The sequence below is a fragment of the Metarhizium acridum genome (genome assembly GCF_019434415.1).
Source record: "Metarhizium acridum strain ARSEF 324 chromosome Unknown scaffold_1, whole genome shotgun sequence".
Taxonomy (NCBI): domain Eukaryota; kingdom Fungi; phylum Ascomycota; class Sordariomycetes; order Hypocreales; family Clavicipitaceae; genus Metarhizium; species Metarhizium acridum.
Genome location: NW_027094015.1, coordinates 6,751,058 through 7,015,286, shown reverse-complemented (window position 1 = coordinate 7,015,286; position 264,229 = coordinate 6,751,058). Strand labels below are relative to the sequence as shown.

General features: G+C 46.4%; 82 protein-coding genes and 1 non-coding gene across 91 annotated transcripts; 50 read left to right on the top strand and 33 right to left on the bottom strand.

Annotated features, from left to right (window-relative positions):
- Positions 1-13,870: 13,870 nt before the first annotated feature.
- On the top strand, positions 13,871-15,591 carry J3458_002182 (uncharacterized protein). The gene is made up of 2 exons (XM_007814517.2): positions 13,871-14,237; positions 14,307-15,591. The coding sequence occupies exons 1-2, from the start codon at positions 14,072-14,074 to the stop codon at positions 14,669-14,671; spliced, it is 531 nt and encodes a 176-aa protein (XP_007812708.1). The 5' UTR covers positions 13,871-14,071; the 3' UTR covers positions 14,672-15,591.
- On the bottom strand, positions 13,871-16,828 carry ALG1_1 (mannosyltransferase). The gene is made up of 3 exons (XM_007814518.2): positions 16,200-16,828; positions 15,943-16,136; positions 13,871-15,894 (listed from the first exon to the last, which is right to left on the bottom strand). Exons 1-3 carry the CDS (start codon positions 16,456-16,458, stop codon positions 15,046-15,048), a joined length of 1,302 nt encoding a protein of 433 aa, XP_007812709.2. The 5' UTR covers positions 16,459-16,828; the 3' UTR covers positions 13,871-15,045.
- Positions 16,829-17,145: 317 nt separating this feature from the next.
- Positions 17,146-17,995, bottom strand: SNU23_1 (U4/U6.U5 snRNP associated protein). Its single transcript, XM_007814519.2, has one exon. It carries the CDS (start codon positions 17,927-17,929, stop codon positions 17,216-17,218), a length of 714 nt encoding a protein of 237 aa, XP_007812710.2. The 5' UTR covers positions 17,930-17,995; the 3' UTR covers positions 17,146-17,215.
- A 143-nt stretch (positions 17,996-18,138) lies between these two features.
- DPH5_1 (diphthine synthase) lies at positions 18,139-19,758 on the top strand. Its single transcript, XM_007814520.2, has 3 exons — positions 18,139-18,375; positions 18,434-18,558; positions 18,613-19,758. The coding sequence occupies exons 1-3, from the start codon at positions 18,241-18,243 to the stop codon at positions 19,214-19,216; spliced, it is 864 nt and encodes a 287-aa protein (XP_007812711.1). The 5' UTR covers positions 18,139-18,240; the 3' UTR covers positions 19,217-19,758.
- A 217-nt stretch (positions 19,759-19,975) lies between these two features.
- Positions 19,976-22,777, top strand: J3458_002178 (uncharacterized protein). The gene is made up of 3 exons (XM_066117165.1): positions 19,976-20,457; positions 20,615-20,767; positions 20,829-22,777. The coding sequence occupies exons 2-3, from the start codon at positions 20,750-20,752 to the stop codon at positions 22,251-22,253; spliced, it is 1,443 nt and encodes a 480-aa protein (XP_065979056.1). The 5' UTR covers positions 19,976-20,457; positions 20,615-20,749; the 3' UTR covers positions 22,254-22,777.
- A 386-nt stretch (positions 22,778-23,163) lies between these two features.
- On the top strand, positions 23,164-24,368 carry GPI8_1 (glycosylphosphatidylinositol anchor biosynthesis; the record flags this gene model as incomplete). The annotated part of the gene is made up of 2 exons (XM_007814522.2): positions 23,164-23,663; positions 23,735-24,368. The coding sequence occupies 2 exons, from the start codon at positions 23,164-23,166 to the stop codon at positions 24,366-24,368; spliced, it is 1,134 nt and encodes a 377-aa protein (XP_007812713.2).
- A 530-nt stretch (positions 24,369-24,898) lies between these two features.
- On the top strand, positions 24,899-27,436 carry J3458_002176 (uncharacterized protein; the record flags this gene model as incomplete). The annotated part of the gene is made up of 6 exons (XM_066117164.1): positions 24,899-24,913; positions 25,115-25,903; positions 25,970-26,227; positions 26,279-26,456; positions 26,506-27,189; positions 27,249-27,436. The coding sequence occupies 6 exons, from the start codon at positions 24,899-24,901 to the stop codon at positions 27,434-27,436; spliced, it is 2,112 nt and encodes a 703-aa protein (XP_065979055.1).
- A 331-nt stretch (positions 27,437-27,767) lies between these two features.
- J3458_002175 (uncharacterized protein) lies at positions 27,768-31,954 on the bottom strand. Its single transcript, XM_007814524.2, has 2 exons — positions 31,080-31,954; positions 27,768-30,969 (listed from the first exon to the last, which is right to left on the bottom strand). Exons 1-2 carry the CDS (start codon positions 31,207-31,209, stop codon positions 29,249-29,251), a joined length of 1,851 nt encoding a protein of 616 aa, XP_007812715.2. The 5' UTR covers positions 31,210-31,954; the 3' UTR covers positions 27,768-29,248.
- An 18,150-nt stretch (positions 31,955-50,104) lies between these two features.
- Positions 50,105-53,532, bottom strand: AFG1_1 (ATPase). The gene is made up of 3 exons (XM_066117163.1): positions 53,006-53,532; positions 52,470-52,923; positions 50,105-52,388 (listed from the first exon to the last, which is right to left on the bottom strand). Exons 1-3 carry the CDS (start codon positions 53,319-53,321, stop codon positions 51,515-51,517), a joined length of 1,644 nt encoding a protein of 547 aa, XP_065979054.1. The 5' UTR covers positions 53,322-53,532; the 3' UTR covers positions 50,105-51,514.
- Positions 53,533-54,200: 668 nt separating this feature from the next.
- J3458_002173 (uncharacterized protein) lies at positions 54,201-55,761 on the bottom strand. The gene is made up of 3 exons (XM_007814526.2): positions 55,468-55,761; positions 54,903-55,342; positions 54,201-54,840 (listed from the first exon to the last, which is right to left on the bottom strand). The coding sequence occupies exons 2-3, from the start codon at positions 55,158-55,160 to the stop codon at positions 54,508-54,510; spliced, it is 591 nt and encodes a 196-aa protein (XP_007812717.2). The 5' UTR covers positions 55,161-55,342; positions 55,468-55,761; the 3' UTR covers positions 54,201-54,507.
- Positions 55,762-55,830: 69 nt separating this feature from the next.
- On the top strand, positions 55,831-58,526 carry J3458_002172 (uncharacterized protein). Its single transcript, XM_066117162.1, has 3 exons — positions 55,831-56,428; positions 56,614-57,259; positions 57,420-58,526. The coding sequence occupies exon 3, from the start codon at positions 57,733-57,735 to the stop codon at positions 58,144-58,146; it is 414 nt and encodes a 137-aa protein (XP_065979053.1). The 5' UTR covers positions 55,831-56,428; positions 56,614-57,259; positions 57,420-57,732; the 3' UTR covers positions 58,147-58,526.
- A 261-nt stretch (positions 58,527-58,787) lies between these two features.
- J3458_002171 (uncharacterized protein) lies at positions 58,788-60,430 on the top strand (the record flags this gene model as incomplete). Its single annotated transcript, XM_066117161.1, has 5 exons — positions 58,788-59,737; positions 59,793-59,845; positions 59,896-59,929; positions 60,060-60,088; positions 60,158-60,430. The coding sequence occupies exons 2-5, from the start codon at positions 59,810-59,812 to the stop codon at positions 60,428-60,430; spliced, it is 372 nt and encodes a 123-aa protein (XP_065979052.1). The 5' UTR covers positions 58,788-59,737; positions 59,793-59,809.
- Positions 60,431-61,948: 1,518 nt separating this feature from the next.
- On the top strand, positions 61,949-62,833 carry J3458_022437 (uncharacterized protein). The gene has a single exon (XM_066123020.1). The coding sequence runs from the start codon at positions 62,148-62,150 to the stop codon at positions 62,790-62,792; it is 645 nt and encodes a 214-aa protein (XP_065979051.1). The 5' UTR covers positions 61,949-62,147; the 3' UTR covers positions 62,793-62,833.
- A 495-nt stretch (positions 62,834-63,328) lies between these two features.
- Positions 63,329-64,170, top strand: J3458_002170 (uncharacterized protein; the record flags this gene model as incomplete). Its single annotated transcript, XM_007814527.2, has 2 exons — positions 63,329-63,343; positions 63,445-64,170. 2 exons carry the CDS (start codon positions 63,329-63,331, stop codon positions 64,168-64,170), a joined length of 741 nt encoding a protein of 246 aa, XP_007812718.2.
- A 3,298-nt stretch (positions 64,171-67,468) lies between these two features.
- Positions 67,469-69,834, bottom strand: PPH3_1 (phosphoprotein phosphatase PP4 catalytic subunit). Of its 2 annotated transcripts, XM_066117159.1 has the most exons (4): positions 69,590-69,834; positions 69,405-69,528; positions 69,256-69,346; positions 67,469-69,190 (listed from the first exon to the last, which is right to left on the bottom strand). In XM_066117159.1, the coding sequence occupies exons 1-4, from the start codon at positions 69,604-69,606 to the stop codon at positions 68,172-68,174; spliced, it is 1,251 nt and encodes a 416-aa protein (XP_065979049.1). In that variant the 5' UTR covers positions 69,607-69,834; the 3' UTR covers positions 67,469-68,171. The 2 variants fall into 2 exon arrangements, with proteins under 2 accessions (XP_065979049.1, XP_065979050.1); XM_066117160.1 differs by having other exon boundaries at positions 69,405-69,827.
- Positions 69,835-70,049: 215 nt separating this feature from the next.
- On the top strand, positions 70,050-70,689 carry J3458_002168 (uncharacterized protein). The gene has a single exon (XM_066117158.1). It carries the CDS (start codon positions 70,260-70,262, stop codon positions 70,623-70,625), a length of 366 nt encoding a protein of 121 aa, XP_065979048.1. The 5' UTR covers positions 70,050-70,259; the 3' UTR covers positions 70,626-70,689.
- Positions 70,690-71,504: 815 nt separating this feature from the next.
- Positions 71,505-73,714, top strand: J3458_002167 (uncharacterized protein). Its single transcript, XM_066117157.1, has 2 exons — positions 71,505-73,290; positions 73,348-73,714. Exons 1-2 carry the CDS (start codon positions 72,402-72,404, stop codon positions 73,371-73,373), a joined length of 915 nt encoding a protein of 304 aa, XP_065979047.1. The 5' UTR covers positions 71,505-72,401; the 3' UTR covers positions 73,374-73,714.
- Positions 73,715-74,056: 342 nt separating this feature from the next.
- J3458_002166 (uncharacterized protein) lies at positions 74,057-74,567 on the top strand (the record flags this gene model as incomplete). The annotated part of the gene is made up of 2 exons (XM_066117156.1): positions 74,057-74,129; positions 74,188-74,567. 2 exons carry the CDS (start codon positions 74,057-74,059, stop codon positions 74,565-74,567), a joined length of 453 nt encoding a protein of 150 aa, XP_065979046.1.
- Positions 74,568-74,891: 324 nt separating this feature from the next.
- Positions 74,892-75,311, top strand: J3458_002165 (uncharacterized protein; the record flags this gene model as incomplete). The annotated part of the gene is made up of 1 exon (XM_066117155.1): positions 74,892-75,311. One exon carries the CDS (start codon positions 74,892-74,894, stop codon positions 75,309-75,311), a length of 420 nt encoding a protein of 139 aa, XP_065979045.1.
- Positions 75,312-76,057: 746 nt separating this feature from the next.
- J3458_002164 (uncharacterized protein) lies at positions 76,058-76,645 on the top strand (the record flags this gene model as incomplete). The annotated part of the gene is made up of 2 exons (XM_007814529.2): positions 76,058-76,559; positions 76,623-76,645. 2 exons carry the CDS (start codon positions 76,058-76,060, stop codon positions 76,643-76,645), a joined length of 525 nt encoding a protein of 174 aa, XP_007812720.2.
- Positions 76,646-78,956: 2,311 nt separating this feature from the next.
- Positions 78,957-79,532, bottom strand: J3458_002163 (uncharacterized protein; the record flags this gene model as incomplete). The annotated part of the gene is made up of 1 exon (XM_066117154.1): positions 78,957-79,532. The coding sequence occupies one exon, from the start codon at positions 79,530-79,532 to the stop codon at positions 78,957-78,959; it is 576 nt and encodes a 191-aa protein (XP_065979044.1).
- A 558-nt stretch (positions 79,533-80,090) lies between these two features.
- On the top strand, positions 80,091-81,106 carry J3458_002162 (uncharacterized protein; the record flags this gene model as incomplete). The annotated part of the gene is made up of 2 exons (XM_007814530.2): positions 80,091-80,253; positions 80,352-81,106. 2 exons carry the CDS (start codon positions 80,091-80,093, stop codon positions 81,104-81,106), a joined length of 918 nt encoding a protein of 305 aa, XP_007812721.1.
- Positions 81,107-81,746: 640 nt separating this feature from the next.
- PDX3_1 (pyridoxamine-phosphate oxidase) lies at positions 81,747-82,634 on the bottom strand (the record flags this gene model as incomplete). Its single annotated transcript, XM_007814531.2, has 2 exons — positions 81,747-82,456; positions 82,595-82,634. 2 exons carry the CDS (start codon positions 82,632-82,634, stop codon positions 81,747-81,749), a joined length of 750 nt encoding a protein of 249 aa, XP_007812722.2.
- A 568-nt stretch (positions 82,635-83,202) lies between these two features.
- Positions 83,203-83,478, bottom strand: URA2_2 (Carbamoyl-phosphate synthase; the record flags this gene model as incomplete). The annotated part of the gene is made up of 1 exon (XM_066117153.1): positions 83,203-83,478. One exon carries the CDS (start codon positions 83,476-83,478, stop codon positions 83,203-83,205), a length of 276 nt encoding a protein of 91 aa, XP_065979043.1.
- Positions 83,479-83,506: 28 nt separating this feature from the next.
- URA2_1 (Carbamoyl-phosphate synthase) lies at positions 83,507-90,691 on the bottom strand (the record flags this gene model as incomplete). Its single annotated transcript, XM_066117152.1, has 3 exons — positions 83,507-83,947; positions 85,002-90,001; positions 90,082-90,691. 3 exons carry the CDS (start codon positions 90,689-90,691, stop codon positions 83,507-83,509), a joined length of 6,051 nt encoding a protein of 2,016 aa, XP_065979042.1.
- Positions 90,692-91,216: 525 nt separating this feature from the next.
- Positions 91,217-94,318, bottom strand: J3458_002158 (uncharacterized protein). The gene is made up of 3 exons (XM_066117151.1): positions 93,590-94,318; positions 92,548-93,430; positions 91,217-92,487 (listed from the first exon to the last, which is right to left on the bottom strand). The coding sequence occupies exons 1-3, from the start codon at positions 93,846-93,848 to the stop codon at positions 92,091-92,093; spliced, it is 1,539 nt and encodes a 512-aa protein (XP_065979041.1). The 5' UTR covers positions 93,849-94,318; the 3' UTR covers positions 91,217-92,090.
- Positions 94,319-95,435: 1,117 nt separating this feature from the next.
- Positions 95,436-96,926, top strand: HIS5_1 (histidinol-phosphate transaminase). Its single transcript, XM_007814534.2, has 2 exons — positions 95,436-95,568; positions 95,655-96,926. The coding sequence occupies exons 1-2, from the start codon at positions 95,495-95,497 to the stop codon at positions 96,793-96,795; spliced, it is 1,215 nt and encodes a 404-aa protein (XP_007812725.2). The 5' UTR covers positions 95,436-95,494; the 3' UTR covers positions 96,796-96,926.
- Positions 96,927-97,150: 224 nt separating this feature from the next.
- Positions 97,151-98,725, bottom strand: J3458_002156 (uncharacterized protein; the record flags this gene model as incomplete). Its single annotated transcript, XM_007814535.2, has 3 exons — positions 97,151-98,437; positions 98,505-98,587; positions 98,644-98,725. The coding sequence occupies 3 exons, from the start codon at positions 98,723-98,725 to the stop codon at positions 97,151-97,153; spliced, it is 1,452 nt and encodes a 483-aa protein (XP_007812726.2).
- A 3,914-nt stretch (positions 98,726-102,639) lies between these two features.
- Positions 102,640-103,275, top strand: J3458_002155 (uncharacterized protein; the record flags this gene model as incomplete). Its single annotated transcript, XM_066117150.1, has 2 exons — positions 102,640-102,916; positions 103,013-103,275. 2 exons carry the CDS (start codon positions 102,640-102,642, stop codon positions 103,273-103,275), a joined length of 540 nt encoding a protein of 179 aa, XP_065979040.1.
- Positions 103,276-105,582: 2,307 nt separating this feature from the next.
- Positions 105,583-106,711, top strand: J3458_002154 (uncharacterized protein; the record flags this gene model as incomplete). Its single annotated transcript, XM_007814538.1, has 3 exons — positions 105,583-105,714; positions 105,769-106,135; positions 106,221-106,711. 3 exons carry the CDS (start codon positions 105,583-105,585, stop codon positions 106,709-106,711), a joined length of 990 nt encoding a protein of 329 aa, XP_007812729.1.
- A 931-nt stretch (positions 106,712-107,642) lies between these two features.
- On the top strand, positions 107,643-107,715 carry J3458_002153. The gene has a single exon. It is a non-coding gene; the product is annotated as a tRNA-Ala (tRNA).
- A 349-nt stretch (positions 107,716-108,064) lies between these two features.
- On the top strand, positions 108,065-108,955 carry J3458_002152 (uncharacterized protein; the record flags this gene model as incomplete). The annotated part of the gene is made up of 3 exons (XM_007814539.2): positions 108,065-108,417; positions 108,479-108,824; positions 108,893-108,955. 3 exons carry the CDS (start codon positions 108,065-108,067, stop codon positions 108,953-108,955), a joined length of 762 nt encoding a protein of 253 aa, XP_007812730.2.
- A 361-nt stretch (positions 108,956-109,316) lies between these two features.
- J3458_002151 (uncharacterized protein) lies at positions 109,317-110,106 on the bottom strand (the record flags this gene model as incomplete). Its single annotated transcript, XM_007814540.1, has 2 exons — positions 109,317-109,704; positions 109,832-110,106. 2 exons carry the CDS (start codon positions 110,104-110,106, stop codon positions 109,317-109,319), a joined length of 663 nt encoding a protein of 220 aa, XP_007812731.1.
- Positions 110,107-111,403: 1,297 nt separating this feature from the next.
- Positions 111,404-114,949, top strand: J3458_002150 (uncharacterized protein). Its single transcript, XM_066117149.1, has 15 exons — positions 111,404-111,692; positions 111,761-111,775; positions 111,839-112,154; positions 112,208-112,616; positions 112,681-112,769; positions 112,837-112,868; positions 112,925-112,954; positions 113,014-113,066; positions 113,121-113,204; positions 113,255-113,603; positions 113,670-113,845; positions 113,900-114,104; positions 114,183-114,408; positions 114,471-114,504; positions 114,579-114,949. The coding sequence occupies exons 1-15, from the start codon at positions 111,406-111,408 to the stop codon at positions 114,584-114,586; spliced, it is 2,313 nt and encodes a 770-aa protein (XP_065979039.1). The 5' UTR covers positions 111,404-111,405; the 3' UTR covers positions 114,587-114,949.
- A 763-nt stretch (positions 114,950-115,712) lies between these two features.
- Positions 115,713-116,536, top strand: J3458_002149 (uncharacterized protein; the record flags this gene model as incomplete). Its single annotated transcript, XM_066117148.1, has 3 exons — positions 115,713-115,895; positions 115,951-116,093; positions 116,176-116,536. The coding sequence occupies 3 exons, from the start codon at positions 115,713-115,715 to the stop codon at positions 116,534-116,536; spliced, it is 687 nt and encodes a 228-aa protein (XP_065979038.1).
- A 3,324-nt stretch (positions 116,537-119,860) lies between these two features.
- On the top strand, positions 119,861-120,812 carry J3458_002148 (uncharacterized protein; the record flags this gene model as incomplete). The annotated part of the gene is made up of 2 exons (XM_007814543.2): positions 119,861-120,053; positions 120,166-120,812. 2 exons carry the CDS (start codon positions 119,861-119,863, stop codon positions 120,810-120,812), a joined length of 840 nt encoding a protein of 279 aa, XP_007812734.2.
- Positions 120,813-120,882: 70 nt separating this feature from the next.
- On the bottom strand, positions 120,883-127,831 carry mug81 (activating signal cointegrator 1 complex subunit 3). Of its 2 annotated transcripts, XM_007814544.2 has the most exons (3): positions 126,646-127,831; positions 123,644-126,578; positions 120,883-123,586 (listed from the first exon to the last, which is right to left on the bottom strand). In XM_007814544.2, the coding sequence occupies exons 1-3, from the start codon at positions 127,552-127,554 to the stop codon at positions 121,521-121,523; spliced, it is 5,910 nt and encodes a 1,969-aa protein (XP_007812735.2). In that variant the 5' UTR covers positions 127,555-127,831; the 3' UTR covers positions 120,883-121,520. The 2 variants fall into 2 exon arrangements, with proteins under 2 accessions (XP_007812735.2, XP_065979037.1); XM_066117147.1 differs by having other exon boundaries at positions 123,644-127,812.
- Positions 127,832-127,865: 34 nt separating this feature from the next.
- Positions 127,866-129,547, top strand: YKT6 (palmitoyltransferase). Its single transcript, XM_066117146.1, has 5 exons — positions 127,866-128,305; positions 128,370-128,479; positions 128,557-128,645; positions 128,716-129,114; positions 129,174-129,547. Exons 1-5 carry the CDS (start codon positions 128,285-128,287, stop codon positions 129,212-129,214), a joined length of 660 nt encoding a protein of 219 aa, XP_065979036.1. The 5' UTR covers positions 127,866-128,284; the 3' UTR covers positions 129,215-129,547.
- J3458_002145 (uncharacterized protein) lies at positions 129,526-132,701 on the bottom strand. Its single transcript, XM_007814546.2, has one exon. The coding sequence runs from the start codon at positions 131,706-131,708 to the stop codon at positions 129,978-129,980; it is 1,731 nt and encodes a 576-aa protein (XP_007812737.2). The 5' UTR covers positions 131,709-132,701; the 3' UTR covers positions 129,526-129,977.
- Positions 132,702-135,761: 3,060 nt separating this feature from the next.
- PFY1 (profilin, required for normal timing of actin polymerization in response to thermal stress) lies at positions 135,762-136,827 on the top strand. The gene is made up of 5 exons (XM_007814547.2): positions 135,762-135,939; positions 136,020-136,035; positions 136,122-136,206; positions 136,339-136,485; positions 136,585-136,827. Exons 1-5 carry the CDS (start codon positions 135,927-135,929, stop codon positions 136,717-136,719), a joined length of 396 nt encoding a protein of 131 aa, XP_007812738.1. The 5' UTR covers positions 135,762-135,926; the 3' UTR covers positions 136,720-136,827.
- GOT1 (Golgi Transport) lies at positions 136,782-138,749 on the bottom strand. Of its 2 annotated transcripts, XM_007814548.2 has the most exons (5): positions 138,107-138,749; positions 137,959-137,985; positions 137,843-137,891; positions 137,777-137,792; positions 136,782-137,681 (listed from the first exon to the last, which is right to left on the bottom strand). In XM_007814548.2, exons 1-5 carry the CDS (start codon positions 138,132-138,134, stop codon positions 137,385-137,387), a joined length of 417 nt encoding a protein of 138 aa, XP_007812739.1. In that variant the 5' UTR covers positions 138,135-138,749; the 3' UTR covers positions 136,782-137,384. The 2 variants fall into 2 exon arrangements, with proteins under 2 accessions (XP_007812739.1, XP_065979035.1); XM_066117145.1 differs by having other exon boundaries at positions 136,782-137,792; positions 137,843-138,338; positions 138,396-138,749.
- A 406-nt stretch (positions 138,750-139,155) lies between these two features.
- Positions 139,156-139,734, bottom strand: J3458_002142 (uncharacterized protein; the record flags this gene model as incomplete). Its single annotated transcript, XM_007814549.1, has 1 exon — positions 139,156-139,734. One exon carries the CDS (start codon positions 139,732-139,734, stop codon positions 139,156-139,158), a length of 579 nt encoding a protein of 192 aa, XP_007812740.1.
- A 1,245-nt stretch (positions 139,735-140,979) lies between these two features.
- On the top strand, positions 140,980-143,439 carry ARP5 (Nuclear actin-protein involved in chromatin remodeling; the record flags this gene model as incomplete). Its single annotated transcript, XM_007814550.2, has 4 exons — positions 140,980-141,160; positions 141,233-141,556; positions 141,615-143,335; positions 143,410-143,439. The coding sequence occupies 4 exons, from the start codon at positions 140,980-140,982 to the stop codon at positions 143,437-143,439; spliced, it is 2,256 nt and encodes a 751-aa protein (XP_007812741.1).
- A 587-nt stretch (positions 143,440-144,026) lies between these two features.
- On the bottom strand, positions 144,027-145,471 carry J3458_002140 (uncharacterized protein; the record flags this gene model as incomplete). The annotated part of the gene is made up of 3 exons (XM_007814551.2): positions 144,027-144,485; positions 144,568-144,986; positions 145,441-145,471. The coding sequence occupies 3 exons, from the start codon at positions 145,469-145,471 to the stop codon at positions 144,027-144,029; spliced, it is 909 nt and encodes a 302-aa protein (XP_007812742.2).
- A 365-nt stretch (positions 145,472-145,836) lies between these two features.
- J3458_002139 (uncharacterized protein) lies at positions 145,837-148,810 on the bottom strand. The gene has a single exon (XM_007814552.2). The coding sequence runs from the start codon at positions 148,729-148,731 to the stop codon at positions 147,478-147,480; it is 1,254 nt and encodes a 417-aa protein (XP_007812743.2). The 5' UTR covers positions 148,732-148,810; the 3' UTR covers positions 145,837-147,477.
- Positions 148,811-148,864: 54 nt separating this feature from the next.
- J3458_002138 (uncharacterized protein) lies at positions 148,865-150,017 on the top strand. Its single transcript, XM_007814553.2, has 3 exons — positions 148,865-149,432; positions 149,499-149,561; positions 149,622-150,017. The coding sequence occupies exons 1-3, from the start codon at positions 149,202-149,204 to the stop codon at positions 149,826-149,828; spliced, it is 501 nt and encodes a 166-aa protein (XP_007812744.1). The 5' UTR covers positions 148,865-149,201; the 3' UTR covers positions 149,829-150,017.
- J3458_002137 (uncharacterized protein) lies at positions 149,982-151,623 on the bottom strand. Its single transcript, XM_007814554.2, has 3 exons — positions 151,460-151,623; positions 151,267-151,372; positions 149,982-151,168 (listed from the first exon to the last, which is right to left on the bottom strand). The coding sequence occupies exons 1-3, from the start codon at positions 151,468-151,470 to the stop codon at positions 150,368-150,370; spliced, it is 918 nt and encodes a 305-aa protein (XP_007812745.2). The 5' UTR covers positions 151,471-151,623; the 3' UTR covers positions 149,982-150,367.
- A 956-nt stretch (positions 151,624-152,579) lies between these two features.
- On the top strand, positions 152,580-154,943 carry NCA2 (Nuclear control of ATPase protein 2). The gene is made up of 2 exons (XM_007814555.2): positions 152,580-152,750; positions 152,822-154,943. Exons 1-2 carry the CDS (start codon positions 152,734-152,736, stop codon positions 154,818-154,820), a joined length of 2,016 nt encoding a protein of 671 aa, XP_007812746.2. The 5' UTR covers positions 152,580-152,733; the 3' UTR covers positions 154,821-154,943.
- SSU1_1 (Plasma membrane sulfite pump involved in sulfite metabolism) lies at positions 154,944-157,138 on the bottom strand. The gene is made up of 3 exons (XM_007814556.2): positions 156,422-157,138; positions 155,575-156,299; positions 154,944-155,491 (listed from the first exon to the last, which is right to left on the bottom strand). The coding sequence occupies exons 1-3, from the start codon at positions 156,699-156,701 to the stop codon at positions 155,342-155,344; spliced, it is 1,155 nt and encodes a 384-aa protein (XP_007812747.2). The 5' UTR covers positions 156,702-157,138; the 3' UTR covers positions 154,944-155,341.
- A 1,536-nt stretch (positions 157,139-158,674) lies between these two features.
- Positions 158,675-159,463, top strand: J3458_002134 (uncharacterized protein; the record flags this gene model as incomplete). The annotated part of the gene is made up of 3 exons (XM_066117144.1): positions 158,675-158,953; positions 159,021-159,273; positions 159,342-159,463. The coding sequence occupies 3 exons, from the start codon at positions 158,675-158,677 to the stop codon at positions 159,461-159,463; spliced, it is 654 nt and encodes a 217-aa protein (XP_065979034.1).
- Positions 159,464-159,809: 346 nt separating this feature from the next.
- Positions 159,810-163,573, top strand: J3458_002133 (uncharacterized protein). Of its 3 annotated transcripts, XM_066117143.1 has the most exons (10): positions 159,999-160,536; positions 160,589-160,674; positions 160,740-160,832; positions 160,886-161,308; positions 161,363-161,482; positions 161,549-161,931; positions 161,987-162,259; positions 162,317-162,418; positions 162,472-163,103; positions 163,154-163,573. In XM_066117143.1, exons 1-10 carry the CDS (start codon positions 160,233-160,235, stop codon positions 163,381-163,383), a joined length of 2,646 nt encoding a protein of 881 aa, XP_065979033.1. In that variant the 5' UTR covers positions 159,999-160,232; the 3' UTR covers positions 163,384-163,573. The 3 variants fall into 3 exon arrangements, with proteins under 3 accessions (XP_065979032.1, XP_065979033.1, XP_065979031.1); XM_066117142.1 differs by having other exon boundaries at positions 159,810-160,674; positions 161,363-161,931; XM_066117141.1 differs by having other exon boundaries at positions 160,740-161,308; positions 161,363-161,931.
- A 231-nt stretch (positions 163,574-163,804) lies between these two features.
- YPO7 (Fe-S oxidoreductase) lies at positions 163,805-167,125 on the top strand. Its single transcript, XM_066117140.1, has 2 exons — positions 163,805-163,908; positions 163,963-167,125. Exons 1-2 carry the CDS (start codon positions 163,836-163,838, stop codon positions 166,266-166,268), a joined length of 2,379 nt encoding a protein of 792 aa, XP_065979030.1. The 5' UTR covers positions 163,805-163,835; the 3' UTR covers positions 166,269-167,125.
- Positions 166,750-167,544, bottom strand: TOM20 (mitochondrial import receptor subunit tom20; the record flags this gene model as incomplete). Its single annotated transcript, XM_066117139.1, has 4 exons — positions 166,750-166,863; positions 166,933-167,033; positions 167,127-167,372; positions 167,484-167,544. The coding sequence occupies 4 exons, from the start codon at positions 167,542-167,544 to the stop codon at positions 166,750-166,752; spliced, it is 522 nt and encodes a 173-aa protein (XP_065979029.1).
- Positions 167,545-167,991: 447 nt separating this feature from the next.
- EXO84 (exocyst complex component exo84) lies at positions 167,992-170,504 on the top strand. 2 transcript variants are annotated; one of them, XM_007814560.2, is made up of 3 exons: positions 168,041-168,381; positions 168,454-169,925; positions 169,990-170,504. In XM_007814560.2, the coding sequence occupies exons 1-3, from the start codon at positions 168,190-168,192 to the stop codon at positions 170,354-170,356; spliced, it is 2,031 nt and encodes a 676-aa protein (XP_007812751.1). In that variant the 5' UTR covers positions 168,041-168,189; the 3' UTR covers positions 170,357-170,504. The 2 variants fall into 2 exon arrangements, with proteins under 2 accessions (XP_065979028.1, XP_007812751.1); XM_066117138.1 differs by having other exon boundaries at positions 167,992-168,381; positions 168,454-170,504.
- Positions 170,505-170,716: 212 nt separating this feature from the next.
- On the top strand, positions 170,717-173,040 carry PPH1 (Serine/threonine-protein phosphatase PP2A catalytic subunit). Its single transcript, XM_066117137.1, has 4 exons — positions 170,717-171,336; positions 171,541-171,582; positions 171,654-171,759; positions 171,833-173,040. The coding sequence occupies exons 1-4, from the start codon at positions 171,181-171,183 to the stop codon at positions 172,387-172,389; spliced, it is 861 nt and encodes a 286-aa protein (XP_065979027.1). The 5' UTR covers positions 170,717-171,180; the 3' UTR covers positions 172,390-173,040.
- Positions 173,041-174,757, bottom strand: J3458_002128 (uncharacterized protein). The gene has a single exon (XM_007814562.2). It carries the CDS (start codon positions 174,426-174,428, stop codon positions 173,370-173,372), a length of 1,059 nt encoding a protein of 352 aa, XP_007812753.1. The 5' UTR covers positions 174,429-174,757; the 3' UTR covers positions 173,041-173,369.
- Positions 174,758-174,777: 20 nt separating this feature from the next.
- Positions 174,778-175,370, bottom strand: J3458_002127 (uncharacterized protein). Its single transcript, XM_066117136.1, has one exon. The coding sequence runs from the start codon at positions 175,244-175,246 to the stop codon at positions 174,935-174,937; it is 312 nt and encodes a 103-aa protein (XP_065979026.1). The 5' UTR covers positions 175,247-175,370; the 3' UTR covers positions 174,778-174,934.
- Positions 175,371-180,977: 5,607 nt separating this feature from the next.
- J3458_002126 (uncharacterized protein) lies at positions 180,978-182,403 on the top strand (the record flags this gene model as incomplete). The annotated part of the gene is made up of 2 exons (XM_066117135.1): positions 180,978-181,837; positions 181,893-182,403. The coding sequence occupies 2 exons, from the start codon at positions 180,978-180,980 to the stop codon at positions 182,401-182,403; spliced, it is 1,371 nt and encodes a 456-aa protein (XP_065979025.1).
- A 1,367-nt stretch (positions 182,404-183,770) lies between these two features.
- J3458_002125 (uncharacterized protein) lies at positions 183,771-186,289 on the top strand. Its single transcript, XM_007814564.2, has 2 exons — positions 183,771-183,946; positions 184,011-186,289. Exons 1-2 carry the CDS (start codon positions 183,877-183,879, stop codon positions 184,928-184,930), a joined length of 990 nt encoding a protein of 329 aa, XP_007812755.1. The 5' UTR covers positions 183,771-183,876; the 3' UTR covers positions 184,931-186,289.
- J3458_002124 (uncharacterized protein) lies at positions 185,074-185,797 on the bottom strand (the record flags this gene model as incomplete). Its single annotated transcript, XM_007814565.2, has 3 exons — positions 185,074-185,416; positions 185,480-185,559; positions 185,630-185,797. 3 exons carry the CDS (start codon positions 185,795-185,797, stop codon positions 185,074-185,076), a joined length of 591 nt encoding a protein of 196 aa, XP_007812756.2.
- A 1,724-nt stretch (positions 186,290-188,013) lies between the features above and the next one.
- J3458_002123 (uncharacterized protein) lies at positions 188,014-188,985 on the top strand (the record flags this gene model as incomplete). The annotated part of the gene is made up of 3 exons (XM_007814566.2): positions 188,014-188,213; positions 188,388-188,405; positions 188,472-188,985. 3 exons carry the CDS (start codon positions 188,014-188,016, stop codon positions 188,983-188,985), a joined length of 732 nt encoding a protein of 243 aa, XP_007812757.2.
- Positions 188,986-189,032: 47 nt separating this feature from the next.
- J3458_002122 (uncharacterized protein) lies at positions 189,033-189,869 on the top strand (the record flags this gene model as incomplete). The annotated part of the gene is made up of 1 exon (XM_066117134.1): positions 189,033-189,869. One exon carries the CDS (start codon positions 189,033-189,035, stop codon positions 189,867-189,869), a length of 837 nt encoding a protein of 278 aa, XP_065979024.1.
- A 709-nt stretch (positions 189,870-190,578) lies between these two features.
- J3458_002121 (uncharacterized protein) lies at positions 190,579-191,731 on the top strand (the record flags this gene model as incomplete). Its single annotated transcript, XM_066117133.1, has 2 exons — positions 190,579-191,315; positions 191,374-191,731. 2 exons carry the CDS (start codon positions 190,579-190,581, stop codon positions 191,729-191,731), a joined length of 1,095 nt encoding a protein of 364 aa, XP_065979023.1.
- A 183-nt stretch (positions 191,732-191,914) lies between these two features.
- Positions 191,915-192,788, top strand: J3458_002120 (uncharacterized protein; the record flags this gene model as incomplete). The annotated part of the gene is made up of 2 exons (XM_066117132.1): positions 191,915-192,009; positions 192,131-192,788. 2 exons carry the CDS (start codon positions 191,915-191,917, stop codon positions 192,786-192,788), a joined length of 753 nt encoding a protein of 250 aa, XP_065979022.1.
- Positions 192,789-193,008: 220 nt separating this feature from the next.
- On the bottom strand, positions 193,009-195,851 carry CEF1 (Pre-mRNA-splicing factor cef1). The gene is made up of 2 exons (XM_066117131.1): positions 193,490-195,851; positions 193,009-193,411 (listed from the first exon to the last, which is right to left on the bottom strand). Exons 1-2 carry the CDS (start codon positions 195,497-195,499, stop codon positions 193,079-193,081), a joined length of 2,343 nt encoding a protein of 780 aa, XP_065979021.1. The 5' UTR covers positions 195,500-195,851; the 3' UTR covers positions 193,009-193,078.
- A 954-nt stretch (positions 195,852-196,805) lies between these two features.
- J3458_002118 (uncharacterized protein) lies at positions 196,806-200,243 on the top strand. 2 transcript variants are annotated; one of them, XM_007814569.2, is made up of 4 exons: positions 196,806-197,491; positions 197,548-197,621; positions 197,714-199,092; positions 199,150-200,243. In XM_007814569.2, exons 1-4 carry the CDS (start codon positions 197,279-197,281, stop codon positions 199,269-199,271), a joined length of 1,788 nt encoding a protein of 595 aa, XP_007812760.1. In that variant the 5' UTR covers positions 196,806-197,278; the 3' UTR covers positions 199,272-200,243. The 2 variants fall into 2 exon arrangements, with proteins under 2 accessions (XP_007812760.1, XP_065979020.1); XM_066117130.1 differs by having other exon boundaries at positions 197,548-199,092.
- A 126-nt stretch (positions 200,244-200,369) lies between these two features.
- HNT2 (Dinucleoside triphosphate hydrolase) lies at positions 200,370-201,682 on the top strand. Its single transcript, XM_007814570.2, has one exon. It carries the CDS (start codon positions 200,562-200,564, stop codon positions 201,267-201,269), a length of 708 nt encoding a protein of 235 aa, XP_007812761.2. The 5' UTR covers positions 200,370-200,561; the 3' UTR covers positions 201,270-201,682.
- A 2,684-nt stretch (positions 201,683-204,366) lies between these two features.
- J3458_002116 (uncharacterized protein) lies at positions 204,367-206,812 on the top strand. Its single transcript, XM_007814571.2, has 3 exons — positions 204,367-204,707; positions 204,785-205,150; positions 205,211-206,812. Exons 1-3 carry the CDS (start codon positions 204,638-204,640, stop codon positions 206,371-206,373), a joined length of 1,599 nt encoding a protein of 532 aa, XP_007812762.1. The 5' UTR covers positions 204,367-204,637; the 3' UTR covers positions 206,374-206,812.
- A 33-nt stretch (positions 206,813-206,845) lies between these two features.
- On the bottom strand, positions 206,846-207,163 carry J3458_002115 (uncharacterized protein; the record flags this gene model as incomplete). Its single annotated transcript, XM_066117129.1, has 1 exon — positions 206,846-207,163. One exon carries the CDS (start codon positions 207,161-207,163, stop codon positions 206,846-206,848), a length of 318 nt encoding a protein of 105 aa, XP_065979019.1.
- Positions 207,164-207,323: 160 nt separating this feature from the next.
- Positions 207,324-208,565, top strand: CNS1 (HSP70/90 co-chaperone; the record flags this gene model as incomplete). Its single annotated transcript, XM_007814572.2, has 1 exon — positions 207,324-208,565. The coding sequence occupies one exon, from the start codon at positions 207,324-207,326 to the stop codon at positions 208,563-208,565; it is 1,242 nt and encodes a 413-aa protein (XP_007812763.1).
- Positions 208,566-209,113: 548 nt separating this feature from the next.
- Positions 209,114-210,419, bottom strand: J3458_002113 (uncharacterized protein; the record flags this gene model as incomplete). Its single annotated transcript, XM_066117128.1, has 5 exons — positions 209,114-209,125; positions 209,200-209,693; positions 209,755-209,839; positions 209,891-210,006; positions 210,059-210,419. The coding sequence occupies 5 exons, from the start codon at positions 210,417-210,419 to the stop codon at positions 209,114-209,116; spliced, it is 1,068 nt and encodes a 355-aa protein (XP_065979018.1).
- A 2,482-nt stretch (positions 210,420-212,901) lies between these two features.
- TOP2_1 (DNA topoisomerase 2) lies at positions 212,902-218,198 on the top strand (the record flags this gene model as incomplete). The annotated part of the gene is made up of 3 exons (XM_066117127.1): positions 212,902-212,976; positions 213,235-216,849; positions 216,924-218,198. The coding sequence occupies 3 exons, from the start codon at positions 212,902-212,904 to the stop codon at positions 218,196-218,198; spliced, it is 4,965 nt and encodes a 1,654-aa protein (XP_065979017.1).
- A 551-nt stretch (positions 218,199-218,749) lies between these two features.
- On the top strand, positions 218,750-219,808 carry TAP42_1 (Type 2A phosphatase-associated protein 42; the record flags this gene model as incomplete). Its single annotated transcript, XM_007814575.1, has 1 exon — positions 218,750-219,808. The coding sequence occupies one exon, from the start codon at positions 218,750-218,752 to the stop codon at positions 219,806-219,808; it is 1,059 nt and encodes a 352-aa protein (XP_007812766.1).
- Positions 219,809-220,044: 236 nt separating this feature from the next.
- On the bottom strand, positions 220,045-220,811 carry J3458_002110 (uncharacterized protein; the record flags this gene model as incomplete). The annotated part of the gene is made up of 2 exons (XM_066117126.1): positions 220,609-220,811; positions 220,045-220,542 (listed from the first exon to the last, which is right to left on the bottom strand). Exons 1-2 carry the CDS (start codon positions 220,744-220,746, stop codon positions 220,045-220,047), a joined length of 636 nt encoding a protein of 211 aa, XP_065979016.1. The 5' UTR covers positions 220,747-220,811.
- A 365-nt stretch (positions 220,812-221,176) lies between these two features.
- J3458_002109 (uncharacterized protein) lies at positions 221,177-221,750 on the bottom strand (the record flags this gene model as incomplete). Its single annotated transcript, XM_066117125.1, has 1 exon — positions 221,177-221,750. Exon 1 carries the CDS (start codon positions 221,543-221,545, stop codon positions 221,177-221,179), a length of 369 nt encoding a protein of 122 aa, XP_065979015.1. The 5' UTR covers positions 221,546-221,750.
- A 2,577-nt stretch (positions 221,751-224,327) lies between these two features.
- On the top strand, positions 224,328-225,732 carry J3458_002108 (uncharacterized protein). Its single transcript, XM_066117124.1, has one exon. It carries the CDS (start codon positions 224,818-224,820, stop codon positions 225,640-225,642), a length of 825 nt encoding a protein of 274 aa, XP_065979014.1. The 5' UTR covers positions 224,328-224,817; the 3' UTR covers positions 225,643-225,732.
- Positions 225,733-225,962: 230 nt separating this feature from the next.
- Positions 225,963-227,051, top strand: J3458_002107 (uncharacterized protein; the record flags this gene model as incomplete). Its single annotated transcript, XM_066117123.1, has 2 exons — positions 225,963-226,313; positions 226,370-227,051. The coding sequence occupies 2 exons, from the start codon at positions 225,963-225,965 to the stop codon at positions 226,697-226,699; spliced, it is 681 nt and encodes a 226-aa protein (XP_065979013.1). The 3' UTR covers positions 226,700-227,051.
- Positions 227,031-227,627, bottom strand: J3458_002106 (uncharacterized protein; the record flags this gene model as incomplete). Its single annotated transcript, XM_066117122.1, has 1 exon — positions 227,031-227,627. The coding sequence occupies one exon, from the start codon at positions 227,625-227,627 to the stop codon at positions 227,031-227,033; it is 597 nt and encodes a 198-aa protein (XP_065979012.1).
- Positions 227,628-227,648: 21 nt separating this feature from the next.
- J3458_002105 (uncharacterized protein) lies at positions 227,649-230,873 on the bottom strand (the record flags this gene model as incomplete). Its single annotated transcript, XM_066117121.1, has 5 exons — positions 227,649-228,795; positions 228,850-228,918; positions 228,982-229,053; positions 229,109-230,402; positions 230,552-230,873. The coding sequence occupies 5 exons, from the start codon at positions 230,871-230,873 to the stop codon at positions 227,649-227,651; spliced, it is 2,904 nt and encodes a 967-aa protein (XP_065979011.1).
- A 3,246-nt stretch (positions 230,874-234,119) lies between these two features.
- On the top strand, positions 234,120-238,261 carry J3458_002104 (uncharacterized protein). Of its 2 annotated transcripts, XM_066117119.1 has the most exons (3): positions 234,120-235,205; positions 235,262-235,869; positions 235,931-238,261. In XM_066117119.1, exons 1-3 carry the CDS (start codon positions 234,555-234,557, stop codon positions 237,861-237,863), a joined length of 3,192 nt encoding a protein of 1,063 aa, XP_065979009.1. In that variant the 5' UTR covers positions 234,120-234,554; the 3' UTR covers positions 237,864-238,261. The 2 variants fall into 2 exon arrangements, with proteins under 2 accessions (XP_065979009.1, XP_065979010.1); XM_066117120.1 differs by having other exon boundaries at positions 234,120-235,869.
- Positions 238,262-238,936: 675 nt separating this feature from the next.
- Positions 238,937-241,979, top strand: J3458_002103 (uncharacterized protein). The gene is made up of 6 exons (XM_066117118.1): positions 238,937-239,619; positions 239,844-240,010; positions 240,159-240,191; positions 240,281-240,442; positions 240,528-240,829; positions 240,893-241,979. The coding sequence occupies exons 2-6, from the start codon at positions 239,959-239,961 to the stop codon at positions 241,346-241,348; spliced, it is 1,005 nt and encodes a 334-aa protein (XP_065979007.1). The 5' UTR covers positions 238,937-239,619; positions 239,844-239,958; the 3' UTR covers positions 241,349-241,979.
- On the bottom strand, positions 238,941-239,312 carry J3458_022436 (uncharacterized protein). The gene has a single exon (XM_066123019.1). It carries the CDS (start codon positions 239,267-239,269, stop codon positions 238,958-238,960), a length of 312 nt encoding a protein of 103 aa, XP_065979008.1. The 5' UTR covers positions 239,270-239,312; the 3' UTR covers positions 238,941-238,957.
- Positions 241,980-248,007: 6,028 nt separating the features above from the next.
- J3458_002102 (uncharacterized protein) lies at positions 248,008-248,706 on the top strand (the record flags this gene model as incomplete). The annotated part of the gene is made up of 2 exons (XM_066117117.1): positions 248,008-248,045; positions 248,424-248,706. 2 exons carry the CDS (start codon positions 248,008-248,010, stop codon positions 248,704-248,706), a joined length of 321 nt encoding a protein of 106 aa, XP_065979006.1.
- Between the last annotated feature and the right edge of the window lie 15,523 nt (positions 248,707-264,229).

The following is a 264,229-nucleotide window of genomic DNA, read 5'->3' as shown; positions in this document are numbered from 1 at the left end:
CTTTAAATATATAAATTTTATAAAATTAAATACTTTAAAGCTATTAACGCATTAATTAATTATATTACTTAATTATTATTATTTTCAAGTCCTTTTTTCTTAATTTATATAGTATTAAACTTAAATTTTTAAGCTTTATTATTTAATATCTTCATAATTATTAAAAATATAATAGTAAATAATATATTATTATAAACCTTAAAATTATATTAATATAATACTATTTTTTATATAATTAATTCTCAATAATATATCTAAAAATATACTATAAAAAGACTTAAGAGTAAATGTTAAATTTAAAAAAATATAAATGCAAGTAACTTTTTAAATATATAACTTATAATATTAATATAAATATCTTTATAAAGCTAAAGTTCTTCTTATTATTATAAAATTTAAAAAAAATATTAAAAGCTTTATTTTATACTAATATAAAGCTATTATACATTATAAATATTACTATCTTTCTCTTCTTCCCTATTTTTAGTACTATTTATAAATTTAACTTTAAAAATAGCTTTATTACTACCAGAAAAAGCTGAATTTTCATCTAATTTAGATTTTTCTGAATTTAAGCTAGAATAAGAGAATAAATTATAATATTTCTTTGTTTTAACTCGTTTTTCCTTATTTTTAGCCTAGTTTTTTAATAATAAAATTTTTCGAATATTAGAATGCATTAAAGAGGTTCTTCGCTTACTAATCACATTACCTCCTTAGTTAAAATTCCCTTCTATAGCTCCTAAAGTAGCTGGAATAGCTAAATATTTTCGTGCTATTATTAAAAGAATCGAAAAAGCTTTAATAGAATTAGCCCACTAAATAAATATATCTTCCTATTAAAAGTTAGTATTTTTTTTAATATAATTAAGCTTATAAAGTTAAGGTTATTATAATAAAAGTTAAAAATACCTTATTATCTTCTAAATTAAGCTTATAATAACTAGAAATCTTGTTTTTTCTAGTTTCTTTAATAGCTTTATTTTTTTGCTTAGAAAATAAGTTATTAAATAAACTAGGCTTTAATTTGGGCCTAGGATCTTTATAAGATGTTAATTTCTTAGCTGGTTATTCTAAATCGATTATTACTCGATTATTTAAATTAGAACTAGAAGAAGAATCTTCTTCTATTTCTATATTTGAAATAAGCTTATTTTTAGGGTCTTTTATATATAATTCATATGTTCTAAGATATAATTAGTTATAAAATATTAAAAAAAAGGTTATTTTTAATAATTATTTATACTTACTCTTAATATTCTATTTTTAAATCATTTAATAATAAATATAAGGTAGTTGAATTTATATTAAATCGAGTTTTAACCGTTTTAATATTAAATCTAGAGTCTAATATAGTAGTAAATAAATAAGGCTTCTAAAAACTATAATTACTATTAATATCTTTTAGAAAATAGTAATTTAGTTTCTTTAAACCTATATTTAAAGCTAAAATAAAAGCTCTAGCTAACGGATTATAAGCGTTTTTCTATAAATAAGTTAGAATAATTATTATAATTTATTTTAATATAAAAAGCTTAATATAAAAAGTTTAAAAATATAAAAAACTTACGTTTTTAAGCTAACTTTCTTAATCTTTTAATATATTTTCAAGAAGAAAGTATATTTTAAAGATATAAAAAGATACTAAGCTTATAGTATTATAAGCCTAGCTTTATAATTTCTTTGTAGGCTTATTAAAAACCTCTAAAATGCTTAATAAAGTCTCTAAATCAAGCCATTCTTACGTTGTTAAATTAGCATCTTTAAAAGCTACTATATTTGTAACGTTTTGTAATAATATAATAGCTTTTTTAAGCATAATAGTCGTATTTATTATTCTAAAAGTTGAATTCTATCTTATTACGTTTACTAAGTTAAGTAAAAATAGTTAGTAATAATTATTAATAGTTTTAAATAGATTTTTAAGGTCTTAATAATAGAAATAAAAGCTATTAAATATATTATATAACTTACCTAATAGTATTTTTGTAATATTATTATTTTTAGCTATAAAGCCCTTAGATTTAGCTTCTTTTAAAGCTTTAATCTATTAAGAATAAAGTTATTAGTTATTTTTAAGAAGAATCGCTATTTTTTTAACTTTTCTAATAATTCCTATATAATAATTAGCTTAAAAGATATATAAATATAATGAAAAAAAACTTAAAATACCTGGAAGTAAATTAGAAAACTGTTTTTGTTTTCTAGAAGATAATTAGTTAAATTCTTCTATTAAAAAGTATAAAAGCTCGCTATTTTTGTATTTTTTAATATTTTCGGATATTATTAATTCGGTAATAAACGTAGATATAATATCTTTAGCAATAATATTTAAAATATAAGCTGTATAACGAATATCGAAAGGTTTTAGGTTTTTTTCCGTATAAAAGTTTAAAAAAGAGGTAAGAAAAGTGTTATTATTAGAGCTATTATCTCTAGTAAAACTATAATTTAAAATAAGTTAATAAAATATCATAAAATAACCTTATAATTAACTTACCTTAATATTTTTTCTGGTTTTATATTATATTCTAATAATAATTAATTAAAACAAAGATTAATAGAACTTCTAGTGTAAGTATTAGGTAAATATTTAAATTCTAAATATAATTAGTTTAAAAAGTTAAATAATAATATAATATTATATGATAAAAATAAGAAAAATAAGAAAAATAATAAACTTACTAATTAAATAGTATTTTAAATTAAATTAGAGTTTAGCCAATTAGCTATAACTTCTAAATAAGATTTAGAATTAATAGAAGTCTAAATATTAAGTTAAATAGATATATAACCTAATTTATTAACTTGATTTTAAATTATATTAATTATATTCTTCTTTATTTTTAGATATAAAATATTTATATAAGAAAGTATATTTTAATAGTGAAAAAAGCTCGTATCTTAACCAAAATAAGTTAATATTATTAAATATATAATATAATATTATAAACTTACTTATTATAATAGCTTATTAGCTTTTTAAAGCTTTTACTAGTAATAGTAGTAAAAGATAGGTTATTTTAAAGTATAAACTCAATAGCTAGCATAAGAGTAGTATCCTTAGAAAATTCACTAATAATAGTATTATTTCTAGGTCTTTTATTGCCTCTTTTACTACTAGATATACTAGATTAAGCTGATATTTCGGATAATAAAGGTGATTCCATAATAATAGGCACTATATATTAATAAATTAGTAATAAATATCTTTAAAATACTATAATATTATATTAATATATTAAAAGAATAGTTTAAAGATAATAACTTACACGTTAATTTAGAATTTTCTTCGTTTTTTAAGGTTATAATAAAAGGATGTTTTTTTTTATAGTGTGTACAGAGCATTGGAAGTAGTGTAGTTTTGTAGTTTTTAGTGAATTTTAGTGTAGTGTAGTGTAGTGTAGTTTTACTATACTACATTACATTTTAAAAATTAGTGTAATGTGTAGTGTTAATTAATTTATAAGCTATTATTAGCTAATATAATTAGTAAGCTAAAATAGAGCTACATTTGCTTACTAATATTAATATTAGTAAGCAGGGATTAGCTAGCTTAAATAAGCTAAAAACAGGGATTAAAAAACTAATAAAAATAAAATAAAAATAAAATAAAAGGGAATTATAAGGGAATTATATTAAGTAAGCAAGTATTATTTTATATTATTATTATAAGTAAAATATATTTAATATAATAAATTTAAAAATTTCTATTATTTATATATAAATATCTTATAAAATAATAATATTTATAATATTACCCTATAACTTAAATATAAAATATTAAATATTAAAGTTATAAGAGATATATTAAAGTTATAAATAATATATTTAAATACCTTAAAATTTTTCATATAAAATAATATTTTATACTTTCTTTTTATATATTCTATTTCTTATATTATAATAGATTTTATATTTCTTACTTAACTTTTTTATTTTTAAATTTTATTATAAAAAAGTTTTACTAAAAAAAAGCTTATATAAGCATATTATATATGAAAATAAAGCTAAAAATCACGTGATTTTAAATCTTTAAAAATTAACCTTAAATTATGGATATTAAGCGAGATATTAAGCTTTTAGTCTCTTATTTTAAAAAAGTGGATCTTAATTTTTAGCTAAGATTTAACCTATTATAACTCGCTTAATTTATAAGCTATACGTATAAAAATTAATGCATTATAAAGAGCTAAATTAGCTCTATTAAGGTATAATAATTATAACCTTATAAGTCTTATAATTAACGTTATATTTATAATTAAAAATTTCTCTCTATAATTACATATTACACTACAAATGTAGTTGTAGTGTAGTTAAACTACACTAAAACTACAAAAACTACACTACACTAAAAACTACACTAAAAAACTACATGTAGTGTAGTTTTTTTGTCAATGCTCTGAGTGTGTAATACTATTAGAAGACTGAAAACGCTTTGCTTTACTATAAAAAGTAAATAAACAGTCTAGTTGAGTGCAAAAACAATGAATTAGTCTTTCTTTATTGAAATTAATCTCTAATAATCGAAAATTAAAGAGATTATATTAAAAGATATATGATTTTAAACTAAATTGATAGCTCTTATTATTTTTAGGGTTATTTTAATATCGATTTAGCGTTAAAAGACTCGTAGTAGAGTTATTATTCGTAGATAAATTGGGTTTAGAATTAAAGGGATTTTCAGCTATTTTTAATGATAAATAAGATAGGGTTTTAAGGTAAAAAAAATAGTTACTATATACCCTAAAAATAGGGTTATTTAGTGAAAAAAAAAGTTTTATTAAAAGTAAGATATTAGTTAAGTTATAGGTGTTAAAGTGTTAGTATAAAAAAAGAGAATTCTAAACTTTAAAGAGGGATAACACAGTTAATATATAGAGTTTAAATATAATGAAAGATGTTATGAAAACCTTAAATTTCAGGCATTTTTTTGGTGCCTAACTTACCCCTAAAACGTGTATATTCGTATAGAAACCGGTGAAAAATTTGCAAGATAAAATACAACTATTGTGAAATAGTAGAATATACCGGTGTAATTATAATGTATAAAGGGCTTTCTATTATGTTACGTTAAGGCGTTTCTTCACCTAAAACATACATATATATACTATAAGAAGTATTTACATTTTTAAACTTTAAGTTAATATAACTTTCGTAATATTAGACTTATAAAGATATATCTAGTATATACAGATAGAGCTTTTTAAGAGCTATTAATTAGTTCTATTTTTATCCATTTTAGTCTATTATTAGTAGAGATATTCTAGTTTATATAATGTGGCGTTTTTACTAAAGCGGGGTTACGCGGGGTAACTTAAATACTCCACTTTCTTTACACCACTAAATACCGCATATAATATCTCTATGATTATTAATTAAAAATAAATAAAAATATTATTTTTAAATAGCTGAGATTATAAGCTTTTAAATGATACTAATTTCATAATAAAATTCGTTTTTTTTCATAGAGTTATAATAGATTAAATATATAGTATAATAAAAGTCGTAGAATTTATTTTTAATGTATATATATATATATATTATAATATATATAAGTATATATAAATATTTTATAATTATAAAATATATGAAGAAATATAAAAAAAGCTAAAGAATTTTATAATATATAATTTATATATAATTTATATTATATTAATAAAAATATTTAAAATATAAAGTATAATAAATAATATAAATTAGTAATAAATAAAAGAAAAATAAGAAAAATATAAATTATAAAGAATATATTATTATATAATTATCTTATATTATATATATATTTTTATTTATTATTTAATATTATTTTTAAAATAATTAATATATATTATATATTTTTTTAGTTTTTTATATATAATATAAGTAAAAAAAATTATTTAAAAAATATTTACTTAATTTACATAATATAAAGTCTTTATAAAGCTTAAAAAAACCTTATTTTTTTATTTATTTTATATAAAAAGTTATATAATATTTTATATTTATTTTATTTTTAAAGTAAAATATTTCATTAATACGTAGACTTTTAAGTATAATTCTTATATTATTATAATGAAAAAAAAATCTATTATTATTATATATTTTTTAAAATTTATTATTAAATATTCTAATAATACATTTATAGGTATTTTATTTATGTATTATATTATATTATGTTACAATACAATACAATATAATACAGTATAGTAAAAAATACAAAAAATACAATACATTTAGAGGTCTAATTACTAGTATACCTAAGAAAGACTTTCTTACTCTAAGGGGTAAAGAGCTAATAAAAGGGTATAATTCTATAAATAATATTCTAATAAAGCTTTATAGCTTTAAGAATATCTTTATAAATAGTTATTTTAAGACCCTATTATTATATAAGAATACTAACTATAATATTAACCTTTTACCTAGTATTACGCTACCTTATAAACCTATTTACCTGTTATTTTAAGCTAAGCTAAAGAAACTCTATTAGTATATTAACGAAAATCTAGTAAATAAACGAATAAGACCTTTAAAAAGCCTAGCTAAAGCATTAATTTTATTTATACCTAAGAAGAATAAAACCCTAAGATTATATATAGATTATAAGGGATTAAATAGGGTAATTTAAAAGAATTATTACGTATTACCTTTAATTTTAAAGTTACTTAATAGATATTAAGAGGCTAAGTTTTTCTTAAAGATTAATATTAAGAATACCTATTATAGAATATAAATAAAAAAGAGGGATAAGTAAAAGATAGCCTTTTAAATCTATTATAAATATTATAAATACTTAGTTATACCCTTTAGCCTTATAAATACGCTTACTACTTTCTAAAACTATATCTACTAAGCCTTATAAGGGCTAATTAATACTATTTATATAGTATATTTAAATAATATTCTAATCTTCTTAAAAATAAGAGAGAAATATACCTTTTATATCACCTAAATATTAGAATAAATACGAGTAGCTAAGCTATTTATAAAGCTATTTAAGTGTACCTTTTATTAAACCTTTATAAAATTTCTAGGGTTTATTCTATTAATTAACGGCCTTTTAATAGATTTAAAACAAGTATAAATTATCTAAGAATAGAAAGAATTAACCACGTATTATAAGGTATAAGTATTTCTAGGATTCTATAACTTTTACTAATAATTTATATAGGGTTACTCTAAGATAATAGTACTCTTAAACGCCTTATTAAAGGGAAGTTAAAATAGTAAGAAGCTTAATTACTTCTTATAAGTAAAGAATAACTAGTATTTAACCGTTTAAAGAATACCTTTATAAGGGCCTCTCTCCTTTAATATTATAACTTAAGTAAAGTAATTTAAATTAAAATAAACGCGTTTAACTTTATAATAACTAGAATTCTCTTATAATTAAATAATAAGAGATAATATTACCTTATTACATTTTAGTCTTAAAAGTTTACTAATATAAAAAGAAATTATAAAATATTAAACTAAGAACTATTTATTATAATAGAATTATTTAAATATTAATAATATTATATAAAAGAGGTAATAAACCTAGTTAAGGTTCTATTAAACTATTATAACCTTTAAATATTTATAAGGTAGCTTAAGTTAAATAAGCGTTAAGCTTACTAGTATATATTCTTATTACCCTTTAACTTTATTATTAAGTATTAATTTAATAAGAGTAACCTAATAAATAAGCTATTAAGGCAATTTAATTATAAAGGTAAAGCTATATTTAATAGGGAGCTATTATTAGACTTATAAAAGAAGTTAGTAATTATCTAAGAAGAAGTAAAAGATACTCTAAGAAACTATAAAAACTATAATAAAAAGCTAACGTTTAATTAAATGTATAAAGCCTTAAGGCTCTTAAGAGAGAGGTATTTAACTTATATAAGCTAAGTAACTACTATAAGTTTAACGATTATTACCTATTTTATTAATAAATTTAAGGAGAAAGTAAGTGTAATAAGTATAATTACGCGAAGCTAAGTAAGGTATACTATAAGGTAATAGTTAATTTATAAGAATAAACTAGCTATATTACTTAAAGAACTCTTACTTTAAGCTTAAAGCAATAATTTAAATATATAAAAGTAATTTACTAGTAAGCTAATAGTAAAATAAGAAGAAAAGAAAAACTAAATAAAAGATAAAAGCGGTCTTTTATTATATAAGAATAAAGTAATTATACCTTAAGATTTAAAGATACGTTAAAAGTTACTTAAGCTATATTATAATAATCTACTAGTAGGTTACTTTAAAATAAAAAGAATCTTAGAACTATTATAACGTAACTTTTACTAGCTATATATATAAGGTAAAGTAAAAGATTATATTATAAGCTATATAATTTATTAAGAGGTAATAACCTAATAGTATTACTCGTATAACGCGTTAGAATTACTATTAGTTCTATAATAACCTTAGGTTAAAATATTAATAGACTTTATAATAGAGCTACCTAAGATAAAGTATCTTAAGCGAAACGTTAATATAATACTAATAATAATAAATTAATTTATTAAGTATTTTCTTTTTTTAATAATTAATACTACTATTAATACTATAAAACTAGTAGAACTCTTTTACTATAAGGTTAAACTTTAATTTAGTATATTAAAAGGTATTATCTTTAATAAAGAGCTAGTATTTACTAGCTAATTTTAATTAAACCTTTATTACCTATTTAAGATAAAAAGAAGGCTTTTAATAGCTTTTCACTTATAAATAAATAAGTAAATAAAAAGAATAAACTAAACTATAAAGTATTACCTATATTATTTTATTATAGGTAATTAATTAATATAAGCGTAATTATTATTATAAGCTTAATTCGCTTATAATAATATAAAGAGTAATATAATAAGCTACTTACTTAATTATAGTTTAATAGGGTATAACCTAAAGTTTTACTTTTACCTTAAAGTTAAAGCTTATTAAAAGAGAGTACTTACTATAAAAACCTATATAATTAAGCTTAAGAAAGTATAAGAATAACTTTAAATTAACTAGTAAAAAGCTATAGAATTTTAAGTAAAGTACTATAATTAATAGTATATACCCTTTACCTTATATAAGGGGGACTTAATAGACCTAGCTATAAAGAATATTAAATTTAAAGTAAGAAAATAAAAGCTTATTCCCTATTATATTAAACCCTTTTAAATTCTAAAAACTATTAGGAAATAAATATATTACTTAACGCTATTAAAATAATATAATTACCTTTATAATATCTTTTATATTAGCCTATTAAAGCCGTGAAAAAGGTAAGAAAATACTAGTAAAAACTTACTTTTAATACTAGACTTTAAAGAGAATAATAAAGAGTATAAAGTTAAAGAAGTTAAGAATTAAAGAGAGTTTTAAGAAAATACTTATTACCTAGTAAAGTAAAAAGAATAGCCCTTTAAGTATAATTGATAAATAGCTATTAAAGATATAATTAACGCACTTAAAGTAATTACTACGTTCTAATAAAATAAGAATAAATAAAAAGCTAATAGAACGTTATAAGAAAACTATAAGTAAGGGATTATTACGCGAAAATTAAACGGTTATACTTATAGTATTATTAACTTTATTTACTTTAATTTTTAGGCTAATAAACTATTAAATAAAAAATAAATAAAATAGCACTTAAAGCGTAAAGAGAACTAATAAGAAAGCACTTAAAGCGTCTTCTTTAAGTAAATTATTACTAAATTTATTAATAATAATTACCTTCTTTATACTATTATAAAGGTAATAAATTACTATTACCTAAGTAATATAATCTAGGTTAAACGAGCGTAAACGTAAGACTTAAGTTACTTTTTATTTATTAAAGACTTAATTATAATTCGCCTAATAATAATTAATAAGTAAAATAATAAAGAGTTACTAGTAAAGAAGTTTACTTATACTATTAAACTATAAAGAAGAAATTTAAGTAATTAAAAGCTACTCTTAAGCTATTATATACTAGTAGTAGGCACTTTAAGTAAATTAAAAGAAGAGAATTAGCTAGTAAATATATTATAATAAATTAAGGAAAAACGCACCTATAAGCTCTTTATTATATTAGTTAGCTTATAAGTAATATAGTAAGTAATTTTAATATAATTAAAGCTACAAATAATTTCTAGTAAAAGCTAGGTAAAGCGCATGTAAGTTACGCGCGAAAAAATATAACTAGCGTTATTATTATTACTATTATCCTTATCCTTTAAAATTAAGGTAATTATAAGCTACTAAAGGTAGCTTAAAAGGTATAAGAGATTAACTATATCTTTAGCTATAATAAAAATAAGCTATATAAACGTTAATAAAATATAATAAAACTATAAGGAAACCCTTTAAGTTATAAACTTATTAAATTATACGTATTAACGCGCGTAATATACTATTAATAGCGCTTAAAGAGGCTAGTATTTAAGCTTAAGTTACTATTAAAAGTATAGGGAATTTAAAGGAGTTTAAGCTTCTTTAAAAAGCTGTAATAATAGGTATTTATTATTATACGTAGGTAATACATGTAAAAATAACGCTTAATATTAATATTTATTATTTTAATAGTAAATAATAGGTAATTAACTTAATAAAATAAGGTTTTTTAAGTGAAAAAAGGGGATTAAATAAGTAAGGTAAAAAAGAATAAAGTAAGTAGTAATATTTAAGAGAGAAATAACTAGCGAAAGTGTAAAGAGACTATATTAATTTATACATATAATTAGTTACGTGGTAATACGGTTAACCCTAACTAAACGTTTAAATTATTTATATATTAATTAATAATATACTATTATATAACTAGTAAGTAACTATTAAGGCTATTTAACGCTTAGTTAAAGTAAAGGGGAAATAATTATAAGGTAATTAGGGAACCCTACCTACTTATAACGCGATTAATAACGTTACGTAAAATAAGGGCTTTAAGACTATATCCCTTATATCTCGTATAACTAGAAAAAAGAATAAGCTTTAGTTATTATAATACAGTTACCCCTACTTAAGCTACCTAACTTCTAGTCCCTCTTATAATCTTACATAATAACGCTTATAGTATATGTTTTTCGTATTATAATTACGCTAATAATTAGGTTTAACTTAAAGTTAAGGTAATTTAATGTAAAGAACGCTTTTCTTTACGTAAAATATAATAAGCATATAATACTAGTAACCTATAAGCTTTCTTTAGGATTTAAAAAAGAGAGATTTTACGTAAAACTATTATAAGCTTTATATAAATTATATAACTTATTAAGCCTTTAGTTTAAAGAATTAAGTATAATATTAAAGAAGTATAAGCTTACTTTTAATATAAAAGAGTCTTATATCTTTTACTTAAAAGCTTAAAACGTATTCTTAATTTTCTTTATAAATAATATTATTTTTACTTATTATAAGAATAATAAGAAAGTAATAACTTATATAATTAATAACTTAAAAGAAGTATATAATTTAAAGAATAAAGGTAAGGCGCACTTTTTTCTTAAAATATAAATTATTAAAGACTATAAAAACAGGAAAATTTACTTAAATTATAAGGCTTATATTAATAAAATTAGCGAAAAATTTAACTAAGTATAAAAAGGCACGTTTTTAGCTATATTAATTCTAGCTATAAAGCTAATTATACGCGTTAAAGAGATAATTAAGTAAAAGATTAAAAGGTATTAGGAAAAGGTTAAATTAATATTATATATAATAATTATAATAAGGCTAAATATAGCGTTTACTATATTAAAGCTCTTTTAATTCCTTATAAACCTAGGCCTTAAGTATTAAAAGGCTATAAACTAAGCTATTTAATATTTAGCTATTATAAGTAAAGTTACTTTTTATTATAGTAAGACTAGGGATATTAAGGTATTAGAAATTACGAGTAATACTTTCTATATAAACGATTTAATTACTCGTAAATTATTATAAGGTTATCTCGTAATATTATTTAAAGAATCTATTATATAAAAGATAACGCGTTAATAAACGGTAATTACGTTTATAATTAAAGTAAAGCTACTTACTTTATAATAAATAATAAAGAAAATAATAGCTTTAAAGCGCCTTTTTTATAATATTAAATTTAACTTATAATAAGACTATAATATTTATTATAATAATTAATAGATTATACGCTTAATACTTAATATAAGCAAATAAATTAATACTCGCTTATATTATATAAATATTTATTTAATATAATTAAAGTAAAAATATAAAAAGAGAAGCTTTAAAGTATTATACCTTTTTATAGTAGATATACTAGTAGATAGTTTTATAAAGGTATTTAATAAATAGTAATTTAAACACTTTAAAAGCCTATTAAATTTAATAAATTTATAAATGTAACCTAACATTTATAAGTTACACGTGTAAAAGAACTATTAAAGAAAGGTATAAGATATATTTACCCTATAAATATAAGATTACTCTCCCCTTTTAAGGTAAGATATAATAAAAGGTAAATACGATTTTTTAAGGCCTTAACGCTATATAAAAGTAAGTATAGCTTATATTATAATAATACTTAATTAAAAAAAGAACTTATTTACTATAATATTAATTATAGCTTTTACACGAGTTTTTTTACGATTTAACGCTACTAAAAAGCCTCTAATAGTAACGTTAACTCTAATATTACGAGACTTAATATCTTTATAAATAAAGTCTAGCTTTATTAGGAGATTAAGTTATAATTATAACGCCTTTTAATATTAATTATACATTTATATACTTAAATAAGCGTTTAAATTATAATATTAAAGTAAGAAAAACTAATCTTTTTATTAACGTTTAGCGCTAATAATATTCGCTTAGCTATAAAGACTAAAACGGGATTATTAATATAAGGTTAGCGTTTATTTAAGGTGTATTAAGTATAAGAACTAAAGAAAATAACGGAAAATAAGCTTATTAAAGCATATAAGTGTAATTATTAGTCTTATATAAATAATAGCGCTTTAATTAGCTTTTAATTATCTTATAATATTAACCTTTCTTTTTACTAGTAATAGCTACTTAAATATAACCCTTATAAGAGATATTATAAAGTATATTAGGCTTAAAGGTAATAGCTTAAAAGCGTATTAATAAATTTAATTAATATATTAATAGCTTATAAAATATAATATTAATAATTTTTTAGCTTTCTTAGTAATTAATTAACGTTTAATATATTAAGCTTTATTAACCTCTTATTATTAATTATTAAAGTAATTAAGTAACTTAAGGGTAACTTTAGCTATTTTATTAAGAGAAGAAGGCTTTATATTAAAAGCCTTTAAAAGTAAGTAATAAGAGCCTAATAATTATTATTAAGGGGTATTTAATACGTTTTATATACTTTAATAACTCTAAGATAACACCTGCCTTTAAACTAATATAATATTAATTAAAACATAATTATAATTAAAGAAGTAATATATAATAAAGAAAAAAAACGCTAATAATATTAATAAGCTACACGTATAAAAGTAAAATAGGTATAAGCTAATAAGAACGTATAACTTATATTTAACTTACCTTAATAAATAAAAGGTTAATAAGCTAACCCTTAATTAATAAAAGATTATATTAATTAAAACGTTAAGAAAAGGTAAGATATACGTAAGTAAGCTTATAATTATAGCTTTAACGCTTAATTAAGCATTTAAATAAGAAAAAGAGAGCTTATAATAACCTTAATAATAGACTTAATTAAGGGATATATTAAAATAAATTACTTATTATAAGTATTAATTATATACGTATAATTAAATAAGGGTAAACCCTTAACTTATAAGTAAATAACCCTAATAATAAGCGCACTTATAAAAAGAGCGTATATAATTCTCTCTTTTATAGCTAGACATAAACTTATATATATATATTATCGTTACAATTAGTGCCCTCTAAAGTGTGACATCAACCTTCCCCGCTAAGAGGAAACAGCCGCCGCCATCCGCCCCCACCTCCCTCTGGCACTTGCCCTCCTCTTCAACTACAAATACCATTGACAACCAGATCTACAACACCGCATGCCAGGCTCCGGCCCATCCCTCCGGCCCCCGCGAATCAGCACAAAAGACATCCTCCGCACCGACCGTCGAAACCCCGTCGAAACCCCGTCGCAGCCATGGCATCAACCACCTCCCCGGCCGCCGCCCTCCTAAAGCGCCAGCTCAAGGAGATCCAAACGGGCAAAGACCTGCCCGGCATCTCCTGCGGCCTCGTCAACGACAGCAACATATTCGAATGGGAGGTGATGCTCATGATAAACGACGACTGCAAATACTACGGCGGTGCGCCTTTCCTTCAACCCGTCGCACTGCCCGTGGCCCCGGCATTACCCTCAAGCTAACGCTCTGCAGGAGGCAATTTTCGAGCCCGCATGGTCTTCCCTCCCACGTACCCGCACATGCCACCGTCTCTGACCTTCCAAACGCCCATCCCCTTCCATCCGAACATCTACCAGAACGGCAACCTCTGCATATCCATCCTACATCCTCCCGAGGAAGACGAATATGGTTACGAAACCGCCGCGGAGCGGTGGAGCCCCGTTCAATCCCCGGAAACCATTCTCCTCAGCACGATAAGCCTATTCCATAGCCCCAACGATGAGAGCCCTGCGAATGTCGAGGCTGCGAGGCTGCTGCGGGAGGAGAGGGAGGGGAAGCACAAGGAGTTCAGGAAGAGGTGCCGAAAATGTGTCCGTGAGAGCTTGGGAGAAGATTGAAAATGGTGAAAATGATGCGCTTGGGAAGAGCTGGAGTTTCATAGCAGTGGCGTTTTACTGGACTTCAAGAGTTGGTATTTGGTGTGGCGCAGCCTAGGATGCCTTTTTTTATTTACGAGGTACACGGAGTTTCAAGGGCCTGCAAACGGCATGTAAAATGAGAGCACTTGTAACCTGGTCATGTCGGTGTATTTCTTCATGGAGACATGTTTTCAATTCCTTTTCGTTCCATTGATTCATCTAATGCACAACTCCCGTCTTGGCATCAATACCAATTATGGGCGCCATGACACGATCCCATTCCTCATTCCCATCGCAGAGACCCCTCCTCGATGGCTCCTTTCCTCAGCCGAGTCAACTCGTCCTGACCCTTCTCACTGAACAGTCTCTTCAGGAATTTCCGTCAGTTGCGCGGCGGTCTCGAAGCCGCACCCGTTTTGTCCCTCTTTGACAAGCTCGCTGAAGCTTTCAAATGCACTGTAAGCTGCTACAGGCAAACCGGCACCAAACATGTCAACCACTTTCATGGGCAGGTCAACTCCAGAGCTGGACTTGTGCAACGAAACCCCGAGATCAGCGCAGCCAAGGAGCGAGGCATAATCGCGGTTAGAAAGCCAGGCTGTCAGGATTTTGATGCCAGGGAGCCGTCCGTTGTCCTGGATCTGTTTGATCATTTCCAGGTACTTTTCTTTCTCTGGGCCCTTGCCAGTGATGATGGCCAGAACGGGTGAAGGCGGCTCGCTGGAGGCATCGTCTTCGCTGGGGTTCGCATAGAGCACAAGGGCTTCAAGGAGAATGTTAAAGTCCTCATCTGGAGTCCACGACGTACTACTGACAATGAGCCGCATCGTTCCGTCGAGAATGTTTCCAACGTGGGGTTTCGTCTCGGGCAGCCGCGAGAGAAATTCCCTTCTCGCTTTCGTGGAAGTGATTGGTTGGAACAGATCAAGAGGGCGGTCGTGAAGGGTGTAGACCGGGTTCTTCAAGTTGAATTTCGGCCCTCGAAGCTCACGAGCCATGGCATCCGTGACGGCTAGATTGGCGTTCCCGAGATACTTGCCGAGGATGATCTCGTACCACTTGTAAAAGGGAACAAAAATAGAGTACAAGGATTTCTGGGCTAAAATTGTGTGCCCATAGTTGTGCCAGTCGACAACTACTTTGCTTCCGCGGATGAGAGATACGATTAGAGCAACATGGAAAGTGGGAATCGATGGAGGGTTCTATCAGAGTTAGCGCGAAAGTCTTCTACAAACTCGTAGTGGTTCTACCTGAATTATGATCCATTTTGCGGCGGGAGTCGCCCACGTCATGGTGTAAAACAGCGTCCAGAACTGTTGAATGACTTTGCACGGTATGTTCAGGAAGAAGGGTAACGTTCCCCAAGCAATCCACTCTGGTTGCGGCGCGAGAGCATACATGGACACTCTGTCGTTGCCAATGAGGTCAGGATGTCTGGCAGTTTCTGCGAGGCATCAATATCAGCAGCATCCCAATAGAAGAAGGGAAAGCATGCCGCAAAACTCACCCTTGTATGCCACAATGTCAATCTTCCTGCCATGCTTGGCAACACTGATGGCGTGATACTGCATGCGTGGACTCCTCCCAATATCGCCCAGGACTAGAATCTGGATATGATCATCCTCAGATCTTTGTGCAGCTTTATAACGGGTCGGAATAGAGTAGTAAAGAGCTGAGGCTAGCCATCTGAGTGCCTGGAGGCCATATTTCATCAGAAAGACAGAGACAATTCCCGCTGAAAGGGACAAGAAAAATGCTGCATCCATGATGGCGGGCAGGCGGGCCGGCGGGCCGGAAAGCTGGAAGCTCACCCAGTTGAAGCTTGGAATGACCACTAGCTTTGCGCAAGTCGTGCTGGTTGTGCGTATTCAAGCCAGTTGAACAAGTCACCACAGTCTGCAGTGTCCTTTACATTGGCTCGCGGCGTTGGTTGAGGAATTCAAAAGCGCCAAGGCCCAGCTCAGCGTGATGGCTTCTGGTTGATGCTTCGCCCAAATGCACACGTGAGAATGCTGAAGCCTTCGTGACCGAGACTGCGCACTTCCTCCTCAATGGCGTTGCCTAGCCTTTTATCGCCTTCCAGGATGGGACAGCAGCGTGTTATCCGGGGTAGCTGACGGTGATGCCAAGGAACGATACGTGGTTGATTTGGAGATGCAACACCCCTGGCCATCTGTCCAGCTTCTGCATATGGAGTTACTTTGGTGTAAAGTGCGTGGGGCAGGCCGATGCAGCTTGGTGACCCAAGGTGACTGTCAACTCTTTGCTCGGCCGAACCTCACCGAACTCTGTCACCAACGAGTCAAGCAGCATGCGGCAACATTTGGCGCAAAGACTCAATTGATTCTAAACAAAGTCGATGTATATAGAGTGTGCAATTTGTGCGCTTCTTTGGTAAGGACTCAACTGCCTTTCACTCGCGAGCGGTCTTCCCCCCACAGGAGTAAATCTAGGTCCAGCGGTTGCCACGGGGTATCAAATGTATAATTAATCACTAGGTGTGTTTTTCATGTTTAGAAAACACTACTTTTTGGATGATCCAAATCCGGTAAAGCCCATCTGAGCCATCATATCGTCTTCGTCATGCTCTCCTTCGATACGCACATCCTCACCATACTCTGTCTTGACCTTGGCAGCATCCTCTTTTTCCTTCCGCTTCTTCTCCGCCTCATCTCTTCTTCGTTGCCGCCTTTCCTCAAGCTCCTTTTCCCTCTCCTCCTCTCGTATCTGCAGCCTTTCGTGTAGGCTCGTGGCCTTTTCTTTCTCCAGCTCTTCCTTCTTCCGAATATAGTACGAAATGCGCTCGTGAACCTCCTCCACTGTAGCACGTTTCACTTCCGTCGTTTGGCCGGTATTCAACAGATGCTGCGTAGTATTTAAATGTTCGATGAATTGCTTGTTGTCTTTGAATGTGAGGTCGCACGACTCGCAGTAGAAACCGGCGCTTCGTCCGCGTTTTCCGACGCCGGCGCCGGCGGGCACGAGCTGCGTCTTGCCGACTTGTGCAGTGAGGTCGATGACATTCCGCCTGGCCGTGGTGTACGTCTCATCGCCAGTTAATGGCTTGTGGTATTTCTTGCCAGCGAGCTTTGCTTCGTAGCGCGCCTTTGCCTCCTCCTTCTCCTTGGCCTCGCGTTCCTTGGCTTTGGCCGCATACTCGTCTAGATCCCACGTCTTTCGAAAATCAGTGTCGCCAGCCGGGGCACCGTATGCGCTGCCATTTTTGGAGTCGGTCATGATGGTGGCGACGCGGCGGCCTGTTGATGTTTTCACTGCGTCCTGTGTCGGGATATTGCAAGACTGAGCTCTTGCGTTGGTGGATCATTTTCAATGGACGGGGATTCTGCTGGTGTTAGATGGCCATAGATGGGTCTGGGACGCGCCGAGCTGCCAATGCAGGTCTAACACTGGTATGTGCTGGTGTGTCGAAAACTACCCCGCGGAGGGGCATTTTTTGTTTCTCGACTCCAAACGTCAACCAGTCTTTTTGTGTTCCCTTTTTTTTTTTCTCAGCATTGCAATAAGCGGAAACAGTTCGACCGGGCAGAATGTTGTATCTTGTGGGACTCGGTCTATCCGACGAGACCGATATCACGGTGAAGGGTCTGGAAGTCGTCAAGAAGGCGTCCAGAGTGTATCTGGAAGCCTACACCAGCATCTTGCTTGTGGACCAATCTGTGCTTGTAAGCCTTCGTCATCCTGATCCGGGGAATTTGGCTGAACTCTTTTTTTTTTCCGCAGGAGGAGTATTATGGTCGCTCAATAACAATCGCCGACCGTGAAATGGTCGAATCAAACAGCGACGAGATTTTACGCAACGCCCAAAACGAAGACGTTGCTTTCCTTGTCGTCGGCGATCCCTTCGGGTAAGCAGATGAATGCTGGCCACCGCCCACAATCGAGGCTGATAGAGAACGCAGTGCGACAACACACACCGATCTAGTTATTCGAGCACGCGAACTGTCTATCCCTGTGCGAACTGTACCAAACGCATCCATCATGTCCGGCATCGGCGCTTGCGGCCTCCAATTATATAACTTTGGACAAACAGTGTCCATGGTGTTCTTTACAGATTCATGGAAGCCTGCTTCTTTCTACGACCGTATCAAGGAGAATCGTAATATTGGTTTGCATACGTTGGTTTTGGTGGATATCAAAGTCAAAGAACAAAGTCTGGAGAATATGGCTAGAGGAAGACTTGTTTATGAACCCCCACGATACATGACCGCAGGGCAGTGCGCTCAGCAGATGATTGAGATTGAAGATGAAAAGAGGGAAGGTGCATATACCCGTGATAGTTTGGCGATTGGAGCGGCTCGAGTGGGCGGGAAAACAGAGAAGTTCATTGCCGGGACTCTGGAAGAGCTTTGTTCGACTGATGATCTGCTCGGGCCCCCGCTACATAGTTTGGTTCTTCTGGGAAGGCGAACGCATGAGCTGGAACTTGACTACGTTCGGGAATTTGCTGTAGATAAGGAGAAATGGGACAAGATTTGGAAGGAGGACTATGGGAAGCAGCTTTGAAAGCCTGCCACTACACAAAGTAGAACCTAAACTGCGAGCATATTGGAATTTGTCTTAAGCAGCAGTTTTTTTGCAATATGACTAGAATGATATCCGTACTCTGAATAAAGAAATCGAGCCCCTTATGGACAGGTAACTGAGGGGGTCAAGCTTCGCAGCGTGGCAAATATTAAAGACCTTTGATGTTCCAAGGCACTTCGTGGATATTAATTACTGGACCTAGATTCGGTCATACTTTATACAAATCGAGCACGAATACTCTGCAGGGTGGTCTCAACTGCTTAGGTCTTGCATTATATCGGCATTGGACGGTCGATCATGGCCTGATGTCATTTCCCGAAACACATCGCTGAGACATGCCTCGGATGTCAAGTCATTAAATCGAAACATGAGATTCCACTATTTTGTGCTGTCCGCTCGCAATTCTTCGGCAATACTGAAAACACAAAAAGCGGCTTCCTCGAATTGGTCATTACAAGCAATCCACCATGTCATGTTCGAGTAATAATTGCCGACAATGCTGACCAAATACTAACTCGTTCGAGGTGGAGGTACATACTTGGGACTGTCACATGACGCAATGGGAACAAATCATTCTGGCCAGTACTTGCCCTCTCCGGTTCTGCTGACGCCAGGAAGAAGGTGCGTCCGAGCCATGCCCACTCCACTCATGCCGTTCATTGACCCAAATTGCCAAAACAGACCAATTGCGAGGTCTTATGGTTGACTGTCAGGCAAGTGCGCCGAAGCGAATCAGCTGCAACGACCAGGAGGACCCTTGAGACAATTTATGTTCAACCCCGAACGCAGGTCCTGGTCTCAGTTCTAGATGTCACAGCTTGCAACTTAATCCCTCTCTCCCAAAGTTTGCATTCTCATCTACATCACCGTCCCGCTCCCCCATACAAAGTTAGAGGCACTCGAGCGAGTCATCTCTGCGGCCTTATCAGACGGACAGTGTTGTTTGGATTGGCTACGGGCTATTGACCCCCCACCCGGTCAGTCGGTGGCGCCTGCTCACTTATCATCATCAATCCGACATTCGAACCGATCCAGGTAGACACTCGGGGTTGCTCAACATCGTGTCGTGGATCTTGTGTCACGCTACCTGATATTTGGGACTTGGATTTCAGGAGCCATGTACGACTTTATTGACCTGTAAACTTCGACTTCTTTTTTTTTTTTCGGCAGGGTGCAGCTGGCAACGGCCAGTTCACTCACTGAAGGAGGGTTCTTTGCGCGTAGGTGAACCATCTACGACACACGGGCTGCGTTTCAATCATTTTGCTTTCAATTTCTGTTTTCGGGAAGACTTCTTGTTCCATCTTCTCACGCCATCCCAGCCACGGCCGCCCAGCCTGCTCTGTTTCCAAGTCAACTGACTTTAAATGTACTCAGTTTCGTTTCTCGTGGGTTCCCAATACAACAGCAAGTGTCTAGCCGGTGACACATACAAAACACGAAGCCCTGACTTCCATTACCCTAATACGACTGTATACCATAACTTTTACTTCGAAGAGAGAAGTTCCCATTATGGCCGGGTCCGCAACGGTATGACGCTAACTGTCATTCTTCTGGGAGATGCTCCGGTTGTGTGCTAACTTCGACGCAGATGGCCTTTCCTTGGGAATGTCGTGATAAGGAAGACCAAGCACAGGCATCCTTTAATCATCCCATGAGACGTACAAACCAAATTCTTGTAGAGGAGAACATGCGATTGAAGAGGATTCTACGGGAAAACGGTATATCCTGGTCACCTGTGGCTCAAGCACACTTGATACAACAGAACCCTGCTCTTCGACGTCGGACTCGGGCTTCTATGTCCGCACACGAGCTTGGTTGCCCTAGTTTGCCAACCGAGGTTATTCTAAGGATCTTAAAATTCGCTATGAAAAGCCCTTATCCTATCATTGATCCCTTGTCTAGGCTGTCTCATGAGCATCTTTCCGAAAAGGAAAAGACGCGTGGCAATCAAGTTGCGATACATTTTCTGGCCACTTGCAGGGTTCTTCGTACAGAAGGCACTCGATACTTTTGGGAGACGAACAACTTCACTTTCACTACTCCTGAAGCACTTCGCAACTTCTCCGAACTGAGCTCTCAGTACCGGAACCAAATCACACATCTAAATCTGCGGATCATCGCCCGCTATTACGACGACCAACGCCGGAAGCATCGACTTGAGCGTGGCTATCATACTGACCTCAAAAAGGATCAACTACTGAAAGTTCGGCTACGACCAAAGGAACCACCGCTCATTAGAGGGGGCTTTCGATGTTATACTTGGTCTCAGGTGACAGACTTCTTGATGGCCCTCCGTGCACCGTACGATCCGAACTACAAAGACAAGAATAATCCTAGGCCTCGACTACTCCCAGGGCTTTTGTCGTTGCGACTAGATCTCGTCAATTTTTCGGAGACGCTTCTCCCCTTTTCTGGCTCTGAGCTGCATGAGGTTGCCTCCCATGAGCTGGGATGTACACTTAACGAGCTTCAAGTAACAGGCATGCCATTCGACGACGCCGGAATGAAGGCTTCAGCGGAATTAAGCGGTATGCTAAAGGACGAGGGTCTATATTTGGATGGATCGCCATCATTCGTTGCCCATGCCAAGCATCTGCAGCCACTGTCCGGTAAGCGTTGGTGTGCCAGGGTTGTCAGGGCATTCAAGGGCAGAGAAGATGATGACGATTCTGACGAGTATGACGAGGATGATGAAATGGATGGTCCCAGTCATCACGGACATTTCCACGCCAGAATCGGTACCATGCCGCCCGCTCCCGTCGAAGAAGGCCACCCGACATCGTCACGAGACCCAGACAAGGTGATATGGAAACGAGTCCCGCTCAGTCGTGACGACGACGCGCGATATTGGGTACAATTCTCCCGGCGAGGCGGACATGAGATTGCCGACCCTGATTGGGAGACAGATGACGAAGGAATCTGCCCGTGCTGTGGTGAGGGTCACCCTGGTTCATCCTTTCTGAGCTTTATGATGGAACAAGATGACGACGACGACTTTATGGATTTTGAGTGAAGAAATAATTTGGCGGTTGGTAAGTTATTGATGCTGGCTTTTATGGTGATAATATTTGGGCGTTTTCGGGAGCCAGAAACGAAAATTGTGATGAAGTCAATGTACCTGAATGGTCGGAACCAGGGCCCTAGCTTAGTTTTGATATTGTCACTCGATAGATACCCTTGGCTGAGGTTGACGGCAGTGATCCGGTTGATGAGACACAGCTGGACCGCGAGAAAGGGTTCCTGACTTGGTGTGCCGATTAGCTTTGCAAGATAGTTTTAGCAGCCAAGTCGCAGGCACGGATAGTAATAGAAAAACGAAGTAATGAAGGTCTCCGCGGGTTGCATAAAGAGGCATTGAGTCGCGAGCGAGCTGTATCCCTTTGAGTGCGGTAAGGTGCAGCTTTTGTATCTGCCCCAGAGCACCCTTTCTAAGTACCTAGGTATTTTTACCTGTATCTTGGCCAAAGACGCTACTAATTAATGTACCAAGCATTATTAGTGATAAATAAATGGGCACTGTACCTGTTTATTTCTTAATCCTCATTGGATATTATCCCCGTAGAAGACTATACCTGCACCTTACCGCACTCAAAGGGATATATCATATGTATTGAACGTTCGCATTCTGGGGGAGGTGGTTGAAAGGGCAGGTGTGCCCCGCCAGCTAGCGCTGGCTAATTAATCTGGCCGATGTCCCGTGCCCATTTGTAAGCCCACCCCTAGCCATCTGTCACTTCGCGTCAGCCAGTGTCCGACCATCACCACATCTCCGGGCGCTCTGCAGCCTCCGGAATTCTTCCTACCAAGTCGTGATCATTGTCAATTCTTGGGCACGAATTTTTACCGGTCCTCCGTGCGCCCATGTTACTGTGTCACTGTGCTCTACGATGAAGTTTACAAGTTCCCAGCTGCAGCTTGCAGCCATGGCTGTGGCCATGCTCGCCACCACAGGCCTTTCGGAGCATACAAGCAACTGGGCTGTTCTCGTATGCACGTCTCGATTCTGGTTCAACTACCGCCATTTAGCAAATGTGTTATCCGTATACAGAACAGTCAAGCGATTAGGCATACCAGATTCACAAATCATCCTCATGCTTCCTGACGATATGGCCTGCAACCCACGCAATGCGTTCCCCGGCACCGTCTACAGCAATTCCGACCGAGCTGTTGATCTGTACGGCGACAATATCGAGGTCGACTATCGTGGCTACGAGGTCACGGTTGAAAACTTTATACGACTGCTGACAGACCGCGTTGGCGATGAGATGCCTCGCAGCAAACGCTTATTGACCGACGACCGAAGCAATATTCTTGTGTATATGACGGGGCACGGGGGGAATGAGTTCTTGAAGTTCCAGGACGCCGAGGAAATCGGTTCTTTTGATCTTGCAGATGCTTTCCAACAAATGTGGGAGAAGAAGAGGTTCGTAACTCGCCAAGAACTGTTCAGTCTGCTGTGTTGTACAAGTCAACGCTAATTTGAGACTTGAGAAGATATCACGAGATTCTCTTCATGATTGACACTTGCCAAGCAAACACCATGTACAGCAGACTGTACTCGCCGAACATTATCGCCACTGGGTCATCCGAGCTCGACCAATCATCATATTCACATCACGCCGATAATGACATTGGCGTCGCTGTTATCGATCGATACACCTATTATAACCTGGAGTTCCTCGAAAACCAGGTCAAGGATTTGAACAGCCCCAGGACTGTAGGCGAACTCTTCGACAGCTACGACTACGAAAAGATCCACTCTCATGCTGGAGTTCGGTACGACCTATTCCCTGGTGGTGCTGAGGGTGCACGCAGCCGCCTCATTACTGATTTTTTCGGCAACATTCAAAACTTGGAGGTTGATCGCGACTCGAGCTCGTCCCTCGATGAGCAGCTACTTGCCCTCAGTAAAACCATTGCTGTTCTGCGGAAGAAGGAAGCTGAGGAGGATGCAGCCCCCAGGAACACGTCCTCTGTGCCGGTCAGCGTTTCCACTGAGCCGGTAACCAAGATTCAAGGCGCCACAGTCCTGACAGACGATAAGTGGTGGACCAAGAAGGTTGTCGGTGCAACTGCTCTGGCTGGCTGTGGTCTGCTGTGGGCAATTGGTTCCTTCTCAGAAATATAGCTACGACTGAATGCTAATTTAATAAAGATGAAAGGGAAAAATAGAGAACGCATGGCCCTGTCGAACCGAGGGGTATGCTTGTCAAATTACTGTTCATATCCACAAGAGTGAACTTGGGATGGCGTTGGTTCAAGGTTGAAATGGAGAAGGGCAGGTTTGCTTTATAGGCACGCATTCTCTCCGTCTGTTTTGTATACCCCTGTAAACTAGAGGCATAAAATGAGACTTGGTACAAATATGTTGAGCGAGGGGTATGTTGGTATAACGAACGTATGTTGTCCCATCACGATTGTCCCACCAGAGCTACCCCCCCCCCCCCAAAAAAAAAAAAAGCCTTAGTCAGCAAAGTTGGTTTTGACGCTTCATCACTGGGTGGCGCCAATCCATCTTTTGTCTGAGAGCAAGACTCAGACAAATCAGTTTAGCTTTTATCATCGCTCCGATATGTAAAATACATTTTTATTCAATGCGATGGATAATACGTGATCTTATCAAAATTAAAGGTCCGCGCTGGTTTGCGCCGCAGAAACATGGATAGGTCAAAGGTGAGTAGAGCTGCAACGAAATTAGCTTCAGAACGTTGGCCTACCGTTCGGCACGACCCTGCGTCAATTGACAACAATGATCCGTAATTACAATCATTTTTGCGAATCGTTCCGCGTCCCCATATTCAAGTCTACTTCACAACTCTCAAAAGTGACAACAGTCTTCAATGATAAATCACATCAAGGCTGATCAATGGGTAGGCCAGGCCTCTCGAGCCTTTGGAGTTGAAAGCCCGCCCTTTGGCTTTCCACGCCATAGCTTGGTCATGCGATGCCGAACTAGCCGTCGCAACGGGTGACACGATTCACATTTTTCTGCCTGAATACCCTCGGGCGGGCAACAATCCCGACGACCCTGCTGACGACGACTTCCTCCAACCCCAGTTCTCCCTCACGCTCACAGCTTGCGGCATCGTCCGCCCGGACCCAGCTATCAACGGCCCATTATGCGCCTTTGCCGGCGTGATCCTGCCTACTTCCAGCTCCGTGGAGCCCCTCGTATTCAAAGGCGTCGGAAACGCGGAAGCGACAAAAGCTGGTTCAGCCTTGGGGCAGACTATGCGTGTCGAATGGTCTCCCAATGGCCTGGGGCAAAACCTGCGGCCCATCTTGACCGTAATGACCACCTCGGGGAGTATCGTTGCGTTGGGCGAGTACATTGATCAGAAAAGAGCAATGTCCTCGAGGTCTCGAACGAGGACATTCAGAAATTGGAAACTCCTTTGGGGCCTGGGTGCAAATTTGCCCATTCCTGATGGTGAGAGCAAGAGTGGATTTAGGAATATGAATGAACGGATTGTGTCATTTTCCTGGGCTGAGGAAATTGCCCCGGGAATGGGCTTGTTGGCATACTTGAATGACGCCCAGGAAGTTGTTATTATGGGGATACAATTCTTGTACAAGTCTCCCGAGTCGGATGAGTCTTCTTCTGAGGTGGCAGGATGGGAGATATTTGAGATTGATCGATTCGACGGAAGAGGACCTCATGATGTGAGTTTCCTAGAGCTTGTAGATCCCGCGAGGGGGGGGGTTGCCTGCGTTTGCTGACAATTGTAGGCTACCGAAGCAGCAGATCCGGAATTCGTCCCTACAGGAGGTCCCTTTTCCTTGAAGTGGAGTCCATGGCATATCACAATCGACTACCGTACAGCAACTATAGCCTACTTGGGGAAAAACCACATTGGATTTCGGCGAGTCACTATTCAGGGACGCTGGCATCGAGGCCAAGACCCGAGTATCCGTGTTGAGGAAGCCGACACCACGTCGATATGCATCTTTCTATCTGCGGATGCGTTTGTGAAGTGGGAAGACACGGTATTCCTTTGTTCCAGGGGCTTGGCAGGAATAGAAGCTGACATTTGGCAGATCTGGCAAGATGACAATGGCCAAATGGCCCGCGGTATAATAGCCACGCCGTTCGTCGTCAAACCCTTCCAAGTTGATCTCTGCGCAAATCCAGGTCCCCGTCTTGCACGTCACTCACCTCGAGATTGCTCAACTTCATACCCCCAGCCTGACGAAATTTCTACAAATCCCATAACAGGTGCGTCTGTTCAAGTCCACCATTTTCCTTGCGGCAACTGATTCGCCAGGCCTCATCATCCACCACCCCGATCCATCCATGAAACCCCCCGAGCCGCTGTACACCCTCATCCGCCTCTCTGCCACGCCCACCAACCAAGACTGGTACCAGACTAACCTCCCTCCCACAACCCCTTTCCCCCAATGGGCCGAATACATTCAACGGTCCGTCACCCGCCAAGTATCCCGCGTCGAAGCCCTCGGCGGCATCGATTCCGAATCGGACACCGACTCTGAATTCGACGAACCCGAAGTCCACGAAATGACCCCCGTCTCGGAAGAAGCCCAAGCCGTCTCATCAAAAGTCCATCCTCATCGCTTCCGGCTTTGGGGCCTAGCCGCCTCCCCCGGAGATGGATCCATTGCGGCCCTGGTATCGAAGCACGTCACTCAACACGCCGAGAGACGGCCACGGTCAACAGTCTTGTTTTCATGGGATGCTGGTGAGCGTACAGACTCAACGGTGCCCCATGTACCGAAGTTGACCACGGAAGGGACCATATGGGAAGCCATGTATGGCAGGATACTAGATATGCCGAGTTTCCTGTCAGGGACAACAGATAGGTCGTTGGTTCACGAAACGTCGCTAAGGAAGATGTTTAAGGGTGTGATTCCAAAGCAAAAGTGCGTCTTTTGCGAGACGGGCTTGGTCATGTTTGGAATAGAGTCGATTTGCGAAAAGGGCCATTCTTTCGGTGAGCCGGACTCTTCTCGCTTTTGGGTAGACTGTCTGCTAACTCGTATGGCTTCACAGCCACGTGCACTGCTACAGGACTTGCAATCATGGCTCCAGGCGTGTCCAGGGTGTGCTCAGTATGCGATTTGCGATGTCTCAACTTATCCGAGCTGTCCCGGATTGCGAAGGAGCATTTGGGACCAGATGCAGTAGTCGAATCGGCGGGAGAGGTTTGCGGCGGATGTGGAGGAAAGTTCTTATTTTGAGCGAGCTGTACTCACGCGGTGCTAGTTGGTATTTCCCATTGGAGTAGGACTAATACAGCTATTTTCGACGAGAATATTGTTGTCACTTCGCTGTCGAGCTATGTGTAGTTCGTCCCCTCTAGCCATCACCAACAATCATCCCAGTTCCCCACAAGCTTCACAAAACATCATGCTTCCTCATACTACCTTCTCCGGGAAAAATAGGGGGGAATACCAATCCCCCTGTGACTGCCGCAAACAGAGAGCCCCCATCCTCCACCCTGAGAGCCTATTCGCCAGATGCTGCACGACGAATCAGCACCATCACCAAACATATATCAGCGACGCCATCACAACATATTACATACCTTGTTGCCCTATTCATAAGAGAGCAAGTATACCAGGGCATATCCTTCACTTTCACAAAAGTGCACTTCAAATCCGGCGGCCGTTGGACCCATCAACCGTCCCGTCAAGGATGCAAGGCCGACAGATCTTATCAACGAGTCCCATAATCAGTCACCGAGTACCACTTGCCCTCCTGCAATACCCGTGAAACATACCCATCCTGGTAGACCAATTTCCCCTCCTCGCTACCAATATACTCGTTCAAGTTCAGAGCCGCGTTCCACCATCGGACCATTCCATCAGCACAAAGGGTCCCCTTGTCGCGCTTGCCCCTTTCGACACTTTCCTCCAAAAGACCTGTCGAGGTTTAGAGCCCTGGTGTCGTCGTGCGAAGGACACGAGGATAAAGGGGACTGCGGAAGTATCCTCCGTGTAAGGCGATGGTCTGGTCGTGCCAAGACTTACGGCGAAAATGAGTAAATACACAGCTGCTTTGACCATGATGACGAAATACTCGTTTAGTTCGGTGTCTTGTTTCGTTGGCCAAAGTGAAGGCGTGTCAGTATGAGAGTATACCCGTTCCCGCTCAGCTAACTTTGAGGATTTGCTAAAGCCGGCTTGCTCTCTTTCGGATGCTGATACGCAGTTTATCAGCGGGCCTCTAACAACTTGTTCGCGGATGAACGGTAATTGAATATCTCAGTTACATTTATAATCCTATCGCGTGACATCCTGACGGTCCTGCGACTCTCTAGCATCTACTTCATCATCCTCACCCAGTAGCTAACCCATCCAGCCAGTCCCATACTCAGACCAGGGTTCAGCCCTGATCAAGGACTTATACATGTTAAGCACCTTGCGTAAAAGCAAACGCTCGTGTCAAAGTCGAGCCCCAGATCTGTACTCGTCATCATTAAGCAGAGATCATTTGTGCCAGTGCATTGCTTCCATCACCAATTCCTTGGTATTACCATACTCCAAGGCTCCCTCCAAAAATCATAAAAGCGCCGCAAATGAAACCAGAAACAGCTACAATACGCAGCAGTTGACAGTGGTGGTAAACCATCCGCCATACGTGAACAAATATATGAACATCAGAAAGAAAAAGAACAAAGTCAAAAAAAGTCAGGGCCAAATATTGGGCTGGGAATAAAACACGGAACATGAAAGAGAGAAGGGAAAACAACAAAATACAGAAAAATCTGCAAAAGTCAAAAAAGTCAAAAAAGTCAAAAAACACGTTGAAGAATATTGAGGCTTCTTGTTTGGCTCGTTGATTCCCAGTAATCTGGTCGCCATCATCCCCAGCAAAAAAAAAAGAAAATAAATAGTTACCAGGGTAGTATGATATCCATCCAACTGCCCATCATCTCAAAACGCCATCCATTTTTTATCCATGCTCCTCTTTTGACTCCCAAACCAAACTTGCAGTATTCGCTTTTGAGTTGCCGGATCATATTGTTTCAGGCTATGTGGCCACGTGCCTCAATAAGCCTGACCGGGCACCGGTTTTCTGCCAATTGGTCCAGTTGGGGGCCCAGTAGGCGGACCCGGAGGTGGTGACTGAGCAGGGTTTATACGTCCAGGTCCAACGGGTCCTGTCGGTCGGTTCATCCCAACTGGACTTGCAGGTTGGCTTCCAGGATGCACTGGCAACGGTGGTAGTCCATTATAACGAGGTGCAGGACTTGGGGGAGGCCCTGCAGGGCTCATGGGTCGAGGACTCGGGATACCAGGACCTCCCGGCCCCATTCGAGGACGAGCCTGAGGCGCCGTGCCCTGGGGAGTCATTGGTCTGCCTTGAGGAGTCACGGGTCGGCCCTGGGGTGTCATTGGCCGTTGCCCGGGAGCTTGGGGCTGATTAGGACCTCTGGGATACTGTCCATTTGGGTTGACTGGAGGTCCAAGTCGTTGTCCACCTTGAGGAGCTCGGGGCTTCACAGGGCGAGTTGACAGACACGTTCGGGGGACGACACCTTGCTGGGACCGATCCAGGCGGATAACAAGAGCCCACCCATCATCGTACTCGTGTAGGAGGCGAACGAGATCACCAGCCTTCAATTCCATCTCGTCGTCCAATGAAGGTTTGAAGTCAAGCTGAACCCTGTGCACATTGGAGTTAGGCGGTCCCCCAGCTGCCGCAATTGCTGCCGCACCGTTAGACGGAGGCATTGGGGCACCAGAAGAAGCAGAAGTCATGCTGAACTCTGTTCCAGCAGGGCTCGGTGGTATTGATCCAAGTGTGGGAGGAAGAGTGAGGTCAATATTCCGCTCTGTATTGTTGCGCATTGAAGCCTTCCTTGTCAGACCAACCACTCCTGCACCAGCCGCAGCTGCGGCAGCAATTGCAGGGCCATTGGCAGTAAAAGGGTCACTGCGAGGAAAAGCACCTTTTTCATAACTATTTGATTCCCGAACACGCTCTGCCTGGTTGCCAAAGGGATTGGCAGGGTGAGTGCTCTGGCTAGTAGACGGGCGCTCCCATATAGCATTGTTCTGATTATTCGCTCCAACAGCCGCAGCGGAATTTAATGCCATGCCAGCACTCTTGCTTGTGCGTTTGTCCAGGCCCCAATTAGGCAGGAACTGGGTGACCGGTCGCAAACTAATACGGGGAGCATGATGATCGCTTCGAGCAGTCACGGCGTCGAATGTATTGGCATTGGCATTGGCGTAGGACTTTTCGTTGTGGGCACCGCGGTGCTCAGCAGCTTGTCGACGGCGACGGCTGAACAACAGGAAAGCGACTAGGCCAACAAGAAACACGCCACCCAGAACACCAAAGGCAATGCCCGCTTTTGCTCCCGCGCTAGTACCTTCATCGCCACTTTTAGCAGCCGTTGAGTCCGACGTAGGTGTGCTGGAGACGAAGTTCAATGTTGGTGTTGACGTGGGCTGAGCGCCATAGTCAATCGATGGTGACAGAGTAGGGCTCCCAGTAGCCTTGATGAGAAATGTCTCGGGAACCGAACTACTCGAGGCAGGCCTGGAAATGACGGTAGGCATCGAGAGTGTTTCCTCGGGCTTCGGCTTCGTCGTGGATGTCGTCGACGGAGTGGGCTTGGGGTCTGGTTTGCTGGTAGGCCTCGAGTCCTGAGTTGGCTTTGGATTGGGATCTTCATTGATCGTCGAGTAGCCGGCAATGGGTTCTTCGAAAGTTGGCGCCATAGTCTTATAAACAGTACGGATAAGTGTCGGGCCGTTGCCTATGGTTTCGTGTCAGCTCTGGATGCACAAGTTTGACGACAATATCTGCAATGCAACCGCAGGAATCACATCGAGGCATGAAAAGCATTGAGTCCAGAATAGTGTTTACCTTCGCCTGTATCCCGTTGAGCATTCTCATTCACGCTGCTGTCATCTCCAAACGGATTACGGAAGAGGTCGTCCATATTGGGCAAACTATCACGTCTCTCGTGATGATGCCGATGATGCGAGTGAGGCATCGTGTCAAGTCCAAGTGCTGAGACTGAAAAGGTGCCCAGAGCCCAGAGATAATAATAGCGCGTGTGCTCCCAGCCTGGTGCATGTATTTGCTCAGAGCTAGTGTGGCGGCTGGTGTATTGAGTGACTGACTGGAATGTCAGGGTGATCGAATACGAGGGAGACAAAGAATGTACCAGCAAATTATTGGTCCACGAGCGTGTTGGGTCTGAGGGAGTGGTGCAATGTCTCAGCTTGGCCTTGGTAAAGGTTGTGAAAACAATAAAAAGGAGGGAAAGCCAGTTGGACCAGATGCCAAATGATGGAAAGGATTTTGTCGATGCAAAATGGAAAACGATGTTCAAAAAACAAGTTGTTGTCTGCTGCGCGTGGATTCCGTCGTCGTCCTGAGAGAGGGTATAGGTTCGCCAGTAATTGCAAAAAGAGAGTGGAAGGGCTTGCCCAAGGCAGTAAAGAATGGAACGAGCGGGCCGAAGCTCAACAACAGCAACGCTCAAGAAGTTATCGCATGCAAAGTGCAAACGAAGTCACAGTTACGCGCGTAAACGATGGAAAGGAAAGACGGGAGGAGGAGCAGATGGGGAGATGCACGGTGCACCATGGTCCATGGTTCAACGAGTCAACAGCTCAATGGGCGCAGAATCGGAGGAACGGGCGCACAGCGGGCCACAGCGGAAAACTCGTCTAAGACCTGCAGTCGAGATGTCAGACGACAGACATCCGGGGTGGCTTGTGGGCGCCAAGGCGATGTTTGTTTGCTCAAGGGCTGGCACTCGGTCTGATTGATGCCTGCATTCGAACTTGGGGTCCGTTCGTCGTGGTTGAGCCTCCGCTTTGGGTATCGGCTGCGCTGCCGCCCTAAATAAGTCAGTCGTCTCTGGCTTTTGTGCAAGTTATCTCCTCTGTCTGGAGCCCCGTTCATGCGGGCCATGACGCCGATTTTGCTGCGTCGCACAGCAGATTCGCAGGTTGCCATGGCACATAGCGCAAATATCGGTTCAATCACCGTCTTCTTTACATTATGCAACTCTTGTTGTCCGACATTCTCTCAGGTACACGCTCAGTTCTGGCTCAAATACGGGGGCCACGGAGTGACAAGCTACTACTGCGGCTGCAGGTGTCGGATATCACAGCGCGGAAATGTTCTGTGCACTCGCGCATTTGCGCAATTTCATAACGTCTTGCCAACTGGATGCACAAACCTGTCGTCAGTCACCGCCCCGTCATGAAATCGGCGCTCAGGTGCAAGTCTTGTTAAAGCGGCAGCGTTGGGAAACGAACAAGGGTCAAGGATAAAGGGGTCTGGTCACTTGCAGGGGTATTGCAGGCCCTAATCCCAAGCCGGCCAGGGGCAAGGGGCGCCCATTGGCCGACTCCCAGTGGCTTCTGGTGATTGTCCCTAAAAAGAGATTGCTAGTCAGGAACGAGAATCGCTCTTTCCCGCGTTGCAGAGTGGGGAAAGTTCAGAGCGTCTCCAAAACCCGCAGGCAGTGCCCTGGCCCAGGCGTTCCACAATCCGTCCTGTTCAATATCCAGCTGCCAACTTCTGCCCTCTTGTGCCCTCATGATCCCCAGTTACCATGTCCTCGGGTGGTTCTAAGCGGGACGTCTGGAGCGGCATGATCCCGTCATACCTGCCAAGCTCATAATCACGGTACGTATTAGAACTCGTGCTTCCTCGGCTGCTGTTCGCCCTTCCATCCAGCACTCATGGACGAGCCACCGTCACGCCTGAGGCTGCGACAGTAGAGGCAAACCTTCTTGAAAGCTCTGGTTATTTGTTCGTCCTCGCCAATCTGCTGCTTCTGGTCTCCCTTGCCAAGGTCATTCTGATGCATTGGGAGCCACCAACCTGCGTGGCTGAGTGGCTCTGCAGACCAAGTTACCACGGATTGCCAACCGAACCTGGTCCTCGTACCAGACGAGGGCTGTTGGTTCTGCGACCACAGGATTTGTCTGCATGGCTTGCCAGTATCCAAGAATCACTTACCGGAGCCAAAATATCCCTCAACAGCAGCCAACGCCGCCAGCGCACACTGAGCCCGATGTCTATCTGCTTCTCCTCAGACAGGTCTGACAGGAAGACGAACATTGATCATGCTCACACATGATGTCTTGCCCTAATGTCTCTCATCACCTACATGAGACTATCTCATTATATCAAATCGGGTATCAGCCTCCCTTGTAACATGACCTCATATACTCATTCGTCGTTTGACACACAGTAGCGAACAAGAGGAGCCTTTGGGGATGAATTGGGCCGTTTATTAATCCCGACAAGCGTCATTTCATGATCGACCAGTCCCGTTGCACTTCTTTTTTCTAATCGTGGGGCAAGCCGCTCAACATTGCTGCTTGGGACATATGTACATGTCATAGCATGGGCTTCAACCGTGGACACTCAGACCAAGCCGAAGCTAGACAGGGCTATGAAACGCCAGCCATCCCACTGACGATCATTCCCCCTCCCAGTTAGGGTTGCATCTCGGAAGCAGATGGTCATCTATGCTTACGTGCCCTTTGCGCCCGTTGCTCGAAATTCTTTTCGCCGTTGCCGTTATTTCGGTCGCTGGGGTCAATTGTGCTCTGGGAACAGGCGAAGACATGGCGAATGATTTGGTAGCTCTGAATTGATATGCCTCAATCGCCACAGGGAAACAATTCTCGACCTCTTTGTCTAGTAAAACAGTTTTCTCTGACGGAAGTAATGGATGAGCACACTACTTGCGGAACTAGCCGAGTTTTTTTGTTCTTGTTACGTGTTTCATGTTTGTCTAATTCATTTTCTCTTCTATTTCAACGAACCTTGTTCCTGGTTTAGGTCTGAGAGTTGAGGAAACGTTCGGCCTCGTGGATGGGATGGCCGAGAAATTGAGCCTTGCGCCCGTGCATTATAATCGTGCCCGCCCCACCTTAAATGGTTCGGCTGGCAAAGCTCTCACCACCTAAGGTGATGCTTATCAGCAACGCGGCCACATTAGTAACGCGGCCACGTATATGTAAAAATATTAATAAAAAACAGCGAAGAAAGGAAAGAGAAAGAAGATGAACAGAGAGAAAGGAGATAAGAACGGAGAGGCGAGAAGGAAATGAGAGAGGAGTAGAAAGAGGAGAAGGAGAAATGGGAGAGAGGGATGGAAGGCAAGAGACAACTGGCGGAACAGCGGGAAGAAAGGTAAGAGTAAAAAAGAAAGAGGAAATGGGAATATGAAGAAAGAGAGTGGGAGATAGGAGGTAAAGCTGAGACGAAGTAGATAGAGTGCAGATGGCGGAGAAGATAAAAATATGGTATATATTATTATCTTATATATTTTTAATTAAATTTTAAATAATATTAATTTATATATAAATAACTCTTAAAAACTTAAAATTATTTTATAATAAATTAAAGAAAATATATAGTAATATATATAATAGCTTTTATATAATATAATATATAATTGTTATTATTATTTAATAATAGATTTATTTTAAATATTTTTTTTTTAATTTTTAAATTAAAAAAATAACTTAATAATAATTATAAATTAATTAATTATAAAGGTTTTTTATATTATATGTATATAATTTTAAAATATATTATATTATATTTATATTTTTATTATTAGAATATAAAATAATATTTTATTAATTATATTTATTTATTTATTTATTTATTTATTTAAGTACCCTAGAGCTATTATAAGCTATTCTAGTACTTTTACATGTAATTCGAGTGGGAAAACCCTTTATATAGGAAGAAAAACCCCCTCGCTTCTATTTTAGTGTAACGGTGGCTTAGGTTCTAAGGCATAATAGGTCTATTTCTTAGGAAGTAAGTTAGGTTAAATGCTATAAAGTAACTTTTAAGTAGTATTATAATAAGGCTATTAAGAGTATAACTCTTAATAGTAAGACTATTACTTAAATTAATTAATAGAGATTTAAACTATTTAGCTATAGGAATACCTTCTTTTTAAGTACTTATTTATCTTTTTATTATAGTTTTAAATTAATTAGCTTAACTATTAATCCCTTTAAACCTTAATTAATTAACTTAAGGTTTAGTTAATTTAATTCTCTTTAATTAATATATTTAAATATTAACCTCTTTAATTACCTCTTAGGTTACGTAGCTAGTTACGTGCTCTTACCTTCTTCTTATACCTACGGGTTATACTTATTCTAGCTAGTATCAGAGCATTAACAAAAAAACTACACTACATGTAGTTTTTTAGTGTAGTTTGTAGTGTAGTGTAGTTTTTGTAGTTTTAGTGTAGTTTAACTACACTACAACTACATTTATAGTGTAATGTGTAGTTATAGAGGGAAACTTTAATTATACATATAACGTTAATTATAAGACTTATAAGGTTATATTTAATATCTTTAAATAGAGCTAATTTAGCTCTTGATAATGCACTAGTTTTTATATATATAGCTTATAAATTAAGTGAGTTATAATAGGTTAAATCTTAGCTAAAAATTAAGATCCACTTTTTTAAAATAAGAGATTTAAAGCTTAATAACTTACTTATTAATAACGCTATAAAGCTAATTTTATAAGATTTAAAATCACGTGATTTTTAGCTTTATTTTAATATATAATATGCTTATATAAGCTTTTTTTAGTAAAACTTTTTTTATAATAAAATTTAAAAATAAAAAAGTTAAGTAAGAAATATAAAATCTATTATAATATAAGAAATAATATATATGAAAAGAAAGTATAAAATATTATTTTATATGAAAATTTTTAAGGTATTTAAATATATTATTTATAACTTTAATATATTTCTTATAACTTAAATATTTAATATTTTATACTTAAGTTATAGGGTAATACTATAAATATTATTATTTTATAAGATATTTATATATAAATAATAGAATTTTTTAATCTTATTATATTTAATATATTTTACCTGAAATAATAATATAAAAATAATACTAATTTACTTAATATAATTCCCTTATAATTCCCTTTTATTTTATTTTTATTAGTTTTTTAATCCCTGTTTTTAGCTTATCTAAGCTAGCTAATCCCTGCTTATAAATACTAATATTAGTAAGCAAATGTAGCTCTATTTTAGCTTACTAATTATATTAGCTAATAATAGCTTATAAATTAATTGATACTACATATTACACTAATTTTTAAAATGTAATGTAGTGTAGTAAAACTACACTACATTACACTACACTAAAATTCACTAAAAACTACAAAACTACACTACTTCCAATGCTCTAGCTAGTATAGTCCCGTTTTATATTTTATATAATATTATTCGTAATATTATACCCCTCCTTTATTAGTCTTATTCTTAAGGCTATTAAAATAGGCCAGCTTAAGTGTTATACGTTTTCTTTCTTTTATTATTATATACTATTATATTAACTAATTATATTTTAAAATAGCGGTTTAAAGCTTTATTTACTTTTTCCCTTTACTAGAATAACCTTCTTTTTATAATAATTAATAATTTATCTTTATTCTTTATAAAGGCTTATACTTACTATACTTATATAAAACTTTCTTAATATAAAGCCTTTATTTTTAACTTAAGTTATTATATAAAGTATATAGTAGATAAGTAAGGGAATTATAATATTATAAGGGTAATCCCTTAATAGCTTTATAGTATTACGAATTAATATTATAAGCTTAAAAGGTAGCTTAAAGAAGCTAAAAAGCGTACCTTAACTAAGAATTAAAAGGTCTTATATTTATGAAAATAAAAGAAATTATAATTTAAGAAAATAATACGTGTAATTACACGTAATATTAATAACGTTAAAGAGTTAAAACGTGTAAAACGTAAGAAAGTAAAATAATTTTAAAAGACTATAAAGGTTCTTCTTACTTCTTTTAAGAATTTAAATTCTATTTTAATTCATTTCTTAAATATTAAATTTAATATTAAGTTATTAAATAATACTTAAAAGATTAATTAAGATATATTTCTTAAAAATAAAACTATTTAAGTAACGTTAAGTAATTTATAAGATTTTTAGCTAGTTTTTAGGTGTTTTTAAAGTTTAAATATTCTTTTTATTTAATAAGATAATAATAATTTTTTATATCTTCTTATACTTTAAGTATTTATTTAACTTTATATTCGTTAATATCTTTTATTATAATATTTATAGTAATTATAAATTTATTTAATGCTTTCTCTAATAATAATATATAAAATATAAGGTGAATTCTTATTTTATTTAATAATAATAGTTTATAATTAATATTTAAGATTTTCCTTTTAATAAGAAATAATTTAATCTTCTTTTAATTAAGTTTATTATTAGGTCGCTTAATTTTAATGTTTTTATAAATAAGGTATACTTTATATTTCTCCTTTAAAATTAGCGCTAGTAATCTCTTTTTATTCGCGTAATATTTTATTTAATTCTATAAAAATATCTATTTCTATTATAAGTATTTTTATATTTCTATTATAATTACTATATACGTTATAGCTATTAATACGTTTACATTTTATATTATATGTATCTTAATAATAGGGTTAAATCTATAATTTACCTTAAATAATAATATCTTTATATCATTAATTTTAGAGCTATTATAAGCCTATTATACTAATAGTAGCTATTCTACCTAATTATTCTATTAGTAGTTAATATAGCTTCGTAAATATTATTTAAGTATTTAGTTTAAGATTTTTATTTATTTATTTAATTATAGGTAAAATACCGTTAATAAGCTTTATTTAATCTTTATAATTTCTATAAGGTATTTTTAAAAGTTTAAGGTAAATAATTTATTATAATTTAATATAAGCTTTATTAGTAATTTATATTATATAATAATTATTTTAAAGAATATATACGTTAAGTTCTTAGTATTACTTAATTTCTTATATAAAATATAGTAGGTGTATTTTATAAGTTTATTTATAATAATTAAAATGCTATTATAAGCTACTCTTATTATAGGTTCTTTTAACTTTAATAGTTTAATAATAAAGTCTATTATAATAGTTTATTATACTCTTTTAAGTAATAATATTAGTTATAGTTTACTATATAATACGTATTATATTATCTTTACCTTATTACACGTATTATATTTCTTAATAACTTCTTATATTATTTTTCTGCTTTCTAAGAAGTTATATAATTTTTATAATCTACTAATTATCTTCTTTATACCCTAATATTCGTGTAATAGGTATTCGTATATTTCTTTAATAAGCTATTCTTAAAGTATACTAGGAATATACTACCGTTTATTATATAAGAAGGTTTTACCTTTCTTAAATAAATGCGTTTTTATTTCTTAATTATTTAAGTAATTATTATTCTTAATATATAATATAATCTATTATATTTATATTTTATTTAGCTTAACTTATTAGATTATATTAACTTCTTAAATACCTAGTATAAGATTCTTATTCTTAATAGCGTATAATAAGGGTATATTACTTACTTACTTATTTAATTTTAAATTCTCTCTTTAATTAAGCGTATTAGCTCTTTTATTTTTAAATTCTTTATAATATATAATCTTAAAGTTATAATTCGTAAGGGTTTTATATTATTTAATCTATTATTTATTTAAATTCTTTATAGTTAAAAATAATATAAGATTCTTATAGTTAATATAAACCTTAATTTAATACTTTACTTTTATAAAATAATATCTTTATTCTTTAAAGCACTTAATAATAGCTATAAGTTCTTTATCGTAAATTCTATAATTAAGTTTAAATTTATAAAGTTTCTTTAAAAAGAATATAATTAAATATAATCTTTCTTAATTATCTTATTATTTAAGCTATTTATTTAATATAAAGTTTAAGGTATTTATTTTAAGCTTATAAGGTTTATTTTAATTAAGTGCTTTTAATATAGGTTTTAACGTAATTAAATCTTTTATTTTTAGAATACTATAACTTTTAGTTTATTCTATTAAAAGCTAACTTTTTTCTTTATTAGGTTTATAAGAGATTATAAAATATCTTTATATTTACTTAAGAATTTATAATAAAAGTTTATAAATACTATAAATCCTTTAACCTTCTTTAAATTCTTTAATATAAGTTATTTCTTAATAGTTTTAATCTTACTTAAGCTTATTTATATTTCTTTATATATAAGTATATACCTTAAAAAGTATATAGTATTCTAGTAGAACTAGTATTTTAAGGCTTTAATTAAAAGTTTATTATTCTATAAAGTTTATAATACCTTATATATATATTATTTATATTTCTTAAGAGTATTTAAATAAATAAGAATATTATTAAGGTATATAACTATAAATACTTTTAGTTATTTTCGTAAGATTATATTAATTATTCTTTAAAAGGTTACTAGTATATTAATAAGCTTAAAAGGTATTACTAAATATTTATAGTATTCTTTACTAGTTTAAAATACTATTATTTACTTATAGCCTTCTTTTATTTATATAAGGTTATAAGCTTCTTTTAAGTTAAGTATAGTAAACTATTTAGCTTTTTAACTTTATCTTTAATTTCCGTTATAAGTAATAATAGGTATTAATTCTTAATTATAATTTTATTTAAGTATTAATAATTAATATATAATTATAGTTTTTTATTCTTCTTTAATACCTATAAGATTAAGTATTCTATTAAAGACTCTAATAGTTATATATATCCCTTTTATAGTATATTCTTTAAATACTTTTTAAGTGCCTTATTTTACTTAAGGTTTTAAGAATAAATTTTATTAAACGTTAATTTAATATTAAATTAAAGTTTAATCTCGTAGTCTTAGTATAAATACTCTAATAGTTCTATTTTTAGCTCTTTACTAAATAGCTTATTAGAATTTAAGTATTTCTTAAAAATCTCCGTTATTTTAACTTTTAGCTCTCTAGTAATTATATATATTTTTAAAGGTTTATTATAGTTTAAATAAGGTGCTCTTTATAAGTTACTTTTAGCTTTATAATTATATTCTAGTAAATCCTATTAAAGTTAATTAATTCTTTAATTAACTTATAAATTACTTACTTGTAACTAAGATATCCCTAATATAAGATTATATTTTAAGATTATTATAATATTTAATATAACTGTTACAAACCAAGGGTACCTAAAGCAGTTAGCTGGCGTTATAGGCCGCTAGTATACAGACAAGAATAGGGCCTAACGGGATCGCAGGTTACGTGAGGGGATTAGATGGGATTAGTCTAATTTAACTTAATAGATTAAAGGGGATTAACCTAATTTAACACGAGGGATTAAATAGAATCTATTTAATCTAAAATTATAATAGAGAGATAAACGAGTACTTAAGGAGAAGGTATTCTTATAGTTAAATAGTCTAAATCTTTATTAATTAATTTAAGTAATAGTCTTACTATTAAGAGTTATACTCTTAATAGCCTTATTATAATACTACTTAAAAGCTACTTTATAGCATTTAACTTAACTTACTTTCTAAGAAATAAACCTATTATACCTTAAAACCTAAGCTACTATTATATTTTAATTAATTCTATTTAATAAGTTACCTTAAAACTTTAAGTAGTAATAACTTCTAAGATATTTACTTTAAGTGGAAAGACTATTAACCCTAAGAAGATAATAAAGTACCTTTATAATAAGATTACTAAGCTTAAGAAGTAGAATTAATAGCTTTTTAATTAATAAAATAATCTCTACGAAAAACTTAAGGTATAAGAAGAGAAACTTACAGTAGTTTAAAATCTTATACTTATATTCTCTATTAATAATAATAATATGTTAAAATTCCTTAAGCTTAAATTATACGATAATCATAAGGGTAATATAAGAAACTTTCTTATATAAGCTTAAGCTTACCTATAAGTTAATAAAAAAATCTATATAATACCTAAGTTATAAATTCTTTATATTAGTAATCTCTTAACTAAAAAAGTAATAGAATAGTAGAAGCTAACCCTTTACGTATATCTTAAGTATAGCGCTAAAGCTAAAGTAAAAGTTATTTATATCTTCTTTAATTATAAAACCTCTAAAGAATAACTTCTTATTACATTTAAAAACCCTAATAAGTATAAAGAAGCTATATAATAGCTTACTTAACTTAAGTAAACTAAATTTATAGCTTATTACGCTAGGGAGTTTAAACGTATTATAGTAAAACTTAACTAAAATACTAAACCTAAAATAAAAGTCTTTTATTAAGGACTTAAAGAAGAAGTAAAGGATAATATTTATTAAGAAGATTATTTTAAGTTATTTAGTAACTTTATTAAGATAGTTATTAAAACAGATAATTATTTATATAAGTAACGTTATAAAAAAGGTTATAGAAAATTCGAATTATATACTAGGTTTAATAAACCTAATAGTAGTAAGCTACGCTAAATATTAATAGTATATAAGTATTACGTTAAACCTATAGAACTTAACGTTATAAATAAAAAAAGGGGAAAGACTTATTATAATTATAGTAAGACTAAACACTTTATAAATAAATGTAAAGCCCTAAAAAAGCTATAAAAGCTAATTCTTAAAGGTAAAAAGCTTTATACTATAAACTAAAAAGACTTACTCACGTGAAATCTTAGTATAATAAGTAATAAAGAAAGCTTTACGTTAATAAATAATATTAATTTAAATAAAGATTAGGAACTTAAAACCTAATTAATACCTAATAACTTTTAGGAATACTAGATACCCTTACTAAAAAGTAAACCTTTACTAGAATAAATTTAAGAAGAAAAGAATTATTTAACTAAGAAAAATAAACCTAAAATTAAATATAAACTTCTTAATTAAACCTTTTATTATAATAATAATTACTATACGTACCTTAATAGTAAGTAAGGTAATAGATAATTTCTACGAGAATAAAAGGGAAGGAGAATAACCCTTATAATATAACTAAAATTATAATAAACTAATTTAAAGATATTAAATAAAAAGTTATATTATACTAAGAATAACGTATATACTATCTAAGCTATAACCCTATAATATAAGAAGGAAGGGAACTATATAACTATAAGTAACTCGCTTAGCTTAAGTTTAATTAATATAAATAATAGGTTAAGTAATTACTAAGAAAGCTTTAATAATACGTTAAAAGATAACCGCTAATAATAGCGCTTAAAATAACGCGCTAAAGAATAATATAAGAATAGAATTAATAAATTAGGAAATAATAGCTGTTATTACAATTAAAACCAATTCCTTAACGAAGATCTAATAAGTCTTTATATACTATAAATATTAATAGTATAGTATACCTTATAATTAATATAATTATAATAGAACGAAAGATTTAAGTAATAATTAATAGTAGAGTATAAGGAAATTTTATCTCGCTAAATCTTATTAATAGATTATAATTACCTTAAATACCTAAAGATAAGCTTTATTAACTTATAATTATAAAAGGAACTATAGTAAAGTATAGCTAAGAAGTAATTAATATAGAAGTAACGTAGCTTTTTATTAATATATAAGGTACGAAATACTAAGTTATATTAAATATTATAGTAATCTTAAAACATAATATTATATTAAAAATACCCTAGTTATAAGCGAGTAATTTATAAGTTAATTAAAGAACTAGTTAACTTTAATAGAATTTATTAAAATACAGTTATAAAGCTAAGAGTAGCCTATAAAGGGTATTTTACTTAAACTATAATAGGCCTCTAGGAATATATATAATTACTAAAGAGCTAAAAGCTAAGATAATAAAGATTTTTAAGGAATACTTAAAGTATAATAAGTTATTTAATAAAGAGCTAAAAATAGAACTATTAGAGTATTTACGCTAGAATTATAAGATTAAACTCTAGCCTAGTATTAAATTAACGTTTAATAAAATTTATTCTTAGAACCTTAAGTAAGATAAGGCGCTTAAGAAGTATTTAAAGAATATATTATAAAAGAGATATATATAACTATTAGAGTCCTTAGTAGAATACTTAATTTTATAAGTATTAAAGAAGAATAAAAAACTATAATTATATATTAATTACTAATACTTAAATAAAATTATAATTAAGAATTAATACCCGTTACCGCTTATAATAGAAATTAAAGATAAAGTTAAAAAAGCTAAATAGTTTATTATACTTAACTTAAAAGAAGCCTATAACCTTATATAAATCAAAGAAGGCTATAAGTAAATAATAGTATTTTAAACTAGTAGAGAATACTATAAATATTTAATAATACCTTTTAGGCTTATTAACGTACTAGTAACCTTTTAAAGAATAATTAATATAATCTTATAAAAACAATTAAGAGTATTTATAATTATATACCTTAATAATATTCTTATTTATTTAAATACCCTTAAGAAATATAAATAATATATATATAAGATACTATAAACTTTATAGAATAATAAACTTTTAGTTAAAGCCTTAAAATACTAGTTCTACTAGAATACTATACACTTTTTAGGGTACGTGCTTATATACGAAGAAATATAAATAAGCTTAAATAAGATTAAAAGTATTAAGAAATAGCTTATATTAAAGAATTTAAAAAAAGAAGTTAAAGAATTTATAATATTTATAAACTTTTACTATAAGTTCTTAAGCGAATATAAAGATATTTTATAACCTCTTATAAACCTAATAAAGAAAGAAGTTAGCTTTTAATAGAATAAACTAAAAGCTATAATATTTTAAAAGATAAAAGATTTAATTACGTTAAAACCTATATTAAAAGCACTTAATTAAAATAAACCTTATAAGCTTAAAATAAACGCCTTAAACTTTATACTAGGTAAATAGCTTAAATAATAAGATAATTAAGGAAGATTATACCTAGTTATATTCTTCTTAAAGAAACTCTATAAACCTAAACTTAATTATAGAATTTATAATAAAGAACTTATAGCTATTATTAAGTGCTTTAAAGAATAAAAATATTATCTTATAAAAGTAAAGTATTAAATTAAGGTTTATATTAACTATAAGAATCTTATATTATTTTTAACTATAAAGAATTTAAATAAACGATAGATTAAATAGTATAAAACCCTTATAAATTATAACTTTAAAATTATATATTATAAAGGATCTAAAAATAAAAGAGTAAACGCGCTTAGTTAAAGAGAGAACTTAAAATTAAATAAGTAAGTGAGTAATATACCCTTACTACGCGTTATTAAGAATAGAAACCTTATACTAGGCACCTAAGAAATTAATATAATATAGTAAGTTAAGCTAGATAAAATATAAATGTATTAAATTATATTATATATTAATAATAATAGCTATTTAAATAATTAAAAAATAAAAACGCATTTATTTAAGAAAGGTAAGACCTTCTTATATAATAAATGGTAGTATATTCCTAGTATACTTTAAGAATAGCTTATTAAGGAAATATATAAGCACCTATTACACGAATATTAGGGTATAAGGAAAATAATTAATAGGCTAAGAAGATTATATAACTTTTTAGAAAGTAGAAAAATAGTATAAGAAGTTATTAAGAAATGTAATACGTGTAATAAAGTAAAATTAACGTAACACGTATTATATAGAGAATTATAATTAATATTACCACTTAAAAGAGTATAGTAAACTATTATAATAGACTTTATCGTTAAACTACTAAAGTAAAAAGAACCTATAATAGAAGTAACTTATAATAGTATTCTAGTTATTATAAATAAACTTATAAAATACGCCTATTACATTTTATATAAGAAATTAAGTAATACTAAGAACTTAGCATATATATTCTTTAAAATAGTTATTATATAGCATAAATTATTAATAAAGCTTATATTAAATTACAATAAATTATTTACCTTAAACTTTTAGAAATACCTTATAAAAACTATAAAGATTAAATAAAGCTTATTAATAGTATTTTACCTATAATTAAATAAATAAACAAAAATCTTAAATTAAATACTTAAATAATATTTACGAAGCTATATTAACTACTAATAGAATAATTAAATAGAATAGCTATTACTAGTATAATAGGCTTATAATAGCTTTAAGATTAATAATATAAAGATATTATTATTTAGGGTAAATTATAAATTTAACTCTATTATTAAGATATATACGATATAGAATATAAACGCGCTAGTAGCTATAACGTATATAGTAACTATAATAGAAATATAAAAACACTTATAATAGAAATAAATATATTTATAGAATTAAATAAAATACTACGCGAATAAAAAGAGATTACTAGCGCTAATCCTAGAGAAGGGATATAAAGTATATCTTATTCGTAAAAATATTAAAACTAAGCGACCTAGTAATAAACTTAACTAGAAGAAGATTAAATTATTCCTTATTAAATAAAAAATCTTAAATATTAACTATAAACTATTATTATTAAATAGAATAAGAATTTATTCTATATTTTATATATTACTATTAGAGAAAGCATTAAATGAATTTATAATCGCTACTAATATTATAATAAAAGATACTAATAAATACGAAGTTAAATAAATACTTAAAGTATAAGGAGATATAAAGAATTATTATTATCTCGTTAAATAAAAGGGATATTTAAACTCTAAAAACACTTGAAAACTAGCTAAGAATCTTATAAATTACTTAACGTTACTTAAATAGTTCTATTAAAGAATAAAAACTTATTAAGAATAAAGAAACTTAAGTTTACTAGAAACTTAGGTGTTTAATTAAGTATATTAGACTTTAACTTTAAACGCTTTTAGGCCTTTAACTTGTTTAGACTCTCTATACTATAAGTAATTATCTTCGTAGCCTTTTATCGTAAAAATTTCTCCTAATAATAAATCCTTTATAAATAAGCTATTACTCGCTTTAAATTATTCTTAGCTAAAGTACGTTCTCTATTAAGATAATCCTTTTTATAAAGAATATAATTATAAGTATTTAAAGACGTTTCGCCTAGATTATAGCTAGTGTAACCACGTAAAGTATATTTACTATACCTGTCTTTCCCTTTAGTAATAATATACTCTTAATTGTTTTTTTAATACGAATTACAGGAAGGTATAACGAAGCTAAAGGCAGATATAAACTTAGAAAGACGTTTACGATTAATCTTTTAGTTAAAGTGAGATTACTATTTTAAAATATAATTAAAAGATATTATAAAAAGAATAATAAAGAAAGAAAAAAGGGAAAAGAGAGAAAGAAAGAGAATACTTATTAGACGAAACGAAATAGCCTTAAGGATAAGACTAATAGGGGAGAAGTATTATATTACGAACTAAGGGTACTTAAAGTAATTAGCTAGCGTTATAAGCCGCTAGTATATAAATAAGAATAGGGCCTAACGGGATCGCAGGTTACGTAAGGGGATTAAATAGAATTAGTTTAATTTAACTTGATAGATTAAAGGGAATTAACCTAATCTAGCATAGGGGATTAAATAGGATTTATTTAATTTAAAACTATAATAAAGAGATAAACGAGTACTTAAGGAGAAGGTATTCCTATAGTTAAATAATCTAGATCTCTATTAATTAATCTAAGTAATAGTTTTACTATTAAGAGTTATACTCTTAATAGCCTTATTATAATACTACTTAAAAGCTACTTTATAGCATTTAACCTAACTTACTTCCTAAGAAACAGACCTACTATGCCTTAGAACCTAAGCTACTATTACAATAACCTAGTATTTTATACCTTATATATTAACGAGAAGTTACATTACTTTTATATTAATTACTCTTTAACTATACTTTACTATAGTTTCTTTTATAGTTATAAGTTAATAGAGCTTATTTTTAGGTATTTAAGGTAATTATAATCTATTAATAAGATTTAGTAAGATAAAATTTTCTTATACTCTACTATTAATTATTACCTAGATTTTTCGTTTTATTATAGTTATATTAATTATAAGATATACTATACTATTAATATTTATAGTATATAAAGACCTATTAGATCTTCGTTAAGAAATCGGTTTTAATTGTAATAATAGCTATTATTTCTTAATTTATTAATTCTATTCTTATATTATTCTTTAGCGTGTTATTTTAAGTGCTATTATTAGCGGTTATCTTTTAACGTATTATTAAAGCTTTTTTAGTAATTACTTAATCTACTATTTATATTAATTAAACTTAAGCTAAGTAAGTTACTTATAATTATATAGTTTCCTTTCTCTTTATATTATAAGGTTATAGTTTAGGTAGTATATACGTTATTCTTAGTATAATATAACTTTTTATTTAATATCTTTAAATTAGTTTATTATAATTTTAGTTATATTATAAGAGTTCTCTTCTCTTATTACTCTCGTAGAAACTATTCGCTTTCTTACTTACTATTAAGGTACGTATAGTAATTATTATCGTAATAAAAGGTTTAATTAAAAAGTTTATATTTAATTTTAGGTTTATTTTCCTTAATTAAATAATTCTCTTTCTTTTAAATTAACTCTAGTAAAGGTTTACTTTTTAATAAGAGTGTCTAGTATTCCTAAAAGTTATTAGGTATTAGTTAGGTTTTAAATTTCTAATCTTTATTTAAACTAGTATTATTTATTAATATAAAGTTTTCTTTTTTACTTATTATATTAAGATTTCGCGTAGGTAAGTCTTTTTAGTTTATAATATAAAGTTTCTTACCTTTAAGAATTAGCTTTTATAGCTTTTTTAAAGCTTTATATTTATTTATAAAGTATTTAATCTTATTATAATTATAATAAGTCTTTCTCTTTTCCTTATTTATAGCATTAAGTTCTATAGGTCTAGTATAATACTCGTATACTATTAATATTTAGCGTAGCTTACTACTATTAGATTTATTAAACCTAGTATATAATTTAAATTTCTTATAACTTTTTTCGTAATATTACTTGTATAAACGATTATTTACCTTAATAATTATTTTAATAAAGTTATTAAATAACTTAAAATAATCTTCTTAATAAATATTATTCTTTACTTTTTCTTTAAGTTCTTAATAAAAGACTTTTATTTTAGGTTTAGTATTTTAATTAAGTTTTATTATAATACGTTTAAATTTCCTAGTATAATAAGCTATAAATTTAGTTTACTTAAGTTAAGTAAGCTATTATATAGCTTTTTTATACTTATTAGGGTTTTTAAATATAATAAGAAGTTATTCTTTAAAGGTTTTATAATTAAAGAAAATATAAATAACTTTTACTTTAACTTTAACATTATATTTAAGATATATATAAAGAGTTAGCTTTTATTATTCTATTACTTTCTTAGTTAAGAGATTACTAATATAAAGAATTTATAATTTAAGTATCTTATAGATTTTCTTATTAACTTAAAGGTAAGCTTAAGCTTATATAAGAAAGTTTCTTATATTACCCTTTTAACTATTATATAATTTAAGCTTAAGGAATTTTAATATATTATTATTATTAATAGAGAATATAAGTGTAAGATTTTAAATTACTATAAGTTTCTCTTTTTATACCTTAAGTTTTTTATAGAGATTATTCTATTAATTAAAAAGCTATTAATTTTACTTTTTAAGCTTAGTAATCTTATTATAAAGGTACTTTATTATCTTCTTAAGGTTAATAGTCTTTTTACTTAAAGTAAATATCTTAAAAGTTATTATTACTTAAAGTTTTAAGGTAACTTATTAAATAAAATTAATTAAAATATAATAATAGCTTAGGTTTTAAGGTATAATAGGTTTATTTCTTAGAAAGTAAGTTAAGTTAAATACTATAAAGTAGCTTTTAAGTAGTATTATAATAAGGCTATTAAAAGTATAACTCTTAATAGTAAAACTATTACTTAAATTAATTAATAAAGATTTAAACTATTTAATTATAAGAATATCTTCTTCTTAAGTACTTATTTATCTCTCTATTATAATTCTAGATTAATTAGCTTAACTATTAATCCCTTTAAACCTTAATTAATTAGCTTAAGGTTTAATTAGTTTAATTCTTCTTAATTAATATATTTAAATATTAACCTCTTTAATTACCTCTTAGATTACGTGGCTAGTTACGTGCCCTTACCTTCTTCTTATACCTATAGGTCGTGCCTATCCTAGCCGGTGCGGTCCCGTCCCGTGTCTTATGCAGTGTCGTTCGTAACATTCAGGTTATCCCCGCCCCGCTATAACCCATAGTCATATAAAGCGTGTTCCAGATCGTATAGGTTAAAGGTGCCTACTAGGCTAGCTGTTCTAGTAGCGGTTCGTTGGAGCGTGTGTGGTAGAGGTCCGAGCTGAGTCCGGGTTGGCCCCGGTGCGCTGGTCAGGTGGCTGTCCTAGTATCCAGGTATTTAAGGCTATCACGTAGTTGTCTTTAGGCGTCGTGTTATGCCGCACCGTCCTAGGCCCGGTGTAACGCCGTGTCCCGGATATTCCTAGTGTAGTTGGTGTGTTGTGGTGAACTTCACTTTATCCTTACTTCCAGGGCTGCCCAGCCGGGCTCGGCCAGCTGCCGCCGGCTGTTTAAGGCCTGCCGTAGCCTTTGTAAGAGCTTCGAACTAAGCTGCCGATTTTCCTTTCTTTCTTTCTTCTTTAAACCCTTAATTTTCGTACGTACAGCCTCTTTTCACAGCCTTCAATATCGGGCCAGCCTCGCAACGTCTCCCAGCTCTCTTTACGAGCTCGTCAGAGCCGTGCCATTATATTTATTTATATATTAAAAAAAGCTTTTTATTTTTATATTTATATTTATATTTTTATATTTAATATATTTTTTAATTATATATTAAAGTATTTAAAAAAAGAATAATATTATAATTATAATTATAATTTTTATAATTTTATAAATATATATTATAAATATTATTTAATTTATTATATTTTTTATTAATATTTTTACATATACGTGGCCGCGTTACTGATGTGGCCGCGTTGCTGATAAGCACCAACTTTAGTTGGTGAGGCCTTGCGAACCAGTACTAAATGTGGGGCGAGGCACGATTAGTAGTCAATCGCCATGTTGCACAACTCAACTTTTGATGGCTCAAGCTCTAAGTCCACTAGTCTTCATTTCTAACCCCATATGCAAGGTCGCGGGGTCTCATATCGAAGTCTATTTATTCTAAAACTACGACTTTCTGGCTCGCATCTCTATCAAGTCAAATCGAGCCGTGGAACCCGATATGCCCTATGGATTGGTTGTCCTGCCTACTCCCGTCCTTTCTGTGGCCTGAACACGTTTGGCCTGATTCCTTCTTCAGCTGCTTGCATAGGCATACTAGATCGGGTATGAGTAATAGCGATGACAGTTATCTGTGCGCTTGATCTCTTGGAGCTTTTGCAGTAATCCTAGTACTCTGTGACCTGGGACTTGTCAGTAGCATCGGGAGTCAAAAAGCAAAATACGTGGATGACGGACAGCCAACGTCCCAAACGTTCCGTTAGCCCGCATTCGTCTTCGTCATGTCTATGATTGAAGAGCATGATAACAAAGCAACTGCAACATCATTCATCATGTCTCAACAGGAATGTACGTTTCCCGTCCCGCTGTCATGGCTGCACGATAAAACATGGGCAACATTTTACAATAACCAAAAACCTGTCGTGGGAATATAATTTCTTCAGTGAGCAGTCACATAGCAGTATCAATTACAGGCGCTGCCCGGTCCGGGACAATCTATGACCTGCGATATCACTGTTAAAATTAAACCGGGAGCCGGTACTACGATCACGCATACAGAAACCAGCTCGCCGGAGTTACTTGTCGTTATCGACATCCGCGGCTCATGACTTGTAGGGGGGATGCGGAGGACGCAACTACTACTAGATGCAGATATTAGGAAGCTGGCCATCCGTAAGGGTCATAAAAGCCGCAACGCCAGCATATTAGTGGACGTGCAATAACATCATCTATAAAGCCCACGAGGCTTACCGCCAGGCTCCAACTTCAATGATAGAGGTTTAGTTTGCGCAGATCACTCGTACGTTGTCTGCCCAGTTCGGACACCGGAAACACCCTGTTCAGACAGGGAAGTGGACATAGGCGCACTCGTGAACAGCAAAAACGCGGCGTGGAAAAATTCGTCTTGTGGTAGGCTCAAATTGGACCTTCCCTCGTCCACTTGGGACCCCATGCAACATCCATTCTAGTCAGAAGGACAAGGGGCAGCGAGATACCTGTCGCCGAAACAATGGAGAACACAGAAATCATTCAGCCACTCTATGTGGTTCTGCACGAGGCCTGTCACTAAGAACCATTGTAGCAGGGACATCATGTCTATACATTTATACAAACGCATGTCTATGAAAACGCCACACTGTAATTGCCATGCCAGTAGAACAATGACTCGAATCGACCAGATTCAAGGCAGTCCGCCTCCGTGTTCAGGGTATATCGAATCAATCATCCGCCTCCCGCGCGGTACAATCATAAAACACAGAACCACCCAGCCGCAAGTAGATCCCATCCACTACATTGAATCTTCCATTTGCCGACTTCTCGTCTTGGACCAGTTATCTTTGTCCTCCTTGCCTCCTTGGCTTTCCAACCCCATGCCTCGCTCGACCCATTCTTTGCTCTCCATGTGCTTGAGCCGACTCAGTGCTCGCATAAATGCAAACGCTTCTTCTTCGCCTGCGAAAAGGTTTGAATTCTTGAGCTCTTCGGCCTGTCGGTCCACGTCCTCCATTAGCTCCTTAACAGTAGACACCACTTTTTCCTTCTTTTCAATGCTCTGTGGATTGTTTTTTAGCAAAGTCTCTGCAATTTCGTCCTTCGATATGAAGAGCTCTGTCAGTGGCTTTTCCGTGGTAAGGACTAGTTTCGCGTTGCCCTCGTAGACGGCGTCGATGAAGGTGATGAATCGACGGGCTAGGTCGCGGTCACGGATTGTCATTCCTGGCACATCGGTAACGATGAAGGAGTCATATGCACGCACGAGTTCGAGGTAGTCGGCGGCGGATTTCGGTTGTCGTATTAGCTCGTCAAAGGTGAACCAGGCGCACCTGCCGCTAACCCGGGGCACGTATATTTCTCGTCCCCAAACCTTTTGAGTCTCTGAATGTGGCGGGTTGTCTGAGGAATCCCCAAGGAAGCGAAACCACTTCTCAGCATGAGAGTTGGCGTGGCCGTCGAGTGGTGTGTGATATACTCCTGACGGCGGCCGAGGTATTTTTCGATAGTCTATGGGCGAGTCAAGATTGATAACATGTAGTCTACTCTTTAGGAGCTTGATGGCGGGGATGAAGGACTCTCGTTGAATGCCATTCTTGTACAGGTCATCCGGGTGACGGTTGGATGTCGTGACTAGGACGACACCGTGGGACATTAGACACTCTAGCAGTCTACCCAACCTTTAAATTAACCAAGATCCCCGACACGGAAGTTGAACAGATGGTTTTCGGCTTTGGGCCATCAAGACTTACCTTCGCAGGATCATGGCATCTGCCACATCGGTGCACTGAAACTCGTCGAAACACAATACATTTCCGTGCTCGGCAATATCCGCTGCCACAAAGGGCACGGCGTCCACATCCGTCCCGTGCTGCATTTTCAATTTATGCAATCGCTTGTGTACATCTTGCATGAAGTTGTGGAAATGGATTCTGGTCTTTGTCTTGACGGAGCTTGGGAGCGTGTCGTAGAACAAATCCATCAGCATCGTCTTGCCGCTGCCCACATCGCCGTACAAATACAAGCCACGAGGTAGATTGTCTGGGATGTCGCCAATGGCAGATTGTGCTTTTCCACTTGAGCCAAATATCGACGAGAAGACTGATTTCCTGGCTGGCTTCAAAAGGTCAAGGCTGGGGTGTTTAACTTTAGGGGCGTGATAGTTGCGCAGCTCATCGTACAAATTTTGCAGACTTTCAATAATGCCTGGATGAAGAGGAGCGTTAACCTCGGCCAGGAAACACTGCGGGGTTTTATTCCCTTATATAGGACAATTTTTTAGCCTCACCTCGTTGATGGTCATCATTCCGTAAAAGGCCGTTCTCTACCCGTCTATCATACTCTGCTAAAGGGCCCTCTCCATGCAGCTGGCTTTCCACAATGGTTGCTGCTGTTCGAAGGCCTATCGTGTATGGCGGAAGCGCAGTTGGCGCCGGCATGGATGTCTGGCATGTCGGGAAATGTTTGATTGCAGTCGGCCGATAGCCTATTCGCCCGATGCAAGAGAAATAGTGCCCCGTAAATCGTCGGTCGCGAGAGTGGTGTAACCCAGCTCGAAGCTGACGTGCCGCAACTTTTGACGACGCAACGCCGCCTCGCATCATGGATGACTCTGCGTAATGCAGATCAATCGAGATTACAGAGTTGCAGGGCAGCAAGAGTGTCAGGAGTGTGCCATGAGACTAGCGACCAGTCCGAGTCAAGGAAGTTGTGGTACAGCGGCGGCTCAGTGATTTGGCGATAGGTTGTCCATTGTCGGCCGTTTGGTGGTGGTTCTAAGGCGGAAAGAAATGGAGCTGATAAGTCTTCAGCCGGGGAATCCGACGTCACGAGCAGGACCAGCCGTTGGAGTCGCCGCGCCACAGGGGTAATTTGAACCTTCGGAGCCAAAACAAGGGTCGAGGTGACATCCCCTCTGGTGTGCGAATGCTCCAGTGATGTATCTACGGGGATAATACGTACACCAAATAAAAGCCGTAAGATAAAAGTTACTTTAGTCCACACTTAAATTCTACTATCCCCTAAAAACAGCGAAGACTACAACTAGGTCACAGTATCCACAGGGCCCCGGGTAGCAGCTGGTGACGTCAAGTGACATTAATAATAGTGAAGATTATGGCATTTATGATGTAGCGTTTTGTAACCTAGATTTTTATGGATACTTATATTATCATATAAAATGTTAAGGGATTAAGGTACCATGTAAAATTAAGTTTTTAATTGGTTGCTTATCCCCGCAGCTACACAATTGTAGTCTTCGCTGCTTTTAGGGGATAATAAAGGCCATAATAAGCATTTAAGTTATAAAAAGCCACATCATACATCGCTAAATCTAAGCTACCATTAATGTCGCTTGAGGTCACTATCTGTAGCCGGGTTATTGTGGGTCCTTGACCTGGTTGGAGCCTTCGCACACACTGAGGGGATCTCCGCGGTTTAAGCGAACGAAGCCGTTGAATTACCCTAAAGCTCTAACTACAAACAACCAAGATTAACTTGTCCTCAAATTCCAATCGATTACTTCATTCTCTTCGCTATACCTCCTTCGCTGGCCTTTCCGTTGAACGAGGATGAACTTATTTTCAATCAGTCGGTTCATAGGACCACTTGCAGAATTCGTAGCATCCTATGACCCATTTATTCAAGCACTTGATCCAGACGCCACGCTACAACCACCAAGACAGCACGACAAGTAATTGCTAAAACCTCCACGGGCATTCCAGTACACCCCGAATAGGCAGAACCACTTCCATTGCCAGTCTATCTTACATGATATCGTCCGAAAATATTTTATGCGCTCAAAATGATAGCTCCCCAGGCAGTGGCCAGCGCTAAAAGAGACACACGCAGAGCCCCAGCAGCGCTCTTATCATCCTTGTCCTTGTCATCGTTCTTGCTGCCACTTGGGCTCGGAGACTTGTTTCCAGTCACATCTCCGCCATACGGAGAATTGCCAGGAGTGACACCTCTAGCCAACCCGCCAGCCCTTTTCTTGTAGTCATCTAGGGTTTCTGTGCCGTTCGGATTGACCATGCCGACCATGCCTTTCGGACATTCATCACCCTGGGAGGAGTAAAAGGCCAAGGGATCTGTGTTGTTCACTGTCACGCGGAAAACCTTGTCCTGAAAATATCTTAGCTTCATACTCAGCATGCATTTACGGCAACAATACAAAAAGGACGTACTGCTTCGCCGCTTTCTACATGCATAAACCCAGAGAAGAACCCGCTACCTATTGGGAGAGGTGAACAAGGGTACTTGAAGTCGCCTGCTACAACACTGTGGTTCTTAGGCTGGAAGTGAAACTCGAGGACATCGCCCTTTTTTGCGGTGACTGAGTTTGGGTTGAATGTGTTGTCGTTTTGTGCCGTGATCTTGATAGTGTCCGCCTGGGTCATGGCCACCAATGCGCAGACCGCGAGCGACTTGAAAAGGGAAAGCATCGCTGCTAGGTCTTGAATGATGATTGAAATGTATGTCGTGACTTGTAGGATGTTCGTCGTTGGGGAGAAGAGGGAGTGATGCGTTTGAGACGGGATGGCACCGAGTCTGGCCTTTATACCGCTGCCTGTGTCACCGCACGGAATATACTCGGGAATTATATGACGAGGAAAAATGGCTGTTTCTAAGTAGACATCGTATTTTTAGCTTCGATACCTACCCAAGTGCGTAAATAAGGGGTAGCTAGGTACCCTGGAAACACAGAGGAAAAAAAAAACATGGCCAAGGAAATGACAGGGTACCGCGTACGGAGAAGACCAGGCAGAACATGACCACCAAGATGCTGCCACGAACAAACTGTTTTGAAAGCGGCCAAGTGTCATTGGGCTGTGGCCCAGGGCGTGCTCGGCTTTCTAAAGTTAGAAAGTTGGGCTCAAATGCATCCTTGGGTAGCGTCTGGACTCCATCTTGATGTTGATACGGAGTAGCTGGACAAAGCCGGCGCAGCAGTCGGTGAGCCTCTGAGTGACACGAGCCAGAAGGAAGGAGCTACCCCGGTGCCAGCTACCTCACAAAGCTGCACACAGCGACACAGTGTGGTGCGCGCTCCGCCAAGCCCATTCACCCCTGATTCAGTGTGGTCTGGTGCAAATGTCAATAAATGGCATCTGACTCTTGGGGGCTTTCTTCCAACTTACCATCGCTTGACTGGCCACTTTGCACTGCTCTGAACTTGCTGACACAATTACGAACAATATCGTTTCCAGGCTGAGCGATTTTTATTCCCCATCTTTGGAGTACTGACACCCTTCATTTCGATGCACAACCCCAGTGACCCACGACAAAATTGGAAATGTACCTGGCAAACAGAAGTCTAAACAACCAAGAGAGTATGGTCCGCGTTTCACTTCAAGTCCCAGAAGACTCATAGGTAATTCATCGGCTACCTGCTACTTGTGCCAGGAAATACAGCCTGTGCCACGAGACATCAGAACTGATCAATGTTTTACAACGCATTGCCCCACGGCGATGCTCTCCAACTGACCCGGGACGCACGAACACGAGGCCCTTGCGAGGCACGTTGCTTCCCTGGGCCGCACGGTCTATTTGATGGATCAGGTTACCAGGCCAGAGGCGTTGAGTGACGCCTATTTTGCCATTCAATCATGAAAGTAGTTGAGGCACCACCGTATGGCCCAGCGTCTTATTACGTGGCTAAGCACGGTTTTTGAGTTTGATCATCGTGAATACAGCCGTCTTAAGACACCAAGTGAGTCGCTTTTTCGTTTCGTTATTCTTTGTTCAAATCGGAATTTGGCACCATCGCTAAGTACGGTGTGAACCTTTGTTGCGGATCAAACACTTTTTAAAGTAGGGTCTGACTGTGAAACATTCTTGTAATTATAGAGTCTTGTCAACCTCCACCAACATTGTCCCGCCGCTGACTGAATGAAGAGCCCTAGGCCCAAAGCATCCATCCGACACTAAATGTGTCGAACATCCAGACAGCATAAATCGATCACCAGACTGGATAGGCAACAGCAATCGGATACAATCTGATTTGCCAGATAGGTCTTGTGAGGTGGGAATTTGCCGAATGGAGACTGAATGAGTCGCACGAAAAACCAATTCGAGTTCAAAATTGATACCATTGTCTTTTATGCCACCCCTTATCAACACTCGGTTGAGGGCATGCAGCGAACGAGAGTTCTTGATAAGCGCAATCACGTCTTTTTACTGAGCAGTCCCTGCGGAATCGGAAAGTTTTAAACTGCATAGAGAGTACGGGTTCTCTTCCTCTCGGCCATTTCGCCTCACTAAATCAAGGACCCAAGATTGAACCGTTCATCTAGGATAACTCAAGTCTCCTAGAGCGGCACAAAGCTAGATACAACTCTGATATTAAGATGAAAAAAGGTGTTAGATGCACTGTTACATGAATCTACTTTCGATGGAGTCAGATTTTGCGTTGGTAATTATTCGCCGCAGATATACGCAACTCCGATAATTCGTACAACCAGATCCCTTTGTCTTGGCTCGGCAGAATGGTTGATCTTTTGGAGATTTCCCATGCAGCGTTACCATCTCAGACTCAATTTCAGTAAGTGTATTTAAAAAGTTACCAAAAATACCTCTCGATCAGTACTGGCATTTGCCGCTTGGTAGATTGGGTAGCATCCTGAGTTTTACGACTTTGATGCTTGTTACGCTGGCTCGCGTGATTCAGGAAACCTTGGATGTGGTTATTAATGATATAACAGACACAATCAAGTGACAAAGAGAGTCAACAGTAACGTAGGTTTCGTCTGTTCTACTACGAGGTACATCTGGCCTCATTTAAGGCAAGGGTCGCAAAGATGTTTAGAAAGAAATCCATTACTGTTCTAGCTAAGCATATCATATATTGCTCCCAAACCCTTGTCCCTCAACTGACCCTTCAAAATATGCAGGAAAAATCGATGTATATGGGCAGTAATAAACTACCGACAAGAAATTTCTGACATCACAACAAACATCTGGCTGCAAGTGCAGACCACATACTCTTGAGGATTAAGCCGACGGAGATTAGTGTATATGTCGACTACATATTGGATTCTGCCTCGAGGTTTCTGCAAATATGCCATACTAAATCTCACGTCACTGCAGCACGGTGGCGAGAGTCTCGGCGAAGGGCTGCTCGAAGTTGGAATCCATTCATGTCCTAATAAATTGCTGGAATATGGTCGCCCCAATTCAGTCCCCCCTAGTTGGGAATTCTGCGGCAAAGCAGGAGCGCCACACCAACAGGGACATCAATGCCAGACAGTCTATTTGCAGATTCCCCATAATCGGAATAAACCACCAAAGCAGCCAACGGAGTTTCTAAGGACAGTGAAGTCCCGTGTGCTCTACTACTACGATAGCAGCTTGGCCAAATCTCTTTACATTGCGAGTCCATTTCGATCCAGCAAAGAAGGTACTCATGGGCTTCTTTTACTTTTCAAGTGATTGCTTATATTTGTGCTTGATCTTATAAACTACTTAGTACCTAGGCAGTCGGCCACGAAACTCAGGCGACCCGCGACCTGGCCCGGTTAGTTAGCAGCGCCGCTCTTGCTCAGGCTCTAATCACCCTTGCTCTGAAATACACTATCCAAATCTGGTGAGGGGAGGAAGAAGTTCAAAGCTTTGCTGATCGCGGAGTTCCTAAGAATTGCCAACATATCATCTCGAAACTGACCTGACCTGCGATCAGCCACAATCGACCGAATCTCGCTTTCCAAGATGGCGAACGCAATACCCGCATCAACCGGCGCTTTGCCGTTCGACTCTTACCAGGCGTCTCTCACCCCCCGCTACGGCAGCCTCGCCATGTCCCAGCTCTTCAGCCAGCGATCTCAATTTGGCGTAAACTATGGCTTAGCCTCGCTGAGAGTGGGAAAGAGTCTGGGATTGATACGAAAAACGACGAAGCTTTGAAGCAGATCTCACCTTATGGTCACCGATGAGGACTTTGACGTCGCCCGTATCGAGGAGAAGAACCATTGACGTGTGAAGTGTGAGCCACGGTATTACCTCTTCATCCCCTTTATCAAGGCAGAGATTTTTGCTTATCGAACAACTACTAGGATATCATGGCGGTAAGAACGTCTCGTCTCGCGACTAATGACACTGGCGAATGCTGAACGCTATGATAGCATGTCCACGCCTTTGGAGCCGTTGCCTCTGCTACCGCGGTTATTCTACATCTGGGTGTGGCCAGCTGTTTCAACCAATTACACCGCTTATTTTAGCCCGGGACGTCATGGACTTGATTTGTGAAATGATTGCCAAGGTTATCGCCAACCTCTCTGCCTTCGCCCTCCTGTAGAAGAGCGAGCCGACGCTTGCTTATACGCACTTGCAATTGGCCCAGCTTATTACAGTTGGAAAAAGAGCGGCGCAGTGGGTTTTAGACCTCATGCTCGAGCTCCGTGCCATCGAGCAGATTCGCCAAGAGCTTAAGCGCCGCGGCGCTCATGGGGCAAAAATGCCGGCCAGCTTCGTCTCCATCCTCGAGGACGATACTTGAAAATGTAAACGGTTGAATGAACTTCTGTGCCAGAAGTTTGGGTCCCCAGGGTGCTTTGATATTTCCATCAAGATTTATCCCCACCAGGTCGACCTAATCATCGCCCACGCGTGGAAGGACCTAGACCTACAGCTCAGAGGATCACTGGAGATATCCAACATCTCGTTCATTGGAAGGAGGCCGTTTGAGTCTCCTCAAGCTGGCAGCAGTGCCATTATAAGAAAATCCTGGTAATTAACACTTCCTCATTGCGATAAAGAAAGATAGAGACCTGCACTACTGGAGGTTCCTCCACTTTTAGTGCAGCTGATATAAGCCACGACACGCATGTTGGTGATCACTCTCGCTGATTCGGCCAAGATGTGCTCGGAGTGAGTATATAGTTTAGCTCACGAGTTGATAGCAAGGCAAACAAGCTTATCACTATCGATCCTCGAACTTAAGGGAAACTGACTTGGGAAGCCGACATCTTTCGCAGCGACTCACAGCGATCAGCAGGGCGAACCCGCGATGACTCAGATATCTGCCGTAAGCACATCTTGAAGTACATCTCCATTCGAGCCCAAGGCTGATGCCATCATAGGAATTGATGTTCCGGAAATGTTCCTTCTTGTAGATGCAATCTGTATTAGTTACGTAAGCTCATCCTCATCCCCTAGAAGCAGACACGTCTAACGCATATACAGGACAATATCACCGATGGTCCCGTGATTTATTCCGGTATGTAACCCCCTTCGACGCCAAAAATTTGTCCCCGAACTGGTCTGCGGGAGAGACATCTTTACTACGTCCATGATCAGACTACTTGAAGTCCAGGAAAGGATATGCTGACATTGCGGGTACTTTCTAGTCGCCATTGCCAGTCGGATAGCCGCCGAGGTGAGTCGTAACGCTATTCTTGGCTGATTCAGGTTTTCAAGCCTACAATACTAAACCCCCATTTGTAAGCTACTATTCATGATTACAGAAGAGATCATCATGAGGTTGTGTGCCAAGGGCGTCTCGAGACAAGACGACGACGAGGAAATCAGCCTTGAGCCATCAGGCCAGCGCCATCGTCAAGCAGGAAGGAAAGCCGAACGGCCTGGTGGAGAGAATCGAGGCCAACGAGTTTTTCGAGCCGATTTGGGGCGAGCTGGGTGGGATGCTAAAGGCGGAGCTGTATACCGGACGCCGCAGCCAGATCGTGGAGAAGTGCTGCGGTTCTGGCGGACCTGTTGAGAAGGCTGTTGCCCCGTACGTCGACTACATCAGGGGCATCACCATGGCCAAAATCAATGTCTAGGCATCTAGAGGAGGCCGTGATATATGAGTACTTTGTCGCGAAATACGTACAAGATCTTTTCTGAGTACCCATCAAACCACCACTCTGGCCGATATACTTGAAGACGTTGATGTGCAGGTCGCTGGAGTGTGTCTAGGATCGGAAATCTGGGCGGCTCAGGTTAAAGCAGCGACAGGTCAAGCTCTGCACTAGAAACGGATCTGGCCGTCAAGAATTGTCGGGAATGACTACTGAGGTATACACGTCATGCCCCTGGTTTGTAATGGGATGGGGCTAAGAATGTCATTGAGGCCACCATGGGGCACATACTCCGTACAACGGCCGCTATTTGACAACTAGTAGCTGGGCTAAGTGTTCTGGCGCGGAAAGAATCAAGCTAGCCAGTAGTCTATGCCCCAAACGCTTTCTCCCAAGGATATGACATGGCTCTGTCACCGTCGTCACAAAAGGATGTTGTGCCTATGTCGACATTATCGAAACGGCGATTAGTACGTGCCTAAGCTAGCAGTGGCCACATGAATACTAACAAACCGGATGTATCTTCCAGGGACGGATTGAGAGTCATGATGACCAGAATTTAAATCTCGCATACCTAGCGGGTGCTAATACGAAGTTGTTCCACTCTGTGCGCTTGCCATACTGGAGCTTGAGAGGGAGAAGCGATCATTTCGCTTTACACCATGGAGATTCATTAGCTCTCCTGATTCTTGCCAGAAAGATACTAATATCTTGTCTGCGCGGAAAACAAGGTGCCGACGGCCCTCGTAACTTGGGCGAGAGTGGAAGAATAGGGTATTAAATACTATGTTCCAGTTGTACCCGCAACAGACCTACTCTCAGAAGCTGCGAGCCACAGCGTATTGTATTCAATCTTGGATATGCACAATTACACAAGAGGAAGAGACTACTTGCGCAATGGTTGGAGCCCCTAGACGGCAAATTGCAAAACAGGGCACTCGTTACTGGTGTTGAACTAAGAGGGCTATGGTTATGGAGGCAGGGATTCACAGTGAGCTGTGAGAAGTAAATGAATCAATTGGACCGATCACTTCAGCAAGTCTTATGACAGGGCTGGGTACGGTTTTAGTTTGGGGAGATGGGGGTTGAAATGACGGACTTGGATCCGGATATTTCATTGCCAACGTGTGGCTGGTACCCGTCAACGTTCGATTGGACAGTGCATCTGGTACTTCAGCTCTTGCGACGCGAGCGCCCAGCAGTCGAGGACTCGAGGGTGTGCCACAGTGGCACCAATGAAGCAGGCCTGGGACAAAAAAAAATTCCGATGTGGCCCCCAGGGCGGTACGCGGGTGGCTGCTGGATCACGATGACACTACGGAGTAGCAAAGGCCAAGTCCATTCCGTAAGGCTGTGTCCATGGGGGAGGCTAAAATACCGAGGTACACCAGACAGGCCTGCTATGGAGTTTGTTCCATTCCCACCCGGCTCAATGTGTCGTTGCGCCGTCGCGCGGGGCCAAAGTTGGGCCGCCTGGAGGAGCTACGGTAGCAAGTCCGAGACGTTGGAACGGGCCAACGACTTTTTGTTCTGGTTTGATCATGGTTCTCTGTTGGTGGCGAGCCACAGGGTGAAAGGCCGTGTCCAAAAGCTAATGTTCTCACACCCTCCCATCCGCACACCAATGCACTGCACATGCGGGCAACTGCAAGCTGTACATGTCTTCCTTGGTGGCTTGAAAACGGTCAAGTGTGGATTGCCCCTTGGCTAGCCAGCAGCCAGCCCAAGGGTTCATGTGCCAAAACCACGAACAAAGAACATCGTGGTCGACTGCCAACACACGGACGGCTACAGGATCACCATAGCGACACCAAGTCAAAATCAAGAAAGCCGATCAGGGTTGACGACGCCTTGTTTTGGCGAATTCAAGAATATGCATCGTACGCCATGAGTCGTTACGGTGCCCTTGCAGAAGCTCTAAATCTCGTCTGGACATTCATTACTCGTGGCCAAGACCAAAAGTGCACATTTTACTTTTGGCCCATCAGCGTACAGCGTCTATTTTTGTCAAAGCCAAGGAAATGCCAACTAATTAATCGTCTTGCATCGTTTTTTCAATATCCGGCTACATACTTGAGCCCTAACTCTGAATTTCCACGTCCAACACACCTACACAGCTACCCACCCGTGGCGTTTTCACATATTCACACCCCCCCAGACACAGTCACAACACAGGCAGGTCATCCTTCTGCCAGCTTCGAATCCAGAAACTGGGGCCGATGTCTGTTCATACTCCCCTGGTTACTAGCGTCTTCAGTTCTGAATATCCCCGCCTGTTAGCCACCAGACGACAACATTGGGTACCCATGGGCATTCTCGACCGCCAGCCAGGCTCACTTGGCTGTAGTCTCCTGCCGAGGGTCGGTGGTCTCTCGGTGCCTTGAATCAAGTAATTTCTTCTTTTAGATCTTGTTGGAGATCCGAGGATCTGGACCGATATCTTGTGTGGGCTGCCAATTTTGATACAATTACGCCCGTCGTCTCCGTCTATGCCGGATCCTCTTGACCATCTCCCTACATATGTGTGTCTTTGGGCCCTTTGATGTGGACATTATAGTCCCTTTTCAGCTTCTTATTACCATTATTGCCATATATACCTCATCACGGTTCTGTACCTCGACTTGGCTGCTGCAAACTCTGTTTTCCTTCTCTTATCACCCTAACAAATATTCCATACCCAGAAATCTGTCTATTGCTTTCACAGCTGCCCGGCTAAACTAACCCTCTCCTCTCCATCTCGTTCCGCCCATTCCCAACTTTGTGCGACAGCATCGCGTGCCTCTTTGCCTACGAAGACGCCGTCTGCTGCCGACTAGATGACTACTCCGGCAGTAAGTTCCAAGTCTACAGTGCCACTTCGAAATGATTAGGAGGCTACCTTGCCTTTCTTCTTGGATCATGTCTAACACTCTGTGTCTCCTGTCGTCACCAGCATAAGGCCAACCTGGCTCGGATTCGTGATAATCAACGGAGGTCTCGCGCGCGGAGGAGGGAGTACTTGCAGGAACTCGAGCAACGACTGCGAGTCTGCGAACTCCAAGGTATCGAAGCCTCTGCCGAAGTGCAAATGGCTGCCAGGAGAGTCGCGGATGAAAATAAACAGCTCCGGGAACTCCTAAGCAGATACGGGGTTACTAATGAGTACATTGCTCATTACTTGCACGCATCCACAGCAAACAGTTGCGAGTCTGGTCGGGCACAACCAATCCGTCTCGGAGAGGCAGGAGTTGCCATACAATCCTTGAACCAAGCAATGCTGCCTCGAAGAGCGGCGCATCTTGAACAGACTATCCATTTTGCTATACCGAGCCAATCTAGTAGAGAGAACTCAATAGCGAGCGCCTCTACGACAAACTCTTCTGCTTGGGAGCCATCACAGCCAACCATGTCTTATAACCATCACCCGCAGCAGCTTGGCGGTGTTTCACCAACAGACCATCATCATTATTCTCCATCAGCTTTTTCGGCACAGACAGCTGTGCCGCAATCAGATCAGTTCCAAAGTACATCTGGGCGGATGGTGAACGACTCGCGGCACGACGTGGCCACAGGTCAGCCAATCCCTATCGATAATCGCTCAACGATGAACTATCAGTTTTCAATGAATCCCTACAACGACCCAACGAACCGATATGGACCTCACGGAGGACCTTTCTGACAACGACGACGAAGCATGCCCATATTGTTGCTTTGTCACTGATGGGGGGTTTTGTTAACAACAACGGAGCAGAGAAGCGCGGGGCCTGTGCTGAAATTATTGGCACTTTGGGCTCTCGAGCGTCACATTTGACCACCAGCTTAATCAGTCCGCAATATTGCTGAGTGGAGGGGGCCAGGAGCTGGAATTGACTTTGATCCTCTGGGCCTGCTTACCGGACCAGCATCCCTTGACTATTATCAGACGGAATAAATACCCCGTAAGCAGTCCGACCCAACCTCGAACGTTATTCAGGATGCACCAGTGCAAACCATCAACGGAATACGAAAGGCTCAACCATATGGCTCGAGCTGAACCATGACGGCCCGCCGGTAGTCGGAAGCCGGTAGGCAGTATAATTATGTTGTAGTGACGGGACACCAGTGGAAGTATGGCTTGACGAAATTCCAAGGCAGGCGGTGGAAATTGTTCAAGATTCGGTTAGAGCCGCCAGACAGCAGCATCACGGCATAAATCAACATTCTCCACAAAATGTGCGAGAAGTACGGCGAAATTCGAATCAAGGCAAAGAACGGCAATGGATTTGGAGCAAGGGAATGCAAGGAGAGCTCGACCAACAGGCGAAGAAGGGGGTTTCTACACGATTGGCGAGTGCCGCAAGACTGGGCTTGTGTAATCTAACGAATTACGGAATGAAGTCGAAGAATTGGACTGAACGGGGTTGACGAAGCGTGACACCCGCAGTCCGAGCGAGTTGTGCATTCATCTCAGCCACGCCAAAAAGGGTGTGGTAAACCTGGGTTGTTGATTGGTGAGGTGATGTTGCCAACGGAGTCGGTCAAATTCACGGTGAGCTCCTAATCCCATAAGATTAAAACCTGACGAGGAGGAGAAGAAAGTTGTTAAGAAAAAAAAAAGAAGAAAAAAATGCAGAGAGAGAGACTTGTCATCTGCGCTTCCTCCTTAGCTTCCTTTTTTTTTCCTTTTCCTCCTCTTTTTCTTCGGCGCATGACTTTATTCTTTTCAAGCGCAGACGGTTCAGGACGGGTGTTACCGGGCAAAATAAACAGAGTCACAGCAAGGCGCCATAGAAGAGTGCCGGGAAACCCCTGGATGGTGTGTAGCACAATAACATACTAAAATATACGCCAGAGATAGTGAAGCCGCCAATATCCCTGCGCATCGGGAGTACAAAACGAGAGAAGCAGTTGAGAGCCGAGTCAGATGGTTGCCGGCGGCGACATCAGCACTGCGGGAGCAGCCAAGCACAGGCCTGTCAAGCTGGAAAGGGGTGAAGAACAGCAAACAGGAGAAAACAATTGGTTATAAACTTCAACAAGTACGACTACAAGCGTGACGCAGAGGCATGCGGAAGGAGCTGTGGCACAGGATGAAGCAGAGGCTCATGCAGTATCGAGTCAGGAAGCTGCAGGGACGGGATACGCCACAAATTGGGGTAGTAAGGATCGTGGACTCGTGGGGACTCGATTGGATCGTGGGTGGCTGATGTCTCAAAGCTAGCACGTCTGAATATGTGACTTGTAGGATAACTGTGAAGTGGCACGGATACAGGGGCGGATGGGAATCAGGGACACGACGGGCTCGTTCTCAAATACTCGAACTCGAAAAATCTCCATCTCTGGACCCGACAGAGAATTGCCTTGGAGTCGATGAAGCCGTTGATACGGGTACAGGTGGATGAGGCTGTAGCAGATATACGCCATACGCCACAAGAGTGGCACCGAGGCCAGCATGACATACCAGGCGATTGCAAGTATTAATGTAAATGCGAACAGGGGCAATACAGCCATCGGATATATGACGGCAATGTGACGAAGGACCGGCGGCGGAGATACAAATAAGACATGCGTCAAACTCAAAGCTTCAAACATTACTAGGAAACAGCGTGGCGGACTCTGGACATGCAGATGGATGCAGCGCCAGCTGAGGTCAAGCTGCAGGCGCTGCCATGGCACATGGACAAACAAGACAAAACAAAACACGCTCCACGGGTAGATGCATCTCAGAGAAGACGACGCCGCACAGCCGAGGTTGCACTGGGTTCGCCGGTGGGCTTCCAACGGCTTCCATGTCTGATTTGGATTGTCTGGCGCTCTCAGTGTGCGGCTAGCGCGCCTGCGTCTGCTGCGGCCTTTGACCATTGAGACGTCAAGTGGTCCGTGGTCTGTTGCCTTGCCTCGCTCAGGCGTCAAGACACCGACGTGGAGCTTCACCAAGGCTCGCCAGCAGTCAACGTTGCTTCCAGCACGCCAGGCTGAGCCCCCAGCATCCTGATTGCAACGTCGCCACCAGCCGCGGCGCCCCCTCCTGGCCCGTCCGAATCTAGATCCACCACCGAGTCTCCCTTGTCGTGGATCCACGACGCCATTCCGTTCCGGACTCCGAACCCGTCGTTGCCGACGAAGCGTGTCCATCGTCATCATCGGACCATGTCTGTCTTGGTATTCCGCCAACAAGAGTCTATTGTGTTGCGGATGCCGAGGCAGCGACGGCGGCTGTCCTGGCAAAGAAAAAATCCACCTTGACCACCCCCACGGCTCGCGAGGTCGACAGGCACGATTCAGCAGCCGTCAAAACAGCCCTACACTCACGCCCCTTGCCGGAATAATCCCAGCAAACCAGACAGCTGGAACTGGAACCCAGCCGGGATCCACGCCGCCAAGGCACAGCTTTGGCGTGGGTTTTTAAATAGACTCTTGTGGCTCCTGCAGCAGCAGCGCCCACTCCCACCGCCGCTGGTCCCGGGACCAATCGCACGCGTGCTCGAACCATCATTTCTGTGTCTGGCCACTGGTACAACACGAATACAATCCATCGTTGCATCCATACGAGGGCGCATCACAGGGGACGAGACTGCAGAGTCATGGCCATCCACACCCCACGGCTGTAGATGCCGAAGACATGGCAGTTGGCACTGCGGACGGGTGGAAAATGCCTTGGCCAGCCTCGAGTCAGCGGTTTGTCTGGTGGACTTGTGCCGGCGCATGCTGCACTTTGTACAAGGTGCCTTGTTGGGACATCATCGTCGATAGCTAAGCCTAGATGAAGCGCTTTACCATCATGCCCGCCTTGATTCGCGGCAGCCCGCAAAATGCGGCAATTGTGTGTTGATGCGTCAAATCTGTTATCAATAGAGCTCCCAGATACTTGACGTTCGTGCACTGCCGCTTTCGCACCCCAGGTCGAATAACAATTCACCGTACCAAACTCCGGCATTCTGAATGGTGACACGTCGAATATAGTAGTCGGCAGAAGGGCGCTCGGCACCAGACTACTCCGTACAACACCGTCCGGGATGACCCGCCGCCGCCTGTCTGTCCATGATGACATCTAGATGAGACAGAATTGTCGTCCTAGTCATCAGGTTGTCATTGTGAGATCTGATCTGACGCCGTCAATGGCTTGCCGGGGCTGTGAGATGATCAGGCCCATGTCTTGATTATCGGACCCGTGATTGACGCCAGGCAACACGAGGATTCGACATGTCTCGAGACACGCATTACAGATCGACGCGCCGTGTCCGTGCTGTGGCCGGCGCCCTGTGAATAGTATGATGTTTTGGCATGCCGCGAGTAGGTTGGGCGGTATCGTTGGCGGATTGCGGCTCTCGCTTCATGTCTCAAAGGCTGTCTGGGATCAAGCTGCGACATTGGACACAGACGCATAATGTCGCTTCTGCTGGGGTCGTGCACGGGTTTAGCCACATGTTTGCTCGGAATAAGCTGGCCGTTGCCCGGCACTCAGCCAAGTGGCAGGCCTCGGCGCGCATTTCTCGACACGCATGGGCTACTTGCAGATATTCCAGAGAGCAACAACGAAACTAGCTTAATAATGGATACAGTTTGAATACGTTTTATAACGCCGCAACTATTCCGAGACATGGCCCATATTCATCATCTACGTCTAGTCGATGCAGAGCAGCTGAAAACAAAAAAAAAAAAAAGGGGGGGGGGGGGGAATCACCCGCCTATGCAGTCCCTCTACAAGAAGTAATCTGCGACGGGCTTCTTAGCGGGCATACCCCGTGAGTCTTGGGGTGCTGCCTGGAACACACGATACCGTCTTGCAGGACCGCTCTTCACCATCCCATTCGACTCCATCATTACCCCTCGCCCGCCATCACTCCTGTTCACGTCACCGTTGCTGCGGGAGAAGACGCCCGTGCCAGACTCGTCTTCGGTTAGCTCCAGGACGGCAGCAACGTTGCCACAGCGGTAGCAGTAATTCGGAGCCGACCAGACCGTCACAATCGAGGCGTCGAACATTTCCTTGAAGCCCTCCATGACGAGTTGATGTGCGCGAGCAATGAGGCTCAGGTCGTTTCGGTGGTTGAATACCTTGACAATATCAGCGCCAAAGAGGAATCCTGCACCGCGCGGTGATAGTCCCCAGCCATCGATGTCGTCGGGGTCGGACCACAGCAGGTCACACATGGCGCCCTCGTGGGGGACCTCTTGCTTCCGATCGATCAGGCGGATCTTATCGACTGTATCAATCAGGGGGCTTAGGCCGCCGTGGACGCAGAGCACTGCTCCGGCTGGGTTGCCCACGCTGCCATTGCTGGAGCCCGAGGCGCCTGAGCCGGGAGGTCCGGTCTGCCCCGCGGGACCGCTGCCGTTTGCGCCTTGTTCCTGGGAACTGCTGGGCCGAGAAGACTGCTGGCGCTGGCGAGGGAACCGACTCATGATGGAGCCGTTCTGGTCGCACACTTCAATCTCGGTCTCTTCGTCAACTGGTCCTGATGCGGGGGACAGTGTGTTGGATGCGCCCAGGACAATGGCTCCGAGGGCCAGATAGTCGAACACATCGCAGCAATATCGCCATACGTTTGCGCTTCCATATTTCCGCAGGCATTCATCGTAGAAGCCATATACTGTGGTGATTTGACGGGACTCATGGTTGCCGCGGATAAGCGTCATGCGGTCGGGGTATCGTACTTTTAAGCATAGAAGAAGAAGAAATGATTCAAGAGAATAGAAGCCTCGGTCCACAAAGTCGCCTAAACGTGGCGTTAGTAACGTGTACGAAACAGTAGAGCATGGGGCAGGGTTGTGTGGCATTTACCCATGAATAAATAATTCGTATCAGGAACATCTCCGCCAACTCGGAATAGTTCCATCAAATCGTGAAACTGACCGTGAATGTCGCCACAGATCTAGCCCCAATGTTAGCTTTGGCTACCGACCGCCAGGAAGGAGGCTTGATCTTCATACTGTGACTGGCGCCGATACCGTCACCACGTTGCCCTCCTCAATCAGAAGCTCTCGTGCGCGGTGGCACAGCTCTCGCACTTGGGCCTCTGGAATGGGTCGACAAGCACGCAGCTGCGCGATAGCCCTAGTCCATCAATGTCAGTGTCCGTCAAGGCGGCATGATTCGGTGACGGGGCGCAATTCACTTGTCGAGATCGCTCATGATGGTGACCTCGGGTCGCGCGTGAGGCGCCGCGGTCGATTGCAAGCTCGGCTCAGGATACAAAAATCATGTTCAGTCGTGAGTATATGCTAGAAATATTGCTGCTGTGTTTGATCGCTAGCGGCCGCGATGTCGTGGTAGTTGAAGGCGTATGTACGAAAGAGGCGCGAGTTGATGTTCAAGGTGACGCCGGGCCAGATGTAGCACTTCAACCAATCTCGGGTGGCAGTGGGTTCAGCCGTTTTGTGGTGCGTACCGAACAAGATTCTCCACGATAGAGTGGCAGGGATGGTGGATATGTTGAGCGGATTTACATTTCGCCGACTCCGGCTATTGTACAAGGAGTCCCAGCCAATAGGCAGCCTCGGAATCATCAAGTCGTACAGGACCCGGATCAACACATGAGTACTCCGGAGGCGCCTTTTTTTGTTGGCGGCGCAACGCAGAGACCTTGCGAAGTCACCCAACGACGCCAATTGTCAACTTTGGCCGTCGCTCTTCGCCGTCTACGCAACTGCTGCCGCGGCTAGAATATGTTCCAATTATTATGTGAGTAGCCGGGCTACAATCGGGCACCAATCTCTGCGCTAACCTTCCAATCGAACCCATCGATGGTCCTTTGATGAGGAGGTCAGACACAACACCGAGGGATCATGCCACCCCATCTTCACCCCAGGTCGCGAATGACCTCATCACTCTTCGCAACAACGCTCGTTGCCAGTTTCTTCGTCGTTGCACTGCCGCACTTACTACCGTGCCCAGTGCCCCGAACCAAGTACGCCGATGGTGAAGTAGTTGTAGACGAGAACGGCAGACGGAGGAGGTGGAGACGACGAGAGGCCGCCGAGTCGCGGGATGGAATTGTACAATTTAATCAGATGACGGAAGACTATACCGACTCTACATCAGAACGAACCAGGAGGGAATGCCCTGTGCCGAAACCGGGAGGTTTGTTGGGCGAGTGGCTAGGGTTCCATAAAGGCGACGATGTACAGGGCGGGAAGCGGATGGGACGATGACGTGTACGACAGATATTGTAAAAATAATAATACATGGGACAAAATGAGACACCATATACTTGCGACTGTTTGTTGTGAGGCCTGGTTGGGTTGGTGACTTGTCTCCATACCTTGCAAGTCTGGCGCCGGGACTGCTTCTATCAAATAGGCATGTGGCTGCCTGGGTAGCTTCCTCTGCCTACGCGGCTATGCTCTGCTAGAATCTGCTTTTATCAGAGGACCATATATGCTTGACAGATGCTGTGGCCTGTGCAGGACGATCTAACATGATCCGAAATGGTTGTATTTAGAGCATGGAATTGGGACGCGGCGATTCCCCTACCCGGCAGGCCATGAGATCGATACTGAACTCCAAAATGATGAGCATTTGGCCTACAGACTCTAGTCTGATCGCGGGGACTTTTTTAGGACGAGCAATAAAATCAATTGTAGGACAAGGCGCTGATGAGTCCGTATCTGCATGAGTGTCTTTGGACGAAGAATCCATGAGCTGTTTCGAGGAGTAAGGTGGGTGGGTGGCTGGGTACAAGACGCCGCTGCCTCCTTTCAAAGCGTCTTTTGGAAACGGAATATCCGGGCCAACTTATTTTTGAGTCTCTGCCGTTGCGTAAGGAAAACAGAGACATGGCCAACCAGCACGTCGGGCCAAGAGCCGAGACTGTCGGCAATACTGGATACCGGACGATCTGACGTCTGAGACGCTGTGGACAAACCAGGGGCCATCCAGGACCGGTCCTTCCTTCCCCGCGAGTTTCTCGCCCCGCCTACAGATAGGGAGTAGTCTGGTTCCTTTTATTCTAAATTAGTGCCACACCCAGCACCTTGCGAGTACTAGTTACTAGTACCTAGATTCAGACTCCACGCCTCGGCTTCTCAACTCAAAACTTCAGCCTGGTTCCGTCCCAAACCCTCATGACACCGCCTACTCTCTCGCAAACGCCCCTGCCCGTCTGCACTGCCAGATAGTATGGCCTCATCCACGAATGGCGTTACACCATGTGACCCCCCTTGCAACAGCTTTCAGACTCTTGTCTAGCATCCTAGTGATGCTTGGCATTGAGCATATTATCCATTCCTCCAATCCCATCGATGGTGTCTTGACCTGGGACCACGTTACCAATGAGAAGTCTCAAATTGCCTGACTTCTTTCTCGACTTTTTGGAATTGTCTCTGTTGACCCTGGTTTCTCTGACGTCTGAAATCAGAAGGCGTCGCCCTATGTCGTCTGATGCCGCCCTAGCCCTTACCGATCCAAGCAGCCACCACCTGTCGGGACCGGTATGCTCCGTTGTGCATTGCACCAGCTGCCAGTGGCGTAGAGTCTTTTGATGCTGTACCTGCTTGAGCATGAATGATGCCGGAGATCTCAAAGGAAGTGCATAAGCCGGTGTCAGAGGTGAATCATCAAGATCATGGTGGAACGATACCAAGGCCGCTAAATGTCCCTGGAGAGCTTCTGACGTTTCTGCTCCGCTATATCGACAGTAATTCGTACCGGTCCATGTTCTAGGCTTGATTCCCAGCAAACTCAAACGGAGCTCAGGGCAATGGCCGTCGACTATATATCATGAGGTGCCTCTCCCGCATCAGTTGGGAGGATTTAATTCTGGTCATCATCTGCAAAGATTTACACACTCGAGGCCTTCGTTTTCCTTCCTCTCCTTTTATCACTTTCCTTCAAGAGCTGCGCTCTACTTCTGTTTCATTTGACACATAATTATTTCCAACCCTCTTTTACCCTTAAAAAAACATTCCCTTCACTTTAGTACCGACATAATGAAGTCTGTTTCTGTCCTTCTCTTCACGGCCGGCCTGGTGTCCGCTGTGGCTGTTCCTGTTCAGCTGGCTGAGCGAGCGGCTCTCCAACCCCTTCCCGGTGTTGATAGCATCGTCGAGGAGGATCTGGAGAAGCGAGGCTTGAGCCTTGTAGAGTTGATGGCGAGAGAGGAGGCGGCTGAAGGCGAACGCCCATCTCCTACCGCCGCTCCCGCCGCCGCATCTACAACTGCTGCCGCTGAAGCTCCTGCCCAAACACAAAATAACCAGGACCAGAACAAGGACCAGAACAAGGACCAGAACAAGGACCAGAACAAGGACCAGAACAAGGACCAGAACAAGGACCAGAACAAGGATCAGAACAAGGACAACAATAACAAGGGCCAGAACAACAACAATAATAACAACAAGGGCCAGAACAACAACAACAAGGACCAGAATAATAACGAGAACCAAAACAATAACAACAACAACAAGGACCAAAATAACAACAAAAACAACAACAACAATAACAACAATAACAAGGACCAGAACAACAACAAGGGCAACAACGGCAACAACAACAACAATAACAAGGACCAGAACAACGGCAACAACAACAACAATGGAAACAGGAACAACGATATCAACCAAATTATTCAGAACGGCCTTCTTCAGGGCAGTCTTTTCCAAAACGTCTTGACCCCTTCCATCACAGCCATCATCAACCAAATGGGGATTGGTCAAAATATCAACCTTCAGGCTATCTCGGGCCTGAACTTTGCCAACCAGATTGTTGTGCTCAACCAGCTTCAGGTGGTGCAGGGCCTTGCTCTGTCTGGTGTTGTTCCCAGACAACAGGTTATTACTGTCCTCAGCAATGGATTCTCAAACAGCGGTCTCAACGTCGGTAAGTTTCATCTACCGTAATAGACGCAAATCATCGCAGCTAGCTAACAATTAGCAGCTATTCTCAAGCGCGATGTTGAATAACTTCGCTGCCCCAGTTGAAGAGCGATGAACTTTACGTGCTTTAGGGATCAAGGTGGGGATTTGGGGTAAGAAATTGGGATACAAGGCATGGTATATTTGAGACTAGGACAAGACTAAAAAGCAGAGAAATTAGTCTGAGAATGGAAAGGTCTGACTCACAATGGGTGACGGAGAAGGGATGAATTTTATTTCGCGATGCCCGCTACAGAAACCAGAGCTATTCAAATGCCAAATTCATGAAGGAAAATGAAAGACCCGTTGCTACGAATTGTATAATCACTCAAAGTTTTTCTAGGTTTGTCACGGCCGTTTGCTGCGCCGGTTCTCAAACCGGTAGCCCCATTATCAAGTAGATGAGGGTTTGAAAGGGTCTGGTTTGCTCTCGCTTTGCACTGCCCCGAGTCTTGTTGAACTTTTCCACATGCTGGGCTCCCCTTAGACGGAGGGGGAACCGTGACGGTGCTGTATGAACATGCTCAACTTGCGATTGGACAATGGCAGAAGGATATGGAATTTGGTAAATTACGGTCACGCATGACGGACTGCCGTGAATCTTAGCTCATGGTAAAAGTGCCGCCGCCGCCCCTTGTAGCCCGGTTTTCCTTTCGGCCGTATCCAAGTTGGGCCATGTAAGAGGCAGGATGGCAATAGCAACACCCTCCACAGGGTATTTATTAACAGCAATGGAATCAGCATTTCCTTTCTTCTTTTTGTCTCGACTAACTTCACTCGTTTTCAACCTCAGTCCGCCGTCTGGTGAGTGTTTCTTCTTGCAAGAAACCTTGGCCAGGCTGAATAACCGCTTCTTTGACAGGTCTCACGAGATCTCGTGCGAGCTCCGACCAGAATCGCGGAGAGTGCGACAGCAAGGCTGGGGTGGCTGTCGGGTCCTCATCGTACATGTCGCAGGGCAAAGACGCCATCACGCCGTACAAGGACATGATGGTTCCTCTTGTCGTGACTGCCGGTGCCGACAAGTTGTCGCCGGCCCCCGGGGCGACGCAGACTGGAAATGTGCCCGCGGCGACGGGGAGTGCTGGCGCATCTCGCGCCTCGTTGGCTACAAGATCTGGTTCCACGTCTGCTTCGACGACCAGTGCTACTGCGGCCAACGCGGCTGGTGCCATGGTTCCTCGCAATCTTGGCCCGGCCGGTGTTGCTGCAGTCACTGGCGGAGCCATGTTGCTTCTGTGAGGAGCGCACGGGGTGCAAATCAGAAACATCCGTCCTTCTATTCGACAGTGCTGCTGGGCTTCCCAGCAAGATGCTCCTTTACTAATACCCTGTCATACACGCAATGAAGCTACAAGGCAGTCGGGACGGGTATCAAGCGGTGGAGCCTTTGTGTACATGGCAAGAAACATTGATGTCTTGTTCATCAGCCATAGAGTTGGGCTATCTGCGGGGCATGTGCCATGTATTCTCATCTCTTGGTTTTTTCAACTCTTCCAACGTGCCGCCGTGAGGGCTCAGTACGTGCGGTGTGCCGACTAGCTCGGAGCTTAAGTTGTTGGCAAGATGGACTGCCAACTCCCGAAATCTGCAGCTAGACATGTAAACGAGCCAAAATCCTATTCTACACATGTCCTGCTCACGCGCAACGCCAGCGCCCCTTTCGTTGGCCATGCAGCTACCGAAATCTCAGGTGGCAGCTATAATCGTCGTCATTTCAAATCGACCCCAGCCTCGTCACGATGCGTTTCCCCAATGCGTGGCGTCAATGCAAACGCGCACACTTCAGACACACAACGTCTCCAGTACTCGTCTCACAAGGCGGCCTCATCTCCAACCCCCCGCAGCCCACATCAGACGCAATATCGTCCCTTTTTACCTGTTCTTCAGCCCAACCCCAAAACAAACTACCCCCTGGCATCCAATCTAGGTTCCCCCCCCTCAAACGTGCCTGTCGGAGGAAAGTGTGTTGGCAGCACTTTGTGACGGAATGATCCGAACTAGAACAGCACGCGGTCCTTTTTTGTTCTTTATTGTGTGGACCGCATATACCAGCCAAGGCGCCTTCGTCTGATCGACTGCCACAAAACGCTACCGGCGCAGAGTGTTAAAACTCCGTCATCTGAAGCCGGGCCCGTCTTCTGCAACGATACAGCCTAATAGTCTTGGCATCTTGACCTTTTTTCTTTCAGTCTGTTGTGGTGTACTCTGCCGGAGGCGCAGCCATCCGAAGACGTTGGGATGATGCCCTTTCTGTGTTTGGACAAAGAACACCAGTCCGGATGGACGTGGGTGCCGAGGAGGTGAGGTCGGGATGGACATTTGCCGGGTTAGCGTGCTTGGCTGCCTGCCTTGGGGCGTTCTGAGATGCGGTGCAATAGTGATGATGGGGATGATGGGGGAGAGTTGCGTCTTGATGGCCTCTTGGTATATAATGCCTTGGATGGTTCGTCTTGGATCAGGCCTCTGCTCTACTCACCAACCCATTCATTTCAAAACATTCTTCAACTACTTTCCTATACATTCATTTCCAGAGGTACAGTCTCCGAAACCCGAGTTATGTATATGAGAATAGTGCTTTTCCAACTAACAACCATGCTGCAGCTGTGCTCGCTGTTCGTTTCCATCCTTTATTACTATACAACCCGAACACTTGAGCTGTGCTCCGTTTCGGTCTTGCAAACAAGCATTTACACTTAGTACACTTAATTCTTCTTCAACCTCCATTCACCATGAAGCTGTCTACCGTTCTCGCCGGCACTTTCGCCGCCCTTGTCGCCGCCGCCCCGGCCCCGGCCCCCGTCGCCGAAGCCGAAGTCCAAGCAGACACTTCGGTTGCTCTCCCCGTCTTTGAGCGCGGTGCATTTGACGCCAAGCGCGTCAACAACCTCAACTTCAAGCAGCAGGATCTGAGCTATCTCTTCTCGCTGAACCGGCAGTCCCTCAACTTTGATCTTCTTCAGCGCCTGGCTCTTCAGAACAACTTCAACGTCTTTGCCTTCCAGGACCTCTTCAACGTCGGCACCTTCAACATCAATGCCCTGCTCCAGTTCCAGCAGCTGCAGACTGTTCTGGCCATCGCACAGACTGGCGTCTTCAACCAGTTTGACCTTGCAGGACTCAACCTGGGCGCCCTCAACCTGGGCCTGATCAACGGCATCGGTGCCTTTGACATTGGCAGCATCATTGATGTTGCTCTGGTCCCTCAGATCCAATCTGTCGTTGCGAGCACTGGTGAGTCCCGTTTCCCTTGTCTACTGGCCCATCAGAACATTCCAAGCTAACGGGCATCTCAAGTCACTCCTACCGTCATTATCTGAGGAATGACGTGACTATGGATTGTACATCTTTGTGGCTACCGGTGCGGTTGAAGAAGGGACCTAGCTTATTCTTGAAGACCTCGGAGTAGACAGGGGGTTGGAGATGTGGTTGAGAAATTTTGCTTTGGGTGGAATGTATTTCTTGACAAGGCATCCTGCACAAAGATGGACCGGCTAAGCTGGGAAGTTTCGTGTTGTACCGCAGCGCGAGCTCTCCTGGTGCTACACTCGGGCTCGATGGGGTGAGGCTGCTGGTTAGTAGAGGAGTTGAGAGCATGAATCAACAATATTGTCGTGGTGAAACCTGTATCTGCCCTCTCCGCGTTGTGATCGATATTCTCATGCAACTTCTGCGGTCAATATAGTCAATATGGCATTATTTACCATGCTGTACTATTCGGCTAGTATGGCATGTTCTGCAAATCAGCCCGTCGGGCACAAGAGGCTTCAGCTGCTGGCATACCCAATTGCCTTGGCAGTCGCTCCATCTTTTGCCCTGCGTCATCTGGCTACCGGGTAGCTTTGGAGGATGCAGACGGTGCAGACGACCCCTGATAGCGATAGCAGTCGGCTTCTTCCGCGACGCCGTTGTGCGTCGGCGCAAATGCCCCCGTTTGGAGGGCTCCAGCGCGTCAAAAGCTAAATTTTTGGTTTCTCGTCACGCTGGCTCAACATAGCCACCAATCGGACCATTGGTGGCGGCAATGCGAAGGGGTCCATGCAGCTTCCCGTTGGCCAATGCAGGATCGCCGAACTTTGCTGCTTATTGGGAAGGGACGGCATCATTTATTGGCTGCTGAGGCTGCGCAGTTCACGCCACGTAAAGTCAGACTTTGGGGCCTGAAAGGAGGGACTCGACCCCTGACCCATCGGATCCTGCTGGAGAGTGCTCTGTCGGTGACGCAAAAAATTCGGCCGAAGATGGGAGACTAGATGGAGAGCTGAGGAAAGATTTCAGATTCAGGATCAGACCTGTGTTGGCTGCTACAGATCAGGTGGTGGAACATGGGATCGATAAGACCGTAATTGACGACGGCTGACGTCACCGGTTCAGAACGTCTTGACTCGCTCTTTCCCTGCAATCGAGGTGCACACACCTGCCTTGGTCGCGTTGCGGGTTCGCGATGAAGGACCAGTCGACATTTCAGAATATTGCATCAACCCTCTGCCATGCGGCGACGACGACGACGACGACGACGACGACGACGTATAAATGCATGTTAAAAGACCGCATGAATAGATCAACAAATTCCCCGGAATCGCCGCTGCATCTCACAGAGCACAACATCGTCGATGAGACAAGCCAGATTTAGCTGGATGAGAGTTCGTGGGTCCGCATGCGGCGAACATCATGCCGTCACCAGTCGGCCTCAATATTATCAGGCCACTTATTGCCAGGATCCGATATGGATGGATGGCGTTCATTATTGAGCCCAAAGCTTCGCATTGCCAAAAGTCCACGAAAACAGTCGGGGTTCAACGTACAAAGCCCCTGAAAGGCGCCGGCTCCAGGCACAAGTGGGAACGAGATTACCGGAACCCAGTCGAGGCTCAGATACCATTTACGCCTCAATCAACGTCCTGATACTCTTTCCTGTTTGTCACCGTCGGCGACGTAATCACGGTACCCACAGTTTTAGGGGGAGGCCCAAGGGCTTGCAGAATGCCAAGCCTGATACGACATTTGGCGGATCGGGCGGGATTTTACCATGTCGAAATGACATGCCTCCATGGTCTTTTCTGCTGAAGTCGGAAACTACTTCTGCACTATTTCGGCAGCTGAAACCAATAAGTACCGGGTTGTGCGGCGATGCCAATTACTAAGACCAACCCTCATGGATAGGGACGAATTTGGCCATCAGCCTTGGCTGAAGTTCAAGCCGCGAGGCGTTGGTACATAAGTCTCAACCACTCACTTTTCAAGATGACGGCTGTCCCCTAGCCGTACTAGTAGTCGGCTGCCGCGATGGACCCGTGGCACAATCATTTCAATTTTTTGTTGTCAATCCATTTGGGCCTGAGGGCCAACAACACTTGGGATGAAATCCGCAGGCTTAGCTCGCGGATTGGCGGCAGCCCACGAACTCATGCAGCATGATCTGAGATGAGGCGCTTACACCTGCTTTTAGTGACTTGTGTATGTTACCATAGAGAGCAAACATTAAAGGTGAACGGCGACGACTTGGTCATTGTAAGCCGGCACTGTATCAATGCAACACTTGGACGAGAGCTTTTTACGTCTGTTGGGTCAACTTGCCGTCGCCCGTTTGGGTGGCTGCAGCCAGTCAGGCTGGTGATGGGCTTCAATGATTTAGCAGGGCTCATTCGTTGCCTTGTCCTCATGATGCAGCATGAATCCATTCCTGAAGCAGTTCTCACTCGTCGCATCTCTCCCTTTGCACTGAGCTGACCGGCTTGTCTCATCAAGCACACCATCATGATATTCGAGCAGGGTGACAACCCTTTGTCCTGTCACAATGGAAACCAACCTGAGGATACCCAACAAAGACGATGGTAATGAAGCAGGAGGTGGACTTGTCGACTGACGAATCACTTTTTTGCCCAAGCCCTTTTTGCCTTTTGGGCGCTGGTATTTTGAACCCTTCGCAATCCAAAATACATCAACAACCAACATGAGCATGCAGCATGCATTCAAAGATGGTCCGGGGCACGCTGGTGGAGAAGCACTGTATTTAGCACCTCGGAAAGGAGGGCAAAGGCAAGGAGGCATCGGTCTCAATGAGTCCTGGGCTTGGCTCCGCCTCCACCGCCCGTGATCCTGGCTGTCGCCATGGCTCACCCACGACTGACCCAATGGGGCCATGATTTTCACTCGTCCGGAACGACCCAGCACAACGAACCGCGAACGGTCGAGCGGGCTATCCATGCATGCTTTTCCAGTTTGCCCAGTCAATCCAGCTCTTGGCGCGCTTGGAGGCTAAGACGGACCCCTGAGCAAGAAAGATTCCACCGGGACAAGGCCGTACCCTAGCTCGTGTAGACGAAGCTCTGGGTCCTTTTCCTTGGGATGCCTACCTAGTCTCAGGAACATGTTTATTCACAGCCTGGCCCTGCCGTCGACATGCAGCTGACAGGCTGTCTCGTTCTGAGCAAACGGCATTTATCAAAGCCAGCCTTCCCACCTCCCTTCTCTTCTTCACCTTCTATCGCAGGATATAAGGACCGTCTCTTCTTTTTCCCCTCTCATTGCCGACTTGAAGTGGGTTGTGGCGCTCGCGTGATCGCATCCCTGTGCTGAGCATTCAGCAGCCGCCGTCACCGCTTCGAAGCCGGCCGCCACAGAGCATTACAACAAGGGAAGAGGGGAAGCTAGGGGGAAAGCTGGTGGGAACGTTCTGCTGTCAAAACATGGGAGAAACCCTTCTGCACTTTGAATTGAGGACCAAACCTGGTGATGGAGCTGGGAAGCTACACATTGCCCAGAATGCGTCGAGGTAACATGGCAGACGACGACAGCACCTACTTCACCTATCGACCACTTTCGAATCTTCCCACACCTCCCCCAACATGCAAGGAATCCAAATCGCCGTGCACAATTGCTTCCAGCAGCTTAGAAGATGGAGAGCCTCTCGAGGCGAAATATCGAGGTGTGTACATTGCCGGTCACATTGACACTGCTGCTCTTTCCCCTCGCGTCACACATGGCTTGATATACTAGGTTGTTGACCACGAATACTCCCAACAGGACCAGCCATCCACTTGGTAAACCTCATTCCCTCGTCAGCTTCGTTGGCCATGGCTTCTGTGCCCACTGTACAGGCAATTCTAAGCCGTGCCGACTTGCCTATCGAGACAGTTGCCCTCGCGGTATGTATTCTCGACAGCTTGGACAAGAAGTTTGCCCGGGCGTGGCGGCTCTCCTGTCCTTTGCTGCCCGGAGCATTGGCCGCCTCGTCGACAAGCAAACGACATACACTCCCTCCGACTCCGCTATTGTACCAACACCAGCAGCACCAGATGCTGCACATCGACTCCGTGCCACCGGAGCTCATCATTCTTGCAGCGCTTGTCATTGCTGTCAAGTTTATTGAGGACCCTCAACAGCCAACCCAGTATTATTGCGATGCCTGGGGACATGGTACATGGTCACACGACCAGCTCAATGCTACCGAGCGATGCATTATGGAGAGCCTCAACTATCGAATCATGCCACTGTGCGACGAAGACTGTCTGTCCGATGCCATGGTAGACATGCAGTTGGCCGGAAAGCAACTGGATTGGGACACCCCCCCGCTCTCACCACCCGATAGCCTTGCCAGTAGCAGCAGCAACGGCGACCGCAATTTCGTCCTCGGCCACTGTCGATCCAAGACCATGATGCCTCCAACGACGGCCCTGGGACTTGGCCTGTCTTTGACCCCTTCAGAGACTCCGTGCACCACGTCTCCCGAAGCCGTGACGACGCCACGAAGTGAAGCCCTTGGAACTCCCTACTTTTAGATGATGAGTTTAGGTTGTCACTCCCCGCACATAAGCGGTATGATATCATCAGTTTCTCATTGCAAAACATCAGATTGGCGTTTACCAGGAACATGATAGCAAGCGGCCTGATGTCAATATGACGCATTTCCTACTGGGCCTTGGGAGACAACGCTCCAAGGCTAGGGTTCGCGCGGCGTTTTCCTCATTTTACTACTGAGGATGGGTGTTTTTTACCTTGTTGGATTTTTTTCGTTTAGCAAATCTCTGGCTCAGACTTGTCTTTCTTTTTGTCGGCTTTCTCTTTTGCACACATACCCTGGTTGTTGACTAAGGAAACACGGAGTTCTTGCTTTCTAAAATGGTTTAATGAGGAAAGAATCCCCGCGGGGACATGGCGCAGCATTTCACATGGGATATACTGGGATATATTGGAAATAAACGCATGAGCGCAATAATTGGCGCTTCACCGCGATAGGCAGCTGAATATCATGCCATTCGTACGGGATTTTCAAAATGCTGGGCAGTAAAATAACCATCCGTTCATAACCTAATATACTACGATTCTGTCGCGATAGAGTAACTCTAGTCTACGTTCTGTGCTGGCTCTTGGGCGTTTCGGAATGCCGATAATCTATGCCTTTTCCCCCGCTCTTGTACCCTAGGGGCTCAACCTCTGCAACGTCCACTTGTCGTCCTCGCCGTCCCTCCCCTCCTCCCTGACGTAGACAAAGCGGTCATGCAAGCGGCACGGCCGGCCCTGCCAGAACTCGACGCGCGTGGGCACAATCCTCAGCCCGCCCCAGAAATCGGGCACGGGGATGTCCTCCCTGCCCTCGAACCTCTTCTCGGCGTCGGCCACCCACCCCTCGAGCTGCGCCCGGCCGTCGTCGCCGTCCACGTCCCCGTTCGGCTCCAGCACCTGGCTCTGGCGGCTCGCCCAGGCGCCGATCCTGCTGCCCCTGACCCTCGTGTCAAAGTACTCCTGGCTCTCCTCGGGCGAGTACCGGCTCGCGACGCCCTCGACGCGCACCTGCCTCTGCAGCGGGCCCCAGAAGAAGACGAGCGCGGCGTGCGGGTTGGTGGCCAGGTCGGCGGCCTTGCGCGACGTCCCAAAGTTGGAGTAGACGACGTAGCCGCCCGCCGCGTCGAGCTCCTTGAGGTAGACGATGCGCGAGGAGACGCGGCCCGACGGCAGCTCGGCCGTGGACAGGGTGCAGGCCTCGGGCTGCGAGATGGCCGAGGCCTGCGCCTGCGAGAACCAGCTGTTGAACTGGGGCGTCGGCGTCGTCGGGTCGAGGTCCCTTCTGGAGAGCGTCGACTTGGTGAACTGCTCGGCTTGGCCGTGGGGGGATGAGCCGGCCGGTGCGACTGGGAGGGAGGGAGCGTTGGCATTTTTATTTTCAACTTTGTTTGATTCCTTCTTCTTCCCGAGCCAACCCCCGTGGGAGGGCTTCTGCAGGTGTGGTGTATTTTTCTTCTTTTTCTTTCAAGGTGAGGCAGGCTTACAGATGAGCTTGGCCTGGGACGGCCGGCGGTAGAGTGCCATGGTGGAGCGTGCGAACAGTGCCCTGGGGCGTGTGCAGCGCATCAACGAGTGAGTTTTGGGAGAGCCGTGGCGGCTGTTTACGGTTCTTTTCCTCCGTGCCTTCTCTTATGCTGGCTGTTGGGCGAGGGTGAGCGAGGACATGATTGATGCTGGTGGAATGGGGTGAGGATGAGTAGTCGTGGGCTGGTGGTATGACGATGACTATTTTCTCGGGAAGGCGTCGGAGTCGGGTGGCTCCACGGGTGGCGGGTGGCCGCGGGAGAAGCACAGTGCATTTTGCTTCATGTTCATTTATGCACGGTACGAGAGTGGGGAGAGATGTCGACGTCTCTCTTGGTTAGAGGTGCTCCGTACTGAATGCTCTAATGTGATATGGCAGGGATTGGCTGTGCCATTATGAAGCCTTGCCTTGCCTTGTAAAACCAGTCCATGTCCCATTTTGATGCGGGCAAACGGCTGTTCGAAAGTAGATGTTGATGAGAGTCGTCGCTGTAGGACCCTACCTAGTCACTTGTCTTCAGATGTCGACGACTCAACGGTCCCATTCGCGTCCCAACCACCGCCTCCATCAACGCAACTTGGATATATCGCGGGCGATGGTCCTCTCGCCGTGCAGGCTCGTCCGGAACCAGCCCAGCGCGTACGTCGTCACGTCGGCGCCCTTGCTCGGCTCCGCCATGGAAACCGCCATGGAAATGAAGCGCGGCCGGACAATGTCGTCGTGCGTGGCCTCGGATAGAAACGCGCCCTTCTTCAGCAGCGCCTTTACCCACCTCGCGTAGTCGGCCACGCTGGAAATGACGGCCCCCGCGCCCGAGATCTCGGCCGTGGCGATGAAGGGCATGGCGACGTGCTCCCTCTTCTTGTCGTCGTCAGTACCCCGTGGAGAGATCCAGCCCGGACGCCCCGGCGCTGTCCACGTCCAGAAACGTCGACTTCATCCCCAGCGGGGCCCGGATGACGCTGTCAAGAGTCTCTCGCAACGACGTCCCCGTGACGGTCTCGACGGCGTGCCTGACGGGCGTGCTGGAGTCGGAGCCGGGGTACGTCGCCAGCGAGATGTCGTGGCTCGGCACGCCGGTGCGGTGGCCGACGGCGTCGCCCAGCGTCAGGTGCGCCGTGGCATGCCCGTCCCGGAGGACAAAGTCGTCGCGGATGACGGACGAGATGCGCGTCGACCAGCCGTCCTTGAGGGTAGGGTAGTTGTTGGTGTTGTTGGCAACACGGCCGCGGCGACTATCAACTTGGATACGGCCCTCCGTGTCATGGCCGGAGACTGAGGTGTGACCATGCTCCCCGACATAATCCAGAATCTGTCGTAGAAGAAAGTCATAATATTCAAGTGAAGCCTTGGTTCAATCCGGTCCTGCTTATGCCATCCAAATCCACCAGGTAGGTAGGGTCGCCTCGGGTGCGGTAGCCTCTCGTCTCTAATCCTCTTCGCGGAGCGTAGCCAAGTCCGGAAAAGGTGGATGCCCGAGTCGAGAACCAACCGCATCTTCGGCTCGGCCTCCCGGCATGCCGCTTGCTCCGCGCCGCAATCAATGGTTGAATTATCGGATACTTCGGCTAATTGACCAAATCTTGATATGCTGCTCTCTGTTCAATGTACTTTGAGAATTCTTGTATAAACACCCCCCTCAAACACCCCCCAAATGCAATCTATGCTACGCTCTGCGGACCCGTCGTCCCACTCTTCCAGGTCCAAAGACATGCGCACCTCAACGACACCAGACTCAGACCATACTCAGATTACAAACATCACAACTCAATATATTAAACTAAGCTAAACTAATCTAATCTAAATATACTATATACAAATAAACAAATAAACATACACGAAACGTAACAAACCGTATGTATACATATACACTACACATTACTCGTCTACACATACATACGTGTACGTACGCAACTCACGCACGCACGCATACATACGTCTCATACATACAGATATACACTCATACACGCAATCGATTCCGGCGATTGCCATCATGATATATGGGGATACGTTTCATAAAACCCCAGGCATGGGACTCAAATCCAGCCACACGCTCTGACTACCGAATACGAATACCTTGAAGCACGTAAATTCTATCGAAAAAGAACACAATGACTGAAATCCTCGTCTACGCCGTTGATCCATTTTGAACTTTTCTTCCACGTCCAATCATTTGCGAACAGAGTATTTGGCCCCTGTACCGGAATATGTCTAATAAAACATCAACATGGCCTACGAAGACATGACAAGTGCCAAGAGTGCCATTCTGCAGTACAGTCCATAACGCATCTAGAAAACTCAGTTAGCACTTTGCGCTGCTTAACCCATGAAGCACGACCTTCCATGGTTGAGAATGAAATACTCACCTGTCTAAAGTATGCCGCTCGCTGGTCAAAGTCCACTTCCTCAGCCACCTCTTCGTTCCTCGGTAGAGGATGCATCACCACCATGTGGCTCTTGGCATGCTTGAGAGTGGCATTATCCACGCGATACGAGTTCTTCACTCTCTCGTATTGCTCGGCAGTCTCGAACCGCTCTTGCTGGACACGAGTGCAATACAAGACATCACTGTGGGCAATAATCTCAGCAGTCAGAGTGTCCGACTCCCCAAGTAGCTGGCCGGATACAATCAACTGGTCCTTGACATCTTTGGGCAGCTCCAGTCCCTTGGGAGCGACCAGTTGTACATGGACCTGGTAGTGGCGGAGCAGCTGGACCAAGGAGTGCACAGTACGCCCGTATCGGAGGTCACCCAGGAAGGTAATAGTCAGCCCTTGGACAGTACCGAGCTCTTCACGGATGGTGAAAAGGTCCAGGAAAGCCTGGGTGGGGTGTTCCTTGCTACCGTTGCCTGCATTGATGACGGGAACGTCGCTGTATTTTTCAGCAATGTCCACGGACTTCTCATCAGGGTGGCGGAGGACAATGGCGTCACTGTAGCAAGCCAGAGTACGCAGAGTGTCCTGAAGAGTTTCACCCTTTTGGACAGACGAGTTTGTGGCGGGGACGGAGACTGTGCGTCCACCCAGGCGCTGCATGGCAGCATCAAATGATGCAGAGGTTCTGGTAGAAGGCTCGTAGAAAACGCTGCAAAGGACGCGACCACGGAGGACATCCAAAACTCCTGCGCGCTGAACGCCGAGGCGCATTTCCTGAGCGACAGTGAACAACAAATGCAGATCAGCACGGGTGTACTGCTTCACAGACAAGACATTGGCGTTCTTGAAGACCGAAGGCTGCGAGAGGAGCTTGAGGACAGAGGCGCTGATGGCAGAAGTCTGAATGGCCGCGGGCAGGGCAAGCTCGTCAATATGGCCAGCACCACGGATGGGTGAAGCGAGCATAGCATCGGCGCCTCGTCGTCGAGGGCTTTCGGTAACCTGTCCGATAGATGGAAGGGAGGCCTTCATCTCGGGAGTTTTCGCGGAGACGACAGGCGGGGGAGGGGGCAGCTCACTCAGCTGGAAATCACGCTTAGAAACATCCAGATAGACGTGACGAGCAATGGCCTCGACCAGAATCTTGGCATTCTTGACATTGGTCACAAGAGGAATCTGATAGTCAACGGCCATACGACGAGTCTTGTACCCCTTGCTCATGTAGTTGGCTGGACGGCGGTACTTGTTGTTCGAAGGCAAATTGATGTACAGATCAATCATGTTGTTGGCCAGATGCTGAGTAAGGGAGAACTCCGAGTTGATGTCCTCATCGCGCCCGAGAACCTCGAGGTACTGAACCTGAACACCGTGCTCCTGGAGGAAATCCGCAGTACCAGCGGTAGCGAACAACTTGTAGCCAATGCGCTGGAGCTTCTGGATGGATGGTAGCAACTCCTTCTTGTCCTTGTACGAGCCGATGGACAGAAGGATGTTGGCCTTGGGGATCTTGAAACCAGTAGACAGCAGAGCCTTCAAGTAGGCTTCGTACTTGTCTACACCAAAGCAAGCAACCTCACCAGTGGAAGCCATTTCCACACCCAAAACTGGATCAGCACCAGACAGACGCGAGAAACTGAACTGGGGTACCTTAACACCAACGCAATTAGGCTGAAGGCTGGTAGGAGGGTACTCCTGGAAGGGCTGGTGCATGATGGCCTTGGTGGCCATCTCAATCAAGTCGACACCCATGACCTTGGAAACAAAGGGGAACGATCGAGAAGCCCGGACATTGCACTCAATAACCTTGATGTCGTTATCCTTTGCAATGAACTGGATATTGAAAGGGCCAGTAACGTTCAAAGCAGCACCGATCTTTCGAGTGGCCTCCTCAATTCTCTCGATTGTGGTTTGTTCCAGGTCCTGGGGAGGGAGGATGAGAGTGGCGTCGCCAGAGTGAACACCAGCGTTTTCCACATGCTCAGAGACGAAGTGGCCGACAACCACACCATCCTTTGCGACAGCGTCCATCTCGATCTCCTTGGCGTTCTCAATATACTTCGAGATGACAACAGGGTGTTCCCGAGAAACCTCGGCAGCCTGAGCTAGGTAGCTTTCCAAATCCTTCTCGGAGTAGACAGTGTTCATCGCAGCACCAGATAAGACGTAGGATGGGCGAACAAGCACTGGATAATTGACGGCATTGCAGAATTCTCTAGCCTCAGAAAAGCTGGTGAGCTCCCTCCAGGTGGGCTGGTCAACTTCGATACGGTCCAACATGCGAGAGAACTTGTATCGGTTCTCGGCCATGTCAATCATCTCAGGGGAGGTACCGAGAATCTTGACACCTGCTCGGTGCAGCGGCAGAGCAATGTTATTAGGCGTCTGGCCACCCATAGCTCCAAGAACACCGCTTGAAGCCTCCAACTGGTAGATATCCAAGATGGTTTCGAGGTTAATATTCTCAAAGTACAGCTTATCAGCCTCGTCGTAATCAGTGCTTACGGTCTCAGGATTGTAATTGACCATGACAGTTTTGAAGCCGGTTTGACGCAGCGTTCGAATGGCACGAACGGAGCACCAATCAAACTCGACTGAAGAACCAATACGGTAAACGCCAGAACCAAGAACCATAACACCGTGATCGTCAAATGAGACATCATGCTCACTGGCATTGTAAGTGAGATAGAGATAGTTGGTGAAAGCCGGGAATTCAGCTGCAACAGTATCGATCTGCTTGACAAAAGGTCGGATGCCTGCCTCGAGTCTCATTCTGCGAACAGCAATTTCGTTGGAGTCCCAGAACTTGGCAAGCTGACGATCACAGAAACCGAGACGCTTGGCCTGAAGCAGCAGATTAGGAGATCGGGTAATGTCCTTTGTGGTATATCGGCTCATATCCTTGGCGAAGTCGCTCAAGCCCTTAAGCTTGCGCAAGAACCACTTGTCAATCTTGGTCATCTCCCAGATCTTGTCAACGGAGTAGCCCTCGTGCATAGCATTGGCAATAGCAAACAAGCGTTGATCAGAAGGTGTCTGAAGCTCATCGTCAATGCTCATGAGTGCTTTGGTCTCATTAAAGCCGAGATTGTGGAAGTCAATGGATCGAATGGCCTTTTGAATGGCCTCTTCGAATGACCGACCAATGCTCATGACCTCGCCTACACTCTTCATAGAAGAACCCAGCTGAGTAGAGACACGGGTGAACTTCTTAAGATCCCATCGAGGCATCTTGACGACGACGTAGTCAAGAGAAGGCTCAAAGCAGGCGCATGTGACCTTGGTGACGGAGTTCTTGATCTCTTTGAGGGGAATGCCCAGGCCTAGCTTGGCCGCAATGAAAGCCAGGGGGTATCCAGTAGCCTTGGAAGCAAGAGCTGAGGATCGGGACAATCTGGCATTGACCTCGATAATGCAGTACTCCTTGGAGAACGGGTTCAGGGCATACTGAATGTTACACTCACCAACAACGCCAAGGTGACGAATGACGTTGACGGCAGTGGTTCGCAGCATGTTATAGTCCTCATCAGACAGGGTCTGCGAGGGGGCGACGACGATAGAGTCACCGGTGTGAATACCCAGAGGATCGAAATTTTCCATGTTACAGACTGTGATGCAGTTGTCCTGCGCATCTCGGACAACTTCGTACTCAATTTCCTTCCAGCCCTTCATGCTGCGCTCAATAAGCACCTGGGGACTGGCGGCAAAAGCCTTGTTACAAAGGTCGAGGAGTTCAGCTTCGTTATTCGCAAATCCACTGCCAAGACCACCCAGAGCGTAAGCGGCACGAACAATGACGGGAAAGCCAATATCCTTGACAACCCGCATGGCTTCGTCCACGCTGCTAGCAGAGGCAGACTTGGCGCACTTCTCGCCGATGGAGTCCATGCTGCGAGCAAAGAGCTCACGGTCCTCGGTAGTGATGATGGTGTCAATAGGAGTTCCCAGAACCTTGACACCGAGGCCCTCGAACTCGTCCTTGAGCTGAATACCGACCTGCAAAGCAGTCTGACCACCAAAAGTAACGTAGATGGCGTCAGGCCGTTCGTAGTGAATGACCTTTCGGACGAACTCGGCATTGACAGGCAAGAAGTAAACCTTGTCGGCAAGACCCTTGGAGGTTTGAATGGTGGCAATGTTGGGGTTGATCAAGACAGTGTATATGCCCTCTTCCTTGAGGGCCTTGATGGCCTGGCTGCCAGAGTAGTCAAACTCGCCAGCCTGGCCAATGCTGAGACCACCGCTACCAAGAACAAGGACTTTCTTGACTGGGACGCGAGGGTGAAGCCGCTCATTCTCCTCAATGGTCCCTCCTGGGAAGCTGACGGGCTGCTGAAGGAGCTTGGGGTCCTCGGTACAGTTGACAATGGTGTTGATGAACACGTCGAACAGGAATTCGGTGTCGCGAGGACCAGGCGTGCTCTCAGGGTGGAACTGAACACTGAAGTATGGCTTGTCAACGTGCATAATACCCTCGTTGCTGCCGTCGTTGGCATTGACAAAGAGCTCTTTCCAGCCAGGAGTCAAAGTACTAGCATCAACGGCAAACCCGTGGTTCTGTGAGGTGATGTGACACTTTCCGGTTACCATGCTGGTGCAGGGGATGTTGTGACCACGATTACCAAACTTCATCTTGCTGGTCGAGGCTCCAGAGGCACGGGCAAGCAACTGGTGGCCCAAGCAGATACCGAAAACAGGCGTCCTATTCTTTTCCATGACGGCCTGGATGTTCTTGACGGTAACATCGAGGACCTCCGGGTCGCCAGGGCCGTTAGAAAGGAAGAGACCGTCATACTGGTCGCCTGCCTCCTTGGCCAGGTCGTGGTCCCATGGGCAGACCATGACCTCGACACCACGCTTGAGGAAGCACCTCAGCTGGTTGTATTTCATACCAACGTCGACACAAAGAACACGGATAGCTCGGCCTGAAGGGTGCTTGCGGGTGGCCACGGAAGTAGGTGGCTTATAGAGCTTAGGAGCCGTGACAGACACTGCAAAGCGAAGCACGTATGAGCATATGCACTCTTGTCCAGAATTGGAAGCTGTGGAATCGCAGGAACAAAGAACTCACCCTCAGCGACGAGGTTCTTCTGGTTGGGGTTCACCCATTCAATTTCGGCGAAATTCTCGAGCGGGGTGTCATTGACGATGCCATTGGTGACACCATTGGTCTGGATGAGCGTCTGAAGTCGCATCCTGCCCAACATGCTGCCCTTTTCCCGAATCTTCTTGGTCAGGGCTCTGGTATCGACGCCATACATGGCCGGTACGCCCTGCTCCTTCAGCCAGGTGCCCAGGGAGGATGTTGCCAGGAAGTGGGAGAAGTCCTCTCCACAGTATGAATCGGTGACAAGGCCGGCAACGTGAATCCGGGAGGACTCGAAGTGAGCTGGCAGGTCGCCGAGAAGCTCGTCCACTGTCTCGCGAGAAGGCACGCCATAATTTCCTACAAGAGGGAAAGTAATGACGAGAATCTGTCCGCGGTATGAAGGGTCGGTCAAAGACTCGGGATACCCCACCATGCCCGTCTGGAATACCAGCTCTCCGGCGATGCTCTTCTGGGCTCCGAAGCTGTAGCCAGTGTAGGCAGAGCCGTCCTCAAGCTCGAGGCAGACGAGGCCATCATCATTGGCGCTTGAGAAGTGTGCCGAAGAGGGCGGCAGCGCTTTGATGGCGGCCATTTTGCACACGCTCTATGCAACTGGGGGAGGGCGTTGGTTGAAGCGATGAGAGACGGGAAAAAAAAACGTTGGCGGGGCAGAGGCACGATAAGACGAGAAGTGCTCTGTGTGCGAGGGGATCTGCTAGCGACGACTGGGCAAGAAAACTCGTTCTCAGAGTTTCCTTGGACAGGTCAAAAGCTTTACCTCGCAATCATCTGCCGCAGCAACAAGATGATTTTCTTTTTCTTTGGTAAGAAATAGGGAAGATTTGCGGAGAGGTGATAAAGAAAAGGTGAAGAGAGGAGAGGATACCAACCGCAAAGCGGGACTCAAAACTTTTTTTCCTGGTCTCTGCCTAGGTCAACTTCGTCCCTGGCCGCAGGGTGCAGGCTGCCAATGACGCGCTCCCATTGGCCAATTGCACTTCAGCACTCGCTTGCCCCAGTTTAATGGTGGTAGACATCTCCCCGTCTGATGTCTCGGCACTAGTGAGTGACATGTCAACTGGTGTGCTTAATAAAGGCATACTACTAACTAGTCCCCTCCAGATCCTGCAGCCCAGGCCGTCTCGGTCAACCGCATACCTCGCCGAACACTTCACATGAGCAAGCTCTTTTCAGATAGTACACGATAATTTTACAAGTTGTTCGCTCTCCAAAACAACCACAATTCACCCCGTCTGTCGCGCATCAACCTCCTCCCCCAAGTGGAGGCGACGACACGGACTCCAAGTGCCGTAACATACGGTGAGAGGATACGCACGGCGCGCATCAGAAGCGAAACAAGGAGCTAGTCGCGACTAGCGTGCGCATCAACATGCACTCATATGATAGGAAATCCATCGAGTCAGGCTCTCTGTTCTTGTTTCTAGCTAGCTGTATGCAGTAAATACGACACCAATGATGCGCCTCAACCGTCTTCAAACAAATCTCATGCTCCCAAATAAAACACTAATCTCTATCCTACACCGCCCCAACCAATTCGCCTCGTCATATCCAAAAAAAAAAGGTAGAAAAAGAAAAGAAAAAGAGAGGAAAAAAGGAGCCTTCTTGTTTTAACCCATCATCCTGCCTGTCATCACAGCTCCGTGTCTGTGACATGTACAGGCTATCGCAATCCACCGCTATGTACCACCCCGTCGCACACACTGAACTCCAAATATCCAAAACAAAAGTAAAGGGAAGGGAAAAAAGTTCCTTTGTCGGGCATTCGTATCCGCTCACCAGAAAGGGTATATAGCATGCTTAACGTGGACATCTTTGGGCGTAATATCCCGCCCCCCAACGCCTGGTTTGTGGCAAAGTTTTGTTGGAAACCCAACACAGAGTTCCTCAAGCGCACGTCGAAAGATATGAACATTCTCCGGGATAGCTCCCCGCGTTCCAAAGACAAATCGGCTCCTGAAACATGTCGTCCCTTAGCCCATCATCCCAGGGTGGCCAGGCGGTGCGGTTATGTTTGGCATCTGAGGGTTTTGCGGAACGGTTGGACTGGCTTGGTTTGGCCCTTGACCACCAATCTTTTGTCCAGCACCAGAGCGGAAAACGGGCTCCTTCTTCGGGTCAAATCCTGGGAAGACTGCTTGCAGTCGACGATACAGATCCTTGATTGATTTGTCTCGCTCGGCCCTGTCCGCAACGGGGTCAATGTTCACATCTTGTCCTTCTGCTCCAATTGGCGCAGCTCTCAACTTAAGCGAAAGATTTAGGGGAGGCGCGCTGAGATACGCCGGGCAGGGCGGTGCCTTGACCTCCGGTTTTCGGTCTGCCATGGCGGCCATGTAGGATAGATTTGCCTGTAGTCGTCTCATACACCTGGAAGCCTATGTTAGCTTGCTCAATACCGCAACATTGCCAATACGGGCTCTGGCCTACTGAAGGTAATCTTGCTGGAACAGGTTTTCCTCTTCGGTAGGTTTCCTTTCTGCCGGGTTGCCGTTTGGCGAGGGGTTCTCCTTTTTAAGCTCCGATTGTGTGGTTTGAATCTGTATTGATTCGTAAAGCAGCTCATGGTTGATGTCCAAGAGCAGTGCAAACCTCTCCTTTTCCCTGGATTCGGCACCTGGACTCATTGGCGTGCCTGATGTAGGAAGACTCATACCACCGCCGTGGTTGGCTGAGAACGTCGGCGTTTGAGGTGTTCCACTCGCGGATTGCTGCTGTGCGTTTTGCGGAGTTTGATTTTGAGACTGAGGCTGTGGTGTCGAGAATTGTTGTTGCTGTTGCTGTTGCTGTTGCTGTTGCTGTTGCTGCTGCTGCTGCATCGGGTTCGTTGGGGTGCCTTGGGCTGCGCTCGGCGGTCTTTGAGGTGTAGAGACCTGTGACATGGCAGCATTCATCGGTGGTTGGTGAAGTTGCTGGGGCTGGGGCTGTTGAGGCTGTGGAGGTTGTTGCGGCTGCGGTTGTATTTGTTGCTGCGGTTGCTGAGGCTGCTGCGCCTGTTGAGGATGCTGTTGCTGCTGCTGCGGCATCTGTTGCTGTTGTTGGGGATGTTGTTGTTGATGATGCTGCTGCTGCTGGTGTTGTTGTTGCTGGTGCTGGGCTGCCTGTTGAGCGGCTTGTTGTGCCTGCATCCTCTGCATTAATTGCATCTGCTGGGGGGTCATGCCCGGTTGGTTCATCGGAAATCCCTGCATACCGCCGGGCATCATGTAATTATTCGGCGCAAAGTTTTGAGGCATGCCGCCGCCGCCGCCGCCGCCGCCGGGCATCATCTGACCGTAACCGGCTCCGGGGAACTGTTGGCCGTATCCGGGCACTGCATTCATATCCTTGTTAGCATGTTCCAGAAAACTGGTCATTGGGTTCAATCCGGCTGGGTACGAATTTCATCAACATTTTGCTAGACGCTCTGTGTAGGAGGGGCAAGCAAATCAATCGTAGACGGCAACGTCACACAAAAATCCAGGCAACTCACTCTGTCCATTGGGGGGCATATTGGCCATCCCAGGGTTTTGCAACATGCCAGCTGGCATGCCCTGCATCATCTGGGGATTGGCGCCGGGGTTGAAGCCTCCCTGGGGTCCCATACCCGCGAACTGCTGCTGCTGATTGTACATCATCTGAGGATTGGGCTGCCCCGGCTGCTGTTGTGGTGGTTGCTGCTGCTGTTGCTGCTGCGGCGTTCCGGGTTGGTTGAAGGCCGGGTTGCCAAAGCCATAGCCGGCATTGTACATGGTGGGCTGGGTGTTTGCTCAGCTGAGACTGGGTTTTCGCGTGGAGATATGGACGAGGAATGATCTGGCTTGGCGGTCGTTCGCGACCCAAGACCGCGCGTGTCTGGACAGGCAGCAATGGGTTCGAAGTATTCTGTGTCGAGCCGTCCTGATCGATGATGCTGGCGCGCAGTTACGTGGGAGCTCAGGGGTCACCACGCGCGGATACAATAATCGCGGCTGCTTTGAGTTTTCGTGGTGTCGCTCTGGTGTCTTGTGTGACGAAAGTTGCGCCGAGTCGCGCCTTGACAGTCTCTCTTCTAGTTGCGGGCGGTGTGAGGGTCGGCCGAGGCTCAATCCGGGTAATTGTAACGCTGGGGTAGATCTGGACGTTGCTATCGGCCTGAGATACTGAGAGAGAGTTGCGGCGCTATGTCGTAGGTGACAGCATGCACTTCGTCCGGCCGGGTGGATGGTGGTGGTTTGTTACAAGTCTGGTGGAAGAGTTGAAGCTGTTGGAGGGAAGGGCTTTGTACTTTGGGCTACCCTAGACAGGAACCCTTCCGACTTGTGGACCAGACCCTACTGGTTTGCAAGTTGGGCTGCCTCACGGGACCAAAACGCCATGATTTTGAGCAACAAAACGTTGACTTGCTCCACGAGGATTTCTTACAGTCGTGTTAAATTTGACTCACAAAGATATCCATGAACAAGGTGTGTTATTGCCGTCGACTCACTCAAGCGTAGGCTTCGCATTACGGGTCCCCTTTACGCTTTAGACGTATCCGATATTACAGCACTCTGAACCAACTCCGCTTCCAAATCTCGTAGCCGTAACTATACAGAGGACGGATACGTGAAGACTGAGACAAAGAGCGTCGCCACTGAAACATCAAGGCAAATATACATATCAACACAAGGCGTCGATAAGCGCTTCCCGTGCTAGTATCTGCTGTGAAGATGAAAAGGTAAACAACGACAACGGAGACTGATAAAAGTCGTCTTGTTGCTCAGGGGTAAGGTTATCCTGTGGGCTGGATTGGACTTTTGTTATCAGCATAATTAGGCTGACTACAATTCCGACACTCCCTCCAAAAACGCGCATCTGGGCGACGATGCACAAATAGAGGCTGTCCGGAGCAGCTCGAACATCATACACCTGTGGACGGATAAGATTACTAGACTAACCGTGTCTCGTTTCCGGCTGTGGGATCCACGCAACATCCAAGGACACTTCAACTTCTGAGCACGCGTGTTTCCAAGCGGTCTAGACTTCTCAAGCAATGTGTCACATTGTGGAGAAATACAGACTGCAGCCCGAGCACCAGCGCACGTGAAGTTGCAAGCCGCTTGCCCAACATGCCTCCTCTACTCCGTGCTCAATCTCAACTCTACCCCAGCCTCGACTCACGATTTTGGAAAGGGGGGGGAGGGATCGAAGAAAAAGTCAACCGGTGCAAGTGGGCCAATTGCCAAGGGCCAGGCCGCATCCGTCTCGGCCACGATTAGCGAGGGGACCCGCTTTCCTGCTCCGTGCTCGGCGCTCCTCCGCTCCATTCGACTCAACCCACCACGGAAATTCATCTACGCCGGAAAGCTCAAAAAGCAAACGACGGGAGCCAATTCCAACTGCCGCAGAACCCGTCCATGGGCAACACACACACACAATGCCGCCGTTCAATTTAGAAACCTGCGCGCGACCCAACATCCTGGCGCTGCAGCCGTACCGCTGTGCACGAGAGTAAGCAGGAAAAAAAAAAAAAATACGCGCCCTCCTCCCGGCGCACAAAGCACAAGGCTCTGACAGGGAGATGCGACAAAACGCAGTGACTACAAGGACGACGGCACCAACGTGCTCCTCGACGCAAACGAGAACGCCTACGGACCGTCCCTCGACCCAGCGGCCGTCGAGCACGCCAGCTCGTCCCTCGGCGGCCTCGATCCGCTCGGCCTGCACCGGTACCCCGACCCTCACCAGCCCGAGCTGAAGCGGCTGCTCTGCAGGCTGCGCAACACGCACGCCCACACCCCCAAGGCCATCGGGCCCGAGAACCTGTTCGTCGGCGTCGGCAGCGACGAGGCCATCGACGCCCTGCTGCGGTGCTTCTGCGTCCCCGGCAGGGACCGCATCCTGACGTGCCCCCCGACGTACGGCATGTACGCCGTGTCCGCCCAGGTCAACGACGTCGGCCTCGTCAGGGTCCCCCTCACGGCCGGCCCCGAGTTCGCCCTCGACGTCCCCGCCGTGACCGCCGCCCTGTCCAGCGAGCCCGACGTCAAGCTGGCCTACTTTTGCTCCCCCGGCAACCCTACCGGCTCCCTCCTCGCCAAGGAGCACGTCGTGCAGGTCCTCAACCACCCGACGTGGAACGGCGTCGTGGTCCTCGACGAGGCGTACATCGACTTTGCGCCCCGGGACTCATCCCTCGCCGAGCTCGTCGCCGAGTATCCCAACCTTGTCGTGATGCAGACCCTGTCCAAGGCCTTTGGCATGGCCGGCATCCGCCTCGGTGCCGCCTTTGCTTCGCCGCCCATTGCCCGCATGCTGAACAGCATGAAGGCCCCGTACAACATCGCCAGCCCCACGAGCGCTCTTGCGCAATCCGCGTTGGGGGACAAGGGCCTGGCCGTCATGAGGGCAAACCGAGCCAAGATTGTAGCTCAGCGGGAGCGGCTGATTCAGGAACTGCCCAGGATTGAGGGCGTGGGCAGGCAAAGAGGTGGAACCGCGAGCAACTTTTTGCTTTATGAGATTTTGAATCCTCAAGGGAAACCGGACAACTCCACTGCCGTTGCAGTGTACGAGAAATTAGCCGAGCACAAGGGTGTGGTCGTTAGATTTAGAGGCAAAGAGCACGGTTGTTTGGGATGCCTGCGCATCACTGTTGGTACCGAGGACGAGGTGACCAAATTTCTAGACTCATTACGCAACGCCTTGGTCGAGGTGAGAAGCGTATCTGGTAAATAGACGAGAGAGGGGCCGAGACCCCATTGATAAACTAAAGCGACACCTTGCTTGGACATAGAGGCTAAAATGATGTACTCAATGAACCTGAAATCACTTGCTTTCGCCAAAGAGTAATCTCTGTTTATACAAGGTATTCGCTGCTCTATTCGAATGACTATCCAACGCCGTCTTCCCTACCCATGGTATGCCGTGTCTTGTTGTTATCTACCTCGCAACGTATACATGTTTGTACATACAGAAACCGAATAATGACAAAGGAAGGGAGATGGAGCTTGTTGTCAAGATGTATGGCTTTTCTCCCATCTTTCTTCTTTCCATGTCAAGGGCAAGGTCCCTTGACACCAGACTTTCAAGTCTATGCCAAACCCCAAACTACGACGATGCTGCCAAATGCCACTGCCACCAAGGCCCACTTGTTACTAGCGACGGCAGCTGATTCGGACTTCTTGGGTGCCTTTCCCTTGTCAAGAGTTGGAGTAGCCACAGGGTCAGGAGGGGAAGATGCAGTGGACGAGGTTTCCCGCTTGCTTGATACGGCCATGTTGTTGGAATATGTGTCGATGGGCTTGAAGTGATCGTCTTTGTTCTGCTGGATGTCGTTGCCTTTGAGAGGTGCGGGAGAATCCTGGATGAGAAGGCCCTGGACGACTTCCAAGGCACACATGTGGGGGCCGAGAGTGACTGTGCCATCAAAGCCCCCGTCGTACCATCTCATTCCGCATTGATGACCGCTCTTGCCGCCCGTGCAAGTAGCGACAGCTGCTTTGACAGTCGGGACGAGCAGGTCTTCAATCTTCTTGCTAAGTGAGGGAGTGATTCGTGAGGTCTGCCACATGAAGCGAGAGAGGTAGCCCTTGAAAGTGACCATGTCGTAGTTGCACTTGTTACTTGGCTCACACTCGGCCTCCCACATAATGTTCTTGTCCTTTCCAGTGAAGAAGTATTCGCCGGCCTCGTCGAGCAGCTTCTCGGTTCGCTGCTTCCACTTGTCGTCTCCAGTCTGTTCAGCCATGATCGCGGCGCCATAGAGGAAGATGCCGGTCGTGTAGGAGAAGGACTTCTTGTTCGTCGACTTGCACCCGTCGCTGATGTCAGCACCATCATAGATTCGGTAGGTTTCTTTGTCGATGAAGCCAACTTCAGCATTCCAGTCCCAAATCTTCTCAGCCCATTCGAGGTAGGTATTGTTACCGGTTGCGCGACCCAAGCGTGCGGCAAGCTGGAAGAACCCGCCGTTGCTAACAGAGTTCTTGTACTTCAAACCGTTGGGGTTACTGGCTAGGATCTGCCAGAAGAGACCACCGCCGCAATTCTTGGTGTCCCAACGTCCGACGAGTTGGTTGAAGACGTTGCTGGAAATGTCGAGCCAGGAGGGGAGGTCTGCGTTTGGTTGAGGAAAGTTGCGCTCAGCGGCAGACATGACGGCAGAGCCCCAGAAGAACAAGTCATCGTTCCCTTCTTCGTCGGAATGCTGAGAAGGCATGTAATCCTTGTTGGGACCAAGGTTGGTAGGGGCCAGTAGGGCCTGGATGACAACAGAGTTATAGCTGGGATCAGATGTGTAGTGGTAGTAATCCAACAAGGCTCCCCAGAGAGCACCAGCTACCCACCAGTAGTATGGCTTTTTCAGATTGCCAAAGTCCTATAAGAAGGAAACTCAGTATAGTACTCTTTGTGCCAGTGATGTACGATTAGTTGGAACTACATACCCTCGACGTGGGATCTGTTGTATTGCCCGAGTAGTACGTCATGGTCTCGTAAGCAAGTGTTGCAGCGACATTGCGAACAGAAGCTGAAACAGTGATTAGCGTTTGAACTACAGATATTCACAATGATGCGAGGACTTACTTTGGCTCTCAACGTCAAGGTCCTTTGGCGCGATGATGCCGCTGAGGGCAGCCACCGTATGCACACTTTTGACAAACTTCATCCTCAAAGATGTTCAAGAACAGGGGCCGCACAGGTGGTATATGCAGTTTGAGGTTTTTAAAAAGAGAAGAGAACAAGGAAAGGAACCTAGAGTGTCTAACCGGAGTGGTGATCGTAAAAGCGGGATCGGGAATTGTCTTGGTGGTCTAATATATGCTGATAGGTGACAATACTGAAATCTTCTACCAGGAAGATGCAGCGGAATAGAATAAAGGTCTCATCAAATTGAATTGAAGGACAAAGAAAGAAAGGAAACAAGAAATGGTCACGGTTTGCGAGTCATATGTGAAAACTGAGGGGTGTCAGCAGTGGCGGCGCTGAATGCTGTCTGTTGTTGTTCCTGTGCAACACCTTTGTTCCTTGGTGCCCCTGAAGGGGAAGGAGAATTGGAGAGCAGAGGTTAAATTTAACCCCGGCCGTAAGGAAAGAAGCGAAAAGAGTGAGAAGCTGGGGAAATAAAAAAAAAATATAAAGAATAAGACGACGACGTGCACACAAAAAACGGCCCAGAGGTGGAACCTGGTAGAGAGCCTCGAGTAATGCAGCCGGAAAAAGAGAGTGAATGGGAAACGAAACAAAGCGGCTGGCCCGCAACTAAGGCTCTCAGATGGGAAGGAATACGAACCGACCACACATGGAAGAAAACAGTTGCCCTGTGGAAGAAGGGGAGGAGTACGGAGGGAGGGAGTGAGCTTGCCACCTCTTTATGGTTGCAGCTGGCTTTAGCTTTTGAGTGTGTCATACAAGAAATTCACACCCAGGTGTTATGTGCGCCCAAGAAAGGAGAGGCCTTTTCCAGCAACAAAAGCCAAGAACCAGGGGGTGTGCTCCGTAGGGCGACGCTTCTGGTGGACATTGCCTCTTGGATGGATCAAGGGCGCTTGAGTCTGGTCGCGGCTTGCTTGCCGATCAGCTACGAACAGTCCAACAACGTGGTCCACAGGATTCCCCCCCAAGCCTCGTCTGAACATCAGATCCGCATGCACCTATTCTGCGAGGTCGAGGCTGTTGGAATCGGGATGAGCAGCCAATATGCTGAATGCTGTGGTCGCACAGCCGCTCGTTGGGGGCGAAGAGAGAACAAGAACAGGTTTTGGACGCTCTCGCGGCAGAGGCCAAAATCAAGGGAGAGTTTTGGGCATGGCACTACACCCCAAACCGTTCACACCGGTATCGATGCTGCCGTGTTTCGTTGTCCGAGTGGGAATGAGCCCCCATCTTTCGCGCGCGCCAAAAGAAGCAAGTCCAGCTAGCCAGTCGTCCTTTGTATGGCCAGGTCCGGCTCCGTGGCCATGTTTCCGAAGGGCGCTGGCCGATGGACGAATGCATCTGGTACGCTGCATGGCAAGCTGGCTGACGCCGGCTGGGGCCATGGAGGCGCCGTTGTTTGGATCGGCGAACTAGTATTGTGGATGGATGCGAGATCTGAAATCGCCCCGAGTGGCTTGACCATGGACTGCATGTCTCGTGGCCTACCGAACCTGACCCCTGACCATTGTCAATAGCAAAGACCAGTTGACGTTATTCGAAGGATTGGGCTCGCATCCGCCCAGGGCCGTCCGATGTGAAACAGGGATCAACCCCTCAAGTGTCAGATGTCGGACCGGGGGCGATGGAGCCACCAGACACGACAAAGCAAGGCGGCACTGGGGAAAGCAAGACGGGGTGGACGGGGGCCGCACTGGCAGACTCTGGGGACTGATTCTTGCTCCTAAGGCTGGCTGGCTAATTGACCCTTCCCACGAATAGAACTCTTGGAAGAATCTGGTGGTGAGGAAACCAGAAAACAAAGTGATGTCAATTGGACGTCCAGGATGGTTCCTGCCCGTTTTCAATCAGTCGGCTGGCAGGCTGACCAGTAACAACATTGAACTTGAAGTGCCAAAACAAAGCGGGGAGCGGGGCATCCTGCACTGGCTGATTCCGAACTTGATTAGGCAAAACGGATAAAAGAGATGGCCCAGCGAGTGAATACGGGGCGTGGGTAAGCTTTCGCTTTACCTTAATAATTAATGAATAATATAAGTAATTAATTTAATTTAAAAGTACTTTTTAATACTTAATCAATGAAAAAAAGCAAGGATTATAGCGTTTATAGTATCGCGAAGCTTGATTGAACAAGCAGCTTCAAACGGCTCCAATTCAGCGGCTTCCACAGGCTCGAATTCGATGGTAAAAGTCTGGTCCGCTGCAAGCGGAAGCCCAGGGTCCCCAAAGGGCCTGGCCCCGAAAAGACCCCTAAAAGGGCACCTGGGATAAATTGCAGGCTCATGTCTAGCTCTCTCCGCTTTGCCCAAGTACATATGTATCCCTAGGGCAGCTTGCTCGTTGACATCAGGGTCTTGTAAATTGTTGTCTATGGGAAAGTTTAAAAATAAAGAAAATAGGACGGTACGCTTACTGAAGACGCGGACAACAAATCAGACGGGCGAGCAATGGAAATCCGGGTTGAGCCTTCTGGCCTGCTTTATAGCTGAAAGTCTCGCCCCTTTCCACGTCAACAAGAATGCACATGTCAACGTGGCTTAGTTTGTGACACTCGGAGATGATGATGATTGAACGAGCTGGCTGCACCGGTCGAGTACATAGCTTCTGAGCGGCAGCAATGAGGCTGTCTTCATTTAACGAGTGCAATGTCTCATTGGCTCGTCCAACACAGAATAAGGCTTTGCGATCATTAAACTTGATGTCGCTGCAAATGTATATCCCAGCTGGCGCAATTTCTATCGCACAGGGACCTTCTCCTGTCCAAAAGCTGCAATATTCCCGCCTCACAGCCTAATATGATATAAAATGGGCGGCCATCTCTTCTCTGTAGTTCCAACTTTCCAAAGACTGCATTTTGTAAAGCATTCAAGTGTATTACCTTCACATCCCAAAAATGACCAATAATGAGGAGAAACAGGCCTCAGTTGAAGCAGGGCGGCTTCAAGCGCTGGGGAGTTCAATGATGCATTCAACCAAGGGCCGTTCAACGAAAGAATGACTACCGACCAGCCGGTCATGTTGAAAGCCCGGAAAAGGCTCATTATATGCTGCGATGGCACTTGAAAGAGCGAAAAAGGCAAAGGCGCTCTTACCAATGTGTCGCAGTTGGCACGATGCATCGCACCATTTAGTGATACCGGTGTGCCTTGGATCGTTTTCTACATGCCGGGAATCGGCACTGGGACCGTCGCAGTAGGCCAGTACTGGGAAGGCTTGACAGGAAAAGGTGATGCTCTGCTGTCATCAGTCGCGTACCTTACCTACTGTACTCATGCATCGGTCAAGGGCTCTACGACGATATCCGCGAGGCTTACAGCTTCTTGTGTCATAATTATGACGACAACGACGAGATATTCCTAGTTGGGTATTCGAGGGGTGCTTTCACCGTCAGATGCGTAGCACAACTTATCCAGGGCGTCGGGCTGCTCAAGAAGAGAGGGTTGCCGCTTCTACAAGAGTTGTTCGGACTCTGGAAGAAGAGAACCAAGACCAAGTCTATCTGGTCATGGAAGTCGACCCCTTTACCCGTGGATCTACTCCAACGGAAGATGGCGGATCTCAAGAAAGCCAACGCCATTCGACATGACACCAAGATACGAGCCTGTGCTGTCTGGGGGACTGTGAGATCGCTTGGGCTGCTAATGCCATTCTTTATTCCACATATATCTTCGCAGAAGTTGGCCTTTGTAAACTCCGACTTATGCCCCAATATAGATAATGCCTTTCAAGCGTTGGCTTTGCAAGAGCGCCGACGCTCTTTCCGCCCAATCGTCTGGAAAGTTCCGTGGGGAGTGAGGAGGAATGCAAGAGTCGGGAGCGGTGACACTGTGGACCATGGCGACGAGACTGCCCATCACGATGAACCTGTGAATCCATCTTCTCAAGCGCAGAGACAAAATTCGAAGCAGTGCCGATTTCTAGGCTACCATGGTGATGTCAGGCTGTGGCGAGGAGGAGGCAGCACTGTCGCACATTTACTTGATTTGGATGGCTTCGCAGTTGACGGGGCTTCTCCATTTCAACGCGGTCAATGTCCTACCACCAGGCGTTGAAATCCATGAGCCTCATGGCGAAATGGCGGCAAAGGCAGCCTCGCCTCGCATCTTACGGACCCAGACCAAGTTGACGGTCGATGCGTCGATGCTTCTAATCGCGAGCTTTGGCGTATCTATAAAGTTGATGAGGGAATTGCACGGTTTGAATAGTAAGCAATTGTCCCATCGCGGTTAGAGAGAGGATTGACCGGGGGACCCTTTTGACGACGCCGTTCCGCAGGACCAAAATACTGACGAGTATGTAGCACGACTTCCTGACTCGCTCAAGGGTGTCTTCAAACTTGGCGGCTCTAAACCCAGACAACCGTGCCGCCGGCTTCACTCCAATACAAGCGCCTACAAGGTCGACGAACCAAGCTCTACCCACGGTAGCGAAAAGGTGCATTTCACAACGCGTCTCCTGCTGGCCGATCAAACTATCTGTCTTTCCGCGTCACTAACGAGGGCGTCAGCCGCTGTTCAGGACGGCAGAGTGGTGTGGTCGATGCCCGGTGCCAGGAAGAAGTGAATGGTACCGTGGAGCGGGAGAAGCCCAGACTTTGTCGATGAGGAACAGCCAGAGTCGAGCGAGATGGACCTGCTAAAACAGTGGCTGTGTATCTCGCGAGGTTGGCTCATCCACGAAGCCAAGCAGAAGGGGGGTGACAATGGCGAGCAGTATAGTCCTTCAGATTGCCGAAGGAGAAGGCGTCAAACTGAGGAACATTGCCTTTCCGCTATTCAGACGGCTGGACAGCAGCGATGACATGATTCTCGTAGGCGCCGGCGAGTCCATACGAGGGCGGCAAGTTTCGCACTTGGCGAACGAAGACAGATTGCAAACTAAAGATTTTTGGCCGCGAGGAGGTTGTTGGCGTAGGCAACCCCTGTTCGGGAGACGGACCAACTTCAAGCTTGCAGTCCCATTTGCTCGGTATATGGTGCTCATATTTTAAGAGGATTTCATCTCGTATAACTAGGCATTTATTTATATCAGCCTGAACATTATTTCTGCGAACTGGAAGTCGCGAATTGGAAGTCGCGAATTGGATCAAGTCTACTCCTCGTGAGCCTCTATCTGCTGCCTATGAGTTGTGTGACGCAGATCAACGCAAAGCATCAGAAGGACCAGAATAAGTCAGTCTACCCCAACGGCGTCACCATTTGTTTGCAGAATTGGCTTTGCTGCAATGCGGACATGGTGAGCATGCTGCTCTTTTGTTCTTCTGCAGTTTAACCTACAGGCCAAACCAGAGCAAGGAAAATTAAACAAAACTCGTCTTTGTGCTGGATGAAAAGAGGTCCGCACAACGAACTTTGCCGACAAAGGCCTTGGATTCCATTCATTTTAAATCAACATGGTTGGTTCCTTGAGCTTCTGTTCAGTATGTTCCAGGATGATTGAAATGCAGAGACAGTGAAATAGCGCTTAGGGTTGGCCCTATTTTCCGTTTGACTGAGGAATCTATACTCGATACCTCAATATGTCGGTACCATGACGCACATTTATTTTTGTTTTTTTCGCTTCTGTTCCTCTGCTTCATTTCGATGGGTCTCGTATGGCACAGTGCATGCAGCTGTAGTTTCGAATTGTGTAGCTGATAAGAGGACCGCGAATGCCAAAAATTTGCTGTATTGTAAGTGACTGATAGTTCAGTATTATGGCTGTGATTTTTTTTTTTTTTTCATTTTATTTTTTTAGGGGGATGCGAAGTCTTTTCCCCTGTAGGCAAATCCATGAATACATTGACTTCAATTGATCGTATTGCTAGCTGCACTAGCAAAGTAGAGGGACCTGGAACCTCTGTTCAGGCAGGAGGCTGTGATTTCTCTTCATCACAACAAATGTCCTGCAAACCGTGACAAACATCATGTGCCACCACCGCTTGACCCCTTGTTCGCCAACAGCTTGGGTACACTCATGGACAATTACACGGGCGAACAAACAAAACCAGCAGCAACCCAACGGCTTTTGAAGCGCCCGCACAGCCGCCCGACCCAGCAAAGGTCGTGTCAAAGCCAACAAAGCCCAGCGTGTCGAGTGGCTGCCGTCATCCCATGTTTGTCGCAGCTCTTCACAGCCGCCGCCCTTGACGAGCGCTTGCGCAAAAAAAAAAAAAAAAAAAAAAAAAAAAAAAAAAAACACCAGCCCATGTCACGGGGTGACGGTGCAATCCCTGTCCTCCCGGGCACTGAGAAGGCAGGCCAGGGTAATGCCACGACACCCAGCGACTTTGTTGATCCAGCCAGATGCGCGGCAACATCCCAGACCGGCCGACTGTGACGCCAGACCGGGGTTCCTGCAAACCACCGCGTCAAGAGGACAAATCTCGGTCGCTATTGTTTCTTTGTGTCTTGTCGATCCTCCCCATGGCCGACATACCCCTTGTTCAGGGTTTCTTCAACAGGCTGCAACACACGCCTTGGCAGTGCTTGTTTGCGCGCAGGGTCTCAATGCCGCCTTGGTTGGACGTCAGCGATTGAGAATGGACAACGAGGGCGCCGTGAGAGGTGAATGAGTCAAACAAGATGCACAGATTGTACAACATGTGTACTCTGATGGGGGGTTTGTGGCCAAGGTCTATGAATGGCTGCCCACGCCTTTTTGTGCACGCAAAGATGAGACGTCGTTTATAATACCCGGCAAGTCGTTGCTTGCTTAGTATTTGTATTTTGTTGTGTGTTGAAGTTTACCATCGGTCCTTACTATTCACATCTTGATATAGGAGACGGCCTACGTTGCTGTACCAAATCGCAATCGTTGAACGCGAGGGGAAAAAAAAGGAAAAAGACAGGGGGAAAAGAAGAAAAAGATCTCAAATTGCAATACGCCACGATGAAACCAGCAGTCGGCCGATTCTTGATCCTCCTCCCCGTCATATTAGCCGTCATCAGCTTCATACTGTCCATGCTGGCTCTATTCGCAGGCCGCCAGCCAGGTTTTATGGAAGACTATGCCGTGGTCAGGGTAAGGAATTACGCACATGGCTGCACTCGCCTTCGATTTTAACTTGGCTTGTAGCTCAATACCTCCATGGTCGGACACAACCTCTTCGGTAAAGACAAGAAGGACGACAAGAAGGACGACAAGAAAGGGGGTGGTGGTTTCCTGGGTGGTATTCTAGGTGGTGTTATTCCAGACGTCGAAATCCCGGGCGCCAACATTCTGGGCGACGCCAAGGACTGGGTGGATGACAAAACGGGCGACGTAAAGGGCAAGCTCAACGACATCACCGGCGCCATCGCAGACCAAATCGCCAAAAAGATTGGCATCAAGCAGTGGTACTCACTGCATATCATGGACTCGTGCGAGGGCTACTTCCAGCCGAATGCCACCGCGCCCGATGCTGCGCTCAACGTGACCAACTGTACTTCGTCGAGTCCATCTCGTAAGTGCCCACCTATCCGTCGTAAAAGAAGAGGGGATTGCAACTCAAAACAACGAGTCAAAAGCTGACTGCGAGATACATATAGACCGCCTCAACCTGACGGAGCTCCTGGACAAGGAACTTAGAATTGGCCCTGCAAAGCTCAACCTTGCCGACATCAAGTGGCCCCAGGGCATCCAAGACACGCTCGACGTGCTCAACAATGCCCTCCTCGGTCTGCTCATCATGTACTCCCTAGGCATAGGCTTCTGCGCCGTGTCGGCATTAGGCGGCGTCGCGGCCTTCTTCAAGCCCGACATGCGCATCCTGGCGCTTGTGAATCTCACCATCGGCGGTTTGGCGTTCCTCAGCATCATCATAGCCAGCATCATCGTCACCGTTGCCACAAACACCGGTGTCAAGGCCGTCAATAAAATCGGCAATCCGGTCGGACTCTACGCGAGCAGAGGCGAAAAGTTCTACAACCTGAGCTGGGTGTCCACGGGATTCATGGGGTTCGTCACCCTGTTCTGGATGGCCCGCTTCTGCATGGTGAGGCGGCAGAGGAGGCTCATGACGGAAAAGCCTTGGAGCTGAGCTCCGCGCCGTGCGTGAGTCTTTCCGTATGAGCAAAGCAATCAATCATCCATTATTTACTTTTTCCGTGCTGGAGCTTATTACAATGGGGTCGTGTATCTAGGAATTCAACGCAAGAAGCGGAGAATATTATGGTACCACCCCCTATTAATTTTTTTTTTCCCCCTACACAAAGCGTGACGTGCGCAAGCACAGTCTTTACTGCCATGATGTTAGCGCCGTCAATTAGATGTTAGAATAATTTACCGCCTCACGGCTCCGAGTGCCTGCTGGACACACTCTTTTAATTGACTGCAATTTGAGCAAGCAAGCCTGATTTTCCGTGTCCGAATTCGCGAAAGTGTACACTCTTGCGCAGCGCGGCCTGTCCATCACTCCGGCGACTTGGCCAAGTTGAAGAGAAATAAGACATTGCTGGGCCGGCAAAAGCTCATTAGAGAGCCCTGGGTATCTGTTAAACATTTAATTCTCCATGATTCCAAACTGTATCGATGAAGTTCAGCATTGGGCAGCAAGTCTGGTTTCATCAAGTAACTATGGAACATTGACTACATCAAGACATTTGAAGCAATTCATCTCCATTGCCAACTCGAAGGCCAAGCGATGGCCTCAACATCCAGACCCAAATTCTACCACGAAGGAGGATTTAGCTGTGCAGCCGGGGTCATGACCGGCTGCAGGAAGAACGCCATCTAATGCTGAACAATTTAGAAGCACTTGTATCCGTTGGCAATACTAAAGGCATAGACCGTGGAAAGCATTAGACGAGAGGGAATTTCGCAGAAACATGTTCCGAGAAATATTGTTGATAAAATGGATTGATTCGCTGAGCATATTACCAAGTGTTTCGATAAGAAGCTCGGTTTTGGCAAAGTGTGTAGCCGAAGGACTTGGGTCTTAATGGTAAATAAAGTCGCCATAAATAATAAGAGGGGAAATAGTGTAGGGGTTATCGCGTCTGCTTTGCATGTAGAAGGTCCGGGGTTCAAATCCCCGTTTCTCCACTCTTATGTTTTTTCTTGACTTTATTTCATATCAGTCTCTTAACCAATATTATTTGATGTGTTTTTTTTTTTTACATTTTTTTCTTCAATACACTCTATTTAACTGCCTAGGTACCTTATCTGAGCAGGTAGTATGTAGACTTTTTGACTTAATTATTGCAGTGTCTGTTTTGCACTTCGCATATGAGCAATTGATCCCTCTGCGTAGCTGGCCAAATGACTGCCATCCTAAGAGCTCGTCCTTGTGCTAGATAATCGACCCTCCATGCCTAATTGCAAGAAGGAGGAGATTGGGAAGCCAGAAAACTCACATGCAGGTTTCAATTCAGCCTGTTTGGCCCAACAATGAATGGCCCAGCTAGAGGTGGGGCAGAGTATCTTGTGCTTCCACTTCCCAAGGTGTAGCCTCATGTTTCACTCCAATCTCGGTTTCCTTTTTGCCGCTTCGCCTTCACTTTTTTATTTGGCACACAAAACCTTGCAAGCATCACTCGCGGATAATCCTGCACCGAAAAAAAGGTTCACAGAGCAGGGTAGGGAGAAGAAGGGTGAAGAGAAAAAAATGCCCAGCGACGTCGAAAATGTCAACGGCGAAAATGAATCGCTCCTCGGCCGAAGCCGGCATCGAGTGAAGCGCTTCTTTGATGGCTTCATCGACTTTGCCTTCCAGGGCAACATTCTCCAAATCGCCTTCGGCTTAATGTGCTGACCCCTTTCAAAAGTCTTTTCCTTTGCTCACTCAGCCCTGCTAATTGCCGTGCAGCATCGCCAACATCTTCACCGACCTCATCAAGTCCTTTGTCAGCGCCATCCTCATGCCCCCTCTTGCCATCGTGTTCCCCGTCAACAAGAACATCGAGGAGAAGTTCGCGGTGCTCCGACATGGAGACACGTACAACAGCACGACGGGGTACAACACGCTGCGCCAGGCGTTGGACGACGGCGCCGTAGTCATGGCCTACGGGTCGTTTATATACCAGGTCGTCTCGTTCATCATGGTGGGGTTTGCCTTGTATGGGCTGGCGCACATATACACCCTGGTATCGCATGATCCGATTATCAAGTATACCAAGAAGTGCAAGTATTGTCGAAAGCGAATCAATGAGAAGGTAAAGTCGGGCTCTAGGTCGGGGATCGTTGTTGGTTAGCTCGAGGTGATGCTAACGTGTGTCTGCAGTGCTTGCGGTGTTTTAATTGTACGAGCTGGCAAGATGGGCGTGAGGAGAGAAACGGGTTTTGAATGTACGGACGCGACACGACCATACCTATGCAACGCTTTCATCACGGCGACTGTATTGGCATTGGTTTGATGAGATATAGGTTGTCGAACGGTTTGTGTTTGGCGTTGATTACTGACTGCGTGTGTTTTGCAATTCACTTGGGCGCGGACCTGTTTGCGAGATACGACTTGAAACGGCGACTTTGCAACTTGTTGCTGTTTCATCTCGGGCTTATGATGAGTTTGTTTATAGTCATGTTCACTTTTCGAGGAAATTGCTGAGACCAATTCATTACCAGCAACGCCATACACCTGCGTCGCTACTAAATACGGCCGTCTGATGACGTGAAACTCGTTTACCTGAACCAGCACCTCGACCAATTCAAATGGCCAAAACACCACCCACAATAGCGGCAACGCCAGCCAAAACGGCATTTTGCGTCACAGCCGGCGCGGCGTTCTTACCAGTGGTGGAAGTTGCTGCCGCTTCACCCGGCTTGCCGACCTCTCCAGCGCTAGAGGTCTTGCTCGCTTGGGTAGTCTTGCCAGCAGCCGTCTCGGAGACACTGTTGGATCCGCCATTGGTGGCGCTCGCCCGGGGAGAGGCAGAGAGCTTATCGGCCCCGGCGGTGATGGTAACGGGGAACATGGACGTTTTGTAGCCGGATTCAGTGGTCTCGGAAGAGGTCACCTGCGAGCCCTCGGTGATTTCGACGCTGCAGGCGGCGACATCCTTGGACGGGTCGAGCTTGCAGTTGGCTTTTTGGGTGCTGATGCCTAGTCAGTCTTGTATTTCTTTTTCTTTTCTCTTGCGTTGAACAAAAAGAAAGTCATTGAATTTTTTTTCTTTTTTTTTTTTAAAAAAAAAAAAAAGAAAAAGAAAAATAGTTGACGTACAAAACCCCCAGTTCGCTATTGGACATGCCATAGTTCCACTGCCATGTACTCTCACCCTGGGTAATAGTCGCACCATCCGGCGGCAGGCCACACTCGTCCGAGGGCGTGCCGGACGGACACTGCACGGCAAAGGTAGTGGCGCTCGAGTCGGCATTGACGACGGAGCCGACCAAGGGGGACTCGTCACCAAGAACAAGAATTTTGACGGTTGTTGTTTCGGCGGCGACGGCGGAGCCAGCCAGAGCGGCGAGGAGAGGGAGCGCGGCGCGAACCATGATGAACGAGAGACAGCAACGAGATGTGCTACTGGGCAAAACGGACGTGGCAAGGGCGAGCATACAAGAGAGAGAGCGAGAAGACGTTTTATTTAAAGCAAACTCCCTACAGGGGGGAGGACGGTCGACCCGACGCTATTTTGATGCTTGAAGCAAGCTAAACTGGTACGCCTCCACCCAAAGCATAAAGGAGGCACCTAGTCCATCATCTCACGAGTCTATCGACTACCAGACGCCGCTGAGCCAAGTTGGCGGAACTCTAATCGTGCACTTTTTCAGGGGCCTGTGTATTCTTGCACATGGGCGCATCCATTGCCTCAACGCTGAGCAAACGACGAGTGCTGCGCCGAGACGGCGATGCCCCGTTTCAATACGGCAGTAAAAGCCGTCTTGTTGCCGGTCTATGTAATGTCCACCCACCCCATGAAAGATGGTTTGAAGAATTTAAGTGGAGAATTATTGATGTCGACCCTCTTCTGAGCAGATGTCGGTCCCCTGAATATTCCTAACCCTAGCCATTATTCGTAAATTACTTTGAAATTGATCTAAAATTAATTAATTAGTAATTCTCACAGCAGTACGGAGTAGAGAGGGGCCCGATATCTCCCCACGATTCTTTCCCCACAAAAGCGTTTTATGGGGGGGCTCTTTGTGGAATCATTAATTTGTATTGTTATGCACTTTCCCGCGGCTAGTCATCATTCACGATTGAATATGTTTGGATGTCATGGGAGCACAAAAAGAAAAATAGTTTTCCTGATGACGTATTGATAATATTGCGTTTGTTTGTTTGTCTAATACTACAAATCTAGGTAGAGAGAGAGCAAGGATGTTACCGTTGACGTCTCAACGCAATACTTGTCGGGGAAGCTGCAGATCAGACGTGGACAGCCAAGATACCCATCTGTTAAAAAGCTAGAGAAGCGCTGAGGATTAAAAAGCAAAGATAGATACTGTGGCTAAGAGAAACGTCTGGCCCCTTACTAACTGATGGAGAGTATTTGGTCTTTTGTCTCTGATAAACGTTTGCTACTGGCTACAGCAGCCCGTGTCAGATATTGCGCTGACGATAATCCAGGGGTTTCAACTTCTCATTGGCACCTTGACTCTACTAGGTTGAGAGCAACCAGCGATCTGTGCGGAATATAAAAGTCTGCCCAAGGCATGTTTCCTCTTTTTTTCCTTTCCCTTTCCTTCCCTCCTCCTTTTTCCTTTTTTGTTAATTCATCTTTCTACCGGCGGGAGCAAGCATGTGGATGTGGAAGTCTGTAGAACAGAGTACTCTCGTCGCCTGCCAAAATGATGTCGACATTCGTCTCCAGCATGTTAGCGCTGATCAATTGGCTGTGCTCAGCGGCCAACCCATCAAGCTGCGGCTGTAATAAGTGGGGCGCGTCGCCGTTCAGGGCTGAACGGGCCCCTATTACTCCCGTGCACCATCTGTGCGAATCGAGGCAGCCCTCGGTCTCTGCGCCGCACCCGAACATCTGGGGCGACCTTAGTGACGAGGAGGCCGCTGGTGTTATCGACCTCTTGCACCGGCACTCGACTGGCCTTAACCTTACTACAGAGGATTCTGCCGGAAGGTGAGAAGCCAACATCAGGTGGGGCAGACAGCAAACAAAATAACAAAATATTGACAAATTTTGAACAGTTGGGATAATAGAATGTATGTGGCCTCGTCCGTCAACATTATTACGCTTGCGGCTTACACGTGGTCCATGTGTTGCAGCCTTCTCGTGGAGCTGCTGGCCCCAAACAAAAGCGACACGCTTCCGTTCCTCAACAACAAGACGACAACACCTCCGCCACGATGCGCTCGCGCAACTCTCATGTTTGGCGCAACGCCTAATCCCTATCTCCAGGATTATATAATTGGCCCGCTTCCCGTTGCTAACAACACCCAGGTACGGCCGCTTCAATTTCTCTACAACAATGCCGGCAAGGGGAAAGTCGCCGTTGATTTTGCTGACCGTAGCGCCGTGGATCATTATGTCAATGACGTGGGCATGTCTGTGGCCGACATCACGAAACACCTGTGGGATGGGGTGAGTGGCCACGATGCCAGGAGAATTACGAGAAAATATTCTAACAACAGCAGACCCTTGACGATACCCTCGGCCTGTTGCCGATATTTCCGCCTTGGAAGGAGAACGGCCGGTTGATTTTGTGGTCCGGCTTCGTAAACAACCCTACGTCAACCTTTGACTCGGAGACAATTCTTCCGCTTGGTCTATATTTCGGGGTCGATGTGATGGGCAGAGATCCATCCAAGTGGTCTGTAATAGGATGGTATTACGACGGCAAATACTACCCAACCACGAAGGCGTTCCGGGCCGCCGCAGCGTCTAGTAACTTCACAATACTCGGAGCCAACTCTGACGGCCCGTGGGCTCAAATAGATAAGCAAGGTAACCCGATGAAATTCGACCATCTGCCTCCACCCACAGCCGTTATGCCCGGATCGAATCGCTTCTCCGTGGACGCAAAGGAAAATTACGTCGAGTGGAGTAGGTCCTGAGCAGTCTTTACTTGCCGTTGGTTTTAGGATGCGTTGGAACTAAATCGCTGCAGTGGATTTCTCTTTTTATCTATCGTACAATAGAGACAATGGACTGCGTCTCTTCAATGTCCAATACAAGGGCAGACGAATTCTATACGAAGTATGTTGGCCCGTTGCAATCGGAAACAATAACTCCATTGGGCTACCTTCTAACTGTCCGTGGTCAGCTGGGCCTGCAGGAAGCGCTGGCTCTCTACGCGTACGTGGTGCTAGAAAGTGTGAAATGAAGATTTGATTCGGCCTGACACCTAATAGAGGAAATGACCCGGTACTGTCCGGTACAACGTAAGGCGGCCTCGGTAGTCAGATAATGCTCCCAGCACTTACAGGGTATGCCACCGCAGTTACTTTGACAGTAAGCCCGGCGTTGGGCCGAGTGTGGTATCTCTTGTCGATGGTGAGTTTGACCGCCGACAACGCCTCAGGTGCAACCAAGTTGACAGCGCCCTAGGATACGACTGTCCGACATATTCAACGTATCTGAATGCCACCTACCGACAAGGAGAAAGATCCTACACTCGATTCAATGCCATTTGTGAGTTTGACCATGGCGCCCCTAGTCGCGGAAGACGCTGACATGTCCAGGTTTGTTCGAATTCGACCAGGGATACCCTATCCAGCGCCACTCTACTGCTAACTATACCAGTGTTACCAAGAACATCGCCTTTACACTGAGGTCTATTTCAACCATCGGAAACTATGACTACATGTTCTCGTATAATTTCTTCTTGGATGGGAGCATAGAGGTCTCCGTAAGGGCTTCTGGATATATACACGGCGGATTTTCCGCCAACAACGAAGAGTATGGTTGGAAGATTCACGACAACCTGTCTGGCTCCATGCATGACCATGTTCTCACTTACAAGGCTGATATTGATGTATTGGGTGAGAAGAACAGCCTCCAAAAAGTGGAATTTGTGCCCGCTGCCATTGAGTAAGTATGAAGGCCCATCAACTTGGGTAGCGCAGATGCTAAACAAAAGGGGGGAAACGAACACAGATATCCGTGGTCAAATGGTGCCAAAAGGAACACTATGAAGCTGAATAAATCGTTTATCCAGGACGAAAATGGAGCCAAGATCAACTGGGCTCCCAATGGTGCGGCCATGTACGCCATCGTCAACAAGGAAGCAAAGAATGAGTTTGGAGAATACCCCGGGTACAGGTTTACCCCTGGTAGGTGGGCCAATTGCACTATATAGTTGCCCGAGTGTGGAACTAATCGCGTAGCAACTTCGAACGTCATCTTCCTCACGATTTCGAACTCGTCCAACGTCATGAACGCCGTGAATTTCGCCGACCACCATTTCTATGTCACAAAGCAGAAGGACACGGAAGCTCAAGGGACACACCCGTATAACGTGCTTAATCCTGCAGACCCATTGATTGACTTTGCCAAGTTCTTTGATGGGGAATCTCTGGATCAGGAGGACCTGTAAGGCGCCTCATCACGGACTGGGGTCTTGAAGCTGGAAAAAAAAGAAAGAAAGAAAAGAAAGACTAACGGCATCAGCGTCCTTTGGTTCAATCTCGGAATGCACCACGCCCCACACACTGGCGATCTTCCCAATACTGTTTTCACGACAGCACATTCCGCGCTTATAATAGAGCCGCTCAACTATCTCGAAATGGATGCCTCCCGCGCTACCTCGCAACAGGTCCGGTTGAACTATAAAGATGGCAAAGTACAGTCTATCAAGACATTTGGTTCTCAAAACATGACTTGTCAAGTTGACAAGGTACGTCGTTTCCGTCTCGGGTTCCGGAGTTGTCGCTGACAAGAGAGGTTGAACTGTTGTAGAGCCAGCTGATGCCCAAGCTTTGGAGAGACACAGGTACTGCATCAGTTCTCAAACATCTGTTCCGGGTCAGTTCAGTCACTAATATATCTGATTCTCGAATCGCCCAGGCCGGTGACGAATATCCACACCCGTAAAATCTCCCGGGCTAGCCGCGAATCCAAAGTAGGCAATATGAACGAATTGCTGTTTCCTGCTTCAACTGCCTAGCCCCTTTCCTTTTCAGTCGTTCAATCAACGGTAGACCAGTTCGAGAGATTTTGCTCGACCATTGCTAGCCTAATGTATGGTATATGGTTCTTCGACTCTGATATTCTTAAATTTTTCTAGCCAAGAATAGATTAGAATTATCCTCTCTAGTAATGATGGCCAAGTCATGTCAACGATGGTACTCCCCAGGTTGGAACGGATTTAGGGGCTTGCATGTCTGGTCTTGGCAGAATCTTGGCGCCAGTTGTTCGGTCTTGGCACTGCAACCACATCTCCGCTCTGCCGTGGCAAAAGACGGCAAGAGTTGAGCAGAAGCCCACTTGTTCACTCGTTGGTTATCTTGGATATTGTGTATGCCTCCGCCGTAGACCGGAGAGAGCGCACTTTGCGCCTTGACGCCTAGCACTTGGCCCATCTTGGCATCAGATTGGCGGCAATATCGGCACAGTCGCCTTGAACCAGTTTCTGGAGGCTTTGGTTGGCGTTCTCTGCACCGTCGTTCTTGTGCATGCATGCCTATAATACCCCAGGTCCTAATTTCATTCGGGTCGCGATGCTGGGAACAGTGCAAAAACGAAATCCGACTCTGGAAGACTACTAGGCAGGCAACAGTTGTTGACTTGTCCCACGATGCGACATTTGAAGTGCATGGGCCACAATGACGCGAGGCGTTTGCACCCTGTCAATGGCATAACATTACACGGCATAACAGCACAAGCTGTTAATGCTCGCATCATTCGTCCTTTGTCCGACGAGTAGCACAACCCAGGCGCTAGAACACATTGGGCCGCAGCCAAGACTCTTGACGAAGTGAATCAGACCTGCGGCTCTTGTCCACCATCACCAGTTCAGTTTTTGACCCGTTCTCCCGCCCTCCTCTCGTCTCATGCCTCGCCTGCAGCGTCTCCCATCAGATGGAGGTTGCTACTTCTAGCAGTGACAGTGCCTAGTTGCTACCGCGGTGCCGAACACCACCAAACCACGATTGGGGACGAACACGGGCGGGAGGACAGGCCGTCGTCCTTTTTGTGACCATGATTCGGCCAACAATGGCATCTCCCAGAGCCCTGGCTCTCGCATTGCTGGCTCTCCTCAAGGCTTGCAATGCCAACGACGGCGGAAGCACCCCGACGCCCACCGTCACGACAGCGCCCATCTTTATACCGTACTACAGCGAAGAGCAATGGTCTGCCGTTCGGGGCAGTATCATCTCGACGGTATGTCTGATGCTGAACTCTGCTTTTACGCCCACGTCGACTAAAAAAAAATCAGAACCAGACGGCAACCCAAACGACATACACTATTTTTTGTCCCACAGCAACTCAGGTTGCTTGCGACCTGTCACTTGAATTCCCCTTCATTATCGTCGAAGGCCCAAGCACACTCAAGTTCCACGGCACCTTGACCTCCACGTAGTACGGTTCCCCAGGTCCTGCCACAACTACCGAGAAAAGTCATATAACTAACTATTCTTTTTTTCCCTTTTCCTTTGCGCAGCATCGCCGATCTCGAATGCAACATGAATGGTACCACCGCAGCCACATGCTCTGGCTATTCCAGCTACTGCTCAGGCTATACCAACGGCAAATACACCGGTCCGACAGCGGTATCGTGGACATCAACGTTGACCGGGTCCAACATCCACTGGGGCACACTCACCCTCGCCGACAAGCCGACGGAGACGGACGATTCGCTCGAAGTGACGGCGACCAATATCGCTGCGCCGACGGTGCCTTCGTCCCAAACGTATAATTCCACTCCGACGCAAAGGGGTGCCGGCGAGAAACTGCCGTCAAATCCAAGTTGGGCTCCAACAATGGCGCTGTTGAGCATATTTGCTAGTGTCGTCATTATATAGGAAGAGGAGGGAGTGGCATGTGATGGGAGCGACAGATTGATTGAAGCAGACTACACGTAGGAAGACTCAGATATACCCATGGATGACCGGCCGTCAGATGTCGGCCATGGTCTTGGTCGGTACGATATCACGAGAGATGGACCGAGCATTGCATAGGATTAGTGTTTCGCGCATGGTTGTCTCTGCTGGTTTCTGGGGTCCTTGTTGAGGCGGTTTGCGCTGGAGATGTATACCCCGCCGTGGCATCAAGCCAGGCATGGATTGAGCGGCGTTTCCTTGACCTGAATATCAGGATGTGGTTCATTTGGAAATACGTAATGTGTGAGACAAAGTCACAAAGCTGTCGTCAGATGGGGCGCAGATGTCGGACAGTGCAAAGTTGACTCTCTATCTAGGTTGGGGACTAGGTCCCTGTCCGTCTTATGTGCCGCCTGATGGCCAATGTCGAGTCCCGTCTTGGTAGAGGTGAAGCCAAGCTGCTTCGTTGGACGGCGGCACTGAAGGCTTGACGACGGGTGAAGGCGGTGAGGGGGGTAATTGGAGGCATTGATTTACGGGAAGCACCAGATTTACTTGGTGTTCTGCGGGCAGCAGTATGAGAGCAATGGCATGAGAGACGAAGCGTCAAGCGCACAGGGCAACCATCCCTTTGAGTGCTTGAAGGTGCCGCTCTTGTAATGACCCCGTATTTTGTCGCGATACCTGATGAGTACTTATCTAGTAACACGATTATAGTGCTAATCCCTGTAATGTGTTGGGGTTAAGACAAGGTAATGCAGCTTATTATATATCGATGAATTTTAATACCTTTGCCATTACTCCGTATATCAACTCGTAGTGGTATCATGTACCTCTTGAATTAAATATGTGATTGGTTAGCATCCTTGTTCGCTACAAAATCGGCACCTTTGAGCGCCCAAAGGGACGAACCAAACGGCTCACGGCCTGGTAGCCACACCGCGGTAAGATGGCAGCTACTTTGCCCGTGAGGAGGGCCTGGGTAGGAAATCATGGATGAATCGGCAGTTGCGTTACGGAGCACGTCTTCCTCGAGTTTGAAACTCGACACGTCAAGTTACAAGACCCGGCATATAATGTCGACGAGCAAGTGGCCCTGGCGATGGGCAAAGCGGAGAGAGCTAGGGGCCTGTAATTATTCCTTTTAGGGCACATGGGGGCTTCAGCTTGTAGCGGGCTTTTATTGAAGTCGCGGGATTCGAGCCCGTTGTAGCTGCTGATTTATCGAGTTACAAAGGTTCAAAGCGGAAGCTTGCCTGTTTCGTATTCACTCACTCGGCCACTTCTTTTATCCGCTTTGCCTGATAAGTAACCTACACACTGCGGCTGGTACATATGTACCATAGCCGCCAGCAAAACTCACGAACCCGTTTGATCTCGCATGATAAACTGGCGAGCGCCAGACTAGTAGTTGGGTCGGTGATGACCAGCGAACACCTGGTGTTGTATGTTTTTGATATATTTTTTTCTTCTTTTTTTCTTCTTACAAAATAAAGTTATCAAGTTGGGATTTTTACTTCCATGCGCCAGTCGACATGGACGTGGCCCGAGTCCATCCTCTCTAGAGACCAGCCGGATGGGAGTTAAACATGGACAAACAAGATGCTGCGTGCCGCACGGCGCGCGCAAGAGCCAACACATTTTGGGGTGAGGGTGCGCAATGGGTTGTTTTGCGCTCCTCAAGCACGGAGTAGTGACGGACTAGTCGTGTTGAAAAGCGTAGTTGAGACGTCCTTGCTGAGACGTCAATGAAAGTGCCTCGGGGATCTACCCCGGAGTCCGTGTATCTGACATCAGCAGCAGCAAAGCCAGTCTTCTTGACTTGATGGTGATTCGTAGGATTGTCTCGACAAAGGCCCTCTGAAGCCGAGGAGGGTTTGAAAAAGAAAACGTCGTGTTTTACCGGACACTGCACAATGCTGCATGCCTGGGTACTTGCTTGCTCTTCGTTTAAGCAGCTGGCGGATGGATATCGCAGAGCCCGTGTCTAGGCTTTCAGCAGTACATCAGCCATTATTGCCCCGAAGCACGAGCAGCTCATGTTGCAATGCAAATGCAAGCCACCCAGGCGTCCAACTTGCAAAGGCACGGGCTGGCAGGGACTCTCTGATTGGAGAATTGGGCGGTTTGGTGGCAACGTGTACCATGACGTCGACTTGCAGCGAGAGCCGCCGGTTGGTATTTTGGCATTCGACATGGCCGAGAATCTGCAATGTGACGTTTTACATGTCGGCAATAAAGTTGGACGCAGGGGAGGAGCATCAAATCCCCAATGGGGCCAACTGGTTGCATATTTCTCTGGTGCAGTGCAGTGCAGTGCTTAACCCGAACCCTTGAACTACCTTATCCCTTTGTGCTCATTTATGCCACCGACTGCCATCAGTGGCGCTTCGGCTTTGAGACGAGACACGGCAGCGGCACGTGGGAGCGCGCCAGCCAGAGCGGTATTTCCACGGCAAAAAACCCAAGTAAACCCCATCAACCACGAGCGAACCTGTTTTCTCGTCTTGTCCCATCGTTGATCCCTTCTTTTATTTACCTTGCGGGAAAACCGCCCTAAAAGTGCGGCGTGACCTCTGAGGCGTGACGTGACGTGCCGTGACAACGTCCCTTTCGACCCCGCCGTGAGTCCGTGACTCGCCTCTCGCCATCTCGCCATCTCGACTTGACCCATCTTGTCCCACAGCACCGCCATCTCTCCAATCCTCATTGCCTTGCATCGCGTCTTCTCCTTGACCGCCGAGCAACGAAACATTGCCCGCAAATCGCACACTTTAATTCGCACTTGACTTCCGGGGAGAGGAGACGGGAATTCTCCTTGTCCTCTGCCTGTGCCCGTTCCCTCCCCGTCTGGGCCCCTCGCCGAGGCCGCCATTTCCTGTTGAAGAAAAAACACCAAACTTCCGACGCAAACAACATCGTCGGCCCATCACGACCATGAGAGTGCAGGTCTCTGCCCGCCCTGCTCCCACGCCCATCCTTCGCTGAAGCCAACGGTGACAATGCGATAAGGGGGACCAAACTCACCCCCATTGCTGCGCTGAAGCCTGCATTCGTCACGCCGCGTCGTCGTCGTCGACGTCTTGTCGCATGTGTCGCGCCTCACCATCACGCCCGCTCCCACCTTTTGATTAGTAACCCATTATTACCATTTTATGTTATACGCGGTTCACCGTCAAATTAGAAAAAGCCAGCGAGTTGTTCAGCAATAAATCACATTTTCGGATTCCGCAGCATAGTGACACCACAGCCTCATTTGCCCAGCTCCCTCAACTCAAACCACATCACCTTCGCGACTCACCCACCATGTCGTCTCTCGAGGCCAAGATCGTGGTCCTCGGCGCCCAGGGCGTGGGCAAGACCTCCCTCGTCATGCGGTACTGCAAGGGCGCCTTCAACCCCTCGCAGATAACGTCCACCGTTGGCGCGAGCTTTCTAACCAAACGCGTTGTCGACGCCGACACCGACACCATGGTGCGCCTTCAAATCTGGGACACTGGTTGGTGCCGCCCTTCTTGACTCCCCATTCATTCTTCATAGTGCATTGCCTCGAGTGGCCTCGTGCCTATTGTTCTCCGCAAGCTTGCTAACCACGCCGCGCTCCCCAACAGCCGGCCAGGAAAGGTTCAGGTCTATATCGCGTTTATACTACCGCGGCGCCAACGCCTGCATCCTGTGCTACAGCATCACCGACGCACAGTCCTTTGCCGAGATGGGCGTGTGGCTCACTGAGCTGCGTCGCAACCTGCCAAACGACGTCGTTTTGCACGTCGTGGGCACCAAGGCCGACATTGTCGCCCGTGACCCTTCCGCCAGACAGGTCCCCTTTGAACGCTGCATCGCCTACGTTGCCGAGAACCTGGCTCCTGGACTGGGCAGCACGCCACCCCCGACGGCCACGCCGCTCAACGCGCCCGGCTCCATGCCAAGCGTGGAACCGCGCACGCCTAGTTCCAAGCGGAGTTCGGGATTCTGGGCCCAGGAGGTTGGCTGGGACGCGTGCCACGAAATCAGCGCCGAGAGCGGAGAGGGTGTCGAGGAAGTTTTTAGGGTTGTCGCCAGAAAGCTGGTCGAGCAGAATCGCAAGATGCAGCAGGCTCTTTTGCTGGCGACGGCCACCCCGGGCACGCCTGGCTATGAGGCCGGCATGGACGGCGGATATTTCGACGGTATGAACGCGAGGGGTAGTTTCCGTGTAGGTACGCGACAGGCGGAGCTGGCTGTTTTCGCCTGCTTTCTCTCCTGCTGTAACGGTTGACCGGACGGGGGCGACGGCCCAGGAGCAGAATGAGCCCGATGAGGCGCCAAGGGGCCGTCGCAGATGCTTGCTAAAGAAAAAATACGTCCACGATGCGGAGAGTGGAAGAGGGCGTGCTAGGGATAGGCTAGGGAGACGTTTGCTTGGATAAACGGGTGGGATGGGGAGCATTAAGGAGAACCAAGTGTTCGGGGTTGAGCCTGGAGGGAACTGCTATAGATACCCCTTTCCCTTTGTTGTATGGTTTTGGGCTCATCAGTCGACTTCTTGTTGCACTAGCTACGAGAGTCTCTCTCTCCTTCTTTTTCTTTGGTTTGCTTTTATTGGTTTCCCGGCAGCTACTTTTATTTACGCTTCGTTTTGGGCATGGGCTTGGTGCTTTTTTGTTCTTATTTCTTGGTCTGACACCTTTAGCATGTTGCATAGCTACACCTTACGCCCTCATCGTCCTCATGCATAGCGTTGGATGACCTCTGATATTCGATGCTTCCAGCTTTGGGCCATGTCTTTTGATTGGTGTCTGTGAAATCGGCATGTGTTCTTATTCTCTACATAGGAGCCAGAGGGCTCACTCAAATCGCAAGATTTCGTCCTCCTATCAACCATCAAGCACATGATTCGTTACATCTACACCAAAAAGCGACATTAGCTTTGCCTGCTTGCATGTGTCGGTCGTTGGTAAATGAGAATCCTTCCCATCGCATTATCCTACGCCTTCCCCTTCTTCGAATCAACAGCATCATCCACCATAGGCACGCCCGGAATATCCAGGCCCTCAATTCTATACTCTAGGCCAACATAACCATCACTCACAACCAATATATCCACCTTCCTGGCCTGTCCGTCGGCCGCTTCTGGTAACTTGATCACCGTTTTCACCGAAGGTGTACTGCCTTGTCCTAGAGACCTTACTCCCCGCGCGGCCCAGGTCGCTCTCTTCACCGCGATGACCTCATCCCGCGTGATGTCTCCGACGATGACGAACCACCCTTCTGTCTGAGGTTTGGGGAACCTTGGAGCATATATACGTGCCTCTCTGTCGACTAGAGCGTTTATACGCTTAATATTCACGGTCACAGACAAGGCCGTAACGTCGGATGTTGAAACAGACACATTAGGAAGGAAGGACACGGCACGAGCCACACGGGATAGTTGTTGTGGCGATTTGAGACCGAGTTTCTTTGACAGCTGATTGACTTCATTCGGTTGAAGTCCGCTCAGCTTGCTGAGTGGCGTGTTGTCCTTGGTGGATTCGGGCTCAACCCCAGGGAGTATAGATACAACGGGGTCCGTTGGCCAGCGAGCGGATTTGATGCATTGTAGGAGGCTGATCATTTGCAAGCAAGATGATAGGTAACCTAGTTCTGTGAGGACATCGATTGAAGCTTGAATAATACGAATGGCTTGGTCGAGGACAGATGTCTGGTCGCCTACGTAATCCGTGATCGGGAGTTCAATTCTCGACATGTGCGCTTGAAGTAGCAGGAAGGCTTTCACATGTGGATCCCACATGGGTAAACCAAATGCGTGGCCAGGATACGGTAGATTTGAAGACAGTGTGTCGTTAATGAGATCTTCGTTGTGGCGAACAGGTAACTCATCGTATTCGATGGCTCGGGACATCCACGATAAGACATCGAGGAACGAAGCCTGCGCTTTTGCATGCTTCACTAGATGCCTGATCGTCTTATGCGAGAGGTAGTAGTAGCTCATGATCTTGCCAAGAGCTGTAGGATCTACGTCTCCGTTAGGAAACACCTCGACGCATTTAGACTCTGCAAGTTCCCCGAGAGATTTGTTGACCATTTCGATCATGTACTCGTTTGCAAGTTGCTGTGCAACAATGGTAGAGTGTTCCTCAGCGGAGAGCTCCAGCCCATAGTAGGATGGGTTCTTGTGTAGTCGACGAAAGAAGAACGTCCAAGTCAAGTAATCCAGCGCATCTTGTTTTGTGATAATTGTCTCGGCGGAAACTTCAGCACAAAGATGGTTATCAAGCACAGTATGGAGTGAAGATTCGACAGGGAATCCAGTGTGCAGGAAATGTTTGTAGAAGTCTTTTTTGGAGTCTTGGGTGAATATTCTCGCCACACCAGAGTTGTCGAATTGAGGACGGCCCGCTCGACCAAGCATTTGGAGAACGTCTGTGAGATCCATATCTCTGTATGCTTCTATTTTAGCATCGTAGAACTGAGTGCCTTTCACAACGACTAGGTGGGCAGGTAAGTTGACGCCCCAAGCCAGGGTACTAGTTGCCACCAGAATTTGGATTTTGTTGTTGAGAAAAAGCTCTTCAGATAGTTGGCGATCTGACTCGACCAGGCCGGCATGATGGAGACCAATGCCGAAATTGATGGCTTCCTTGAGGGCATCGTCCTTAACACGGGCAAGGTTCAGTTGTAGATCTTCTTCGTCCATGCGCAGGAACCGTCGGGGGTTATCTTCCATACCGCAAAAGTTGATAAGGTCCTTGGCCGTGAGACGCGTCTGTCGTCGGGAAGCAACAAAGACAATAACGGGCTTGTCTGGGCTGTGGTTTTTGATAGCGAGAAACGTCGGGCGATTCATAGACTGCATCAAGGGACAGAAACCACGGATTTCAGGGAAACCATCGATGTACAACTCCAGTGGTACGGGGCGAACAGAGTGCTTAAAGTTAAACAGGCCTTCCTTGACCCCCAGCCAGCTGCCTAGATCGGTAGCATTGGCGCAGGCAGTGGACATACCAAGAAGTCGGACTTTGTTCTTGGTCGACGATGAAATATAGTTCATGCCTAGTCGATATCAGCAGGGATTGTACGCATGCGAGAAATGAAGAGCCTAGAACTTACGTGATACGATGATTTCCAAAATAGGGCCACGGTCTCCAGCAAGCAAGTGTATCTCGTCGATAATCACCAAAGAAACCTGTCTGACGTATCCTCTTGTTTGCCAAGAACGCGAAATACCATCCCACTTCTCAGGGGTGGTGATGATGATGTCCGCATCCTTGATGGTCCTTGTGTCTGGAGTATTATCACCAGTCAACTCGACAATTTTGAGTCCCAATGGTTGAGCAAGCCTCTTTCCCCAGTCCTTAACTCGTTCACGAACCAGCGCTTTCATCGGGGCAATATACACTACTTTGGATTTAGGTCGTTCCCGGAAAGCCCACCACATAGCAAGCTCTGCTGCCACAGTCTTACCACTACCTGTTGGAGACCCAAGGAGAACGTTGGCTGATGTATGATATAAGGTGTGGAAAATCTGTGTCTGCATGGGATTGAAGAATTGAAAACGCTGTGCGTAAATCTCTTCTAAGCCGGGGTTCTTCAGGGCTGAAATTGGCAGCGGCTGTAAGTTAAGAAGATCAGTGTAAACACTTTCGGTGTCTGGCCTAATGAGATGCTGAAAAGACACCGGGGTGACCGTCTCCGCACCAAGCCATCTATCAGATACTGCTCGAACATAAATCTGCGTTGGTAGAGGGTCAGATAAAGGAATTGTGAAATTAAGCTCGTGTTCGTCATGAAGTTTCCTCCTGTTCAGAATAAAGAATTCGTGATGATAAATCTCTGAAGTATCAGAGTTCTCAACCCAGATGTAGAACGATTCAGATGTTCCGTGTATCTGATCCTTCCACGAGAAATCCGGGATAACGTACAGCTTTATTCGAAGTACATCCCGGTTCAATGGCGCAATTTCAGCCTCTACATGAACCGTGGGAAAGTAGTTCAGAAATCGGGAAATAGTCTTTCCGGCGCTATGATTGTGAACCAAGCCTCCGATCTCAGCAGGTTCCATTTCCTTCATTGTCTCCATGGTCAGGTTTTCCTTTGCATCCAACTGATTCAAGACAGGTTTGGGTAAATCAAATTGATGAAGTGGATGCTGAAAGGGCCAGATCCTCTTCTCAATCGACTTGGACAAAGTCAGCAGAACTAGACACTGGTGGCCCCATCTCCTATTCAGCGCCAACATGAACAACGCTCGGCAGATGCGGCCAGACTGCTGAGCTACGTAATTCATGTCATTGGACAATGCAAAATCTTCAGGCTGTTGTCTAGAGATGTACGATTGCAACAAGATGTTGGTCTTGGACTGTGGTGTGTCAATGCCCCCGTCCACATCACAAGGCACAACATCGTTCTTAAGATGCGTCAACTCCTTGGCTTCGGTATCTCTCGACTGCACATTGTCAAACTCTCCACTCATACTAATCATCTTGAGAATGTCGGCCTCGGTGGCTTGCGGCTGCATCATTGTGTTGAATACCTGAATGCTAGTATGAAGGATGTAATACTGGCTAGCAATTCGGCCTATATCCTTGCTGCGAAGCTCTTCGGTCCTCTCATTAAAAATAATCATCTGGCACTGCTGTAGAGTTCTTGCAGCTTGGATGGCTAATTGGCGTCGTCTCTGCACAAGAGTCGGATCATCACGAATTTCAGCCCACTCAATGCCGTACGCGGTTGGACTCCTTTGCATTCGAACAAAAAGATACGAGTATCCTATCCATTGGACAGCATCCTGGATGGAAGTTACTGTTCCCAGGGCAACTTCAGCATTGAGGTTGTCGACGAGCTTGGTTGAAAACTTGGACTCAATCGGCTGCTGCTCAGTAATAGCAGTCAAGTAATGTTGAAGCTTGTCTTGGGTGGTACAAATCATACCGATGCCAGTATCTTCGAACTGGGGACGTCCGGCTCGACCGAATATTTGCAACACATCTAGGATTCCAAGGTCGACGAATTTACCGTCCTGGGCACTGTAAACCTGTGTACCTTTGATGACTACAGCAGCGGCGGGCAAGTTCACACCCCATGCCAGCGTAGCAGTGCAGCAAAGCACTTTCAAAACACCTTCTCCAAAGAGTCGCTCCATCAGATTCCTGTCCGTTCTAGCCATGCCGGCATGGTGGATTCCAATTCCTTTGGAGAGAAGGTCGCGAATATCCTTGGCCCGAGATGATTTCATATCGCGGGAGGCTTGATCGTATTTGGGATGTCCACTCGGATCAAAAAGATCCATGCAAAATTGCTCAATTGCCTTCTGGTGTAGCATCCTCGCAGTGGCCATGGTATCTCGCCGTGAGTGCACAAAAACCATAACTTGGTGGTCTCTCTCCAGCATCTCCTTGACTTTGTCAAAGGCAATATTGTCCAAGTTCTCTTTGGATTGCTTTGACCCTGCCTTGCCCTTGACGCCAATAAAGTGCTGCTCAAGAGGTACAGGACGAAACGAGGCATCAAAGTAGAACAGTCCAGCGTACTTGTTGACCTTTAAAAAGTCGGCTACATCAACGTAGTTGGGGAGGGTAGCACTGAGTCCGATGACTCGGATAAGAGACTGTGTGCTCTCGACCTGCCGTTCAGTACGGGCAACAAGGGATTCTAGAACCGCGCCACGCCCATCATGCAACATGTGGACTTCATCAATTATAAGAAGGCGCACTTTTTGGACCAGCTCTGTGTCTCCAGTACCCTTCCTCGTAACAACATCCCACTTTTCGGGGGTAGTGACAATGATCTGAGTTTGGACGATTTCCGATTTTGTCAGCTGCATATCACCAGTGTACTCCCGGCACTTGATACCCAGCCAGGCAAGACGCTTGCCCAGCTTTTCAGTAACTTCGGCGGCCAAAGCTTTCATGGGGGCCACGTAGACAATTTTGAAGTCATCAATGTCCACAGCGAACTCGGTCGCTTCGGGATTCTCAATGGGATTAGGGTAGACATGCTGGCCAATCGTATGCAAAATCGTCAACATGGCCGCATCCGTTTTACCCTACGGCCGTTGTTAGTGGTGATTCATTTATCGTACGGGAAATGCCGTTGGATTGGTATTGACTTACGGCACCAGTAGGGGCACAAATGAGCATGTTCTCATTCGTTTTATATCCTACAGGAAACACAAGGCTCTGCATACGGTTGAGCGTCTTATAGCCCTTGAAGGTATTCCGGCACAGGCCATCGAGATCCGAAATAGCCACCAGCTTTTCTCCGGGACCAAGGGTGCCTTTTCGACCCGCTGGGACAAAGTACTCTTCATACTTTTCAAACCGGCGACGTTCACTTCCAACAGGCAGGCCATACTTTTTGCCAGCAAAGCTCAGAGTGTTTCCAGCTTGGTATGATCTGTATACATGTGGATACTGTGGTTCCTTTTTGGAGGCAGGAGATAATGAAGCAGTCTTGTGCTCAAAATCCTGGCGTCTTAGAGCAGCCTCTCTCTCAGACTTGTTCAGCAACCGACGTGAAGTGGCATGCTTCTCGTCTCGGCCTTTCGATTCAGCTACCAGAACGTCCTTCTTGGACAGTACATCAATGACAAAATCGAGATGATCGAATCCAACCAAGTCGGTCAGGTGTGACTGAAGCTCGTAGTCTGGCTCACCAGAACTTAGAGCGCTCATAATCTGGCTTTGGAAGACATCTGAAGAGAGGTTGTTGTTGGCGGCAATCCCGGCTGATGCATCTAAAAACCAATGCAGGGCGGTTTCTGGCTCTACGCCACCAACTCCGTCAACATCAAAATCAACAACGTCGCTGCTATAATCGTCTTGTTCAGTGTCCGATATAAAGTCCCACACGTCCTGGCCGTCATTTCCAGATGAGAATCCTTCAAGGTCGTCATCATCTTCGGGACAGCTCTCTTCAGCTTTGGAGAGAGTGGAAAGCCTGAGATTGGCGAGGGCAGCTTGCATTGCTGCAAATTGTTCCCTCCACTCCACTTCGGCGGCAATTAAGTCCGGAGACGCCATAATACGAGATGGTGCAAATCTGATGGTGCCGTCATGAAGGGAAAAAAAAGAGGTAGAACGGTAGCAGCAGGCTAAACAAACGAGCAGTTAACAAGCAATTGGCTCAAGGGGAATAAAAGAAAGAGAGAGAAAGAGAGAGAAAGAGAGGGGGCGAGAGAAAAAGAGAGGGAGCGAGAGAGAATTACGGATTCAGGATCTCGGTTGCCGCTTTAACTTGTGCGCAAATAATATTAAGTATCAATGATGCTCCTCTGGAACATGGAAGAGTCACACCGTTCCACCAGATTTACCAGAGTTATCAGCCAAAGCTGCTTCGAGCCCCCGCCTCGACTGCTGCCTCCTGTACGCCTTCCCACAATAGGACGCGACGCATGTGACATCTGGACCGGCGGTCACCAGAGTTAACCCGGTGCCTGAGCGCTGGTGCCCATTGCTGATTGATGTCTCCTGCCTCGTCCACTGGTCGCTGCAAGATCCGAGGGCGACCGCCTGCTCAGTGAACCAGTGCCAGTGAACCACTAAAGGAACTTTGGAACACTCAGCTCGAGACTCTGAACCCCTCCCCTCTCCCATCCACATCGTCCATCTCCCTGGCCTCGCTTCACCTCAACGTCGCTGTGTGCACCTCGTCGGTCATTTTAAACTCGCGGCAATATCACCGCCCATTTTCATCTTCGATCCAGCTCGCAGACTCGAAACCCGAGCCCGGATCCGAACTTTAACCACCGCCATGAAGCTGTTCTACATCGGCGTAAGGCTATTTCCACCTGTCGCCTAACCTTGCACCGGCGCAAATACTCACGCGTAGTCTACAGATCATCAGCTACGACACGAGGGAAGGCATAGACCCTAAGAATAAGGAACCCTCACAGGAACTGGCTGTGGTCAAGGACGTCAGCTCGTATGGTTTGCTGACTAGAAGCAAGTTCGTTCTGCCCGCTCTCGCTTCATGCCCCATTGTCCGTCAACCAAACCGAGGTACTCTAACAGGCCCTCGCTCAGCTATGCCCAATTCATGACCTTTTTCGCGAAGCAATTAGCAGAAAAGTCAAAGCCTAACCAGCGGCAAGACGTTGCGCAGGATGCTCAAGGTATGGACCAACACGCGAAACCACCGCAGTGATTTCCAAGACATGAGGCCTTCGGCTCACTCGAAACAAGATTTCGTGTTCCACATCTACGCCCACAAATTAGGTGTGTGCGGCGTCGCCATCTCCGACGCCCAATACCCTTCCCTCGCAGCCCACAAACTTCTCGGCAACGTCGTCAGCGAGTTTCTCGAAAAGTTCCCCGCTAGCTCATGGAAGGACCTCGCTGCGTCAAGCCCTCGGGCAAATATCAAGGATCAGCTCGCTCAGTACCAGAGTGAGCTCCAGCAGAAGCTCGCCCAGTACCAGGACCCTGCTCAAATAGATACAATTGGACAGATTCAAAGGGAACTGGACGACACCAAACAGGTACTGCACCAAACCATCGAGAGTGTGCTGGGGAGACAAGAAAAACTTGATGAATTGGTCCACAAGAGCAATGACTTGTCTGATATGAGCAAGGGCTTCTACAGTATGTTTCACCCTTTGGCTGTATAAATGAATTCAGGGGTGCTAATTTGGCGGGCTTAGAGCAAGCCAGAAACCAAAACAGATGCTGTGTGTTGATGTAACAGGGCAAGAGGGAGATAAAGCGGCCAGTTTGGCTTGGGATTCTCTTTCCGTATCCAACTGGCGGGCTTGTTGGTTCAAGATTGGTTATCGGCTATTGGTTGGCGCATCCACAGACTCGCATTTGCATACACTGGAATTATGATCGCTCGTTCGACAGCTTACCACTACGTTTCCAAGAAAAGGGTCCATCGGCGTTTCTCGTGGCTCATGGTCAGGGTTAGAAGTCATGCAGGAACGCCCTCAGGTGACCAGCACATATATGGCTATTCCAAATATTAATTCCATACACAACGCAGATTAATAAAGCCTTCAATTTGGAGTTGGAACATCTCCTTCTTTTTTATACGTCTTTAACTCATAATGTCTAAGAAAGGTATTGGTAGCAGAGACTAATCCCGAATGGCCTGTTCAGCCACCTTGTAGAGTCCAGCCTACAGAATATTTTGCAACTATATCAGATGCCAGATGCAGTATCCCAAAATCCTCAAACAAAAAAAAATAGTGTCTAGATGGAACCTGAATGCTGAAAATGTGGACTTTTGAGCGAATGTAGCGTGAACCAGCCCCGAATCAAGATGCATCCTGATCACATCAACTGCCTTCATTGGCTCCTTGCACAGCCTCCTTGCCTGTTGCTATTTCCTTAACTGGCTCTCCGGCGCCAGCTATCTGATCTCCCTCAAGGATAACACGACGATTACTTGGGGGCTACAGGGGCCAGTAACCGTTCATGTCAGCTTTTGAAACAGTAGGTCATACCTGTCATATCCTCTCCAGCACCACCCGCTCACTATTCCTTTGTCCTGCAGAGGGTGATGACGGATCCAACTTTGGGTCAACCAATCGCGGCGTGGAACTCTTCGTCTCGGCTATCCGCCTTCCTTCTATGGGGTGCATTTGCAGCGGGCCTAGCATTCGGCGCTGTTCGCGGGATACACTGATTTGACGAGCAATGGATATTTCTACAGCGTCCTGGACCGCTTTATCTTCGTCTTCGTCTAGCTCTTCTCCTGAGAGGCTGCTTAGGCTGCCCTGGACGCCAGGTGTGGAGGTAGTATATACTGTTGAGCGAGTGGCTTCTTGCAGTGTCAGAGGGCTTGGGTCTGACTGCGATGGGTTGCCTTTTTTATGAGAATGGCTCCTGGCCGGCGGAGGGGATAGTCCGCCTTCTTCAATTTCGTTCTCCGAGAGATCAAAGCTGCTGTTGATTGTTGATTTGGATCCTGAATGTCGGTGCGTTGGTGATTGGATGTGAAACTTGGATCGGAGCTGTGGTCTGTCACCTTGCGTGGAAATCCCGCTGCCAACAGCAGGTTTACTTCCCTTAACAGATGCGAGTCTCACTATATGTGGTGATTTTCCCTTTTCTCCATCACGCATATGTGAATCCGTGAATGTCTCCTTTGACGGCGTGCCCATGATTGCAGGGGATGTGTTGGACCTATTGCGAGAACTTTGCTGATATTTCCGAGTTGCTTGTAGAGGCTCGAGTCGTAACGAAGGAATTGGTGGCAAGTCTCGGTCCACGCTTTGTTTACGTCCTGGTTGTAGAATTTCTTTTTGAAAACCAGGGTTAGAAACTTCTTCGCGAAGTGCGCGAATCTTATCCTGGGTGACTTGTCGACGGGCGAGAAGGGATGTCGCGCTGCGGCGTTCAAGAAGATTCGCGAACATCACACTATATCTATCTAGGGTAATGTTTGGGATTTCAACATCAAGAATGGGCTCCTGGTTGGTAGGATTGGAGCCCTCTGACACAGGTTCTCGATTTGGGGCTCGCGTGCCATCTGGAGTGGTTTGTGTTTTGGCTTGAGGTGAACCACCTTGGGGGGGCCATTTTGATTCTGACCCTGTAGGTTCTGTTAACGATCTTCCAAGTGACTTTGTCTTTGGTGATATATTAGTATCCCGCAGGTCCGTATATCGCGGTCCACGAGAAGCGGCCGAAGTTGGCGTTCCGCGGGTTGGTGTGTCGCTAGGGGAGGTAATCTGATCCGGAGAATCCATAGCTCTATCATTGTTCTTGACTCTTCTCGACTTGGACCTGCCAAATATCCCCCATTTGCGCGACTTGGATCTAGAAAGCCCGTCTTTTGTTTGTTGTTCGTCTTGGCTGTCCTCCTTGGCTGCTATAACAGTGGTTTCAACTTGAGGTTGCCAGGCTGTCCCACGGGAGCCACGTTCCTCGGTAGGGCTTCCAAGTGCCATTCCTATAGGTATAATGCCTGTTCCATCTGCTTCGTTTACGTGAGGCCCCCAAAGGCCTGTTGCTGATGGAAATTGACTGTCTGGAGGCGACTTTGATAGAACCGTTCCTCTGCGCATTGGCCGGTGGTAGGACTGAAAGACACTGGGCGTAAATCTCTCCACGTCTGCCAACCGAGTGGGTGTTGGTATTTCAGACATTGTTATGTTGTCAATGCCCTCGTGTCCTGTTCGACGATTCAATGACGACGACCGAGACATCGACGTGGCTCGTTGAAGACGATCCATTTATGCATATAGCTGGCAATGCAAGCAGAGCCCGGTGTATTTGATATAACGGGAATGGATCTGCCTTGACTGAGCGCCGAAAAAGCAGCGTCGAGCAGGGTCTTGTCTTCGGAAGAATATTCCATTCCACATCGAAGGGTACAAGCCTATCCAAGGGGCCACAAAGCACCGGAGGCAGATCAGAGCCGTCTTCCTGCAGCTCAGTCTTGTTCACCAAGAGCCCTGGTTGGGTGGTGCAGCAGACACGCTCAAGGACTAGGTAAGGTGGGCAGGTTGGACTCTCCTTTATGAATGCCGTGTACTTTTGGCCGGCATACAACACTGCCTAAACGGGGCTTAATATATCAAATTGCTACGTGAGCAAGGCCGGGCCCGTTTAGCAGTGTGTTGCAGCGCAAAAGTTCGATTCCACTTTCCGTTTCGAAGATTATGACGAGGATTAGACCGTGGAAGGTCAAAGAAACAAACCACAAGCGAATAGGGAACCATGAGGTGTTAGGAACACGGACAGGCCGCGAGATGAAATTAGAGAGGACTTTGGGGCCAAGATATCCAGGCCAGTTGCAGACACGGCATCAAACAAGCCCACCCGGTCCCAGTCGATACCCTTTCCCCAGCTTGCGGCTTGAGGGGGCTGGGTAAAGTGAGCCATACCTAAGCCATGCGCAAGTCAGTATCTCAAGTTTGCTTTCCCGTCATGCGATGAGCAGCTTAAGCCGCCCGCTGGCGGGAGCGGATGGCTGCACCAGCGACGCCATGCCAACATGGACAGCCGCGTGTTTGAGATTGATGGGACGACCATCCTGGCAGCTCAATCCACAATGAGCATGTAGCCAAAGAGACGGCGTTGAGGACGAGACTGACTAAGTTTGCCTACGCAAAGTTTGCAAAGACCCTGCAACCCATGGTCAAGGGGAAGCCAGCGAGGGTGGGTGTGGGTGCACGTATCTGCAGGGCTAAAATTGGTCGGGAGCAACAAAAAACCAAGTCTAAAGGACAAGTCAATGTGCGCAGTCTCCAAACGCTCTGGAAAGTGGGCGCCAGTTTGTAGGCTGCAACTCGTGAGATTCAAGGTTCGAATGCCACTATGTATGCCCAGACAAGGTTACGTACTTTTAGCTGCCTGAGGCCATGTATTACTTGAACTCAAGTTCAAGTACTACCTAGGTAGGTACGCATATTAGGGGTGGGTTTATTCGGCACGCTTCAAATGTACCATCTTAACAATAAACCTACAAGTATGTATTAATATATCTAAACATATTAAGTGGTCGTCGGGATGCAAATGGCCTGCGGGTGCATCGTGTGGCTTGATGCGAGAGACGGAGCCACCCCTCAAATGCTTTTGAGGAGTCCGGGATTTTGATGCCATGTCCAGTTGCAAGTTTCAGTCCTTTGCTTGCAAGTTGTCAGGAGCGTGACTTTGCATATCAAAGATGCCTGATTCGGAAGGCGTGGTCGTCTGCTTGTCTGACAAAGATGTAGGTCGTTCTTGCCTAGACACATGGCAAAAACCCCTCCCATGTTTGAGCACGTCGGGCTTTTTGAGATCACATGGATTACCATGTTTTGACTTTGGGAAGCGGATTGCGGATTGAATTAATCTTCATGTTTCGCCCGTCCCGCTTGTCCGCACTTCTACGTTATTACCCAGCTCCTCGATTATTGGCCTGCGTCGCACTGTCAAGCCCGAAATGCCAGATTGCGGAGAACTAAATCGACAGAGTGCAGAACTCTGCAGTGCACACACTCGGGACCTGATACAGGAACCACATGTCGACTGCAGAACGTTTACGCTAAATCCCTGGAACTAACGCAGTTCAATGGCTACACTGCGTCGGCGAACATGCCTTGTGCCCTGGGGCGTTTGACGAATCCCTGTCAGCGTTTGACCCCTTGGGATGCCCCCAACAGCGCAGAGCTTGCTTTCCCCTGACTGTCAAAGGGCGGCTCCGAGACTCGGCGAGCCAATAAATACCAAGACCACCACCGACATGGTGACTTGTTTCTCCTGTGGGCCGAGACGTGGCAACAAGTGTCTCATCTTTGCGCAGATCGCCCTTTGTTCAGACGTCAATTGCCTGGGAGTCCTAGACAATCAGGGGCCAGCCCGCGCGAGCGAACCTTCATTCAAAAGTTCTCACTGCGTAGGTATGTATGTACATTCAAGAAAGCTGTCGAGAGAAATATCCCCATTCGGCCTTGCAGAAGATTAGCTTCCGATACATCACCAGGGCCACTGCTATTGAATTCACTTATATATCATGAGCACTGACAAATACCCTTCTCCGAATGTTTTTGGGAGCAAGCACAACAGTACTGGCTACCTACCTACTAGGTAGGTATGGTATGTAACCAAGCTCGAATATTCTCAGGTTAACACCGCCGCCCCGCCGAGATCTCGGGGAGGTGGGTGTTCACTGTTGTTGCTGAGAGCCTACCTCGTGCCAGAACGGTGCGCAGTCAAAGGCAAGTCCAAGGAAGATACGTCACCTTAATAATGCCGAGTCGTCAAAATGTCAACCATACCTTGATGAGATGTGCTTCAAAGTCAGGGATATTGCATTTCAACGCGGTTGCGCTACTTACTGTTTTTGATCCAGAGCCTAATCAGGCTAACTCTCGATAACAATATGTATGACTCTCCGCACCAGGCTCGGAGAGAATTTGTTCTGGGCTAATGGTTCTGAAACACGGTCGAAGAGTTGGGGTCAGAGCGTACTCCGTGTCCGTACACGTACAGGAGCTGAAATGCATTGAGGATCCAGTACGGAGTATGTGGGAGGCAAAAGAGGCTTCGGGACTCAAGCTGGCACCGAGCCTGTCATCGGAGCTCTTCACGGAGTAGGCGGATGTGGAATTTCCAAATACATTTCCGCGACCCCATTTTTAATCGTGATAAACTTCCCAAGTATTGCTACTTTATGTACATGGCAATGTAATCCAGAGATTACCACCTCCTTGGTGTTTAATGTGAGACCAACTGTGCATGGTCAACTTCTCATAACCAGTGTTTGCCAGGAGCATTTTCTCTTTTTACTATGTTGACAGTAAATTGCCTCTTCTCGGCAGAGACCATTACCGACTAGAATGCGTACATGCTGAAAGCCGCCCAATAATTGATGGTGCCTTCAAAGTTGGGGCTGTTCATTGATGACAGTTGGAATACAAGTCATGAGAATTCTCTCGACAGCATATGAATAGACTGTAGATCTAGTAAGGAATATGGGTAAATACAGAACGAATGGAAACTATACATGAAATAAAGACAGAGGAATTCTAGTGCATAATCAGATCGTCTCAGACGAGGAAATACAATTAGGCGCACGTATTGGAGCTGTAGCGATATCAATCGAACACACCAAACTTTTAGCTCGGCAAAGCAGCTCTATAACTACGACCGAGAGTGGCAAAGAAGCTCTATATCCAACTTGCCAGCCACCCAAGTACATAGCTGGGTGCAAACCATGATAAGTTGCCACGCAGCTATCACGGAGTTGAGGCGCCATCCTCTCTGTTAGCGCCAGGAGCAGGGGAGGCACAGCGTGACTATCCCAACGAGGTAACGACTCATCGCGGGATGATGACATCAGATAATATTCTCCTGGAGTATGTAGGGGGATGGCTAGATATTCTTGGGCGCATTACCAGAGACTGTACTGTACATACTTTATGTTGCGTTGGTGCGGTCGGCTTTTGTCACTATGCCAGCTTCGCATGCCAGAATTGGCGATGATTCGACTCTGCAGATGGGCATGAAAGACGCTTAGGAGGGGACGGCAAAGATTTGCCAGTGGCCACACCCGCAGAGCTGGCGGCAGAAAAGATGTCGCTCGACACTGCGTGACATCAAAAAGTGAGCACTTACTTGCATTACATCATCATATCATGGTGGGGGTTCCAGATGCCAGCTCAAGTCAACAAAGTACCCCTCGTTGGAAAAATCACGGCGGGGAACGTCCGCAGGCAATTGGCTGATGCTCAATCTCGGATGAGCAAGACGGGCAAAAGACACGCGCAGCGGACAGGAGGGGCAGAAGCAACGTGCTCGACCGACTCCATCACACAAACAAACTTGGACCTTTGACCTTACCTTCATACCCGTTCTTGCATTGCTGTCGGCGCAACCTACTGCTCAGCTGCGGCATCTAATATTTTTGTTTAATCTCGGCATTCGCTTTATTCGTTTCTGCATCTCCAGCTCCGGAAGCTCTCACCATGTCGTGGCAAGGTACCCTCCCACCGCTCCCAGTCAACAACCCCTCCTATCACCGCAACTGCATCATCGTTGACTAACCCTCCGCCGTGCAGCTTATGTCGATACCAGGTAGACCTACGCCCTCGATCTCCAGACCCTCATCTTCGCTCCCGATGATATAAAAAAAAAGAAGCTGACTCTTAACCTTTGCCCAGCCTTGTGGCTACCGGTCACATTGACAAGGGCGCCATTATCAGCGCAGCCGGTGACAGCGCCTGGGCTGCTTCGACCGACTTCCAGGTAATTTTTTTTTTTAAATCATAATACTGTTTCTCCTCTCTTGGACGGTGCCCGACAGACAGCAGTGGGTGTTGCTTATGGATATCTAAACAGACAGCTGACTGATACTCTCTGGGTTCTAAACGGTAATAGCTTAAGCCAGAAGAGATGAAGGCCATTTCTGCTATTGTCGGCGGCGACGATGCCGCCAAGGACAAAGCCTTCGCGGAAGGTCTCTACATTGCCGGCGGCCGATACGTTTTGGCCCGAGCCGATGGTCGGAGTATCTATGCCAGACAGGTACGGGAAGCTTCTCGAAAAAAAAAAAAAAAAAAAAAAAAAAAACCTTTACCCATGACGTGAAAGCTAACATGGTTTGGGCTTTGCTTCTATGTATAGGGTCGATTGGGTGTTGCTATCGCCAAGACCAAGCAGGCTATTGTTGTTGGCCACCACGGCGAGACTGGAGTCGCTGGAAATGCTAGCTCGACCGTCGAAGGACTGGCTGACTACCTTATTGGTCAGGGATACTAGTTAGATGTGGGAAGGAGATGTATGACGAGATGAAGCTACACAAAACAAGTCGACATGGCAAGATGTTACGGACATATGAAAATTAGGTGTCTATTAAACCCAACCGACCGTCTGTTACTACAAGTTGTTGCTTTCGTCAACATGACCTGTGACGAGTGTGTATTTCGTGGGTATTGAAACCAGGGAACTAGACAGCATATTTCGCATAAACGACGAAACCCTTACGCGCCAGCACCGGTATAATAGAAACACCCCAGATCACATTTGTGAGGGACCAACAGAACAATGCGCAAATCTGCCAATAGCAGCTTTTGCGCTGGCGACCACAGGCCGGCTTCAAACGTTGGTTGGTACATTCCCTCATCCACCCTCTGCTATACAATATGATACAGTATTTCCTTCGACTCCTCCACAACCCTACGCCCGGAATTCGAATACGCCGGTATCCGTCCCTGCACGTGTCCCTCCCACCTTGGGAGATGAATCAATCCCAAGTCAAAAAGCACGGAGTCTTAAAAAAATCCCTTACTCCCACAACACATACACGTACTCCATTATAGATCCTTCTTTCCTCATCAAAATGCCACTAGCATGTCGACAATGTTCAAAAAAGCATTCGTATCGAGTCGTAGAACCAGACTTTTAATTTTTCTGCGGTCCCCTTTTCAAACCGGCAACTCGGCATTTCGACGTCCCAGTCCTATCCTATCGACAACCATGCCAATATACGGTCCAACAACGGGTATTCCCCTCGCAAAGCCGGCAATCGTGCCCAAGAAATCCCCAAATAGGATAACTATCCCGTACGCCTCGACCAAAAAGCCGATAAACGTCCAGCGCATCAAGATCAATATGAGACCTGCAAAGAACGCTGCTGTGCCTTTGGCCTTTTGTTTGCGAGCGAAGAAGAGGAGGGTCTTTTGGGGCCCGATGATGATTGTGAGGCCGATGAGGAAAAGCATCTACACATCACATCAGTCTTTGCTCAACTTTCTTCCTCCTTTGAAAAAGAGCAAGTGGCCTGCGTCTTTCCCGGGGGGCGAGAGGGGTGCTGTACATTTCCCATGGCAAGCCTGCTGCCGATTAGCTACCATCATGAGCGCTTGGGAAAGATGGTACGTACATGGCGCGGTCAAAGAAGAGCATTACTCCTCCGATGAGGAACAGCCCTCCTGTGGAACATGTTAGCTGTCGAATGCTCGGCATTTGCGCCGGCGAGAGTGGGCGCCGCACACGTACCGCCAGAGCAGAAAACCACCCCAATTTCTGTAGACATTGTCAGCCCCCGTCTTCCACGTTGAATTCAGGCTGGTTCATCGCCGAATTGTGCACTTTGCGACGCCGGCTTGCTGTGCCGCGTGTGCCAAGGGGTTCCATAGCCGCGTACTTTGGGAGTCGGACATCCACATCGACATGGTGGGCGGTTTATTTTCCCAGGTTCGTTTCTAGGGACTTCAGTTTTGGTGGATATTTCGGATAGAGAATGTGGTCTCAAGGCAAGCGCTCTAATGAGGCTTCGTGTGAAAAGGGGATTTTTTTTCTTCCTTCCCTCCCTTCTAAGATTGCATGGGTTCTTCTTGATGGGTACGAATGGACAGCATGGCGTTCGGGGTCTCCAGCTATTGGAGTCAGTCAGGCACGGGCTTTCTTGAGGTGTAGGGAGGAGTGCGACAAACATGGTTTAGCGCGATTGGGGAACGAGACCGACCCACTGTTCTTTTTTGCTGGCGAGATAAATTTCGAGGCTGGGAGGACCTGGAACTCAATCTGTCAACTTTCGTCTTGTCTGATGCCTTGATTTACAACAGTTGAAGCCCCTGCTTCCTGGGATTTGTGCACCTTTTTCTGTCGTGACTGGGCTGATTCCATGGATACATGTTCACATGGAGAGCCAAGTGACTTTCCAAGCCTGACCACCCGTGGCTCACCTGCCGGTGTTCATAATGATACGTGTCTTTTTTCGACTTTGTGTACGAAATTTGGTAATGCACCAATGGTTTCAGGTCACGTACTGCAGAATCAACACAGGATTATAGAACATTGGCAGTCTTTGACAAGTATTTTCTATAAAACCGTCTCCCTACTAGTACACATTGCCCCGACAGCCAAGCTCTTCAGCTTCGGCAACTGAGATTGCTCGCCTCCATGCATTCTCGGTACTTTGTCGGCTTTCATAGCTCGGGCAGAGAGCAAACTCGATCACGATTAAGCCGGAGCGTCATTTGCCATCGTTGGCTGAAAGGCCGGGGACGCATAGTTGAAGCTTGACTTTGTTGGTCGGACATTGTCTTATCGAGATGGCCTGTTGTATTTTATAATCTGACAGTCCTTTAGCCTAGCCTGTCCTCGATGTAAAATGTGAACTCCCCTGAGGATTCCCAACTCAAATTCGTCCTGTCGCCAGAGTGTGTATATCGGTCCGCACCAGCATAGCGCTCACTTCAGAACGGTATGTGCACCACGAGCCTCAAGAAACTGTTCAGCAGAGGTCTGTGGCAGGGACCGAATCAAAGCGAAGATCTCTTTATTATGATATCTCATTCGGGTCTTGGGGTCGATATATGGCGCAGGCAGGCCCGTGACATCGCAGTAGTGCTTGGAATGGGCCAATGATGGTGCTGATTCAATATTGGTATATGTCGCCGTCGGCGCAGAAGCAATCGCACCTGGTAGCTTCAAACTCTTTTCAAGTACCAGCTTTGATAGGCTCCGTGATGCTTGAGCAAGATTAGGAGCCTGGTCTCGGCCGTTGGTGGTCGCGGGTGTAGAGGTTCCGCTTGTGGACAAGCCATCGTCTCTTGCAGGCGTGGCATTTCCGCTTCCCTCCTGAGGGGTTGCCAGAGCAGACGCTTCTCTCCTAGAGGCATCGCCTACAATGGCCTTGAGGTTCTTGTTTCGGCGCTGGTTGGGTTTCCAGTGCTGGTTTCGGAAGGCCTTGTGGATGGAGTGGATGTCGAGCTGCTCGATAAGCTGCTGGTGCTGGATTTGGGCTTCAGTGGGAGTGGTGGTAGCCATGTTGAGGGGCGTTGAGAGATGTGTTGAGTTGGGCGGGCTTGTCTGAGGGTGAAGCAGGGTGACCCCTATATTTGAGACGATTGCAAATGCTTGATCACGGTTGTGGTCTGGATGGTCCAAGAGGTGATGAAGCTGAGTTGTAGAGTCGCATACTGTCGCAGTTCTGCCGCGTCTCACCGCATCTCAATGTGGTCACTGTCCACCTCCACCATGCTAAGATCTATTGTTGGGAACAGCGTGCATGCGTAGTCCATAACATCGCTGAGAGAAATTACAAATATGGTGAGATTTCCTTCTCTTATAGTCATCTATTCCTGTTCATGGCTTTACTCATCTTTAACACAGGAAAGTCCGCATGAGCACCAGCAGAACTTGCTGCTGTCCCGCATCGTGACCAACGTGGTACACTACAGCTCACCGTTCGTACGCGACATGCGCCACCCAGGCTAATTGTCAACTAGGAAAAATTAAATGAGGCAGTCATTGTCATGAACAAGAGCCTTCAGGTAAACATAACGTCCCCCACCAGCAATGGGGAATAGAGAGCGTGTAAATTCACACGGTAGCCAGGAAATCAATATTCAAAACATGAACGTCGAGTTGGTGGCGCAAATGTTCAAAAATTATCAATCAAATGTTCTTTTTCATCTGGAAGGTGAGTATCCGGTCTGCATGTCCAGAAAACACGTGTTAACTCGTACATCAGCTACGGACAACCTCAAACCGCCGTCATAGCAATAGGATGGGCAAATGCATGAGGAATAAAGGCTTGGAAATGGTCAGGCAGAGTGAAAGGTTAGTTGATGTAATGACAGCGAACGCAATATATTTCTTAACAATTCTGATTTCGCCCCAAATTTACCCATCGGGGTTTCAAAATAGACCAAAAAATATAGAATAGTGAACAGCGCGTAAAAAAACACATAAAGCTTCACACTTTATGCCGCTCACCCTCGACCCAAAACCAGTGACTTGCAGGGGCGTGATAGTGCGAGACCCACCAAGAAGAGAGCCTCTCCCGTCATCAGCCTCGTAGCCTCGCATTGGCCATTCTGGTTCCTCTGACCTCCCAGAGGTGCCGTCAACACTCGAATTCCTTTGCTTGCCCATCAATTGCCGGTCACGCAAGCCAAGTCCATCACCGCAGGCGCCCTATTCGCCACACCGGCCGGAAACGCCGACCCTCAACATGATTACTGCAGCTACCTGGTGATTCCAACTGAAGCTTTGCGACACGAAGACGCCATGGCTCCCTCAGCGATAGACGACCCAAAGCAACCGCGGCCGGACGGGAAAGCGTATCCTCCTGCCAACATTTTCCCCGTCAAAGAGACTCGCTTCGAAAAGTACATTGAGCCTCAGGCTGATGGATACAAGAAGGCCTTTGAGCAACACAAGGGCGATGCTGCCATCGTGATTGACAATGGTAGGTGAGATGGATGATGAATCTGCGGGTCAGACCGTCAAGACACAGTCGAGTTTAACACCTATGTCGCAGGGTCTTCAGCCGTTCGCGCCGGGTGGTCATTCGAGTCGGCGCCGCGATTCAGCATACCCCCGATAATGTCCAAGTATCGCGATCGCAAGCTTGGCAAGACTTTCTCATTTGCCGGATTCGACTGCTATGCCGACACTACGGCTCGAGGCCATATTCGAGGGGCATTCGAAGCGGGCACTGGCATCGTGAGCAACTGGGACGTCATGGAACACGTTCTGGACTATGTTTTTCTCAAATTAGGACTGAACGAATCAAGCGACGGATCGGTAGACGTCCCCATCGTCATGACAGAGGCAGTCGCCAACTTGCCGTATTCAAGAAAATGTTTGTCAAACTCACCGCACCCATAACGAGGACTTGGCAACTAACAAGAGCTGTCTAGCAATGACTGAAATCATCTTCGAATGCTACGGTGCACCATCGCTGGCGTACGGCATTGACTCTCTCTTTTCGTACCGACAAAACAAGGGTAACACGGGCCTTGTGGTCTCATCATCCTACACTTCCACGCACATCATCCCAGTATACAACGCGAAAGCGATGCTCGGACAGGCGATAAGGCTCAACTGGGGAGGGTACCATGGCGCTGAATATCTCCTCAAACTCATACGCTTAAAATACCCAGCCTTCAACGCCAAACTAAACGTCTCACAGGCTGAGCACATGATTCGAGATCACTTCTACGTGTCCAAGAACTACGACGAAGAAATCAAACACTATCTAGACTGGACAGGTCTAGAAGACAGAGACGTCGTCATTCAATACCCCTACACGGAGGAAGTTGTTGTTCAAAAAACCGAGGAGGAACTTGCTAGGATAGCAGAGCGCAAAAAGGAGAGTGGTCGTCGGTTACAACAACAGGCCGCCAAGATGCGACTGGAAAAGCTGATGAAGAAAGAACAAGATCTCGAGTACTACAAGAACCTCCAAGCCAAGCTCGTTGACGAAACCAAGAAGGAAATCCGCCGCCAGCTAGACAGCCACGAGATCAAGGACGAAAACCAACTCGACAAAATCATCAAGGAACTGGAAAAGTCCATCAAGAAGGCGCGCACAAAGGACGTCGGCGGTGACCCTGAAGAAGACCAGGAACAGCCCAACTTTGACCTCCTTGACATCCCCGACGACCAGCTCGACGAGGCGCAAATCAAGCAGAAGCGCCAACAGCGACTCATGAAATCCAACCACGAAGCTCGCGCACGTGCCAAAGCCGAAAAAGAAGCTGAAAAGGCACGAGTCGCTGAGGAGGAGCGTCTCGACAAGGAACGTCGCGAAAATGATCTCGACAACTGGCTCGAAGAGAAGCGTCAAGCTCGTCTTCAGACCCTCCAAAAGATCAAGGAGCGCGACCGCCTCAAAGCCGACCTAGGCAACCGCAAATCCCTCGCCTCCCAGATCCGCATGAAGAGCATCGCCAACCTCGCATCCGACAACCCCACCAAGAAGCGTCGCCGCGGCGGAGACGACGACGACTTTGGCGCCAACGACGACGACTGGGGCGTGTATCGCCAAATCGCCGTCGGCGACAACAGCGAGGACGAGCAGGAGGAGGAAGACCTCGCCACCAACCTCAGGAACCTCGAGCAGGAGCTCCTCCAGTACGATCCAGATTTTGACTACGAGCAAACTCAGGAGGCGCAATCCGACTGGTCCAAATCCCTCCTGCACGCATTCGCCCGCGGCCCGCGGCCCTTTGACCCAGCCTCCCAGGCACAGCTCAACCAAATCCATCTCAACGTGGAGCGCATACGCGTCCCGGAGATTGTGTTCCGCCCGTCCATAGCAGGCGTCGACCAAGCGGGCATTATCGAAATCGCAGGGGACATGCTGAACCAGCGCCTGAGCGGGATGCCTGACCGCGACGCACTCCTAAAGGATATCTTCCTCACGGGCGGAAACACCATGTTCCAGAACTTTGACGAGCGAGTCCGCGAAGGGTTGAGGGCGCTGCTGCCTGCTGACTCGGAGTTGAAAGTGCGTCGTGCGCAGGATCCCTTGCTGGATGCATGGAAGGGTGCGGCGGGTTGGGCAGGGACGCCGGCGTGGAAGGCAGCTACTATTACGAGGGAGGAGTATCGCGAAAAGGGACCAGAATACATCAAGGTACGTTTTTTCATTGCGCCTATATATGTGCAACGACACAGACTTTTTTTATTCTGGCTAACGTGGAGAAATAGGAGCATGATATGGGCAACTCGTATGCTTAAATGGTGGGTTATCGGCAAAGGGCATCGGAGTCAAGATGCGGCTGGCTTGAGTGTCATGTATTTTATGTGTGGGGAATCGCTAGGTACTGAATAGAGAAAATAATTCACACAAACATGACTAGAGTCACCAATCAATAAATGAGAACGGCACTTAGAAATAAAAAGAGGTTCCATCGCAGCGTCTAAGAAGCCTAATAGGGGGATGGTGAGATTCTTGATAGGAAACTTCGGGTTCAGCGACCAGGGAATCATCTCTCATCATCTAGCCAGCAATGATAGACTATTCCACAACACTCCCTTTCAAATAAGACAAATATGTTCAACGCCAACCCGCTGTACAAGTCTCTCTGGACCCTTGCTCTCCTGTTGGTTTGATAACCACCAACTGACATGGCGAATTCACATAGCCATCGCAGCTATCAAGTTCCAGCTCCTTATCACGTCACAAACTCCAATAACGCCATGGTGAACAAGTACGAAAGGGGTTTAGCATCCAGAACAGGTATCCCACAACGCCCCCCGGAAAGAAAAGCTGACAGCATGAAAAGTCCATTAGGAAGGGGTCCCGTTCACACCCGCAGTTCATACTACACATCTGCCGATCGACCGGAGTTTTCTTCGCTTTGTTGGTGAAGTTGTCTGTTGATTTCGTCGACTGTGCGACTAACCTCATCGCGTGGCTCAGGCTTATATTCGGGGCTGGGGTATTGCCCTTGGGATTCAGCCAATTGCTCCTGGGCTGCAAGACCAGCTACGGCCTGGGCAACAGCTTCAAGCGGCGTTCCAACTCCAGGGTTTGGCGCTTGCTCTGGTGCACTCGCAGGAGGAGGCTGGGCGGCGGAGGACTGAGAAAGATTCACATTGGGCGGCGGAGGCGGATACTCTCCTTGAGTATCAATGAGCCTCGACTGAAGATGGATAACATACTCACGCAGGGCGTAGTTCTCGGCCTGCACAGCTTTGTACGTTTGCTCCATCTCGGCGTAATCTCGCACCTGCTGCTCGAGCTTCTTGATATAGCCCTCCTTGCGCTGCCTGAATGCTCGCTTTATAAGCCACATTAGCTGCTGTCTACCGAAGAAATCGTTGTGGGACCCAGATTCAAATCAGAAGCAAGACGAAACCTACCTGCGCAGCTCTGTTTTGCGCCGCACGCTTCGACTGAGAAAGCTCACGCTTAGCCTTTCTTCCGTCACCAGCAGCGCCAGGTTCGGGAGCCGATGACGACGGTGCTGGGGCTATGGAAGTATTGGGGGGACCAGATGGACTGCCACCAGGGCTATGTCCAGAAGGAGGCCCCATGGGCATCATGTTGGATGGGTGGCCTGGAGTAGCTCGGAGATCTGGGTGGATATGCGACTCGGCTTGAGTCTTGCTCAAGGCGCGAGCAGCTTCGTGTGAGGCAGCAGCCAACTCCTCGTATCCATTCGCCGTTCGCGCCGGCGGAGAGTGCGAAAGAGCGCTTCTCGAGTCGCACGAGCCTGAAGCTGTCGAAGTTTCGGCGTCGTGACTCTGCAGGAGCTCCAGTTGTGCGCGCAAGTGCTGCTCTGCCCGGAGGAAGGTCAATCCGTGTTAGCAAGGTCCGTTTCGGTCTGTTTCGGTCTACCTCTCCCATGAACCCTCCCACGAAGTCTGGCACTCGGAGGAGCCTGGCCAGCCAAGCAAGGCGACAGCCGCTGGTGTTCCAAGTAAAAAACGAAGCCCGCCAAAACGCAGCAATTGAGTATGGCTGTTGCCCAGAGGCTACAGCACCAAGCAAATATCAAAAGTGCGCGCAACGTCCCAAGCTGCTGCTCGTCACTTGACTAAGACGGCGAGCCTCGGCCAACAAGCACACAGCAGCTCGCGCGACGGCGGAAAAGGTGATGCAATTCCGACAACGTCTCGGGCAGAAATGAAACCACGCAGTTGGCGGGCGCGCAAGTGCTCGCACACGTCCAAAAACGAGGCACAGCTGTTCGTGTGCAAGACAGAGGGGGGAAGATGATCTTGCTGACTTACCTTGATTCCCAGAACTCGATGGTTGCTGCATTGCTTGGATAGGATATTCTGACTCAGCATTCGAGATGCGCGAGGCGAGGATTACATACTACGGGAACGGAGTACGCAAGAGTCGAAGCTGCTGACGTGAACGTGGGAAAAAAGAGGACCCCGGGGATGGGCAGGTGCGGACTAGCCTTTTCTTGCCCTTTGGGCTGGGGGCCGCATGGTGGGAAGGTGGCGCACACACACATGCACACGCAACCCACACGGCGCAGTCGCAGCTTCCATGAGCATGACGTTGGGCCAGGAAGAAGCGGAGCATCGCAGTCGGCTTATGTAATAAGACGACGCTACCGGAAACGAAGCGTGCATGTCTCTGAGTCTGCGAGTCTCAAGAACCTAGCTCGGCCCTGCCTCCCAGCCATCCACGTCCCCTCCTTCGGCCCCTCTGCACCCACATCCTCGACAGGACATGACAGCTCAAGACTTGCAGTCGCCTCGACACCGGATTCAGCAATCAGCGGAAGCTCTTACGGCGGAAAATGGTGTGGCTGGGCTCGAAGATGCAACTAAGCATGGTGGACCACCAAAGGACGACATGGAGGGCGGACCTCCGCGACCGGAGAGCACTAGCTGCTGCTTAACGTCGTCTCAACTCCATCCTCCTCCTTGTTCCCAGTTATCTCCGGACTACTCCGTACGAAACGACAGTTTGTTTCGCGTCTTACTTCCTATCGATGCCAATCAATGCCAACGCTAATATTAAGATTAACGCTTATTCCCCCTTTCTTAGCATTACCACACACCTCTATGACCGTACCGAACTATCTGTTGCATCTCTTGGAGCTGCTCCTCTGGTCTCTGAGATTTTCTGGCGGCGCGGCAAACATGTTGGTTTGTCAGCAACAAAATAAAGGGCGATAGCACTCCGTACAGCAGCCAACGCTGAAAAAGCGGGTCAACAACTTATACCGTGGTCACCAGCTTGAGACTTCCCGATTCTACCAAATGAGGAATGTGCCTTGCCTGCGGTCAGCGAGTTCGAAGTGTGAGAGGGGTCAACTATGATTTACTCACTCAATCATTCTAGACTGCTTGTTACATGACCAGAGCCGCATACAAGCTGTTTCACGGTCCTTCAACCAAATCAAGTCGAGGATCGCATCTTATCAGGACAAACCCAAATAACCGCCGTATGTATCGTTTTGGAAAAAAGTCTGATGCCCATCCTTGTTTACACCATGTCATTCCCGTGCTCTCGGGTAGTGCCCGAATGTGTTAGCAGCAACAAACGTTCTCATACGGAGTACGCCTTCGGGTATTATGTCACCCACCTCCCGTTACGAATTACCAGAGTGGTAGATTATTCGGTATTGCCAAACTTACCCGAGGCCGGAGTCTCCGAAAATCAGGGTAAGAACCTCTCGCCCCCTTCAGTAGTCTTTCAGCTCCATCTGCTGAATGAGTTGCAATGCGTTATTTAGGTACACAGCCCAGAAAGGAACCAGCATGTATAACCCATAGAGTCTTGGTAAACTAGGTTTGTCGCGCATGGTTTAGTGTTCGGCTTGGAAGGAAAAAGGTGGTATTGCAGTATGTTGCTATTTCATCAACACCCGTTCACAGATGCTTTGGTACCCTGTATGACACCAACGAAAGTGTGACCAAGATACAATGGGGTTCTACCAATGCAGCACATCATAAAACACTGTCAAGAGCTCAACCAGCACGAAGCTCCCTCAGTCATATCCGAACTCCGCCCACGGCTTACATCCGCGTCTGAAGCCTCTGGTAATCGTCTAGTCGTTGCAAAGATCACTTGATTCCCGATTCACCCGAGCACGCCGCCACAGACCGCAAATGGAGAATAGGAAACTACATCTACAAATTTCAAGGTTATTCAAAGTATCAGTAACATGTCCTCATCACCAAACATGCTCCATCTGTTCCGTCAACACTCCTCATACAGGCGACAACGAATCTGAAGTAGACTTGAACAATCTTCCCCCTTTCCAAACATGGGTAACATTATCCGGGTTCGTGAGCACATTAATATCATGCAAGGGATTTTATCTTAACGGCAATCACGTCAGCATCATATCCTTCCTTCTGCTGCCCACTAAGCGGCGCAAGACCACCCAGCGTTAGCGGCCCGTTTGCCGTCGCGCTCTCAATCGCCTGCAACGGCGTCATCCCCAGTTCAACCGCATACGCAAGCTCATTTGCGTTATGACCGTGCGAAAGCCTCGATTTGCGATCGCTGCTCGCCATATCTGTCCCCAGCGCGATCTTGACACCCTTCCTGATGGCAAGCTTGTATGACTCCTTGGACTTGTCGATCAAATTGAGTAGTTTCCGCTTATTAAGTTCCGGGAGTTGGTCCATGTAGTCGGCGGCCAAGACCCGGACAATGTGCTGCGTAGGGACGAAGATGGCGTCCTGCCTAACCATAAAGTCGGCGACTTCCTCATCCATGTACATGCCGTGTTCAATAGTTTTCACGCCAGCTCGGGGGCCGGCCAGAATTCCTGCCTTGCCAATGGCGTGGGCAGCAACAGCGCGTCGACTCCGGCCTGCTTCTTCGACAATGGCCTTGAGTTCTTCATCGGAGAATCGCCGGTCTTCAGGGTCATCGCTCAGACTGAGTACTCCTCCGCTGGAACACACCTTAATGACGCGGGCGCCGCGACGGACCATTCTCCTGACCATCTTTGTGCAATCTTCTACGCCGTCGCAGACTGCAAGTGGGATACTTCCGTACGTCATGGCATCAACCACGGTTGTCAAGGGGGTATTGTGTTCGTCCCCGTGCCCGCCGGTGATGGACATGATGCCAATGGCAGAGTAGATATTCGGGCCTACGAGCGGCCCATTCTGTACGCCGGGCCAAACACCCCCCCGGTAGCCGCCGAGCTCTCGAACAGACGTGTATCCCGCGTTCAAAGTGGCTTTCAAATCGTCCACTGTAATGGCGCCGGCGAGTGCGCTGAAGCCAGGCAGAAAGCCCACCAGCCCGGATACTGAGCTCGCAACGTCAAGCGCGAGGAAGTGGACATGGCAGTGCTGATGTCGCGGTACTTGTAAAGACGATTTAGAAACGAGCCCACCCACTCGATTTTGCCGCCGCGCATGGCGAGGGCGCCGTTTTGGATGGGCTCGCCTCTTCCCGGTATGAGACTCTGGGAGGTTTTGCTTGCTGACTGGGACTCGCATGTTGGTGGTGGATTGATAGGGTAGCTCTTCAATCGGAGTGTGTGAGAGGGTGCAATTGGGCGACGGTGATGGAAGGATGGGGCTTAATTGGAGCATGTATTGCAAATTTTAATTTCTTTTCCAAAATAGAAGCATGTTTGGAGTTGCAAAGTCACGCTTGATAGAGATATTTTAATAAAAGCTATAGGTAAATATATATCTTTTGCTACGGTCGCTTTCTTTCTTCCCTGTGAGTTTGGCGAGCCGTGTAGGCTCCTTAAAGTAGGTGGCGGAGGCGGGTACAGCTGCCGAGATCGAGACCATTGTGTACATTCAGCAGTTTCCTCTAAACCAATTTACCGAATGAGATGGACATTCAGGCTTCTTTTTGTTACAATTTGGTACATCTTCGTCATGGCCATATATTGTGCGCCAACTCCAGGAGCAATAAATGAGATAGACGACGTGTGCGGGACCCTGAAGCTCTCATAATGGTAGCTCCCTCCCTCCACCAGCCGTCTCAACTTTCAAACTTGAACCGCACCACATCAACCCCGACATCCTAGACAAACCAACCCATCGATATCATGTCCCGCCCACCACGAGGAACAACACTCTCCCGCACCGTTCTCTCGCGCATCCACCCCTCCGCAAAATACTCCACAATGCAGCCCAGGTTCTCGCCCGGCACCGACGAGACCTCCGCCGCATCAGCACTCGCGCCGCTCCTAACTTCATCCGGGGGCCAATGGACGCTATCTTCCGAGGGAAAGGCCCTAGAACGAAGCTTCAAGTTCAAGACGTTTGCCAAGACATGGGTATGCCGTGCTGTAGCCGCGAGTGCTAAAAACCCGGACCAATGGCTGAAAACAATTTTGATGTAGGATTTCATGACTGCCGTGTCGTTGCAGTGTAAACTTAAGAACCACCATCCCGAATGGTCAAATGTACGCGTTTTCCTGATGTTGCTTCCGTGAGAGATTCCGGTCTGATGGGACGGGGCCCAGGTCTATAATACTACGTTTATTCGGTGGACGACGCATAATCCCCTGGGGTTGTCGGAGAAGGATGTCAGATTGGCTGGGATATGTGATGCCCTTGCTAAGGACTTTGGGGAACTGGTCCCGGAGCCTGCGAGTTGTGAGGTGAAGGGGCTTGCGGACAAGGCTTCCTCTGCTTCGGGGGATTGCTGCATGCCGAGGAAAGAGAAGTGATGGTCGTGTAAACGTAGCGAAGGGAATCAGTTGGATGCATGATACTTGATACAGTTGGAGGCCGTATAATCCCTTGTACGAACAGTAATGGCACCGTAGATTATGCCGTCCGAATTCGTGTTGCATCTACGCAATGTTGTAAACACACTTGCTCCAATGTTGTTCAAGCGGCCGCCAAACCAATCAAATGAACGGCTGAGTAAGAATTATTAACTAGTTTCATCAAAGGGCTCCCGTGGGCATGCCACAACAAAATCTTATATATACAATAAATCATGTAATGCCATACTCAGTCCGCAACTTCCCAAAAACGCCATGGCGAACGCCTTTAGACTGGCGTGGGCCGCATGATATGCATGACCGTTAATCTATAGTTTTATTTCGACGTCTCTTTTCGAGGTCTCTCTTCTCCTGCTATGCGCCATCTCTCCCAAGAGATGCCGTCCTTACCAGCTCGTTGAACGTATATTATCATCGTTGAGAATTTGGTAGGAGAAAGAAAAACTGCAAATTCTACCGACATTTGGCAAATTGTACAGTTAATTCTCCTTCTTGGCGTCCTTGATAGCCTTGAGCTTTCGCTCACGGCGCCTCTTGTTGGCCTCGGGACCGGCCTCGGTGTCCAGAAAAAAGTCCCACCAGCGGAAGCTGGAGGCGTAGTTTCCAATGAACTTCTCGTGGTGCATGTCGTGGTGATCGGCACCGGCCCAGAAGGGCAGGATGTGGCGCAAGCTCCAGGGGAAGTCATAGCCGCTGTGGGCATCGATGGCTTGAAAGAGACGAAGGACGATCCAGACATACATGGTGACGAGGTGAAGGTCACCGGTGACGGAGAGCAAAATAATAGGAGAACCAACGACCCCCATGCCGAGGAGCATAGTCTCAATAGGCGAAGCGTACTCAGCAGCCAGGCCGAATGGAGCAGAATAGGTGTGGTGCATCTTGTGAATAGCCTTGTAGAGAGGTCCGTAGTGAAGAGCTCGGTGGAACCAGTAGTGCCAGGCATCCTCCATGACGAAAAGGATAGAAATCTGGATGGCCATCTTCAGGAAAGACGGGAATGGCACGCCGTAATCCATGCCAAAGTAGGTAGCAATGGGATGGAACACCCAAATCTGAGGAAGCTCGGCGGTGAAGTGGCTGATGAGGACAATGGCGGCACAATCCCACTGTTCCTTCAGGGTCGGAATCTTCTGGCTTTGGATCTTGTACTTGTGGAAGTAGGGAATTTTGTCCATGAGCATAAAGGGTAGACAGCGGCCGAAGTAGACAAGCTCGTGCATGACGAAGCTCATGATGCCGGTCGCGAGGGTATCGTTCTGCATGTATAAGTACCACGCCTATCAGTTGGTTAGCAATCGTATTCGCCGGACAATGGGTCATAAAGATGTCAAAATGCCGGGGAAAGGCAGTGAGACGCGGTGACGAGAAAACGTACTGCCCAGAGACGCTCGAAATAGTTGAGGTTAACATTGTACTTGGAAACCTCCTCGAAGACACTGAAGTAATCCTGAGTCTGATTCAGGGCGCCAACGGTGGTGTTGCTGCGAAATTAAACCCGTGTTAGCATCGCCGTGGTCTGCCATTTTCGACAAAAAAAGGGGTCATGTTGAGGGACGGCCAGAACTCACACCAGGTCCATAGGGACGATAGACGAGACAGAGCGTGTCTCGCGAAAAGCAGGATATTAAAAAAAGAGCAGGATACTGAATGAGGGGTATGCGCGAAACCAACAATGCGCAAGAGATGTATGAGAAGAAAAACAGACAGTGACACACAAGGAAGAGAGATGGTCGATTGAACTGAAGAACTGCGACAGTGGGGGACGAGGGAGATTTTATCGCGGTTCATGTGTAATGTAAGTATTTTTGCTCCCCGTTCATTTCTGGCCTGATTAGCGTAGATTCTCAGGGGACGATCAGTGGAATCGCCACCCACAGAAGTTCTTTGAGGACCCGGCTAGGTACCTTTGGTCGTGGCTAGAGCGACAGATGCACAACCTGGTACTTGGGAGGTACCACCCGTGCTAGATCGCACATGATCCCCCCAATGGAGCATGGCCATTCTGTCGGCTTGTGAGGAACCGACTGCACGAGAACGCGCAGACTTTCTCAACACAGCTGGTTGGGTGGCTCGAGAATGGTGCCACCTCCAGCAAGTGCTTCCCGTTTTCCGGGACCCAACCAGCTGTCACCTGGCGGTATCGATAAGACTTGATGCAAAATACGAATACGCACCGTTGCCACCCAATTTGCCTGCTTGCCTGTTGTTCTCCATTTGGGATGGACGATGATCTCATTCATACGATTGTTGATGCTGACTTCACCAGAGCATCAAGTCATCAACTTACTCAATCCAACTGTGGTCCGAATTGTTTGAGGAAGACGTCTCTCTCTCTGACAACGCCGTCTTTGTTTGTTTCTGCTGAATGCCTCAAACGTTCTTGCTCCTTGGCCCCATTCCCCCTCGCTGCTTCGAATCCGAACACGAGGGTCGTCGGGCTGGAGCCCCACGCGACTGCCAACCAATCTGACGGGACCTTTCTTGGTCATGCACTTCCAAGTCAGCTTTGTGTTTCTTCCGCCCCAGCCATTTTCAGTAATAAACAAAGCAATAATCGTTCCTCGTCGGCTGCTCGTCGTCCCGGCCACTCCACGCATGGTGTGATGAGCCTGCGAACTGTAATCACCGTGGCTGACTGACCTCTACTTTGTTCCTGATTCGCTCCCCCACACCATCTTTCAGAATCATCAGATTTCCCGCTTGGTCGGTTCGATCCATGCCGATTGAGGCTCTGTCAGTCTGGCACTAGCCCCCCGGCCTCGTTGCAAGCCTAGCCGCACACCAGGGCATTCGTTTCCGGCTGACGGGCCTCATCTTCTCTTCATCGTCGGTGTCCTGTACCATGTCACTGGTGTCTGAGTAAGTACAAGTACCCCCTTTGCTGTCTGTTCTCCTTGGTCCCGTGTTGGCTGACCTTTGTTGGTTCCTAGCCAAGTACGCCGTCTGGATGCCTATCTGGATCGGTTGCCAGTAATATCAGAAGCCGCATCGGATGATGGTCGGTCTGATGTAGAAGAGCGTGCATTCGTCACTGCTGATGCGTTCGCTTCTCCAAGGTTGGATGAGTTGCTTCGGATTGTCCAGTCCCTAAGTGCCACTTCTGCTTCCGATTCTGTGCTTCCACTGTATCGTGTCAAGGCACTCCTCGCGCAGTCCGGGCTGCCATCTTTGCAACCGCATGACATCAAGCAGCTTGAACAAACAGAACGACCAGTGGCCAAGACTGCTTACGAGGACGAGATTGAATGGCTGCTGGTAACCAAAGCCACCGTCCACATATACGGCGCCATTCTCAACTCCCTGCTGGATCAAATTATTCCACTCAACGACGATATTTGGTATTGGTCGGGTGTGCTGAACTCGTACACCTACAGCAGTCTTTATACTGTCCAGACGTCGCCAGTTCGGTTTTGGGCATGGACCCTAGAAGTATACGGCGCAAGCAAGATGCGCTTGCAGTCTCTGTCCGTCAGAGACTCGCCCGCTGAATTTGTCGACTCTACTGCTGCCGGCGTATCGCAGCAATGGCGTCAGTTTTATGGAATTGTGCGCGACGCTATTCGGGAGCGCTCCTTTGCCAACATCCAACGGAAGGTCCTCTCACCCGTGGCGTTCTGTCGGTCGGAGGCTCGTCGAAAGCAAGCTCATCTCCGTAAGCTGCGAGAAATCACAGCTAGCGGACTTGGGGTGTTGATGGACGAGGGGCTTCAGTTTGGTCATGACGATGACAAGGCAGACATGCATGACAGTCATGATCTCAAAGGCGTGGTTGAGCGCAGCGTTGCATTGATGGATGTGGTGTTGAAGGAAGTCTGTACCCTGGACGTGAACATTCATGACTTCGAAGATAAAGTCTTCGCCGGTGTAGAAGAAGACCCCGAGCTGTCCGTACACTTGGAAGAGAGTGTCACGCTGGACCGCCCGGCTGTGTTGTCTCGTCGACTCTTGCGCATAATAGACAAGACCCTTCCGGATCATTTCAACAACATGCAGAGTCTTGCTAGGGAGAATGGCCGACCGTCACAACTCATCAGATATTGGCTTCCAACAGTGGTGGGGGTCTTGTCATCTACTACTGTTTTGCGCATTCTGATCAACCGTCAAGACGAAATCATCAACTGGATTACGAACCTTGGCGGTACAATCCGGGACTTTTGGTTCAACTGGGTTGTGCAGCCAACGACAAAGGTCATCAAGACTATCCGCCATGACTCGACAAGTGACATTGCCATCATGAGCCGAGATAGTCTGAAAGCCGACCGCGAAAGTTTGGAACGAATGGTGGTCGACTTTGCGAAGGATAAACCGCACTTTGCTTTTGAAGGAAATTCCTCCATCACGGAGATTCAACTTGCCGAAATTCGAAACAAGGTTGCCGAAGGGGATGTGACTCCTGTGCTGAGAGCGTACGAACAAGACCTTCGCAGCCCTTTTGTCGGTGCAGTTCGTGGCGACCTGGTCCGGTCGCTGCTAATTCAGGTGCAAAAGACTAAGGTCGATTTGGAAGTGGCTATGACCGGCATTGACTCTCTTCTGAAGAGCCAAGAGCTAGTGTTTGGCTTTGTGGGCTTGACGCCAGGAGTTTTGGTGTCAATTGGTGTGCTTCAGTATCTACGGGGCATATTTGGAGGAAGAAGCGGCTTGCGACGAGATAAGAAGTCAGGCAGGGCTGTGCGAATCTTGCGGAACATCGACAGAATACTATCGGAAGCCAGGCCGACAGAGAACAATGTTTTATCATACAAGGACCACGGCTTGCTGCTATGTGAGGTACACATACTCCGCAGTTACGCAAGCAACTTGATGCCTCGGGATATCGAAAAGGAGTTTTTGGAAGATCTTGACGATCTGGCCAATATCAAGGGCATACAAGTGCAGACCAAGGCACTGGAGCGAATCCGATGGGCGTATGCTAGATGGCTCAAATGAGGACATGGCTGTACGTCTTTTCTTTCTTCATGGATTTACACAATCACACATGCATGGCATAGCGCTTCAGGTGGAACTTTTAAGGCAGATTAGGTACAGTAACAAGAAAATGCATACAGTGTTCAATTTGACTTGTTACCGCGGAGTTGCGAAATCCCTCGTCATTGGAGTTGCTATCTTGTCGCGCAACACCGGCCAACCACTGTAGTTTGTCTTATCAGCTCGAATTCTATTTTCATTTGGGGGTCCCATCGTGGCTTGTAAAAATAGATTGCCCGCTTGTAGATAGATTATTATCTCCCCAGATTATTCCCCATGGTGCTTTTGATAATTCGCCTTGACTTTATTCAACCATGCTCTGCCAAAACTCCAGATGTCTCATCTCGTTAAAAAAGAAAAAAAAAAAACATATCGCTATGCGGACGCTCTGATGCAAATCGAACCTCACATATGTACAGCCGAGGTGTCGTATGAATAACCCGAGATCCCAAATCCTGTACTCCTTTTAAAGACACAAACCCTCATACTCTTTCACCAGCGTCTCCTTCCCGTTCTTCCTTCTCCTTGAGTTCCTTAAGACAGGGGGCGAGGAACAAGTCGCCTCTGACGGCTAGACGAAGCGTCCTGCTGGCAACCATCATCCAGAGAAGAAGCACGGACAGGGAAATGATCTATTGCCCGAGTCAGCAGACTGCATATGCAACAACACTTGAAGAACTGCGGCACATTCACTTGGAAGCAGCGGCAAACTCACCGTCGTGGCAACCTTGAAGAATTCACTATCCAAGTTAATCGCCAGCATGCTCGTACACGTCGCCCACACGCCCAACGGGAAGGTAAACCCCCACCAGCCCATGTTGAAGGGGAAATCACGAATCGTCGCCAGGCTGATGAGCGCGAAGCACACCCACACAAGCGCGAACCCCCACAAGACCAAGCCTGTGAATACGCCTAGGACGTATAGGATTTCGGCACCGCGCGCGACGTCCACGCCGGCTGCTTTGAAGGCTGGTGTTGCCGGGAGCAGCTTCACGGCTACTTTGCCGAGCTGCTGGATGCCAAAGCCGCCTTGGCCGAGGGGCCCGACGGGCAGAAAGACGGACACGATGACCTCCTTGGGCGGGAGGGAGTGGATGGTCAGCCGGTGGAAGTAGAGGGCCAGGACGCAGGCGGACAGACACTCGCCCATGCCCCAGAGGATGTACGAGGCAATGAGAGTGGTGAATGCGTGTCCGTGGTTGGGCAGCGCCTCTGCGACGATGCCCCCCGTGGCGGCGGCAACGACTGTCGGGACAATGGGGAGCAGCAGGGCGGCAGTGGTGTTGCTCAGGCCCGGTTTATGGCGGTGCATGACGATGAAGGGCATGGTGATGGCGGTGGCCATGGAGAGGAGCACGTCTATCCACCAGAATGCCCAGGCGAGGTAGACGAGCCAGTCGCCCCATTGTGCGCAGCTGAATATCATCATGTTGATGATGGCTGTTTGGGCAAAGTCAGCATGTTGCGTAAGAAAGAAAAACAAGGAGAAAAAAAAAGGTGCCGGGATATCACCTCAAGTTGGTGGTGTGATATGGTTGGATCATGGGGACACTGAGACATACTGGCAAAACCCATTGGGAAACAACCAAGGAACAACGACTGTCCTGGATGCGAAATCATGGCCCGCCATATGTCGGGATAGACGATATATCGCGCCAGGGACATGCATGAGAAGGCTACGAAGAGGAGGATGTTGAGGCCGAAGAAGATGTAACTTATGAACTGGAGCCAATGGCCGTTGTATGGCAGGTTGTGGAGGAGGATGGAAACAATGCCAGTCCCCATGTTGACTGCAAACCATCTATGATAGGAACAATGGTTAGTTTCCCACGTCTCTTTCATGACCGGTACCAATTGCTGTACGGAGGAACAACGAGGCCTGCATAACGGCGACGGGACTCACGAAGGCGTAAAGTTGCGAATGATGCGCCGCCATCCCCGTTCCTGCAACTCCCTCGCTCTCTTCTGACACGGCGTCTCTTCAAGCGGCGAGGCTCCCGCAGGCCCGCTGTCTTCCATGTCGCTGGTGTTGTGGTCGGCCACGTCATTGGTGCTCATTGCACAGGTCGAGTTTTCCGACGACAAGTACGAGAGCCCATCCGGCATGGTGGCTGGGCAGGTGTCGCAGATATCGCAAGTATCGCGCCAAGGACAAGCAATGCCTTGTCTCTCTCCAAAGCAATCTGTTCAGCAGGGATTCAAAATACGGACGGCAACCGGGGCAGAAGCGAATCTGAACGTGATGTGGACTGGGCCGTCTTTTTAAACGGCCGATGGCCTCAATGTTTCTACAGCAGAAAACTTGACGCCTCCGTCCAAGCCGACCGGAGGGAGTCACTGGTGCCTGTGTGTAGCGCCAAGCCTGGGGGTGCCCCCTCCTCCAGGTGCCGTTTCCTGCGGCCAGCTGGCCCTACTCGGGTCGCCGTAGGTACCGGAAAGCCAGACCAACGAAGCCCAAAAAGGAGACCGGGGATTCGTGCGTCCTGCATCGCCCTGTGTGACTGTGCCGGGTTCCTGTCGGCTGTCTGGTCCATGCTGGGCTGTCGGAGTGCTGAGTGCTTCTCGCGTCAGTGATCAATTGATCCTTTGTTACACCAGGGAGACCAGACCATCATGAGCAAAACTGTATTTCCGCGGCATGCAAGAGCCACTTTCCAAAGTCGGGCGGATGCCCACTCTGCTCCGAAGCGGCCCCCGAGATGTGACTAATAATAATCAGTGCCGGAAATGCTAGCCGTGGCAGCGGGAATAATAAAAGGCCGTCCCACTCGGATCGCCCAGGCACACACTCAAAGGGATGCCGCAGTGAATCGTGTTCTCAAGTTGTACCCCGTACAGTACGGCAAGACGGCTGTCGGTGGATGGCGGTCCGCCAGGTGTTTGCCCACCGCTCCTTCCAGACCGGCTGTCGTCCACTGCCTCACGATACACTGGCCCAAGTGCCCAGGTGCCGTCTTCAGGGCACGCTTAGTGCCGAATTCCCGCCCATTCGACCCGTTTTCAGCGCTCTTCGGGCGTGGCTCAGCGTCGTCACTGTGACCAACTGACTGGGAGCAAGTACGGAGTACTAGTACCTAGAAAAACTGTTACTCGACACGAGTTCTGTCCACTTTTTTTTTTGGCGGCCACTTGAGTCATTGGGCTGCCTATGCCATGAGCTTAATTTCACACTGGCGGCACCAAAACTTTAGAGTTTGAAGGAAAAATCAGATGTCGTCTAAAACTCACCCGACAGCTGCAGAATACTCTATATGTGTAATTATAGCCTACGAAACCCTTTTAACGATTCACGTCGCGTAAAATACTTACTCGCTGCACATTTCGGTGGCCCGTTTTGGCTCTTGCAGCCCCTACTGTCTGTTTCCTCCAGTATCCGTGCCTCATGCACTTGAGCGCATCTCAACACTGCCATTCAGGCGGGGGTGCCCACTTTTCGTTTTTGCAGGTGACCAACCATATCGCACCGTCGTCGTCGCAACCCATCAGCCCTCAAGGTTTCCCACGTCGATTGAAGCCATTCCTGCTCTTTTTGGCTATTCGTGGGTGGCCGGACGAAAATGTTTTGGACACAATACCCCACCGTCTGACGCCGGTGATAATATCCGCCGACACTACCCAGACACTCAGGTGACCTTGGCAGACTCACGGTAGGGGGTCGGCGTTTTCCCCCTCTCCACTGATAGCAAACGCCGAATGCTTTGTCGACGTGCTGTCCTTTTCCCGTTGTTGCCCATCATCAGATAGTGCACAAAAGCATCTTTGAGTCCACATCCCCTCGACGTGTCATCAATCACTCATCGTTAGAGCAATCAATCATGGCCATCGACGTCATCTCCAGAGCCCTCTCCATCAACAGCAAGTCTGCTGCGACGTTCCCACAGGTCGACAAGTTCGAGGAACTCGTCCTGGCGATGAAGAAGGTCCTTGGCCCTTCATCAGGACTGACCTCGGATGATGTGGACGTAGGTTCGTTGACTGATCTCATGATCAACTATGATAGTAATCCCATGGAATGGTCCAAGTATGCCTATGGTGATGCCAGTCGGGGATATACCCGCAATCTCGTCGACGAGGGGAATGGCAAGAGCAACCTGGTAAGTCGTCGCTGCCTGATGATGACTGTGCCTTCCCGAACACATGACTGATTGCTCGCATGTATAGTTGGTTCTCGTATGGTCCCCCGGAAAAGGGAGTCCGATCCATGATCACGGCAATGCTCATTGCCTGATGAAGATCCTGCGCGGCAGTCTAACTGAAACCCGCTACGCCTTTCCTGAAGACGGTGATGAACAAGGACCCATGCAGGTCATATCCGAGAAGACATATAAAGAAAATGGTGTCACTTACATGGCCGACGAACTTGGTTTGCACCGTGTATCCAATAGAGGCAGCGACTTTGCTGTCTCATTGCACTGTACGTCCTCGCTCACGCTCAATCCCTCATGCGACGCTTGTCAGAAAACTAACTAGCAACTTTGCCAGTGTACACTCCACCTAACGTAGCCAAAGAGGGATGCCACATCTTCGACGAGAAGACTGGCAAGAGCAGCCATGTGCCTGGATGCCATTACTACTCAGCGTACGGTCGTCTGATCAAGAAGTAAGGGATCAAGGGAAGGGATAAGGTCGCTCTGTGCAAATATGTTCTCATGTCGACATATGTCTGTTCTTTAGCGTGTCCAGCGTTTCATTTTTTTTCCCTTCTTCTTCTCTGCTCTTTGCCCATTCGAGGCCATTCAGCTCTGACAGTCGGTCCCACGCTCCCTTGGTGGCTGCTGTGGGGTCAGGGCATTTTGGTGTGAGTTCCAGTTAGCGACGTCTTTGTGTAGTGATAGCATGACATTAGGGTATGCAATGAAAGCTTCCAGTTCTTAGAATGCTGCCATAGTCCCAAAATGAGTGCGGAGTGAAGTTGGGAGAGAAAGAAGCGGTTGATGAGATGTCGTTGCTCTTCATACCCTTCCCTTCGGGCTGGCTCATCGATTGCGTGATTGCCGCTAGTCCTGAATAGGTTCTTGTGGATCGACCGACAGCCTACGCGGGTTTGTCTGCTGGCTAGTTTTCTCATCACGTGATCTCGTGTCAGCTTCAGTCGCGTTTGTGAGTCCAGGGATCGCGCTAGGCAAAATCAGGAGTGTCAATTGAGTGGTGCTATTAGCAGCTGTTCCATTGTGAATTACGAGTGCATTGACAGGTGTCAAGCAGTGTTTCCGGAAATTTTCACTTTTTGTACTTGTTACAACTTGATCTTGCTGTTTTCACTCTATGAACGCTGCCAACGATATCGTCTTAAGTATCTGATTTGCCAACCAACTTCCAAACTTCTAGTCGCAATAACATTCGAGCCTAACCCAATATTCAAGCACAGCCACGATGCCAGGTCCCAGAGAACGAGGCTTGAATGTAGTAGACCTCACTGGCGATGATTCAGGTCGACAGGCCAAACGTCAATCGGCTGCTCCCGTACCGTCTTCCACTGGCGTGGGTGGAACATTTGTTTACAATACTTTGTCAAATGGAGCAGGCAATTTACCAGGTCCTGGATCGCAGAATGGCCGGTCCTCTCTTTCTTCCACTCAGCCTCTTACGACGTCTCAGATGGCTGATTACGAGCGTGAAGTTTTAAATTTGACTCAGGACGACGAAGGGCCAGCCAGAGAGCTGTACGGCACGTTTGGTAAGAACGCTCTAATTTCGTTCAACAATCAAACCCTTACACTGGGCATTAGAAACCAAAATTGTTGGAATTCAATACTACAGGGGTCATGCATCAACAGGTGAAGCTGTTCTCTGTCGCAGAGAACCTGAAAATCAGGTTAGTTCCAGGAAGTTAAGCCATATGTAGCAAGTTTTTCCAGGTCCTCTAACGTTCAACCTTAGTATGACCGCAATGCTATACGCATTGACAATGTCATGTACCAACAGATCGGACATCTGCCACGCAAAGTTGTGGAAAAAATCGCCCCGTATCTTGTATGCCACCTCTTTCAGTTGCTCGGGGCCATGTTATTGACACTTAGGGACAGGACTGCGGAGATATTCTTCTTGAAGCGCAGCTCACAGGACCCAAAGGGCAATACGACTGCCCCGTTACGCTCTCCTTTTATGGGCCCAGTAATCCGTTGGAAAGAACCAGAATCGAAAAAGGACTCAAAGGTGATAAGCTTGTGAAGGCTTCTCAGCTCAACAAGACGAGAAAGGAGTCAGAAGCTCAAAGGGCTATAATGGGCTTGAAGGCGGGAAGAACCACGTATGGGATGGGTTCCGCAGGCCCCGAAGAGCCAGAGATATCTCTGGAGGATATCTTGAAAAAGAGCCAATCAGTAGAGTTCCGGGATGGGACAGATGCTCTGAAGACGTTTGCTACAAATGAAGAGTACTTGTGCAACATGCCCAGCTGTGATCAACCAGCCGCTCTTAAGGCAACCCTATTGCCCTATCAACTACAAGTAAGTTGGCATGGTTCTTATGTCAACCCTATGACCTCACTAACACTGGACTAGGGATTAGCATGGATGACTTCAAAAGAGAACCCTGCTTTGCCAACCAAGGAGTTAGGCAACCAAGTACAATTATGGAAACAAGACAATAGAGGACATTACTGGAATGTCGCTACGGACTTTGTGAGCACGACAGCTCCCCAGCTCTTTTCGGGAGGGATTTTAGCCGACGATATGGGTCTTGGTAAGACTCTTCAGATCCTCAGCTTGATTTTGACAGGAGGTTCCGGTACCACTTTGATAGTTGCACCTGTTGGTGTCATGACGAATTGGCAACAACAGATCGATAGGCATGTCAAGCCGGAGTATCTACCGAGCGTGTTGGTCTACCATGGAGACAAAAGAATGACTGCAAAGGAGCTCATGAACTTTGACGTTGTCATCACCAGCTACGGCAAGTTGGCCCGCGAAAAGGATTCAAATGTCCCTCAAGTTTTGCTGTCACAAAGCATACAGTGGAAGCGTGTGGTCCTTGATGAGGGGCACACAATCCGTAATGCGAGAACTAAAGTCGCGTTGGCCGCGTGTGCCATTAATGCCCAATCTCGATGGGTACTGACTGGAACCCCGATGTAAGTTAATATAGCTAAATACTCAGCAATTCGGTGGCACTAACTAGTTTCCCAGCATCAACTCTGTGAGAGATTTGCAGTCTCTCATAAAGTTCTTACATATTACCGGCGGCATTGAGCATCCAGAAATTTTCAATACAAGAATTACGAGGAGATTAGCCTCCGGCGATGCCAGCGCTGAAATTATGCTGCAGGCTCTGATGCAGGATATCTGCCTACGGCGCAAGAAGGACATGAAATTTGTAGATCTGAAAATACCCGAAAAAAAGGAATACCTTCATAGAATCGCTTTCCACCCCGAAGAGAAAAGGAAATATGAGGCATTACTGTGAGTAACTCATGACGACGTCTTCTTAAGTTCACAGGGTCTTAACGCATTGTTTAGTACGGAGGCACGTGGTGCTCTGGCAGAGTGCCAGGCCAAGGCAGTCGGTCAGAAGGGACAGTTCCAAGGCGTCCTCGAACGGCTTTTGAGATTGCGACAAAGGTGAATTCGCATCTTCCGTTAGAGACTTCACGCAGACTAACAAGTCATCCAAGTTGCAACCACTGGACCCTATGCAAAGACCGCATAAACCAGCTGATGGAGTTGTTCGAAGGCCAAGAAGCTATACCGTTCAATGAGAAGAATACTGCATTGCTACAGGAAGCTCTTCGGCTTTATTTAGAGAGTCAGGAAGACTGCTCCATTTGCTTCGACGTTCCCACTGGTCCAGTCATAACAAATTGCGGGCATGTTTTCTGTCGAACTTGTATCACAAAAGCTATTCATTTGCAACACAAATGCCCAATGTGCAGAAACAAACTTTCGGAGGAGTGTCTACTTGAACCAGCGGCAGAGGGTTCCTTTGACAAGAACTTTGATATAACCACTCAAAGCTCTAAGACAGAGGCAATGATGCAGATTCTCCAGGCAACATTAAATAAGCATGGGTCAAAGGTGGTCATCTTTTCCCAATGGACGTCATTTCTGAACATTGTCCAGAACCAATTGGATGGCGCCGGGATCAAATATAGCCGCATAGACGGCAGTATGAACACGGAGAAACGTGATCGTGCAGTCCAGGCACTAGATAACGACGCCGAAACTCGTGTCATGCTAGCCAGCTTGGCGGTTTGCAGCGTCGGGTTGAATCTTGTATCTGCAGATACTGTCATTTTGTCTGATAGCTGTAAGTATCACTTTTCTTGAGGCTAACGTTCCATAATTAACAAGACCTAGGGTGGGCACCAGCAATTGAGGATCAAGCTATCGACAGAGTTCATCGTCTTGGCCAGACCAGAAAGACAACGGTTTGGCGTCTCATTGTGGAAGGTTCAGTCGAAGAGCGGGTTCTGGACATCCAGAAGGAGAAAAGGGACCTTGTAACTAAGGCCTTCCAGGAAAAAGAGAGGAAAGGCAAGCATACGAAGGACACGAGAATGGCAGACATTGCGAAACTGTTGTCTTGATAGATTTGTTCAGGTTTGCTCAAGTACCCTAGAGCTATTAATGTACGAGACCGGGCAATTTGCTAGTATTTACCTGCGACATCAAATATGCCCACATTTAACAAGTGTATTGGCTTCAGAAGAGTCTGTTTTATGCACTACGCATGTCTCTGACGATAGTATCGGCGGAAAACAAGTTATGTATTGTCACCCAGGTAACTCTTGTGATATTCGCTCGGATTACACCAGCTACGGGCTAACCAACTTCCCTCTCCGCCCCAGCCCCTCAAGAGGGGCATCTGCTATAGCACCACAGCCCTTTCGGCCACTCAGCAATCTTTCAAATCGCTGCGTACATATCGATAAGCATCAACCACAGTGGCGGAACCTCTTTCTCCCCGCCAAATTTCTTGGGTGTCGAAAGACTTCAACTACAACATAGCGCAGTTCCCCCGTAACTGCTGGCGGGCAAAATGTCTGCAGTCTGCGACAAAACAGACCCTCTTCAGGGTGTATTTGGCGGGCTCGCTGGCGCTAGGTTCGACGGTATGTGACGCAAAGTTGTAAACGTTGCGTTTGATCAACTAACAGAGCCAAAAGACATCGTCGAATTGTGGCATGGCCACCGTACGCCAATCATCATCTGCGCACTAGTCGTGCTCGTCGCAATTCGAATTTATATCCACAAAATAGAAGAAGCAGAACCGCTGAGGGCGCTGCCGAAACAATTCGAAAAGAGGATTGAGCCCTCGAGCACGAACAAGCCGCCAAGCGCTGTGAGTTCCGAAAAGCCAATCGCCAAGTCAAACGGACCTAGGCGAATCAAGGGTGGCATTGCCAAAAAGCCAGCAACGGAGGAAAAGAATGAACACGACAAGAGCCGACCTATCAAGACGATGGTATTCTTCTCCTCAGTCACGACCAAGACGGAGAAGATTGCGCAACAGTACTCAAGCACGTTGGAAAAATCGGTTGGTCAGCTCTCTCGCGAGACGGAGCGCCAGTTTCTAAAACCCGAGCTACACGATCTGGCAGAGATCGATTTCGAGGACTTTTTTGTCAGCCCTGCCAAGACGGTCGAGGATGCTTATCTATTCTACCTATTCCTCATACCCAGTTACAACATTGACACCATCAACGACACCCTCCTGCAACACCTCGAAGAGACGCACCATGATTTTAGAATCGACACAGCACCTTTGGCACCCCTGCTGGGGTACTCCGTTTTTGGATTTGGAGACAAGGAAGGCTGGCCTGATGAGGCAGACGGCTATTGCTTCCAAGCCAAAGAGTTGGATAAGTGGATGTCCAAGTTGACTGGCCGCAAGCGCGCATACCCAGTCGGCATGGGTGATATGAAGAGCGACCATGCTGAGCGGTTTGAGGAGTGGTCATCGGGTGTGCAGGAAGTTATTGCCCATGTTGCAAGCGCCGGAAGTCTGGGCGAAGGTGTTTCTGGAAGTGGTGATGCCATGGAAAGTGATGCGGAGGATGTGGCTGAGGACGATGATGGCGAGGTATTGATTGAACAAGATATATCTGGTGACGACAAGGAATCTTCTCGACCTCTAGATGATGTAGAGGACTTGGGTCGCATGCTCCGAACATCTGATGGCAACGCTAATGCCAATGGCAAGAAAGCGCCACTCGCAGTTGACTTCACCTCATACGGTTCATCGTCAGCAAAGAAACGCACGCCAACAGCTCCCGTTATCAAGGAAATGGTCGCCAAGAATTCACCTACATATGCTGCCCTCACCAAACAAGGCTACTCCATCGTCGGCTCTCACTCAGGTGTCAAAATCTGTCGCTGGACAAAGTCGGCCTTGCGCGGCCGAGGAAGCTGTTATAAGTACTCGCTATACGGCATCAATTCACACCAGTGCATGGAGACGACGCCTTCTCTATCCTGCTCCAACAAGTGTGTCTTTTGCTGGCGACACGGCACCAATCCCGTCGGCACCACGTGGCGCTGGGTAGTTGACCCCCCCGAGATGATCTTCGAAGGCGTTAAAGAGAACCACTACAAGAAAATCAAGATGATGCGCGGCGTGCCGGGCGTACGAGCAGAGCGATATGCCGAAGCCCTCAAGATCCGCCACTGTGCACTCTCACTAGTGGGAGAGCCCATCTTCTACCCTCACATCAACGAATTCCTCGCCATGCTCCACGCAGAACACATCTCCTCATTCCTAGTCTGCAACGCCCAACACCCCGACCAACTAGCGGCCCTCAAGGCCGTCACCCAGCTCTACGTCTCCATCGACGCCTCCAACAAAGATTCCCTCCGCAAAATCGACAGACCCCTCCACCGCGACTTCTGGGAACGTTTCCAACGCTGCCTGGACATTCTCCGAGAAAAGCGATTCCGTCACCGCACCGTCTTCCGCCTCACCCTCGTCAAGGGCTTCAACGTAGAAGACGAGGCAGAAGGGTACGCACAGCTCGTGGAGCGCGGACTTCCCTGCTTCGTCGAAGTCAAGGGCGTCACGTACTGCGGGACATCGACCTCTTCCAACGCCGGGTTGAGCATGTCCAATGTCCCGTTTTACTGGGAAGTTTGCGAATTCGTCAAGGCCCTCGAGGAGAGACTCAAGGCCAAGGGCTTAAAGTATGGCATTGCCGCTGAACATGCGCACAGCTGCTGTATTTTGCTTGCCAGCGAGCGGTTCTTGGTCAATGGCAAGTGGCACACGCATATTGATTATAAGCGCTTCTTTGAGCTGCTCGAGGAGAGGGGAGCGGATGGCGATTGGACGCCAGAGGATTACATGGGTGAGCCGACTCCTGAGTGGGCGTTGTGGGGGAATGGAGGCTTTGATCCGAGAGACGATCGGGTGGATAGGAAAGGGAGAAAGATTGAGAATGTTGTGGTGCGAGAGGCGCCGCCGCCAGAGAGCTGGTAAATGGCATGCTTGATTGAAGATTCAGTTCAAAGTACAGGGGCTCGCTGTGGTGACTGTTCACCAGGCTTAGGAAATTGATGCTCTTGATGTACATCACTGGGAAGCATGAATTATGGATCATGATATTTTCATGGAAAACGCTACCTCGGCCTTCCCCCAGACGCCTTCCACCCCCGTAGCGGCATTATTATACCGTCAACATCTGTTTACACAAGGCTCTATGCGCAGATAGAAGAGCGAAATTTATATATCGTACAACAAGGAGTTCGCAAACCTCCATTTCTCAGTCCATTCTTAATCTTGTTCTGTTTTTTTTTTTTTTTGTAATGTCCTAACACCCCTGGCGTTGGTGACAGCGAGGGGTGAAAGGAATAATAAGGGATTGTATGCGATATTGTATTAGGCCAGAGTATTGACCACTGAATTCTCCACGCCTTAGGTGTCCTGTCCCGAGGGAAACATGGTGAAAGGCCAGTTCTGATTAGTCAAGGCCGACGTTAGGGATATCGCCGAGGTTGATGCCGCCGGTGGGACGGGAGCGGATGTCGAGGCTGGAGTCGTATGCGATCATCTCGGCAAGGATGTCTAATATAGGCTGCAGAATTGGAGTTAGGCATTTCCACGGCCTTTGTTGGTCGAGAGAATAGAAACCGAATATGGGTACCTTGGGGACGGTGCTGTCATAGATCTTGATCAGGTCACCAGGGGCAGGGTAGACCTTAAGGCCCTTGTAAAAGGCAAGAGCGGACTCAACGGCCTTGGATGCTACATGAATGTCAGCTTGGAAAAGCAATGAAAACGAAGGCATCCAGGACTAATGGCACGCGGAAAGTTGTCGATGGGCGGGTAAAAGCTTACGATCCGAGCTCAGCATCTCCCCGGACATGACCTGCTCGTTGAAGTAGGCCTCGCGCTCCTCGACACCAGTCGGGAACCCCTCCTCCTTGGCTTCGTCAACCCGGGCCTTGATGGCATCTCGCTGAGCGCGCGTCGAAGCTTCAGCCTCCTCCTTCTCGGCGCGAACTTGCCGGCGCTCGTTTCTTCTCAGGTCACGGCGGAACTCGGCCTGGCTGCGTCGGCGGTAGTCGAAGTAAATGGCATAAGCTATAGAGCAGAAAAAGTCCATTTGTCAGCAATCCAGTACTTCTGTCCTGCAGTTCTGTTTTGGAGACATATCATGTTATGCAGAGTAATAATATAAACAGTGCTACGTACCGACGATAGCTGTGGCGGCGGTTGCGACGGTGGCCGTCACTACGGTTGACGTTTGAACCATTTTTGCCAAAGGGGATGTAAAGCCGTTGAAGCTAAACGGAGCCAAAGCTTGTGATGGAGTAGAAAAAGAAGTGGCGAGTCTCAGGACCGACAATAGGTGGTCGAATAGACGATGGGTAGAAAAGCCGTTGCTCAAGATTGTTCTGCAGATGGGTGGATTGGATTGGGGTTTGCCAAGTAAGGGAGTGGTCAAAGTCGATAGACGTCTGGTCTGCAGCTCTAAGCCGTGCCGTCAATCAGAGGCCGAACCGATTTTTTTTTTTGACGACATCAGCCCCGGGCTACCGAGTCGCCTGCATCCTCCATTCAGTAGGTAGTTGAGTGGCCTGCAGATTCCGGATCATCGATTCCGCGCGCCGGAAGAACGCCGGCCTCAGTGGGAGCTGCCAGGAGCTGCCACTGGCATTGGAAGCTCATTGGCGGTAACACCAACCAGACATCTGCGCCAGCCAACCAGTATTTGAACGTGTGGGACATCTGGGACATCTAGCGTCTCCAACTCACTCCAACTCACTCCACCTCGGACACAACCACCATCTCCTGTTAACTACGACCTCACCCATCACCCGCCGTGGGGGAGAGCTGGCACTTTGTCTCTTTTCGATTCTTTATACCACCGCGTGACTACTCTGTGCAGCTGCCCATCATGTCGGAAGAACGCAGTAAGATATCGCTTCGCAGCGGGAAGAAGCGCAGACCATCTCGCCCAACCATCAGCGCCCCCAGGCAGATATCAAGTCCTATGCCACAGGACAGCCCGCTTGGAGGAGCGCCACCTCCAGTTCCTGAGGCAGTTCCTAGACCGCGGCTGCGACCGCCGCCTATGGCAGGTGGAAAGGTACTGTTTGCTTTGACATACTTGCCATTGACTCTACAACATGTTGGATGAACTGTGGACTGACTTGCGCAGACGTCTGATCTAGTAAAACAACGATACTCTACCCGGTTCAACAACCTGCCCACAGATTTCGACCCCTCGGCTCCTCCACTGCCGGCAGTGCCTCCTATTGCCCAATATGATAAGAGGGAAGCTCAGAGACCCCCGCCGTCACGAGCAGGTGCAGCGCCAGTAATCGACATCAAGGCCCTTCGAGACCCCAATCTCGTCCCTGATCAGTACGTGTCAGCTGTGTTGGGAGACGCCACCGATGACCAAATCCGTGATTTTGAAGCCTCTCTTCGCAAGCTCAAGGACCGTGCTGCCACAGATTTGCAGCAGAACCTACTGCAGAATCGTACCCAGTTCATCAAGATTAGTAAGGAGGCCGAGAAGCTAAAGGGCGAAATGCGGGCGCTGCGAAACTTGATGGCAGAGCTCAAGACCAACACAACTGCCCTTCGAGCCGCCTCCATAAAGAGTGACGAGCCGGCTACCATACCTGGCAGTGGCCCCTCGGGCATGAGCAAGCGAGACAAGCGAAGCTCCGTTGCCGATAGAAGCGCGTTGTGGAATTCGCAAATGCAGGCCTTGTATAAGAATGTGGAGGGCTCACAAAAGTTTCTGCCCAATGCTGTTGGTCGTCACGTTGTCCAGAATGCCGGTTCCTGGGTGGAGCTGGATAACGCCACATACAAATCTCGACGAGCCATGCAAATCTTCCTACTCAACGACCACCTTCTCGTTGCGTCCCGCAAGAAGAGAAAAGTTGACGCACCCGCCGATGCTCGTGGTCCAATGATCAAACTGGTGGCTGACCGCTGCTGGTCTCTTCTGGACATTGAGGTCGTAGACATGCCTGGGACAGCCGAATCATCTGGAGGCAGGAACAAACTTGCCGACGCCATCATGATCCGGGGTGGGGGTCAAGAGTCTTTCATCTATCGAACAGAGAAACCTGAAGGTGACGAGAAGAAGACATTGCTTCTAAATGTGCGAAAGGCGGTTGAGGAGCTGCGAAAGGGTCTGCGGTCAGAGATGGAAGCCAATAATAAGGCCAGGGAGACTATAAACTACTTTGCGTCTAGAGATCCCGGCCTATTGCAGAAGACGGAACTTTTGGAGACATTGTCAGATATCAAGGACATGCTAATCGAAGTTGATGGCAAACAACAGAATCTTCGATGGGTCGAGGGTCAGATGGATGAGCTGGACATTGACATTGCCCTTCAGAAATTCGAACCTGCTGTTGCCCGCGTGGAAAAGCTCAAGAGCCTCGCCCGCGGCCTCCGAAGCAATTTGGTTGCGCAAGACTTTATTAACTTCAAGGTCGAGGAGCGATGCGGTAGACTTGCTGCCCTTATTATTCGGGAGCTGGAGTCAACCCACAAGTCGCAAATAAAGACTAAAGAGAGAGTTGGCTGGCTGACTATTCTTGGCTTTGATGACAGAGCCCGAGACGCTTACCTTAATGCCCGCACGGGGCTTATCCGCAAGAGGGCCAGGTAAAGATGCTTTCTTGTACATATTTTTTTCCCTTTTCGAACCGAGGCGCTAACGAGCCTGTAGACAGTGCATTTTCCAAGGCGATCTCCACTTGTACATTTGGCAGTTGTCCTTTGTGTACTTTACCATTATCCACAACACGGTCCAGACGTTCCAGAGCTGCTTCCCTCCTCCAATGATGAGTGCCTGCGTGAAGTGGGCCAAGGAGGAGGTGGAAGCGTTCAATGTGATTCTGTCTCGACAACTGAGTAGTACCGAGCGTGGTGGACAGGTTTGGACACAGTGTATGGATAGGGCCAAGGAACATGCCCAAAAGCTGTCGGATGTTGGGCTGGATTTTAGGAACTTGGTAGGACAAGACGGTGGACTATCTGCCAAGACGGCTGCCGAGGTGGCGGGACCTTCTCCTGTTGGGCTAGGACTAGCTTAGTCTTGTTGATTGCACGGCGTTGATTGGATTGTCAATAGTAGACAATGGCATGAGTATGACCTCCAGTGAGCAATGGTGACGAGAATGCTGTGTTCAATTTGGTCAAAGAGGAGGCGTGTTAGTGGATGTACATGTACACTCGGGGACACAAAGTCTTTGTTGAGATGTATGGACAAGTATACACACACTGGCATGGTACAATGTCTCAACCAACTTCCAGTGTGGCGTTTATGCTCGCCCCTGGCCATCATCAGCCCGCATCTGGAAGGCTGTTTCATCCGGTTTCCGGGGGCTTTTTGGTACAGGGTAGCCTGGATTTGCTTGGCGGCGGCAAGCTCAAGGGGAAGGCGTGTGGACCCACCCAGCCTTGTGCTGACACTGCTGAGGCTGCGAGCCAAGCTGGGTCAAAGCTGGAGAAAGCGCCCCCTCCTGCTTGGCTGCCATGTCTGACCACCGACAACCAAACGACTTCCATCTCCCACTGTTTTGCACCATCCCTGCCCGTCCGCGCGACAACTCCCACGAACACACCAAGAGGCAAACGAAATTCCCCCATTGACGAACCGCTTCACAGCTCTATCTGCGGCTATCGCATCACGCTTCAGACCCTCACGGTCCTTGCCCACTCGAACTCGTCCACAGCGTCCTTCGCCCCTCCCTCTGCTGCCAGCAACCGCCGTCTGGTCTGAGCATTCGAGTCTTTCTCCCTGCCTCGCTGCCCCACCGATTGCGACCCAGCCGTGACCTCAACGTCATTTCTCCCACCCTGATCAACCCGCAACTCTCGACACGCGGCACCTCGAGCAGAGCCGCATCGTAGAATCATGGATACCAACATGGAGGACGTCGGCAGGGCGCCCGCCGATGTGTCACCCGTCGCCAACGAGCCTGCCACCATCCCCACGCTCGACGGCTGGATCGAGAGTTTGATGAACTGCAAGCAGCTAGCCGAGGCTGATGTCCAGAGACTCTGCGACAAGGTGAGCAACATCGAAGAATTTAAAGAGGTGCTGGTCATGGTCTTTCGCCTTGTCCAGTGTTTGACCTCCATCCTGCCGAACCCTCTGTTCATGCTCGAGGCCGTACTCTTCTTAGTCTCGTCCTGGTCTCGTCGATCCAGGCCAGACGGCTTCACTGGAACCTCCTTTTTTTTGCTGATGGTGATTCGTTTTGCAACACAATAGGCACGAGAAGTTTTACAGGAAGAATCGAATGTCCAGCCAGTGGTACGTATGGCCTTATTCTACGATGTCGCGAGGGATGGCACAAGGAATGGGTTCTGACGTGATCGCTTTAGAAATGCCCCGTCACAGTCTGTGGTGATATCCACGGTCAGTTCCACGACTTGATGGAGCTGTTCAAGATTGGCGGCCCCAATCCAGACACAAACTACCTCTTCATGGGTGAGTATTTTTGCCTGCCGCCAAGGCCTCAAAATTCCCTTCTTTGGTTTCTCAAATGCCAACTTCCATCTAGGTGATTACGTTGACAGAGGCTACTACTCGGTCGAGACGGTCACTTTGCTCGTAGCCCTCAAGATCCGATACCCTCAGCGCATCACCATTCTCCGAGGAAACCACGAGTCTCGGCAGATTACCCAAGTCTACGGCTTCTACGACGAGTGCCTCCGAAAATACGGCAACGCCAATGTCTGGAAGTACTTCACAGATCTCTTCGACTACCTTCCCCTCACCGCCCTCATCGACAACCAGATCTTTTGTCTCCACGGTGGTCTGTCGCCCAGCATCGACACCTTGGATAACATCAGAGCTCTTGACCGAATTCAGGAGGTTCCCCACGAAGGCCCCATGTGCGACCTTTTGTGGTCGGACCCTGACGACCGTTGTGGTTGGGGTATTTCCCCTCGTGGTGCGGGCTACACCTTTGGACAGGATATTTCAGAGGCGTTTAACCATAACAACGGTCTGACGTTGATTGCGCGAGCCCATCAGCTGGTGATGGAAGGTTATAACTGGTCACAGGACCGGAATGTGGTGACTATTTTCTCAGGTGCGTCGACTTTTCCAGCTTAATTTGATCCGTTTGCAATATTGCTTTGTTAACTGATTATGTGATTAGCTCCCAACTACTGCTACCGATGTGGCAACCAAGCAGCCATCATGGAAATTGATGAGCACTTAAAATACACATTGTATGTATCTTGCCGAAGGAAAGAAAAAAAACAAGTAGGGTCGGACTGGATACTAATCATGCGCAGCTTGCAATTCGACCCATGCCCAAGAGCAGGAGAACCAATGGTCTCCAGACGTACGTTGTGGCCAATTCTACTCTGCCACGACACATGGCTAACTAGATGCAGGTACACCCGACTACTTCCTCTAATCATGTCGCTACTTGAAACACGGAATACATTTGCATTGGCCGGTTCATGTTGTGGAAACAATAGACGAGGTGGAGCAGGTGCAACTGAGTGTCCCGGAGATGTATTATTAATTTTGATGCCACAATCTACGGGACGGGGAAACGCCGCCATGACAAGATTTCATGGATTTCATGCATGTGGGATAGGGCTACAATGTGATGCCCTGTGGCAGCTTGATGATGCCGGATTCTGCCGTGGTAGATCCGCACGGTCCTTGATAGAGTCAAAAGACCGGAAGGGGAGGAAATACAAAAGAAGAAAGAAGAGAAAAATACAGAGTTGTTAAAGTTGCCGAGGACATGCCCGCCCCGAAAAAACAATGGCTCTGTCTGTTACTGTGATGGCTCTGTCGGTATATTTTACTGTGGTTCTGGGTAATTGTTCCCTCGCCGTGTTGTGACGAAAGTGAGTGTTTATGAGGTGGTGTGTAGGAAAATCTACGTGGTGTAGCCGGGTTTTGCTAGGAGTCTCATTGCTCGTCAAAGAGCAGAGGTAATTATTATGTGCTAAATTATGTTCCGTGTCTTGCGAACCCCTTTCTACCATGGTCGCTAAATGCATGAGGAGAAACAAAAAATCATGTACGTTGTGTCTGTGATATGCTCAGCCGCAACCCCCCGTTTTATTCATCTACACCGTGTGTTCCCGTGTGTCCTTCTCCTCCTCATCCGTCTCGGTCCTCGGCCGTTCCCCGTCGGCAGCCGCGTCGCCGGCCTCCCCCTCCACTCGGTTGGAGTAGTGGCCCGGCTTGCTCGCGCCATTGGGCACGTGGAACCGCAGATCGAACCTGCTCAGGGCATAGGTGAAGACGACGACGGCCTCGATGGTGTAGTTGACGCAATAGTAGGCGGCCTTGTGGTGGAACCAGGCCGGGTTGCTCGCGGGCCGCTGCACGTAGGCGACTCCCGCGCGGAAGCCGGCGGCAAAGGCCAGCAGGGCCGCGGTGAAGAGCACGAGGAGGACGCGGGACCGCATGCCGCCCCTTTTGCCAAAGTGGTCGATGGGCCGGCCGCGGCGCGGCAGCAGCACGGCGAGGGCGACGACGGGGACGGGAAGGAAGGCGAGGACGGCGAGGAGGGTGACGGCGAAGAGCTGGATGTCGCGCAGCTGCGAGCGGGCGCGGGCGTCGAGGGTGTAGAAGCCGTAGACGGTGGAGACGACGACCATGACGAGCAGGGCGGCGACGGCGGCGTACAGGAGCACGAAGGCCAGGGAGGCGGGCCTGCTCCAGCCGGTGCGAGGGTGGTGGGCGCGCAGGATGCGCTGCGAGAGCACCAGGTTGACGACGAAGAGGAGCAGCACGCCGGCGTTGGCGAGGATGGTGGCGGCGATGGCGACGGGCACGTCGTGCGGGTAGTTGGCCCAGACGATGCGCATGACATTGGCGCTGATGCGGGCCATGGAGAAGCCGAAGAGGAGGGCCGAGAGGACAAACTTGTGCCCGCGGCGGCGGTTGCGTTGGAAGATGGTCATGTTGAGGGCCGCCGAGGCGACGAAGAGGGCGATGAAGACGGACGAGAGGGGCGTGTCGACCGAGTTTGTGGGCGTGCCGCCGAGGCTGGCGCCCCGAGGGGGGTAGGGGGGCCCCTGCGGAGGAGGGTTAGCAATTTTGTAATGGTGGTGATGGTGACGACGGTGGTTCTTGGTGTTGTTGGTGGCTTGATGGGGGCGGGGGTTGGAGGGTACCATTTCCTGGAGCTGTTGGATGGACCGAGTCCCCTGTGGCGATGGCTGAACTGACACTATGTGTGTAATGTCATTTGCGTATAGTTCATCTGCCGGCCTTGTGTTGGGCAGTTGGTGAGGCGGCGCTGGCTGTCATCATGTTCTACCCCGTTCATGCAGCTGGAATGCATCATGTAGACGGGAAGCGTGGGAGGGAGCAGTCAGGTATAAGTACCACATCCTCATGTCCGCTAGACTAGGGCCAGCAAACAGAACCCGCGATAAAAATATCACAGAAAGCATGGCCAGGGCGGGCCGCGAGACTGTCTCAGCGTTAGGGAGCACAAGCGCAATGTCAAATTTCGAGTGTCATCAAATGGTTTCCCATCGGAGCTCGCGCGTCTGGAGATGCCGATGTGTCGGGCGGGTGGAGCCGCTGTTAGCCTGTTTGCTCAGTGGGTGCTTTTCCCCGCATGACTTCTTCGCGCGAGTTCGACCTTGGTCTGGCGGATTTGGTTACCCGTTGGCAACTAAGTGGCTAGCCCACTTAGTTGCCTAAATACTTTATCAAAAGGCTCTGCGCTCTCAAGTAAAATCTGTGTCGGGATGTGCCAGCTCGCTCTGGATTGTATATTCGCCCGGTTCCCGGCCTCGGTAACCTGCTTTGCAAACAAGGCATGTGTGATGGAAGCAGCCGAGCGGGAAGAGACCCTGCTAATCAGCAGCTTCCCAGCACTTGTGCCATGGGCTATTACAGCAAGTTGGATGTTTTTAATAATTGCCTTTATCGTGGAGTATTCGCCTCCGGCCAGCCACTGGGACTTCCGTATTGTATGGCACATTATCCTCTCTCGGGAGCAAAAAAAAAAAAAACGTGACAAGCATAAACCGATAAACCGCAATTGTGGTTCTGCGACTGCAGTGATATGTACGGAGTATTTTTGAGGAATTTCAGCTCAGATGCCCAAGTTGCCTATTCCTCGGAGAAGGGTTTCGCGTTCCCGTTCTGATACACCGTCATCCGGCTCGGCCTCATTAACTCAGGTCCATTGCTCCGTACCTCGTTATTCGCGACCGAGTGCACCCTACGTAATGTCAGCCCCGTCATTCATCCATCCTCTCCAGCTTAGGGAACCAGCACGTCGGTCACAAGATGTCGGAGGGTCGGCGGTTCAGAAATGCGAGCACCGACCTGGCGCCAAAGAAGCTTAATTTCTATGGGTCTTTCCGACTCGCGCACAATCCCAAACTTACGTGAGCTGTGTCATTGACCTCATCCCACCGCCAGCGCTGTTATACCATCAAGCTCGGCTCCCACTGCGCAATGGCAATGTCATCTGCACGGACGCGTTGTCGACTTGTTCGTCGAGATGGAACATGGTGACGGTGCAAGGCCCGTCCAAATAGCCTGCAAATCCGCAACTCGCTTCGAAAAACGTCACCAGATGTGTTACAGGCTACCACCTACGGGCAACCGCAGCAAACGTTAAGCGACATGTTGTCAATTCTTAATAAGTCTGGATGCTTTGAACGCAAAGCTTATATTATTTGGGTCCCGGTGGTTGACACAGGACTTGGCGATTTCGAGTAGGAAGCAAAGGAGATGGCACTGCGGCCACGAACATGAGCCATCTAGTTGAACCCTCAGAAGCGCGAGTGATGATGCCGTTGAGAGGGAGAATGACAGTGCTGCGAAAACGCCATTACAGTAGATAGTGTTGGCATGATTCGGGCTATGCATCCCCCCACCAAAGTGCTGATACGGCCGCACGTGTTGGCATATTAGAAGTTCGGAAATCGTACTTTGACTGGACGTATTGCCCCGGTGACATAGTCGGCCAGTCTTCTGTGGTATATCGATACAAGTACTCAGAATTAGTCAGAAGCCCATCTCCTTAGTTTGTGAGGTCGATCAAACTTGCTACCAACTTCAACCAAGACTGACGGGAGACTCTGCATCTTTCAAAATGGCAACATCTCTGCTTGCCTGCACTGACAGTCTTCCATGCCGTGTGTGGCACCGCTGTCAATTGAGGACTACCAGGCGAAGGAACTGGAACACGCCAAGCGATTTCTAACTTGGCGTGGGTGCGTTCATGTTCGTGAGCTAGGATGAAATAGTCTTTTTGCCTACTTTTTCCATGTGTTTGAGTTTGGATATATACTCTAGGGACGAAGCTCGAATAGAAATCTCAGACATGTTTTTCCAAGCCGATTTTGGCTCTGACTACAGTAGAGTCTTTCCAAAGGTGCGTGGCTGTATATAGCGTTGTATTATTCTTGTATCTTGAGACAAGGACGACTGCTTTGGTGCTGGCGAATGGCAACTATGAACAGAGTCGGGCTTTTTGTTATCTTAACAAGGTTGTTAAAATAATGCACTGCCCAAGATTTTTGCGATTTACAGGATCCAATGCGTTGATGGCAGGCGAATTTATCGTGTTTGGAATGGAGATAGATCCTTACCTGGATGTATGGAGTATATGAAGGGCATTTGTTGAGTTCTTTTGGCTCCTTTGCTGCCCCGTGAGAGAGAATTAGATGCTCGGGGCTGAATAAGGCCAGATCTTTCTGTGTGAGCTTGTTACTTCACACTAATCCGCAACATCTGTGATTGTCTGGGAGACCACGCATAGTGTCATTGTTCGGTAACCAACGGCGCCGCCCTTGACATCAAGAGTAAACGGTACTAGGATCCCAGGTGGCGGTATATACGCGAGCTCGGCAGGCTCCAACCTGAGCATTGTATGAGGGCTAGTTGGCGAGCGATATCACACTATCTGCCAACCTCTGGGAACTGACAGTTGGTCGTCTCGAGCTCCGCTTCAAAGCACCCAAAGTACAAATAGATCGCTTCCATGATTCTGAATACCAGTGGGCGGGCGTGTTGGTTGGTGAACCCCTTCTCTTGTCGACTGTCTGTCAGATGTCGCAACTGAGTAGTAACACGGGGTGCTGAGGAAAAATAAGCAGCCAGATGTCGCCTGCGGCCGCAATACGTAAAGCCCTGTGGTGGCGGCGCCTCGTTCATCGCAACGCCCAAACATATTGTATTGAATGTACAATACGACCATGACTGTGGCAAATGTATTCTCATTCTAACTACTCCGTACGGAATAATGAGTACGGAGGACGCACAGTATTTTCGCAATATAGTGTGAGGTGTTTTTGAGCAACCTGGTAGCCTCTTTTAGCTGTCATTCGTATCGTCTTGTGAGAGCCATGTATCACACAACTGAGTCAAGAAGTAGGGACGGCCCTGGCGTCAAAAAGATGGAGTCTTACCCACAGACCTATGTTTACTTGAAACAATCTTTTTGCAAACAATAAAATTAACGAGACATAGAATCCAAGAAATGAAACAACATGTGACATACTCGGCAAAACATCCATGGGTTGAGTCGTTGAGCGCGGGGAAAGTCGTTCAAGCTGCGGCGACAAAACAATTAAATTGTTTGGGCTTGCTTTTTCTTTTCCCGCCATGTTTGGAACCAACGAAATTCGGACATTCTTATTTTTGCTCAGATGTCCATCAGAATTAACTACGAAGTAGTTGCTCCATGATCGGCATACCAAGAGTCCAACTATGACGGTGGGAATGGCACTGGAATGCGGGAAGCATGACAGACGGGAGCTGTTTTAAAATGTACACAGCCACGTGGGAACTATACCCGGCGCTAGTAGTAACGGCAACTCTGGCCTTCAGTTGACAACAAGATAGGACCCAAACTAAGCCCTGGAGTAATGTGCCATCATGGGTGGTGACATTACGACAGCACGCAAAGTGAACTTCGGTATCGTAGGCGCCGGAACTGGAAACATATGCGATATGATTGCAGATCGATGCAACTGAGTATCTGTCGGGGTCGCCAATCATAGTCCACGGTTCTGGCTTTGATGCACAAGCTCCAAGTAAAATTACGCCTCTGGCGCGACTGGGTTCCGGGTTTTGTTGCGTGTGTGAGTAAACACATCTCTTCCGCTTGCCATGCATGGTAATACCCAGCTAGCTAACACAGCATGTCCGTGGTTTCCAGGAAAGGAGAAATCCAAGGGACCCTTACCAAGTGGCACCAAAGTGACTGATCTGTTGTTTATTCAGAGTCGCGTCTTGCGAGTAAAACTTGCTGTTGCTCTTCTTGTTGTCTTCCATTTTGGCCTGCATTTCTACCCCTGGCGTCATACCCCCGTCTGTTCCTGCGCGTCCCCTGTTCCGCAAAATTGCACAGGGCACGACAGACGTCAAATGGTTCCATTTGGCATCCGCTTTGCATATTTGCAGTCTAGGAACGGGTTATTTCTTCTCAGCGCCAAATAACCTAATGGAGCCTCTCGAGTTCGTTCCTGATCCAGTGCCATACAATCCTCGGGCGAATCGGTCGGTTGAGGCGGTCTGTGGGACAAAACACGAAGCAGTACTCCGTACGGAGTAAATATTCCATGCCACAGGCAGAGGTCAGGATCGTTGCGCCCATGTCAGGTACGCCGCGCGGTGACGTCTCAGCCGGGTGGTGTTTGCTGCAGGGCGCCTGTCGTCTGCTGCAAGGTGTCCTCCGCTGAGTAGCATCCAGGTTGACAGGCTTTCCCCCTTACGGTGGCGCTGGGCGTTCATCAATCAGTGCGAGGCGCTGGGAATATTGGATGGTGGTTGCATTGCCAGACGGTTCTCGGCTACAGAAGCAGGGGTCTGACTGGGCTGGCCCATTTTGGCTTGGTGTGGACAAGGGGCGGCGGACCTGACCAAACAGAAACAGAATGCAGCAGGGGGCACGACGAGAAAGGCACATTGTGAGGGTGGCATGGATAATGACAGCCAATATTGTTACGAGAGGTTGCTGGGAGGGACAACAAGTGTGACGAGGTGGTGAGGAGTGAGAAGATGGAGCGAGGAGGGTGAGGAGGAGGAGGAGGAGGAGGAGGAGGAGGAGGAGGAGGAAGGCGCGGGTTTTTTTTTTTGGCCTGCAGGAAGGAGACCAGGCATCGCGGTTGCCCGTTTGCCATTTGGGGAGCCTGCGAGAAGTCTGAGCCTGAACCTGAGCCTGAGTCTGAGAGCACTCGAGTCTGAGAGTCTGAGTCTGGCTGCGTCCCCTTTGATCGGCAAAACACCAACATTTGAGCTACACTCCCCCAGCTGCCGCACCACACTCCTCTGCAGAGCCTCTGTGCGCACACCCTCATGCTCTCCTCCTTTCTTTCGTTTTTCCTCCTTCCCTCTCTTTTGTGTCCGCAGTCCATCGCATTGGTTTTTGGCCCCGCTGCTGGTTCTTCAACGTCTTGTCGGGCTTTGCGCTTTGCATTCTCTTTTTTTGGGATCCAAGGCGCCCAGTCACGACTCACGACTCCGTCTCCTAATAAGAACCACCCTACCTACCTAGGTACCTAGGTGCTTCGGCTTCGGCGACTTTGACTTCACGGCGATATCCTTTCTCTCCGCCTGCGGCCCGCGATCTTTTGTCCCACAGCCGTTGCTGTTGCCATCGTCATCGTCCAACGCCTGGCTTTCCATCGCCGCCCCAATTCCTTCACCTTGGTTTAGCGCCTGCCACTCGTTACAACTTCAACCCGAGATTTTTATCCATCTCGACGACGTTCCTTCCCACATACGCCAATTGTGCCTTTAATGTCTATTTTCCTCTGCGATCTGCGACCTGCACCCTACGGCCTGCAATCCTCAATCGACCCTTCCTTGCTTTTGTTGGACTGAAAGTTCGCATTCTGTTTCTATCAATTCTCTTCTCAGCCTGTCCAATTTCGATTCCCGCAGTATTGGATTTGCGTTCTGTGCGTTTTAGCTGTCATTGAAATCAAGGCAAATACCGAACAAAGCTCGACTACGGGTTGGACCGATTTCTTTCATGCTGTGGCCCTCTCTTTTTGGTTAGGATATCCATCGACACAGCATTTATCCACCAATTACTTCGTTACTGCTATCCACCGGCATCACCGCTTCATTCGCGTCGTCTAGATCACTACATGGCTAGTTGATAGCCACAAGGCCTCTCTATTCGCTCTAGCATCCATTTTGCGATAACATGGTAACGTATCGGATGCTTGGCGTAATGAACATGGCCATGGAACTGCCTTGCGATCGCAAGGCTACGGCGAAGCGCTCCTATCGGCACGTCAACAATAGTCATACACCCTTCACAAACCGCTCTATGTCTGGGGGAGCTGCGGCACTCACTTTACTTACTCTCATGCCTGGAGTAGCATCGGCACAAAGCAACGGCGGATGCATATCATTACAAGGCTCAAAAGCATGCCCTGCTTTTGGATCGGCTTCCGTTTCGACCAACAGTGGCATGGTCCAGATGTAGTAAGTTCAGTTGGTCCTCGGCTGGACGACGCGGGTAATTGACCTTTGCTGAATCTAGTCCGTTCTTGCAATTTGTATCCGACACAGGGTCCTTCGACTATCAACTGTCGACTTACGTGAAAACATCTTATGTAAAAGACAAGTAAGACCGCCGCAATGGCTGCGAGCCCCAATTTTGGCCTCGGATCTAACCTCGACTTGACAGATATCAAAGCTTATTCGGCTGTGGTAATATCAATTTTACTGACCCGAGTAACATGTACGCCCGGTACACAACAACGCTACTGTGCAACACCCTCATTCAGAAGTCGATTAGCTCTTGCTCGCTTACTGGCGACGCGACAAGGCCGTTGTGTGCAGATACATGTGCCGATTTTGCTCAAAGTGAAGCCTACATTACTGCTGACAAAAATCTCTGTTCTAACCCTGGTCCTGATTTGAGCAAACTTATCCGCGCCGATTTTGCGACGTGCTCTTTGCCTGAGGATGCCCTTACCAGCAAGTGCATTGCTGGATTTGACAATGAGTCATACAACTGTGGTTTTGGTAATAGCACTATTGGTCTCTGCTCCTACTGCGCCGCCGGAGGCACCAACTCAACCGATACCTGCTGCTATAATGCGAATGCCGAGAAACGATGCGAAGGTGTTAAGCTCCCCCCTATCACCGCGACCATGACCTTTACTCCTCCAACCGCGACATCAACACCATCTTCAACTGGGACTCCGGGTGATGCTAATGGCAGCGACGGCGGCAACAAGCTCAGTGGTGGCGCCATAGCTGGTATTGTTATCGGCTCGCTTATTGCAATTGCCCTCTTGGCTCTGGCGATTTTCTTCTGTTTCCGGGTCATGCGCCGCCGACGTGGAAGCCAGCAAGGCAGCATCTTTAACCAACCCTCTCCGGCTCGAAAGGGTCCTTTGATGGCACAAGCTAAGCAGACCGCTCCGGAAGGATATGAGGTTCTACCTGGTGGTCGCGTGGCTCGTATGGCAGCGTTGGAGGGCCATTCTGGCGGTGGCGGCTCACCCACGCAACGAAGCGGCAACAATGGCGTTGCTGCTTTCGTAGGTGGTGCTCCTCGCAAGGGAACCGATACCCAGTCCTCCTCTGACGAGTATGCTGAATCCCCCCGAGCGTGGAGGTGTTTTGCGGCCGCCGCCAACATCTAGAAGACAAGGGTCATTGTCAAGCGGCTCTGCTCTCGGGAGCGATGACCCACAATCGCCGGGCAGTGCTGGATATTCTTCACCCCTCGGTATGGCTAGCCAACAGTCGGAGCAACTGCCGTTTTTCAAAGACTACTATTCCCAGGATGATATCCATCCTTCCGACAAGGTGGCAGTTCTTTGGGCATATCAACCTCGCGCCGCCGACGAATTCTCTCTTGAGCGTGGCGACATGATCAAAGTTGTTGGAATCTGGGATGACGGCTGGGCCACAGGCATCATGCTTGATGAACGTGCAGACGAGTGGGAAGCTCGACGACAAGCCCAACGGGACAGTGGCGTGTCGAACACGTCGGGCATTCGCGACGAATCGCCAGAGGCCCAGGGTGAAATGAAAGCATTTCCATTGGTGTGTGTCTGCCTGCCAGAACACTGGAGAAAAACAATAGAAGGCGACGGTTCTACAGAATCTGCGTCAAGTCCGGGGCCAACGATACCAACCAGTATTTCATGATATTAGGGAACTCCGACTCGTTCCACGAAAATCCGACTTTGCGGCAGTTTCCTCTCCATGTACATAGCGAACTGCTTGCACCAACCCTGCTTGTAGCCAGTTGCAGCTGCACCTCTGAACTACAGCAGCTCGTCATTTCGTATCTCGATCGCAATGTTGAGCGATGTACATAATCTGTTTCTACGACAAAATCAACCGCAGCCTTTCAGCATCACGACGAATGAGCGAGCGTCCGACGTCCTAGCGACCATCATGCCTGTTACCCGAACCTATTTGTTGGCCGTTTTCATGTGCGCTAGTAACTTTGACGAGAGAAAATCAGGCGCGCATAATCTTAATCATTTTATTACCTCCGATCACTTGGTCTATCATTCTTGATTCGAGTACCCATATGAGCATTAACTGGCGTTACATCAAGGCCGAGGCGAAGGACAAGCAGCATGAATGACTGTGGTGGTCGATAATGTTTGATAATTAACTTTGCCTGCAAGATGGCATAATTCTACCTGAGACTTGTCATCCGTTGCGAGCTGCTATCGTAGCGGTGGTGAGAGGAACTGCTTGGAGGTTCGAAAAATATATTTCACGGGCCTACATGAGGCAATACCTGGACATAGTCATACGAGAGGAGACGCAAACTCCTGATTTACTCACGTAGTTTAGATACCAATGGATACCTTCCTGAGACGACGCATTTCTTTGTGACCAGTTTGTAGCGGTATGCGTGAAATACCATTGTTGATTTGGGTTCTCTTAGGTCATATACGCCAAGGATATTTATAAAAGTGGCGGCCACGGTGCCATTCTGTCATGATTCCATTCCCTCAAGACTGTCTGTTTCAAAGGCGTAGATCTCGACGTGAGTAGTTCGTAGTAGTATTACCGGCTTCTACCGTGCCGCTTAGTCAACGACTATTTGGGATGTAAAAGCTTCGTTGGTGGGTGCCCAGGATTGAATACTAAGCAAGTATTTTGGGGCACGACATGACAATGAAGAGCATATGAATACGTAGCTGAACGTACCGCCGGCCATTTGGAGATGTTTTGATTTGAGGACCTGGAGAGGACTGACTTTTCGGAGAACATACGACCCAGTATCACTGTTTGCAGGGCATCACTGGCTCTCTCTCGCCCATAAGCAGCTTGGATACCCATGGCTACTGCAATCAACGCGGCGACCCTGGCACCGGCTTTGCCAGCTGTCACATACATGTACGGAGTATTCACTGATCATCTGGGGAACATTGAACATTGCACGGGGACCTAGAAGAGCTAGAGCTCGCCGACTGACTTCCCCTGGCAGGTTCCAACCACAGCGGGGCTCTAGGGGCAGAGCGAGACAACTCGACAAAGCTACTCCGTACATGCACATACTAATCACCCACCCACCAACTCTACGTCTCTGAAGCTCCGTGGAACCGAATCGACGAAGCATAATCCAACAAAATCGATTGAAACTTGCAGCTCAACGCAATGGCCGAAGCCAACGCCCGGGCCGAAGCCCTTGTGCCCAAGTTCCAGCTGGAGCGCGTCCTCAATCAAGGTACATCGCCTTCGTGCCCTTTCACAAAGCGAAGAACCGCTTTAACTGTTCAAAAAATCTGCAGATCAGGCCGGCAGACGGACATCCATGTACGGCACCATCGACAACGAGCCCGCGCTTCTCATCGTCGAACGTGCCCCGTTCCCTACATCCGACAAGTATCTGGGCCGAATCCCATCTTCCCTCGCCAGACTGAAGAACCTCGGGGCCAACGATATATACAGCTGGAGCATGGCACGGACAGGCAGCGATGACGAAGAGGAGTCCAAAAAGGAAAAAGCAGGCTTCTTTGCCGATTTAAAAATCAACTTGATCTACCCTTGCACAGAGGCACACGTTAAAAAGTACAGCAAGCAACACGTTCGATTTGTTACGGAGACGCCAGAAATATATAAAGACAGTATTAGACCGTACATGCAGAGCAAGCGCGACCAAGGGAGACTAAACTGGGTATTCAACATTATCGAGGGTCGAAAGGAAGTAGAAGACGTCATTTATAGAACGAAGCTGGGGGAAACGGGTGACGAGGGCTTCCTCCTCTTGCCCGACCTGAACTGGGACCGCAGCACGCTAGATGCGCTGCACCTGCTGGCGATTGTGGAACGGCGCGACATCTGGTCTCTGCGAGACCTAAAGAAGAAGCATATCCCTTGGCTAGAGCACATGAAGACCAAGCTTATTTCGGCCACGGTGAAGACGTATCCTTCCATTGAACCGGACCAGCTGAAGCTGTATGTGCACTACCAGCCCACGTACTACCACTTCCACATTCATATTGTCCATGTTGCGCTCGAGGCTGGCGCCACTCAGGCGACGGGCAAAGCTTTCGGGCTCGATGCCATTATAGAGATGCTCAAGGTCATGGCTGGGGATGAAGAGGCAGGGATGGATGCTGTGTCAATGACGTATACTCTTGGCGAGGCCAGTGAATTATGGACAGAAGTATATGAGCCGCTTAAGAAGAGCGGTAGAGCTTCTCGATAGCAAGAACAAGGTCGTTTACGCCTGGTCCATGAGGACAGTCCTTCCATTCTCCGCCGTCTCGAATGCAATAGATTTCCTCGTTGAGTCGAATCGTGCAGCTTATGGTAACATTGGCCTACGCAGATCAGTCACTTGTCCTGCGGCTATTTTGCTATACTGACAGCAGTATAGTATGGCGCATCGTCTGGAAAGCGATTACTTACGTCTGTGGTCCGCTGAATGCTATCTCGCAAAAGACCCATGCCATAGGCACCATCATCTCTGGCGGCGCACTCGTTGATAGCTCCTATATCGATAGCGTGCTCTAATGCGCAGTCTTCGACTAGAGCACGCTCGGAGATATCTTGATAGTCCTTGGTCAAGCACATAATAAAGCCGAGGTTGATCTTTGGATCCGGGTAGAGTTCGCGTGCGCAAAGCTCGATGATGTTGCCCATGCATTCAGAGGGCCCATGTTTGCACTCGACGCCGTCGTCGGCCGTTGGACTGTCGTTCCAGATACATTAGCGTCCCGATATTCCGCACCGCTGGACCCTGGAAAGAACGTACGTTCCAATATAGTTGAGCTTAAAGTCAACCTTGTCATACACCCGCTGCATCACAGGAAGGATCAGCTCCCTCAAAGCATCCTAATCGGAGCATTAGTAACAGCCAAGCCGACACAGGACAAGCTTGTTGTCTTTACGCCGCTGTACTTACTCTAGTATCTGGGCATTTACTAATGATATGAGCCTCCAGAGGCACGAGATGGGTTGTGGCTGGGCCGGCGAACGTGTACCGGTATGAGATACCATAGATGCCTCGGAACAACAAGATGATGGCCAAAATAGGAAGCAGAAATCTGCGGAGGCGGGATACTGGCGACATGCTCGGTGAACGCTTCAGACTCTCGCTGGAAATGCCCCGGGCCAGTTGTTGCTTGCCATCCATAGCTGGAACCACTCCTTGTATTGTTTGATTTCGTCTACCGCGGCCGACGTCGCTGCAGATGTGCGTTTTGCCGCTTCTCACTTCGCAAGATGCTCCCGTGGGCTGGCGAGTTTCGAGTGTAGACCAAACGACCAGGTCCTAGGTCGCTGTCGCAGGGCGGCGAGGTTGTTGCAAGATCGTCTCGTTGTGCTACGGGAAAGTCCTACGCTACACGAGCGGATGCTACCTACTGTAAAGAGCAAGTGGGTTGGGGTCGGCTATTGAAGATCTGAAGGTATGAGTATGGAGGAGGAGTTGGATGGAGGGCAGACGAGTCGTGGGGACCGAACAAGCTTCGGTACTAGCTGCGCGTGGTGTGTTTTGCATATGCGTGCGGGCCACATTGTACGGTTACGGAGTGAGTACTCCGTACTGTCCGTACTGTCCGTGTTGTCGGGGGTGTGGATGTGGATTTGCTACTCCGTAGAGACGCCCATGCGTCTGAAGTCGCGGCTGGTGGATTCGCCTTGTACCACACAAGAATTACACCACTAGGCCAAAAGTGAAGCTCCACTACTCCGTAATGTAACTAGTACGTGCGACACCTTGAAATCGCCTGTTGGGTATCCAGGACACCGCCGACACCGGCAATCACCGCTGGAAAAGGATCATTTTGAAGCCGTGGGGATATTATCATTCGCTGAAGCTTCAGTTCATAGAGACACGCGTGCTGGTGGCTGACAAGATATGAGGCGTTTTGCTTACGACCTCTAGAACAAGGATGCCTGCCGGCTTGCAATAATCGAGCATTTGTTGATTATCGGTTCATTTATTGTCGAAGACGGACTGGTACGTTTTATTTCCCTGCATGCAACGTTCTTCCAAATCCATGAAAGCACTGGCCGGTTTATATGTATATTTGCAATGTGTGTGTTAACACGAAGCCTTCAGCTAATCACTCAGTAGTACGACCATCAAACGCAGGCTGCGCATGGATCTGGATGTCGGATCTAGAAAGATGAATATAAATACGTGCATACCTAGGTACCTAGGAACATGTACCTACTCCGTAGTACGGAGGTTCATCCACGAAGGACATGGTGTGGCTACCGGGGAGACGATCATGCCAGAAAATTGCATGATTAAACTTGATGTTGGGTAGAGCGCAGTATTCAGTTGTTCCCTGGTTACACACCACCACGTATTCTGGGTCTCTTTTCCGTTGTTAGGAACTGTGAACAGCGTATTTTCATGCTCGTATCCAGATACTGGAAGAATGGCCCCAAGTCTGGTCAACTTCTGGACAAAGCAGGACGGGGAGATATTATGCGGGGGCTTGCAGCAAGCATCATCCATAGTTCTTCCAGTCTTCCCTTTCGTGCTGGTCCCACGTTGCATCTGCAAAACTTTAGCCACCTTTGTTGCCCCTCCCTAATAATGGTCCTCTTCCTGATGTCGGTGAATCAGCGTTTGACTTGAGCCGACAGTTCGTCAGAGCTCCTGGTTCGTTATTAATGCTGGCTCAGCTTGTTTCTCCAAGCCCCGCACCGTTGGCGGATCGTCACAAGGGTCGGCGCGCATTCATCTGCGGACCAAGCTGAGTTTGGTGAGTCGGTGGTGGTACTTTGGTATGAAGGGAGTGGTCACTGAATGGCAACTTGGGTGGTTTAGCGCCCGCTGGCAGTGTGGCAGCATCTAGTTAGATGCTGAACGTGAATACCCTGATGGAGCGGCCACAAGGCTCTCGCGCTCCCTTTCCCACGCCCTCACTCTCTCTCTCTCTCTCTCTCTCTGTCGCGCGCGCTCTCTAGTGTGGGTGCAACTTTGTGGCGTGGCCTTGTCACCACCCCATCTCAACAGGGAGCACTCGAGGAGCGAGCAAGGAGCACAAGGTATTAATATCCGATCGCGCGCCTTCGATCTTTGTTCGGTGGTGCCGTAACGCCGCAACAGAGGTTGGCTCCATCGATCAAACATCTTACCTTGAAGACTGGTTTGGCAAACATGAAAGTGAAGGTCGACCGCTTCCCTTGAACGAGACATCGCACCCTCTGCCTCGTTCGCCCAGGTGCTCCTTCCGCTTCCCCGTCGCGGACTCATGGCCGTGAGTGGCACCTGCCGTTGTCGGTCATCACATATCAAATCGAATCGCTTGCATCGGTTGACCAGCTATCATGGCTTCGACATCGGAGCAATTGACTCTCCTTGGTGCCTTTCTGGAACCCATGAGCATTGACGTCGAAAAATGCCACGTCCTATCGGACCGATTTTTGCAAAACTTCACCCATCTCTCCGCAGAGTCCTTGGATCAGTTTTTGCCGACCCCGATCTCCGAGTCCATTTTACGCCCTGTGGAAGACTATGGCCACGGACGGTAAGTTGCCAATTTTGTTCAACTTTTCGTTGTTACTTGACATGCCACGGATATTTCGAAGGCGCACCATTTCTCTTCCTCCCTTGACCAACTTCAACATGTCAATTTGAACAATGCTGCACTTTTCCAACCTAGTATCTAATACTCGAGCTAACAAGTGCTCTCGTTATGCAGGCATCTTGCTATCGACATGTAAGCACGTGAAGCTCAAAAAAATAGAAGCATCGGTGTCGTTCTGTTTGCCTAACCTCATCGCAGCGGGGGAACCAATTTAAGAGTTGGCTTTGTAGAATTGCTTACAGTTGAATCCGTCATATCTGCAAGCAATGGCGCCACGACGACAAGTAATGGCATCAATGGGATAAACGGCACAACTAGCATCACAAAGGACCAGGCTATCCCAACATTGCCCACTGGCCGCTTACGCCGACAGCTGGAGAAGTCATGGCCAATTTCAAATCATCTAAAGAGCGACAATGCCGACAGTCTGTTTCTTTGGATTGGAGAATGTATTGCCGAGGTCGTTGAAGAAGGATGCAAGACATTCAACCTCCCCGTCGAGGCACCACTCCCTCTTGGCATCACATTTAGTTTCCCGATCGAACAACCATCACTAGAGAAAGCGATTATTTCCTCTATGGGCAAAGGCTTTGCCATCCCTCCCCATGTTGACCTTGGAACACGCCTTCAAGCCGCATACGATAGGCACAGAGGCCACAACTTGCCGCCCATTATGTTGCCGCCATCGCTAATGACTCGGTCTCCACGCTAATATCTTTCATCTTCAACTACGACAGACTAGCCCACCGTCGTGCCGCAATGGGTCTGATACTGGGAACTGGGAGCAATGCCACAATCCCTGTTAAGCTCAGCCTTCTTCACCCTAGCAAACGACCTAAAAACGTGAATGTTCTGCCTGGCGAGAAGGTAGAAGATGCGAAAATCGCGGTGAATACTGAATGGAGCATCAACGGAACGGCGCCGCCGATGCGCGAGCTTGGGTTGATTACTGGCTGGGACGATGAGCTCAGTGCGAAAAATGAGAAACCGGGATTTCAGCCTCTGGAGTACATGACAGCTGGCCGATACCTCGGAGAGCTTGGACGTATCATGCTGGTCGACTACATGACCAGCAGACTGAAGGTTGGGAGGGATTTGCTACCGCCAAAAATCTTGGAACAGGGTAGTCTGACGACAACGTTTTTGAGTCACTTCAAGCCGCTACAGCCCACCACCCTTTTACCAACTCTGAAGACTGAGTTTCCAGAACCGTCGGGCTCCCAATTCGTTTGGACGGAGCATCATGCCGAGGCGTTGTATCGTATTTCCAAGGCCATTGAAGTTCGGGCGGCCGGGATTATAGCAGCGGCGATTCTCGCGTTGCTCACTCTCGGGGAAGAAATTCCTGTTGATGGGTCATCTCCAATTCCAACATCAGAGACTCGCGAGCTGGGGGTCGGTTATACTGGAGGCTGTATTGTGCACTTCCAGGACTATTTAGTGGACTGCCAGCATTTTGTGGACCAGCTTGTGAAGAGGAGGTGTGGGAATGACTTTCCTCTTAGAGTGACAATGAATCCATGTCATGACGGCGGAATTACAGGCGCTGGAATCTTGGTTGCGGCGGCCCTCTCCAGTCAGGCGTCACAAACGTGAAGAGAGGGCCGGGAATTGTGCCCTATTAGTCAGAAAGCTTCATCAATACGGAGTACCAGTAGTCCACACGTGGTACGGAGTTACAGTAGGACTCGGATGACTGGGAATAATATAACCTGGCTCAGTGTGCGGGCCGGATACGGCCGTGTGTCGGGCGAGGAATTGCCCAACCAGAGTCGCACAGATATAAGGAGGATACTCTCTTTATGACCCGGTCCAGTAAACACGATAGACAGCAGAGACAATTTTTAAAAAAAAATTGTATAGACAATATTTGACTAGTCATTATCGCACAAGATATTTTTTAGCTACCATTGGTCGCTCGGGCCGGGATAGGTGAGACATGCGCCCGCTGGACAGCAGGCGGGGAGTCGGGAAGGAATTATCCGGGCTTCACTACTCCGTAGGAGCCGTAAGAGGTTGGGGAATCACAGGGCGTACCGAGTAAATACATGAAAGCAAGCTTCGCATTCGGAAGCGGGCGCTGGCAGAGGCCGGCAGTTGGTAGTTGATTCAAGTGGCCGAGTCGGAGGTAAAACGAGCAGAAGGGGGGTGGGAAGGTTATTGCATCGCCGCACCCACTTCAGCATCTCCAAAACCGCGGTTCTTCTTCACCGTCGCCATCCTGGAGATCTGAGGAATCGCCCGACGGCACAAAATCTCCCTCGAGATCAAGTCAATACTAGGCCGGCGCTCTCATGCAAAGATAATGGAGGCTTCAACAAACGGCGGCGCCGCCGGTCCAGTCGCCGTGCGCGTGCAGGGTCAATATCTCACTGTCAATGGCCACGTCACGGACGACGCACCAGATATTGACATGCTCTCCCGCTCTCTGCCCACCTCTGGTCCCCTCCTAGAGCCGGAGCCAGCAGATCTTGCTATGCTGCGCCCTGTAACATCAAATCAATCGTGTACAAGCCGCAGTCATGACCACGAAGAAGAGAGCGTACAAAACGGAGACGCCCCGTCTGAACGATCACCACTTCTCCGTTCACGAGCCTCCGTCTCTGGTCTTTCCACGAGCTCCAGTCTGACAGATTCCGAGCCTGCCCTCTTCTTGAATGGCACTTCGCCCTCACACTTCTGGTACATCTTCTCGCAGATTCTCATGGTCCACTTCATCGGGTGCTTCGATGGCACCATCATGGCCTCATCCCATCCCGTCATCACGTCGTACTTTGGCGCTGCCAACTCCGCATCCTGGTTGTCTACGGCATTTCTACTGACATCTACTGCTTTTCAGCCGCTGCTGGGACGGCTGTCTGACGCTGTGGGCAGAAAACCCTTGTTCCTGGGGTCCTTGGCCATCTTTGGCCTGGCCACACTGTGGTGCGCGTTGGCGGACAGCATCGAATCTTTCGTAGCCGCGAGAGCATTCTGCGGCCTTGGCGCGGGAGGGAGCATGACGGTCGGGAGTATAATCACGAGTGATTTGGTTCCCATTGAGTGTGTTTTGCCCGGAGCGTGTGTGCTGTGGCCAGTTCAATTTGCTGACGTTTTGTAGACGGCGAGGAGCGTACCAGTCCTACATGAATATCATCTATGGAGTGGGCTCGGCCCTTGGAGCTGCTCTTGGTGGCGCAATGGCAGAAGCACTTGGCTGGAGATGGGTATTCGGCATCCAGATCCCTCCCTTGGTCACTTGCCTGTGCGTCTCGGCCGTGGCCATACCGATTGACTTGGGCATCATGGGGGAGAGAAAGACGGTGATGCAGGCCATCAGAGAGTTTGATGGGAAGGGGTCACTGCTCCTGACTGTTGCTACTTTCGTTTCTTATACTTGGTTTGGTAAGCTGTTGGTCCCTGCGGCATTGTGTCTATGGCTTTGGCTGACTCCGTCATGTACAGAATCTCGGTGGTAATGTGATGCCATGTAAGTGAGCGCAACAAAACGTCTTCGATATCCCAGCACGGTGGCCAAGATTGGAGAAGTCTACAACTGACAAATTGCAGGGTCTCATCCATTTGTCATTGCCTCGCTCATCATCTTTGCCGTCTGCTTCCCGGCATTTATATGGATCGAGTCTCGCGTCTCCAAGCCCATCATGCCGCTGCGTCTCATTCAAGAATCTCCGCGCTCAAATCTCATCTTTTCTAACGGCATCGCCGCCTTGCTCTCCAACGCCATCTTCTTCAACATGTACGTCCCCAACTCTATGCGCCCAGCCTGTTTCGTAGTATTCTCGGAAAAAGCATTCCCCCCCCGGGGGCGGTTGAATCGAAAGACAGGTTGTCACGTCGCTGACTCGACGCAAAAATAGTCCGCTCTACTTTCAAGCCGTCCTCCTCATGTCGGCGACCGACTCCGGCCTCCGCCTCGTCGCGCCCACTCTCGTGTCCTCCTTCATCGGCGCCCTCACCGGCTTCGCAATAACATGGACGCGCCGGCTGAAATGGCCCCTTGTCTGCGGAGCAATCAACTATCTCGTCGGCACCATCTGCCTCTTCTCCCTGCGCCGCAACCTCCCCTCCATCGCCTACTTCCTCACGCTGCTCCCGTCGTCCATCGGCGGCGGCTTCCAGTTCCCAGGGACGTTCATGGCCATCCTGGCCTCGTCGCCGCAGTCCGAACAGGCAGTTGTGTCGAGCACGCTCATTCTCTGGCACAGTCTCGGTATGGTGCTCGGCATAGCCGTGAGCAGTCTGCTGCTTCAGAATGCGCTCGTCTTTTACCTGGGGGACTATGTGAGTGGCGAGCTCAAGGATGTTGTGATTCGGCGCGTGAGGGCGTCGGTCGAGGCGGTTGCGCAGCTGGACGAGCCGTATCGGGAGCAGGTCATCAGGGCGTATGAGGCGTCGCTGAGGTTGACATTTGGCTTTTGCATCTTCATGGCCGCCGTCTCGGTGGCGTTTGTCATGCCCATGAAGTTGAAGAGGCTGCCTGCCAGGAAGTACGCCAAGAAGAATAGGGTCAATTGAGCATTTACGTTTCAGTTTGTCACGGGGCAAGGGAATAACCAACGTCAAAGGGTCGGTGTAGTTGCATACGAGTGGCTTTTGGATATCACATCATCTCGGAATAAAAGCAAAGGATACAGAATGCATTTCTTCGAGGGGCGCAATCTATTGCTCAGCATATTGCTTCGTGGGGCATATAAAATTACAATACCAACTAATTTACTTTGAATACATAAGAACCAACTTGCTCTGCGCTTCATTGCTCCCAATATCAATCAATCTCCCCCCCCTGTTGGTATCTTTGTTTTTTGTCAGTGGTATCCATTTGTCCCATCTTCCCTTAAGGCGGACAATTCATCTCTCGCCTTTCTATACTCCTCCTGTGCCTCTCTCTCCCGCTTAGTAACATACATGACTTCTTCTCTCAGTGCCTCCAATCGCCTGTCGATGGCCACGTCCTCGGATATGGCTAATGTCTTGAACCCGCTTAGAGCGTTCCTAGCCTTTTCTAGGGCGTCCGTGGCATCGCTGATCTTGTCACTGAGCATCTTTTGTCGCTTTTGGTATCCGCCGAGATGAAGAGCCAACTTCTTCTCCAGCTTGGCTCCTTGCTCTGCTGAAGCCATGATCGTATCTTGAACGGCCTGCGAGAAAGGAAAAAAATAAAAGTTAATATCCTCAAGAGGCCAACCGTTGTTACCATAAAAGGCGGTGCAACTTACGTCAAATGCAGCTCGCATAGCGGCCTCCTGCTCCTCCTCGTCATCGCTATAGCACCCTAATCCCAGCAGCATCGAGTTCTTTGCTCGGCTCTCAAAGAAATCTTGAATCTGCTCTAATTTGGGACGGGGCTTTGTCTCAGACAGAATCAGGAGGCGGGCGTCTGCAAGTGCGTTATCATCAAAGCGCTCAATGGGCTTGTAGGTGCCTTTGACTTGTGAATCAGCCAGGGGATATTGAGCTGCGTCATTGGCCATGAGCAATGCGGTCTCCCTGGCAATCATTGCTTCTGCAGCATGTTGGATGCTGTCGGCTTTCTTGAGCAACATGGTTAGGTCGACAACCGACGGTCGTGGCAAGCCTTTCTGCATGACTTGTGTTCTTCGCCTCCGCTCCAATTCCTCTTCTGCGGCACGTATTGCCTGCTCCCTACGGTCCCGTTCTGCGGCGTCTTCTTCTACTGCCTCGTCTGCTCGCGCCGTTTCCTGTTCCTCGTCAGGAATCTCAAACTCCCATTCGGTATCCTTGGGCTTGGGAAGCGATGCAAGGCCCGATCGTAGTTGATTTCGCATGGCGAGGTCGTGCATCTTGATGTCACGAGGTGTGGCTGAAGGCACAGGCATGCCATCTTGGTTCAGTGAAAAAGTATCACGCGGTGTACGCATCGGCGTTTGTCCAGGGCGGCCGGGCGTTGCTCCAACGCCAGCCCCGGATCGTAAAGGAGTTGCAAGAGGGTTCGGCGTCGCCATAGCTTGTTTCCTGGGGGCAATACCCTCGAAGCCAGTTGAACCTGCTCCCTCATATAAAGGAGTGTTCTCGCCCCCCAATAAGGCCGACTTTGTGTCGTTTAAGGCACGGATATTTCGAATCTCATTCGCGATATGGTCCTCTTGTTCCGGAGCCTTGGGCGTTCGTATCGGCGCGCCGGTGTTGAGCGTAGAATATGAATTAACAAAACCCCTCGTGGCATCATTATCGCTTTCTCTAGCCACCGAATTCGCAGCTTCACCCATCTTACCCATCTTGATGATATCTTCCAACTCGCCCTCGCTGACTTGTGGTGCAGGCAGGTTTAGAGGTCGGCGCTTGCTGCTTTGCTCAGCCTCTCGAATCTTCTGCATTCGACCAGCCTTTATGGCTGCCTTTTGTGATTCAGACAGTCCCTCCTTTTCATTTTTCCTCCTCTTTCGATCGCCATCGTCATCGTCATCATCATCGCCCTTTCGTTTCGTAGCCAGATTCAGCTTCTGGGGATCAAACGCTCTGAGCTGTGCTTGGTTTTGTGCTTTCTCCTCAGACGTATTGTAGAACCCAGGTGCTTCCTTCTTCTCGAATGGAATGTCCGCATTGTAGTCCATCTCACCCTTTTTCCGTGTGATGACTTTGATGTTGATACCGGCCGTCTTGAGCTCTCGGCGTTTTTGCAGGGTCGCTAAACGACGGGACTCTTCTTGCTGCCGCTCTCTGGCCTTTCTTTTTGCCTTTTTACCCTGCGTGTTGGCCAAACGAGCTCGAGCCTCGCTCAGCATCTCCTTTTCATCTTCGTCGAGGTCGATGGTATCAGGTCGAGCAGGCTTGGACTCGGGATCGGGATCGAGTTCGCCAGGGCGCAATCTCCTGACATCGTCAGCGCTGGGTGCTTGCGTCTCGCCGCCATCAGGACCCATCAGTCCCAAGCTGGACGACTCGCGCGCTTCAGCCTCGTCGAGCAGCTTTTGATATCGTTCGAGACACTGGTTGGCTGTGCGGCCGACAATGGGAGCTATCGTCCGCCATTGCGTGGGCATGATCTTGGCGAGGTGCAAAAGCTTTTCGTCCTCCTCCTTGCTCCATTCTATCTTCTTGATGCTGGGGTCCAGCCATTCGTTCCATCGTGCCTTGCACTGCTTGGGCGTCTTGCGCGCCAACAGAGACGACACGCGTGCCCATTGGTTCAGGCCATACTTGGAGACGGAGGCCTTGAGGATCTCATCCTCGATATTGGTCCAAACACCTCCCTTGACGACCGGCATGATGGACAAGTGCTGGATGCGGTGCGGCGACGATGGGTGACGGCGAATACACTGCGCTCCTGCAGACCTAGCCTGGTCGTGCGATTTTGAGCTTTGGAAAATGTTGTAGGCCGATGCTGGTCGCTCTGAGTTGCTGAGTCATGCAAGGCAAAGCGCTAATTGGTTGACGGGCCCTAGATCACAGGTACCTGAGGTACAGACTTTGGTCACCAACATTCTGGCGGTTTCCCTGTGCAAACGCTACCACACATACGCCCTTGACTGTGTCAATCTTGGAACGTGATTAGTGGCAAGCCCTCCAGTTCAGTCCCGCGGCTCCAGCAAAACCTGCGCGTTGTGGACGTGAGCGTTGTCCACCAGCAATTTAGCCAACTAATGTGCCATTGCCACCGTACGATGTCCCAGCTGCTGATCAATTGATGCCAGGCACTCCGTACTGCCGAGTTAGTAGTCAGTTGCTCTGTACAGCGACAAGTGACTGTTGGTCCACCGTTCAATGCTGATGATGTCAGGCACAGGACACATCACGACATCACGGCACCACACGACCCAGTCACTCACCCGCCGCAATGCATTGATGCATTCATTATTCAGTCATGCTCACGTCATCTGCATTTAAGCCAGCTCACTACTACCATCGAGCCTCAATCCATGCAGTCCTCGATCTGGACACCTGGGGTAGGGTACCCGCCGCCCCGACACTACCGAAGCCCTGCGGACTTTATCGAACCCATTTATTATCGTGCGTCACAACCCCAAAGTCATGATATCAGAACGTTGATCATTAGCGGTTCCGTGTTTCTGCAGCGCCGGAGTTTGGCTCCGTCCTAAAAACGCCTCGGAACGCCGCGTCGACCCAGCATACCTAATCGCGGCTCCGCTGGCACCAGACCGTTAACACTACTCGGTACGTTGGTGCGATAGACAGTTGTGTCTGGGAAATTTGGCTCAAACCTTGCGTGAAACCATCTGTGTGCTCGACGTTCGTTGGTCGGGTGTCGCGCTCCCATCCGCATGCATACGTCAGGCACACTTGGAATGTCCAATGCCCTGCTCTATTATCATTCCCAGCAAGGGCAGGTAGACATGGAGCTTTGCGCTGGTGCTTCGCGGGCCGAGGGGCCTGAAACTGTCCACGGAGTAATGAATGTCGACTCCTGCTTGCTTTTTACCAATAATCCGTAATTAATGGTGTCGCGTGGGCCCCCGGACCATGCTTGGACGTTCTAGTCCGCCTCCCTTGCCGACGGGAGAGCACAATCAATACGTACAAATACCCCAGACATCATCTTCCAGGCCAAGAAGGTACGCGTCTGGTAGCTACCGGCGGCCTCTCCACTCACCAACCGGTGGTCACTGTCCCGCCTGGTTCTCATCACCATTCATTCCAAGTCCCTTGAATGTTCCTCCAGTCGGCCTCGGTCCAGTAGCTCCCCAACAACATAACACAACACAATACCGCCCATTGCTTATCAAGCTCAGATATCCCAACACCCAGATCCTTCATTTCTTCTCATCGTTCTTGATTATTGACAACCCATGTGCCCTCGACCTCTTGCTTTTCACAGAACTCATCGCAGCGGCCCTGCGACATGGGCTTGCGAACACAAATCCATCTATTACCACTCCACGCTACCGAGACACAAGCCTGCCTGATCAATCTGGTGGTTGTTTATAGCTGCATTTCGTTTGCGACCTTGGCCTACAAATATTCATAATCGACTAGCTTTGACGGGTATTTGGTGTGCTTGCTGCGCCTCTCGATTTTATTCTTCCAAGATGGTGGCCCGACGGGACGGCCCAAAGGCGCAGGGTGAACTTGAACATGATTCGGATTTGATCACGGCGGATCCCACCGAAACAACCCATCTGCTGGGCACGGGCGTCGAACAGAATGGGAATATTGTCACTGCAGGCGGTGTCAAAGGTGCCAATGGGGGCTGGGACGGTCTGGCTGACTTTGAAGGGTCGCCTTGGTGGCAAAGGCCGTCGGTGAGTGCTCCAGCTACGGACTCGGGCAACTGATATCGTTAACCAGATGGGTCTAGGTATTCTGGCTGCTGGCGCCGTATTCAGTCTTTACTCTTGCTTTTGGAAGTGTCATCGTACCAAAGTTGAACCTGTAAGGCACCTCTTCAAACCGTAGATGTTTCCGCAAGTACCCGTCTTGCGCGTCATGATGTTGGTTAACATGATTGCTCCTGATTCGTGCAGGATTCTCGGTCTGGTATGTCAGCATTATTTTGCAAGTCAAAAGCATCTACATCCGGATCTGCGAGTCAGCCCTATCACCGTCGGTGCCGACAACCCTCAATGCAGAAACCCAGAGGTTCAGAAACGTGTCGCGACCTTCATGCTGGTCATGAACTTTTGCACGGGTTTGCTTAGCGCCTACGCTGCCCCTCGGCTTGGACACCTATCCGATAGATATGGCCGTCGGCGATTACTTGCTCTGGCATCTTGTGGTGGATTGCTAGGCGAAATCATGACTATTCTCGCGGCCAAGTTTCCCGACACTGTTGATTATCGTTGGTTGATCCTTGGATCCATCTTCGATGGGATGACCGGTTCCTTCACGGCTGGAAACATTCTGACTCAATCATATGCTAGCGACTGCACACCACCATCCAGACGTGCGGTGGCTATTGGCTATATTCATGCCTGTCTTTTTACTGGCTTGGCCGCGGGTCAGCTCTTGGGCGGAGAAATCGTCAGATTGACAGGAAGCTTGGTCTCAATATTTTACGTCTGCCTCGCGGCTCACTCTTTATTCATTGTATTTGTCGCATTCGTCATCCCTGACTCGTTGTCCAAGGAAAAGCAGCTTGCTGCTCGCGAGAAGTATCGCAAGGAAGAGGAGGAGCGGAAAGCACGACGGTCATCTTGGTTTTCGTCGGTACAGGAGAGAAACCCATTCTCGTCTCTCTCTGTTCTGTGGCCCCGGGGTCGAGGAACTTCGACAAGACTCCGCCTCAACCTCGTAGCCTTGGCCACTTGCGATATGATCATTATGGGAACTGCCATGGCCGCTGGTCAGGTAATAATACTTTACGCTGAGTATGTGTTTGGCTGGCAGACTCCCGAAACCTCACGCTTCGTCGCCGCTGCTTCTTTCTTCCGTGTTATTGTTCTGATGGGCATCTTTCCGCTCGTCAACTACTTCTTTCGAATCCGCCCTGCTGCCAAGAGAAGAAGGGAATCTGGCATCACTCCTGCGGATAGGAACAGCGGGGCCGACCATTTGGACATATGGATTCTCCGTGTCGCCTTACTTTCGGATATCTTGGGGTATGTCGGGTACACCGTTGCCAGAGCCCCCGGGCCTTTCGTCGCCTCGGCCCTTATTACCGCGTTCGGCGGACTTGGAAGTGCAACTAGTCAATCTGTTGTTACGAAGCACGTTCCCCATGACAAGGTCGGCAGAGTTCTCGGTGCAATTGGCATGCTCCAGGCTCTGGTCAGAGTCATTGGACCTGTGACATTCAACGGTCTATATGCTGCGACGGTCGGTAGCTATCCGCAGGCCATTTTTGTCGCTCTTGCTGGTCTATTCTCGTTTGCGCTGCTCTGCAGCTTTGTAATTACGCCGTTTGGTAAGTTGAGGTGATGTTGAGGTGCTGAGATCTTCCGCTGCTAACTGTCGACCATAGTTCATTGGCACGAGGACCATGAAGAAGAGGAGGAGCGTGAGCCGCTCAATGGAATTGCACCACAAGCAGTTGGCCCTGCTGGTACTGGTTTTCCTTTCGATGAGGATGAAATTCGGTACTGATGTTTTCAAGATGCGGCATACCTTCCATCTTTTTCTATTCGTGCCTCTACCAACTCATAGATTTTCAAATATATGTCGCCATAGTTATGGAGTTTAAATGTATAGTGTACATAATTACCCAGAGGGCACACTTATTCTTGATATTAGCCGGTAACGCGAGCCTTGGCCTCGGAAGCTTGACAATAATACATGACGTTAGTAGGGAGAGTTGCAGCCTAGATTTCAGCCACAAATTCTTGCAACACCACACGGCGAGTACTGGCCCATATACCTACACGCCTCATCTGTGCCCATGATGTATACTTTCTGCTAGCTATTTACAAAGCAAAGACCCGGAGCGCTTGTAAACGATTTCCCTAACGAATTTCCTTCCAAGCATGATCGCATATGCCTTTTTATTTCGTCTTTAGAAACAGCGCAACCAGTCCTGACCATAGAAGCGACAGGCCTATGCGTGAGGTCATATTCTTCACGAGTGTACTTCTCATCCAGTGGTGTCATGACAACCCATTACAACGCTATCCAGGTACCGCAAATACCCCAACACGCTTAAACTCACCTCTCTTGTCTGCCGGCCCTCGGAGGATTCGCTCGACCATTATGGGCTGCCCGGAACTTTCCTCTCACGGGCTTACCATGGTGCGACCCGTCCTCACAGTTACCGGCAACGTTCATAAGCGCCCTTGGCACGCTGTGCCGTCACTGCCATTGAAGATCCTCGGGCCTGCAGCAGCTCTTGGTAACAAAGCCGTCGCATCACTCAAGTCTAGTTCAGCAAACAAATTGACGCGCAACGGCCATCTTGGGGCACTGGAGTACAGAAATTTCTAACTGGAGACGTTGAAACGATGACGGCGAGAACTAGGCCCTCCGGCAGTTGGCTTTGAGATGTTTTGTTGGTTGGCTATCAGTGAAGACCAAAACGATTGAGATGGAGATGACCCAGGTACTAGATACCTAGAGGTATTTGGGTCAGCGCCCAGGGGTTCCGATGTCGTTCGAGAATCTCGAACGGATGTCTGGTACAACGGTGAATGCCAACTGGCGAGCAGTGGCAAGTGGGGCATGTCTACAGTGGAGATGCGCTAGTGGTTGACGATTGACGGTTACCGGCGGGCGCACACAAGGGGCATGTCAACGTCATTACACCAGACTCCGCCCAAACGCCTCGTTTTTGTGTATATCGTGTTTCCCGTCTGAACCCAGTCCAGCCGGTGCAGGTCGCTAGTAAACGACCCCTTCACCCCGAAACCAGACCAGCCGGAGCGGTCTTGTGACTCCTGCCGTGAAATGCTTCGGTCTGCGTTCGGCAACGGCAGATATTTCTCATCGCGGTCTCTCCACAGAACCATCATGACATCGACAAAGATAGAAGGCAAGTCAATACACTTCGGGCCTTACGAGGTCACGAAACAGGTGCGTACCATATCCCTCGCTATGAAAATCCCGGAACTATACTGCCACAAAGGGACCCTGACCACCCGACGACAGGTGTTCCTCACAACACCCCATTCGTATGCCCTCGTCAATCTCAAGCCCCTCATCCCAGGCCACATTCTTGTGTGTCCCCTTAAATCCCATCTACGCCTTACAGACCTGTCTCCGGCCGAAACGGCAGACCTCTTCAGCACCGTCCAGCTCACACAGCGAATGCTGGCGCAGAAATACCTGCCCGAACCTGGGAACCTGCTCTCGGGGAGTTTCACTGTCGCCGTGCAAGATGGGCCCGACTCGGGCCAGACTGTTCCCCATGTACACGTCCACGTGATTCCCCGTAGGAAGGGGGACGTGGGCGACAGTCCGGATGCCATCTACGTCAAGATGTCTACTGAGGATGGGAATATCGGTGGTGCCATGTGGGATCGAGAGCGCCGCCCCGCGCCCGCGGGCCGCATGCCTAGAATCGAGGACGCGGATCGTAATCCCAGGACGCAGGAGCAGATGGAAGCCGAGGCGGAGGAGTATAAGACAATTTTGAGAAGGATGGGAATAGCATGACATTGAGCGGCTGCGGAATAGGAGCAAGGTGCATTCAGTGTGCTAGTTTGCCTAGTAATATTGTGGACCTATTGGAAGGTGTGGCTGCTTCTCTGCTGTCTCTCTTTTTTTCTTTCTTTTATACGGGCATGGACAATTCTTTATCTAGAACGAGGCTAGCAGTGAACCTCACGTCAGCATTTGCCACAGCTTTACGGAGCTCAATAAAGGCGCTCAACTGCCCTTGGCCACCTTTGTAAAAGACGAGCCGGGAGAGCTGGGGGACATTCCCATACCGTGTTCCAAGTCTCTTCTATATCTTTTCGCAGACAATCAAGATTGCGTAGAAGTAGACTTCAAGTCTCGAACACGAATAGTTTGGGGGAAAAAGGCGGCGGCGACACTTCCATGCAATATCCAAGAGAGTGTTCAGATACTAGCTACCGGGCATCATGCAGGTGAGCATTTTGCATTCCCCCTCAACCTGAAAACAGGATGATGGCGAGGCAAAATTGGGAGCGACCCGTACCAAAATTCCTTCAACGACGCCAGATGAAGTGGCGGCGCAAACCTAGCGTATTCAATAGCGAAGCTGCTGTGCAACAAGCGACAACGCCAGGACACTCATCTACAATATAGGTTCGGCAAGGATAGGGGGAGCCGTCACCTGTAGTGAGAGGTCGGCTTGCTGGTGACATGCTGGTGTTTTGGTGCGTACTTGGAAGAGCCTCTACCTGAACCAGAGTACATTTGTTGCTCAGGCTGACTGCGTCTATTCTTGACTGCAAGGTGCTCGTGGTTGCTTGGTGATAAACCTGTATCCGGACAAGTAGAAAGTGCTGCGTCGCAATGCAGCAGTACCGCCAACGTCGCATTGAGCTCTTCCTTTCATTCTGAAACAATATTCATTTGCTCTGGAAATTTTTAACCTCCCCATCAGGATAAACAGTGTTACACAGCTGTCGGTCGGTAGTTGTGATGTGACAGAATTCTAATGTGCGTTCACGTGCCACCAAGCGATGTCGGACAGTAATTAGGTCACAATTGGCCGAGAAGGGCGGTGCGACCAAGTCCAATTGATTCGACGCGCTCCTTAATTTCATCTAGTGGAATAAATCCCATGGAATTCACGAGTCTGTATTATAGTTTGAACCCTTAGCTCGTCGCAAAACTAGCAAAATACTACGGAGAGCTGGCATTCATACGAGGCCGCACAAGGCGCGGAATAATATTAGTCAATGCGCTCGCACTCCCTCCTTTGCAGCTGTCATGGGGTTTCTATTATACAGGGCACTTCGCATCATCTAGCAAAGGCGTCCCCCTACTCGTGTCACATCTCCCTTTGTCTTGTTATTTCTCCTGTTGGAGTTGAATAAATGTTATGTGCCGCGTCTTCCGAATCACACTGGTGCATACCCAATGCCAGTTTGGCACATTGCAGATTGCTGTGTGATATTTGACGGAGGCTACGGAGTACTCGGGGTCCACCCAGTGCGATTTATGAAAATATCCAGAGCGGGAACTAGTGCAGCCCCAGCTAGTATATTCTGTTAACTGCATCATGCATAAAGGCCCCATCGCTAAAACCGGTGCTGAAGAAGCCACAGCAGACCAGGGCAGAGTTGCGATGACGGAGGGAGGGGCAAATCACTGAGGCTGGCCCCACCAAATTCTCTTTGGAGGGGGCGTTCTTCCTGCTGCTTGGCCTGGTTCCTGATAGGGAGCGGCGGCTGGCTGAAAAGCCGGCGCTAGGACAGTGGTAACTATTGGATAGAAGGACGAGCGTGTAATGAAAACCACGATGCGGGTGGGTGAAGTAGAGGGCCTCAGCCAGTCCAATCCTAGAGACGGCTGAGCCCAGGCGGGTTTTGGTACAATACATACAACCGGAGCAGGTATTCAATGTCGTTGAAGCTGGTCTTGTCTTGAAGCCGCTCAGCCCCGCCACCGGAACGTGCGTTGCACATTGGGCACGGAATTGACAAATGCGAGACGACGCCTCCACGTGATCTAAGCCACTAGCGCTGAGCAGCGATAGTGGCCGGAAAACGACGGTACCAGTAGGTCAATGCCCTTCCTGATAAGAAGAATTGCCACGAGATGAGTTGCGTTCTGGCCTCGGGCATCATACGCATCATACGCATCATACAAATCGGTGCTAATCTAAATTATAATTCGACGCCAGTCGTTGGTTTGAGGTGAGCATGGCGAGCTTGGAAGCGATGCAAGCTTGGTGAAAAAGTCGTGTTTAACAAGATGATGAATACTCGGCTCAATGTTTCATGCAATGCAGATCATGCAAGCCAATATTAAAAGCGGTGGGCTCCTTGTGTCGGCAGCGTGTGGAAAAATCACTGGATATATTCTTATACGCGGGCTGTAACCTCGATGTCTGTGTGGCGCAGTCCCACCCTTACCGGGATACCAAACCTCGGCCGACGAACTCCACGAAAGACTTGCCGGGGGACAAAAAAAATAAACAAAACAGGATGGCTGGCTCCGCGCCGACCTGTGTAACAGCGTCGGAGCTGACCTCCGCCGCCAAATAATCAAGCGTGGATGCAGTTACTGGTCAGTCTTTGGTCTACATCGATGGAGATAACAATGGGGATAGATCGACAACAAGGGTCACGGCGGGCCGCCAGACAAAGGATGGAAACGTCTTCAACAAAGGTATTGAAATGCGGCAATTCATGATGCACCCGGTAAACTAGGCACTTGTCGCGCCAGCTCGCAAGACGAAACCAGACTCTTGTGTTGCACTGAGACATTGGGGCAGGCCGAGGAGGCAAGACAGCGATGCTTGAACCGGCAAGTAAGACATGCTCCGCCTTTTGCTCCTTCTGCATCAGTTCGCACTCATGGCACTGTCCGGCCCCACATGCCACACATGCACTAGTAGAATTTTTGCATGGCATGTTTCTGTTTACATGCATGAACGGGTATGGCACTCTCTTTTGTGCGCCCCCTCCCCTCCTTAGTTCTACCATGTTCCTTACTCGGTCCCTTTGAGGAGCTCCACTTTGAACGCCGGTTCCTCGCCGACAGCCCGCCTTGAAATACGGACATGCCCACCGCCATCTCCATGACTCTTTTCCTCCCCTCCATGCCTCATCTTTTTCTCCTCAACCATCGCAATCTCTGTTGCTTTTGCCACTTTGTGCTTTTGCCATTTGATTGTGCAGAGCGCTAAATCGCAAAGCCCGTCTTTCAACGCCCAAGCTCTTCTCTTGCGTGTTCTGGGACGGTAGAGTATTCGCATTGGTTGACAGCATTTGAACAAACCTCGCCGCTCGCCACCTCACTCGATCTGAACAAGCATCAAAACACTGGCCTCTTCCGACGACGTGCCTGTGTCTTGTTGTAAGCTTTCACTGCGCGACAAAAGCATGGCCCTAACAAAGCAGGTCAGCACCCGCAATCCAAATGATTTCCCGACTCTTCAGCTCTTTCTTCTAGGTACGTACGCCGAATCCCCATCTCCTATTGGGCACGAAATTCAAATATTACGACGAGTGACTGCTGACACCTCGCAGCCGTTGTTCGTCTCGCTGAACCCATTGCACTTACATCCATCTTTCCTTACGCATGGGCTCTCGTGAAGAAGTTCCATATTGGAAACGAACAAGATGCATCCTTCTACTCTGGACTCCTCATCTCCTCCTTCTCTCTTGCCGAGGCCCTGATGGGCATGTACTGGGGCGGCTTATCTGATCGCATTGGTCGCAAACCCGTATTGATGATCGGTTGCATGGGGACCATGTTCAGCATGGTCATGGTAGGATTTGCCTCCAATATCTGGGTTGCTTTACTCGGTAGGGGCATAGGTGGTCTTCTCAACGGAAATATCGGTGTCATTCAAACAATGGTCGGTGAACTCGTTACCAGGCCCGAACACGAACGTAAGTTGATTCTCTCTTGCTTCTCTTGGCAATGTTTAAATACGTGCTGACAGGTCACAGCTCGTGCCTTCGCCGTCATGCCCTTTGTCTGGAGCATCGGAACCATCATTGGACCTTGTATCGGCGGCATGTTTGCCGACCCTCACGAGTCCTGGCCCAATGCGTTCCCCAGAGGCAGCATGTTTGAACGTTATCCGTATCTTCTCCCCAACCTACTTTGTGCGGCTCTATTGCTCGTCAGCATTGTTTTGGGATTCGTGCTCCTTGAGGAGACTCATCCTGACATGCAACCCCGCATGCTGTTACCTGCAGATACCTACGTCTCGGAAGAGACTCCGCTGATTGAGACTTCGGATGCCATGAAGCGCCCCGCGGTAGACCTTCGAGCCGAAACCTACGGAACTCTCCGAAGCGCCAACGAGGATGACGAGGATGACAGGGGGCGAGAAGTGTATGCCCTAGAAAAGTCTGGTTTGACCAAGGTTTGGAACAAGCGTGTTGTTGGATTCATCATTGCCTTATCCATCTTTACATATCATTCCATGACATACGATCACCTTATGCCAATTTTCTTCGAAGACGATCGCACCGTCAACAAGAATACCTCCAACCTCTTGGCGATTTTCAATTCCTCTGGTGGCCTGGGGCTCTCCCTCCGAGATGTGGGAATGATAATGGCTGTTAATGGATGTATTGCACTCTTTGTTCAGGCTGTCATTTTCCCCATCGCGGCAGAGAGAGTCGGTGTGTACAAGCTTTTCCTCATTGTTACTGTCTTACATCCCGTCGTGTACGCGGTTGTCCCCTTTCTGCTCCTTGTCCCCGAGTCTCTCATCTTCCCCTCCATCTACATCTGCCTTGCAATTCGCAACATTCTCTCCATCACACTATACCCTCTCCTCCTCATCCTCATTAAAGAAGCTACACCTACATCCAGTGCTCTGGGCAAGGTCAATGGTTTGGCCGCTAGTGCTGGCGCTGCTTGCCGAATGGTTGCGCCTCCCATCGCTGGATTCCTGTACACTTATGGCAGCAAGATAAACTGCACGGCGCTGGCTTGGTATGGGAGTGCCGTTGTTGCCATTGTTGGCTCTGTGCAATGCTTCCTGGTCCCTCGCGAGCGGAACCTCGAAATATCTGAAGAGTGTGCTTCGCGACCACCTTGCAATGAATACGATGCTCTAACGACCGAAATCTCGGACGAAGAGCAAGAACGTGAATGAAAGCCTCACTTATCATGAACTGAAATTATTCGGTATTTTTTACTCCCTGTTTTCACGCTAATGTGGGATGAAGACGCTGTCTTTGAAAAGGCACTGTTCTGAACTATCTGCTTATTACTAATTTGGCATTCTGTTCAAAGAGTGACCATCATGTCACAGTTCCACGACGCGCGCACTTCTGAAAGTTGTTCGATGTTAGCGGTCAGTCGGGAATATGTTAGAAAGCACCAGTGGGCAAAGCTATGGTGTTTCAGAGAGATTTGTGGAGGAATACTCCATGTTAGACAGTTTGGGTATGATGCATACGATGGGCGTCTGGAGCGTGGTTTTTGAGAAATGTATTTACTTTTTTTTTGGTCGTTCGGACTTTTTTCTCCTCATAATATACGGAGGGAGATAGGTATATAGAAGACATGGGGTAGTTGAAAATAAACAAAACAAAACAAATAGAGGTCTGTTCACTCTGGTGTATTCATGGGAATGTAGTTGACCGCAGTAATTGAGGCGATGCATGTTTGAATGTGGGGCCCTGGTGCAGGGTATGGGTGGTCATCTGGTGGTTTGGTGGAAGCCTACCAAAACAAAAGGATGCAGCGCAGCACTGGGCGTTGATGTACAAAAGAGTTTGGGTGATTGTATTTATAATAAAGAGCTTATTAGACCAGTTGTTATCTGTAACTACTAGGACTTTTGTCATGTGTAGCCTCACATCAGTGAGGCTGCGTGAAATAACAAGCTCGACCACTTGGAGAAATTTTCGCCACAATTGCAGCTGGAGCACGAAATCCATTGAGACGACGTCTCAATTCAACACTCACCCACACGTTAGTAACGTCACGCCTTCTCTGCGACAAGGGGATTGATGTCTCGGAACTAGTAAAGGCAACTCATTTAACACTCTATCAAGCCTATAATTAGCAAAGGACCCCTGCGGTCGTCACTTGCCAAAGATGAAGATTGAAGAGATCGTCGATGGGATGGAGGAAGCCAGTCTCGAAGCAAAACCCGGCACCGAGCAAGCGTCAACACCAGTCCAAGATGAATCTCAATCAACGAAACCAGAATTACCGCCCGGCATGGCATCTCACCGGAAGCAGACCTTTGACGAAATCATGGCCGACCTGAACAAGTCCCCGCTGTTCATGACCGACATGGAAGAAAACGACGACATTGCGGCCTTGCAGGCGCTCAACTACGAGGGCACGCCGCTTGAGAACGGGACCGATTTCAAGGTCCGCGGAAACGAATGCTTCAAGGTACGAGGCTACGTGGACGCGAGGGAATTCTACACCAAGGGCATACAGATTCTGTTTCTGGAGGAGCGGAAACGGGCCCGCGGCGAAGTCACCAGGAACCCCGAGGGCGTAGAGGACAGCGCGGAGGAGGTTGCTGCGCAGAGAGAGGTCCTCGAGGCGCTGTACGTGAACCGCGCGGCGTGCCATTTGGAGCTGGACAACTACAGGAGCTGCTGGACCGACTGCGCAGCCGCGCTGCGTCTCAACCCGCGCAACCTGAAGGCCTGCTACAGAAGCGCCAGGGCCCTCCTGGCAGTGGACCGCATCGACGAGGCAGACGACATTTGCGCGCGCGGGCTGTCCCTGGACCCGGGCAACAGGGGCCTCAAGGAGGTCGCGGAGCGCATCGTCCAGCGGGCGAGGGAGGTTGACGCCAAGAACAAAAGGGACGCCGAGAGGAGGGCGCTCCTCAAACGGCGCGAGGTGCTCCTCAGGGCCGCCCTCAAGGCGAGGGGCATCCCGACACGAACGACAGCCCAGCCTCCCGAGATGGGTGACACCAAGCTCGAGCTTGTGCCGGATCCAGACGACCCGCGGAGCAGCCTGGCATTCCCGACTGTGCTGCTGTATCCCGAGCACCTTGAGTCAGACTTCATCAAGGCGTTTAATGAGACGCAAACGCTCGAGGACCACCTGTCGTACGTCTTTCCGCTGCCGTGGGACAAGGAGGGCGTGTATACCGCCGCCGGGGTGACTTGCTACGTGGAGACGATGGGAGGGGGTGTGCTCAAGATGGGGAAGCGTGTGCCTCTGTTGAAGGTGTTGGGCACGGGCAAGGTTGAGGTTGTGGATGAGGTTATGAGGATATTTGTCCTGCCCAACGACAAGGCTGACGCGTGGGTGAGGAAGTTTAAGCAGCAGAAGGCAGTGGAGATGGGGAAGGGCGGCGGTTCGTGATGGCTCTGTGTAGGTGCGTGGAATGCTTGTTTGTTTTAAATACATGGCGTAGTGGAAGATTTGATTAGGCTGGGGTTGAAGAGGATAATAGAATGAGGGCATGTGCGGTTCTTTCCCTTTGGAAGTGAAAAATGCTTTACCGATAAAGAGACAAGAGACAACACCTACGTGCACACGTCTTCTCTAATTCCATACTGCTCACTAGTACTATTTCCCTGTGTCGCATTTGCATCAATCCATGATGTTCATCCCATATTCAACACTGCCGCTTCACTTAGATGGATTTCCTCCTTCCAGGAGTCCAAACGAATGGACCTGCTTGGCGTCTACATTCTTCATCAACCACCCCTTCTCCTGCCCCAATCACGAGTGTATTGGCGCCACCAGAGGAACCAGCCCCGGGCTCTTCCATACATTTCTGTTCGCTCACATTGGTCCCGCTTAGGAGTCTGCTCTTCGGCAGTGATTTCCTTGTTGACTGGCTGCGCCTTGGCATGGAGTCGTAAACGCCATCGAAGGACGCATCAGAGCTCAGTTTTCGTCGTTTCCTACTCCTCGGGCTGGTTTCGTAAGATTGATCTGCTGAAGGTATTTGTCTGGACCGTCTAAGGGGATTAGTTTCTGGGGCCCTTACAGCAGGAAAATACTCGCTGGCATGGCTTGACAATACAACGCCGCTGGTCTGAGCCGTTCGTCTTATAGCGCTGGTCTCCGTCCTTGGCGGCGGGTAGAAGCCCTGGTCGTCTGCTCGAGATATATCATTTTGCTGCTGCCCTCTTGTGACTGGATTGAAGTAGGTCTGCGGTCTGCTAATGGGTTGAGTGTTCGTTTGGGGTGGTCCTTCTATAGGCGTAGCCCGTGTTGTGCGGATATTTCGCCCTGGAGGTCGCCGTGGGAAGACATAGCTTGTTGTATTCTGCTCGGTAGGTCCTTGGTGAAGTCGTTGCGCTTGCTCTGAAACCTCCTTGATCAATTCCTGACTGATGGTCATACTGGAGAAGTGCGCTGAATCTGGCGATATGCACTCCGATGGAAACCCAGGACCGAATAGCGGAATCAAAGCTGCCGCGAAATCATAGCAAAAAGTGGCACATACAGCTTTGGCACACTTGTATGGCATCCAATACCCTAGGAATATCTCTAGCTATACAATATGTTCAGCACCAAGTTCATACAAGGGGCGGCATACCTTGCGCAAACACTGCTCCCCCTGTGATGCTGGGACAAATATCTCGTAGCCCAGGATTCTTGTCCAGCATTTGAGACGGCCTTGTCTATGTTATATTAGACTTGGATAAACCATTCCCTTTGATGTAGGTACTTACCTTGGGATACCCCATGCATTTGAAGAAAGGGGTCATTCTAACAAGACCTATGTTGTAGTCCCACATGACCGTGAACACGGCGGGATTCCTTGGAAGCTGAAAGGTATATTTGAAAGCTAGTGTCTTTTTCATCAGTTACAATCATCGTAAAGACGAGAGAATTCAAACCTTCGATACATTCTCGGCCAGTCTTTGCGAAGAAGTCCCTTTTGGAGCTGTTGTAAGGAACGTGCTCATAGCTCTTTGTGATGGATCCAAACTGCGGGATATTGAATGCTGTTATTTTCTGCCTAGTTTTCTCATCGACGTTTTCAAATGGAGGAAAGTTGACTGGTCCTTGTGTGTCTGGAGTCGAAAGCAAAATTTGCTCAGTGCGCGTAGTGCTGGGTGCTCCTTGTTGATCACTGTTCAGTACCGGGTATCGATGCCAGGAACTGGATGCCCCTGAAGAGGCGTGAGCTGTTCTGTCATCATTCCCGCCGCTGTCTTCGGGTGAAATGGGATTGAGAAGCTCATTGATGCGTAACATGATTGAGAGCACCAGCTGTGTCGCTTGTGGCACTGTTCTTCATGCGCTGAAGACTCAGCATAATAACCGTGTTGTGGGCGGGCGCTTCGTGGTTCAGATCAACTGTGAATACCTACATTTGTCTGAGCCTTAGAACATACCGAATGGTGGTCGTATCAAACCACTTCTTTTGAGGGGCTGAGGAAATGTGTACTTGTTTGGGTGCTTTCGTTTGTCCTTCAAGCGATATCCGTCTGCAGGGAGGCGACGCTGGCAGGTCCGTTTGTGAATCACACTTGCCGCTATATATTTCTTTTCTTTAGGCCTGTGCTTTTGAGTTTGAGGACCGAGACGTCTTACAAGGGAGACGTGTAGTAGCGATAATTCATGATTTTGAAGTGACCGGGCTGAGAAGTAGAGATATTCATCAAGCTAAAGTCTCTTCTATCGTGGGAGAATGCGGACCGATGAGCACGGTCATCAAAGTACCATACTATATCGCCTGAAAAGGCGTGTGGCGGCACCAGCATTTCTCCATCTTCCTTGACGAGATGGATATGTCAACTGGGTTTGCTTTGCCATCTGTCAAACATGAGCGACACCTCAGCAGTTGCAGCCGACTCGGCTCATATCTAATATGAAGAGACCCGCTTCCTACCCGGGTATTTCCTCAGAAGCGTGATACGGGAGTATTCCAGTCACATTACTGTGTTGTGGATATCTGAATGAGACTCTCAGATGCCATGCCGGAAGAGGAGCAGTTTTTTCCCGACGCCGTGACGATGAGATACGAATGAGCTTCTTGAATGTCCGATGAAAGATGCTTGCACGTATAATTTTGGAGCACATGCCAAATGTAGAGCAGGTCCCAAGTTCAAATTGGGCACGGGGCGAACAGACGTGTGCTGTTTGGCATCAGGATGACAACAAGGATTCCATTGCGCTTTTTCGGGTGGCTGCACTCTAGCAAAGCCCTAAGCACCCCGACTGTTACAATGCCGCGGGAAGATCTTGTTCAACGAGGCACGATATGTATAATAACATTAGGACTGCCAGCCAACTTGTGTATTGCGGCACCTGCTGACAGCACGTGGATGGAACCTAGTCGTGGGATGTTTGCTTTGAAAGGGTGAAGCACAAGGAGACGCCACAGAAATGCTGGACGAAGAGCATCTCTATCCTGACCTGCGTTTGTTTCCGGACACTTTGGACCGTTGCGAGATGCGATGGAGCAAACGGAGCTCGAAGTCGGGGGGGCTTGTCGTCTCCAAGTTGCTACCTGCACGCCTTGTTGTACTAGAAACCTCACCTGTCCGGAGAAAGGCCGCGTGTAACTTGAATGTTTGCGGTGAAGCTCCATATATCCTAGATGTTTTTGCAGGAAATGTCTCTCATTGATGCATTGCTTTGAGACAATGAGCTGAAAAACGTGCAAAGGGGGCCCGTTCCCAGGGGCTAGAAGCATCAGATTTCCCGATGGAATATTGCTAGAAGACGTCTAAATGTTCCGGGGGCGTACAGACACATGGCGCAGAGACAGAACCGAGCGGTTTATTTGTAGAAATAAATCACAAAATAAACAAGGACGCCCGCCTCGAGGGACTTGAACGTTAATTGCAGGAGACTTGCGGCGTACACTGGGCACATAAACGTCTATCGTCAGGTTGCCGTCGCACATGAACGGACTGCATAGACACTCGATTGGGCGCTGTCTACTTATTGCTCACAAAACTTGCAACCAGAATCAGCTTTTGGGCTTGCTCGAGCTATGCAGAACACACGCTCACTGACATGATGTTTGAGAATCCCGGCGTCTCGTCGAACAGGACAGCGATGCATTGCACAGGCTCGGTGTGTTCGCGCTTTTGAGGGAATGTACTTGATGATTCCTGTGGGCTGAAGGGACACTGCCAGACAATTCTCGTGCCTGTCATAACATACGCTGTACCAGGTACTAGCTATCGGTCTGATCTGGCGACACAGGAACTATGAGGTGTCCACCTCACGTGTCTGTTTGTTTGGTGTTGAACGTTGAACATTGGACCCATCAATTAAATCGACAGCAGCAAGGATGGCGAGGTGGGTCACAAGAAAGAGTGGGACCGCAAGCGCCAAGTCTGACGTTCTGCCTGAGGCAGCAAAACACGACCCCTGGTTCCTGGAATCTAGGAGAACGCAGTCGGAAGACGTCTTGGTCGGCCACTTGGCCAGGGAGGCGCGTCCGGACTATGTCGACGCGCATCAACATCGGTCCGTCGCAACAACAATAACAACAACATTAACGACAATCCCAGCGTCGACCTGCAACGGGCCATGTCAATAAAACCCCGATGACCAGACTAACCTCCAATCTTATCGTGCGAGTCGACATACAACTCGCCGATCCACTCGTTCTTGTTCGTCGTGTATAATCTGCATGTTCAATCGTTGTTAGAACTGTTCTGTCGTTTGACCTTGTAAGAACGGAAATTCGACTCGGCGCAAGAGTGTGTCCAAAGTCAACATGGATTCAGATGTCATGTCAGATCCCGCTTTCAGCCTAGGCGAGGAATCTGACGGCTATGTTCCTCAAAAAAAGGTGAGCTTTCAAGTCATGCGAACCTAAGAGGGGAAGGGTCTACCAGTTGTACCAGCTGTTCTGTTCGGCTGCCAGCTGCAATGACGATATCCGAAGCGGTCTGCTTGCGTTTCAATCTTTGTCACACTCCGTATACATCCCCGAACACTTGCAACACCCAACATGAGTATATTAGGACCAAACCCGTCACCGGGCCTGCACCCTGGCGCAAAGACATTTCAGACATTCACGACCAAATTGCTAACAACTCCCAATCAGAAATCAAAGCCCAAGGTGGCGGCAAAACCAGCTGCGAAGGCCACGGGCAAGAAACTCACACAAACTACCTTGAAGACAACGAAAGCACCAGCCAAAAGACCGAAACCGGACAGCGGCGATGAAGATTCTTCCGGAGGCAATTCGTCAAGTTTTTCGCGCACCCCGCCGAGTTCCAAGAAGCAGAAGAAGGCTCCGCCGCCAAAGAAATCTGGCGGTGTCCCTCTTGCAGAGGTTGAGAACGATAGTGTGATCGTTGACGTTCCACCGACTAAACCGACATCAAAGTCGTCAAAAACCGCCACTGAGATGTACCAAAAGCTCACACAACTTGAACACATCATCAAGCGACCCGACACATACATCGGATCAGTCGAGAAGACGGACCAGCAGATGTGGGTGTACAACAAGACAACATCACAGATGGAGTACAAGAACATAACCTACGTCCCGGGTTTCTACAAAATCTTTGATGAAATCATGGTCAACGCGGCCGACAACTCGCAGCGTGAGGGTAGTGGGATGACCTTCATGAAAGTCAATATAAATCGAGAAACTGGAGAGATTAGTGTTGAAAACAACGGCAAAGGCATCCCAATCGTAATTCATGAGAAGGAGAAGATTTACATTCCCGAAATGATTTTCGGACATCTCTTGGCAGGTTCCAATTTCGACGATAACGAGAAGAAGACTGTTGGTGGACGCAACGGTTATGGTGCTAAGCTTTGTAACGTGTTCAGCAAGGAATTCACCGTGGAGTGTCAAGACGCTGGTAATGGCAAGAAATATAAACAGACATGGACGGACAACATGCAGAAGATGCAAAAGGCAAAGATCACCTCAAGCAAATCTGCAGATTTTGTCCGCATTACCTTCAAACCTGACTACGATCGTTTCGGAATGCCAGAGGGCATTGATGATGACCTAGAAGCTCTCCTCTATCGTCGAGTGTACGACATGGCGGGAACAGTCCATGGTGTCAGGGTATACTTGAATGGTGAGCAAATCAAACTCAGGGATTTCAAAGCGTATTGTGATCTCTACGCAAAGTCTATCGCCGCCGAGAGGACCGCAGAAGAAGGTGGTACTCCCACCTGCACCGTTGAAATCGACAAGGACAAGTCCCATCCCCGATGGGAGGTTGCGTTCACAGTGTCTGATGGAACCTTTCAACAAGTCTCATTCGTCAACTCTATCGCGACGACCACTGGAGGTACCCACGTCAACTACATTGCTGACCAAATCACGGGGTCGCTCTTAAAGGCGCTTGATAAGAAGAAGAAAGGCCATAGCCTTAAGCAAAGTCATCTTCGGAACCACATTTTTATTTTCATCAACTGCTTTATCGAGAATCCCGCTTTTAACTCTCAGACTAAGGAGCAGTTGACAACCAAAGTGAGCCAGTTTGGTAGCAAATGCGTTCTTGGCGACGCCTTTCTGAAAGCGATTGCGAAATCAGATGCTATCGAGAACATCATGGATTTTGCTCAAAAAAAGGCTGACAAGATGCTGTCCAAAAGCGATGGAAGCAAGAGAGCAAGAGTTAGCAATGCCAAGCTTGTTGAAGCTAACTTGGCAGGCACCCGACGCGGCCATGAGTGCACCCTTATTCTCACCGAAGGTGATTCTGCCAAGGGCCTTGCTGTCTCTGGAAGAGCCATTCTTGACCCTGATAAAATTGGTGTTTTCCCCCTTCGAGGTAAACTACTTAATGTCCGAGACGCTTCACTCGATCAAATCACCAAGAACCAAGAAATTCAGAATATCAAGCAATTCTTAGGCTTAAAACACAAACAAGTATACACGGACACAAAAAGTCTTCGTTATGGTCACCTTATGATCATGACTGATCAGGATCACGACGGCAGTCATATTAAGGGCCTCCTTATTAACTTTCTTCAAGTTCAGTTCCCCTCATTACTGAAAATCCCCAAGTTCCTGCAAGAATTCATCACGCCCATTGTCAAGGTCTGGCAAGGACCCGACCCGAAAAAGCCTCAGAGACTCAAATCCTTCTTTACTCAGCCGCAGTACGACGAATGGAAGGAATCGCACAAGGCAGAGTTGTCGAGATGGCAGTCCAAGTACTTCAAGGGATTGGGAACAAGTTCCAATGAAGATGCCCAAGTATACTTCACCAACCTTGATAATCATTTGAAGGAATTCGAAACCATGAAGTCTGAAGAAGCTGAGCTTTTTGACCTTGTCTTCTCAAAGAAGAAGGCAGATGCTCGAAAGGAATGGCTTGGCAATTACATCCCGGGCACTTTCTTAGATCACTCTACAAAAGAAATCACTTACACAGACTTTGTCAGCAAGGAACTTATTCTATTCAGCATGGCTGATAACTTGCGTTCAATACCGTCCGTAATTGATGGTTTAAAACCAGGACAACGAAAGGTTCTATACGCGTGCTTTAAACGAAACCTGACCAAGGATAAAAAGGTTGTGGAACTTGCTGGTTATGTCTCTGAGCACACTGCGTATCACCATGGTGAAGCTTCCTTACAACAGACTATCATTGGTTTGGCGCAGGACTTTGTCGGCTCCAATAATATCAACGTACTGGAACCTAGCGGTAACTTTGGTTCTCGCCTTGCTGGTGGTTCCGATGCTGCCAGTCCTCGTTACACCTTTACGCGATTGGCTCCATTTGCAAAGAAGATCTTTTCTCCGTTGGACGAAGCCTGTTTAAAGCATCAGTATGAAGACGGCAAGCGTATTGAACCCGAGGTTTATTCACCTATTCTCCCCATGGTCCTCGTCAATGGTGCTGATGGTATTGGAACTGGATGGAGCACAACAATCCCAAACTACCATCCAGCAGATATTGTAAAGAACTTAAAGCGCCGCATGGGTCGTTTAGATGAAGATGATGCTGAGGAGAAACCTTTCGAGACAATGACTCCCTGGTTTCGAGGTTGGAAGGGCAATCCCGAAGCAGCTGGTCCTGATAGGTATAAGTTCAACGGTATCGCCTCCCAAAATGACCAGAACCCTAATGAAATAATCATTACGGAATTGCCAATTCGCATGTGGACAGACGACTTCAAAGCAAAGCTCGAAAAAGTTATCAGCGGTAGCGATGGTCCTACATGGATCAAGGACTACAAGGAATTCAACGACCACAAGACCGTCCACTTTGAGATCATGGTGGACGAGAAGCACTTGCCCAAGATTCTTGAAGAGGGATTGCTTGAGCGGTTCAAGCTCACCAAGCAAATTGCTACCTCAAACTTGGTTGCGTTTGATACGAGGGGTCAAATTCGAAAATATGAAAAAGTTGAGGACATTCTAGAAGAATACTATGTCCACAGACTTCAGATGTATCATGCCCGAAAGCAATACTGGCTTCAAGTATATGACAACGACCTCGAAAAACTGAAAAATCAGTACCGGTTTATCAAAGAAATTATTGATGGGGAGCTGATTGTGGGTAGGAAGAAGAAGGCTGTGCTTGTGTCAGAGCTTCGTGATCGCAAATATAAAGCCTTTCCGCCGGGAGGCCAGAAACAAAAGACAGCGGACGATGAACCGGACGAGTCTGACAATGAAAATGACGACGATGATAACCAGGACACAGCGGCTGGTGCTCATGACTATGATTATCTCCTCTCGGTCAGTTTACTAAGCGGCACATGTACCGTAAAGCCCATATGTATATCCCTCTAACCAAAAAGTCTCACTACTAGATGCCAATTTGGTCGCTTACTCAGGAACGACTTGAGAAGCTAAAGGATGCTATCAACAAAAAGAAGGACGATATCGAGGGTCTATCCGCCAAGAGTGAAAAGGATCTTTGGTGTGCAGATCTAGATGATTTCATGACCGAGTGGGACTCTCAAATTGCTCTCGAGCAAGAACTTCAGACCAAGATCCGCCGTATGGGGCGACGTGAGTCCAAGAAGATTGGTGCAGGTCGCAACCGCAAGGGAAAGGATGATGACGACTACGAGCCGGAAAAGAAATCCAAGGGCAAGGGCAAGAGCAAGGCAGCGGCGGCAAAGGCAGCACCAAAAGTCAAGACCGAGACCAAGAGCGCTCAACGATTCGCTGACATGTTCAGCTCAAAGACGAAGAAGGAGCCAAAGGATGATGTTGTAGACTTGTCTGATAATTTCTCCGATGATGACTTTGCAGCCCTCAGCAGAAACAAGCCCTCGTCTACAAGGGTGACAGAGTTGTCCCAATCTGCTTCACAGTCCCAATCTGAAGAACCAGACGTTCCCCGGCCTACCAAGAGGGCAGCCGCTTCTAAAGCGAAGACGTTGTTCGAAGTCTCTTCTGACAGTGAGGTAGAAGATGCTGAGATGATTGGGGATATTGGGTCTATGGTAAAGGGAATCGGCAAGCCTGCTGGCGACAAGAGTGGGCGACTAAGCTTATACGCTATGAATCGACCAGAATCCAGCCAGGGCAATAATGGTTCCAGCAGTATCCAGAAACTGAAAACAAAGGCATCCAAGTCCTCGATGGATATTGACAGCCACGATGAGACCAACTACGAGATGTTAGCAAAGTCATCCCCTCACAAGATCAAAGATGAGGAGGATGCAGCTCAGGACTCGGACGATGAGCTGGCAGTAACTGCGGCCCCTTCAACTACTGACAGTGGCTTGGTTGCGGTCAAGAAGGCGCGCGCTAAGCCCGCAGCTTCCAAGGCCAAGGCCAAACCGGAAGCAAAACCCCGGGCAAAAGCTGCACCGAAAGCCACGACGCTGTCACCTGCAGCCAAGGCTTATGCGGCTAAGAAGAAAGTGATTGGTGTCAAGAAGATCGCCCTGGAAGACTCGGAGGACGAGGTAGACGAGGTAGATGAGCCCCCATCGCCCGTATCGAAACCCAAACCCGCAGCTCGTGGCCGGCCTGGTCGGGCTGCCGCGGCCAAACGACCAATCATTGTGGACGAGGATTCATCGTTGATGCAAGATGAGAGCGACGATCCGTTTGAGATGGATGACGACTGAGTGGATTTGCTTGGAAAAGATGACTTGATAAACTGCTTTGATTATTGGACTAGAAAAGTCGTTACTGAGGGTCAACGCATGTGCTTGAAGGCCAAGTAGATGTTGGAAGGGCGGACGGACTAGCAGGCCGGTTGGGACAGCCTTGGGGCGTTGGTCGGATACACTGTATTTTGCTACATCTTTCTCCATTTCAAGCTTTGCTGAATTGACGACTCTCTAACGGACGAAATGCATGCAGTTTGTGTTCATGCCTCGTGACGACTGTCTAGCTCCGGAAACGAAGTGGGCTAGCCACTTAGTCGCTGACGGGTAACTACCTAGGTACGTACCTAGGTACGTACCTAGGTACTTAGAGTTAACTACTAGGTAACTTTAGGTGCTGGTCCATTTGGTGGGCTGTTATCGATAGTCATGGAGGGGTCAACGTAGGATACCTACCTAGGTACATAGCTTCCACAGCTCACATTTCAACTTTGTTATCCATGATCTATCAACACTCGCCATTCGACACCATCTCTTCAAAAGCCCTTCCGGGGCCCCCATCACGCACAATGCCATCAAAAGACGAGCCTCAATCCCTCCGCACAGCCCTCGAAGAAGCCGAATCCAAACGACGCCTCCTCGAGTCCTCCCCCGACGCAACATCCCCCACCTATCTCTCTGATCTCAACTCTGTCCTCGCCCTCTACGCCCGCGTGCTCGACCAAATTAGCTCCGTATCCCTCTTCTCGCCCAACGAGGGTCTTGAAGACATCGCCACATCGTCCCTGCCCTACATCCTCGTCAACTTCACCATTGCCGAGCTCGTCCAGCGCACGCCCTTTACCGTCCCCGCGCGTCGGAAGCTCGTGCTCCGCGCCGCGAGAGACGCCTACGAGCGGTTCCTCTCTCTCGTCGACGGATACGGGCTCGTCTCCGGGCCGTATGCCAAACTCCTAGAACGGTACCGGGACGACGAGGAGCAATTTGCCGTCGTTTCGAAAACGGGCGACATGGCGAGTAAGCGGGACGCCAAAATTGCCAGCTTCAAGGCCGAGAAGGGGCTTCGGGAAAAGCTGGACCTGCTGAAGAGCGATCGCAGGTATGTCGACAAGGACGAGGAGGCGACGCGGGAGGTGTACCTCGCGGATGTGGCGTGCAAGATTCACCAGACGTTCCAGGGGCTGGAGGGGCTGAATCGCGAGGCGGAGATGCTGGCCATGGCGCCGGAGCCGGAGCCGGAGACCTCAGCGCGCCATCCAAGGGAAGAGGCGGACGATGCGAGCGTGAGGCTGGACCAGCCGCTTGGGAGGAGCGGCAGGGCTGGCGGCCCTCTGTTGTCGCGGGAGGGGAGGCCGCTGCAGCCGTTTACGCTGGTCGGGTCGAGGGCCGATCTGGCGAGGGGCGTGTTTCGGCCAGGGCATAATCTGCCCACCATGTCTATCGATGAGTATCTCGCGGAGGAGAAGAGGAGGGGCAATATCCTGGAGGGCGGCACGGATCCGCCGAGGGTGGAGGTTGATGAAGATGATATGGATGCGGTGGATAGGGAGACGTATAAGGCGAGGGAGTGGGATGATTTCAAGGACGACAATAGGAGGGGCGCCGGGAATACGCTCAATATGGGATGACTTTGTACGGGTAATTTGACTTTTCGATTGTATTGCGAGGATCGTTCTGTGAATCTGTATTGGGCGTTGCAGGTGGCTAGAGGATTGGTTCTCTGATGGACTAAACTGCATGACTTTGGTTTAGATAAAATAATATCTCGTCTTTTTGGGTGACGTCCTGTCTGGACCTTACACATTTTCCCGTAAAAATTTCGAAGAACCCGGACTTCTATCAATTTAAACCAACACTCTGTTCTCTACTCCCCACATGCCCTCTTCACCAGTACAACACTGCCGTCGCTATCACTCTCATAGTCTGATGCAACTGGTGTCTCTTGCGTATCCGCTTCAAAATCATCTACCGCTTCAACAAGCGAATTAACTGTTTCAGCTATTTCTTGGTGACCTGCTGGCACAGCAAATCTCGCTCCGTCGTAGTCGCTTTCAGCTGTTTGAAAGGATTCCGTCTTGATGGACACATCATCTACAATGGCCTTGTCGTCTCTGTACACGATGGACATGTCGTCATGTGAATCAATGGTGCCACTGGTAGGGGTACTAGTTACTTTCATGGCGAAAATATCGTCCACCAGGGAGTCGCTAATGCTAGGCGGCGCAGAAGGGATAGTATGTCCCGCGTGGTAAGCAGGCCCGGGGCCATTTGGTCCCATGTCGGTAGAAGGGATGTGTGATTCGAACACAGCGCCCGTGCCATCGTTGAGGCCGCCCGCCCAGAGAGGTAGGAAGTTCATTTCCTCACGATCAAGTGTGAGCAACAAATGGCGAGTAATGTTGGCCGGGGGTTCGATTTCATAACGTACCCAAGAGCGTGTGAGGGGCTGGATGGCCTGTTTGACTTTTTGTTCCATCTCTAGTAATGCCACGATGGGAAGCCTGATTCTGTAAACGGGGCTTGCGATTTCCTCATTGACATTGACTTGCCATTCTGGCCTGTCCATCAAGTCCGGGTGTTTTGAAACCAGCCACTCTAGAGAAGCTTGGAAATTGTCTAGCAGTGCAGGAATTGACGGTTCTTGGACGTCCCTTTTATCTGCACGTGGATCGGTAAAAAAATTCGCGTAGCATCGATCGCTCAATTCATTATATATAAAAGGACACAGGAGCTTTTGCAGTAAATTAAACCGTACCAAGATTTGCCCCAACTCTTCAAAGTCCATCGGGTGCACGTAAGTGGCACGACCAATGTCCATACCCATGAGGAATGGGGAGCTGGTACCAAAGGACTCTGCACTCAGACTATACTTGCGGCCGATAACGAACCTGAGCCGGGTAACATGAGACGCTTCAAATGGTCAAGTACATGGCTAAAATCATTGCCCTCGGGGGTTTCACCAGGCTGTTGCGTCGAAAGGAGAGCCTCCAATGACCTCAACTTGCCCCATTCCCAATAGCCCAATGATCAAAAAGATCTGGACTTTGAAGCTCTAGATTGGTTCGTGTTACTCTCTCAACTAGTGTTCGAGAAGCATGTTGTATCAGATTGTTCAGTTCGTCGCTGCATTCGCCAGTGCGTCTTCCAAACATGGTTGTTCTGGCCCGCCTCGGGAGAGAGGTGTGATCCGTGGCGGCCTCTTCTAGGGCCATTTCGTTGACGAGATACAGCAACCATTGTCCACATGCGAGCAGCAGAATCCATTGATATTTCTCCCTCTTCCAGTAAGATAAGCAAACGGGTAATGCTGTTTCTGTGTCTGAGGGGACAATAATCAGGGATCTGGCGAAATTCTGGGGTTTCATATAATTTCTCTTTGCCTTCAGCCTTCATTCTCATCAAGGTAAGTGGTGTTGGTGGAAGCAGTACACCTGCTCTTAAAGATTTGGGCTTTCTCGACCCAGTATTGTCATATTTGTCGTCTTCGTCAGAATCAAAGCCTAGGTAGGAGGATGCTTGTCTCTTGCAACAACAAACATCATCATGACCAGCCACAAGCCCAATTTCCGCTCCATGAAGTCGATAGGATGTCCACCAGTTCATAATTCCACGAGTCAGAGATATCTTTGTCATCTGGAATACCAGTTCGTCTCCTTCGGACGGAGGAGTGAGATCAAGCAAGTATTTCACGCCGTCAGGAAGCTTATTGACCATCTTTCGTCGTCTCTGAACACGAAACTGGTAAGAAGGACAAAGCATATCTGCAAATTAAGTCGACCCCGTGGCCAAGAGTTTCTCAGAATGGACTAGAAATTTCCGGGATTTAAAGACAATGTTATCGCAGTCGGCCAGCTTGCGCATGTCTTTTGGTATATTTGGCAAATCAACGAAGACCAGCGTATCTCCGTGACTCAGTTCAAACTCAACGGCATGAAGCATAAATCAATCCGTATTTCTAGCCGATTCGTAGTCCGCAAGAGTCATGACATGCTTAGCCAACCTTCTTCCTTCCGGAGGTATATTGAATGTGGTGTCAAGAATGCCACGTTCGAGTCCAGGGACGTTAGGGTATGTTTTGGCTGGCGAAGGGCAGAGAAATGATGAAAGCGGGCGGTCGACTGTTTTTATGGAAGACTCTTCTGCAGAAGTTGTAGTTGTATCCTTGACCACATTGTCTGGCCTAGAGTCTATCAACGGCGAAGGAATGGGCAGTGAAGCATTTTCTTGATTAAGTTGTGCCATTTTACGGGCCGTAGTGATGTGTTGTAAAAGGAACAAGAGTCTGGATTGCTCTAGTGATTTTCAGCAAATGTGGCGAGCCGTCTGTAAGAGACTTGACTTGCTGCTTGCTACTTGCAGATTTGAAATCTAAATCTCGAACGGAATAGTGACCGGGCGCTTCGGTAATACAAGGAACGAATCGTCGCAGCCTAATTTTACGCAATGAGCCGAGAAGACGTTGGGACGACAAGCCAAGTGCTGCGCAAGCAAGAGTATGATGATACGAAACGGAGGTCGACCAACGCGTTCGATTAGATTTGAATTGAGTTGGAGACCAGCGGCCAGCAGCGTAGCTCAAATGCTAACCATCCGCTGGTGACACACCAACCAAGAAGGGGTCAATGACTGGCATTGGGTCGTTGCCTAGATATTGCGACCCAAGGCAATCAGCCAACAGCTCCAAGGCCGGCATTGGTGCTCGAAGGTGGGTAAGGCACTTCGACAGGGCTGTATAAGTGCCCAACAGTAAATCAAAGATGGTCGTGAGTGGCAGCCACAATGTTGAGGTGGGAGATGGCTGGCTGTAATCTCACGGCTTCGGACGCGGCAAGAAGTTTGGTCAGACTTCTTGCGGGGTTCATAAATTCCAAATTCTGAATGTACAGCACTGCACAGGACTGTAGGCGTGGCATCCTCTTTCACCGGCTCAATCCACCAACAAGGCACCAACTTCATCAACCCCTTTCCTTGCTCCCGTCCGACCAGGCAGACGCAGTATAGCAACGAGGTAGCAGCCTGGTCAAGAGCATTGGGCAAGGCAGATTGTCAGTACCGGAGTCAATTGGGTTAGCAAAGCATCCAAGCGTTTGCTATTCCAGGGAGACTCGTGGTATGGCACCTACTTGTTGCATCTCATGTTGCTTCCCCCATCTGTGACGTTGCTGGCAAAACAGGGCGTTCCGCAGCGTGAGTAGTGCTTGATCGGGGTGTCCTCCATCTCGAGTCTAACCTCATGAATTTTGTATAATAACAGGACACCATGTTGATTTTCTGCGTGATTTGTATTCGGTCTCTCTTTTTTTTTTTTTTTTTGGGGGGGGGGGGGGGGGGGGGGGGGGGGGGTTGCGGCCGTCATCTTGCAAAATCAGGACACTGTCTGGATAGTTTCTGCGAAAAGAAGACATCCCCAGTGAGGAAACTAGCGAGAGGCTCCTTCCCTGCCTGACTGTATGGCCCACGTGTGGACAAGCGACTTGCTGTCAACCTCGAGTCCCCGACACGACGGATGATAACAGATTCCCAACATGCAACTAAGAGCAAATGGTCTTCTGGCAAAACCAAGACGGAAGGCTATCGAACAGTATTTATTACATTCTGGTGAGTATTTCGTGAATACTAAATAGTTACAGTGGGTTCGCAGTAATTCCGAAAAACGCCCACTTTTACACTAAAACTTACACTTTTTAAAAGCTTATAATTCTATTAAATAATATATTAAATATATAAACTCTTTTGTAAATATATAAAGAAATACTTATTAACTATAAATATCATTTTTATAATATTTTTAAGATTTTATTTCTTATTTTATTTAAGTTTAAAATAATTAAATATTCTTAAAATTTTAACTTATTTTCACTTTTAATTTTCACTTTAAATAAAATAATATAAAATATTAAAAATATATATAAATAATATTTAAGTATTAAATTATTTAATAATAATTCTAGTATTTATTTTACTTTTATATATTATTTAATATAAATTTTTAAAAAGTATAAGTTTATTTTTTAAGTGGATTTTTTTTTTCGGAATTACTGGGACCGACTGTATATCCTGCTACAGACTGTGGAGTCTCAGAGCCAAATCTCAAATCGAGCCAGCAGGCCTGGTTGAGCTACTTGTCATCTCAAACACACAGTAACGTCCATGTCTGCGATTCTGATTCCCCAGTGCATTTTCCTATGAAGATTCGCATCATTATTGCGCTTGAGACGTCATACCTCTTTCATCGAACCCCCCCACCAAAGGGAGGGCGAAATGCCAACTTTGGCGGGATATGCTACATCCAGCAAATCAAGTTGGTTTCCGGTCGCACTCTGGCCATATTTGTGATGCAACCATGCCCACCGTTGTCGCTCTTGACATGTAATGGTTGTGTAACCATGGCACCTTCGTGACGGCTTGCCAATGCGTAAAGTTGCGATACCGGGAGATGAAATGTCTCAAGGAACGGCCTCGTCATCGTGACGACTAAACCCCTTGCGAGCGCCGTGGACGCAACAGCGGGAGCATGTTAAATTTCGAGCTTTCAAGCTACTTGTATATCTGCGGACTGCAGCAATGCACACACGTCTCGCCACCCGAGTTTTATAATTAACTACATCAGATCACATCCGAACGCTACAACGCCTGCATGTCTTTATCGCATTATAATCAATCACTTCAAGAGCCACATAAAAATCAAAAGGCCCTGAAAGACAAGTCTCTCGGAACTACTCCCAATTTCAAAAGCCGCCTCGACGGTAAGGTCTTTGTGATATGCGGGAATCTTGTGTCGCAGCGATTCACTTCACTGATGTCCAAAGATACCCGCAGCCCTACGCCGTCTAGCGTTTCAATATACGACACCGAATCCAGCTCGTGTAACGATGGTCCAGATATTGGCAACCCGTATAGCACGATTCTATACACGAACGTATATGGCAACACGGCGCCACCCCTGACAAGGCTAAATATGCAACACTCGCCCGTTCCAGGAAGTTCTGAGACACAATTCATCAACCCAAGCGACGTGATGGCATGGAAACCCCTTTCTACAAGAGAGTCAACTGATTCTAATTACATCACTTCCACCAGCCGCCTACATGACATGAGATATATTGCTGTCGAGCATATTTCAGCGTGTGTCGCCAACACCGTTGACTTCTACCCAGACTACGGTTGGAAACAGCCACCAGTGCTGCCAGATACGCAATGGCTGGAGGCCAACGATGTTGAAATGCAGCTAGACAAAGGAATAGACGCTGAGACTACTCAGCGGACCAAAAGTGGCTTACCGGCGCAGCTTACCGGACAATACGCTCAATTGCCAGTTATGATGGACAGCAATAGTAGCTCTGCAGGTGTTAGGGACGAGGCAGAGAGGCTTAAGATAATCTTGATGGATTTGACGGAGATGGAAAATAGACAACGACATCATACACAAAACCAGCTAAAGCTTATCGGCGATGCCTTATAGCAGCAGTTTCTGTACTCCACGAAACCCGGTACATATCTGTATTCTCTCTCTTCAGAAATATCAATAACTGTATAGTATAGTCAAGCCTGGCAACTTAAACCGCACTGTCTAATTTCAGTGTGACCACCCAGGGGACCGTCACTGTTAACCCAAAACACTCAAGCTAAAAGACGTAGCGGAAATTAAGATTCTCTTTATCCATCAGATGCTCCCACGCATGCAACATTCGCTGGTCTCGAGGCACAATGATGATGTAAAAGCCCAGCACCATGGCCAGTAGCTGCGTCTCCAAGACGGAGAAGCCCATACTCTGAATCACGATGCATCTCTGCCTCATGGCGGCACGCAGCACACACATGACATACCTGGAGCACAACGACCAGCAGCTCTGGGACGATACGCTCATGATGACGGTCCTGCCGCTGGCCAAGATTGGTCTTGTCTTCGACCGGCCGCACTATGTGGCCGGGGCCAAGGGGCAGTTTCCGCTACACATCCAGTACCTGTTCGACGCGAAGACGGGGCTGTTTTCCCACGGGTGGACGTTACACGACGACCGACATCATTTTGCGGGAGCCCGCTGGGCCAGGGGCAACAGGGGGTTGACGATTGAGATCCCCGAGTTTATCGAGCTGTTGGATCTGGACAGGTCAAGTCCGATGGGCCTCTGTGTAGCCACTTGCAAGCTACGTTGGCCGCGCAATGCGAGGCTCTCAAGACTCTCCAGTCGCCAAACGGGCTCTGGCGCACTCTACTAGATGTTTCCGAGGAGGATGGGTCATATGGCGAGTCCAGTGCCACTGCTGGCCTCGCATTCGGCTTGTTAAAGGGCCAGCGGAAACGATATATTCAGGGAGAGTACCAGCATGTCGCGTTGAAGGCTGTGCGAGGCGTGCTTGAGAACATCAGTCCCGACGGCCGGTTGCAGAATACATCTTTTGGAACGGGCATGGGGTCGGATTTGGAGTTTTATAAGGAGATTCCAATCACGCCTATGCTTTACGGGCAAGCCATGGCGATACTGGCGTTGGTTGAGTTGTTAAACATCTTCATCTAGCAGGCAGAGGTTAAAATCTTTTTGCAAGCATTCGCCAAGCATAGCTAGCAATGTCCCAGCTCAACCCGCACCATAGTTTGTCACTGCTATAACCACTGCCTTTCTAATTGTCAAATGACAAGCGCCTTGAATCACATTGCTCTGCCCTCCTCTCCCACCGAATATAAGTTAAAATTTCCGCCAACTCCAACCGCATCTGTTAAGCCGTATAGTGACCACATGCAGTGTATATCGTCAACCTGACCACCTGAACCAAACCAACGCCTTCAAATGCTGAGCATGAGCGCCTAGAATGCCATACCTCACCCCTATTACCTAGCCATTATTCTATTCACATGGAGCTACCTTTGTTTGCAAGGCTATCATCTCCGTCATTATCACTCGATGAGGTCGCCACTCCCTTGCCCTTATCCCGTGGCTCGCGCTTTATCGACAAACCTACTTTGCTCTCCTTCATGCTTCGTCGACTGACAGGTCGTTTGCCGTACCCTTTCCTAGGTGTGACATCACCCTTGCCCCTCTTCCGTCGCTCGTACTCACTACTAGCAATTCCTGCTTTAAAGTTATCTCCGGACGAGTTGAGTTGCGACTGCGGTGCAGTAGAGCTATTCTTCAAATCTCGCATTTCCTTGATGACATCCGCAAAGCTCTCTTCCAGCGTTTTCATACGTGCTAGGACCAGCCTCCCCATCCTATCACGGTCTGCAGCCTCGAGCCCTCCAGCAGCACGCATCCGGCTGTCTTTCATCAGGGCCATTGCCATTTGTGTCTGGAAGCTGCCTGCTAGCCCGGCATTGTTGTCCTCGATACCCATATTGTCAGACATGAGACTCAGGTCAACTGACGACAGCCGTCTAGCTTGCCTAAGCCTGTCACGAGGGGCAAGGCTGAGCATTGCTGACTTGCTCACACCACCGCTGTCGGTCATGTCACGTGGCGCTAGAATCGGTCATGGCTTTGAGGTTGATAGCTGAGGCGCTCTTCGAGGGGAGTTGTGCCGGGTTGTATGAGCGGCAGTATCTGTACCAGTGGTACGCCCGCTCGTGTTGGGTCTTCGAAAGGGGATCGCCTTGGGTGGTGAAACGGGCGGTGCAGGTTGAGGCTTAGGTTGATCCTCTGGGTTGTACAGAATGGTGTTTGTTGATAATGTGCGGGCGTGGGCGCCACGTCTTGAATGTGTCTGACGAATTGTTGATGCAGCTTTTGCGAATGATTCATGAGAGGATGCCAGTTTAGCTGATCGGGCTCCCATAGAAGTTGTGAAATAGTCCTCGCCATCTTCCACACCATGCTTTTCAAACTGTTGACTGCGCCCAGCGTTGGTCGCTTCATCTTCATCCTCATCGTTTGTGACCAGCTCATCGTCACCATCTGCGTCTGTGTGATCCTTGTACTCGGGAAGAATCAATTCTACCCTTGATCCACGACCCTTGGCGTTACGGAATGATGCACCAGGGTTGGACATGAAATCTGCTGGGTCGCTCGCTGTAGATCTCACATCGGACACTTGTCGTAGATGTGAAGAAGGCTTGTCCCAGCCAACACTCATCCTCCTTTGCCAATCTGGCACAGCCCGGCTGTCGAGCGTTGGCCAGTTCGTAGGCGGCATACCCTCTTCATCGTGTTGCTCCATCCAGTTTCGGATGGCAGTCTGTGTCTTGCGTCGCTCATTTCTTCTCTGGGTGCGTAATGTTGTCGCATCCGGCACACGACGAAAGACTTCCTCAAGCGCTCGATCTTTGTGAAACCCTGCAACGGACTCCTCGCGTACACGTACATTAGGACTGAACATGACCGTACGCTGCGCCGCATCTCCAAAAGAGATTGCGCGAGTCCGGGACCGACCGGGGTTCTCAACAAGATCTGTAGGCTCAAACATGGAAGGCGCAAGCCAAAATCGTTCATACAAAAAAATCATGAACAGAACTGGGAAATGCGTGACCTTGATAATAGTTCGATTCAGAAAGACGAAGTGCTTCAAAGGCATGCAATAGCGCAGTGGCATCAGCAGCCAGGCAAATATATTGCTGGGGGCAATATAGGAAAAGAGTGCATCATTCTTGACCATGGAGATGGTGTTGATCGCAAATACAAATCTAAGTATCGATTAGCAGTGACTAGACATGAAGAAGAGGGTCTTCAATACTCACTGGTGTTCTTCCGTAGCATTGGAAGCAATCGCCATGAAAGAATTGGTCAAAACAGTAATAAGAATTGTTCTTCAGCTTATGTCAGCATATGTTCTTTCTTGACACGCACGCATTGAGGTAAAGGCTACATACACAACCAAGAAATGACAAATAATGAGAAAAATCATCATTAATATTCTCGCCAACCAATTATATGTCGGCCACCTAACAAGCGTCAGCAATTGGTATCCTCTCACGGGATTATAAGGGATTAGCTCACACGTCCCAGGCGGCAGGAGTAAAGCCCATAAGAATCTGGAATATCTTGTAAGCAACCTCACCACCATTGCTTGCATTCTGGGATAGCGTGAAAAAGACAAAGAATCCACTGCACATGATCAAAACCAGGACGAACACAGCAGCCAGGTCCACAGCCATGAGCCGGAATGCGATTAGAAGCTGTGAGAAGTACTGATAATGATCCAAAATGCTGAAAATCCGGGGCAGAAGTAAAATAGCATTGGCGGCTAAAACGTCATAAGCCATGGCATTCCAGTGATGGGGGTCAACCAAGAATACACCATACGCTCGCATGCAGTAGTATGCTATCAACAGCACAAGGATTCCGAGATCAAAAATATTCCAAAAGCTCATGATATAGAGAGCAAATCCTTGCTCGTTGAAGCCGACAAGCTCATCCAACATAAACCCCGCACTCCAGAACCAGAAGACCAACTCCAGCCCTGTAATCTTGACGGATCTCTGTGACAAGACGGCAAGAAAAAGACCAATCAAGACAGCAAGTGATAACGTAGACAGAAAAGACCTATACCGTGGCACTCGAAGACGGGAAAGCTTGAACATGGAAGCCTGTCTAGGGTCATAGAGCATAACAGTTCTCCTTCCGGATGGAACGTGGTACTGTCCTGGCTTTGCTGGAAGCGATCCAAGTAACGGAGTCCTGGAATCCGGCTTTGCAATCTCCCCATTCATACCTCCCAAGGGACTGGGAGGTAGTTCGCGATGCAAACTGTCAGCAGAAGAATAGAAAGTAATGGCTCCGTTCCAAATGGCTTCCAGCTGTTGAATAACGACCGGATGTGCGAGAAAATGTTTGGCAGAAGCGCGGATGGCCACTTCCAACGTTGAAGTCCTTGATGCGGTCATGGCTTGTTTACTTTTGCTGTATGACCTGCCCTCTGGAAGAGGAGGCTGTGCTCCTGGGAGTCCTTGGAGGGGGTAGAAGTCATATGCCAAGGCATCAATGAGTTCTCTGGTAGAATATTCCTTCAAGAGCTTGAGAGCAAGCAATTCGCACACCTTGGCTCTGGTGTTGCTGATACCAGCATTGGCAGCATACCTTTGTCCTTCCTTGGAGAATTGTAAGCAATTTGCCATCAAGGCGTATATAGTAGCCCTCGAGAAATGCTGTGTTCTAATCTGCTGCTGCATGGGTTTTACGAGGAACTGGGAGACCTGAGGGGATCGAAGCTGGTCCCATGATAGCGTTGTCTCGGTACGAGCGCTCACAATTATACGAATAGAGTGGGTAATACTGTATATCGGCAGGGTATCTGGAAGAAGGGTATGTCAACTTTGTTCAAACGTCAAACAAAAAGGGGCTTTGGGGGGGGTATTGTCCCAAAAAAAAATTACAATGTTTGATTTCAGCGAATATCAGTCAAGATGGCAGAAGAGATAGAAAGGAAATAAGAATAATTACCAAGGTGTGTTGCCGAGAACAGAGGAAGGACAGGCAATGCCCGATGGCGATCGTCTTCGTCTGCCCCATGGTCGGCATCGTCCTCATCTTCATCTTCTTCTACTTCGTCTTGTACACCGTCGACCTCTTCGTCAAACCGGACCAGGTCTTCCTCGTTTGTATCCTCATCATCGTCATCGGCTTCGGTGAAATCCGCAGTAGCGTGGGCTCGACCAGTAAACTGATGTTGTCGAGGGGGCCCGGACGAGGGAGAGACGGAAAAGTCACGGATATCAAGACGACGAGACCCGCGCTTGGGGCGGCGCAGGAGTGACGAGAACATGGTCTAGTAGCCGGCGTCGCCTTTGGAAGTCAGAGCATCCAGCGTAGCGCCTAGTAGGATATGCTTTCCATGAGGAGCGATGGCACGATGGTGTCGCTCGCCCGAGAGTGTGGACGAGAAAAGGCGAATATGAAGGGAAACATTGACGACGCCTGGAGTCGTCGACATCGAAACCACGATGGGCGTTCAAGGTTGTAGCCAGCACTTGAGTGCCGCTAGCAACGTTGGAAAAACTAGGCTGGCCACCGGCGCGCAGCTCTAGAGACCAGTTGACCGGGATCCAGTCAATTGATGGTGGCCGCCAACTGGGTCCAGATGTCAGCTGGGGAAAGAGAACCACAGCGCCCAAGCACCAGCCAGCACTTGAGGGGACATGGCATCTAGTGCCCATTATTCAGGGATTTTACTTCATTCACAGCCCATTGTGCGAATACTTGAGTTTTGTGTGGTGCATGCTTCTGATGACACAGCCACCAGTGGCGACTACGTCAGCCAGCTGTATCCCGATGAGAATCTGGGCCCAGTGGTGCATCTTGGCGAACTGGCCATGCTACGCCAAGTATTTACACGCATAGCAGGGCGTAATGCAACAAATATTATGGCCAGGAGACGCGACATGCACCGCGCGTGTATGGAGTAAGTAGGGAGTAGGGAGTACGGACATGAAGTACTAGCACGGAGTAGCGTATTGCACTAAGTTCATGCAATCCCACTCGACCTGTGAGCGAGTGGACCAGCCTCGCGGGATCCCAAATTACAGGGCGACCAGGGCCTCGCCAGACTTCCGATGTTATCAATTGATTATTTGGTCGAAGCAGTCAGTTTTTGCCAGCAGAGGGAAATTTGTCAGCCGGTGGTATTGGGTCAATTGCTCGTGCAACAACCCCGACAGGCCACCCGTCTTTCGACCATGGACAGTATATCACGCTCCCAGAGTTGAATCACCGCCAGTTTGGATATCCAATCGATCAACCAACCTAAGTGGCTGCAGGCCAAGCTTGCATTCCAAGCTAGCCATGCACGACCATCAAGATTGAACGCATGACACCCCCATCAGCCGTCAAGACTTGCATAGTGCATGTGGTGGACTGCCACATGCCCCGTCTTCAAAATTCATTGGGCTAACTTACATTGCGAGGCAGCCCTTCAATGTTTCCTTGAACGCGCTTCGGCCGCTCGCCCCGTGGTTCTGCGACCAGACTTCAGACCGACACGGGCTTGCTAGCCTTGCGGGTCGCGGCATCGGGTCGGCGATGTCTGGTAATACGGAGTAGTAGTTCCTCCAAAACAATCATTTCTGAAGAAGCGGGATAGAGGCTCGATGCGGCCATGTTGTTGCGATTGCCTTCTAGAAGCCAGCAGCATACAAAACTTCAAAGAGCAGCGGATAAGTTTCCAGTCTAAGGAGGAAATCACGTTGCATGCTCTCTCATTGTCCCAGGACGAACTATGTTCAAATGTTGACTCACTGAACCAAAAGACGCTGTTGCCCGTCCAGTTCGCGTGTCAGCCAATCCCCGCTTGAGACGAAGCACGGCGGCGATTGACGCATCTTGCATCTTGCATTTTGCATTTTTGCATGACATACTACTTATTATGGGTTACGACTCGAGCTGCCGCTGTTGCATCAAGCGATTGGAAGATCCCTGCCGGGTGGTTGCATTAAGGCACTGTAAAGGCAAAGTATCACTGTGTAGAGACAGACTTGCGCCGTTGGCCGTGAAAAATCTGATACTACATGAGTTGAGTTGAATAGTTGTGACATATCATTTTATCGCTTTTGCAAATTCAATCAATACACCAAGTCGTGGTCTGTCTGGAAGAGCAATCGGAGCATAATATTTGGGCTCGCCAAACAGGGAGGACAGTGCCCACAAAAGAAATACGAACAAAGCAACATCGCTTTGATGGTGAATCAACCGAGTACTCAAATCGGTTCATTAGTAGTAGCACGATAATGAACGCAAATGGGATTTGCATGTCGTTATGGTGCAGGGAACAATGCCGAAGGCTACGTTTGTCCTATTTCTCGAGTACAAAGTACGGAGTACCCTGGTAGTAGTTTGGCCGCGGACGAAATGTGGCTGGAGCTATTCTGGGAAAGAACAAGGAAGCTCACGCCACAGGAGGTGGCACGGGTCCACCGTTTCCTGCAACTGTCGCCTGGAAGTCAATAACTATATTGTCTTGGGACAAGGGCAACACGACCATCGCCCTTTGAAAAAGAGGACAATATTGACTATTAGGACTACCGATTACCTTGGTATGCGTATCTGATTATATAGGACGGCCCACGAACGCATCCATGTTGTTTATACTAATGCGAGGAGAGAGGTGACCAGGATCCTCTCTTATGCGGCTGCAACTAACTAATAGACCCGTGCCGCGTTAGTAAAAGCAAGGTTTCAAAACCGCGGAGACGGCGCGATGCGTTTACGGCCCTGGCGACAACCGCCACGTTGAGCACTTAATAATAAGTGCATACTTCTGATAATGTTGCACTTGTCCTCATGACGCAAGTGGAATTGGGTAGACCTATATTCAAGAAATTGACGTGACGCTAGTTTACTGCGATAAAGTCGCTGCTGAACAGATCCGGCGGAATCGCCCTTCCCTCCTGCAATAGATGAGTATAAACGTCTCAATGATAACATTGAACAAGCAGTTGTTTTGAGTAACTGACCATCAGGGAGGAAGTCAGGGGTCAAGCATGCTTCAAATTTCGCTTATTGTGGTTAGTGTTGGTCGTGCCCTGTCCAGCAACGAAATAACAGACCCTTAGTACCAGACTTCGTCTCAGGGGCCAAACAAGCACAGTTCTTGCTGCATCACGTCTGTAACTGCTCCGCTGTATCGCCAAGCCTTCTTCAGATCAATTGCGGCAACACTACAGAACGGAGTGTGCTGGACCAGGCCTCATTGATGATAATATTTCTGCAGTGTTCTTAGTGCTGGGCTTTGAGTCCTTGAAAATACATTGTCACCGTCCGTGTCTGGGTCTGCCCCCAGTAACGACGACCAAGTCTTGCAAAGTCTCAAGTTCCTTGAGCCTTTGTGCCTGTAGGAATGAACCGTCTTGGTCCCCATTGTGACTTGAACGATGCTCATGTCGCATGTCGCGGTTAACCGCACCCAGCACTTGAGACGTCAACTGTGCTCAGCGCCTCCCGAGTACCCTACTCACTTCAGTGCTCTGCTCACCTCCCCAGCTTGCACCAGTGACCTTAATTTCTCCACCGCCACATTGAAGTCCCCTGTCAGGCCATAGACCCGAACCTGCCGTTCCTTACCCCGTCACTCGTTTTCTTTTTATTGGCACTTTTTTTCTTCCCGTTCTCTCTTGTGAATAATAACTGTTCTTGTTCGACCCTACACGCGTCTTTTTTGAATTTTCCGGACGTGTCCGTGTGCGTCTTGTCAAGCATCGGCGTTGTACGGCCATTGCACAGCTTAAGCGCTGGCTGCTGTCTCAGCCATATCCAAACCCCTCGATGAAACAGCAAAACTCCGTCCAAGTCTCCTCAAGGATTCTATCTGCGCCCATTCTGGGTCACGAATCGTCTAATACCACCGATATCTGACGCCGGCACAGTGGAGGAAAGTGGGCTGCCAACAGATACGAATTCGTGGTGCATCCCCTGTCACCACAACATTGGATTGCACCTGTCCACATCGAGCATCATGGTGCATTCCGAACCCGAGGAACCCACAGGCTCAACGGCCGAGACACAGGCAATGGGTGCGGAGGAGCCGAAACTAGGGCATCCCTCTTCTCCCTCAAACGTCGATGAACGAACCTCAACAACCGCCGACTTGAAGGGGAAAGCAGATGAGTCAGACGAAATAGAATGGTGGCGGCGCATCAAGACGGGGACCGAGGAGCCCAAGCAAACTGCAAAGTCTGACGACGCAGATGAAGCAGGCGAGACCGAAGAAACAGAAGCCGAGACTCCCAAGATGGCGCACGACTCAATGGTCACTGTGAGGCTCTCTGAGCCGCCACCTCTGAGTCTCGATACCATGGCCGTCACACCCAACGCCGAACCCATAACACCCACCTCGCCCATTGCAGGAGAGACCTCAACAGATGCCAACAACGACGGTCTCGAAAAGGAGAAATATACCGAAACTCGTGACAGTCTTATGAGAAAACCTCGAGTCTCAGCACCTATACAATCACCAACCGACGCTAACCGTACTCTCCAAGACGAGCTCGGCCTGTATGGTGTTGATGGTAATGAAACTGATTCATCCGAGGATAACGAAGAAGTGAATTGGGAGCAACTTGAAAAAACCGAGGACGAACAAATGAAGGATGAGGAAACGGACAATGTATGCTCCAGCAACACTCCAGACTATCATGCTTATCCGTGCTAACCACGGATCAGTCCACTGCTCTTCTCCTGGCACGTCTGGAACAGGAAAATGCAAAGCTGGCTACTAACCCGAAGAGTGTTAAAGTTCAGACTGTGGAAAAGCTTTCGTCAACCAAACCCAGGCCGCCGTCCATGGCCCAACTGAGAAAGATGGTCAGCGGCCCAACACCAGCTGCCCTACGATATTCGATGTTACCCCCTCCCCCAATGACCGATTTGGAATTCTATGCGGCTCTTGTCAAGGATTATCAGCAAACGGCAGCTCGTCTGCCAACTCTTTTGTCTAACAAGATTCGCAAGGGTATCCCGCCTCCATTGAGAGGCGTCGTATGGCAGAGCATGTCAGGTGCTCGTGACTCAGTTCTCGAGGAACAATACGAACGTTTCTGTGGCGAAACTAGCCCATATGAGCTCCTCATCGGCAAAGACCTCGGTCGAAGCTTCCCTGGAGTTGACATGTTCCGTGACCCCGATGGCGATGGGCAACGTATGTTGGGCAGAGTGCTGAAATCCTTCAGCCTGTACGATACAAAGATAGGCTACTGCCAGGGGCTGGCATTTCTTGTTGGGCCTCTGTTAATGCATATGCCCGACAAACAGGCGTTTTGCGTACTAGTTCGGTAAGTCATGTGTGAGCATTCTGGTACCCGAATCCAGATGGTACTAATTCACATTCCCTAGTCTCATGGAGAAGTACGATCTACGAGAATGTTTCCTGCCTGACTTGTCTGGATTACACGTTCGCATATACCAGTTTCGCGAACTTCTTCGACTGAATCTGCCTGCGTTGGCTGATCATCTTGACGAACTCCAGGTGGAGACAGCATATGTTTCGCAATGGTTTCTCAGCTTCTTTGCCGTGACATGCCCTTTGCCGATGCTATTCCGAATCTACGATGTCATCTTTGCTGAGGGGGCCTCTGAGACTTTGATGCGTGTTGCACTATCGCTCATGAGAAAGAATGAAACGCGCCTTCTGGCGTGTACAGAGCTGGAAGATGTAATGCAGCTTCTTCTATCTCGAGGATTGTGGGACTGCTACCACTACAACGCAGATGAGTTTGTACAGGATTTTGCCAGCTTAGGCGGCGTCGTCACCAGAGAGAGGTTGTCACAGCTAGCGCAAGCATACAGGGAGTCCCTAGTTGCAACAGCCAATGCTGCACGAATGTCCGACATTACGACTGCTGCCAGCCGTTTCCTTGGTCGCATCTGGGCCGCGTCAAGCAAGAATGGTAGCTTAGCCCCAGCTTCGACAACCGGCCCTGCTCGACCACTGAGTATGCTCCGCCGCAGTACGTCCAAGCAAAGCATAGCTTCGACGCTCAACTCCATGGAAGCAAGCTCTGTAAGCGTTGTGAGCACCGCTTCCACGGATGCATCTACAATCTCCCGAGACTCTGCAAATGGTGAAGACGAGCCATCAAGCCGAGAATCGACCCCAGTTGGCCCGAAAACTCTGGCCAATACCAAAACTACGGAGGAGAGATATCTACACAGTCAAATCGAAGATTTGTTGACGGCCCTAAGCGAATTGCAGAGGAATCACGCGCTTCTCTCTAATCAGCTGCAATCCGAACGGGAAGAGCGAGAGGAGGACAGAAAGACTGTTCGGTCACTGCTAGATGGCTTGCGTAGAAGGGTAGTTGATCATGATGTAGCGAAGGGCCAAGAAGAGATAATACCACCATCGAGGACTGAGGAAGGAGAGCCTCCCATCACCGGAATGGAAGATGATGATGCGACACCCACAATAGAAGACCCGGTGCTGGAGCCAAAATCCACAGCCGAGGACGATTACAGCGAAGATGCGCCGTCCACGGGAGACTTATCCGAGCTTTTGGACAGGGTCGAGAGTCGCTTCGCGATCGATGACGGAAACGGAAAGCATCGATCGTCAATGCTTCAATCCAAGTCCCAGCTTCGTGAAGAGCTGCTCAACACCAAGGGCCAACTTGCCAGTGTTGTGTCGCACTCTCAAGAGCTTAGTCGCCGAATACACGAAATGGATCAGGAACTCTCTGCTTTGAGGGAGCAACTACGCGAAAGACATGGGCATGTGAGGACGTTGCATCAAGACAAACAGCGATTGGAGAAGCAGATTCATGGTATGAGAGCCAGAATTTCCAGCAGCTCTATATCAGAGCCTAATAATCGAGATGCCGATCCGGATTGGGTGGGGAAGGGCAAGAGTGGCGGCTTAAGGGAATTTAAGCTTGGCCGAAGCAAATCAACGCCGCAGACCCCTGGTTATGGTAAAAGAATCTCGTCTCTGCCCCAAAATCCCGAGTCTGTACTTGCTGCGGGTTCAGGAGTCGCGACACCGCCAAATGAACACGAGGCATTACTTCTCGAGCTCGTCCAAGCCAAAACAGCTGAGGCGACAGCGAAGCAAGAGGCTGAAGAGGCTAAGCAAAAGCTGGAGGCTCTCCGAAAAGCACACGTTGTACCATCAGATTCTCATGGTGCTTCACCTGGGTCGGCCTCTCTTGGGGTTTTCAGTCGACTTACCGGACAAGCAACGACGCCGCCTGCCGAAAATACCCTTAAACCAACAGCAGCCACTGCTGGTACATCCCCCAATACAGGAGGATTCTGGGGATGGAGGAGATGACACCAAGACGATGGTGTACATAGCAAAGCGATGGTATGGGTGGCTGTTACTGGCAGTTCCCAAAAAGAAGTGTCATTTTTTTTCGGGGATGGATGCATATGGCAGGGAGAGAGCAACGTGTTTTTATGACGCCGCATATTTTTATGTACATAATAACTGAGAGAGCGGGCTTGCCACAGTATATGCGTTGAAGGAGGCGAGGGAAATGTATCGCTAGGTAGGACTGTTGAAGGTGTTATACCCCCGGATGATAGAAAATGCGGAGTTGCTGGTAGAATATGTCAATAGACTTAAACATGTGTGTCATGGGTGTGATGGGGATTTAGACATCTGGACCACGGCTGTGAGCAGAAGTCCTGAATCCCATATTATTTATTATCTATGTTACATTAGGGTGCCCGGTGGGTGGTGGATGACGATGGCGCAGATTCTCAGAACCAATCGACGGATCCACAAACGGGGTCAAACCGGACTTGACGGGAGGGTCCGATGCCAAGCAGGAGACAGGCAAGACGTCAAAGGCGGAGGGTATGCAGTCAGTCACAGTGGATGATGGACAGAAGTGGTCAACGTCATCGTGCCTTGTTTACTGCAGGGAGTCGGGGCAAAGTCGCATCATTAGCTGTTCGAGCACCTCAAGCTGGTAAGGGACCTACCTAGGTAGTTACCTAGCAGGTATTCAAGTTTTACGTCTACAGGCCGCTTTTGCGGAGTCGTCAATCCTTGGTGCTGCACATTAACCTGGGAGCTCCGATAACGATAACGGAGCTTCCCCTCCACAAGTTTTGGCTTTCGAACTAGGCGGGACGATAACGTCAGGCTGTCGAGATGTCGCGTGAGCAGCCAAGCTAGCCTCGGGTGTCTAGCGCACAGTGAACAGTCTATGCAGACTATCCAACACCATATTCCCCGAAAGACCAGTGGGCATCGTCATCGTATGACGCCGGCGTGCCGATGACACATTTGGCGCGAGGAGTCAAAGGATGTTGTGAAGTGCCCCGCCGGTCGTCACTTGTGTCAAGTCAATCTAAGCATATCTGTTGTGATTTTGCGTTGGTGTTAACAGACTAAATGACCAACGGACCACGCTAGCTTCAGCGAGCATGTGTTGAACTGGTCATGGCATTGGAGCTGGCGTCGTCACTGGTTAGCAAGCTCCAGGCTCCACAGCTGTTGTCTCGCTCCCTGGCAGGGGGGGAGGCTGCTTGCGCTGGCGTTTGGCACATGCTTTTTTGGCCCTCCAGTGTTTGGCCCTCCACGTCGAGCGTCATTTCCGTAATGAAGGGACGAATGGAAGAAAGTGTGCTCGAAATACCGAGTGTACGGGGCCGCGAACCTGCGTTGGACTGATGGGGGGGGCCACGACCGCCACCACTAGATAGACGGGCCACGAAGGCGTCGCACATGCACCAGTCAGTGTCTGGACGGGCATGGCATGGACTTCACACTCTGGAGGAAGGCGTTGATGTCAAGGTACCGAGTAACTTCCTGTTTTCCGCCTGTATGCACCAGTTGTCCGCTGGTGCTGGTGCTGGTCTTGCGCTGCTTGAGCCTGGCACCTACCCGTGCTATCTTATCCCGTGCTTCCGTCTGCAGTCATCTACTGCCTACTCCGTACCTTGGTAGTTATTTCCCAACTCTGTCCTTCTCTTCCGCCTGTCTTCTCCTCCTTCCCTCCTCCTCTACCCCTCAAAACTCGGCGCAGATCAAACCTCTCGTCTGCTTTCGAACTGCAAGCTTCGACACTCTTCCTAAGGTACGAATTCACCATATTTATCACCCCGAACCTCCCGAGACACCCTGTTTGTTTTTTCCCCTCCAGAAAAGTTCCCCCTGCGTGACGCTGCGCTCTCCATCTCTCTCCACCTACCGACCCTCGACCCCTGGCAGCCTGGGCCAGCTCACACTAGCTTTGCTGATACGGAGCTCTAGAGCTTTCCTTTGCTTACACTTTGGCCCTCTTGGCCCACCGCCCCCTAGAAACAGAAAATATTCCAATCTTGCAACCCGAACCCCTGCGCACCTCCGAAGGAAAAAAAAACATACCACAACATCGGAATACCTGCTCAAGTCGCATTCAACTTCCATATTCACAATGGCTGATACCGCGCCCAACGGTGGTACCATTTTGGACACCACCAAGAACAGTACGGTATGTCTATTCGGTCACCCTTTGATTGTCCACATTTGCAGCAAGGCCCGCTGACCAGAAGCTGAAGTAACTTCCACATGTGACGATATCGTCATGCTACTATCCCGCAGAACGCGACGCAAGACCTAACTCAATTTCCCTAGGTGCCGCTGCTGCTTACGACTCTGTGACAAATGGTGAGATCTTCATACTGAAAATAAAGAAATAGCTTCCGCATGCCATCTTATGCGTACGCGCGCTAACCCGTCCGTCTCTCCGTATCCAGGTCCCGTTACTCAGAATGTCAAAGACCAGAGTGCAAAGACTCAGGCTGAGTTTTCCAACCTTGCCGCCTCTCGCAAGACTCCCACCACGCCTGCTGCCACCGGCCAGCCTCTTACACACTATCACTCCCTCTTCTCGGAGCTTCTGTCCTGGAAGAACCCTCGTAAGTCTTGGTCTTGTCCTCCAACCTCCCCCTTGATGGACACCACTATCACTGGCTGTGACAATTGCCTAACTTTCTGCATCAGGTGCCTCCGCTATTGCATACGCTTCGATTGTCTCCTTCATCTTCGCCCTTAGGTACCTCGATGTGATCCGCTGGGGTCTTAAGCTGTCTTTCATGGCTCTTGCCATCACAGTCGCCGCTGAGGTTATTGGTAAGGTCGTCCTCAGCCATGGCCTGGCTACCCAGATGCGACCCCGCCATTATTGGACCGTCTCACGGGCTACTGTCGATAACATGATTGGCGATGTTCATGAACTCATCAACTTCTTCGTTATTGAGGCTCAGAGAATTCTCTTCGTTGAGAACGTCGGTGCTTCTGCTGCTGTGAGTCGTGGCTTCGTCTCGAAACTATTGGCCTTTTAGAGGTGCTAACAGTGTCAACCATAGGCAGGCATCGCGGCCTTCATTTCCTACCATCTCGTCAAGCTTGTTCCCTACTGGGGGCTCGCCATCATTGCCACAACCGTTGCCTTCTTCGTTCCCCTCGTCTACACATCCAATCAGGAGTTGATCGACCAGCACCTTAAGAACGCCTCCGATGCCATTAGCGCCCAGACTGCCCAGGTCCGAAGCGTTGCCCAGAAGCAGGCCGATCAACTCGCCACCATGGGAAAGCAGTACGCCGGAGACTACACCGGCAAGGTGCACGAGATGCTCCGTGGCCGTGGCGCTCCCGCTCCTTCCGGCCCCCCTAAGCAGTCCATCCCCGTTGCTCCTGCTAAGAAACCCGAATTCCCTACTCCCCCCACCGAGGAACCCAAGTCCACGAAGACGGCCGAGCCTGAGGGCGAGGTTCCCGAGGAACCCGTCATCCCCGAGACAGAGCCTTTGGTTGCTTCCTAGGTGGCTCACCATGACAAATTCCACGTGTACACGAGATAAAAGGAAGAAGGCATAGCTGGACTAGGCGGTAAGGCTTTTGATCTGCTTTTCAAACGAGGCGCATGTCTTTTGCTCCATCAACGGGCCGGACAAATTTGGAACTATTCGGGCTGCATTGGGTTTACTTGGAACATTCGTTATTTTGCCTCGAGAAATTCTCGAGAACGATTCGACTGCCGAAATTGAGGAAAATGAAAGGAGCGTAGTGAGAATGCAGTGGCGTTGGAGAGATTTCTCATCTGTGAAACAGAAGAGAGACCATTGCGACTGCGATGGAGAATGTAGGACAAGTTCTGTACGGAGATGGGTATTATACAACCCACGTAGTTCACCATTTTAATGGATGTGGTTACGATTTGCTTCCTTTTCTATTCTCCCCTTTGATCAAGGACAAGGACTGTTTACAACGGCGCTGGAGTCCAATGGTCGAAAATGTGTTGAGTGTTGTGTGAATACATATTTATTTGTTTTGGGGGCTCCTTGTCCGTGCTGGACGTTCTTGATCATTCACTACCAAGATTGTACAAATACAGATTGAACGTGTTTTGTTTCAGGGATTTGATGCTTTCTGTCCTTTTGCAGGTGAAACGAGAAAACATTGGCCAACTAATCAAGCTTCCAACACTTGAATTTTTCAGCTCTAATAAGTAGCAGATTGCAGATCCATCTTCATGCAACTTTTGACTGCCATAGAAGACTAAGCATATAAAATGAATCATGGTTTATTCTCTTTAAAATATGACCACACCCTCTAGAGAGCTCTGGCCCCCAAAATTCCTGACGCCCCCTTCCCCCATTCTGCCCTTTCGTTTATTAGCGTCTATAGCAATTGGGTAGCTGGGTTATTATCAAGGTCCAAGTCCACTTGCAACTCATGTACTCTGAAAGAAACTTGGGTCAGGCCTGAACTATTCCACGCCGTTTGAAAGAAAGCAACAAGATACGCTCGGCGACGTCGCGCAAGTCATGCGCATAATGAGAAGAGTGCTTGACGGAGGGTAAGATGTAAAAAAAGGTGACAGAGGCGGTGCCTGCCTGACTTGACATGGAGTGTCACAACACACGGCCTATGGTTCCGACAAGATTACAATACGACGGCACGCATGCCGGGCACGGGAGCAACAGCTATTTCACGCAGGGGCTTCAAGACACCAGTTTCCAGAGGGGGCTACGGAGATTGCACTCCGATACGAATAGACTGGCTATCTAGAAGCGTCGCAGCCCAGGGAGATGCAAAGCTGAAGCCTACAGGCGCGTCGCGTACGGAGGACATGTTTACCAAGTTAGCCGGCTGCGGCTATGTTGGCAGCGCAAGATTGGTCTCTTGGAGAGAACGTCGCTGCTACTCGGGGCCTGTGTCAGCACCAGGTGCGGGCCGAAAGGTCGTTCAGAATGCCTGTTATAAACTAATTTGTGCTGTTGAACGGGCACATACGACCATAGCCGCTGGATAAATCTGGATCCCCGTCAAGCTCTTGTCCGCGGTTTTAATAGTTCTTTGTGTGGAGGAGTGTACCAACATTTTGGATGGACATACCGTCTGTATTCGGAGGTTATAGAGCCAAGAGTTGGTGTGGTAGATTACGGTGTGCCACCGTATTTTACGTCCAATTAACAGATGGCCCAACAGATCTACATGTGGGGCTTAACCCTCGATTTACCAATGTACATCAAGTTCTGGTTGGTTTATGTAATACCCAAACATGCACACACCCCCTACTCCGCCTTTAATTAGTCGCCTAGACTCCCTTAGCCAAACTCCTAGCGTAACCAGGTTTCACTTACACGCGTGAATGCGTCACTCTTTACCAAGATATGCAAATGAATCTAATGGATAGAGTTGTAAATAAAAGACCTCTTAATCCAAAGCATGTCCAAACACCCACACAAAGCCACACAATTATTACTACCACTTATCCGCATAAAGTACCAGTTCCTCTTAGCATTAGACGGGGTTTCAATCAAGGTTATACGTAAGGTTACTACTAATCTCTCTCCCACATCAACTCAATCTCATCCGCTTAAGTTACTAATAGATTAACTGTATGATTAACACACAGGGTTATGTTACCAGTACCGTGATTCCAACATCATACATTAACTCAACTGTTTTCTGGAACGCGGGGCTGTGCTACCAGCACCCTAAGCACCCTGCTACTAGCATCCCCGCGCCAAGGTGCTCTACGCACTCAAGTGCTACTAGCATCCCAGGAACCATCAGTACCAGTTAGCCCCAGTTACCACTAAAACACGCGGTTACGTTAATAGTAGGCAAGAGATACTAGAACCTCACCCTACCGGTTTACTAGTATCAAATTTATGCTACTAACTTATTCTAAACGGTTACCATCAGCTAACCCCACCTTATAATCCGGTTACTAGTAAAAGACGCTATAAAGTTAGTAGTAATAGAGCCTAGCGCAAGATCCATATACTCACGTTACTAGTAACTTTAGTGGATAGAGATGCTATTACATGCAAATAGACCTGTTTTCTATAACTGCTCTAATCTAGGTTTTATAGTAGAATCTAATAAATAATATACACAGACATAGATAATAGCATCTAAAGGCTAAATACCACACTACTAACTATAGTAGTAACGGACTACTGCCCCTCCTACATAAAGTAAACATTTACTAAAATTAAGATAAAGCCAGTAAAGAAGTAAAGAACTATAGGACTAGAGGTTATTAGAGAAAATTAGTGTGAGGTAAATATAAATGGAATACGCATATAATAAGGCAGTAATAAATCCAAATATAGTTATGCCGCCAAATCCACTAAAGTAAAAGCATGCTAATCGTGGTAATAGCACAAGCGATAAATGCAATAATTGCGAGCGGCAGATAATAAACCGTGTTAAAAATAGACTTCCTAACACCTGCGGGCACATTTAACCCACGAATAGACGCATAAGTTGATAGGGAAATAAGAAACCCCGCAAGCAAAAGCCACGAGAAGAAGCCCGCAAGAATAAAGTAGATTAAAGCTATGCCCCCTTCCGCCTCAAGAACCATTTTCTGATACCGCGGCCGCTGGATTTCATAGTGACGCTGCACTCGCGTTTTGCACAGATGCGCTGTGAATAAAGACCGCAGTTGACTTAATCGAAATGCCATTGTAGAGATAGAGTAGAAAACAGAAGTTCATAGTTCCTGGAAATGGTGGATAACATTGGTGTTAAGTATAGTCTGGTGTCTTCATATGTACTCTAATTGCCCTTACTTTTAAGAATACTAGAATTAAGACAGACAAGGGTCTAGCGCTTCGCCCGAGATCTAATCATAGCACGAGTAGTTAGGAAGCGCCCACTGCTCCAATTTCCCCCCAGACACATCTGCACGTCCTTTACATGCATCATGTGTCAAGTGTACCAGACAGTACCAGCCACATGCAGTCTAGTCTGTGTCGCCGCCGCTTAGTGTACTCTCCCCTAACCTTCAGCTGGCATTCTGACAAGGTAGACAAACATGCATCGCTAAGCATCACATTTTGCACGACAGAGTTTAGCATGGAGGTAAATAAAGCTTCTTAACATCTAACTACAGAGATACCGTTGAATTTCCTTTCCCATGCGATGAGAAATTTTATGATTGATTGGCGTTCTAGCCGCCAACATGATTTCTGTGGCTTTAGCCAAAACCGTGCAAACCGTTACCAGCTTAATTGGCAATCGCTTGCAAGCATCAGCAGCAAGCGCTCTAAAGGTGGAATTGTCTATTTTGCGGGAGTCCTTCCTATTTGACTTATTAGTTATTGACGTAGATGGTTATCGTCAATCCTTACACAGAGCTCTCCGCAGCCCTCGAAAAGATCAATAACAGCAGGACCAACGATCCTACCATATCATTCCATTTGTCACCAAAGCGCTTGAGAGTCCAAATGCGACTTCTGGGAGTGGTAGAATTTAAGGCTCTGTCTAAGGAGCTAAGGAACATATCAATTGCCTGAGTTTCATATCGTCTCCGGTGTTTAGCCACAATCAGGTTGTGCAGGCGATCTTGCCGAATACGTCTTTCAAGAGCGTCCAAAAATAACACAAGTTGGACATGTCTAAATCGAGGAGGTAGGTTGTCATCATTCCCAGAGAGAACACGATGCAGACCCATAACTCTCGACTCCAAATCGAGTTCAACGACCGGAATACACGGTGGCAGAGCTATGGCCTGCCCTAAAGAAATCCACGCAACCCACGTGGCTTCCCATTTTTGGATAAAATACTGCACTGGGTCTTCCACAATAAACCTTCAGCTGAGACTGAGAATCTGGACCTGTGGTCTCTTCTTATTTTGCTTTCCGTTCTTTTATTAGCGGCTGTTACCTGACTTTAGTTTTGCCTTAGGCCTTAATAACATTAATGAGAAAGGCTACGCAAATGCGTTTAAGGCTACGTGTGAGTTATTTACCCCTATAGGGATTAGTTTAGAATGCATGTATACGGGAAGGAAACTTGCCTTTAGCAGGATTTCCCATGATAGTGTCCCCTTTAAAGTCAAGTAGAGGCGTATCGTATGAAAGATGATGTAATGAGTTACTGCGACACATGTATAAACCTATTAAACCCAGGATAGCCTGGAAGAGCCTTCTTATTAGGGTAACCATGCTGCTACGATTAACGGCGACTATACTAGCCGCGTGTGGCTTCTCGTGTAATAAGAGTTAAGTAAACGCTTCGTAAAGGTTATTAATTAAATTATCCGTTATAGTTTAGTGTAGTTTAGTTAACTCTAAAATAATTATAGAGGTAAACGCAGTATATATACATATAATTACTCTTTTCCTAAAACTTCTCGTTAAAATTAGTTACCTATTAATTTTACTAGATTTAATACCGAGCTTAAGCTTAACGCATGGTAGCCTAGCTGTACCAGATAAAGGTTTTACGCTAATATTTAATGTTAACTTTCGGTTACATGTCTAGACATTAATAGGCTAAGCGCTAGTGTCTGGTCACAAATATTAGATATATATAGTACTCTATTGCTAAAATTCCTTGACTTGGCCAGACCAGACTGCACATGCAGACTTCCATGCCGCTGCAGCGCCTACGTGCGGTTGTGGCTACGTGTCAAGGTGGTACTTGACCAGACCAGCACGACCAGACGTGTCAACTGGCCAGCACCAGACCATATGTGCAACCAGGCTGCGCCCGCAGGCCAGTTGACTTGTAGCACTTGAGGTGCTGCTGTAGTGGCTAGATGCGAACAGGAAACTTGAATGCTACTGTGGCTAGACTGTACATGTGTCTAGAGTGTGGAACTCCCGCTGTGGCTAGACGGGGAATTGCTGCTGCGGCTAAATGAGGAACTGCAGCTGTGGCTAGTTAATCTGCGCGATAAGATTCGTAATTTCATGCTCTAGTTAGAAGTCTAGTACGTAAAGGAGAAGGTAAATACAAGTTAAGAAGGGCACTCTTTAAATTAGTTATACTAGTAAAAGTATAATTAAGCTGTAGTTTAGCTATAAGCTAGCTAGTTATAAGATTAAATAGGAGTTAGTAGAAAGGGCTTAATAATCCTTGTAGTGTACTTAACGTGCTAATTCTAATAACCCTTAGAGTGTCACCTATTAAATCTAATACGAGCATAAAGTTAAGAGTAATATAAGTACCAATATAATTTCCACTTTTACTACTATTAGTAAAGAGCAGCATCCTTAGAAATGTTCCTTCGCTAGATAGCAGTTTTCCATGCTACTATTAGACTGGTATACTCACACTTGTGGGTGGAAAGCCTTAGAGTTATAGGCATTAATAGCACGATAATTGGGCAGCCTGGTTACATTCGGGGTGCTATGTCTAGGTTTAATCTAACCTTCAACGACTTTAAAATGCAGTATCTCTTGCCTGTAAGCCCAAATAGGTTATAAGCAGATAAGCTCTATAAGAATACCCAGAGAAATAGGAATTACACCATTGAACTCCCAGCACTCCAAGCCACTTCTAGCGCTTTCATAGCTCTTTAATACTAGGAAAATAGCTATGTTACCTTGCTAGAGTTAACACCGCATAAAAAGGATAGCGGCACTATATATATATATGGCACTCTATATCCCCGTAACGAAGAATCAATTTTATTAGTCTATAACGTTTGGAATGTAGACGGAATAGGAGGCGATAGTCGTGGTCAACTCCTAGCCGTTAGGAGCTTTGACGATGGACAATGCTACCAAATTAATAACGGCCCACTCTCACTACAGCGACAGGTCAAGTTCAATAAAATCAATTGATCGCCATGAACCTATAAGGCGCTAACCTTTGGTGCCAAAATAACATTCGACTTCCCATTAATATTCCGTTTAGTTAGTACACCCTTTACTAGGTTTAGGATTGGCTAAGTGATCTTTTAAAAGAGAGGCAAGTTGAAATATATACGAGCTACATGGACATCGCAATTCAATTAGGAATTTAGTTAGACGAGATAAATTTTGTTAAGGGGCAAGATCTTAATCTGGCAGGCATTAAATAATAGCTAGAAGAATAGAACAGATTATAGTCTATACTCCACACATTAACCTTAAGAACTACAGAATTTAGCCTGCATACAATCATCTGCATTTAGAATCTGCCCCTAGCTTACTTCCGCTTCCTCGTGAAAACTGATTCATAATTAGGCATAATGCCAATCATCGCAAAACGTGATTTGTTCCCTGTCATGTAGGACTACGTCTTAGCGCGATACAGATTATGGGAACTATTAAAGCACTGCCTCCCTGTAACGCATTGATGCCAGGCATTACTAGACTAGACGTATTAACGCGTTAATGCCTGGACGTGTTAACTGGGCTAAGAGCCACTAGAGCTCTCTCCACGCTTTAGTGGATAAAGGTCTGGTGCATGTGGGGCCAAGTTTTTGGTGTGATGTGGTCTGGTCTGGTTAAAAGGGAACTAGGCCTTAAAATGACGCGCTTCCTATATTTAATAAACAACCCTTAGTGTAAAATAGGAACACTTTAGCTTCTTTACAGTTAAAACCTCACCTTGTAGTTGAAATCTATAATAGACGAAATTGAACAACTACGTTAATTACTTTAGAAGGAAAAGCGTCTACGCGAAGAAGAATAACGCGATCGTAAAGAAGAACGGAAAGAAGAACGACGCTAACTTAAAGAAGAATAACATTAACGCGAAGAAGAATAACGCCGTCGTAAAGAAGAACGGAAAGAAGAACGACGCCAACTCGAAGAAGAACGACGCCGTCGTAAAGAAGAACAACGCTGTCGTGAAGAAGAACAACGCTATCGTGAAGAAGAACGGAAAGAAGAACGACGCCGACTCGAAGAAGAATAACATTAACGCAAAGAAGCTAAGGAATTAGCAAAATTATTACTGCCTCTTACTTTAAAGCAGTATCTTAAGGGTTACCACTCCCTTAATATCGCTCTAACAGCTATAACGGACCGTTCCCTGATAACACAGGGCTTAACGACTAACCTAACCGGCCGAATATTCCCTCGCCGCATTATACCATGGAAAGATTTCCCAGTGAGGTAATAGGAGGTCTGGGAAAGGCTAGCTATTAGCCCTAGCTTCTCTTCCCAAATAGTATATCCATCTTAACACTAGTTATTATACGTTAAATCTATCCTCCAATTAGTTAGTAGCGAGATTAGTCTCCGGTACTTTAAGCGAGATGTAGTTGAAAATGCCGTTCGGAAACTAGTTAATAAGATTTATAAGGACTTAATATTACGAGAAAGTCTTAGCCTTAAGGGAACTATAACCTTTAAAAGCTATACAAACCTTAGGGAGCATAGCGATCCGGTTCTTTAATCCATGAAACGCATGTTAATAAGCAACTATAACACTCGGACTCCGGTATAGACATTAACGACAAGGACACATTAAAAAGCAAAGGGGAAGGGTAATAAGGCAGACTAATTTTACATATATAGGACTATAGAAGGCAGAAATATTCCTATGATCGCGATTGAATACAAGGCACCACATAAGCTAAGCGTGGACGAGATTACTACTAGGCTTAGTGCAGAGATCTGGCCGGAACGAGATATAATTAACAAAGAAGGCTAGGACTTTACGTTTAATGCCAAGGCTCTTACTACTACGGTTGTCACGCAACTCTTCTCTTATATAGTTGGCAAAGGTATTTTATATAGCTATTTCTACACTAGGCAAGCTTTTGGTTTCCTTTATATCCTAGATAATCTAAGCATTATATACTGCGCTACGTGTGTGCTAAAGCAAGATGTTATGAATAACGATGAGAATAGGCTCTATCGCATAGCTGCTACGCAGGTATTTGCCTTTCTTATCCAGGCTCTATTAGCTACACCACCTGTAGAATTATAGTATAATAATGCCGATAAGCTTAGATAGTGGGATGTTAAATATAAGGATATACTAAGTAAAATTCCACTATTAGAACGGAAAAACAAGGAACCTCGTATATTACCTTATAAGCCTTAGCGTTAGAAAGGATTTACTTAATCGCCTATTTAAACTTGTTCCTGCTACTAACCACTAGCTATAAGGTTAGCGCGCTTAGAAGACGAGAATGAAAATAATCCTCCTTCTCCCACGTTAAAATTATCCTATAAGAGCAAGAATAAAGCGCGATTATCCATAACAGAAAGCAATACTACTAGTAAAAGCGCCTAAAAGCGTAACCAGCGCTAAAGTCATTGATAGTAGTAATCTTATTAGCAAGGCAGAAGGTAGGTCTATATTAAAGACCGTTTATATTATACTTAATAATATCTCCTTAGCTTAGCATATGGGGGGCCTATTAATAAGGACTGCCTAAACGCGTAATATCACGGCAGGGTTTACATTGCTTAGGCCACATTTCTTTAACTTCTACGGTCCCAGCTTGTAAGAGACCGTGGTCTAGATGCGGATTGTATTTCGCTTTACTTATCAGGATCGCGGGGGGCCTTATTTAAAGTGCGAATGTCGGCCTACGGTTACACATTTGTAGTAAAGGGTATGGAAAAATTTAATCGGAACCTTCTTACCCGCGAAAGCTAAATCTATTATAGGCTTCACCTAATTTAGGGCAATTACGTGCTAGTCTACCTTAGTATTATTAACTTAATACGTCTATACCATTATAACGGTGGAGTTTACACTAACTTCCTATTCCTTAGCTGGGCCGGCCAATCTCTCGCTTAATATATTAACCCAGCTAATTAGTCAAGTCTCGTTAATAAAGTCGTAACTGCATTAAGGGCACTTCATAGATTAGGGGTTCTCCATTGTAATGCTAAACCCCGTAACATATTATTTGATTCTGAGACTAGCGGCGTAATAGTAGTGGATTTTAAACGGTTAGAGTTTCTAAATCGTTAACCTCTTATATCTATAGACTTAAATAGCTAAGAACGAAAGAGGAAGCGTGATCTAGGTCGCAAAAAACACGAGGAGGAGTGTGTAAACGAGTTACGGTCTACTGCTAACTTAATACAGCGATAACTCTCTAAATAAAGCCTTTAAAGCCACTAGAAGGGAGCTTTATAAATAAATATTATTAACGCGACGTCGTAGTAGCATTTCTTTTTGTGTCATTTAACTAGGCGGGGAGGGGAAGAAATCATTAGATATAATATTAGTGTTCTATTAAGTAATTCGAAAATAGAAGCCTAGTAGATCGCAACTTAGGATCTAGTGTGCCCTGTGACTCCGAGACGAGAGAGGCTACTATATTAATTTATAGTAGACCGTTTGTTAAACACTAAGTCTTTATAATAGAGTTATTAGTTACTACTATAGTAGTTTATTATCCATAATAATTTTAATGTTAGCTATTAGCAGAGCATTGGAAGTAGTGTAGTTTTGTAATTTTGTAGTTTTTGTAGTTTTGAATATAAAAAATTATATTAAATCTAATAGAATACTTATAAACTTATAAGTTTTATAAATAACTAGCATAAATCTAAAATTATAAGCTTATAATGAAAAAAGTGGGTCTTTATATACCATTATAAGCTTAAAACTTCAAAAACTACATTTTGTAGTTTTTGTAGTGTAGTGTAGTGTAGTGTGTTTTTAGAAAATTACATAATCTAGTTTTTAAGCTTATAATAAGCTAGTAGGACCCACTTCTTTATATAAGCTGATTGGTTATAATATTAGCTATTTTATGTATTTATTATTATAATTCAAGTATTTTATTAGATTTATTATTAATTATTTAAGCTTTTTTGAAAATTGAAAATGTAGTTTTCTTGTCAATGCTCTGGCTATTAGGCTAGCGCAGATCGTCTTTTTAGGCAGAAATAGACTCAGGTATTTTAGCAGAAAAGAAAGATTATGGTCCCATAGAACCAAAAATTTACAAGTTATAAATATAATGTAATAGCCCATTTTACCATTATTTTTAATTCTCTCCGTCTACTTATTCATCCAACCAAGTTTATGTTAGTATATAGCTTATTATTCTTAACCTCTTTATAAGTTAATTAACTCTACGAAGCCTTAGACTTCTAGCTAATATAAGTTATAAATTATAGAACTACATAGCATTTAAGCTAAGCAGAACCTAAACGACCTTAAATTGGCTTTTTACGCATATCTTAATAATATTCTAACTTGGGTGGAACGACTTAATAAACTATACGAGAAGCTATAGCCGCTAAATTTATGGTATAGCTTAAGCGACCAAAAAATGCTTGCTAAGTTTAGCGTATTTATATAAAAACTTTAAAAAAACGCAAAAGCGTGGAGGATGCGTGTACGCGTATTAGAGTCTGGGAAACACGTACGGACATCTGCTAGCCTAGAACGACTCATTTGCTATCTGAGTGAAATTTAAGATAAGGCAGGCAATGTAGCGGACTCCTTGTTAAGACTAGGTTAGTATTGATCGTAAATTAGAGATGTGCGCCTAAAATTAAACGAATTATACTATTATGTGGAGGAATGTTAATAGTAACTACAAGAAACACTACCATTATTCGTTATATTAAGAGTGCTTTACTAGGAAGATCTTAACCTGTAGATTCTCCGCGACGATAAAAGTGGTAGTAGACGAGACTAAGTTAGAGAACTATTTAGATCTAGTGAAAGAAGGAAGAGAGAGATAAATTAACATTCCTATATACTAACGCCGCTACTTATTAATATGAGAGTGTTTAAAGCGACATTATAGTATTCTTACCCCTTTAAATACGCTGAGATAGCACATTATTACATGTAGTTAAATCTAAAGTCGCTATTATAATAAACGTATGAATAGCAATTAGAAAGGGTACTCTTAAATTGCCTCGTTTAAAGTCTTATACTAAGAATGTGCATTTTTACAGCTGCTTAAAGTCTCACACTAGTGTTACGAACGACACTGCATAAGACACGGGACGGGACCGCACCGGCTAGGACAGGCACGACCCGTAGGCATAAGAAGAAGGAAGGGGCACGTGACTAGCCACGTGACCTAAGAGGCGATTAAAGAGGTTAATGTTTAAACACATTAACTAGGGAGGATTAAACCGACTAAACCTTAAGCTAGTTAATTAAGGTTTAAAGGGATTAATAGTTAAGCCAATTAATCTAGAACTATAATAAAGAGATAAACGAATACTTAAGGAGGAAGTATTTCTATAATTAAATAGTCTAGTTCTCTATTAATTAATTTAAGTAATAGTTTTACTATTAAGAGTTATACTCTTAACGGCCTTATTATAATACTACTTAAAAAGCTACTCTATAGCATTTAACCTAACTTACTTTCTAAGAAATAAACCTACTATACCTTAAAACCTAAGCTACTATTACATTTTAATTAATCCTATTTAATAAGTTACCTTAAAACTTTAAGTAGTAATAACTTCTAAGATATTTACTTTAAGCGAAAAGACTACTAACCCTAGGGAGATAATAAAGTACCTTTATAATAAGATTATTAAGCTTAAGAAGTAGAATTAATAGCTTATTAACTAATAAAATAATCTCTACGAGAAACTTAAGGCATAAGAAGAGGAACTTATAGTAGTTTAAAATCTTATACCTATATTCTTTATTAATAATAATAATATACTAAAATTCCCTAAGCCTAAATTATACGATAGTTATAAGGGTAATATAAGGAACTTTCTTATATAAGCCTAAGCTTACCTATAAGTTAACGAAAAAATCTATATAACACCTAAGTTATAAATTCTTTATATTAGTAACCTCTTAACTAGAAGAGTAATAAAATAATAGAAGCTAACCCTTTACACACATCTTAAGCACGGCGCTAAAGCTAGAGTAAAAGTTATCTATATCTTCTTTAATTATAAAACCTTTAAAGAATAACTTCTTACTACATTTAAAAACCTTAATAAGCATAAAAAAGCTATATAATAGCTTACTTAACTTAAGTAAACCGAATCTATAGCTTATTACGCTAGGGAGTTTAAACGCATTACAGTAAAACTTAACTAAAATACTAAACCTAAAATAAAAGTCTTCTATTAAGGACTTAAAGAAGAAGTAAAGGATAATATTTATTAAGAAGATCGTCTTAAGTTATTTAATAACTTCGTTAAAATAATTATTAAGGCAAATAACCGTTTATATAAGTAACGTTACGAAAAAAGTCACAGGAAATTCAAATTATATACTAGGTTTAATAAACCTAATAATAGCAAGCTACGCTAAACATTAATAGTATACGGGTACCACGCTAAACCTATAGAACTTAATACCGTAAATAAGGAAAAGGGGAAGACTTATTATAATTATAGTAAAACTAAACACTTTACAAATAAATATAAAGCCTTAAAGAAGCTATAAAAGCTAATTCCTAAAGGTAAAAAGCTCTATACAATAAACTAAGAAAACTTACCTACGCGAAATCTTAGTATAATAAGTAATAAAGGAAGCCTTATATTAGTAAATAATATTAGTTTAAATAAAGATTAGGAATTTAAAACCTAATTAATACCTAATAACTTTTAGGAACACTAAATACTCTCACTAAAAAGTAAACCTTTACTAGAACGGATCTAAGAAGAAGAGAATTATTTAACTAAGAAAAATAAACCTAAAATTAAATATAAACTCCTTAATTAAACCTTCTATTATAATAATAATTACTACACGCACCTTAATAGTAAGTAAGGTAGTAGATAGTTTCTACGAGAATAAAAGGGAAGAAGAATAACCCTTATAATATAACTAAAATTATAATAAACTAATTCAAAGATATTAAACGAAAAGTTATACTATACTAAGAATAACGTATACACTACCCAAGTTATAACCCTATAATATAAGGAGAAAGGGAACTATATAACTATAAGTAACTCACTTAATTTAAGTTTAATTAACACAAATAGTAGATTAAGTAATTACTAAGAAAGCTTTAATAAGACGCTAGAAGATAATCGCTAATAATAGCGCTTAGAAATACGCGCTAAATAATAATAAGAGGAGAGAAACAATAATTTAAGAAATGATAGCTATTATTACAATTAAAACCAATTTCTTAACGGAGATCTAATAGGTCTTTATATATTACAAACATTAATAGTACTATACACCTTATAGTTAATATAACTATAATAGGAAGAAAGATCTAGGTAATAATTAATAGCGGAGTATAAGAAAATTTTATCTCGCTAAATCTCATTAATAAATTACAATTACCTTAAACACCTAAAGATAAGCCCTATTAACTTATAATTATAGAAGAAATTACGGTAAAGTATAGCTATAAAGTAGTTAATATAAAGATTACGTAGCTTCTTATTAATATATAAGGCACGAAACACTAAGTTACACTAGATATTATAGTAATCTTAAAACACGATATTATATTAGAGATACCCTAGTTATAAGCGAGTAATCCACGAGTTAATTAAAGAACCAGCTAACTTTAATAGGATTTACTAGAATACAGTTATAAAGCTAAGAGCAGCCTATAAAGAGCACCTTATTTGAACTATAATAGGCCTTTAGAAATATATATAATTACTAAAGAGCTAAAAGCTAAGATAACGGAGATTCCTAAGAAATACTTAAAGTATAGTAAGCTATTTAATAAAGAGCTAGAAATAGAACTACCAAAGCATTTACGCTAGGACTATAAGATTAAACTCTAGCCTAGTATTAAACTAACGTTTAATAAGATTTATTCTTAGAACCCTAAGTAAAATAAAGCGCTTAAGAAGTATTTAAAGGACATGTTATAAAAGGGATATATAAGACTATTAAAGTCCCTAATAGAATACCTAATCCTATAGGTATTAAAGAAGAATGGGAAACTATAACTATATATTAATTACTAACACTTAAATAAGATTACAATTAAGAATTAATACCTATTACCGCTTATAACGGAAATTAAAGATAAAGTTAGAAAAGCTAAATAGTTTACTACACTTAACTTAAAAGAAGCCTATAACCTTATATAAATAAAAGAAAGCTACAAGTAAATAATAGCATTTTAAACTAATAGAGAACACTACAAATATTTAATAATACCTTTTAGGCTTACTAACGCATTAGTAACCTTTTAAAGAATAATTAATATAATCTTACGAAAACAACTAGAAGTATTTATAGTTATATACCTTAACGATATTCTTATTTATTTAAATACCCTTAAGAAACACAAACAATATATATATAAGGTACTATAAACTCTATAGAATAATAAACTCTTAGTTAAAGCCTTAAAATACTAGTTCTACTAGAACACTATACACTTTCTAGGGTACGTACTCACATATAAAGAAATACAAATAAGCTTAAATAAGATTAAAACCATTAAGAAATAGCCTACATTAAAGAATCTAAAAGAAGTTAAAGGATTTATAGCATTCGTAAACTTTTACTATAAGTTCTTAAGCGAATATAAAGATATTTTATAACCTCTTATAAACCTAATAAAGAAAGAAGTTAGCTTTTAATAGAATAAACTAAAAGCTATAGCATTCTAAAAGATAAAAGATTTAATTACGTTAAAACCTATATTAAAAGCACTTAATTAAGATAAACCTTATAAGCTTAAAATAAACGCCTTAAACTTTATACTAGGCGAATAGCTTAAATAACGAGATAATTAAGAAAGATTATACCTAGTTGTATTCTTCTTAAAGAAACTCTATAAACCTAAACTTAATTATAGGATTTATAATAAAGAACTTATAGCTATTATTAAGTGCTTTAAAGAATAAAGACACTATCTTATAAAAGTAAAGTATTAAATTAAGGTTTATACTAACTATAAGAATCTCATATTATTTTTAACTATAAAGGATCTAAATAAACGATAGATTAAATAGTATAAAACCCTTATAAATTATAACTTTAAAATTATATACTATAAAGGATCTAAAAATAAAAGAGTAAACACGCTTAGCTAAAGAGAGAACTTAAAATCAAATAAGTAAGTAAGTAATACACCCTTACTACGCGCTACTAAGAATAAGAACCTTATACTAGGCACCTAAGAAATTAATATAACCTAGTAAGTTAAGCTAGATAAAATATAGATATATTAGATTGTATTATACATTAATAATAACAGCTATTTAAATAATTAAAAAACGAAAACGCATTTATTTAAGAAAAGTAAGACCTTCTTATATAATAAACGGTAGTATATTTCTAGTATACTTTAAGAACAGCTTATTAAGGAAATATACAAGCACCTATTACACGAATATTAGGGTATAGGGAAAACGATTAGTAGGCTAAGAAGATTATATAACTTCCTAAAAAGTAGAAAAATAGTATAAGAAGTTATTAAGAAATATAACACGTGTAATAAAGCAAAATTAACGCGACACGTACTATATAAAGAATTATAACTAATATTACCACCTAAAAGAGCATAGTAAACTATTATAATAGACTTTATCGTTAAACTATTAAAGTTAAAAGAACCTATAATAAGAGTAGCTTATAATAGTATTCTAATTATTATAAATAAACTTATAAAATACGCCTATTACATTCTATATAAGGAATCAAGTAATACTAAGAACTTAGCGTATATATTCTTTAAAATAGTTATTATATAACATAAATTACTAATAAAGCTTATATTAAATCGCGATAAATTATTTACCTTAAACTTTTAGAAATGCCTTATAGAAACTATAAAGATTAAATAAAGCTTATTAACGGTATTCCACTTATAATTAAATAAATAAACAGAAATCTTAAACTAAATACTTGAATAATATCTGCGAAGCTATATTAACTACTAATAGAATAATTAGGTAAAATAGCTACCACTAGTATAATAGGCTTATAATAGCTCTAAGATTAATAATATAAAGATATTACTATTTAGGGTAAATTACGGATTTAACTCTATTATTAAAACATATACAATATAAAATGTAAACGCGCTAATAGCTATAACGTATATAATAACTATAATAGAAATACAAAAATACTTATAATAGAAATAGATATTTTTATAAAACTAAATAAAACACTACGCGAATAAAAAGAGATTACTAGCGTTAATCCTAGAGAAGGGATATAAAGTATACCTTATTCGCAAAAACATTAAAACTAAGTAACCTAATAATAAACTTAACTAAAAGAAGATCGGACCATTTCTTATTAAACGAAAAATCTTAAATATTAACTATAAACTATTATTACTAGATAGAATAAGAATCTATTCTATATTTTATATATTGCTACTAAAGAAAGCACTAAATAAATTTATAATCGCTATAAATATTATAATAAAAGATACTAATAAATACGAAGTTAAATAGATACTTAAAGAATAAGAAGACACAAAGAATTATTATTATCTCGTTAAATAAAAAGGATATTTAAACTTTAAAAACACCTAGGAATTAGTTAAAAATCTTATGAATTTCTTAACGTTACTTAAATAGTTTTATTTCTAAGAAACGCATCCTAATTAATCTCCTAAGCATTATTTAATAACTTAATACTAAATTTAGCATTTAAGGAACGAACTAAAATAGGATTTAAATTCTTAGAAGGAGTAAGAAGGACCCTTATAGTCTTTTAAAGCTATTTCGCTTCCTTACGTTTCACACGTTTTAACTCTTTAACGTTATTAATACCACGCGTAATTACACGTATTATTTTCTTAAACTATAATTTCTTTTATTTTCGTAAACGTAAGACCTTTTAATTCTCGGCTAAGGCACGCTTCTTAGCTTCTTTAAGCTCCCTCTTAAGCTTATAATATTAATTCGTAATACTATAAAGCTATTAAGGGGTTACCTCTATAATATTATAATTCCCTTACTTATCCACTATACACTTCACACAATAACTTAAATCAAAAACGAAGGCTTTATATTAGGGAAGTCCTATATAAGTATAGTAAGCGTAAGCCTTTATAAAGAATAAAGATAAATTATTAATTATTATAAAAAGAAGGTTATCCTAGCAAAGAGAAGAAGTAAATAAAGCTTTAAACCGCTATTTTAAGACACGATTAGTTGATATAATAGCATATAATAATAGAAGAAAGAAAACGCACGACACTTAAACCGGCCTGTTTTAATAGCCTTAAGGATAAGACTAATAAAGGAGGGGTATAATATTATAAACGATACTATATAAGATACAAGACGGTACTATACCAGCTAGGATAAGTATAACCCGTGGGTATAAGAAAAAGGAAGAGGCACGTAACTAGCTACGTGACCTAAGAGGCGATTAAAGAGGTTAATATTTAAATATATTAACTAAAGAGAATTAAACTAACCGAACCTTAAGCTAATTGATTAAGGTTTAAAGGGATTAATAGTTAAGCCAATTAATTTAGAATTATAATAGAGAGATAAACGAATACTTAAAGAGAAAGTATTCCTATAGTTAAATAATCTAGTTCTCTATTAATTAATCTAAGTAATAGTTTTACTATTAAGAGTTATACTCTTAATAGCCTTATTATAATACTACTTAAAAAGCTACTCTATAGCATTTAACCTAACTTACTTCCTAAGAAACAGACCTACTGTGCCTTAGAACCTAAGCCACCGTTACAACTAGGTACAAAGCAACTATAATGTAGTTCTTACATATCCATAAACATCTTATTTTCGTGTGTTAACCTACAAGACAGAACCTCTTTGCATCTTGTAGAGCCTATTTCTTAGGTGGTGGAACATAGGCAAAGGAATCCTCGTAGTCGCTCCGTTTACAGTCCTAAGACTTCTTTAGCGTCTTATTAGCCTAGGCTGAGTTCTAATAGCACATGTTAACCAGAGCTATAACGACTTCGGTTTTTATCTAAACAAGTAAGCATTTCTATTATTAAGCTATACGCGTAAGGAGCTAACCTTATCTAATATGTAGTGTATATATAACGTGAATAAAGTTAAGAGAATGTTAGGCTTGTATAATTAATGAAGAAGAGAAAAGTAACTGTATCTCTAGATAGGAGGGAGATAATATTTATAGTTAAGGAATTATTATTCTATGCGGGCAGAGCTGTTACGTGAGAGTAACTTGGATTAGTAAGTAGGCAGCTTAATAAGAACTAGTAGCCTGTATAACTTTACTTTCTTAATTAGAACTCCATGCATAAACCCCGCTTAGGTCTTCTCCCTTAGCAAAATTAGGTAGAGATTAATAACATATATTCGTACCTTTATAGCCGTTACGGCTAGCCGCGTTTACCCTTTTCTCCCGGCCTTACACTATCGCCACATCGTTATAGGGTTAGTAGATGTCATTAATCTATTTAGGGATTGTTACTCGCGCTCTCTAATCCTCCGTTAAATCTTAATCCATTAAATCTTAATCCTAATAATAGTAACCTTTAAGCTGCGTTAGGGGCAACTATAACAGCTAGTATTTTCTATTATGCGTGCAACTTTCACTAATAAGAACAGTACTATAACACTCTATAGAAAAAGATGTAAGACTAAAGAGATTCCGCGACGCCATAACATATTTAAGTCTTTAACTCTATCAAATGTAATAAGAGGATCTAGTGTTATGTCTCTGTGCCTCGAATAAGATTTGCATGTTTATCGCCCAGTTGCGTTAAGGAGAGCACTATGTTTGCTTGAACTTCTATCGGCTCTTCCTTATAGCAATAATAACTATTCTTTAAATAATAGGTAGAGTCCATAATTATGTGGTTCTAACTAACGCAAACTACTATAATATTATATCTATACGCGTTAAATTCGTGATGTAAATCTAGTGCATTCTAAATAAATAATAGTAGGTCTATAAGGTAATTGTGTAAGCATAGTATAAGAGCTTCTCCCTTTAAACACTAGTAAACTAAAATTCGCATTGCAGATGTTTCTCTATAGCCCTAGATTAGGTATATTATTTGTTAAACACGCGATGCCCACTTACAAGTGTAGTAACTGCTTTCGCTATACTATATTTTAAGCCTAAGCTTTCTTAACGATAGCTATTGCCTAGAATAATAATTGCTAAAGCCTATTTTTATTGTTTTTAAAATCTAACACGTATTTATAGGTGTAGATATTATCTAAGAACGTCTAATATAGTAGCAGTATAGCTTCTACTACTTTAAGGGAGTAAATTGCTACTTTAGCCTGCATTTCTTCCGCTATACTCTGCAAACTAATCCCAGGCTTATTAGCATCTAATTTGTTAAGAAGAAAATGTTTCTAAACAAGTATATAATATTTCATATTATCGCATTTCTTCTTAATCTCTTACATAGCAGGATAATTATCCCACGTGGGGAGATTAATACGGCCTATATGCGGCAAATACCACAGTGGCATTATAGGGCTAATAAGAGAGTAGCTATTAAAACTGTTAACTTCTTGCCACGTATAAGCGGTTTGCTATTATACCTGTCTAAGATTACATATGCCTAGAAAACTGCAGCAACCTCGTTATTAACTGTTAGATTAGCAGAAAGCGTACGGTATAGTTACTATCTAAGATTCTAAAGTTCTTTTAAGGCAAACTTAAGTTTCGTTATAAGAAAGTAGTAAATAACTTGGAGGAGCTAATACTATAAACTTGCTAGGAATAACCCTTACGAGAGAATAGCTGTAGAGGTAATTAACCTATATGAATCGCTTATGCGAGGACCTACCGTAGACTCTATTACCGTATAACGGTCTGAATTGGAAAGCTAATTTCCTATGCCTTAAATAGCTATAGATACTAGATTATAGTTATAGTTTTAGAGCTTAAATGCACTCCCAGTGTTTAGTAGAAGAAGTAAATGTTCCTTATGCGCCTTAAAAGACTAAGCATAACGGAGGGTATCCATATTAATATCGGGGAATAACAGCTTAGTTTCCTCTTTATCGCTCTCAGGCAAATAAAGAGAACTTTTAACACCCTAGCTTTAAAACGTTTAGATTAGGGGCGTTAACTTGGTAAGCCCTAGAAATTGCCTTGTAGTATATACCTTAAACGTATTACTTAGCAGACTCCCTATAAGGCGGTAAAAGGTTTTATTTCGTTTAAATAAGTTAAAGTAAAGTTTATACTACTCTAACACGCGTACACGTATATCTAGAAATATAAAGAAGTATTCTTCTATCGCATGCTTATCTTTCAAGTGATAACTAAATGATGCTAGACACCTAAAGGTATACAGAGAAGGCAAACTGGGACTCGCTATCTGCGTATTAAAGGATTTAGGCACTACAGACACGTATATAAAAACGTTCTAACCTTTTCTCGCGGTAAGTATAATAGAAATAAAGGCATTAAGGCAATATACTATTGTAGTTATAACCGCTTGCATTTATTAATTCAACTACCGGTAGAGGATTAATAGAGCTATCTAGCCGTATATAATTAATTAGTACATTTATTATAGTGCTTTAAGTGACAGGGATTTATACTTGTGTTCTTGCCTACAGCTAGTCTTACATGGATTAGGCCTTGTCTTAACGTTAGCTAGTACCATAGCTTGCCGTCTAGTCGGTTTCCTAATAATATCGACACATTATTTAGAATTTGCGTGGCATGAAGATGCTTGTGAGGAGACACATCTGCTGTACAAGTAGACCCTAAATGATATACTATAGCCTTAGGTTGAATGCTATAGAGCTTTATAATTAACAAATAGGTATAAACTCTAGCCGGAAAGCTTGATTGTTCCACTTAAGTCTTACGACTGCATGGATAGCGTCTGAAATGACTAATAATAAAATATAGTGGTGCTGCTATTAACTTTTACAAAAAAAAAAAGAAAATGCAGAGAATAAAAGAGGTAATAGAACGAGCTGCCAGCTTAGCTTTATGTATTTTTATACTTAACCGTACCATTTTCCCACCAGACGTTTATATTAGTGAATCTAGGTAGTTGAATGTTACGTTGGTAATAGGTTGTAGACCGTAACTAGTAATTAGTGTAGTCACGCAAATTATTACTTAGGAATATGCTAAAGATTATGTGTTAAAAGCTAAGAACTAAGAGCTATCTAAGAAGGAGAAAATTCAGGGTCTATATACAAGGCGGTCGTCTTTGTCCCTTAGCGGCTCTTTGTCGTGACTCGCCGTGATTGCTACACGATCACGTCGATTGCCTCTTACACGGTCGCAGTAATCGCTATACGATCACTACGATCTGGTGCGTCCCGACCATTATTCTGGATTGTAATATACACAAGCTGCTAAAAGCTACTCTTCCTCTAAACTCCTTTGCTGGGTGTTTTAACTGTAAGAGGTTGTATACCTAAGGAACGTTAATTTATACCTAAAACCTTTGCTATATATATCATAAGAAAACGGATTTTCTAAACTATAACGCTTTATATAATCCTAGAGAGATTTTAATATTAGCTAATAGAGCGTCTATTATAGCCTTGCTACTAATACCCACCTTAAGATACTACGAAAGTTTAAACCTATGGCCGCATATACTTTCGGGATAAACGTAAGGTTTCTCGTAGCTATAGGTTTTAAGATAACGGTTAAGTTTAGCTCTTAAGAAAAAGCGCGAGTTGTAACCCTTATTCTCGTATACCCAATTTCTCCCCCCCTTAGAGGCACCGTTATGTTAAACCTTAGGGAGATTAAAAGCGGGAATACCCGAATTTACTAGGGCTAAGCTCTGGTGAGGTACGTTGGCCACTAAAGCGCTAAAGCCACTTTAACCTGGTAATTGCAGCTAAGTATCGCTTATTTATCTCGATATTCGTTTAGTGGTAGTAACGCATGCATCCTTAAAATTATGGTCTATTGGCATTATAAGAGAATAATTGTGAGAACCTAGCCTAAATGAAGAGCCGGAAGGTTCTAATACGAAGAGGGTTTAATGCGGCGTAAAATACGCGATAGGATAAGGAGATTAGTACCAGAAAGGAGTAGTTAATGCTATTAGCGTGGGACTAGGAGAAATAGCACTCTAAGTGCATGCAACCGTGTCTTTAATAGTGCTAGAATACCGCGCATAATATGCCTTTAGGATAATGGAATACTAGGGATAGTATTATAGCCACCCCTCTAGGTTCTAAGAGGTAAGTGAGAGAGGGGTAGGGGTTATTATGCTAGTAACGGGATAGCATCGTGGGAGAATACATTATAGACGAGAAAGCGCTATTGCGAAAGAAATACTCTTATAAAGCTTTAATTACTTGTAAAACATTAGGAAAGCGTAAGAAGTACTAGAAATACAGCGAAATATATACGTTTAAGAGTAATATAGTCCGGAAAGTAATTTAGCTAGCAGCCTTAATATGAAAAGGGGTTACCTATCTAATTAAGGTTACACACATAATAGGCTAGATTAGACCGACTAGATTACTCCTATATATAGAGATATTTAACGCGGCTTTAAGCTTAAAGTAGCTGCATAGTAAAATGAGCGTAATTAAGCGAGTTTTGTCCTAATTTAATACTATTAGTTTTCCCAACTAAGTGTTTAGAAACTAGTATAATAAATGCAAATCGTTCATGTTACTTTAACGGGGGTAGCTAATTACTATAAT

Excerpts from the sequence above, each read along its gene's own strand:
- J3458_002182 (XM_007814517.2), top strand. The coding sequence starts at position 14,072 with ATGGCATCAACCACCTCCCCGGCCGCCGCCCTCCTAAAGCGCCAGCTC. Across the intron at positions 14,238-14,306 it reads CGACTGCAAATACTACGGCG|GAGGCAATTTTCGAGCCCGC; the intron begins GTGCGCCTTTCC and ends AACGCTCTGCAG.
- ALG1_1 (XM_007814518.2), bottom strand. The coding sequence starts at position 16,458 with ATGGATGCAGCATTTTTCTTGTCCCTTTCAGCGGGAATTGTCTCTGTC. Across the intron at positions 16,137-16,199 it reads TGACATTGTGGCATACAAGG|AAACTGCCAGACATCCTGAC; the intron begins GTGAGTTTTGCG and ends GATGCCTCGCAG. Across the intron at positions 15,895-15,942 it reads CAAAATGGATCATAATTCAG|AACCCTCCATCGATTCCCAC; the intron begins GTAGAACCACTA and ends TAACTCTGATAG.
- SNU23_1 (XM_007814519.2), bottom strand. The coding sequence starts at position 17,929 with ATGACCGACTCCAAAAATGGCAGCGCATACGGTGCCCCGGCTGGCGAC.
- DPH5_1 (XM_007814520.2), top strand. The coding sequence starts at position 18,241 with ATGTTGTATCTTGTGGGACTCGGTCTATCCGACGAGACCGATATCACG. Across the intron at positions 18,376-18,433 it reads TTGTGGACCAATCTGTGCTT|GAGGAGTATTATGGTCGCTC; the intron begins GTAAGCCTTCGT and ends TTTTTTCCGCAG. Across the intron at positions 18,559-18,612 it reads GTCGTCGGCGATCCCTTCGG|TGCGACAACACACACCGATC; the intron begins GTAAGCAGATGA and ends TAGAGAACGCAG.
- J3458_002175 (XM_007814524.2), bottom strand. The coding sequence starts at position 31,209 with ATGCCTCACTCGCATCATCGGCATCATCACGAGAGACGTGATAGTTTG. Across the intron at positions 30,970-31,079 it reads TCAACGGGATACAGGCGAAG|GCAACGGCCCGACACTTATC; the intron begins GTAAACACTATT and ends ACGAAACCATAG.
- AFG1_1 (XM_066117163.1), bottom strand. The coding sequence starts at position 53,321 with ATGATGCGAGGCGGCGTTGCGTCGTCAAAAGTTGCGGCACGTCAGCTT. Across the intron at positions 52,924-53,005 it reads GAATGATGACCATCAACGAG|GCATTATTGAAAGTCTGCAA; the intron begins GTGAGGCTAAAA and ends CTCTTCATCCAG. Across the intron at positions 52,389-52,469 it reads GATGCCATGATCCTGCGAAG|ACTGCTAGAGTGTCTAATGT; the intron begins GTAAGTCTTGAT and ends AAGGTTGGGTAG.
- J3458_002173 (XM_007814526.2), bottom strand. The coding sequence starts at position 55,160 with ATGCTTTCCCTTTTCAAGTCGCTCGCGGTCTGCGCATTGGTGGCCATG. Across the intron at positions 54,841-54,902 it reads ATGTAGAAAGCGGCGAAGCA|GACAAGGTTTTCCGCGTGAC; the intron begins GTACGTCCTTTT and ends AGATATTTTCAG.
- J3458_002172 (XM_066117162.1), top strand. The coding sequence starts at position 57,733 with ATGTCGACTACATATTGGATTCTGCCTCGAGGTTTCTGCAAATATGCC.
- J3458_022437 (XM_066123020.1), top strand. The coding sequence starts at position 62,148 with ATGCGGGCAACTGCAAGCTGTACATGTCTTCCTTGGTGGCTTGAAAAC.
- PPH3_1 (XM_066117159.1), bottom strand. Across the intron at positions 69,347-69,404 it reads CGGTATCGGCGCCAGTCACA|ATCTGTGGCGACATTCACGG; the intron begins GTATGAAGATCA and ends CATTGGGGCTAG. Across the intron at positions 69,191-69,255 it reads TACGAATTATTTATTCATGG|GCGACTTTGTGGACCGAGGC; the intron begins GTAAATGCCACA and ends CGCCACGTTTAG.
- J3458_002168 (XM_066117158.1), top strand. The coding sequence starts at position 70,260 with ATGCCACCCCATCTTCACCCCAGGTCGCGAATGACCTCATCACTCTTC.
- J3458_002167 (XM_066117157.1), top strand. The coding sequence starts at position 72,402 with ATGAAGTCTGTTTCTGTCCTTCTCTTCACGGCCGGCCTGGTGTCCGCT. Across the intron at positions 73,291-73,347 it reads AAACAGCGGTCTCAACGTCG|CTATTCTCAAGCGCGATGTT; the intron begins GTAAGTTTCATC and ends AACAATTAGCAG.
- J3458_002158 (XM_066117151.1), bottom strand. The coding sequence starts at position 93,848 with ATGTACAATGCCGGCTATGGCTTTGGCAACCCGGCCTTCAACCAACCC. Across the intron at positions 93,431-93,589 it reads TATGCCCCCCAATGGACAGA|TGCCCGGATACGGCCAACAG; the intron begins GTGAGTTGCCTG and ends ATATGAATGCAG. Across the intron at positions 92,488-92,547 it reads TTCCAGCAAGATTACCTTCA|GTGTATGAGACGACTACAGG; the intron begins GTAGGCCAGAGC and ends ATAGGCTTCCAG.
- HIS5_1 (XM_007814534.2), top strand. The coding sequence starts at position 95,495 with ATGCCGCCGTTCAATTTAGAAACCTGCGCGCGACCCAACATCCTGGCG. Across the intron at positions 95,569-95,654 it reads CCGTACCGCTGTGCACGAGA|TGACTACAAGGACGACGGCA; the intron begins GTAAGCAGGAAA and ends GACAAAACGCAG.
- J3458_002150 (XM_066117149.1), top strand. The coding sequence starts at position 111,406 with ATGATGTCGACATTCGTCTCCAGCATGTTAGCGCTGATCAATTGGCTG. Across the intron at positions 112,155-112,207 it reads CGAAACACCTGTGGGATGGG|ACCCTTGACGATACCCTCGG; the intron begins GTGAGTGGCCAC and ends TAACAACAGCAG. Across the intron at positions 113,604-113,669 it reads TTTGTGCCCGCTGCCATTGA|ATATCCGTGGTCAAATGGTG; the intron begins GTAAGTATGAAG and ends AAACGAACACAG.
- mug81 (XM_007814544.2), bottom strand. The coding sequence starts at position 127,554 with ATGGCGTCTCCGGACTTAATTGCCGCCGAAGTGGAGTGGAGGGAACAA. Across the intron at positions 126,579-126,645 it reads TTTGTGCCCCTACTGGTGCC|GGTAAAACGGATGCGGCCAT; the intron begins GTAAGTCAATAC and ends CAACGGCCGTAG. Across the intron at positions 123,587-123,643 it reads TTTGGAAATCATCGTATCAC|GCATGAACTATATTTCATCG; the intron begins GTAAGTTCTAGG and ends GATATCGACTAG.
- YKT6 (XM_066117146.1), top strand. The coding sequence starts at position 128,285 with ATGAAGCTGTTCTACATCGGC. Across the intron at positions 128,306-128,369 it reads TGAAGCTGTTCTACATCGGC|ATCATCAGCTACGACACGAG; the intron begins GTAAGGCTATTT and ends CGTAGTCTACAG. Across the intron at positions 128,480-128,556 it reads GGTTTGCTGACTAGAAGCAA|CTATGCCCAATTCATGACCT; the intron begins GTTCGTTCTGCC and ends GCCCTCGCTCAG.
- J3458_002145 (XM_007814546.2), bottom strand. The coding sequence starts at position 131,708 with ATGGATCGTCTTCAACGAGCCACGTCGATGTCTCGGTCGTCGTCATTG.
- PFY1 (XM_007814547.2), top strand. Across the intron at positions 136,207-136,338 it reads CTGCTTCGACCGACTTCCAG|CTTAAGCCAGAAGAGATGAA; the intron begins GTAATTTTTTTT and ends AAACGGTAATAG. Across the intron at positions 136,486-136,584 it reads GGAGTATCTATGCCAGACAG|GGTCGATTGGGTGTTGCTAT; the intron begins GTACGGGAAGCT and ends TTCTATGTATAG.
- GOT1 (XM_007814548.2), bottom strand. The coding sequence starts at position 138,134 with ATGTCGATGTGGATGTCCGACTCCCAAA. Across the intron at positions 137,986-138,106 it reads GTGGATGTCCGACTCCCAAA|AAATTGGGGTGGTTTTCTGC; the intron begins GTACGCGGCTAT and ends CAATGTCTACAG. Across the intron at positions 137,892-137,958 it reads GGTGGTTTTCTGCTCTGGCG|GAGGGCTGTTCCTCATCGGA; the intron begins GTACGTGTGCGG and ends CATGTTCCACAG.
- J3458_002139 (XM_007814552.2), bottom strand. The coding sequence starts at position 148,731 with ATGCTCCAATTAAGCCCCATCCTTCCATCACCGTCGCCCAATTGCACC.
- J3458_002138 (XM_007814553.2), top strand. The coding sequence starts at position 149,202 with ATGTCCCGCCCACCACGAGGAACAACACTCTCCCGCACCGTTCTCTCG. Across the intron at positions 149,433-149,498 it reads AGACGTTTGCCAAGACATGG|GATTTCATGACTGCCGTGTC; the intron begins GTATGCCGTGCT and ends ATTTTGATGTAG. Across the intron at positions 149,562-149,621 it reads ACCATCCCGAATGGTCAAAT|GTCTATAATACTACGTTTAT; the intron begins GTACGCGTTTTC and ends GACGGGGCCCAG.
- J3458_002137 (XM_007814554.2), bottom strand. Across the intron at positions 151,169-151,266 it reads ATTTCGAGCGTCTCTGGGCA|GCGTGGTACTTATACATGCA; the intron begins GTACGTTTTCTC and ends ACCAACTGATAG.
- SSU1_1 (XM_007814556.2), bottom strand. The coding sequence starts at position 156,701 with ATGAAAGAGACGTGGGAAACTAACCATTGTTCCTATCATAGATGGTTT. Across the intron at positions 156,300-156,421 it reads TTTCCCAATGGGTTTTGCCA|CCATCATCAACATGATGATA; the intron begins GTATGTCTCAGT and ends TTGCCCAAACAG. Across the intron at positions 155,492-155,574 it reads TCTTCAAGGTTGCCACGACG|ATCATTTCCCTGTCCGTGCT; the intron begins GTGAGTTTGCCG and ends CTCGGGCAATAG.
- J3458_002133 (XM_066117143.1), top strand. The coding sequence starts at position 160,233 with ATGCCAGGTCCCAGAGAACGAGGCTTGAATGTAGTAGACCTCACTGGC. Across the intron at positions 160,833-160,885 it reads AAAAAATCGCCCCGTATCTT|GACTGCGGAGATATTCTTCT; the intron begins GTATGCCACCTC and ends ACTTAGGGACAG. Across the intron at positions 161,483-161,548 it reads GGAATGTCGCTACGGACTTT|ACTCTTCAGATCCTCAGCTT; the intron begins GTGAGCACGACA and ends GGTCTTGGTAAG.
- YPO7 (XM_066117140.1), top strand. The coding sequence starts at position 163,836 with ATGTCTGCAGTCTGCGACAAAACAGACCCTCTTCAGGGTGTATTTGGC. Across the intron at positions 163,909-163,962 it reads CGCTGGCGCTAGGTTCGACG|ACATCGTCGAATTGTGGCAT; the intron begins GTATGTGACGCA and ends CAGAGCCAAAAG.
- EXO84 (XM_007814560.2), top strand. The coding sequence starts at position 168,190 with ATGTCGGAAGAACGCAGTAAGATATCGCTTCGCAGCGGGAAGAAGCGC. Across the intron at positions 168,382-168,453 it reads CGCCTATGGCAGGTGGAAAG|ACGTCTGATCTAGTAAAACA; the intron begins GTACTGTTTGCT and ends TGACTTGCGCAG. Across the intron at positions 169,926-169,989 it reads CTTATCCGCAAGAGGGCCAG|ACAGTGCATTTTCCAAGGCG; the intron begins GTAAAGATGCTT and ends ACGAGCCTGTAG.
- PPH1 (XM_066117137.1), top strand. The coding sequence starts at position 171,181 with ATGGATACCAACATGGAGGACGTCGGCAGGGCGCCCGCCGATGTGTCA. Across the intron at positions 171,583-171,653 it reads AATCGAATGTCCAGCCAGTG|AAATGCCCCGTCACAGTCTG; the intron begins GTACGTATGGCC and ends TGATCGCTTTAG. Across the intron at positions 171,760-171,832 it reads CACAAACTACCTCTTCATGG|GTGATTACGTTGACAGAGGC; the intron begins GTGAGTATTTTT and ends ACTTCCATCTAG.
- J3458_002128 (XM_007814562.2), bottom strand. The coding sequence starts at position 174,428 with ATGGTACCCTCCAACCCCCGCCCCCATCAAGCCACCAACAACACCAAG.
- J3458_002127 (XM_066117136.1), bottom strand. The coding sequence starts at position 175,246 with ATGTGCCATACAATACGGAAGTCCCAGTGGCTGGCCGGAGGCGAATAC.
- J3458_002125 (XM_007814564.2), top strand. The coding sequence starts at position 183,877 with ATGGCCGAAGCCAACGCCCGGGCCGAAGCCCTTGTGCCCAAGTTCCAG. Across the intron at positions 183,947-184,010 it reads GGAGCGCGTCCTCAATCAAG|ATCAGGCCGGCAGACGGACA; the intron begins GTACATCGCCTT and ends AAAAATCTGCAG.
- CEF1 (XM_066117131.1), bottom strand. The coding sequence starts at position 195,499 with ATGCCGGTCGTCAAGGGAGGTGTTTGGACCAATATCGAGGATGAGATC. Across the intron at positions 193,412-193,489 it reads CTATGCGAGCTGCATTTGAC|GCCGTTCAAGATACGATCAT; the intron begins GTAAGTTGCACC and ends CCTTTCTCGCAG.
- J3458_002118 (XM_007814569.2), top strand. The coding sequence starts at position 197,279 with ATGGTGGCCCGACGGGACGGCCCAAAGGCGCAGGGTGAACTTGAACAT. Across the intron at positions 197,492-197,547 it reads CTTGGTGGCAAAGGCCGTCG|GTATTCTGGCTGCTGGCGCC; the intron begins GTGAGTGCTCCA and ends AGATGGGTCTAG. Across the intron at positions 199,093-199,149 it reads CTTTGTAATTACGCCGTTTG|TTCATTGGCACGAGGACCAT; the intron begins GTAAGTTGAGGT and ends TGTCGACCATAG.
- HNT2 (XM_007814570.2), top strand. The coding sequence starts at position 200,562 with ATGCTTCGGTCTGCGTTCGGCAACGGCAGATATTTCTCATCGCGGTCT.
- J3458_002116 (XM_007814571.2), top strand. The coding sequence starts at position 204,638 with ATGGCCCTAACAAAGCAGGTCAGCACCCGCAATCCAAATGATTTCCCG. Across the intron at positions 204,708-204,784 it reads TCTTCAGCTCTTTCTTCTAG|CCGTTGTTCGTCTCGCTGAA; the intron begins GTACGTACGCCG and ends GACACCTCGCAG. Across the intron at positions 205,151-205,210 it reads TACCAGGCCCGAACACGAAC|CTCGTGCCTTCGCCGTCATG; the intron begins GTAAGTTGATTC and ends GACAGGTCACAG.
- J3458_002108 (XM_066117124.1), top strand. The coding sequence starts at position 224,818 with ATGTCTTTATCGCATTATAATCAATCACTTCAAGAGCCACATAAAAAT.
- J3458_002104 (XM_066117119.1), top strand. The coding sequence starts at position 234,555 with ATGGTGCATTCCGAACCCGAGGAACCCACAGGCTCAACGGCCGAGACA. Across the intron at positions 235,206-235,261 it reads AGGATGAGGAAACGGACAAT|TCCACTGCTCTTCTCCTGGC; the intron begins GTATGCTCCAGC and ends ACCACGGATCAG. Across the intron at positions 235,870-235,930 it reads GCGTTTTGCGTACTAGTTCG|TCTCATGGAGAAGTACGATC; the intron begins GTAAGTCATGTG and ends CACATTCCCTAG.
- J3458_022436 (XM_066123019.1), bottom strand. The coding sequence starts at position 239,269 with ATGTGCGACGCCTTCGTGGCCCGTCTATCTAGTGGTGGCGGTCGTGGC.
- J3458_002103 (XM_066117118.1), top strand. The coding sequence starts at position 239,959 with ATGGCTGATACCGCGCCCAACGGTGGTACCATTTTGGACACCACCAAG. Across the intron at positions 240,192-240,280 it reads TTACGACTCTGTGACAAATG|GTCCCGTTACTCAGAATGTC; the intron begins GTGAGATCTTCA and ends CTCCGTATCCAG. Across the intron at positions 240,443-240,527 it reads TCTGTCCTGGAAGAACCCTC|GTGCCTCCGCTATTGCATAC; the intron begins GTAAGTCTTGGT and ends TTTCTGCATCAG.